Source organism: Polypterus senegalus, chromosome 4 (assembly GCF_016835505.1).
Source record: "Polypterus senegalus isolate Bchr_013 chromosome 4, ASM1683550v1, whole genome shotgun sequence".
In the NCBI taxonomy this organism is placed as follows: Eukaryota; Metazoa; Chordata; class Cladistia; order Polypteriformes; family Polypteridae; genus Polypterus; species Polypterus senegalus.
In genome coordinates, this window is record NC_053157.1 from 234,412,897 (window position 1) to 234,653,177 (window position 240,281).

Sequence of the window (240,281 nt, forward strand, 5' to 3'; positions counted from 1 at the left end):
GCTGAATGGGTTCAAACACCCAAGGATGCTGCCCTCTAGCATTTTGGGAGGGCAAGTAGAGCAGATTGCTTCCAATGCCCATCCATTATACTGGCTTCCCGGTCAAGGTAAACTTCTCCAGTCCATCCCAGCCAGGACATTAGTTCACTCAGACATCTCCTGCCATCCTGTTGACCAAAGTAGGATGTTCTTCACTCTTCTTCTTAATCACATGATTGGCTGGCCTCCTGGCCAGGTAAAGAACTTGGACCCATCCCATCTGGTGTCTATCATACTGGCCTGTTCTCATCTAGATTGTTCTAATGTTCTAACTGTAGTCCCCACACCATATAATCGTAGCTTTCCTGTTTCCACCCACTTCTTCTAGTATTTCTTGTGTTCATTTTCTGCAAGGCTTATAATTTGAGAGGCGTTCAAATATAAACAGGAATTTATGAGCTACACTTTATTTATTGAATCAATGAAATGGCTTACACACACTGTTTTTCTGTGTGGTCTCCTGCCTCTGCAATATGTTTGTTCCATTAATCAGGAAGCTCCTTAATCCCAGAACAGTAGAAGTCTTTGGTCTGCATGTTGACCCATCCTTGCACAGCATCAGTAACCTACTCACTCGACTTGAAGTTCTTCCCACCTAAAAATTCCAAAGAGATGATTGTCCCTCTCTGAATCACTTGCACCAATCGTACACCCTGGACTGAGAGAAACGCTCATCCCTAAACTAATTCTTAAGTCTTGAATAAATCTGAGATGGAATGACTCCTTCATTTGATAAAAAAAGGATATGAATTCGCTTCGCAACACGTCTGTGTACTTCCTGCTCCGACATGTTAATTACAACTGACAGGAATTGGCGGGGAGAGCAGCCAGCACTGCCAACGACAAAGGTCTTTGTCCAATGAGTCCTGACTACCTTACACTCTTGATAAGAACTGAGCATGAAAAGTCCAGTTTATAACTGAACTCCCCTGTTTCTGACCCATTAACAACCTCAAGTTCCAAAAATATATGTGCTACCCCATTTCTATCTATCTGTTATATAGTGCCTTACAGTTTTACCTATCTATCTATCTATCTGTCATATAGTGCCTTTCATATCTATCTATCTATCTATCTATCTATCTATCTATCTGTAATATAGTGCCTTACAGTTCTATCTGTTATATACTGCCTTACAGATCTATCTGTCTATCAATCTGTCATATAGTGCCTTTCATATCTATCTATTATATACTGCATTTCCTGTCTATCTATCTATTATATAGTGCCTTACAGTTCTATCTATCTATCTATCTATCTATCTATCTATCTATCTATCTATCTATCTATCTGTAATATAGTGCCTTACAGTCCTTTCTGTTATATACTGCCTTACAGATCTATCTGTCTATCAATCTGTCATATAGTGCCTTTCATATCTATCTATTATATACTGCATTTCCTGTCTATCTATCTGTTATATAGTGCCTTACAGTTTTATCCATAATGCCTTTCCTATATGTTTGTTATTTAGTGCCTTTCCCATTTATCTATCTATGTTGCTTTTCCTATCTATCTATCTATCTATTATATAGTGCCTTTCATATCCATCTATCTCACAAACCTCATCTTACTTCTCATCATCTCCCTCACCCCACTCTTTCCTATAACCCATCCTCTTCCTCACTTCTTCCTTTATCCCCTTCGCTGTTCAGCTCATTTTCGTTATCCTTCTCTAGCAGCACATCTCATACCTTTTCAGCCACTGGCCAGATGTCCTTGTCTCATGACCATAAGCTCCCACTAAGACGTTGTTTGTCCCCCATCATTTCTTTTTAAGGTGAGTGCTCAGATTCACTTTCAGGATTTCTTTGCTTCCTCTTTTGCTCTCCCGTTGCTCTGTAATTCTGAGGTGTTTCTACTCCTCCACCTGCTCTAACTGTTCACCTTCCATTTTTGTATTAGCTGTGGTGATCCCATCCTGCCTGTCACCCCGATTTTACTCTTCCTTCTGTAATTTCCATCCCCTACTCTTTACTCACTTTGTAGATCTCGTCTTCCATCGGCTGCAAGTCCTTCACTCTTGTTGTCACGTATGAGAGAATCGTGTCACTCCTGGGATTATTAAAGAGGTCCTCAGTGATTTGGATGGCCAATAGAGAGAGAAGTGCTGCTAGGATTAAACAGGCTGAGCTCAGCCAAATCAATGGGACCAGATAACCTTTAGAACAGGGGGCTTTGTGAGGGTCTCGATTACGTATCTGACAGGCATGAGAGCAGAATGTCACTGCATGGTATTGAAGTGAAGTCTAAATGCATGCTGGTTATCCGACATGTCGAGCTGAACTCGTCCAGTGTGGGCACCAACATGCGATTCAGCAGACCAGTGGAGTCGTGTCCTGTATGTGTGCCAGCAACGCCTGCACCAGCTGAGCTCAACATGTGAGCCTGCAATGTGACGAGTTTACTGAAATAAAACCTCACACGACAGGCAAACTGACAGAGCGGCTCTTAAACTGATAATCGTGTCAGCGTTTCATTCCAGCCGCACCAACACCATCTAATATTTTCCTACAGGACACCTCACTTCATGCTGTCAGTCGTTTCTAACGTCACTCCACTGCCACACTAAGGTTTCTGTCTTTCCTGCCACACTCCGTGACCCCTTTGTTTAGCAGTAGTTGGCCTTCAGCTCTCTACGACTTTCTTTTATTTCCTTTCTGTTCTGCTGCCATCACGATGTTAGTAAATCCTCTCTTTGCTGTGAAAAGCTTGTGTATGAAGAGAGGCGATTATGGGATGGTACACTTGGTTGGTTGGTTCTGATTGTGTAAGCAGGGTGGTTGTCCCTGTAGTGAGCCACAGTGGTGTTTCCTGTGATGGCTTCATTACTATCTTTATGATCAGCCATATCCTGGTCTTAGTGGTTGTGATTTATCTCACAAGTTCCTGAGGTGATGTGTGGCCTCCAAAAACACCCAAGGAGAGCCTCCATAATCCCATCAACCTGCCCAGAGGAGGAGCAGCAAAAGGCACCCTAACTGGAGGGGCTGCTTCTCTCTCCAGAGGTCAGAACATGCGGTGTAATGTTCCAAAATACACTGAAAATATCTAACAAGAGAGAGGATAACCATAAACCTCTGGCTTCTACAGAGCAAGACCACACGGAATCTTTATAAAGGAGAATTTATTGAAAGAAAGAAAAAAAAAAAAGGATCAAAATAGTAAAAAAGAAATCCTAGCTACAGAAGCAATGCCAGAAATCACAATCTGGAAGTTAAAAGCCAACATAAATCAAAAATCTCAAAGAGAAGAAAACCTTCAAAGAGAGCCGACCCCACCAGAGCCCACTGGAAATGAACCTCCAGGGACTTCAATTCCTAGCCTGCCTTTAGAGGCCATGAGGGCGGGGTCTTAATGGTGATGGCTGGGTGGCCCCGCCTCTTGAGGATCCACCCACAGGCCAGATGGCACATTAGAGAACAGGGTTACAGATTTAAACATTAAAGAGATTTGAAATGAAAAAGTCTACACAATTAAATAAATAAATTAAAATTACAAAAGCAAAGAATGACAACAAAAAAAAAAGAGCAGAAGAGATAAACAGGAGGACTTTAAACAGGAACCCTAAACCAGGATATGCAGGGGCTTTAACCAGAACTTTGGTACGGCGTCTGGACCACCGGGGGTCTTCCAGTCAGCAGCAGTTTCCAGTTTGTTTCTTACCTCTGCTCTTGTTACGTCACTCCTGGACATTTGCTGGGCTTGGATGGTTTCTGCTCCTCTCTGCAGTTTGGTTATCCTCGTTGCTTGTTTGTGATGTTCTTCATCATCATCATCATCATTAGTGTTCCTTAAAATTCTTCACTTTGTATTCTTGGCTGGTGGTCGAGTTACTTTCAGAATATTCTCCCTACTTAACTTTTTGTCTGAGGTGGGTTTCCTAAAATCGTCCGCTCTGAACCTTCTCTTTGACTTTCTGTTAAGTGTCTTCTCCGCCTTTGTGCTTTGGCCAGAGCTTTGAGTTTGTTGTCTGGCTTTATGAAGGTGAGGTCCTCACACGTTAATATCCAGCACTGGGACTTTCTGTGATGTCACCGCTTCATCAGAGTCTTCAATCCGTGTCGTCCCTCTGTGCGTCTTTGATCTTTTCTTCAATTCCCTTCATCCCAGAAGGAGTTTCGTTTTGTCGTTTCTTCTTCTCTTTTTATTTCTGTAGAGGTGATGAGGTTTGCTGCACAATACTGGATGGTCCTGCTCACTGTTGTGAAGTCCATTTTATATTTCTGATTTATTTTCACTATTGTGTAGAGGCTTTTAAAGATCATTTATATGAACAATCAATCCCAGACCCCCCATAGACCTCTGAGCTCGGTTTACTGCTGGCACAGACCCTTACTGCAGGTTGTGCCCCTTGTTCTTCAGTGCTGCCTGATATAGCTGAGCCAACACTGATGCCAGTTGTCAGAATGCCATCTGTAGAAGAACTGAGGACTATTAGGGCTTTACAAACACGACCAAGAGAAGTATGCCAAGCTGTTAATTCCTGACACACATCGTTTGTTTGTTCTTCATATATGAATCTGCAGCCTCTTTACAGGAGAGTTAAATGTCACCAGTCTGTCCCAAGTGGGCAGTGGCATTGGGCAGATTTTAAATTAATAGTCGCATCCAATGAGGGGCAGGCTCTGATTGGGCACAGGTGTGTGTGAAGGCGTTTCACTTTGGTTTGGTGTGCCTGGCTGACTGCGTATGTTTGCACAAATGGAAGCGTCAGTCAGGTGGCACAGAGGGAGCAGAGTCTCTCGCCCACGCCCAGTCATGGTAAATTATAGGAGCCGGTGTGGCACAGAAGAGAAAGGAGGAAAGAACAGAAAAGAAAAAGGACAAAGGCAGGAGTGGGGGAGCCGCTTAGAGGAGCGTTAGGTCGATGCTCAGGGGGCTGAAGATGATCACTCCCAGCAGAGCATGTACAGGGGGTTAGCTGCGACTCTCGGTACGAGATCAGGGAGGGGCAAGCGGGAGTTTTGTCGGGGCACTTGAGCAGTGTCCTGCCAGGGCCACAGGTGGCTTTAGGGAAGAAATGAGGTTGGGTGTGGGAGCCACGGACAGCAGGGAACCGAACTGTCGGTAGGTGCGGAGTTTAAAGAAGAGGTGCCCTGCCAAGTGATTTTAGATAGATAGATACTTTATTTTAACCTCATATTAAAGAATTCTTGGATTCATGGATTTGGTTGAACCTTCAAAATCGCTTAAAATTTGATCAAATTGTTTATAATGGGCGAAGCATTTGACTTTAAATGAAACACTTTTTGCACCTACCCCTCGCTGCATGTGTGTGTGTGTATGTGTCCTCATTTGCCCGGCTCATCTCGATTACGACGATCAACAGTTTGGGTTCAAGAGAGTGGAAGGCCCAGAAGCACTGCTCATGGGATTGGACGCCACACTGAAGAATGATGTTGCCCTATCATTAGAACCATCTTCTACCCAAGTGCCAGGAGAAAGGATGGATACTTTCTTATCCTGGGAGATGTGTGTGGCAAGTACTGTATGTATTTATATTTTTAATCATTTCACACTAAGAAAGTACTAACACTTTGATTTGGCACAGATTTTACACAGTGGAGCCCACTGTATCAACACCTGAGTAGATAGACAGGTGACTTTTTGACTCCTCCCACCTTCTCCCGGTTTCTGATGTACTGCTCAGGGATTCCTCATTCCCGGTGCAAATTCTCCAGTGTCTATGAAGCCTACGTCAAAATGAAAACTGCATATCATATTTAGAACAATACTCAGGATTTCCCTCCAGTGGGCATTGTTGTATGTTTAAACAAATCGCTGTTAGTGGATTATCTTTTTGCCACAATCAGAGCAATATGGCTTCTATCTTCTCTCTCCCTTGTGGGTTCTCTTGTGCCGCTGAAGATTGCTTACTATTGAGAATCGTTTGCCACATTCAGCACAGCCAAATGGTTTCTCTCCAGTGTGGGTTCTTTTGTGCCTCTGAAGATTGCTTAGTATTGAGAATTGTTTGCCACATTCAGAACAGCGATATGGCTTCTCTCCAGTATGAGCCAGAGTGTGATACCGAAGAGAACTTTTATCAGAGAATCGTTTGCCACATTGAGAACAACAAAACGGCTTTTCTCCACTATGAATTCTATTGTGTCTATTAAAATGGCTTAAATGTGAGAATCGTTTACCACACTCAGAACAGCTATATGGTTGCACTCCAGCATGCATTCGTGTATGCTGACGTAAACTGCTGCTGTCAGAGAATCTCTTGCCACACTCCGAACAGCAATAAGGTTTTTCTCCAGTGTGGATTCTTTGGTGCCTCTGAAGAGGGCTCAGTAGTGAGAACTGTTTGCCACATTCAGAACAGCAATATGATTTTTCTCCCTTATGAATTACTGTGTGACGCTGAAGAGAGCTACTGTAAGCAAATTGTTTGCCACATTCAGAACAAGAATAGGGTTTCGCTCCAGTGTGGATTCTCTTGTGCCTCTGTAGATTACTTAGTAGTAAGAATTGCTTACCACATTCAGAACAACAATGGGGCTTCCATCCAGTGTGGATCCTTTCGTGTTTCTGCAGATAGCTTAGGAATGAGAATTGTTTGCCACATTCAGAACAACAGTGGGGCTCCCGTCCAGTGTGGATTCTTTTGTGTCTCTGAAGATAGTTTAGTAATGAGAATTGTTTGCCACATTCAGAACAGCAATATGATTTTTCTCCCGTATGAATTACCCTGTGACGCTGAAGAGAGCTCTTGTGAGCGAATCGTTTGCCACACTCAGAACAAGAATAGGGTTTCTCTCCAGTGTGGATTCTTTTGTGCCTCCGCAGAGAACTTAGTAGTAAGAATTGCTTACCACATTCAGAACAACAATGTGGCTTCCATCCAGTGTGAATTCTTTTGTGTCTCTGAAGATAGCTTAGTAATGAGAATTGTTTACCACACTCAGAACAACAATAGGGCTTCTCTCCAGTTTGGATGATGCGTTCACGCACTTGATGTTCAGTGTTGACCGCTCCTCTCCTTCTCTTTTTGACAACAGGAAGAGAAGAACTCTGCAAAGAAGCTGCTGTCAAATGTTCTAATCCCACTGTTGATTTCTTTATCTTCTGCGTGTTTAGCTTATGGCGAAGTCTGCACCGAACAGACAGCTGACCAAATGAAGGCAAAGAGGAGCTACCACTCTCTTGGAAATCTGTAATAACACAAACGGACAAGTCACAGCTTTTAAATAAATACATTATTATATAGAGACAGGCAGAACACCGGCTAGTAATGCTGACTTCACCGAGGTTCAATTCCTGCTCTTTGTATGGACTTGGCATGTTCTCCGTATTCCTCCCATACCTCACAGAGGTGTCTGCTGTGTCAATCACTGGCTGGTGAGACTGAGTGTGCTTGTGTGTGCCCTGCAGTGGACTGGCATTCAGTTTATTCAATGATCAATGCTTTAAGAACCTAATTTGTATTTATGAAAAACTAACATGAGTACAACAGCTAGCATTGCGGTAGCACAACTGCTTTATGATCCTAGTTTTCTACGCTTAAACACTGCAGCCACTAGTTGTCTGTGTCCACAGTGCTTTTTCTAAATAGATTGCAGTTCTTTTCTTGCATCCACCAAAAAAAGTGAGAGGGCTGCTGCCTGCCTTGTGTCCAGTGCTGTCTGGATAGGCTCTGGCCTTCTGCATGGATTGGATTAAATGTAAACTGAATGACGGAACAATCTGCACACATTCGGTAGGTGTGTCTTACGTCAAAATCAGATAATGGAAAGGACCAGGGCCTGGCCAACAGGTTTACGGTCTGTGGATATACCAGCGTTAAAGTGAAGGTCTATCTGGTTGTGCGTGAGTCCGAATTAGAATTTTTGAACATTATTAGGCAAACGTAACTTTATGAAAAGAGTAAAATGTGGTATGATTAATTGAACTTGAACGTTATAGATGTGTTAATAAAATCCTTTTAGTACATTGTTCCAGTAGAACTGTTCTACAATAGATAGTGTGTGTGTGTATATATATATATATATATTTACACGCAAGTATAAAGTTGTCTGTGTGTGCGTGTACACATTGTAAAGCTATATTGATACAGTCAATACGTTACCTTTCTCTTTTCCACAGATGAACACACGTTACACGTGTCAGCCCGCACTCTAAGCACTTCACAATGACGTCTGTGACCAGACACACTAAAAGTGAATCACACCATCCGCAGGCATCTTGGCACAGCAGAGCACATGACAGAACTCGTTTATGAGTTTGAAATAAAACATTTTTTTGTGCACATTTGGGCCTTAACTACAGCACTTAAATATCACTCTTCCTTTCCATCAACCTTAGTACAGTACAGAAGAGGTGCATAGTATTTCAAAACTAACATTGTAACTTTATACAGTGAATATCAAGTACTGGACACTTTTTTTTTGGAACCACAGAAATATTATTTCATGCAGTGGGACATTAGCTCTCCAATAAATCTCAAACTAACGTGTGTCCCGTTTTCACTTATTACAAACACAAGTGCACTCACCATTAGAACTTGTATATGTGCTCAGCTTCACACTACTTACTTGTTGCTTCACTCCTAGAGGACTGCTGCTCTTCTTCTTCTTCTCCCCCATTTCCTTCACTGATTTTCATTTCAGATTCAGAGAACTCAGATTTCACTTTGATGGAATTCTGTGCATTTGCCAGGTTTTCTTCATTAGTGAAGCAGGACGATAAACTGGAATGAGACTCTTCAGAACCATCTTGGTTGAAAATGTTCCCAGCTTCATGTGCCTGCACTCCAAGACTAACCGAGAAATCCTTGGAATCCTCAACTTTAATGTCACCAGGCTCCTCCTCTTTAAAAACTGAAAGTCCTCCTTCACAATCCTCCAGCTTCACACATGCAACCTCTGGAACACCGTCCTCACAGTCCTCCTGTTTAATGTGCGCTGCTCTTTGATCCATATCATCGACTTCAGCCGAGGCCACGCTCTGTGGGAAGCCTTCCTCCTTCCAAAATGTCTGCTTCTTCTCTTGTAGGATTCCCTCCTCCGATGGACAGCTAAGGACTGGAGGCCATTAGACACCTCACTGAATGACCAGAAGGACTAGGGATTCAAAATAAAGTGACAGTTAGATAGACAGAAAAAGAAACTATATATGAGAGAGAGAGAGAGAGAGAGAGAGAGAGAGAGAGAGAGAGAGGAAAGAGAGAAAGAAAGGTAGTCATGGAGCTGCTGAAGGTGACACCTCAATGGTAGAGGAGCTGAACCACTTCTTTGCTCGCTTTGAGATGGATCTACCAGAGGCAGCTCACAACAACATCACGCCCTCCCTTAGGGTGGAGGAACACGAGGTGAGACGCTCGCTCCGGGCTGTCAATCCTAGGAAGGCAGCAGGTCCCAATGGTGTCCCTGGACGTGTGTTGAGGAACTATGCAGAGCAGCTGGCTGGGGTCTTTACAAAGATCTTTAACCTGTCACTGTCCCAGGCCTCAGTTCCCCCCTGTCTGAAATCCTCCATTTTACTCCCTTTACCAAAAAAAAAAATCCCTCATAACCTGCCTGAATGACCATCGGCCAGTAGCGCTCACCCCGGTGCTAATGAAGTATTTAAAGAGACATATCATGTCCATCTTCCCTCCCACCTTTGATGCACACCAATTTGCTTAAAGGGCTAACAGGTCTACCGAGGACGCTGTTGTTGCTGCTGCTCTCCATGCTAGCCTGTCCCGTCTGGAGCACCAGGGGAGCTATGCACATCTCCTCTTTATTGATTTTAGCACCATCCTCCCTCACAGATTGGTGTGCAAGCTGCTAGCCCTGGGACTGCCATATTGCACCTGTCTATGGATGAAAGACTTCCTGACAGACGGCACACAAAGGGTTAGGGTGGGCCCTCACATCTCCTCGACCATCAGCATCAGCTCTACTCAGGGTTGTGTGCTGAGCCCTCTGCTCTTCAAGCTTTACACACATGACTGCGCCACCGCCCACCACAGCAACACCATCGCCAAATCTGCTGACGACACCACTGTGGTGGGGTTCATCTGTGGGGAGGATGAGTCCGCCTACAGGGACCAAGTGGAGCGGCTGACAGCGTGGTGCACTGACAACAACCTGCTCCTGAACACAAGTAAGACCAAGGAGCTCGTTGTGGACTTCAGGAAAAAGAAAACGGACATGAAACCACTTTAAATCGGAGAGGGTGTCAGACTGCTGATCCCTGGGAGACCACATCATGGAAGACCTGTCCTGGGGTGTGAACACAGCTGAGCTGGCCAAGAAGGCTCAGCAGAGACTATTTCCTGATTGTCCTCATCCCCCCAAAATGCTGCTCTATTGAGAGTATCCTGGGCTACGGACTCTGTGTGGGGCTTTCTAGCTGCATAACAGCACAGAGGAAGACACTGCAGCAGATCGTAAAGACTGCCCAGCAGATCATCGGCTGCTCTTTATCCTCTCTCTCGCTGCCTCAGGAAAGTGGAAAACATCTTGAAAGACTCCTCACACCCCGCTCATGCCATGTTCCAACTGTTACCATCAGACAAAACATAGAGGAGCATCAAAACAAAGACTAAGAGACTGAATAGCAGTTTCTACCCTGTTATGCCACCTAATCACCTCCAATGCAGCAGTGCAATAGACGACAACTTGTGCAATAAGGTCTTATGTTGAATGTTTGTGTTCTACCTTATTTCTTCTTATCCTTTTTTAATTATATTTATTTATATCTTGACACCGTAGGGACTGCACCTAAGAGAGACAGGCAGATAGAGAGAGATAGAATAAGAGAGATAGATGAGTGAGTGAGATAGATAGACAGATAATGAGAGAGTGAGATAGATAGACAGATAAAGAGAAAGTGAGATAGATAGGAAAGAGAGAGTGAGATAGCTAGACAGATAAAGAGAGAGTGAGATAGCTAGACAGATAAAGAGAGAGTGAGATAGATAGATAGATAGATAGATAGATAGATAGATAGATAAAGAGAGAGTGAGATAGATAGACAGATAAAGACAGAGTGAGATAGATAGACAGATAAAGACAGAGTGAGATAGATAGACAGATAGAGAGAGTGAGATAGATAGAAAAGAGAGAGTGAGATAGATAAACAGAAAATAGAGAGTGAGATAGATAGACAGATAAAGAGAGAGTGAAATAGACAGACAGATAAAGAGAGAGTGAGATAAATAGAAAAGAGAGAGTGAGATAGATAAACAGAAAAGAGAGAGTGAGATAGACAGACAGATAAAGAGAGAGTGAGATAGATAGATAGATAGATAGATAGATAGATAGATAGATAGATAGATAGATAGATAGAAAAGGCACGATATGAGAGTGAGATAGATAGATATTTTTTTATTTTTAAAATGACCTTTATTGTGGTCATAAAAAGAAAAATATTAACAATATACACAGTCAAATGACAAACAAGCCCAATATTCAGAATAAAAAAGAGCCATATATCAGACTACTACTACTCCCCCTACTCCACACAATGATAAGAACTTGTTGTTGATGCCCCCCCAGTACTTTTCATTCCCAGTTGAGCACCAGTTCACCCCCCTCCACAGTACCTGTTGTGTCCCCCACATGTCGCTGAACATTTCTGAATTGTTTGTTAGTTTATGGTATATGAATTCGAGTTTCAGTCGACTTTTCATTAAAACTTTGAAGAGCAGCAGAGCGTCGGTCCCCATGAGGTACTTCCTATTTATTTCTCCTCGTTTTTACAAATGCCAACTTGGCCTGTCCTAAGAGGAAATTCCCAATAACACATTTATTCCTATTTTTTTTTATTAGATTTAATACCAAAGACAAAGCAAACTTTTGAGAACTCAATCCCAAACCCACTAAGAAGAACTTCTAAGAACATGAACAACGGCCTCAGCCGTTCACACTGAATGAAGAGCTGAAAGATGGTTTCTCTCGTGTAACAGAATGGGCACTGGTCAGTCTCAAGCTTTAATCGTATAAAGAAATGAGTTTGTGGCTAAGGCCGAGTGTGTTATCCTCCACTGCAGATCCCAAAGTCTTTTCTGCAATGGGAGTTTATAAAAAGCCCTCCATGATGGTGTGATGTTCTCAGAGACCTGCAGTTCTTTCTTCCATAGTGTATCTGGCAACTCTTTCAACTGATTATAAAATGTCACTTTGACACACAGTTTATACAGTTCTTTTTTGTCAAACAGTTCAAAAAATCTTTCTCAACCAGAGTACCAAACTTGAGGTGTCCAGGTTTGTCAGTGTGGTCAGTGACAGATAGACAGACAGATACTGTTGATTTTCTGTATGTAGCAGGAACACAGCCAAAATGAGAGATCAACCTTACCGAGACCTTCACCTTTCTTTATTTTCAGATATAGTGTGATGGACACAAGTGAGCTGATCATACGGCGAATCTATTCGCGTCTCATTATTCTTTGGCTGCTAATTAAGAAATAAGACAACTAAGGAGCCAGAGTCAAAGTTAATGAAAACAATGGCAAAAGATGTTAATTAGCAGCAAAAACTGGTCACTAATGAAAAGGACAGTTAGAATATTTAGAGCTGGAAATCTACAAAGGGAGAAGATGATGCATACATCTTAAAATATTTTTTTTTTTATTCCTGAGCTTTCGACATGTCAGAGGCACTGCATGGGAAACCCACGCAGACACGGGGAGGGTCTCCTCACACAGTCCAAAGACATGCAGGTTGGCTGCATTGACGATCCTAAATTGTCCCAAGTGTGTGCTTGGTGTGTGTGCCCTGCGGTGGGCTGGCGCCCCGGCCGGGGTTTGCGCCCCTGTGTTGGCTGGGATTGGCTCCAGCAGACCCCCTGTGACCCTGTAGTTAGGATATAGTGGGTTGGATGATGGATGGATGAAAATGTGACTCCTCATCTCCTTTTGTAGAGATGAAGATATAGATAGATATCTATATCTATATCTATATCTATCTATCTATCTATCTATCTATATATATATATATATATATATATATATATATATATATATATATATATATATATATATATATATATATATATATATATATAAGCAGTTGGAGATCCACAAAGGGAGAAAATGAATTGTGCATCATAAAGTAGTTTTTATTCCTGAGCTTTCAACCCCTACCAGGGGTCTTCATCAGAGGATAATGCTTAGACATACAAGAATCAAAGACAATATATAGCAATACCTTACAGGGGAATTAGGTCCGTGTGGGGGGGTGAGGTTGTTGGGAGTAAAGTCTTGTTTATTATTAATAAGTTCTTCTTAAGTTTGTATATGCTGGATTTATGTCCGAGCGTCTGTTGATGGAGTTCTCATTTGATAACCAGGATTCAGCCAGCTCTCTGGCACTTTTATTATTGGCTTTAAATTTTACTTGTACATCGTCCCAATTAAATGTATGTCCTGTTGATTTAGTATGCGTATAGATCATTGATAGTGCGTCCTTTCTTCTGACGGCGTTGCGGTGTTCCTGTATACGTGTTGCGATTCTTTTTGAAGTTTGTCCTATGTATACCGCTGAACACGAATTGCATGGAATGCTGTATACTGCGTTTAGTGTTTCTGCTGTCGATTTTACCGTAAAGAATGCTATGCAGACAAGATATTACACTTTGCCAGCAACCCCCCGATATCTCATAAACGGAGCTGTGTTAAAACTATATTCAGAAGAGTCCACACCCACTGTAATACGAAGGAAACAAAAAGAGAGACACTATCTCTTCCACCTTTTCACTTCAAACGGATACTCGAAAACATTCATTAATCGAAGCCTACATAGAAGACACCAAACAACTCAACAAACAATTGACTCGAATCAGAACCCTCACCCTGCCTGGCACTCACTCCCTTATCATCACAAGGTGTCTGAAGGTGCTGCACGCATTGTGGCCAAGTCAGGTGTCAGAATAGCACACAAACCCATGAACAATCTGCGCACGGCCCTCTTCAATGCCAAAAACAAGAAATCGACTGCAGAAACACTAAACGCAGTATACAGCATTCCATGCAATTCGTGCTCAGCGGTATACATGGGACAAACTTCAAAAAGAATCGCAACACGTATACAGGAACACCGCAACGCCGTCAGAAGAAAGGACGCACTGACATTGATCTATACGCATACTAAATCAACAGGACATACATTTAATTGGGACGATGTACAAGTAAAATTTAAAGCCAATAATAAAAGTGCTAGAGAGCTGGCTGAATCCTGGTTATCAAATGAGAACGCCATCAACAGACACTTGGACATAAATCCAGCATATACAAACTTAAGAAGAACTTATTCTTAATAAACAAGACTTTATTCCCAACAACCTCACCCCATCCACACGGACCTAGTCACCCCCCCCCTCCCCCTGTAAGGTGTTGCTATATATTGCCTTTGATTCTTGTATGTCTAAGCGTTATCTTCTGATGAAGACCCCTGGTAGGGGTTGAAAGCTCAGGAATAAAAACTACTTTATGATTCGTGATTCATTTTCTCCCTTTGTGGATCTCCAACTGCTAATATGCAAACCGTATCACAGACCTTCTCTTCCATATATATATATATATATATATACACACATATATATATATATACTGCTCAAAAGAATGAAAGGAACACTTTTTAATCAGAGTATAGCATCAAGTCAATGAAACTTCTGGGATATTAATCTGGTCAGTTAAGTAGCAGAGGGGTTGTTAATCAGTTTCAGCTGCTTTGGTGTTAATGAAATTAACAACAGATGCACTGTAGGAGCAACAATGAGATGACCCCAAAACAGGAATGGTTTAACAGGTGGAGGCCACTGACATTTTCCCTCCTCATCTTTTCTGACTGTTTCTTCACTAGTTTTGCATTTGGCTACAGTCAGTGTCACTACTGGTAGCATGAGGCGATACCTGGACCCTACAGAGGTTGCACAGGTAGTCCAACTTCTCCAGGATGGCACATCAATACGTGTCATTGCCAGAAGGTTTTGCTGTGTCTCCCTGCACAGTCTCAAGGGCATGGAGGAGATTCTAGGAGACAAGCAGTTACTCTAGGAGAGCTGGAGAGGGCCATAGAAGGTCCATAACCCATCAGCAGGACCAGTATCTGCTCCTTTGGGCAAGGAGGAACAGGATGAGCACTGCCAGTGCCCTACAAAATGACCTCCAGCAGGCCACTGGTGTGAATGTCTCTGACCAAACAACCAGAAAGACTTCATGAGGGTGACCCAAGGGCCCCATGTCCTCTAATGGGCCCTGAGCTCACTGCCCAGCAGCATGCAGCTCGATTGGCATTCGCCATAGAATACCAGAATTGGCAGATGCACCACTGGTGCCCTGTGCTTTTTACAGATGAGAGCAGGTTCACCCTGAGCACGTGACAGAAGTGAAAGGGTCTGGAGAAGCCATGGAGAACATCATGCTGTTTATAACATCATTCAGCATGAGCAGTTTGGTGGTGGGTTAATGATTGTCTGGGGAGGCATATCCATGGAGGGTCACACAGACCGCTACAGGCTTGACAAAGGCACCTTGGCTGCCATTAGGTATCAGGATGAAATCCTTGGACCCATTGTCAGACCCTATGCTGGTACAGTGGCTCCTGGTGCACGACAATTCCTGGTCTCATGTGGTGAGAGTATGCAGGCAGTTCCTGGAGGATGAAGGAATTGATACCATTGACTGGCCACCACACTTTCCTGACCTAAATCCAATAGAACACCTCTGGGACATTATGTTTTGGTCCATCCAATGCCACCAGGTTGCACCTCAGACTGTCCAGGAGCTCAGTGATGCCCTGGTCCAGATCTGGGAGGAGATCCCCCACAACACCATCTGTCATCTCATTAGAAGCATGCACCGATGTTGTCAGACATGTATACAAGAACACAGGGGCCATACAAAGTGCTGCGTACAATTTGGAGTTGCTGCAATTAAATTTTGGCAAAATGGACTAGCCTGCCACATAATGTCTTCACTCTGATTTTAGGGCGCCTTTGAATTCAGGGCTCTGTAGGTTGATCATTTTCATTTCCATCAAGCGATGTGGCATCCTTTCGTTCCTAACACATTACCCAGTCTATATCAGTATAGATATCCAGGAGGATTTCTTTTTCCCATTGAGATCTGATGTGTTTTCAAAGTGTTCCTTTAATTTTTTGAGCAGTTTATATATATATATTTTTATATATTTATATAAAAAAATGCATTTAAACTGCATTTGAATTCAAAACAGAAACAAAAATATCATCCCTGGTTAAAATTGGGCAGACTTAAAAATAAAGTGGTACTTTAAGTACATTTTCAGAATGGTATTGTCTTTAAATACTAATAACCAAAATGTCAACATAAAGTGCAGTTTTTCTTCTTTAAAAAATAAGTCAGAAACATAAAAGGTAATTTGACCAGCTTCATCTTTAAACTCTGATTAACCTCAGCTAAAATTATTTTGTACATTAGGCTAAAACAGTGTGATCATTGAACATTTTGTAATTAGATGTCATTAGAATTACTAACGGTCACGGAAGTCCAATGATCCCCAGTAAGAGCCACAAAGTCCGCTTTCTGTAATGCATCTAATTTTGTTTGCTTTTCAGTGTGCACAACACCACGCTTTTATCAAGGCTTCGCTCGGGTAGTTTTTTGAAATGAAATTTGCCTCCGATCAGTCATAGGAATGCGCTTTATTCCGACTCTAACATTTTTGTAACTGTGATGTGTGCATCAGTGTAATCGGTGTACCAGTTAATCATGCATTGACAAAAGTTCCCCTTTGCTTGGAATTGAAAGTGTGATTAAATGCGTTATTTTTTGTTATGGAGTACATGCATCAAGCTTCTCAGCTGTGCTTGTGCTAAGAATAGGAAAGATTTTAAAAAATAACGTAACATGATTCTGCGTTAACCGCATATTTTTTCATACGTCTCAAACCAAGGGGATGCGAGGGTAAAATGAATCGGCAATCGCGCGTACATACTCAGTGCATGCACTCACAGGAATCAAACATCGGATGTAGGCGATAGAGGCTAAGCCTCTACAATTAACACAGCAGTGTGGCTTATCTATTTGAGAGTATGTAGATCAAGGTATATATATATATATATATATATATATATATATATATATATATGTATATATATATATATATATATATATATATATATATATGTGTATATATATATATGTGTATGTATGTGTATATATATATATATATACTGCTCAAAAAATTAAAGGAACACTTTTTAATCAGAGTATAGCATCAAGTCAATGAAACTTATGGGATATTAATCTGGTCAGTTAAGTAGCAGAGGGGGTTGTTAATCAGTTTCAGCTGCTGTGGTGTTAATGAAATTAACAACAGATGCACTAGAGGGGCAACAATGAGATGACCCCCAAAACAGGAATGAAGGGTTTAACAGGTGGAGGCCCTCCTCATCTTTTCTGACTGTTTCTTCACTAGTTTTGCATTTGGCTACAGTCAGTGTCACTACTGGTAGCATGAGGCGATACCTGGACCCTACAGAGGTTGCACAGGTAGTCCAACTTCTCCAGGATGGCACATCAATACGTGTCATTGCCAGAAGGTTTGCTGTGTCTCCCTGCACAGTCTCAAGGGCATGGAGGAGATTCTAGGAGACAAGCAGTTACTCTAGGAGAGCTGGAGAGGGCCATAGAAGGTCCATAACCCATCAGCAGGACCAGTATCTGCTCCTTTGGGCAAGGAGGAACAGGATGAGCACTGCCAGAGCCCTACAATATGACCTCCAGCAGGCCACTGGTGTGAATGTCTCTGACCAAACAATCAGAAACAGACTTCTTGAGGGTGGTCTGAGGGCCCAAATGTCCTCTACTGCGCCCTGTGCTCACAACCCAGCGCAGTGGAGCTCGATTGGCATTTACCATAGAATACCAGATTTGTCAGGTCCACCACTGGCATCCTGTGTTTTTCACAGATGAGAGCAGGTTCACCCTGAGCACATGTGACAGACGTTGAAGGGTCTGCAGAAGCCATGGAGAATGTTATGCTGTCTGTAACATCATTCGGCATGACCAGTTTGGTGGTGGGTCAGTGATGGTCTGGGGAGGCATATCCATGGAGCGACTCACAGACTTCTACAAGCTAGACAAAGACACCTTGACTGCCATTAGGTATCAGGATGAAATCCTTGGACCCATTGTCAGACCCTACGCTGGTGCAGTAGGTCCTGGTTTCCTACTAATGCACGACAATGCCCGGCCTCATGTGGCAAGAGTATGCAGGCAGTACCTGGAGGATGAAGGAATTGAAACAATTGAATGGCCTTCACGATCCCCTGACTTAAACCCAATAGAACATCTGTGGGACATTATGTTTCGGTCCATTAGGCACCGCCAGGTTGCTCCTCAGACTGTACAACAGCTCAGGGATGCCCTCATACAGATCTGGGAGGAAATGCCACAAGACACCATCCGTCGTCTCATTAGGAGCATGGCCCGACGTTGTCAAGCATGCATACAAGCTCGTGGGGGCCACACAAGATACTGAAAAGCATTTTGAGTAGCAGAAATTAAGTTTTTGAAAAAATGGACTAGCCTGCCACATCTTCATTTCACTCTGATTTTAGGGTGTCTACACAATTGAGCCCTCTGTAGGCAGAAAACTTTTATTTCCATTAAAAGACTTGGCATCCTTTTGTTCCTAAGACATTGCCCTGTCGTTATTTGTATAGATATCCAACGTCATATTGAGATCTGATGTATCTAATGTGTTTCTTTAAAGTGTTCCTTTAATTTTTGTGATATATATATATATATTCGCAGTGGAGAAGTAGTGTGTTAAAGAAGTTATGAAAAAGAAAAGGGAACATTTTAAAAATAACGTAACATGACTGTCAATATACAGTATTTGTTTTGTGAGTGTTACTGAGTGTTGCTGTCATCAAGGATTTGATTATCATTATTTCTTTCAATCAGGTTCGTATTTGTAGGATGTGTTGTGTTCAAGTTACATTCCGTGTTTGTCAATCGTTGTAAAGATGACAGGTTTCATTCATCGATTAGTTCCTTACTGCATCAATAAACAGCTCGTCTTCTTCTTTATCTGAGACGTGACAAACTACATGCACGGTTTTTTTCTTTTTACACTGTCTTCCTTTAGCAGGACATTGACTTTTTCCACTGTGTATATGAATATGCTTGTATGTATCACACGCTTCATATTTTTTGCTGCCTTTTCAATTGTGTAATTCGGTTTTTGTTCAGCGCTCTTTGGAACTGTTGCTTTTTATCTGTGCACTGCGTCAGTTCACGTGAGCAGCTTGGTGTTCTTGCATCGAAGGTTCTCAGCTGTGCTGGTGCCATCTTGTGTGATGTCCATGGCTGTATTTAATGTTACCTTAGTCCTGGCACTTAAAACTTTCTCTCGCACTTTCGCTGAGTTTGTGTCAAACACCACCCTGACCATCTCATCTTCCTCTGCATAAGCACAGTCCTTCACCCGTGAATATTTAGCGGCAGTGTTTGTATTGGATTGCCGCTGACGGACAGCCTTATATGGGTAGGCACTAAATTACAAACGCCAGCGGCAGCCTGTCTATGAACTTAACTTAAACTTTAGGTTTACATCGTGCTTTGTTTCCGAAGTAGCAGCACTCATGAATATGGTTGTATATGTCAGTCGCTCGCTTCTTATTGTTTCGCTGCCTTCTCAATTGTATAATGCATGTTTTCTTCAGCTTATTTTTGAGCTCTTCCTGGTTTTCTACATACTGCGTTGATAGTCAGTTCACGTGATTACGTGGGAGGCGTGAAGATGTCACACGAAACTCCGCCCCCCACGGCCATCCAGCTCAACTCCATTACAGTATATGGAGAAAAATAGGTTCCAGTTATGACCATTACGCGTAGAATTTCGAAATGAAACCTGCCCAACTATTGTAAGTAAGCTGTAAGGAATGAGCCTGCCAAATGTCAGCCTTCTACCTACACGGGAACTTGGAGAATTAGTGATGAGTCAGTCAGTCAGTCAGTGAGTGAGTCAGTGAGGGCTTTGCCTTTTATTAGTATAGATTTAATCAAAGAAAAAAGAAAGCAGGTTACGTCAGGCGGTTGATACGACAGCTCTGCGTGGTGTATGTTTTTATTGTATAATATTAACAATAAAAGCAGCTCTCTACTCAAAACGGTAAACTTGAGAAGCTGCCAGCATCCATCCCAGAAGCTCTTGATTGGAAGGCAGCATTACACCACGCTGTCGTATCAACCGGTGGTGAGAATGGGAGGACGGGTGTCTGCTGAGCTCACAGTCAGCACAGGATCCCCACAAGGCTGTTGCCTCAGCCCCAAACTTTTCACTCTGTACACTTATGACTGTGTCTCCACCCAGGACAACACCATCGTCATTAAATACACTGATGACACCACCATCCTGGGGCTCATCAAGGGGGGGAGACGAGTCAGGGTACAGGACCCTGGTAAACGACACTCTTGTCTACGGAGAAGAGAATGACCTCATCCTCAACACAGACAAGACCAAAGAAATATCGGACTTCAGGAAGAATCCTAACCCTCTACAGCCTCTTATCATCAAAGGGACTGAGGTGGAGAGGGCCGACAGCCACAGATTCCTGGGATTGCAGATTACAACAACAAAGCCACAGTGAAAAAAGCACAGCAAAGGCTTTATTTCATTAGGCTGCTCAGGAAAGCCGACCTGAACCATCACCCTCTCATCCAGGCCTACAGAGGACTGATAGAGAGCATTCTCACCTCAGGCATCCCTGTCTGGTATGGGAACACCACACAGGCAGAGAGGAAGGCTTTGCAAAGAGTCATTAAGACTCTGGAGAGGGTCATAGGGACAAAACTTCCTTCCATGGACTTTATGTACACACATCGCTGTCGGAAAAGAGCAGAGGGAATTATCAGGGACTCACTCCATCCAGCTCACTCTCTGCTCAGACACAAAAACTGTACGTGCAACCTGAGACACAGCAGAGCGGACAGCATCATCACTCACAGAACAAGGTTTCTCCATAGCGTCTTCCACGCCACAGTCAGACTGAAGGAAAAAGAAAATTACTGAACATGTGAAATAACCTCACACTACCTCACTTCACTTGTCATGTAAATGACGAGGGATGAATGGGAAATATTGTAACTGTGCAATATCTGCAATATAATTGTATGTTTTTGTGTACATATTACCACCATTTTCTATAGTGTTGGTATAATTCATATTATGTATTTATATTGTTTACTTTATTTTTAAATGTTTACTATGACGACTCTGAAAAGGCTGTGCACAAGAATTCCAATGTGCTTGGACTGTCGGTTTTATACACAAATGGCAAATAAAGAAACCTTGAACCTTAATGTATTGCTGCGTCTGGGGCTCTCTGGCGCCCCCTTTTGGTTACTACGCATCAATTGGATGATAACATCCTTATATATAATTTGATGCTATCCATATGTATGGTGTTCGCGTCGTTAATACCCAGTTATGTATGGTGTTCGCATCGTCAATACCCCATATGTATGGTGTTTGCGTCAATTTGATACTATCCGTATGTATGGTGTTCAAGTCAATACCCCGTATGTATGGTGTTCGCGTCAATTTGATACTATTACGTTATGTATGGTGTTCGCGTCAATTTGATACTATTTCGTATGTATGGTGTTCGCGTCAATTTGATACTATTCGTATGTATGGTGTTTGCGTCAATTTGATACTATTCGTATGTATGGCGTTTGCGTCGTCAATACCCCATATGTATGGTGTTCGCGTCAATTTGATACTATTCGTATATATGGTGTTTGCGTCAATTTGATACTATCCGTATGTATGGTGTTCAAGTCAATACCCCATATGTATGGTGTTCACGTCGTCAATACCCCGTATGTATGGTGTTCGCGTCGTCAATACCCCGTATGTATGGTGTTCGCGTCAATTTGATACTATTCGTATCTATGGTGTTCGCGTCAATTTGATACTATTCGTATGTATGGTGTTCGCGTCAATTTGATACTATTCGTATGTACGGTGTTCGCGTCGTTAATACCCCGTATGTATGGTGTTTGCGTCGTCAATACCTCGTATGTATGGCGTTTGCGTCGTCAATACCCCATATGTATGGTGTTCGCGTCAATTTGATACTATTCGTATGTATGGTGTTCGCGTCGTTAATACCCCGTATGTATGGTGTTCGCGTCAATTTGATACTATTACGTATGTATGGTGTTTTGCCCCCGTATGTATGGTGTTTGCGTCAATTTGATACTATTCGTATGTATGGTGTTCGCGTCGTTAATACCCCGTATGTATGGTGTTCGCGTCGTCAATACCCCGTATGTATGGTGTTCGCGTCAATTTGATACTATTCGTATGTATGGTGTTCAAGTCAATACCCCATATGTATGGTGTTTGCGTCGTCAATATGATGGTGTTTGCGTCGTCATACTATGGTGTTCGCGATATGTATGGTGTTTAATAGCCCGTTATGTATGGTGTTCGCGTCGTTAATACCCGTATGGTGTTCGTCGTTAATACCCCATATGTATGGTGTTTCGTCGTCGTCAATTTGATACTATTCGTATGTATGGTGTTCGCGTCGTTAATACCCCGTATGTATGGTGTTTGCGTCAATTTGATACTATTCGTATGTATGGTGTTCAAGTCAATACCCCGTATGTATGGTGTTCGCGTCAATTTGATACTATTCGTATGTATGGTGTTCCTTAGGTATGTACATGTTCGTCGTTAATACCCCGTTATGTATGGTGTTTAATACCCGTATGTATGGTGTTCGCGTTGTCAATACCTCGTATGTATGGCGTTTGCGTCGTCAATACCCCGTATGTATGGTGTTCGCGCGTCAATTTGATACTATTACGTATGTATGGTGTTCGCCGATAATACCCCAATACCTCGTATGTATGGTGTTCGCGTCAATTTGATACTATTCGTATGTATGGTGTTTGCGTCGTCAATACCCCGTATGTATGGTGTTCGCGTCAATTTGATACTATTCGTATGTATGGTGTTCGCGTCGTTAATACCCCATATGTATGGTGTTTGCGTCGTCAATACCCCGTATGTATGGTGTTCGCGTCAATTTGATACTATTCGTATGTATGGTGTTCGCGTCGTTAATACCCCGTATGTATGGTGTTTGCGTCGTCAATACCCCGTATGTATGGTGTTCGCGTCAATTTGATACTATTCGTATGTATGGTGTTCGCGTCGTTAATACCCCGTATGTATGGTGTTTGCGTCGTCAATACCCCGTATGTATGGTGTTCGCAATTTGATACTATTCATTATATATGGTGTTCGCGTCAATTTGATACTATTCGTATGTATGGTGTTCGCGTCGTCAATACCCCATATGTATGGTGTTCGCTTCGTCAATACCTCGACTCAATACAAGTTAGAACCACACAATGGGACTCTGCCTCTGTAGTTAGAACATAACGTGGCAAACGCGGACGCAGTATAGCATGATTGGCTAAGAATGTTCGAATGTTTCAGTGACGCCGCTGGATGGCCAAATATAGTAAGTCAGTGTTGATTAGAGCAGATAACATTAAATTCGGTTGGTTTTTGGAACTTTGGTTTGGTGGGGCGTACTTTCCAGGACTAACATCGTCGACTGACTTGAACCCTTCGACAGCTCCGGAACCGTAAGTAATTTAGAACGTATCGTCATTTGCTTGGTTCGGCGAAATCTATCTTTGGGCAGTTCGGTTTTGACATCCGTCCTTCTGACATCTATTGACAAACTGAGTAATGACGGCTGGGCATAAACAACGGTCATTGTTTAAATTTTAGCCGATCTCAGATCTAAAATGACCACGCCAACATAATTATTACTCCGACTCTGATTAGAGTCATAAAACACGGTTTGTTTTGAAAATTTGTTTGCTGGAAAAAATCAAATGAAGTGCGCCGAAGAGCTGAGTTCACGTCTCGCAGCCCCGTTTAAACAGGAAGCTCTTCATTACATCAGCCTTAAGCACAAATCAGTGCCATGATAACAAAACAATTTCAAAAGAGTAAAAAATCAAATAATTCTCTGCAGAGAAATTATGGATTTCACAAACGCAGAATTTGTAGCCCGATTCGATCTGGCTCCCAGTGGCTAGTATGTACAGTTACAGTCTATTTTATTGATAAGATATCTATCTATATCTACTGACAGGCCACATACAAAACCAAACATTTACTTAAAAACAATTAAGCCACTGCAGCTTATTCTTATTGCAGTTTCTCATTAATGTTGATGGAGTACAAATGCCTCACCGCGTAGTAAATATCAGGGGGGTTCAAAAGGGCGACCTCAATATAGAAACAAAGTTTACATTTCATCACAAAAATAACAAACTACGAGTATTAAAGTAATACCGCTCAAATGCAATATAACCAAATTAATGAGTTTGTATAAAATATCAAATTGCCTTAAGAAGTGGTCAACTTAAAAGGCGGGTCAGCCTAGTACTGAAGAAGTGCCGTCTGTGTGGCATGAAACTCCTGTGCTGCCAAATGACAAGTGGAATTTACTGCTAAAACTATGAAACTGGCGCTCAAGCTCTAATTCTCAACAAATCCTCTCGGAGAAGGTCCTTGGTGTCCATCATTGAAATTCAAAGAAGCCCTGAGCTGAACGGTCACATTACATATCAGTGGGACAGACTTTATGAATCAGGGCTACGGACCACCGGTCATGATGTCGTAATCACACAGGACACGTCATAAACTTTGAGGACCCTACCATTACCGGCCGGCAGCTAAGGGAGTGCTGGACACACTCGGCGTTTGCCGTTTATTCTTCTTTGAGAGCTGGTCTCCCATTTTATTACATTTCTTCAAGGCCTCTAATCTCAGGAAAAAAATGTTACGGCCATAATTCTAATAACAAGCACCTAGAAGAGTTTAACACACGGACTTCTCCTTTGTAATTAAAAGAGTCAGGAAACCATTTAGAGCAGTTTACTTCTTTTATTATTTAACATAACCGACTATCACTTTCAGAACTAATTTTGCTATCGCTGAGCAATCACACGCTGACATTTCTGTGTATTAAATGCTTTGGTTTTATTCATAAGCCATTAAATACAACTTGGCCTAATAAACTCTTAGACCATTTAAAATGGAGCTTTGTGTCAGGAGTGAAGGCAGAAGACCTGGCATCACAAAAACAGGCTTGGCAAACATTATTAAACATTCGGCTCATTTACAACTATGTGATCTAAAACTGGACTGAGCCACACAAATAAAACTGGACACCTCCACTTTATCGACATGAAGATTTACTGTACACAAACAAGTGGATAAGGAGAATACGCTACGCACTGACGGTAGAATGTAGAATACGATGAAGCACTCACTTCACTATGCGACTCTGCACCTTATAAGATGTTCTTATTTTTAAGGTAGATTGTAATCTCACCACCAATAAGGCTTAAGCACTGAACTGCATGGAGCCTTAGACTGTTTAAACACTGCAATGCACCGAGTCTTACATGTAGCCACTCCATCAATGGAAAAGGACCCCCTGAATGGTGATGCCAAAGAGTGGGTGGAGGGTCAGCAAGAAGAAGGCTGGCAGAAGTGCACACCAGACAAAGACATCACAATGGCAGACAGGTGTTGGCTATCAGCATAATGAATAAGGGGCATAACCAGGTGGAAAGCGGGCTTGGTAGAAGTTACCAGACAAAGGGGGGAAAATGCAATATTGGTGTTGTCCATTAGCATCAGCAGGCGTGTCACTGTGTATAAAAATGTCTCCCAGCCCAGGAACTGAAATTTTCTCCACTGACAGAGTACGTCTATTTAATATCTTTAATAAAATTCTAAACTGAAAGCAAAGCTTTGGGACTCTGCATCATTTCCTGGCTTTGCAGATTATTGGTTTGGGGTTTTATTCAAGGAGAGAATCATTCCTTAAACTCTTGTGAGAGGTGTTGACTTCACTCGCTTTACCACACATTTGACTGACTGGTACGACTTTTTAAAATACATATACTGTATATAATTTTTTTTTATTTTTAAATCATCATTGTGGAGCTGGCTAACTTAATTATGCATGTTGTGCGATTCACAGGTTCACCATTTTAGGGCCCCGATCGTTGCTTAACGTCTTTGATTATTAAAGCAGCCTTGTGGGCGCAGCACGTGTAGTCAGGGCCGAGGAACGATATAGCGTGCGTGTGTGTTAGGGAACTGTAAGGTTTAAACTAAAACAGTGGCAGTTGATTTTTTTAGGAAAGCTTCACAAATTGCGATCATTCAAGACGACCAAAGTTCACGGCGTTTCGAGAAATTGATTGAGGGAATGCTGGAAAATTAGCATGGTTGCATTCGTAGTTTGCTACATCATAACGGCTTTACCGTCCATCAATAATAAAACATATTAGTAATTAATTGTAAATATCCTCGTACTGCGATGTTAGTTTACAAATGTCCACCCACAGACTAACGACTAATTAAAGCGAATCACCAGACGTTTACGCCGCTCAAGTTTTCCGCTCCGCTCTTGTCCACACCGCTTTACCGCACGTTTACGTTTTTTAACGGTCAGCAGGTGAACACACCACCGCTCACTCCGTTACCTTAACACACTCGCTCGAGATTCCCGCTGCCCCGCCGTCCTTGTCTTTCCGTCTCGCCGAGATTTCTGCTCCAGTCTTCTCTCCGCAACTCGACTCTGCCGTTGCTTACAGACACTCCTCCTCCGCAGCGCTCTTTATCTTTTCTCTCCAGTCTCTTCGTCTGCTTTGGCCGGCACTAGCCGATTTGGACCACGCATGCGCGACAGAACGTAATTTCCGCAATTTTGTTTTAGGGCGGAAGTCACCATAGACAAAGCATTAGTAGACGCCGCATGACCAGCAGCATCGTACGTCAACATCGCCGCCATATTGCGAGTGGCACTGATGTGGCGTCAAGTAAAGTGTAATGGATAAAGATGCCTCACGCATGTGCTGCTTGGTATTGTACAAACCGCTGTACGCTCCAAACCAAATTCCGGGGGATTACATTCCATAGGTAAGACTGAACAATTGTTTTGGTTATATTTGGCCTTTAGAAAATCCCGTTTTATAATCTTAGCACTTAAGGTCACCTTTCAATAAAATTAAACATTAGAAAAATTAAAACAAGAGAATGATAAATCAAAAAGCAATAATTAGCAAACAAACAAAGATAACTGGCAGTAACAGTGCATAATTCACAATTGGTATACCAGTTTGAAAGGATAAGTTTTGAGGGCAGTTTTAAAATGTGTTATTGAATCGAGCTGACGTATATGAGAGGGAAGAGAATTCCCGAGTTGAGGAGCACAATGAGAGACGCTCGAGCTCCCATAGCACTGAGTTTGAAGTGTGGTACAGAAAGTTGAGCTGCAGATGAGGATCTGAGTGGACGAGAGGACTGTCAGTCTGGAGGAGATCAGTGAGGTTGTGGAGAGCTTTAAATGTTCAGAGCAGTATTTAGTATTGTATTCTGTACTTAACAGGGAGCCAGTGAAGTTGAGAGAGAATCGGTGTAAATATATTCAGTGGATTTAGAACAGCAGGTTATTATCCTGGCAGCAGAATTTTGAAGAAGTTGTAAACGATAGATACATTTTTGTGGGATGCCAGATAGAACAGCATCTATACTAATAAACGGCAAAGCCCTCACTGACTCACTCACTGACTGACTGACTGACTGACTGACTGACTACTCATCACTAATTCTCCAACTTCCCGTGTAGGTAGAAGGCTGAAATTTGTCAGGCTCATTCCTTACAGCTTACTTACAAAAGTTGGGAAGGTTTCATTTCAAAATTCTATGCGTAATGGTCATAACTGGAACCTGTTTTTCTCCATATACTGTAATGGACGTTAGCTCAATGGCCGTGGGGGGCGGAGCTGCGTGTGACATCATCACACCTCCCACGTAATCACGTGAACTGACAGTGACCGCAGTAGAATGAGCTCCCAAGAAGTGAGCTGAAGAAAAATGCAGAATACTTTATTTGTGAAATACAAGTTTAATGAAAAGACACGAGGTATAAACGAGACTTTGGATCACTTTGTAACGGAGTTAAAATTGCTGTAGCGAGAAACTTTTAAGTGTCGGGTCTTAGCTAACATTAAATAAAGCCGTGGACATCGTAACATCACACAAGAGAGCAGCTCACGTGAACTGACTGAACGCAGTACGAGTGATCACTTCCATGCATCAAACCTGTTCAAAAAACGTATTACACAATTGACAAGGTAGGAAAAGAATATGCTTCGAGCTCAGCTTCACAGCTAACGCGGTCTTGCGGAAGCAACTTCGTCACGCTGCCACCAAATACTCACAGAAAAATCCACAAGTTAATACACACGCTGTCTCTAGAGTTTCTCCACACTCAATGTATTCCTCTCATCCTCGTTACACCCTCTGATCTCCCTTTTTAATTCAAATGCCTCAAATTTCAAGTAAGGCTCTGCTTCGCGATGACAAGTAAGAAGTCTCAGGGACAGACCCTACAAAAGGTTGCCATTGATTTCAGGGAAGATTGCTTTTCTCCTGGACAACACTATACGTTGCATTCTCAAGAGTGAGCTCGCGCAGCTTCGTCATATTACAACCGGAGTGCTGAACTGACAACGTGATATATAAAGAGAACTATAACAATAGTAATAAACGAACCATAAAACAGCGGAGAACCCGTGGATTAAATAAGAAGGCAGGAAAAAGGAAGGCTTTATATGTCATTCGTTTATAAAACAGCGGAGGAGCTGTGTAAAGGTTGCTTCACAAAAAACAGCGGAGCGCCTTATATGAGCAGGCAGTCAGCTAAAGAAGGGGATCAATAAATATCTATAATCGTAATAAACGAACAAAAAATAGCGTACAAGCCGCGGATTAAATAAAGGAAATGGGTACCTGAACAGTAAAGTAAGTCTCGAATAGCTACACAATAACTATAAAAATCGTAATAAACGAACAATAAAACAGTACAGAATTGCGAAGCAAGGAGAAACGACGGCCTTATATGCCGTTTGTTTATAAAGCAGCGGAGAGGCTGTGTGAAGGCAGCTACACAAAAAAACAGCAGAGCGCCACACTCTGAATGTATTCCTGGCATCACCGATATACCCTCTGATCTCCCATTTCAATTCAAATGCCTCAAATTTCCAGTAAGGCTCTGCTTCGCGATGACAATTAATAAGTCTCAGGGACAGACCCTACAAAAGGTTGCCATTGATTTGAGGCAACATTGCTTTTCTCCTGGACAAAACTATACGTTGCATTCTCAAGAGTAATCTCAGTGCACAGCTTGGTCATATTACAACCGGAGTGATGAACTGACAACGTGGTATACAAAGAGATCCTTAACAGATAGTTATTGGTATATTTTCCCTCAGTTTAAAAAGGTTTTCTTTTCTTCTTAATAAAAATTTTAAAGCAGTACTTCATCGCTGTGAAGCGTGGGGATTTTCCTATATACAGTATATATATATATATATATATATATATATATATATATATATATATATATATATATATATATATATATATATATATATATTGTGGCAGTAAGGGGCGCTAGTGCTCCCTTGAACCCTCAGGCATGACTCCAGACACCGAATACAAGTCCAAGACTCTTAATTAATTGTCATACAATGTGCACAAAGCACCCTCCACACTACTCCAATACCAATCACAATAATATTCTCTCCTCCTCGGCCTGACACTTCGCCCCTCTACCTCCCAGCTCAGCTCAGTGTCTGGACTGGCCCATAGTCCTTTTATACACCCTGACCCAGAGATGTTCCTGCCCAATCAGTCCACAGTTCCTTATTCCTTCCGGGTCAGGGTAAACAGTCCTTTTCTTCAACCCGGGAGCACATTGTTTCTTCCTGTCACGTGACCGTGACATACTCCCGAGTTATAGGGCACATATGAGCCCACGAGTCCCCCTACAGCGACTCCCAGCGGCCCCCAAGGTATCCAGCAGGGCTGTGTATAAACACTACAAGGTCCATGATGCCCTGCTTGAACTCGGGGCATGATCCTGCTGTCGGGAGAGCTCCTCCTGGTGGCCTGGGGGTGAGGACCGGAATAACAAGCTGGCAGTCCTCCACAATATATATATATATATACAGTAATCCCTCCTCGATCACGGGGTTGTGTTCCAGAGCCCCCCGCGATAGATGAAAATCCGCGAAGTAGAAACCATATGTTCGTGTAGTTATTTTTATATATTTTAAGCCCTTATAAACTCTCCCACACTGTTAACATTATTAGAGCCCTCTAGACATGAAATAACACCCTTTAGTCAAAAGTTTAAACTGTGCTCCATGACAAGACAGAGATGACAGTTCTTTCTCACAATTAAAAGAATGCAAACATATCTTTTCTTCAAAGGAGTGTCTGCATCAGGAGAAGAGAATGTCAGAGAGAGCGAGCAAACAATCAAAAAATCAATACGTGTCCTTTTAAGTTTGCCGAAGCACCACAATAAAGCGGCATTTTTCAGAGGAGCGTCAGTATCTTTTAAGCAAACAGTCTCTGTGCAAACAGCACCTCTGCTCACACCCCCTCCGTCAGGCGCAGAGAACGTCAGAGAGGGTGAGAGAGAGAGAGAGACAAGCAAACAATCGAGCAGTCAAAAGAATAATCAAGCATATCTTATAGCATTGAGGAGTTTTAGTTAATATGTAATACGTGCTCTGATTGGGTAGCTTCTAAGCCATCCGCCAATAGCGTCCCTTGTATGAAATCAACAGGGCAAACAAACTGAGGAAGCGTGTACCATAAATTAAAAGGCCCATTGTCCGCAGAAATCCGCAAACCAACGGAAAATCTGTGATATATATTTAGATATGCTTACATTTAAAATCCGTGATAGAGTGAAGCCGCGAAAGTCTATATATATATATACTGCTCAAAAGAATGAAAGGAACACTTTTTAATCAGAGTATAGCATAAAGTCAATGAAACTTATGGGATATTAATCTGGTCAGTTAAGTAGCACAGGGGGTTGTTAATCAGTTTCAGCTGCTGTGGTGTGAATGAAATTAACAACAGATGCACTAGAGGGGCAACAATGAGATGACCCCCAAAACAGGAATGGTTTAACAGGTGGAGGCCACTGACATTTTTCCCTTCTCATCTTTTCTGACTGTTTCTTCACTAGTTTTGCATTTGGCTACAGTCCGTGTCACTACTAGTAGCATGAGACGATACCTGGACCCTACAGAGGTTGCACAGGTAGTCCAACTTCTCCAGGATGGCACATCAATACGTGTCATTGCCAGAAGGTTTGCTGTGTCTCCCTGCACAGTCTCAAGGGCATGGAGGAGATTCTAGGAGACAAGCAGTTGCTCTAGGAGAGCTGGAGAGGGCCATAGAAGGTCCATAACCCATCAGCAGGACCAGTATCTGCTCCTTTGGGCAAGGAGGAACAAGATGAGCACTGCCAGAGCCCTACAAAATGACCTCCAGAGGGCCACTGGTGTGAATGTCTCTGACCAAACAACCAGAAAGACTTCATGAGGGTGACCCAAGGGCTCCATGTCCTCTAATGGGCCCTGAGCTCACTGCCCAGCAGCATGCAGCTCGATTGGCATTCGCCATAGAATACCAGAATTGGCAGATGCACCACTGGTGCCCTGTGCTTTTTACAGATGAGTGCAGGTTCACCCTGAGCACGTGACAGAAGTGAAAGGGTCTGGAGAAGCCATGGAGAACATTATGCTGCCTGTAACATCATTCAGCATGAGCAGTTTGGTGGTGGGTTAATGATTGTCTGGGGAGGCATATCCATGGAGGGTCACACAGACCGCTACAGGCTTGACAAAGGCACCTTGGCTGCCATTAGGTATCAGGATGAAATCCTTGGACCCATTGTCAGACCCTATGCTGGTACAGTGGCTCCTGGTGCACAACAATTCCTGGCCTCATGTGGTGAGAGTATGTAGGCAGTTCCTGGAGGATGAAGGAATTGATACCATTGACTGGCCACCACACTTTTCTGACCTAAATCCAATAGAACACCTCTGGGACATTATGTTTTGGTCCATCCAATGCCACCAGGTTGCACCTCAGACTGTCCAGGAGCTCAGTGATGCCCTGGTCCAGATCTGGGATGAGATCCCCCACAACACCATCTGTCATCTCATTAGAAGCATGCACCGATGTTGTCAGGCATGTATACAAGAACACAGGGGCCATACAAAGTGCTGTGTACAATTTCGAGTTGCTGCAATTAAATTTTGACAAAATGGACTTGCCTGCCACATAATTTTTTCACTCTGATTTTTGGGGCGTCTTTGAATTCAGGGCTCTGTAGGTCGATCATTTTCATTTCCATCAAACGATGTGGCATCCTTTCGTTCCTAACACATTACCCAGTCTATATCAGTATAGATATCCAGGAGGATTTCTTTTTCCTATTGAGATCTGATGTGTTTTCAAAGTGTTCCTTTAATTTTTTTGAGCAGTTTTACCCCCTGCTCGCTTTGCTCACTTGTGATCATCCAGCACGGTCGTCTTCTGTGGTTGTCCAGACCTTCTGGCGTTGCCTAGCTCACCAGTGTGTCCCTTCTCTTTAAGAATCTACCAGATGGTTGAGCTGACCACTCCTGGTGCTTCTGCTGTCTCTCTAAAGGGTTTGTTTTATCCTCTCCCCCTAATGATGGCTTCTTTTTACTTGCATGGACAGCTCTTTGGACCTCATATTGAGAGTTCATAGTGGCAGCTTCAAATGCAAATTCAAGACATGGAATCAACCTTCTACTTGCTAAATGATATTATGAGGGACCTGCTGACACCTGGCTATGGAGCAGCTGGTCAGTCAAATGCCCAAATACTTTTGAGCCCCTGGAAATGGGGAGTGGGGGGTCGTGCAGGGGTGGCCAATACAGAAAATTCCTAAATGGCTCATATGATGTTTCTGTTAAATCCTTTGAATTTGAGCTGAAAGTCTACACGTCAGTCATGTAATGATTGCTTCATTTCAAATCCAGAGACAAATCGTCTCAATGTCCAAATAATTCTGGACCTGATTGTAAATCAGTCCTCTTTATAGAGAGCAAATTATTTGAACATTAATTCAAAAAAAGGAAACAGAAGTAGCAAACCAAGGAGTGTGAATGACCAGTTCAGACAGGGCGTACCCTCAATGAAAAAAATTTTTAACTTAGTGGTTCTCAACCTGTGGGGCGGGAAGTAACAAAAAGGGGGGCGAGAAAATGTGAAAAAAAGAAATCAAAAATCAAATAAATGAAAAAAACATCTGTTGAAACCAAAACAAATGAACTTAAACTACATTCTGATACTAGAACAATAAATATAGAGTTAGATAAATGTCGATAAAAGTTACGTAGGTATAATAAAATATGCATCTGCATTTCAAAAAAATGTTAGGGGGGCCGCAGTTAAAACTGTCATGAAAGCAAATACTTAAAGGTATTCTTAAAGGTTTCTTAAAGGTTGAGAAACGCTGGTTTAACTGTTAAAGTCCTCGAGTTCAACCCCAAGGGTGTCAGAGCGGGTGACGCCATACACCTTTTAAGAACTCTTAATGTGTTTGTAATCGTTCATGACAATCTATTTTTATTCATCCTTGATTTGGGGCTGAAGAGGTAAGAAAAGTTTTGTGTAGCAAGAATTATCAAAAAAGTCACATCTGGTGGACTGAGGGCAGAAGAAAAGCCATGGTGGGTAATCAAACCGAAAAAGTCATGTGAATCCGATGGTCAGTTCTTGAGTGATGTCTTGACACACAGCCAGATATTCTTTACTTCATTTTTCTGTTTTATACAAACCACCAAAAAATATTCACAAAACAGGAAAACATTTGAGTAATAAAAGTATCTATCTATCTATCTATCTATCTATCTATCTATCTATCTATCTATCTATCTATCTATCTATCTATCTATCTATCTATCTATCTATCTATCTAATAGCAGAGAAAGGAGAAGCCATAACTACAACAATTTCTGAGTGATATCTGAACAAAAGCCCTCATCTTTGTGCAAATCTTCACACAGACGTTCTGCCGAGAGTCACCTGCCATCAGTGAGATGGAAAAATTAAATGGCAAAGGGGGTCAAGCCAGCAGAGAGAAGACATGAAATGTGTGAGGAGGACAGAGCAGCCCACCTAATGGGGAAGAGGGGCTGATGAATGTGGAGACAAAAATCCACAAATGGCTGCCAGGATGGACTCCAATGTCCGAGAGAATCCTAATAGCACATGTCAGCCCCCCCCTGAGGCCAATGTTTGTGTGAGGGGGCTGCAGCTCGTAATGAAAAGTTACAGATGACAGTTAAAAACAGTAAAAAGACCCCACGAAGGAGACAGCTCAAGATTTATTCACAAAAGAGAAGACAGCGTTTTCAAAATAAATGTGGCTGGCTGAGTCAGTGCCAAAAAAACCAAAACAAAATGTACTGACATTCCAGGGGTCTACTTACAACAACAACAACATTTATTTATATAGCACATTTTCATACAAACAGTAGCTCAAAGTGCTTTACATATTAAAGAATAGAAAAATGAAAGACATAATTATAAAACAAAATAAATCAACATTAACATCGAATAAGAGTAAGGTTCAATGGCCAGGGGAGACAGAAAAACAAAAACTCCAGACGGCTGGAGAAAAAATAAAATCTGTAGGGATTCCAGACCATGAGACCGCCCAGTCCCCTCTGGGCATTCTACCTAACATAAATGAAACAGTCCTCTTTGGATTTAGGATTCTCATGGAAGGGCTTGATGATGATGATGGTCATGTAGACTTCTTCCTTTTAATCCGTCCATCATTGTTGGAGCATCATGAAGCTTTGAGTAGGTGGAGGTGGCGCAGGCCACCACCACAAAGAAACCGGAAAAAGAAACAGAACAGAGAGTAGGGGTCAGTACCGATTTTAGAGCCACCATGAATAGTTGTTATGATGAATTGAACATACAGAGTATCAGGATTAAGTTAAATTACGATTAAAATGAAGTTCTTACACCGACCATCAGGTCAGACTCATATTTGGAGATATGTGGGCTCACCTCACGTCACCAAAGTGGACTCAGCGTAAGGTCTTAAAGTCTGTCACCAAACCAAGAGTGGACCTGCTGAAGAACATCATTGGACTCCTCATCCAGAGACCCTCACCGGAGCTTTATAACAGAAGCTGAAATGCAGTGTGGTAGATAGGGGGCGCTCTCGCTCCCTTGAACCCCTGTCCACGACTCCAGACACCAGATAAAAGTCCAAATGTTGACTTTATTAAATTGCCACAGTGCACAAAGCACACTCTCCACCACTATACTCATAAATACAAACCACTACTCACAATAAACCAATCCAGCTCCCTGACACGTTGCCACCCTTACACCCAGCTCAGCTCGCCATCTGGGAGCTCTCATAGTCCTTTTATATTCCCTGACCCAGAAGTGTTCTCCATCCCCAGTTCATGTGACTCTCAATCACTTCCGGGTCAGGTACAAGTTCTTTTCTTCATCCCGGAAGCCCGTCTTCCTATGACGAACTTCTGGGTCATAGGGCACGAAGAAGTCTTTGGTCCTCCCTGCAGCTCCATCTTGTGGCCCCTGAGGTATCCAGCAGGGTCTTGTATAAAAACTCCATGTGCTATGACTCCGTACTGCATGGAGGGCTCCATCTGGTATTGGCCGGGATGATAAGCCGGCCACATGTCACAGCAGGTTTCTGTATTCTAGAAATCTTACCCTGAGAATCTGGATCTCCCTGGAGTGCTGTGTCAGTGGGAGAAGGCAAAGATAGAGAGGGGAAGGTTTGGTAGTTTATTACAAACTAGCCGCCCCCCACAGCTCCGCCCACGTAGAAGTGAAACAGGACAGCGAGGAGGGCCCTGCCCGGCCCCCCACTCCTGACACCACACCTCCCCCTCCCCTCCTTTTGTCTCGGAGTAGCGCGGATACATCGCTCCTGCAAGTGAACTGTGATTCTTAGCACGATGAGAGAAGTTGCAAACCCAATCAGAATGTTCAAGCAAATTCTAGAAAAAAAAACCCGATCTAAATCTGTGAAGTAGTTCTCTCGTGAAAAGCAGACAGACAGACAGACAGATGTTGGATATCTATATCTACTCTCTATGTATAAAATCGTGAGCCTAAAAGTGCAATGATTTTATGTCACGCTATAAATCTGGCTTATTTTAAAACCTACATATATATGTTTGGCATCATTCTTTTTGGGATTTATCAAACTTTAATGTGATCTTGTTAGATTTTCAGATTCTTCTTTCATTTTTAAATTATAAACTAAAATATTGTAAAAAATTATAAAAAAAAAAATGATAAACTAAAATGTTGCTTAAGAACTCATGTCTCGCTAGACGAGAATTTGTGTCAAGAGATTTAACCATGCCCGGGGCTAGAAATAAAAGACAAAGAGTAGGACAGCTGCTGTACAGGCTTTTAAATGTTCGAAGTGCCACGTGAGATGAAGATTACATGGCACGGCAGCAACAGCAGCAGCTGATTGAGTAAAGAGGAGGTAAAAAAAACACTATTTGCTACACATTGTATCACCACTTAAGAGGGGGTTTCGGAAGAGCGACCGCGTCTCCTTGGGGTGCATCCAGCCCACGTCTTCACAACGCCAGTGGCAGAGACGTAAAGTGGCTGGAGTCTAGCACAGGCCCGTCGGTTGGCGAGCGAAGCGAGCAAGGTGTAACTCCCTAGTTTGTATATATATATATATATATATATATATATACTAGTCGTCCCCTGTGGCTCCATCCACGTAACAGTGAAACAGGACAGTGAGGCGGGCCTCACCTGGCTTCCCACTCCTGATGTCGTGCTTTCCCCTCCTCTCATCCCGCAGACTCTGTCTCGAATTACCACGAATATATCACTCGTTTTTATAAGTCACGGACCCCTTTCAGAATCTGATGAAAGCTATGGACCCCCTTCCCCAGAAATATTTACATAAACACAACTTTCCAAGCAATGGGTATCATGTACTTTATTCATCGAGATTTGATTGTCTGATATGTATATGACATGCACAAAGTATTATTAAACTTTAAAGTAAGCAATCTAAATTCTATGCAAAAAGTAATGGCCCCACTTTATAATTATGAAATACAATCCTCTTGTGCAAATTAAAACAGGTCTACTACTACGACTACGTTTTCTTCTCCCATTACTACTTCTACTACTACATCTACTCTAACTCAACAGTACCGGGCTGTACAGTGAATATAAATGTTAATTTTTTATCTGACCCTCACAGACCCCCTGAAACCCATGCACAGACGCCCTAGGGCTCCACGGACCTCAGGTTTAGAACCCTTGCTTTATGTGGCCCCCACTACCAGAGGATTGTAAGAAGTGGAGTAATCGCTTACCCTTTGATGATTGTTGCATAAATTGTCATTTCTCCTTCAGTTCTAAATCCTCTGATCAGCTTGTTCTGAGTATTCCACCTCGCTTTGTGCTGATGGTTGCAAACACGCTTCTCTACTTAGACACTCATCCTCCTCTTTTTCCACCATTACTGGATGAAGATCAGGATTTTATGAAGAAGATTTGACCAGACAAAGTCTTTTATGATTTTAACACCAAACAATTTTACTAATTGAAGTTTTGTAGAATATCCCTTTGTTTTCCACATTAAGCAAACAAAATGCACCTTCACTTCCTGGAGTTTCCTTTCTTTTTTTATAAATCAAAGAGAGTTTCTATAAAATGTTTAACGCTGTCAGTACATCAGGAAAATCCTTATAGGCACACATTTAATATGAAACCCAAGAATCGGAGTTGTGTCTGTTTATCACATTATAGGAAACTAATCAAGGACTTTGCTAAATGGTGCGACTCAAACCACCTACAACTGAACACCAGCAAAGCCAAGGAGCTAGTGATGGATCTTAGGAGGACCAGGCCCCTCATGGACCCCGTGATTATCAGAGGTGACTGTGTGTAGAGGGTACAGACCTACAGTGCATCTGGAAAGTATTTCCAGCTCATCACTTTTTACACATTTTGTTATGTTACAGCCTCATTCCAAAATGGATTAAATTAATTTTTTCCTCAGAATTCTACACACAACACCCCATAATGACAACGTGAAAAAAGTTTACTTGAGGTTTTTGCAAATTTATAAAAAATAAACAAACTGAGAAATCCCATGTACATAAGTATTCCCAGCCTTTGCTCAATACTTTGTCGATGCACCTTTGGCAGAAATTCCAGCCTCAAGTCTTTTTAAATACGATGCCACAAGCTTGGCACACCTATCCTTGGCCAGTTTCGCCCATTCCTCTTGGCAGCACCTCTCAAGCTCCATCAGGTTGGATGGGAAGCGTCGGTGCACAGCCATTTTAAGATCTCTCCAGAGATATTCAATCGGATTCAAGTCTGGGCTGTGGCTGGGCCACTCAAGGACATTCACAGAGTTGTCCTGAAGCCACTCCTTTGATATCTTGGCTGTGTGCTTAGGGTCGTTGTCCTGCTGAAAGATTAACCGTCGCCCCAGTCTGAGGTCAAGAGCGCACTGGTGCAGGTTTTCATCCATGATGTCTCTGTACATTGCTGCAGTCATCTTTCTCTTTATCCTGACTAGTCTCCCAGTTCCTGCCGCTGAAAAACATCCCCACTGCATGATGCTGCCATCACCATGCTTTACTGTAGGGATGGTATTGGCCTGGTGATGAGCGGTGCCTGGTTTCCTCCAAACGTGATGCCTGGCATTCACACCAAAGAGTTCAATCTTTGTCTCATCAGACCAGAGAATTTTGTTTCACATGGTCTGAGTGTCCTTCAGGTGCCTTTTGGCAAACTCCAGGTGGGCTGCCATGTGCCTTTTACTAAGGAGTGGCTTCCGTCTGGCCACTCTACCATACAGGCCTGATTGGTGGATTGCTGCAGAGATGGTTGGCCTTCTGGAAGGTTCTCCTCTCTCCACAGTGGACCTCTGGAGCTCTGACAGAGTGACAATCGGTTCTTGGTCACCTCCCTGACTAAGGCCCTTCTCCCCTGATCGCTCAGTTTTGATGGCCGGCCAGCTCTAGGAAGAGTCCTGGTGGTTTTGAACTTCTTCCACTTGTGGATGATGGAGGCCACTGTGCTTATTGGGACCTTCAAAGCAGCAGAAATTTTTTTTGTTACCTTCCCCAGATTTGTACCTTGAGACAATCCTGTCTCGGAGGTCAACAGACAATTCCTTTGACTTCATGCTTGGTTTGTGCTCTGACATGAACTGTCGACTGTGGGACCTTCTATAGACAGGTGTGTGCCTTTCCAAATCATGTCCAATCAACTGAATTTACCACAGGTGGACTCCAATGAAGCTGCAGAAACATCTCAAGGATGATCAGGGGAAACAGGATGCACCTGAGCTCAATTTGGAGCTTCATGGCAAAGGCTATGAATACTTATGTACAGGTGCGTTCTCAATTTTTTTATTTTTAATAAATTTGCAAAAATCTCAAGTAAACTTTTTTCACATTGTCATTATGGGGTGTTGTGTGTAGAATTCTGAGGAAAAAAATGAATTTAATCCATTGTGGAATAAGGCTGAAACATAACAAAATGTGGAAAAAGTGATGCGCTGTGAATACTTTCCAGATGCACTGTATAAATACCTGGGAGTGCAGCTGGATGATAAATTGGACTGGACTGCTAATACTGATGCTCTGTGTATGAAAGGTCAGAGCCGACTATACTTCATGAGAAGGCTGCCGTCCTTCAACATCTGCATTTAGATGCTGCAGATGTTCTATCAAGATGGTTGTGGTGAGCGTCCTCTTCTATGCGGTGGAGTGCTGGGGAGGCAGCATAAAGAAGAAGGACGCCTCACGCCTGGACAAACTGGTGAGGAAGGCAGGCTCTATTGTAGACACTGAGCTGGACAGTTTGCCATCCGTGGCAGAGCGACAGGCGCTAAGCAGACTCCTGTCAGTCATGGAGAATCCACTGCATCCACTGAACAGGATCATCTCCAGACAGAGGAGCAGCTTCAGCGACAAACTGCTGTCACCGTCCTGCTCCACTGACAGACTGAGGAGACCCCACACTATGCAACTCTTCAATTCCACCTACGGGGGTAAACGTTAACATTGTACAAAGTTATGGTCTGTTATACCTGCATTGTTATCACTCTTTAATTTAATATTGTTTTTTATCAGTATGCTGCTGCTGGAGTATAAATAAAGTATCTATCTATCTATCTATCTATCTATCTATCTATCTATCTATCTATCTATCTATCATTTAACACAAGAACTTTGACAAATGAGAGGAGACCATTTAGTTTATTTGTCAACCATATGTTTAGCTAATAGCTAAGGTGTGCCAATATGTCCTCCAGATTCTTCTTAATGGTTCTCGTGATTTCTGCTTCAACACCATGTCTTAGTTATTTGTTCCTGATTCCCACAACTCTTTGCATAAAGAAGAGTTTCCCGACTTTCCATTGATGTTCTCTTCTGTGCGATTCACCTTCGAGCAGAAGGAATGTTGCTGGATCTCCTTTTTCAACACCTTTGTGGATTTTAAAGACCTGGATGAGGTCCCCACTCCATCTCCTCTGCTCAGGCTAAACACATTTAATTCTGTCACAGTCGGCCATGTCCTGCATTCCCATGATGCACTTCAATGTTCTTCTCAGCACAGCTGCAAGTGCTGCTCTGTCTTTCTTGTAATTTTGAATGATTTGTTTGTTTGGTGACACCCAAATACTCCTCCCGTTCCTTTTTTTAGCAGAAATGCTAAAAATCTTTGGGGTTCTAATGGAGGATAAGAAGGTTCAGTTGTGCTGAGTGTCATGCTTGTTTGAGGGAAGCTCTTAATTCACAAATGTAAATCCATCCATCCATTTTCTAACCCGCTGAATCCGAATACAGGGTCACGGGGGTCTGCTGGAGCCAATCCCAGCCAACACAGGGCACAAGTCAGGAACCAATCCTGGGCAGGGTGCCAACCCACCGCAGGACACACACAAACACACCCACACACCAAGCACACACTAGGTCCAATTTAGAATCGCCAATCCACCTAACCTGCATGTCTTTGGATTGTGGGAGGAAACCGGAGCGCCCGGAGGAAACCCACGCAGACACGGGAGAACATGCAAACTCCACGCAGGGAGGACCCGGGAAGCGAACCCGGGTCTCCTAACTGCGAGGCAGCAGCGCCACCGTGCCGCCTACAAATGTAAATGCAATATCCAAATTACATCTTCATTTACTAGTTTTTATTAATGATTTTACATTGGAGTGTAAATGATTAAAATACCTGAAAAAGAAATGAAGGTAAAATGTCCCAAAAATTATTTATGATTTTAAAATTATATCAAGAAACTCTTTGCATTCCCCACTCTATCTGTTGTGTTGCATGTTGCTTAAATATTAATTCATATATTGTATTATTGTATAACTCTTTTGTTGTATTACTTTATTTTTGTAAAAGTACTGTAGAATTTGGATGCCATCAACACGGTCTTCGTCTACTGACTCTCTCGAAGAAACGGCTGCTATGATTTCTGTAAACCACCAGATGTCACTGTTTTCAAATCTTTAGCCAGCACGCTAGCGAAGAAGCCTGAAAAGCTTCACCAGGCTTCGCCCTTCCACCACTAATGGTAACCATCGTTTGATTTCATTACCGCGTGTTCTTCTTGATTTTCCTTTGTCTCTGGTTTTATTCATTCACCCTTCTGTCATCAACGGCAGACACCCTCATCTCTAAGACACTTAACACGATGGAGTTTAGGCCAAACAATTATTCTGCAGAAGTGTGTCAAGAAAGGCTATGGGGGTTGGGGTTGATTCAGACGTTTTGTTTCTTTTTAATTTTTCTTGCTTTATAGTCATTGTGGTGTGTGTTCAGACCAAAGTGTGTGTGTATTATGAATGTTTGTATGTTTGAATGTATTTATTTAGAGTTTCTGTGAAAAGACCCCCTGGGGACAAATAACAGATAAGGCTGTAGGTACGAGAAAAAACCTGGTCTACAAATAATATTAATAATGTAAAAATGTCTTTTCTATCTATCTATCTATCTGTTTTATATTGCCTTTAATTATCTATCTATCATATAGTGCCTTTCATATCTATCTATGTTCATACTGTATATTGCCTTTCATATCTATCTATCTATTTATCATATAGTGCCTTTCACTCTAACTATATATTATATATTTATCATATTTAATATTTATTTTATATCTATTATGCAGCACCTTTCACTCTGTTTATCTATTATATAGTGCCTTTCACATCTATCATATTTATTATATATCTATTATACAGTGCCTTTCTATGTATTATATAATGCCTTTCTTGTATATCTATACATTATATATTTATCATAATTAATATTTATTTTGTATCTATTATGCAGCACCTTTCACTCCATTTATCTATAATATAGTGCTTTTCTTATCTATCTCACAAATCTCATCTTATTTCTCATCATCCCCCCACTCTTTTTCTATAACCCATCCTCTTCTTCACTTCTTCCTTTATTTCCTTCCCTATTCAGCTAATTTTTGTTCCTTCTGCAGCAGCACATCTCAATGCTTTTCAGCCACTTGCCAGATGTCCTTGTCTGTCGACCGTAAGCTCTCACTAAGACGTTGTCTGTCCCCTGTCATTTCTTTTTAAGGTGAGCGCTCAGATTCCTTCCCCAGAATTCTTTGCAGTCCCAAAGCTCTCCTTTGCGTCCTCTTTTCTTCTTTTGCTTTCCCCTCGCTCTGTAATTCAGAGGTGTTTCTATTCCTTCACCTGCACTAACTGTTGGCCTTCTGCTTTCATCTTTAGCTGTAGTGTTCTGTTTTAGATATTCACCATGACTTTACTCTTTCTTCTATTACTTCCATCTCCTACTCTTTACTCACTTTGTAGATCCCGTCTTCCATCTCTGCAAATCTTTCGCTCTTGTTGTCATGTATGACAGTATTGTGTCACTCTGCGGATTTGGATGGCCAGTAGAGAGAGAAGTGCTGCTAGGATTAAACAGGCTGAACGCAGCCAAATCAATGGGACCAGATAACCTTTATAACAGGGGGCTTTGTGAGGGTCTCAATTATGTATCTGACAGGCATCAGAGCAGAATGTCACTGCATGGTACTGAAGTGAAGCCTAAATACATGCTGGTAATCCAACGTGTCGAGCTGAACTCGTCCAGTGTGGGCACCAACACGCGATTCAGCAGACCAGTGGAGTCGTGTCCTGTATGTGTGCCAGCAACGCCTGCACCAGCTGAGCTCAACATGTGAGCCTGCAATGTGACGAGTTTACTGAAATAAAACCTCACACGACAGGCAAATTGACAGAGCGGCTCTTAAACTGATAATCGTGTCAGCGTTTCATTCCAGCCGCACCAACACCATCTAATATTTTCCTACAGGACACCTCACTTCATGCTGTCAGTCATTTCTGTCGTCACTCCACTGCCACACTAAGGTTTCTGCCTTTCCTGCCACACTCCGTGACCCCTTTGTTTAGCAGTACAGTAATCCCTCGCTATATCGCGCTTCGACTTTCACGGCTTCACTCTATCGCGGATTTTATATGAAAGCATAACTAAATATATAATGTGGATTTTTCGCTGCTTCGCGGGTTCTGCGGACAACGGGTCTTTTTACTTCCTGTACATGCTTCCTCAGTTGGTTTGCCCAGTTGATTTCATACAAGGGACGCTATTGGCGGATGATTGAGAAGCTAACCAATCAGAGCACGCAGTTAAGTTCTCCTGACTGAGAACCTAACCAATCAGAGCACGCAATTAAGTTCTCCTGACTGAGAAGCTAACCAATCAGATCTTGAATATGTGCCGACGCAGGTTACTGGGTGGTAGATTTTAGAAATTTTGGTGAGTTTGTTACAGATGCTGGGAGCAGGACCGTTGTCTCCCTAATGCTTCATTGCCATTTTTATACTCAGCCATATCCTGGTCTAGGGGGCTGTGATTTATCGCACAAGCTGCCACAGTGGTGTGAGGCCTACAAAAATAGCAAAGGAAGCCCTCCAGAATCCCATGAGCCTGGCCCGATGTGATGCACAATGGCCGCTTCTCTCTCAGAGGTCAAAAACATGTTGTGTAATGTTCAAACATACTCTCAAAATGCCTCACAAGAGAGAGGATAACCTTAAACCCATGGGATGTATAGAAAAAGGCCATATGATATCTTTAGAGGAGGATTTATTGAAAGAAGATGAAAAAGAAAACACAGCAACTAAAAAGGCAAAAGAAGAGTTTGTCAAAGGCAATCCTAACCAGTAAGAATCCAAAAACATAAACTGTAAGAATCTCCAACATAAATCAAAAATCTCAAAGAGAAGAAAACTAAAAATAAAGAGAGCCGACCTCACTGGGAATGAACCTCCAGGGACTTCAATTCCCATCCTGCCTTTAGAGGTCATGGGGGCGTGGTCTTTATGTTGATGAATAGGGTGGCCCCGCCTCTTGATCCACCCACAAGCCAGGTGGCACATTAGAGAACAGGGTTACAGATATAAACAATAAAGAGATTTGAAATGAAAAAGTCTACACAATGAATCCATCCATCCATTATCCAATCCGCTATATCTTAACTACAGGGTCACGGGGGGTCTGCTGCAGCCAATCCCAAAAAACGCAGGGAGAAAGGCAGGAAACAAGCCCCGGGCAGGGCGCCAGCCCACCACAGGGCACACACACCAAGCACAATTTAGGATCACCAATGCACCTAACCTGTAGGTCTTTGGACTGTGGGAGGAAACCCACGCAGACACGGGGAGAACATGCAAACTCCACGCAGGCAGCAGCGCTTACCCACTGCGCCACCCTCTATACAATTAAATAAATAACAAATGAACAGAAAATATTACAAAAGCAAGCAATGACAAGGAAAAAAGAGCAGAAGAGATAAACAGGAGGACTTTAAACAGGAACCCTAAACCAGGATATGCAGGGGCTTTAAACCAGAACTTTGGTATGGCGTCTGGACCACCAGGGGTCTTCCACTCAGCAGCAGTTTCCAGTTTGTTTCTTACCTCTGCTGTTGTTACGTCACTCCTGGACATTTGCTGGGCTTGGATGGTTTCTGCTCCTCTCTGCAGTTTGGTTATCCTCGTTGCTTGTTTGTGATGTTCTTCATCATCATCATCATCATTAATGTTCCTCCAAAATTCTTCACTTTGTATTCTTGGCTGGTGGTCGAGTTACTTTCAGGATATTCTCCCTACTTAACTTTTTGTCTGAGGTGGGTTTCCTAAAATCATCTGCTCTGAACCTTCTCTTTGACTTTCTGTTAAGTGTCTTCTCTGCCTTTGTGCTTCGGCCAGAGCTTTGAGTTTGTTGTCTGGCTTTATGAAGGTGAGGTCCTCACACGTTAATATCCAGGACTTTCTGCGATCTCACCGCTTCATCGGAGACTTCAATTTGTGTCGTCTCTCTGTGCGTCTTTGATCTTTTCTTCAATTCTCTTCATCCCAGAAGGAGTTTCGTTTTGTCGATTCTTCCTCTTTTATTTCTTTAGAGGTGAGGAGGTTTGCTGCACAATACTGGATTGTCCTGCTCTCTGTCGTGAAATTCATTTTATTTTTCTGACTTATTTTCATTATTATGTAGAGGCTTTTTAAAGATCATTTATAGTAAAAATAAATCCCAAACCCTCCATAGACCTCTGAGCTCGGTTTACTGCTGGCACAGACCCTCACTGCAGGTTGTGGCCCTTGTGCTTCAGAGCTGCCTGTTATAGCTGAGCTAACACTAATGCCAGTTATCAGAATGCCATCTGTAGACGAACTGAGGACTATTAGGGCTTTACAAACACGACCAAGAGAAGTATGCCAAGCTGTTCATTCTACACCCACCTCGTTTGTACGCTCTTCATATTTGAATCTGCGGCTAATGCAGACAGCCTCCTTAAACACAAGTATAGCACAGACAGATGTCACCTGTCTCAAGTGAAAGGACCAGCAATCAAATTCATAGGACCTGACATCACACCGATGAGTGCTGTTGCACTACCTTTACCACCATCTCCTACCCATGTGCCAAGACAATGGGGGTGGCACCTTTCAATTCCTGGGAGATATGTGGCAAGTAAGAATTTATGTTTCTCTATTATGAAAGAAAATCTTGAGATGAGACTACAGCCAAGACATTCTGTCAAGTCCCGCCCTCCTCTCAATCACTTCTGGTTAACGGCCTACACCCGCGGTCTTCTCACCTCTCAATGCTTTTGTCAGACTCAGTTCCTGCACTCTCACCTCTTATAAATTTTTACGTTTTCTTCACTTTAAGTTCCCAATAAAAGAAGACATATTTTGTCAACGTCTTATTGAAGAATTTCATCCCAAAGGGTTATCAACAGAAGAAATGAGTAAACGGGCAATCCTAGTCAATCAAATTAACCTGAAAATTGTCGATTGGTTACATGGCAGATTGGTTAAATGTGTATCAGTAGACTCTGCTGAAACAGCTGGTGGTGATGGTGTGGAAGATGAAAACATCAACTTACATTGCAGGATCACAGGAATCGTCAGGTAGAGGGGGGTCCTTTCATCGGATTGGCCATTTCAGCTGTGGAATGGCCAATAGGAGGAGTAATAAGTAATATGATAGTCAGAAGTGGATACTAACTCTCACCTATTCTGTTTCTCTTCTCGGTACTCAGATGTGGCACTTGGTGCCACGGCCCACCTGCCAAGTTGTTTTGCCTGCCTAAGGTAAAGTCATCCCTGATGGAGGATCACAGGAATAGTCAGGTAGAGGGGTCCTTTCATCGGATTGGCTATTTCAGCTGTGGTATTTACAATAGGGGGAGGCAGGTTGATGGCTGGGGTCTCCAGGACTCTGAACAATTCCAAATCATATTATGTGATATCACCTACTGTTAAATTCTGCTCCGTACTTGTAATATTTTTATACTGTATCGAGGATTACTTCTGTTCCGTGTATTGTATTGTATTGTATTGACCCTCTTCTTTTTGACACCCACTGCATGCCCCACCTACCTGGAAAGGGGTCTCTCTTTGAATTGCCTTTCCGGAGGTTTCTTCCATTTTTTTCCCTACTAGGGTTATTTTTTTCTTGTCTTCTTAGAGAGTCAAGGCTGGGGGGCTGTCAAGAAGCAGGGCTTGTTAAAGCCCATTGTGGCACTCCTTGTGTGAGTTTGGGCTATACAAAAATAAATTGTATTGTATTGTAATATCCTGAAGAATATCTACAACCGTTAACACCATCCAGTCTTCCACCAGCTGCATTACTGTTGAAAGGAGGACGTATCGTAATGTTATTACGCAATTGATGTCTGAGTGATGGGCTATGCAGTAGGATAAGATTAGTTGTTTTCAAAATTGGTAGAACAATTCTGACATGTAAAATGTTAACAGGCGACAAGACAGGTAATGTAGCACATCTTCAGGGGATAACATTGGACACCAAAGGCGATCTTGATATGCCATTCGTATTAAAACGTTAACAGTTTCCCGTTAGAATAGCTTTTGCAAAGACAATTAACAAATCACAGGGACAAACATTCGAAAAAGTCGGATTTATTTATTAGAGAGAAAGAAACGAAATTCACTCAGAGGCAGTTATATGTTGAGTTGTCACAATGAAAATCAAAATTCAGTGTGATCTTGAAGGAAAGTTAATTCCTAATATTGTTTGTACAGTAAAAGTGTAAGTTTAAAAAGTATTGCGTGTTAAGTTCAAAGCCAAACAGAACAAAAACATATAACGCAACCAATACCTTAAACGCAACATGAAACATAATTTTCTTTCAATTTATTACGTTTTACAATTTTTTACTATTTTCCATCCATCCATTTCCTAACCCGCTGAATCCGAATAGGGTCACGGGGGTCTGCTGGAGCCAATCCCAGCCAACACAGGGCACAAGGCAAGAACCAATCCAGGGCAGGGTGCCAACCCACCGCAGGACACACACAAACACACCCACACACCAAGCACACACTAGGGCCAATTTAGAATCGCCAATCCACCTAACCTGCATGTCTTTGGATTGTGGGAGGAAACCGGAGCGCCCGGAGGAAACCCACGCAGACACGGGAGAACATGCAAACTCCACGCAGGGAGGACCTGGGAAGCGAACCCGGGTCTCCTAACTGCGAGGCAGCAGCGCTACCACTGCGCCACCGTGCCGCCACTATTTTTATGTAATGTAAAATAGTTACTTTTTTTATGCATATGCAACAATTCCCATGAAAATAACAATCTCTTTAAATTGTACGCACCATACGAGAGCTGCAGATCTGTATAGACGCAATTGTGTAGTGTCGGGCAGAGGGTCGGCGAGCAAAGCGAGCAGGCAGCACAGTCCCCTAGTTTATCATAATTTCATAGTAAGAAAGTAGTAACAGATTGATTACACAATGGAGTCGACCACCTGAAGTTCCACATCAAAACCACAGTAGTCAGGACTCCTCAGGACCGCATTATGTCCAGCGTAAAGTCGTGAGTGTCGACGAAGCCCACGTAAAACTGAAAATTGTATATCATATTCAGAACAACAATCAGGTTTTCCCTCCAGTGTGGATTTTTGTACGTTTAAATAAACTGGCATATCTTTTACCACAATCGGAGCAGCAATATGGCCTCTCTCTCTCTCGGGTGTTCCTGGTGCAATTACTATCAGAACAGGAGTGAATCTCACCTTTAGTCAGGATAGTCTAATTGCAAGGATTAATTTCTCAGTCTCTTAAGTTTGCCACGAGGGCTCACCATTGGACCTGCATTGTTCCTAATAAGGCTTCTTCTTGCAGTTCATAAGGAGTTATTGTAACTGGTGGTATGTCAAGATGGGCATGAACGTTTCTCTTTATTAGTCCCATTGACCCTAGAAAAGGCACTATTTCTGTTTTTATGTCCCACATTTGGCATTTCTTGGTATTTTGCTACTGTTTTTTTTCTCCTCTCCAAAGTGGGTTCTTGTGTGCCTCTGAAGATTGCTTAGTATTGAAAATTGTTTGCCACATTCAGAACAGCAATGAGGTTTCTCTCCAGTGTGGGTTCTTTTATGCCTCTGAAGATGACTTGGATGTGAGAATCGTTTGCCACATTCAGAACAGACAAATGGTTTCTCTCCAGTATGCATTAGTGTGTGATACCGAAGAGAACTTTTATCAGAGAATCTTTTGCCACATTGAAAACAACAAAAAGGTTTTTCTCCATTATGGATTCTATTGTGGCTATTAAAATGGCTTACTTTTGAGAATCGTTTACCACATTCAGAACAGCTATATGGTTGCATTCCAGCATGCATTTGGGTATGCTGTCGAAAACTGCTGGTGTCAGAGAATCGCTTGCCACACTCTGAACAGCAATAAGGTTTTTCTCCAGTGTGGATTTTTTTGTGCCTCTGAAGATGGCCAAGTTGTGAGAATTGCTTGCCACATTCAGAACAGCAATGTGACTTTTCCCCAGTATGAATCACTGTGTGACGCTGAAGAGAGCTACTGAAAGCAAATCGTTTCCCACATTCAGAACAAGAAAAAGGTTTCTCTCCAGTGTGGATTCTTTCATGCCTCTGCAGATTACTTGGTACTAAGAATCGTTTGCCACATTCAGAACAACAGTGGGGCTTCCATCCAGTGTGGGTTCTTTTGTGTCTCTGAAGATAGCTTAGTAATGAGAATTGTTTACCACATTCAGAACAACAATAGGGCTTCTCTCCAGTTTGAATGAGGTGTTCACACACTTGATGGTCAGTGTCAATAGCTCCTTCCCTTCTTTGTTGGACAACAGGAGGAGAAGAACTCTGCAAAGTGGCTGCTGTCAAATTTTCTGATCCTATTGTTGATATCGTCATCTTCTGCTTGTCTAGTTTATGGCGCAGTCTGCACAGAAGAGACAGCTGAGCAAATGAAGGCAAAGAGGAGCTACCATTCTCTTGGAAATCTGTAATAACACAAACAGAGAAGTCAGATGTTTTAAAATAATGACATTATTGTAAAGAGACAGGCAGAACACAGGCTAGTAATGCTGGCTACACTGAGATTCAGTTCCTGCTCTTTGTATAGACTTAGCATGTTCCCCTTCTGGATGTTCTCCATATTCCTCCCATATCTCATAGAGGTATCTGCTGTGTTAAACACTGTTTGCTGTGACTGAGGGTATATGTGTGTGCTGGGGTGCCCTCACTTCAAAAGCTGTCAGATAACTCAGATTATGAAGATGGATGAATGGAGGGAAACCAACAAGTGTAGCTGATCAAGTGAGTCAGTCATGAGGATTCGGTCAAACTCAAGTTCAAACCTCTCCCTATCCCGTGGTGATGGTTGACTACTCACTCATTATTTTCACTGCTTTTGCTAAACAGCAATCACCATTTGGTGTGGCAGTGTGTGTCAGTATGCCCTGCAGGGGGCTGGCATTCATGTTTGATGTCTGACTCACTTTCAAAGCTGCCCACATCTCCAGGTTAAGAAATTGGATGAATGGGATCTGATAATTGAAGCTGATGAAGTGAGGGTGTCATGAGGATTCAGCCAAACTCAGGTTCAAGCCCCTCCATATCCAGTGGTCACTTTTGACTGCTCACCCATTATTTTCAATGCTTTTGCTAATCATTAATCACCATCTGATGCCCACACCTCCAGGTTAAGAAAATAATGAATGGCATGTAATAGTTGATGCTGATGAAGTGAGGGTGTCATGAGGAGTCCTTTAGTATCACTACTGCCCCCTCACTCTTTGTTACTTTCACCGCTCTTACTAATACTAGTTTTTTCAGATGCTCCACTCATTTCTGTCCTCCTAATCTGCTGAAGGTGCAACACCTTCAATGATGGACTCAGAGCCCTTAAGCTTTGTCTTGTTCCACTACAATTGGTGACATTCACCGCCATCGTAATGCATGGTGGAGTAACAGAGAGGGGCTGCGTAGGCAGCGGGCCTTCAGCAATTGGAATGTGGGACGTCAACTTGGTATTTGTTTTGGTGTATTCGATGATGACGAGATGCTTTAAGAACCTAATTTGCATTTATTAAAAACTAACATAAGTGCCAAAGATAGCATTAGGGTAGCACCACTACAGTCAAAGTAAAAAGTCTGTGAACCCCTAGGAATTCTCTCTATTTATGTCTAATTCCCATATAAAGCATGGCCATATCTTCATGTCAGTCACAATAATGAACAAACAGTCTCCTATAACTGAAGATTTTCTGAGAATTTTTGACCACATTGAATAAATCATTCAAACTGTGAAACTGAAGGTTGGAAAAAATAAGTGGACCCCAAGCTAATGACTTTTTAAAAAGCTCATTGCAGTCCGAATTTCTCACACCCGGAGTCCATTTAATGAAACAAGTTCAGAGGTGTGGTGGCCTACAATGACTTTGATTGATCCCAAACACTATAAAGTTCGAGTTGGAGCTTTTGACAAGAAGCATATCCAGATGGGAGTCCTGCCTCGCACAAAAGAGCTGTCTGAAGAGCTATGATGGAGAATTGTTCATCTACCTAAGGCTGGAAAGGGTTAAAAAGTCATCTCAAAGATCTGAGATATTCATCAGTCTACTGTTAGCCAAGTTGTCTATAAATGGAGACAATCTGGTATTGTGGCTACCCTGCCAAGATGACCCCAAGAGCACAACGCAAAGTCAGCAATGAGGTGAAGAAGAACCCTCGAGTGACAGCAGAGGACTTGAAGAAGTCACTAGAAGTGGCTAACATCTCTGTTCACAAGTCAACTATACGCAAAACATTCAACAAGAAAGGAGTCCATGGCAGGACACCAAGAAGGAAGCCAGTGCTATCAAAAAAGATAATCGCTGAACGGCTGAAGCTTGTGAAAGAGCACTTGGACACTCCACAACAGTACTGGGAAAATGTTTTGTGGAGTGATGAGACCAAATTGAACTCTTTAGGAGGAACAAGCAGAACTTCATTTGGTGTAAAAAGGGCACCGAATATCAACATCAAAACATCATCCCTACAGTAAAGTATGGTGGAGGGAACATCAGGATTTGGGCCTGCTTTGCTGCCTCAGGGCCCGGACAGCTTCGCATCATTGAGGTGAAAATGAATTCCCAAGTTTATCAACAAATTCTCCAGGATGATGTGAGGGTGTCTGTCTGTCAACTTCAACTCAGAAGAGGCTGGGTGATGCAGCAGGACAACGAGCCCAAACATCACAGCAAATCCACAGCACAATGGCTTCAGAAGAACAAACTGCGCCTTTTGGAGTGGCCCAGTCAGAGCCCAGACCTCAATCCTATTGAATGACTTGAAGAGAGAGAGTCAGAGAGCCACACACAGAAGACAACCAAAGAATATGGAAGAGTTAGGGCAATTCTGCAGGGAAGAATGGGAGGAAATTCTCCAACATGATGAGCAGGTCTGATCTGCAGTTACAGGAAGTGTCTGGTTGAGGTCACTGCTGCCAAAGGAGGCTCGACCAGTTACTAAATCCCAAGGTTCACTTACTTTATACACTACCACTGTGAACGTTGAATGTGTTTGTAAAATAAAGACATGAAAGAGTCGAACTTGTTTGTGTGTCACTGGCTTAAGCTCATTGTGTAGATCATCAGTACCTGGGACTTGGATGAAGAGCAGATCACTTTTTAGGACCAATTCATGCAGTAAACCAGATCACTCCAAAGGGTTCACATACTTTTTACCTTGACTGTACCTCATGGTTCCAGTGTTCTACAGTCAATCAGCCACTAGTTGTCCGCGTCCACATTGGTTTCTCTAAATAGATTGCAGTTCTTGTCTCGCATCCCCCCCAAAACGTGAAGGCTAGATGAACAGGTGACTCTAAAGTGGCCCTGTGTGGGTGAATCTGCCAGAAGGTGGACTGGCAACCACAGATTGCTGCTGCCTGCCGCGTGCCCAGTGCGATCTGGATAGGCTCTGACCTTCTGCATGGATTGGATTAAATGTAAACTGAATTATGGGACAATCTGCACACATTCTGTAGGTTTATAATCGGCGATTGGAAAGGACCGGGACCTGAGCAACATGTCTACTGTATGTGGATTTACAAGTTTACGAAACAACTTTCAAAGCATTGCTCTATTTGGGTCTATGTATGAGAAGGTGAATTTTTGGACATAATCACGCAAAAAAAAAAAAAATTTGTGAAAAGTGGCACGATTAATAGCACTTGAACATTACTGACGTCTATTGATTTTTACATACAAAATACAAATAATACAGCACACACACACATATCTGGGGGAAGTAAGTATTGTACGTGTCAACATTTTTTTTTTCTGTAAATATGTTTCCAATCAGGCAATTCACATAAAATTCTCACCAGACATTGGAATTAACTCAAGAAATCCACAAATATGAAGAATTCACAAAATTAAAGGCCATAAATAAGGGTGTGTGTAATAAAGTGGAATGACGCAAGGAAAAAGGTAAAGAAGGGCAAGTAATTAGTGAAAATATCTAAGAAGACAGAAAGTAGTTCCACCTGCTATCTGTCCAAATTGATATCAGCTGAGTTAGTTCATATTGATGGGCGAGTAAAAGGTGTCCCACGAGAAACATCTCATGATGGGTAAAAGCAAAGAGCTCACCCAAGACCTTCACAACCTGATGGTCACAAACCATCTCAGTGGAACGGGTTACAGGCGTATTTGAAAACTTGTGAATCTGCCAGTAGGCACCACTATCTGTAACCTGAAGGAACTTCACTCCACCATCGACCGGCCACGCACAGGAGCTCCTTGGAACATTTCTGACCAGGGAGTTAGAAGGAGAGTCAGAAGAGCAGCCAAGGACCACTTGCAAAGACTTGGAGGCAGCAGGTACAACAATAGGCAGTGTCCTCCACCAACATGGCCTCTATGCACTCACCCCACAGGACTCCATTGCTGAGGAGAAGGCACATTGGCGCTCATTTAAAGTTTGCCACGCAACATTTGATCAGGCCTATGAAAGAACTGGGAGACCAAAGTTGAACTTTTTGGCCGTCACACCATGTTGGGAGGAGAATTGGCACTGCACATCATCTGAAAAACACCAAACCAACAGTGAAGCTTGAAGGTGGAAGCATAACGGAGTGGGGCTGTTTCTTATCTCATGGTAATGGCCGACTTCATGTCATTGAAGGAATGACAAATTTGGGGTGAGATATGGCTGTGTACCGAAAGATTCTTGAAATGAATCTGCTGCCATCCACCAGGGTGATGTGGATGAGACTTGGGTAGACCTTCCAGCAGTGCAACATGCAGCAAAGGGAACTCTCAACTGGATCCACAGAAAGAAAATCAAGTTGTTAGAACGGCCAGACTTCAATCCAATTGAACATTTGTGGAATGATATATACTCAGCAAAAAAAGAAACGTCCCTCTTTCAGGACTGTGTATTTCAACAATAATGTTTTAAAAATCCAAATAACTTTACAGATCTTCATTGTAAAGGGTTTAAACAATGTTTTCCATGCATGTTCAATTAACCATAATCAATTAATTAACATGCACCTGTGGAATGGTCGTTAAGACCTTAACAGCTTACAGAAAGTAGACATTTAAGGTCACAGATCTAAAAACGCAGGACACTAAAGAGACTTGTCTACCGACTGTGAAAGATGCCCAGGCTCCCTGCTCATCTGCGTGAACGTGCATTAGGCATGCTGCAGGGAGGCATGAGGACTGCTGAATAAATTGCCATGTCCGCACTGTGAGACGCCTAAGACAGCGCTACAGGGAGACAGGAAGGACAGCTGATCATCCTCGCAGTGGAAGACCACGTGTAACAACACCTGCACAGGATCGGTACATCCGAATATCACACCTGCGTGACAGGTACAGGATGGCCACAACAACTGCCCGAGTCACACCAGGAACACACAATCCCTCCATCAGTGCTCAGACTGTCCGCAATAGACTGAGAGAGGCTGGACTGAGGGCTTGTAGGCCTGTTGTAAGGCAGGTCCTTACCAGACATCACCAGCAACAACGCCGCCTATGGGCACAAACCCACCTTCGCTGGACCAGACAGGAGTGGCAAAAAGTGCTCTTCACTGATGAGTCACGGTTTTGTCTCACCAGGGGTGATGGACAGATTCATGTTTATCGTCGAAGGAATGAGCGTTACACCGAGGCCTGTACCATAGAGCGGGATCGATTTGGATCGATGGCTAGGGCCATTCCCCCCAGAAATGTCCAGGAACTTGCAGGTGCCTTGGTGGAAGAGTGGGGTAACATCTCACAGCAAGAACTGACAAATCTGGTCCAGTCCATGAGGAGGAGATGCACTGCAGTACTTCAAGCAGCTGGTGGCCACACCAGATACTGACTGGTACTTTTGATTTTGAGCCTCCCTTCATTCAGGGACACATTGTGAAACATTTGTAGTTTATGTCTTATGGTGTTGACTCTTTTAGTGTTCATACAAATATTTACACATTAAGTTTACTGAAAGTAAAAACAGTTGAAAGTCAGAGGACGTTTCTTTTTTTGCCGAATATATGCGAGTAGACCCCTCCCATTTTTGTTAAAATTTTATTCTATCTTTTCATGGGGCAACACTGAAGATACGACACTCTGATCCAATGTAAAGTAGTCCGTGTGCAGCTTGTATCACTGTGTAAACTTGCTGTCCCCTCAAAATAACTCAACACACAGCCATTAATTTCTAACAACAAAAGTGAGGTACCCCTAAGTGACAAATGTCCAAAGTGTGGCCAGTTAGCCATTTTCCCTCCCCGGTGTCATGTGACTCATTTGTGTTCCAAGGTCTCAGGTGTGTTAGATTTGGTGTTCTCTCTCTCACTGGGCACTGGAAGTTCAACATGGCACCTCATGGCAAAGAACTCTCTAAGGGTCTGCCAAAAAGACTTGTTGCTCTCGATAAAGATGGCCGAGGCTATAAGATGATTGGCAACACACACCCTGAAACTGAGCTGCAGCACGGTGGCCAAGACCACACAGCGACAGGTTTAACAGGACAGGCTCCACTCAGAACAAGCCTCGCCATGGCCGACCAAAGAAGTTGTGCCTGTGTCTGTGCTCAGCGTCATATCCAGGGGTTGTCTTTTGAAAACAGACGTATGAGTGCGGCCAGCATTGCTACAGAGGTCAGCCTGGCAGTGCTCAGACCACACGCCCGCCGCACACTGCATCAAATTGGTCTGCATGGCTGTCGTCCCAGAAGGAAGCCTCTTCTAAAGATGATGCACAAGAAAGACAAGCAGACTAAGGACATGGATTACTGGAACACGTGCTGTGGTCTGATGAGACCAAGATACACTTCTTTGGTTCAGATGGTGTCAAGCGTGTGTGGCGGCAACCAGGTGAGGAGTACAAAGAAAAGTGTCTCTCGCCTACAGTCCAGCATGGTGGTGGGAGTGTCATGGTTTGGGGCTGTGTGAGTGCTGCCAGCACTGGGGAGCTACAGTTCATTGAGGGCATCATGAATGCCAACATGTACTGAGACATACTGAAGCAGAGCGTGATCCCCTCCCTGGGCCACAGGGCAGTATGCCAACATGATAACTTCCAAGATGACCACTGGCCAAGCACATCTCCAGACCTAAACCCTATTGAGCATCTGTGGGGAAGGTGGAGGAGCGCAAGGTCTCTAACATCCACCAGCTCCGTGATGTCATCATGGAGGAGTGGAAGAGGATTCCAGTGGCGACCTGTGAAGCTCACGTGAACTCCATGCCCAAGAGAATAATGGTGGGCAGCCACACAAAATATGGACACTTTAGGCACAATTTGGACATTTGTCACTTAGGGGTGGACTCACTTCTGTTGTTAGACATTAATGGCCGTGTGTTGAGTTGAGGGGACAGCAGATTTACACTGTGATACAAGCTGTACACGGACTACTTTACACTGGATCAGAGTGTCGTATCCTCAGTGTTGTCCCATGAAAAGATAGAATAAAATATTTACAAAAATGGGAGGGGTGTACTCACTTTTGTGAGATACTGTATATCATATACTATTATATACACATGCCTTATTTTTATACTTACGTGTAAATATACATGGGTGTGTGTGTACAAATTGTAAGGCTATACGATGCAGTCAATACGTTGCCTTTCTCTTTTCCACAGATGTACACGTTACACATGTCAGCCCGCACTCCAAGCACTTTCACAATGACGTCTGCGAGTGTCAGGATGCCAGTCTATGACCAGACACACTAAAAGTGAATCACGCCATCCGCAGGCATCTTGGCACAGCAGACAACATGACAGAACTCTTTTATGAGTTTGAACTAAAACATTTTTTGTGCACATTTGGGCATTAACTACAGCACTTAAAAATATCTTTCTTTCCATCAACCTTAGTACAGTACAGAAGAGGTGCATAGTATTTCAAATCTAACATCATAACTTTATACAGTGAATATCAAATGCTGGACACTTTTTTGGAACCACAGAATTATTATTTCATGCACCGGGACATGTGTTCTCTAATAAATCTCAAACTAACGTGTGTCCCATTTTCACTTTTTAAAAACACAAGTGCACTCACCATTAGAACTTGTATATGTGCTCAGCTTCACATTTCTATTTAACCACACTACTTACTTATTGCTTCACTCCTAGAGGACTGCTGCTCTTCTTCTTCTTCTTCTCCTCCATTTCCTTCATCGATTTTCATTTCAAATTCAGAGAACTCAGATTTCACTTTGATGGAATTCTGTGGGGTTGCCAGGTTTTCCTCATTAGTGAACCAGGACGATAAACTGGAATGAGACTCTTCAGAAACATCTTGGTTGAAAATGTTCCCAGCTTCATGTGTCTGCACTCCAAGACTAACCGAGAAATCCTTGGAATCCTCAACTTTAATGTCACCAGGCTCCTCCTCTTTAAAAACTGAAAGTCCTCCTTCACAATCCTCCAGCTTCACACATACAACCTCTGGTACACCGTACTCACAGTCCTCCTGTTTAATGGGTGCTGCTCTTTGATCCATGTCATCGACTTCGGCTGAGGCCACGCTCTGTGGAAGACTTCACTCCCTCAAAAAATTTCTGCTTTTCTCTTCTAGGATTCCCTCCTCCGATGGACAGCTAAGGACTGGAGGCCATTAGACACCTCACTGCATGACCAGAAGGACTGGGGATTCAAAATAAAGTGACAGTTAGATAGACAGAAAAAGAAACTATATATGAGAGAGAGAGAGACAGACAGATATGAAAGGCACTATATAACAGACAGACGGACATCCATGGCTTACATGGCAATGTGGTAAATGGAAAGCGGAAGTGTGCAGATCACCACCACACTGATAAATTCTGGTGGGCAAGAAGAGGAAAGAGGGTATGCATTTCTAACAGGACATGAACACTTGTGTAGGGCATGTGCAAGAGAGTCGTCGTTCATAAATGGACGGGTGGTGAACCTAAAAGAAGAGGAGGGTCACATTTAAAATGTTAAAGGGAGAGGAGAACTTTAAAAATGGGGATGGACGAGGGCAGTATTTACAACTGGTAAAGTTTTAAAACTAATACACAGGAACGTTGCAATGCAGTCAGAAGAAAGGACCCACAGCCTCTTATTTATGCACATACAAGTTCGACCAGACACACAGTTAAATGGGACCAACAGCACAAGTCAAATTCAAGCCTAACACTAAGGGTGCCAGAGAGCTGCCTGAAACGCCATCGACAGACGTGAACTCAGCACATGCAGGCTTAACAAGAAGAACATCCACATATTAAATAAGACCACTGTGTCAGATATAAGCACACACAAGTTCAACCGGACGCACGTTTAACTGGAACACAGTGACAGACCACAGCATGCATTCAATTTATGATATTCCAGCTCTCTGCCCATTATTATCCTTAGATTTATATTTGATATCACTTTCAAGGTGAAATATATAAAGTATCTATATTACATTTAACAGATAAATAACCTAATAATTACATGCATGGGTGGTAGCACTGCTGCTTTGTAGGGAGTAAAATCCTTGGTGGATCCTGCTGAAGTCTGCATGTTTTCCCGGTGGATTTCCGCAGTGTGCTCCGGTTTCCTTCCAAGAACATGCAGGTTTGGGGTTTTGGTTACACTAGGAGGCTAGTGTGTGCCTGTGTTTGTGTTTGTATTCAACTTGTGATGAGCTGTTGCCCCCTCGAGCTACTGTTTGTTCCTCGCGCCCGATGCTTGTTGGAATGGGCACATCCCTGAACTGATGGATGGAATCATTAAACATCCATTCTATTCAGAGATATTGTGCCAAGGTGTCCTCAGAATTTAGTGGATGTTCCTTACCATGATGATATCTCGCACTGTCGCCTGGTGGACTCTACAAGATTTACATAAAGCACACGTGCAAGTATAAACAGTAAAGCGCTTGCCTAGCAGTAGCATAAACCTTGGCTTAAAGTTTTATTTAATATGCATATGTTTTCTTTTCAAGCCTGCATATGCTGGTTTTTATGTTGAAGTGCCTGTTGATGGCGTTTTCGCTTGACAGCCATGATTCGGTCAGCTCTCTGGCACTCTTAGTTTTTATCCCGAGTCTCACCGTCACTAATCCACTGGGACCCGAGCCTAGGGGCAGCAATGAAAGTGGGTGAACTGACCCACTCTCAGTTAAGCCAAGGAGACACCTGTGTTTTAGGGAGCACACCAGGGCTCACGGTTTTAAGGACAGCTTCCTGCACTATGCTTTTTTAACATTTTAATGGATCATCTATTGGATTGCTTTTAACCTCCACATGTAAACTTCTTTTTTGTGTGGATGATTTATTTGTTGAACTGTGTGCTCTACTTTGAGGATACTCGTATGTGGTTTTAAATAGAAGCACTGATTCACCTTCCTTTATGTGGTGTCCTCATTCGTTTACTCATTGCTTCATCGGCGGTGGCGGGATGAAAAGGCTCCCTGTGAGACCCGGTAGCGTGGGGCCGACCCGCACTGTCAAACCATCGTTCTTCGTGCGGCTCAACCGTGAGATAACGGGCGTTAGCGAGCTAAGACCTTTAGTTATCTTTAATAAAATTCTAAACTGAAATCAGAAGGCTTTGCCGATTATTGGTTTTGGGATTTTATTCTAGGAGACAATCATTCCTTAAACTCTTGTGAGAGGTGTTGACTTCACTCACTTAACGTCACTTATCATGTAGTCAGGGCTGACGACGAGGAACTTGCTGCAGCTCACAACATGGCGTGTCTGGTTGGGAACTACAAGGTTTAAACTCTCTAACAAGTGCCAGTTGATTTTAGAGGAAAGCTTTACAAAAGTTCACGGCATTTTGAATCAAACTGATTTAATGAATGCTGGAAAATTAGCATGGCTGCATTCGCAGTTTACTAGAGCATAATGACTTTAACATCCAGCAATAATAAAACATATTCGTAATTTACTGTAAATAACCGTGTACTGCGATATTCGTTTACAAATGTCCTCCCACAATCCCAGCGACGTCTACGCCGCTCAGACCGACCTGCTCAAGTTTTCCGCTGCGCTCGCGTTCACACCGCTATACCGCACGTTTATTTTTTTTTTAACCGCCAACATATGAACACACCACGGTGGTCGCCGCCCACTCCGTTACCTTAGCACGCTCGCTCGAAATTGCCTTCGTCTACGTCTTTCCGTCTCATCGGGATTCCTGCTCCACTCTTCTCTGTGTAACTCGATTCTGGCGTTGCTTACCGACCCTCCTCCTCAGCGCCGCTCTTTGTTTTCATTCTGTTCTGTCCGCCTCTATCGTGCTGCAGTCACTAGCCGATTTGTACTACGCATGCGCGAAACGGTCATTTCCGCAATTCTATTTTAGGACTCGTGGCACTCACTCGGGCGCATGCGCACCCCATTTATAAGCGGACTCGTCGCTTCTTACGGGGAAAAAAATGAGAACTTATGAATTTTATAACGTCTTAAAAGAGTATTTATCACCTGAAAACGTTTAACTTAAGTCGAACGAAGAGGGAATGAAATGAACTTACAGCTTTTTGTATGCGCATCGTATTAATTAAACGGGGGATAAGGATTTGATTTTCAGTTGCAATGCGACCGTCGTAATTCTGTGATTTAAAGGTAAAAAAAAACACATTGTGTCCCCGTATTAGAGATAACTGATTAATGGATAAATGTTATTTTTTCCGTAACACCCTAATTATCATTTGCTGGTATTTTTTTAAACATTTGTTACAAAACTTTTGTCCTTAAGTTAAACAAAGCAACGTAATCTAGGGGTCGAATAAAAAATAGAATTAGGAGTGCACGTCTGACACTAGACTGGTGTAAAGTGTGATGTGTGTCAGATGCTGAGAACTTGCTGTTGTGACCTGTCAGCTTATCGTTTACGCAGTTGGTTTACGAGAAATACGTACAAACATACAGTTAACTGAAATGTAATGTAGAGGGGGTTCCTCATTAGTATTAATGCACTTATTGCTACAGTTAGAAAAGCAAAGCCCCATGTTGTGTGTATGTGTAAAGACGTTGAAAACAGATCAGATCTCAAAGGGGAAAAAAATATATCCTGCTGGTTCTCTCTACTGATATGGACTGGTAATAGGTTAGGAACGAAAGGATGGCACATTGTTTGATGGAAATGAAAATGATAAACCTACAGAGGGCTGAATTCAGAGACACTCCAAAAATCAAAGACAAGAAATGATGATGCGGCAGGCAGGCAGGCGAGTCCATTTTGACCGAAATGTCATTGCAGCAACTCCAAATCATACTCAGTAGTTTGTATGCCCCCATTGGGGTATGCTCCTAATGAGATGATGGATGGTGTCCTGGGGGATCTCCTCCCAGATCTGGACCAGGGCATCACTGAGTTCATGGACAGTCTGAAGAAGTGTTAGATGGACCCAAACATAATGTCCCACCCAGAGGTGTTCTATTGGACTGAGGTCAGGCGAGTGAGCGTGGGGGGATCAATTCCTTCATCCTCTCACAAGCACATGAAGCCGGGCATTGTGGTGCACCAGGAGGAACCCAGAAGCCACTGCACCAGCATAGGGTCTGATAATGGGTCCAAGGATTTTATCCCAATACCTAATGGCAGTCAAGGTGCTGTTGTCTAGCCTGTATAGGTCTGTGTGTCCCTCCATGGATATGCCTCCCCAGATATACCATCACTGACCCACCACCCAAACCTGTCATGCTGAACGATGTTTCAGGCAGCATAACGTTCTCCGCGGCTTCTCCAGACCCTGTCACATGTGCTTAGGAGGAACCTGCTCTCATCTGTGAAAAGCACAGGGCGCACACCAATGGTGGACCTGCCAATTCTGGTATTCTATGGCAAATGCCAATTGAGCTCCATGGTGCCCACTAGAGGATGTCGGGCCCCTCAGGCCACCCTCATGAAGTCTGTTTCTGATTGTTTGGTCAGAGACATTCACACCAGTGTTCTGCCTGCCTGCTGGCGGTCATTCTGTAGGCTCTGCCAGTGCTCATCCTGTTCCTCCTTGCTCAAAGCAGCAGATAGCAGTGGGTCCTGATGATGGTTTAAGGACCTTCTACGAGGTTCCCTGTCCAGCTCTCCTAGAGGAACTGCCTGTCTGTCTCCTGGAATCTCCTCCATGCCCTTGAGACTGTGCTGGGAGACACAGTAGACCTTCTGGCAATGGGAGGCACATATTGAAGTGCCTGCCATCCTGGAGAAGTTGGACTACCTGTGCCAGCTCTGTAGGGTCCAGGTATGGCCTCATGCTACCAGTAGTGACACTGACCAGTGACAAATGAAAAACAGATGAGGAGGAAAAAATATCAGTGGGCTCCCTCCACCTGTTAAACCATTCATTCCCGTTTTGGGGGTCGTCTCATTGTTGCCCCTCTAGTGCACCTCTTGGTCATTTCATTAAACTGATGAACAAGCCCCTCTGCTACTTAACTGACCAGATCAACAGCCCACAAGTGTCATTGACTTGATGCTAAACTCTCATTCAAAAGTGGACCTTTCATTTTTTGAGTAGTGTATCATGTTATTATGCTGGAAAACTAGCACGCGTTTTCGCTCTGTAGTGGGCGCAGGTCCTTTCGGTTTATTGTTGAATGGTTTCTTGTTTTTGTTCAAGTGAAGTTTTGACTTTGTGTGCGTCTCTCGCCCTGTTAGTTAAGCAGGAGAACAATGACGAGAGGTGCATACGTCTCGTGCATTTGTGATTAAAGTTGTATATTAAGATTGTTTAAAAGTGTATAATATACTTTGAACTATATTTGGATGTTGTACGGGGTTTGGTATTTGCTACTGTGTATTCATTTTGTTTTATTTTTTTGTTTCAAATTTTAATGAAGTGTAGCATATGGTCAAATTTTTAACATTTTTTTTCCCTTTTTCCCTCAGTGTGACTGAATAGGCTACATGACATGTTTTAGTTTTTTATTCATGAAACACGTATGTGAATGGAATGATTTGTGTTTTTAAATGTAGCTGTTGTTCTTTATTTCATGATTACTTTGTTAATGAACGTGTCCTGTTTTTACTTTATCTTAATATTTTTAAAGTGCGTCTCTCATGCTCTGATAGTTAAACTTTACAGGTATGATGAGAGACTGACTGAATAGGCTACACGAAATCTTAAATTTCATTTTAATTTTCTTACTCATTTAGCAGAATAAAACGATCACCGTTTCAACTGTGTCGGTTCATACACAACGCAGAGGAATAGTGCGGTGAGACCGGTGATCGTGTAGTGACGCTACCGTTATTTAGAAAGAATTTGAAATGGAATCAAACGGGAGAGAGGGAACGGGAAAGAAAAAAAAAATATTGAAAAAGAGGCCGAAAGATGCATAAAAAACAATTGATTTGTTCTGCAAGGTGTCAGGTAAGAAGCGCCCACCATGCTGCTGATGTTTGCAAAATATGAGCGTTACTAGTTTGGATGGCCGGACGCTCAAAATAAAATGAATGAACTGGAAACCTAACGTTTTCTTTCCACTTGTAAAGCTGAAATGTAAAGTCGTCTTTCCCAAGTGGTGTGAGCAACGATCGATTTCGTTAACATCAGTTATCTCTGTTGTCAATTGTTTTCGTTTGAATGATATGTACGTGAACAAAATTCAACTCGGCACTGCTGCTGTGTGGAGCATGCCAACTAGAAAAGCGGAGTCTGCTTAAAGTGTTCATGTAATGCATGTCTGTTTAAGTTCAATAATCAACGAATGCACGCTTTATACTAAATTAAATTTGCGTTTGGCTTTAAACGTCATCTTCAACATTAGCTACGACGTTGTGTGAAGAATGCAAACTGACCAGAAACAGAGTTACATTTTCACAAAATGCATACCTGCAAGCAGGGTGGCGCAGTTGTAGCGCTGCTGCCTCGCAGTAAGGAGACCAGTCTGCGTGGGTTTCCTCCAACAGTCCAAAGACATGCAGGTTAGGTGCAATGGCGATCCTAAATTGTCCCTAGTGCGTGCTTGGTGTGGTGGGCTGCTATTTGTTCCTGCCTGCGCTCTGTTTGGCTGGGATTGACTCCAGCAGACCCCTGCGACCCTTAGGGTATAGCAGCTGTTCTCAAACTGTGGGGCGCTGAAACTGTACAAGGGGGACATCGAATAAATGAACAACACATCAAAATGATTTTTTTACATTTTTATTTCAAATTTAAATTTGCAAGCATATAATCACAACGAATGCATTATAACTAAAATTAAAATAAAAAGAAAAAAATTCTAAAGGCATAGATCTAATGACTAATATGTGCCTGCTTTAAAGTACACCGCCTGTCCAGGTTTGGTTTGATATTCGAGAGACACTCTGAGCTCCTTTTCTATTTGAAGTTTGTTTCTACGATGAGCGGCGCCGCTGCTGCTGCTTTTATAGTCGCGTATTTTCAATCCAGAAAGTTCGAGACGTATCGGTATCTGTCGCGAACATCCGGGTAACAGTAGATCAGGTGATAATGCGGCGCGACTGCATCACATTGGCAGCGTAGCCAATATTACCAAATTGAGTACAATAATTTACTGCGTATTGGGTTATTTGCATGATACAACTAACAGCGCTATACTATTATATGACGAAAATACGTTCGTCTCGCGCAGATTGACTTCATCGGTGTCCTCGTTTACGAGATTTAAAAAAATTGAAACATATTTAATCGTTTCTTTACATACAAAAAAATTAAATAAGAATGAATAATTTATTCTTTGTTTTTGGGATTAGAATTACTACCAAAAACCACACATGGCATTTTAACAGTTATTAAAGCACTTAAAAAAAAAATCAAATATTTCATCGAAGTTAGCTGAACATATGCAAATCTTATGGAAGTTAAAATGATTGGATACCGCGACACCGCACGAGTATCATACCTTTGTTAGTTGTATCATGGGTTATTCTCATCTATTTTATATTATGCAGGGGGCACAGAATTATTCCAGGTAGAAAAGGGGGGGTTGCGCGAAATACGAAAATCTGAGAACCGCTGGGCTATAGCGGGTTGGGAAATGACTGACCGACTGCATACAAACGTTATAGTTATGGTTTAGGCGAAAACTGTCCAGCTGTGTAAAAAGCCCGGAAATCGTCAAGAATAAAATTGAAATGTAGAGATGTCAGGTAATTTAAAGGAACTCCTCTGGGTGTCTCTCTCTCTCCTTGAAGGTTTTGTGCTGCCGGCGACGTGCTCGCATCGCTTGTGCATTAGCGGCGGGAGGAAAAGTAAAAGGATACCGTTTACCGATGTGCTCGCCCCACTTCTTTATTAGCCGCTCTTCGGAGGTTTCTCTTTGCCGGCGTGCTGGCCTCGCTTGCGTCTCCTCGGAGGTGGAGCCTTTACCGCGACTCCGCCTCTCACTTCCGGACTGGACAGACACACACACACACACACACACTTTCTTCCACACGTAGACGTTTTTATATTTAAAATAATGTTAATGTTTAAAGAATGAATGCACAGAGTAAAACACGTTTTTGATGATGCATTTTTCATAAAATATGAACTAATGAATAAATATAACTCTCGGTGCCTGAGGCTTTTCAGCATTGGTTCAGTTTTATTTTTATTACACTTTTAATAGAATACATACATTTCTATTAACAATGCACAGCATTTGTTTTTTACATATAAAGGTTTTCTGGGACTCTAGGTTACAAAGAGTGACAATGAAATACATTAGTTCATTCATTATTTTCATAACCTAATTTTAAAAATTTCGAGTTTGTTAGGGCGGCACGGTGGCGCAGCTGCCTCGCAGTAAGGAGACCCGGGTTCACTTCCCAGGTCCTCCCTGCATGGAGTTTGCATGTTCTCCCCGTGTCTGCGTGGGTTTCCTCCCACAGTCCAAAGACATGCAGGTTAGGTGCATTGGCGATCCAAAATTGTGCACTTGGTGTGTGTGTGTGTGTGCCCTGCCCGGGATTTGTTTCCTGCCTTGTGCCCTGTGCTGGCTGGGATTGGCTCCAGCAGACCCCCATGACCCTGTAGTTAGGATATAGCGGGTTGGATAATGGATGGATGGAATTTGTTAGTTTTTTTTTAGTCTGTGTCTGTACGTGAAAAACTGATGTGTATTGTGCGGCCGGGGTTAGACTTGGGATTCCCTGCTTGAATAAGCTTCCCAGTCCAGCCCTGCCTGAGTAATTGCTTGCGATTCCTACTTTTATTATCCAGGCTCTATTCCTCTGATGATTATGCCTGCATTTCTGGATGTATATTTTTCTACGATTTGTGTGTCCCAAACAGCTACCATCTTGTTGCTCTCTATTATTAATGACAGGGTGTAGGCAGTTAACATCACCAAAGCTGTGCAGCCAGCTGGTTTGTGGCCTGGATTCTATTAAGTGTTAGAGGAGGATCGACTTGTTTGGCAGAGTGATGGCTCTGAGGATTGGGATCTGCACTGCCAATCAGAAGGTTGCCGGTTCAAATCCCGTAAATGCCAATAGGGATTCTGCACTGTTGGGTCCTTGAGGAAGGCCCTCAACCTGTAATTGCTGAGCGCTTTGAGTAGCGAGAAAGGCGCTATATAAATGCACATAATGATTTTAACTTCATTCTGTGCATTCACGGACATGCTTTGTATTCCTGTGCACTTTGTCTGTATCGAGAAGGGCGAGGCCCACTTCTTTCATTTCCAGGACTCCTCCTCTCCAGTATGAACGTGTGTGTGCTTCTGAAGACTGCTACTGTCGGAGAATTGTTTGCCACATTCGGAACAGCCGAATGGCTTCTCTCCGGTGTGGATTCTTGTGTGTCTTTGCAGACTGCAGTTATGGGAGAATCGTTTGCCACATTCAGAACAGGAATATGGCTTCTCTCCTGTATGGATTCTTGCATGGCACTGAAGAGTGCTAATGGTGGCAAACCTTTTGCCACATTCAGGACAGCCGTATGGCTTCTCTCCGGTGTGACTTCTGATGTGATTCTGAAGGCTGCTCTTAAACGGGAATCTCCTGCCGCATTCAGAACAGCAGTAGGGCTTCTCTCCAGTGTGAATCCGTATGTGCAGCTGAAGAGGGCTACTGTCAGAGAATCGTTTGCCACATTCAGCACAGCCGTACGGCTTCTCTCCCGTGTGGATTCTCATATGTCTTTGAAGGCCGTTCTTGTAAGAGAACTGTTTGCCACATTCAGAGCAGCGGTGGGGCTTCTCACCCGTGTGAATCCTTTTGTGTTTGTGAAGAGCGCTGCTGCTCGAGTAGAGTTTACCACATTCAGAACAGACGTGTTGCTTTCGCTTTGGGTGAATGGACTCATGGTCTTTACAGTCAGGAGTGTTTTTGAAACATTTTCTCCATTGTCTGCTGGCATACAAGGCCTCTTCATCTGTACTATACAGTTGTTGTTGATCAGGGTTGATAGCTGCTGTCTGATCTTGTTTGGCAGCAGAAAAGGAACTAAACTCGAAACAGACTGGAGTCAAACCTTCGGATCCTCTTGTTGAGTTCTTCTCCTCCTCCTGGTCCTGTTGCACTCTGCAGTGAAGAGAGGGCTGAGCAAGTGAAGATGGTGAAAGGCTGCCATTCTCATGTAAATCTGTAAAAACAACAATAGTTTAGTTCAGTCTTTTTAAACAAACAAATAAAAAAAACTGAGTTTCAGTTCCAGCTGTGTCAACTGTGTGTATGGACTTTAAATGTTCTCCTGGTGTCTGTTCCTTTTCTCCATTTTCCTCCCATTCCTGACAGATGTGTCTGGCATGTTAATCGCCATCTCTAAACTGACCTGCCGTGACTGGGTGAAGCGTGTGTGTGTCAGTGTGCCCTGTGGTGGGCTGGCATCCATTCTCCGGTGGATATTGTCCTTACTTCTAATGCTATCTGCAATCCTTTTTAAAGAAAATAATGAAAAGGATCTGACAAGTGGAGAAGAGGACTTTCAAGTGGATTCAAGGCCCTCCATGTCGAGTGGTCAATACTGTTCCCTCACTCTTTGTTCATTTCACGGCTCTCACAAAGCCTTGTTTTCTCAGTGTTGCCTTCTATCTGACCAGGCTATGCCTCCTAACATTCACTAGGTCAGTATTATGGTATGGCACATTAATATCCATCCATCCATTATACAACCCGCTATATCCTAACTACAGGGTCACGGGGGGTCTGCTGGAGCCAATCCCAGCTAATACAGGGCGCAAGGCAGGAAACAAACCCCAGGGCACTGTGCCAGCCCACCGCAGGACACACACACTTTAGGGACAATTTAGGACCGCCAATGCACCAAACCTGCATGTCTTTGGACTGTGGGAGGAAACCCACGCAGACACGGGGAGAACATGCAAACTCCACGCAGGGAGGACCCGGGAAGCAAACCCGGGTCTCCTAACTGCGAGGCAGCAGTGCCACCACTATGCCACCCTTAGGCAGGACACCTTTTCTTTAAACTCGGCGCCTGCAGCCGGTTCGGGTCCCTGCTGTCCATGGCTCCCACACCGAACCTTATTTCTTCCTAGGTTTGGGTCCCTAAAGCCACCCGTGGCCCCGGCAGGGCGCTGCTTAAGTCCCAGACTCCCATTTGCCCCTCACTGATGTCATACCAAGAGTTGCAACTAACCCCCTGAACGTGCTCAGCTGGGAGTGATCATCTTCAGCCCCCTGAGCATCGGCCTAAAGCTCCTCTATGAGGCTCCCCCACTCCAGCCTTTGTCCTTTATCTTCTCTGTTCTTTCCTCCTTTCTCATCTGTGCCACACCGGCTCCTTTAATTTAGCGTGACTGGGCGTGGGTGAGAGACTCTGCTCCCTCTGTGCCATCCTGACTGATGCTTCCACTCGCACGTACAGATGCGGTCAGCCAGGCACCCCAAAGTGAAGCGCCTTCTCTCGCACCTGTGCCCAATCTGAGCCTGCACCTCATAGGGCGCAATTATTAATTTAAAATCTGCCCACTGCCACGGCCCACTTGTGATAGACTGGTGACATTTGACTCTCCTGTAAAGAGGCTGCCGATTCAAATATGAAGAGCATACAAACGATGTGTGTCAGGAACGAACAGCTTGGCTTACTTCTCTTGGTCCTCCGGCACCGTGCCGCCTGGCACATTAATATTGAACTCCTAAATGCAACCTGAGGCACTTCCCTTTCCCAACATATTCCGATACAGATGGGCAAAATTTGGACAGACTTACAAGTTTTAGGAATCCACTTTCTGAGTAAATGCCGATCTGTGGTCACAATATGATGCAGTGGACATTGTCAGTGCCATAGGGGATGGACAGGCATCCTAAAATGGAGAGGGAAAGCAAGCAATGGAGGCCCCAGGTGGATGGATGGGCATCCCAGCCAAGAAAAAGGAAGGTTCCTTACCAAGGTGGACGGACAGGCATCCCAGTCAGATGTGTTTTCGGTATCTTTCCTGGCATTGGATAAACTGTATATTTCCCCCAATATGCTAGGTGGCACCCTCCCTCTGGCAGAGCTCCCATTCATACTCCTGCAGGGCATCTTGGGGGCATGTAATATCAGAGAACAACACTGTTGGGGTGTGTGGGTGCCACACACCAGAGAGAGCGACAAGAAAGGTGCACACGTCGAAGGAGGTTTTGCCCGACCCGGAAGTGCTGCCAGGCTGAGGTCATCTGACACTGGAAGAACTCCAAGGTTCTGAGATAAAAAGGAGCTGTCCGGCCTCATCCAGGTGAGCTAGACAAAGCTTGCCTGGAGGAGAGATGGAGGATTTATTGTGGAAGAAATGTATTGAAGGGGAACTGAAACGTGTATAAGGTACGGGATTTAAATTCTTCTTCTTCATTCGGCTGCTCCTGTTAGGGGTCACCACAGCGGATCATCTTCCATATCTTTCTGTCCTCTGCATCTTGTTCTGTTACACCCATCACCTGCATGTCCTCTCTCACCACATCAATAAACCTTCTCTTAGGCCTTCCTCTGTTCCTCTTCCCTGGCAGACCAATTCTTAACATCCTTCTCCAATATACTCAGCATCTTTCTTCTGCACATGTCCAAACCAATGCAATTTTGCCTCTCTGACATTTTGTCTCCCAACTTGAGCTGACCCTCTAATGTCCTCATTTGTAATCCTGTCCATCCTCGTCACCCCCAATGCAAATCTTAGGATCTTTAACTCTGCCACCCCCAGCTCTGTCTCCTGCTTTCTGGTCAGTGCCACCGTCTCCAGCCCATATAACACAGCTGGTCTCACTACCGTCCCGTAGACCTTCTCTTTCACTCTTGCTGATATCCGTCTGTCACAGTTCACTCCTGTCACTCTTCTCCTCCCACTCCACCCTGCCTGCACTCTCTTCTTCACCTTCTCTTCCACACTCCCCATTACTCTGTACTGTTTATCCCAAGTATTTAAACTCAGCCACCTTCGCCATCTCTACTCCCGTCATCCTCACCATTCCACTGACCTCCCTCTCATTCACACACTGGATTTAAATAAACTGCTTTTATCAAAACCTTCTTGACTGTGGAGCTGCAGTGCCCTCTAGTGTCCACAACATGATAATCCAAACTGATCCAAATGAAACTTGACTTCGCTATGAGCACCGGAAACTTCCAGAAGCCTATGGAGTTGAGCAAAATCACCGCAGTACATTTTACTGCTCAAACATAACAATATTGCATTTTTGTTCATAATCAGGTCCTAAGTAAAGTATAATTTAGGAAAAAATTAAAGGAGTTCTTATTTTAACATAATTGTATCCTGTAACCTTTATGATGGAAACAGAAGTTAAATAAGCCCCTGGTTTCTGTTCACATTCAATAAAATGTGTATCCCGCTCTTAAGTATACTTTCTAAAAATGGTAATACTACCAACATTACAATTTGTAAATGTTCTACATTTCACTTCTTTAAAATTGTATCACTTTACTTACTCATTCTAACACTCCAAGGGGACTTCTGCTCTTCTTCTTCTTCTCTGCCATGTCCCTCGTCGGTTTTCTCTTCCATCACAGGTAACTCCGATTTCAGCCGTTGTCCTGCATTAGTGAAACAGGGCAGTAAACTGCAGTGAGATTCTTCGCAGATATCCCGTTTGAAAAGATTCCCAGCTTCATGGTTGTCCACTTTCAGTCTAAAGTAGAAATCCTCGACTTTAACCTCAACAATCTCCTCCTTGGTCTCCTCCTCTTTCAAAAGTGGAATTCTTCTTTCAGGATCTTCCAGTTCCTCTGGCGCGCCCCACTCACAATCCTCTTCTTTAATGTGCTGCAGACTACCATCACTACCGTCCTCTTTGTCGGAGGCCATGCCGTGTGTTAAACTCTTCACTGTCTCCTCTTCTTCTGCTCAGATTCCCTTCTCACATGGACAGCCATGGCCTAAAGGCCAATAGACACCCAACTACATGACCATGCGAACGGAGACTCCTTTTTATCTGTCAAAATAAAATTGACAAAAATAACTTCAGAACATTTCAGGTTTGCCTTCCAGATTTTATTAAACACAGAAAACTACCAAATATTTTTTAAGAGATTTAAAATGCTGGGAACTCTCCATGTCAGTCTAAGAAGGTCAAAGCAGACCTGAACTCAAAACTTGATAGGAAGACAAAGTCCAACTGATTGAGACAAAGGCAAAAATAGGAAAAGGGGTCAAGTCAAGTCAAGGAGCACACACTGGTACAGTGTGTTGCTGCACCCATTACATGACAAAACTCCTCGGGATCCCGGTTGGCAACCCACCAGGCAGACATGCGGTCCAGTCCCACCCTCCGGAAATGACCCTCTATCTACCACAGTCAGGTGTTATGTGGGTGACCCCTTGGCCTGGTCCAACCACTTGGATCCCCAACGACGAGGATCTTACAAGCCGGATCACCCTCGGGGAAACGCACCACACGGCCGTAGTGCCGTAACTGATGCTCCCTCACAATGCAGGTCATGTGCCTCATTCGGGACTCCATGAGCAACACAAAGTCAAACCAGTGGGACCCAAGGATTCTCCGGAGAGACATGAGTCCAGTCTTCATCTCAGGTCACTGGATAGTGTCCATGTCTCACAAACAGGGGGCACCAGGACTCTAAAGACTTGGACCTTCGTTCTTTTAGCAGAGACATCAGGAGCACCACAGGCCCTTATCCAGTAACCTTATGACCCCCCATGCTCTCCTAATCCGTCTACTGACTTCATAGGAAGAGTCACATGAATGTCACTGCTGAGGTAAGTAAACCTCTCGATGAGGTCGACTCTCTCTCCACAGAGAGACACCCTGCTGATGGCCGTGCCCAAGAGGTCATTAAAGGCCTGGCTCTTTGGTTTTTATCACAAGCCGAGACTCTCAGACTCCTCACTCAGACTCTCGAGAGCCTCCATTGAAGATCACAGCATTGTCACCAAAGTCAAGATCAGTGAAAATCTCTTCAACAGATGACCCACTGCCGCTGGACCCCACGACCCTGACCAACACCCAGTCCAGTGCATTGAACAAAGTAGGAGCAAAAACACACCGCTGACTAACCGCAGAATCAACTGGGGAAAAACACAGAGGGTCTGCCTCCACTCTGCACAGCACTCACAATACACCAGTGTACAAGTATGCTGAGGGTTCAAGGTTGCATAATATATCATGGGGGGGTTGTATTAAAAAAAAAAATAAAAAGCCGGAATTTTAATAACTTTGAACTATTTTATACTGGCAGCTCTGTTCTAATCAAGGCTGGCCCATATGCAAAGCTGAAAGATCCAAAGGTCAGGTCTACCTAAACGAAGACCACCATTTCAGACAAATATACCACACCTTAACTGCAATGAAAATATCAGAAAGACACCTGGAAGAAAAAGCATTCCACACAAACACATACTGGGTCACGCTTGACAGCCATTACAAGTATTAACAATTCAGCCTACAGCCTTGGTGGGCCTGCCTGAATGGTTCTCGACCACCTGCCTTCTGCTCTGCTACCCAAAGCCCACCTACTTTTCATTCCCTCCAGTGGACCCCGTGCTCCAGCTTCCCTTTCGAGTCCAAACTCAATACAATTCTGGCCTGCAGACATCTCTAATGTCTTCCAGATGTTATGTCCGGCTTAGTCCTGCAATTCCTTTCTGGTCCGGTCAGCCCTCGTTTTTCGATCCTTTGATGCCTCCCTAGAATTCCTCCCCAACGGGTTTTCACTCGAGAGGCTCTTAAAGGACCATCTTGCCGTCTTCATTTTCTTTGTCCTCTTCCAAGAGCCCACGTGGTCTTAATCTCTCCAATCTAATGCAGACCTCCAGCCAGTCCCCTAGATTCTTAAAGGTAATTTGGTAGAACTTCTCGGTTTTCATAATGTCTTCAACAGAAATTAGACTGCACTCATTTGCCTAATGCTGATGCTCTGTAATTTGTCCTGCAACTGTCAGGGCGTAAAATACGCCGAAGATTCTCACCTTGAAAGAAGGTTCTAGGAGTCAAAGGATAGGCAGATACTGCAATAAACAAGAATGTGGACTCAACCCACTTAGGCCAAACTGAGCCCCGAACGAACCAAAGTAAAAAAAAATAAATAAAAATCACAGTTTATATGAGCATTTCTTATCATCTTGACCTCGCTTGTCATAACTCATTCGCTGCTTATTCTGACCTTCTACTCCCGCTGGCACTTTCCTGGCCACCAGTATTGTTCTCAGCTTTTCTCTTACTTTCATTCTTTGCTTCCCTTATTTCCTAACTGGCCTTCAAACAACATGTGTCTGGACAGAGGAAGGAGGAAAAGGAAAACTGGTGGTGGAATGAGGAAGTACAGGAAAGTATACAGAGGAAGAGGATGGCAAAGAAGAAGTGGGATAGTCAGAGAGATGCAGAAAGTAGACAAAAGTACAAGGAGATAAGGCGCAAGGTGAAGAGAGAGGTGGTGAAGGCTAAAAAAAAAGGCGTATGATGAGTTGTATGAGAGGTTGGACACTAAGGAGGGAGAAAAGGACCGGTGGGCTACAGAGAGGGGCCGAGATGGGAAAGATGTGCAGCAGGTTAGGGTGATAAAGGATAAAGATGGAAACGTACTCACAAGCGAGAAGAGTGTGATGAGCAGATGGAAAGAGTATGTTGAGAAGTTGATGAATGAAGAAAACGAGAGAAAGAAAAGGTTGGATGATGTGGAGATAGTGAATCAGGAAGTGCAATGGATTAGCAAGGAGGAAGTAAAGACAGCTATGAAGAGGATGAAGAATGGAAAATCCATTAGTCCAGATGACATACCTGTGGAAGCATTGAGGTGTTTAGAAGAGATGGCAGTGGCGTTTTTAACCAGATTGTTTATTGGACTTTTGGAAAGTGAGAGGATGCCTGAGGAGTGGAGAAGAAGTGTACTGGTGCTGATATTTAAGAATAAGGGGGATGTGCAGGACTGCAGTAACTACAGGGGAATAAAATTGATGAGCCACAGCATGAAGTTATGGGAAAGAGTAGTGGAAGCTCAGTTAAGAAGGCAGGTGATGATTAGTGAGCAGCAGGATGGTTTCATGCCAAGAAAGAGCACCACAGATGTGATGTTTGCTCTGAGGAGGTTGACGGAGAAGTTTAGAGAAGGCCAGAGAAGGAGTTGTATTGTGTCTTTGTGGACCTGGAGAAAGCATATGACAGGGTGAGGAGAGAGGAGCTGTGGTATTGTATGAGGAAGTCGGGAGTGGCAGAGAAGTACGTAAGAGTTGTACAAGATATGTACGAGGGAAGTGTGACCGTGGTGAGATCTGCGGTAGGAGTGATGGAGGTGAGATTACATCAGGGATCGGCTCCGAGGCCTTTCTTATTTGCAATGTTGATGGACAGGTTGACAGATGAGATTAGAGAGGAGTCCCCGTGGACTATGATGTTTGCTGATGACATTGTGATCTGTAGCGAGAGTAGGGAGCAGGTTGAGGAGACTCTGGAGAGGTTGAGATGTGCTCTAGAGAGGAGATGAGTAAAGGTCAGTAGGACCACCAAGACAGAACACGTATGTGAATGAGAGGGAGGTCAGTGGAATGGTGAGGATAAAGAGAATAGAGCTGGTGGAGGTGGATGAGTTTAAATACTTGGGATCAACAGTACAGAATAATGGGGATTGTGGAAGAGGAGATGTGGGATTGTAGAGTGGGTGGAGAAGAGTGTCAGGAGTGATTTGTGACAGTCGGGTATCAGCAAGAGTGAAAGAGAAGGTCTACAGGATGGTAGCAAGACCAGCTATGTTATATGGGCTGGAGACGGTGGCACTGACCAGAAAGCAGGAGACAGAGCTGGAGATAGCAGAGTTAAAGATGCTAAGATTTGCATTACGTGTGATGAGGATGGATAGGATTAGAAGCGAGGACATTAGGGGGTCAGCTCAGGTTGGGAGACAAAGTCAGAGAGGCAAGATTGTGTTGGTTTGGACTTGTGCAGAGGAAAGATGCTGGGTATATTGGGAGAAGGGTGCTAAGGATAGATTGCTGCCAGGCAAGAGGAAGGCCTAAGAGAAGATTTATGGATGTAGTGAGAGAGGACATGCAGGTGATGGGGGTGACAGAGCAAGATGACGAGGACAGAAAGAGATGGAAGAAGATGATCCACTGTGGCAACCCCAAGAAAGAAAGAATTACAAAAAGGTGACCCCTGTGCCGATGACGCGACTCCAGACAGTGGTGGTCCTGCTGTGCCCAACACATCTTCAGCCTCTGGCTGCTCACACACTTCAGCCTCAGAAACTGTTGGGCGCCCATCTGGCTGTGTGCCGATGGACTGTTCAGGAGTCACAAACTGCAACAGTGGATTCTGTAAGAGATGTGGCCAATGAGCCAAGGGATATGAGGGCTGTACTACAGTGACACTGACCACAAATGAAATGAACTGGTCACAAAATAAATGCCGTGTCCGATTACCTGTTTTCACATTCTGCTAATTACAAAGGAAGTTGTCACGCTGTGTGATTGGACTGATCATTTGGTGGGTCAGAGTCAGGTTCTTCAGAGTGAATCTCTTCAGGTACAGGCGAGTCACAGTTGTGTGCCACATTAGGCAGCACTCTACATGCCTGCACACTGAGACACACTTTCTGTGCACTCCACCAGTCTTATCCAAGCTGCCCTATAGTACGTCGTGCCACTATTATCCTTATAACGTCAGTCTTGTTCAGTCAGTGGGTTGGCAAGGAGGGTGAGAAGCCCCGTTCTATGGTTACATCATACAGTTAACTTACAATTTTGACCAAAGGGGTAATATTAAAATGTCTTATCTTACCGAGAAGCCAGCCATCACACACAACACCATTTTCACGTTTGTTCCCCACACTAGTATTTCTTGAGCCGGGCCAACATTAATGAGACACATTTTCGCATCACAGATAATTTACATATTAACAGAATGGAAATGCTTTCTATTTACAAGTGAATTAAATTTATAAATGATATGCAATTAATTTCGGTGCAATTTAATAAAGCCAACGTCATGGATGTGAATCTAAAAAAAGAAAAGGAAATGACACCAAAACAGTAGACCAGCTTTGATGCTGCGTGCCACCAGATTGCAAAACCAAGCAGAAAAGTGCGTATGCAAGGTAGGGGGCTACCGTGAAAATGTGCATAGCGTTACACCTAGTTTAGTTATTATACATCTCGACATGAGCGTCGAAACGGGCGTACGCAGCATTTTTGTGAGAACACCCCACTTATACATGAGGCCCCTGGCGGTTTGCATAGTGACGAGAGTCCAAACTGAGTCTGCAGTTACAATGGAGGAACATCGGCTCCTCCGTATCGACAAGACCCGCACTTCTCGGCTCAGAATGACAGGCCAGTGGAAAGATATTAATCAGACCCTTTGATTTCAACAGCAGAGAGAGTCAGAGAGACCGCGACAAACATCTCCCTGCCGTGCTGTCAGCTTCTCATTCGGCTGTCCACGAGTCTGGTGAGTTCAAAGCTGCCCTGCTGATGTTCAGGAAGAAGCTGTGCACCCCTGTAACCAACAGGAGACCCCCCCCCCACACCCCGAGCCCAATATCAACACAACTCCATGCAGGACTTGCAGATCACTCACATGTTAGCCATCAGAAGGCTGTTTGTGATTGGCAGCAGAGGGGGGTCATACGACAGTTGAGCCCACTATGCCCTGCTGGACTGGTATGGCCGTACAACCCATTGTGAAAAAGGGGACTCTGCCCTAAATCGGCCTACAGCTCACACTGCTGTCTGAGGTAGAGTACCAGAGTGAGAATAAAGGTCAAGGTGGGACGCCGGGCAGTGGTGGTGCTCTGTGACCAATTAGCCCCCCTTACCATTACAAAGGGGAGTTGAATTCACAGACCAGCATTAGACCTTAAAATACCCCTACTGCACCACATGAGGGCACAACACAGATCATCCCCATTGTGCCACCTGACAGTGCGGAGTCCAACATCTCTACTGCGCCATCTGACCACACAGCGCACAGGGTCCCAGTTGAAGTGTCCTTGTCAATGGCTGTACGACTAACAACTGGAGCTGGACAGCGAGTTATATCAGCCAGAAATGACGTATCCATAATGGGAGCTGACATTCCATCAAACAAAGGAGCAGCTTCAGAGCCAGCAGCAGGGGCGCCTATAAAAAGAGCAAGCCCTGCAAAGTTGCTCACTTTTCCAGCTTAGTGTGGCTTAAAGCTAGCAGTCCTTCTAAGGAAATTAAACTACTAAAAGAGAAGAAAATGAATAGGAATCAAGTCAGCACTGCATAGCACTACAATATCCTTACTTTATAAACCCGGGGCTGAAATCACTTCCCAAGAAACTTGTGGTTACAATGGGAGAATCTCCATGTCTGTCAGACACTAAAGTCAAGCCTGGCATTGTAATTTGATATTCATGAATGCCAATGCTAGTTTACATAAGTGATAACTGGGCAACTACCTAATTAACAGAACACTGTTTACAGTTACTATTAGTATTTCTAGATTTTATAATCTATTAAAGAGAAAGGCAGGATATTGTCCACTTGAATAATGGAGGTACTAAAAACAAACTAAAACACAGATATTAATTGTTAGAGGGAATGACGCTGATCACAACAATATTCTGTCATCTAACTCAGTTGGAGTCCCCATTAATTTCACTGAATCAGCCCGAAATCTCAGAGTTCTCTTTGACTCTAGCATGTCATTTAAAGCACACATTACAAAGTTGTCCAAAAATCATGTTTCTTCCATCCTAAAAAAATGTTAGGCAATTAAGGCGCTTTCTAAATAAACAGGATTCTGAGAAATTAATTCCTGCATTTATTTCTAGTAGGATTGACTACTGCAATGCAGTGTTCACTGGATGTTCTCTCTACAGCCTCCAGTTAATCCAAAATGCTGCTGTAAGAATTATTACAAGAACTAGAAAATACAAACACATAACCCCAGTTCTTAAATCCTTACACTGGCTCCCGGTTAAGTTTAGGGCAGATTTCAAAATCCTCCTTTTACCATATAAAGCATTAAATGGCCAAAGTCCGGCTTACTTGTCTGAACTTATCATGACTTACAAACCTGAGTGCACATTAAGATCTCAAGATGTCGGTCTGCTTAGGATCCCCAAGGATTAATAAAATAACAGTGGGAGGTCGAGCTTTTACTTACAGGGCCCCTAAACTATGGAATGGTCTGCCTGCTACTGTAGGCGATGCCCCTTCAGTCTCAGCCTTTCAAATCTCACTACTTCAGTTTAGTACACCCTGACTAGAGCTGCTGATTAACTGTACAGACAGCATCTCTGTTAGTCATTAGCACTAAAACACAAGTAATATGATAGTTATAATTGAATACTAATCCTCAGATGTTCGGTTTCCCTTCTTGGTACTCAAATGTGGCACTCGGTGCCACGGCCCACCTGCCAAGTTGTTTTGCCTGCCTAAGGTAAAGTCTTGCCTAATGGAGGATCGCAGGAATTGTGGGAAAGAGGGGTCCTTCCATTGGATTTGCTGGCCCAGCACCGTTTCAGCTGTGGAATGGCCAAAAGGAGGAGGCAGCTTGATGGATGAGGTCTCCAGGACTCTAAACAAATCCAAATCATATTATGGGATATCATCTACTGTTAAATTCTGCTCTGTACTTGTAAAATGTTTATTTTTATACTGTATTAAGGATTTGTTCTCTTCTGTGTATTGTATTGACCTCCCTTCTTTTTGACACCCACCCTACCTGGAAGGAGGTCTCTTCTTCCATTTTTTCCCCTACAAGGGTTTTTTTTTTCCTTGTCTTCTTAGAGAGTCAAGGCTGGGAGGCTGTCAAGAGGCAGCGCTTATTCAAGTCCATTGCGTCACTTCTTGTGTGATTTTGGGCTATACAAAAAATAAATTGTATTGCATATTGAATATTGTGAAATCTCAGTGGCATCGATATCAGATACAAACATTCAGGTATTGTGACCTCCCCAGTCTCCTCTAAAGCTTACAAAACATTTTCAAACCAACTTAACACAATTCAAGGTACACGGAGGCTGAAGAAAAAGCACGAAACAGCCCTTGTGTGGGTGCCAGTTCTAAACCGAGCCCACTCAAGCCCATCAGGCAAGCGCACTCGACTGTGTACAAAGGGAGAACATCAAGAGTCTAAATGGGTGTTGGATTTGAACCCAAGATGTCAAATACATCAGGCAGCAGCATGTACCAATATCCAGCCACCCCCCCCTTAATCCTGCCTTCTTTTAGAATATTTATTAAAGTATAAAACGGAATGAAGCCTGCTCTTGGTCATCAGTATATACAAAATACACAGACAGACAGATGTGAAAGAGACTATATGATAGAGGCTCTATCTGACAGACAGATAATGTGAAAGGCACTATATAACAGACAGACAGAGTAACACGTGACAGTCCCACAGGTTTATCCTCCACACACTTTTTCGCCCTCACATCTTCAGTGGGTTAATTTCTAACTCGCACTGGTTAATTGTGGTCGCAGGTTTTTCATTTCCCTTTCACTTTTCCTCCGACATCCCAAAGACACTCGTTTCCAGTTCACGGGCTCCCCTAAACTGACTGGTCCTCCCCTCCAGGGTTGGTTTCTGCCATGCTGCCTGATGTCCAGTGTTACCCTGAACTGAAATTTGTGTCTCTCACAATGGATGACGTTCATCAGCTGCTACAGGACCGTGGCAGACCAGTCTCCGTTAATACCCGCCCTGTTAACTGACCTCCTCAGTGTAATTTCTGCCACTTATTGTCTTGCTTTGCATGTTTTACTTAAGACTAACGGGTGTCCGTGTGGATCGACGACTCTTTTGGAGGTTTAACCGTAGAGGAGTGTGACTTGTGATGGTCTGGCAGTCTCCAAGGCACGGCAGGATTTTCTCCGGCGTCTATTCATATTACCAAAAAAAAAAAGCTTTCGAAGTTCTCGTGGGATTTCCGACCTGGAGTCCCGGATTTTCGTGAATTCCTACACCCACTAAACTCGGGCTGAATGACAATTAGGAGACGGGACAGGCTTACAGTGATCTGGAGTCTTGGGCCGGTGTAAACGTAAACGGGAGAATGAAACGGACGGCTGCTGATCACTAAAACGGACGGACTTCAGCAGACTACCACTGCTCTCATTTTCTCAATTTCTTCTTATCTCACTCTTTCCATATTCGTTGCTCTAACCATCCTTTGCCTTTCCGTTTCCCCGACATCTTTGAGCACGCCCTGTCTTCTCCTCTCTCGCTCCCGGTGTTCTCACCTTACCCGATTCTTCCGTTACTCGCCGACGCCACTCCTCCTCATCTCTCTCACTTTATTTCCTTCCTCTTCTTCTGCTGCTCCTGTTTGTCTCTGAAGGTGCAGACCCGCTCCTCGTTTCTCAGCCTGATCAGTCAGCTGGAGAAATCGAACGAAGCGAATCAAGACGCGTCATCAACGAGCGACTCGATGGAGAGAGGGCGTAGCTGAGCGGATCTGCTGATAAACACTGCCATCTATTGGTCGCATGGAGGATCGTCTATCAGCTTGTATGTTCCTCTCCGCTCATCACACCAGACCCGTTTCAATCGAATTCCGTTTAATAATTAGGACGGACATGCTGCCCAGCACTGATTCCAGCCTTATGCTCGATGCTGACAGGATGGACTCTGGTCTGCTGTGATCCTCAACTGGCTTAAACGGGTTCCATATACATTGTGTGTGTGTGTGTGTGTATGTATATATATATATATATATATATATATATATATATATACATACATACATACATACACACACACACACACACACACACACACACACACACACACACACACACAATGTATATGGAACCCGTTTAAGCCAGTTGAGGATCACAGCAGACCAGAGTCCATATATATATATATATATACACACACACACGTATACACTCACCTAAAGGATTATTATGAACACCTGTTCAATTTCTCATTCATGCCATTATTTAATCAACCAATCACATGGCAGTTGCTTCAATGCATTTAGGGGTGTGGTCCTGGTCAAGACAATCTCCTGAACTCCAAACTGAATCTCAGAATGGCAAAGAAAGGTGATTTAAACAATTCTGAGCGTGGCATGGTTGTTGGTGCCAGACGGGCCGGTCCGAGTATTTCACAATCTGCTCAGTTACTGGGATTTTGACGCATAACCATTTCTAGGGTTTACAAAGAATGGTGTGAAAAGGGAAAAACATCCAGTATGTGGCAGTCCTGTGGGCGAAAATGCCTTGTTGATGCTAGAGGTCAGAGGAGAATGGGTCGACTGATTCAAGCTGATAGAAGAGCAACTTTGACTGAAATAACCACTCATTACAACCGAGGTATGCAGCAAAGCATTTGTGAAGCCACAACACGCACAACCTCGAGGCGGATGGGCTACAACAGCAGAAGACCCCACCGGGTACCACTCATCTCCACTACAAATAGGAAAAAGAGGCTACAATTTGCACGAGCTCACCAAAATTGGACAGTTGAAGACTGGAGAAATGTTGCCTGGTCTGATGAGTCTCGATTTCTGTTGAGACATTCAAATGTTAGAGTCAGAATTTGGCGTAAACAGAATGAGAACATGGAGCCATCATGCCTTGTTACCACTGTGCAGGCTGGTGGTGGTGGTGTAATGGTGTGGGGGATGTTTTCTTGGCACACTTTAGGCCCCTTAGTGCCAATTGGGCATCGTTTAAATGCCACGGGCTACCTGAGCATTGTTTCTGACCATGTCCATCCTTTCATGACCACCATGTACCCATCCTCTGATGGCTACTTCCAGCAGGATAATGCACCATGTCACAAAGCTCGAATCATTTCAAATTGGTTTCTTGAACATGACAATGAGTTCACTGTACTAAAATGGCCCCCACAGTCACCAGATCTCAACCCAATAGAGCATCTTTGGGATGTGGTGGAATAGGAGCTTCGTGCCCTGGATGTGCATCCCACAAATCTCCATCAACTGCAAGATGCTATCCTATCAATATGGGCCAACATTTCTAAAGAATGCTTTCAGCACCTTGTTGAATCAATGCCACGTAGAATTAAGGCAGTTGTGAAGGCGAAAGGGGGTCAAACACCGTTATTAGTGTGGTGCTCCTAATAATCCTTTAGGTATATATACACACACATACATACATAGAATACAAAAAATAATAATAAGAAGAAAAATAAACACATAAACACCACAACTGCAGTCCATCTCAATTCATCCTTTTGGAATCCCTTCCTTGCCGTTCGCCAGACTGCTCCAGGGGTCTTCAAGGACTTCCTCCTCACATACAAAACTAAAACCTAAACAAACACTCAGCCCGTCCCGTTTATCCACTCTCTCTCTCTCAGAAGTTTAAGGGCAGAGATTTTTAAAGTCAGTCCTGTGGCTGCAGGGTTTTGTTCCTATCAGATTCCTAATCAGTGACAATCAGTGATAACACTGAGCTCATTTAATTAGCTGGTATTTTTTTTCTTTTTATTAAATATTCAGAAAAGCACAGCAGCATGATTTTTACATTTATAAGACATTTAGAAATATTTCTATTTTTCCTGTAGATTTAAATGCTTAACTCTCTTTTGTTGATTTCACTATATTCTGCCCTTTCTCTGTGCAGTTTTTCCCCCTTCGTTGTATCTTAATGACAACTTAAAACGAGCAGATCAGACACCCAGGCAAACCACACAGAATAATCAAAGGCTGCAACTGCTTTAGCATCAGACCCACTAATTTGTAAATAATGGATTCATTAAACAATTAGAACACCTAGAAAAATAGAATGAAAATCAAGATGAAAATATTGTAAAAAAAAAAAAATACTTTCTTCCTATATAACTGCTTTGTATATTTGATTTTTTAGTTTTCTAATTTCTATATTGTTCCTTAAACACAGAACTTGGGAAATAACACATCACTTAATTAGCCAAGGAGTTCAATTAAAAACAGAAGCTGGTGGGAACAAAAAACCTGCAGCCACAGGGGGTCACCAGGACCGAGTTTGGGAAACACTGCTCTACATTAAGAAAAGCACAGAAGTACGAGTTTTATACGACATTTAGAAATATTTCCATTTTTGCTCTCTATTTAAATTGCTTAACTCTCTTTTGTTGATTTCATTCAATTTTGTCCTGTCTCTGTGCAGTTTGCTCCCTTTATGGTATCTTAATAATGACAAGCAGAGCAGACAGCCAGGCAAACAACACTGAATAATCAAAGGCTGACCCACTAATTAGTAAAGAATGGATTAAACAATTAGAACACCTGGATATGTAAAATGAAAATATTGTTAAAAAGAAAAATAAATACATTATTCCCATATAATTGCTTCTTACATTTTTGTATTTTTTTTTTTTCTTTACCAAACTTAGTTTTCTAATTTCTGTATTGTTCCCAAAACACAATGTGGGAAATATCAGTTCACTTAATTAGCACAGGAGTACCAATTAAAAACAGCAGTTGGTTGGAACAAAAATCTGGAGACAAAATGGGTCCCAAAAGTTCAGGTATCTTTCTCGTCCTCCATAGAAAGAAAAAAAAAAACATACCCACACCGACTCAACCTCAGTCATGCTCTCTTCTCCTCTCCTTCTCTCATTTTATACATCCCAAGGGATTCCTGCCACCAATCAATCAATCAATCAATCAATCAATCAATCAATCAATCAATCAATCAATCAACATTTATTTATATAGCACATATTCATACAAAAAATGTAGCTCAAAGTGCTTTACAAAATGAATAGAAAAATAGAAGACACAATAAAAAATAAACATAGGTCAACATTAATTAACATAGAATAAGTAAGGTCCGATGGCCAGGGTGGACAGAAAAAACAAACAAAAAAAAAAACTCCAAAGGCTGGAGATAAAAATAAAATCTGTAGGGGTTCCAGACCAAGAGACCGCCCAGTCCCCTCTGGGCAATCTACCTAACATAAGTCAAACAGTCCTCTTTGTATTTAGGGTTTTCATGGAAGGACCTGATGATGATGGTCACGTAGACTTCTGGCTTTCAGTCCATCAATGTTGGTGCATCCTGATGCTTTGAGTAGGTGGTGGTGGCACAGGCCGCCACCACAAAGAAACCAGAAAGAGAAACAGAAGAGAGAGTAGGGGTCAGTATGGATTTTAGAGCCACCATGAATAGTTATTATCAAGAATTGAACATACAGAGTATCAGGATTAAGTTAAAGTGAAGTTATAAAAAGGCCATGTTAAAGTAATGTGTTTTCAGCAGTGTTTTAAGTGCTCTACTGTATCAGCCTGGTGAATTCCTATTGGCAGGCTATTCCAGATTTTGGGTGCATAACAGCAGAAGGCCGCCTCACCACTTCTTTTAAGTTTAGCTTTTGGAATTATAAGGAGACACTCATTTGAAGATCTAAGGTTACGATTTGGAATATAACGTGTCAGACATTCTGATATATAAGATGGAGCGAGATTATTTAAGGCTTTATAAACCATAAGCAGAATTTTAAAGTCAATCCTGAATGACACAGGCAACCAGTGTAGTGACATCAAAACTGGAGAAATGTGTTCGGATTTTCTTTTCCCAGTTAGGATTCTAGCAGCTCCATTCTGCACTCGTTGCAAACGATTTGTCTTTTTTGGGTAGTCCTGAGAGGAGTGCGTTACAGTAATCTAGTCTACTGAAAACAAAAGCCAATCATACCAATCATATTCATCATCTCAACAGGCTCCTTCCAATCATCTCACATACCTTCACATGACTTGCTCTATGTGCTACGACCCGGAAGAGAGCCTTCACAGCTTGTGCTCAGGTTCGCGTGCACCTGTGCCGACACAGACCCTCTAAATAGGACCACTCACCGGTAAGTGAGTATTCACTTCTAACTCCTGGGCCCTGTTTACTCACAATGAAACTTTTTCTTCTCACCCCCACCCAACCCCCAACCAGTATCCAGCACCCCTGAAATCAAGAGGATCAAAGGTTGGGTCAGGGTGTTTGCTGGGCATACCTGAATAAACACACACGCTGAAGATCAGCCAGAGAAGCCCACTCAGACACAAATGGAAAATTCCGACCCTGACGGCCACTGCGCTGAGGCGGCTCATTGAGCTCACTTTCCCTTTCATCGCTTTCCTCTGTTGCTCTGCTTGTCCAGCTGCCTTCATGTTACCAGACTGCCATGAAGGACTTTTGTATGAAGTGTTGAGAGGACTTGATGTGGAGCTCAGAGATTCAAGCACGTTCACTTTAAATTAATAGAAAAGACCCTAAAACTGCACCTCACTTAAAGCATATTGGCGAGGGTTGTATCCATGGCAACATACCAAACACCTTTTTTTTTTCCCTAAACCAGGGGTCTCCAACTCCAGTCCTGGAAAGCTACTGTGGCTGCAGGTTTTCATTCTAACCCTTTTCTTAATTAGTGACCTGATTTTGCTGCTAATTAACTCTTTGCTTTAATTTTAATTGCTGCACATCTTAAGACGCATTTCTTTTTTCCTTAATTATCAACCCAACAATATTAAGACACAAAATGAACCAACACATAAACAACAACCTGCGTCCATCACACAATAACTGAAAATCAAGAAAGGTGAAGGCCTCCTCAGTAATGTTGATCTGCTCAGGTCCACACAACATTTGGGCAGCCAGCGCTCTTAAAAAAGAAAATCAACAGTTTTGGAAATGTCTGCCATGGCAGAATGAGCGAGCGCCATGGAATTAAATAACGGGTTTAAATTAACAACGAGAATTGACTTCAAATGAAGAAACTGAATCAAGTGAAGTTTGGTTGGAGTTTGAGGCCCTAACTTAATTGGTCATCTGTTGGCTCACTTCACATCAAATTTATGGAAAAAAAAAGAATCAATTTAGCAGTCAGAGCCTCAAGAAAAGTCCATTTAAAATAAAGGGAAATAGTTAATTAGCAGGTCATTAGGGGGGCGAAGATGTGAAAAAGAAAACAAGAATCAAAAATATGAAAAAAGCATCTGTTGAAACCAAAACAAATGAACTTAAACTACATTCTGATACTAGAAGAATAAATAGAGAGTTAGATAAATGTCGATAAAAGAGCAAGGCACACGTGTAATAGTCGGTGAGGCCACAAAGGACCCCAGGGTAACTTCTAAGCAACTGAAGGCCTCTCTCACATCGGCTAATGTTCATGTTCATGAGTCAACACTGAACAACAATGGTGTGCATGGCAGGGTTGCAAGGAGAAAGCCACTGCTCTCCAAAAAAAACATTGCTGCTCGTCTGCAGTTTGCTAAAGATCACGTGGACAAACCAGAAGGCTATTAGAAGAATGTTTTGTGGACAGATGAGACCAAAATAGAACTTTTTGGTTGAAATGAAAATCGTTATGTTTGGAGAAAGAAAAACACTGCATTCCAGCATAAGAACCTTATGCCATCTGTGAAACATGGTGGTGGTCGTATCAGGGTTTGGGCCTGTTTTGCTGCATCTGGGCCAGGACGGCTTGCCTTCATTGATGGAACAATGAATTCTGAATTATATCAGAGAATTCTAAAGGAAAATGTCAGGACATCTGTCCATGAACTGAATCTCAAGAGAAGGTGGGTCATGCAGCAAGACGACGAGCCTAAGCACACAAGTCGTTCTACCAAAGAATGGCTAAAGAAGAATAAAGTGAATGTTCTGGAATGGCCAAGTCAAAGTCCTGACCTTAATCTGATCAAAATGTCGTGGAAGGACCTGAAGCGAGCAGTTCATGTGAGGAAACCCACCAACATCCCAGAGTTGAAGCTGTTCTGTACGGAGGAATGGGCGAAATTTCCTCCAAGCCGGTGTGCAGGAATGATCAGAAGTTACCAGAAACGTTTAGTTGCAGTTATTGGGGGGTCACACCAGATACTGAAAGCAAAGGTTCACATACTTTTACCACTCAAAAATATGTAATATTCAATCATTTTCCTCAATAAATAAATAACCAAGTATAATATTTTTGTCTCATTTGTTTAACTGGTTTCTCTTTATCTACTTTTAGGACTTGAGTGAAAATCTGATGATGGTCATATTTATGCAGAAATCTAGATAATTCTAAAGGACTCACAAACTGTCAAGCACAACTGTAGACGATACTTTTTCCTGACCTCCTGGGTCTCTTCCAAGCATTCACAAATGAGTTTTTCCAAGACGAACACGGAGACACAGAGGTAAGATGGTCAAAAGGTCATTTATTATTATTATAGGGTATCAGCTGGTCTGTTTTGTTCTATATGGTATTGTTAATTATAGCGTGACTGTGAAGAGGGCCAATTTGTAACTATTGTTACAATAATCTTTTTTTTTTTTCCCCCCCAGTGAGAACTCATGTATGTTTTTAGTAAATCACTGCTACTAGAGAACAATTGCAATGTTCAAAAAAGCAACGTGTGTCCAGAGTGGATTCTTGTGTGGCTCTGAAGGCTTCTCGTTTGCGAGTACTGTACTGCCATGAGGATTCTCTTAATGGTTAGTATCTACATTTAACAATTATAACTTAACTTAGACCAGGGCTGGGCAAAGTCATTCCTGGAGGGCTGCAGGTTTTTGTTCCAACCCAGTTTCTTAATAAGAAGGGCTTATCGCTCAAGTAACACTCCTGCTTCACTTTAGTGGGCTCACTTGTTAAGATGTTGAACCCTTACTGCTTATTTTAGTCTTAAACAGCTGCATTCTTGGTTTTTAATGACCCCTTATTAGTAATCAAATGCAAACGACAAAAGAAACCAGCATTTCTCCATTGAGCTTGTTTCCATTTACACCTCTGGGCGTGTTTATCGTGCACTATTTGGTTTTAATTAAATACTTGGAAGAAAAGTGAAGAGAAAAAAAGTGAAGCACTGAGAGAACAACTTGTCTGTTTTAGACTTCAGATCATTAGGAGGATATCCTTAGAAAAGAAAAAGAAATCTAGGACGTGAGAATGACTTGACATGGCAGAGTTAAAGCACTAACAGGCCATGAAATGAAATAATTGAAAAGGATTGTTTTTTTTTTTTTTTAATTAAGCAACTGGGTTGGAGCAAAAACCTGCAGCCACTACGGCCGTACAGGACTGGCTTTGCCCACCCCTGGCTTAGTTACATGGCACAGGTTAGTTTTTATAATGTACAGTATTGCTATTCTCTCAAATTCAGCTTGAGGGATTGGCCCAATTCCTTCTTTATTTCCATTATGTCACCTTTTGTAATTCATAGGGCGTGGCATCTTAGTTGGATTTTTTTTTTTTTCCCCCCCATACAAGTCCTTCTGGTTCACAACACCACTGGTAGAATTGTGGTGGTTTTACTCCACATTGGGCAAAGGTCTGCTTGCAGCCTCTGTTAGTTTCATTCATTCATAACTCTCCAGTTTGAATTCTCACGTGGTGAACAACAACAACAACATTTATTTCTATAGCACATTTTCATACAAACAGTAGCTCAAAGTGCTTTACATAATAAAGAATAGAAAAATAAAAGACACAATAAGAAAACAAAATACGGACGTTTGTCGTTTGTAAAACGCTTTGAACAACGACGAGGTCTCTCACCAGTATGAATTCTTTCATGTCTACAATGGCCACTGCTGTCTGAGAGTCGTTACCTCATTAGGTTTTCAGTTCATTTTTGCCTTCAACTCTCCCGGTGCAGAGCGTTACGACAAGCTCACAGTTAAAATGCAAACACAATCCTTACTAATTACATAATGACTTCACATGACAACACAGATTTGTTTAAACAGACAGGAAAACAAGGCAATTCAAAACATTAATGGGATGTAACAATATCCATCATTGAAATAAACATGGAGAAAAACCATTGAGCTGGTAAACACCAGGTTTCTGTCCAGTATGAATTCTTAAATGTCGGTGAAGATCACCTTTTTGTAAGAATCTTTACCCCACTTCATAACACCAACGAGTCAGGACATCTCTATCACACTGCCCTGTTATTCCTGTAAACTTGTTGCAAGGGATGGCTACAGAACATTCAATGATTTCTAACAATTCCTTTTTTTTTTTTTTTTGCAGTTTGTACAAAGTGATGGTGATTGGTGAGAAGACAAGAAATCTTGGAAGTTGTTGTTATTGAGACCTGCTCACCTCAGCGTTCCTGGACAGTTTCACTTGTTTTTCCCACAGCCATCTCCAAACTGATTCTTTTCTCTCTGGAGTGAATGTCCGAATGGTAGTTAAGTCCTTTTCTGTGTGAAAACCGTTTACCACATTCAGAACAGCAATATGGCTTCTCACCAGTATGAATCCGAGTGTGATACCGAAGAGAGCTATGGTCAGAGAATCGTTTGCCACATTCAGAACAGCTATATGGCTTCTCTCCTGTATGAATTCTTGTGTGCTGATAAAGATGGCTATGATCAGTAAACTGTTTTCCACATTCAGAACACCGATATGGCTTTTCTCCAGTGTGAATTTGTCTGTGCCTCTGAAGTGAGCTACTGTAAGAAAATCTTTTGCCACATTCTAAACAACAGTGAGGCTTATCTCCAGTGTGATTTCTAAAATGCTGCCACAGGTCGCTTCCCCGCAGGAACCGTTTGCCACATTCACTACACCAATAAGGCTTCTCTCCACTGTGAATTCTCGCGTGGTTATGAAAATTACCTAAAGTTGAGAATCCTTTACCACATTCAGAACAGCAATAAGGTTTTTCTCCACTGTGATTTTTTTGATGTTTTTCAAGATTGCATTTATGAGAAAATCCTTTACCACACTGGGCACAACTGTATGGTTTCTCTCCCGTATGAACGCGTGTGTGCCGCTGAAGAGCACTATTATCGGGGAATCGTTTTCCACACTCTTGACAGCAGTGGGGTTTTTCTCCAGTGTGAATTCGTTTATGTCTATGTAGACTGCTTTTGTATAGAAACAGTTTGCCACATTCAGGACACGCAAACGGCTTCTGAGTTGAATGCACTGACTTACCTTTACTGTCAGATTTGCTTTTAAAGGCCTTTCCCCAATCTTGGCTAGCATATAAAGCTTCTTGATCTGAATTATGCACTTGATGTTGATCAGTGTCGATGGCTTCTGTCTGTGTTGGTTTCACAACATTAAGTGAACTGCACTTCAAAGAGGTTGCTGTCAAATGCCTGGATCTCCTTGGTGACTTCTCCATTGCGTCCTTGTCCTGTTTCTGCTGCAGTCTGTACTGAAGAGAACTCTGAGCAAATGAAGACACAGAGAAGGTGCAACTCTCCAAGAAACCTGCAATAACACAAACAGTTTATTGTTTTAAAATCAATCATTAAAAAGAGGTATATGGTTGGTGCTGCTGCCTCACAAGGAGGTCCCATCCCTGCTCTATCCAATGTGTGCATGGCCTCTCATATTGTGTATTCTCAGGTTCTCCACCTACCTCTTACATCATCTCGTAAATGTGTCTGCTGTGGTAATCACCGTCTGGTCTATCTGAATGTAGACATTAGGTTAGATTTTAAAAAAGCTGTACTAATCCCATGGGGAAATTCAAAGGTCATATCTGTGTGTGTGTGTGTGTGTGTCGGGGGTTGTGGGGGTACTGTAGTGTGCCCTGCATTCATTCTCAGGCTGATGCCTGCCATGCTTCAAAAGCTACCCAAGACCCCAGGTTAAGAAGAAAACAAAAACCAAAAATTTGGAAGTGGGAGTCAGTAGGCTTTGCATCCTAGGAGCCAAATTACCCGTACTACTCTATAACCTTTCAGTAATTATTTACCACTCTGATGCTGATCTTTCTAATCATAGAACAGGTCATTATGATAGCAACTGACGAGAAGAATTCCTAATTAATTGCAGAATTCCGGCATTTGAGGGCCTCTTTCAAATCAAATCACATCAAATCAAAATATTTATGGTCATTGTAGCAATGAGACATTGTACAATGAAATTTTTAGGTGCACTTTTCCAGTGCAGAAAAAATAAAAATAAAAACAAAACACAATTACTCAAGTTTCAACTAAAATAAGTATCCAAAATTGTCCATAACAGCAGAACAATGTTTTCCACTCATACATACATACATTATACAGGGTGATCCAGATCTAATTCTGCAGATCCAGTTCGTCTGGATGACTTTGATTTATGCGGCGATGATTCCAGTTCGGCGTGAAGACGATTCTTCATGTTGTCGGTTCGCATACTTCTCGATGGTCCGGGATTTTTCGGGTGATTTTCTATGTAATAAACTTAATAAGTTATAGCGTAATGAAAATTGTATAATTAGATCTGGACCAGCCTATATTGCACTTGTCCCTTATCTAATGTTAACTCAGAATGAAGGTGCACTCTGTCAGATTGACCACTTAGCAGCACTCAGCATGGTGATGGCTGAAGGATAGAAACTGTTTCTCAGTCTATTTGTCTTAGACTTTATGGATCTGAAACGTCTGTCTGAAGGCAGGCGTTCAAACAATGCATGTCCTGGGTGTGATGGGTCCAGAAGAATTTTCTTGATGTTCCTGAGACAATAGGAACTATGTAGTTCTTCTATTGAGGGGAGAGGGCAGCCGACTATCCGCTGGGCAACCTTAATGATCCTGTGCAGCTCTTTCTTCTGTGCTACTGTAAAGCTGGAGAACCACACACAGAGACAGCAGACCAGGATGATCTCTACTGTAAAGCTGGAGAACCACACACAGAGACAGCAGACCAGGATGATCTCTACTGTGCAGCTGGAGAACCAAGCACAGAGACAGTAGACCAGGATGCTCTCTACTGTGCAGCTGGAGAACCACACACAGAGACAGCAGACCAGGATGATCTCTACTGTAAAGCTGGAGAACCACACACAGAGACAGCAGACCAGGATGATCTCTACTGTAAAGCTGGAGAACCACACACAGATACAGCAGACCAGGATGCTCTCTACTGTGCAGCTGAAGAACCACACACAGAGACAGCAGACCAGGATGCTCTCTACTGTACAGCTGGAGAACCACACACATAGACAGTAGACCAGGATGATCTCTACTGTGCAGCTGGAGAACCACACACAGAGACAGCAGACCAGGATGATCTCTACTGTGCAGCTGGAGAACCACACACAGAGACAGCAGACCAGGATGATCTCTACTGTGCAGCTGGAGAACCACACACAGAGACAGCAGACCAGGATGTTCTCTACTGTAAAGCTGGAGAACCACACACAGAGACAGTAGACCAGGATGCTCTCTACTGTGCAGCTGGAGAACCACACACAGAGACAGCAGACCAGGATGCTCTCTACTGTGCAGCTGGAGAACCACACACATAGACAGTAGACCAGGATGCTCTCTACTGTGCAGCTGGAGAACCACACACAGAGACAGCAGACCAGGATGTTCTCTACTGTAAAGCTGGAGAACCACACACAGAGACAGCAGACCAGGATGCTGTCTACTGTGCAGCTGGAGAACCACACACAGAGACAGTAGACCAGGATGCTCAGGGATGTTGTTCTTTCTGAGCACCCTCAGGAAGTAGAGTCTCTTTTGGGCCTTCTTCACTACCTCAGCAGCGTGTGTTCCCCAGGTCAAGTCCTCCCTAATGGTGACACCCAAGAAGCGGAAGTCTGAGACCCTCTCCACACACTCCCCATTCATGATGAGTGGCTGGATGTTGTCTGCCTTCCTCCTGAAGTCCACGATGAGCTCCTTGGTCTTGACTGTATTTAGGTGCAAGTTGTTATTCCTACACCACGTTGTCAGCCGCTCCACTTCATCCCTGTAGACGGACTCATCCCCCCCCAGAGATGAGCACAACAACCAAGGTATCATCAGCAAACTTAACAATGGTGTTACTGTAGTGGGCAGGAATGCAATCATGAGTGTAGGGGGTATAGAGCAGGGGGCTCAGCACACAGCCCTGTGGGGAGCGAGTGCTGAGGCTGATGGGTGTGGAAACGAATCAGCGCATCGTCAACTCATGACAGGCTCAAGTTTTGGATTGTTCTGTCCCAACGGTTTTATCGCCAGACCGTCCTCTGTGACACACAGACAGACAGACACCCCATAAGCGAGATATTTTGGTATCAGGGGACCCTAAAACTTTGAGATCCGTTGAAAACCGGTGATCGAACTTTTTGACAAATCTAAAGCTTTTTTGCTCCTCCCCCCACAGATGAAACGTTATGGTGCAAAGCAAAAAAAAAAAAAGAAAAAGCAACTTAATATTTTAATTGCTGTTCTCATTTCTAATCCTCCTAATTTGTAAGAGGACCCTGCAGTTCCAATAATGGACTCAGTCCTAGAGCTTTGCTTTATTTTATTCTGTTGACAAGAGAGGGGATGGGTGGGCACATGACCTACAGTAAAGGCAATCTGGAGAGTGAATTTGGGTGTTCTCTTCTTTTATGTGATGTATTTGATAAAATCAAAATAATATAAAAACCTAATTTAAATTAAGAGTACGTACAGTAATCCCTCGCTATATCGCACTTTGACTTTCGCGGCTTCACTCTATCGCAGATAGCATATCTAAATAAATAACGGAGATTTTTCGCTGCACGATAACATTGAGCATTCATAATTTTTCTCCTCTTTCTCTGTACAATTAGAATTCATTTGCTCAGAGGTTGATGCGCTTGCTGCTTCCTGAGCAGCTCTTCTTTACTCCACCTTAGTGTCCGGCTTCTTCTCTTCTTCCGTCAGCACCTTTTCTCGTTAAAACTGATTAAGCCAGTCTTTGTGTTGCAATGACTTAGTACGTTTTTAATTTTTCACTTAAGCTGGCATTTAAGTATCGGCAAGAGTGAAAGGGAAGTCAAGCTAAGTCAAGTTTCACTCAGATCAGTTTGGATTATCATGGTGTGGACGCTAGAGGGCACTGCAGCTCTACAAACCCAGAACACAAGTGCAGTTCCACAGTCAAAAAGGTTTGGATAAAAGCAGTTTATTTAAATCCAGTGTGTGAATGAGACGGAGGTCAGTGGAATGGTGAGGATGACGGGAGTAGAGATGGCGAAGGTGGATGAGTTTAAATACTTGGGATCAACAGTACAGAGTAATAGGGAGTGTGGAAGAGAGGCGAAGAAGAGCGTGCAGGCTGGGTGGAGTGGGTGGAGAAGAGTTTCAGGAGTGATTTGTGACAGACGGGTATCAGCAAGAGTGAAAGGGAAGGTCTACAGGATGGTAGTGAGACCAGCTGTGTTATATGGGCTGGAGACCAGAAAGCAGGAGACAGAGCTGGAGGTGGCAGAGTTAAAGATGCTAAGATTTGCATTGGGTTTGACGAGGATGAACAGGATTACAAATGAGGACATCAGAGGGTCAGCTCAAGTGGGAAGACAAAGTCAGAGAGGCGAGATTGCGTTAGTTTGGACATGTGCAGAGGAGAGTTGCTGAGTATACTGGGAGAAGGGTGCTAAGGATAGAGCTGCCAGATGAGACAGAAGGCCTAAGAGAAGGTTTATGGATGTGGTGAGAGAGGACATGCAGGTGATGGGTGTGACAGAACAAGATGACGAGGACAAAAAGATATGGAAGAAGATGATCCGCTGCTGGCTACTCCTTAAGGGAGCAGCCAAAAGATGATGATGAAGAAGAAGCTGGCACTTTAGTCTTCAATCTGCCTCAAGAATGGTTTAAGATATGAAGAGGTAGGAGAAGTGATGGCGAAGGTGGTAGGGAATGAGAACGGTGCCCGTACGCATGCGCTGCCCTGCTGCCGAGAGTTGTTTCTACAATAAAATAAAATAAAAAGAGGAATAACCTTGGAGGAAGCGGACAGTAGACGTCACGTAGTATCCGTGTACCAAATATCAGGTCAATTGGTCAAACGGTTTGTGAGCTACAGGTGATTTAAAATGCTGGACAGACAAAACGGACAGCAGCGGAAGCTTAATAATAGAAGAAGACAGTACCTTAAAATTCGAGGCACACATTAATAATATAACGGGGTCGGCATATTTCCACCTAGCCATTCACGCCCATCTCTTTCAGCTCCCAGCAGTGCTATTCTTGTTCAAGCTCTGGTGACACCTCGTACTGATTGTTGTAATTCTATCCTTCCTGGTCTTCCTCACAAACTCCAATGGGTTCAAAATGCTGCAGCAGCTCGTCTGATTACCAGAACTCCTGCCATTGAACACATCACCTCCAGTCCTTCGGCAGCTTCACCGGCTCCCAGTTAAATATCGCACTGATTTGAAGATGCTGCTTGTTACTTACAAGACTCTCCATAATCTGGCACCTCCTGGTCTTCTTCACGTCTCTGTTCCTTCTCGTATCCTTAGATCTTCTTCCTCTATCAGTCTTGCTATCTCTCGTGCTCGCTTGACTACCATGGGGTTTGGAGCTTTCAGTCGAGCGGCCCCTTGTCTCTGGAACTTTCTAACACAAGATACTCGTGATATCGACTCTCTTTCTACCTTTAAAACTCATCTTCTTAAGCTGGCTCATTCTGTCTGATTATTTTAGCTCAATTTTATTATTATATTTATTCTGGTTTTATTGTACTGTAATATTTTATTAATTTTATGTTGTGACTGTTGTTATTAATGTGCTCTGTAAGGTGTCCTTGTGTGCCTTCAAAGGTTATTATTAAATGTGGGTGTCAATGGGGGCCGAGGTGGACTGGGCTGACACTCCCTACGGGCCTGCTGTCTGCTCCTCCATCCAATGAGTGGAGCTGAATCAACAACATTTGGGAATATTAGAAGGGCTTACTTGTGCTTCCCATTTCTAATTGCATACCAAATCATTAAACGTTCTCCAAATATTCTGCTGATGTCAGTCATTGCCCAACCCGCTTTATCCTAACTACAGGGTCATGGGGGTCTGCTGGAACCAATCCCAGCCAGCACAGGGAGCAAGGAAGGAGCAAAGCCCGGGCAGAGTGCCAGCCCACCGCAGGACACACACACACTAGTGCGGCGGTTCTCAATCTGTGGGGCGCGCCCACAGGGCACCATGGGAGATGGAGTTTGGCTTCACAGCCATGCTGGGTGCCATGGGTGCCACCATGTGACACTGCAGGGGGACGCGAGGATTTTTATTTCCCATATAGCCCGGAAGTACTCCCTAGTCACGGGAACGGAAGAAAAGAAGTACTTCCGGGCTGAAGAAAAATGTCATTCTCCATCTGACCCAGAAGTGCTAATGAATCACATGGACAGAAGGACAGGAGCACTTCCGGGTCAAGAACTATATAAAGCAGTGGTTCTCAAACTGTGGGCTGACCCCCCTAAGGGGGCGCGAAGTAACAAAAAGGAGGCGCAAAGATGTGAAAAAAAGAAAACAAGAATCGAAAATATGAAAATTACATCTATTGAAACCAAAACAATTTAACTTAAACTACATTCTGATAATAGAAAAATAAATACAGAGATAGATAAATGTCAATGAAAGTTAAGTAATAATAATAATTCTTTGCATTTATATAGCGCTTTTCTCACTACTCAAAGTGCTCAGCAATTGCAGGTTAAGGGCCCAACATAGCAGAGTCTCTATTGGCATTTACGGGATTCGAACCGGCAACCTTCCGATTGCCAGTGCAGATCCCTAGCTTCAGAGCCACCGTAGGTATAATAACACTTGTAGCGGTGTATCGGCAGCAAAAAATATAGGAATAAATCTTATTAGGGTTTCAGAAAAACATTAGGGAGACGCGATTAAAACTCTTATGAAAACTCGGGTCACAAATACTTAAAGGTTGAGAAACGCTGCACTAGTCACAAATTAGGATCGCCAATGCACCTAACCTGCATGTCTTTGGACTGTGGGAGGAAATCCACGCAGACACGGGGAGAACGTGCAAACTCCACGCAGGGAGGATGCAAGAAGCGAACCCAGGTCTCCTTACTGTGAGGCTGCAGCGCTACCCACTGCGCCACCGTGCCGCCCTCTGCTGATGTGCATTATCAAATAATCAGAAGTAGAAAAAGACTGAATGGAGCAAAAGCAGGACAGGTTTACAAGGTTTAGGGACCGCCTTTCAGCGTAAACATCTGCCCGTTTGTGTCAGGATATGACATTGTGTTGCGGACAAGATAGCAAAAAAGAGAGTCGGCCAATCCAAACGAACCGTGACAGGAGCCTTTTGACCAAAATCACTCCAGTAGATTTAGCCGGATAGACATCATCATTTTGGTTTTTTTAATGTTTTTGACTCCTGTGGCGGACGGCCGGCGGGATGCCCTGATTGTGGAAGGACCGCGGGATGGAGTATTTCCAGGGCAGTTTCTCCGCATGGACTGACAGAGGCTAGCCCCCTTTGATTTCCAGCGGGGCCATGGGTCATGAGCATGGGAAGCTCAACCCTGCCGAGGTCCGTGGCCATTTTCAGGAGCCTATTTGGCCGCACTTCAGCCACACCAAAGAAGAGCGGCCAGAAGAAGCTTGTTAGGCTCATGGAGTCGTTCCAGGTGCCCTATACAAAGGAGCCGGTCACCAGAACTCATCGGCCAGAGTCGGGAGGAGGAAGGACAAAGCCTGAGGAGGAGGAGGAGGAGGAGGAGTGGAGACGGAAGGACTGGCTGCAAAAAAAGGGACCGTGTTGGTCTTTGTAAGCCATGAGTGTGTTGGTGATTTGTGCTCTGTATAAATAAACCGTGTGCTGGGTGCTAAACCGGTCTCCTGCCTGTCTGTGCCGGGATTAGGGCGGCTGTACGCGCTCTGGGCTTCACACCCCCGAATTAGGGCACAATTGATAGAAAAGATCATTATAAGAATTTGAGATTGTTTCATATCACTAAACGGAATATCGGTCAACTTTTACTGCTAAGATGAAAACTTTCCAATATAAAGCTATCAGCTATTTTAACTTTGCACAAAACCGTTAATGAATAACAAGAGCTGACCTACAAATATCATAAACTCTGTGTCTTCGAGCAGTTGGTCTCCATCCATGTATCTCTCACTGTCATTTACACCTACAGTACTAAAAATGCAATGACAAGCACTGGTAGGACCTGTACAGGCTATTGGTTGCGGTTACTTTCACATTTCATTACGTTACTTACTCATTCCCCCACTCCTTGGCGTCTGCTGCTCTTCTGCTTTTCTCCCGTATGCTTCATCGATGTTCTCTTCAAACTTGGATGATTCAGATATCTGTTCCATCAGTGAATTCTGCTGGGTAGCCGGTTGTCCCGTACAGGCGACCGACTGCCGTACACTGGAATGAGGTTCTTCTTGTTTGAGAGTATTCTCAGTTTCAAGGTTCTGCAGTTCAAGGCTAACTGAGAAATATTCCAGATCCTCCACTTTAACTTCAACAATCTCCTCCACGCCCTCCTCCTCCTCCTCTTCTTTAAAAGCTGGACGCCCTCCCTCACAGTCCTCCGACTTGACGCACAAATCCTCGGGGGCGCCCCGCTCACGATCCTCTTGTTTACTGGGCACCCGTCTTTCGTCCAGGGCGTCCTCCCCGCCCAAGGCCATACTCTTTGTGCAAACTCTTCTCTCTCCCTCTTCTCAGATTCCCTTCCGACGTGGACAGCCCTGACCTGGGGGCCAATCGACAGCTTTCTGGAGGACCATATGAACTGGGAAGGAGGCACCTTGTTATCTGACAAAATAAAAGTGAAAGGAATACTACATACAGTGGTGTGAAAAACTATTTGCCCCCTTCCTGATTTCTTATTCTTTTGCATGTTTGTCACACAAAATGTTTCTGATCATCAAACACATTTAACCATTAGTCAAATATAACACAAGTAAACACAAAATGCAGTTTTTAAATGATGGTTTTTATTATTTAGGGAGAAAAAAAAATCCAAACCAACATGGCCCTGTGTGAAAAAGTAATTGCCCCCTGAACCTAATAACTGGTTGGGCCACCCTTAGCAGCAATAACTGCAATCAAGCGTTTGCGATAACTTGCAATGAGTCTTTACAGCTCTGGAGGAATTTTGGCCCACTCATCTTTGCAGAATTGTTGTAATTCAGCTTTATTTGAGGGTTTTCTAGCATGAACCGCCTTTTTAAGGTCATGCCATAGCATCTCAATTGGATTCAGGTCAGGACTTTGACTAGGCCACTCCAAAGTCTTCATTTTGTTTTTCTTCAGCCATTCAGAGGTGGATTTGCTGGTGTGTTTTGGGTCATTGTCCTGTTGCAGCACCCAAGATCGCTTCAGCTTGAGTTGATGAACAGATGGCGGACATTCTCCTTCAGGATTTTTTGGTAGACAGTAGAATTCATGGTTCCATCTATCACAGCAAGCCTTCCAGGTCCTGAAGTAGCAAAACAACCCCAGACCCCACCACCATATTTTACTGTTGGTATGATGTTCTTTTTCTGAAATGCTGTGTTCCTTTTAAGCCAGATGTAACGGGACATTTGCCTTCCAAAAAGTTCAACTTTTGTCTCATCAGTCCACAAGGTATTTTCCCAAAAGTCTTGGGAATCATTGAGATGTTTCTTAGCAAAATTGAGACGAGCCCTAATGTTCTTTTGCTTAACAGTGGTTTGCGTCTTGGAAATCTGCCATGCAGGCCGTTTTTGCAGGCCAGTCTCTTTCTTATGGTGGAGTCGTGAACACTGACCTTAATTGAGGCAAGTGAGGCCTGCAGTTCTTTAGACGTTGTCCTGGGGTCTTTTGTGACCTCTCGGATGAGTCGTCTCTGCGCTCTTGGGGTAATTTTGGTCGGCCGGCCACTCCTGGGAAGGTTCACCACAGTTCCATGTTCTTGCCATTTGTGGATAATGGCTCTCACTGTGGTTCACTGGAGTCCCAAAGCTTTAGAAATGGCCTTATAACCTTTACCAGACTGATAGATCTCAATGACTTCTGTTCTCATTTGTTCCTGAATTTCTTTGGATCTTGGCATGATGTCTAGCTTTTGAGGTGCTTTTGGTCTACTTCTCTGTGTCAGGCAGCTCCTATTGAAGTGATTTCTTGATGGAAACAGGAGTGGCAGTAATCAGGCCTGGGGGTGGCTACGGAAATTGAACTCAGGTGTGATACACCACAGTTAGGTTATTTTTGAACAAGGGGCAATTACTTTTTCACAAAGGGCCATGTAGATTTGGATTTTTTTCTCCCTAAATACTAAAAACCATCTTTTAAAAACTGCATTTTGTGTTTACTTGTGTTATATTTGACTAATGGTTAAATGTGTTTGATGATCAGAAACATTTTGTGTGACAAACATGCAAAAGAATAAGAAATCAGGAAGGGGGCAAATAGTTTTTCACACCACTGTAGAGTCACTAAAAAAATATCGAGCACATTTCATGGATAACTTTGGGGTTTTAAACAAAAACAGAAAACTACTAGCGAGGTTTTATAGAACTCTAGCAAAATACCAGAGCTTCGAAGCGGAGATGTAGTGTGTTAAAGAAGTTATGTAAAAGGAAACCTTTTAAAAATAACGTAACGTGGCTGTCAATGTAATTGTCGTAGGCTTATTTTAGTATTGAGAGTGAATCTGATTGTAAAGAGTTTAATTTAGGATTGTAAATGTCGTGTATGAGAAATGCCCATTTTTAGGATGTAAGGATCTCTTTGTAAACGACGTTTGCAGTACTCGGGCTGTAAAATGACCAAGCGGTCTGCCGAGCTCACTCTTGAGCAATGCAACGTACAGTCGGCCATGTGAGAAGCCATCTTGTGTCATGTCAATGGCGACCTTTTATTGAGAGTCTGGCCCTATGACTTATTTATTGTCATAGCGTACTGGAAATTGGAGGCGTTTGAATTGATATGGGAGGTCAGAGGGTGTGAGAGGGTCTCCCCCCGAGCCAGCTCCAGTGAAGACAGTTGCCTCAAAGGTTCTTGTGCAGAGATTTCATCTGAAGCCTGGTGCCGTTACAACGTTTTGGTAGTTTCGTCGTAACATAATTGGTGCCGGTGACCTTCAAAAGTAGAGTATGAAGAGGCATGTCTGGAGGATTAAGAGTGTGAAGAAACTCTACCGGATAGTGCACCGCATCCTCCAAGTTCTATAACAGAGTCGACAGACGTGTATGTCTTTGTTTTCGGATGTTAGTTGGTGAAGTAAAATGGTGTTTATATGTGAAGTCATGTCATTATTTTGGTGTTAGACTAGCTCTCTCCCTCAACCGTGAGACATCCTTTCCATGCAGATTTCGTAGGTGGGGGTAAACATTTTCAATAAGGGTTTGTAAGGTATTCACTAGGAGACTCAGATTGTTAGGAACATTGATTTTGCAATTCAATTGCCGTCACCCATTTTGATGAGGAGAGAGCAGCAAACTCTCTGGCTTTTTGTCGCAGTTCAAGTAAACCCTCACATTTATTCTTAAGGTGAGAACCCAACGTTGGTCCTAGGCCATAGGTATGAAGACTTCAGACATGCTTTAACTTTGTCGGCGCGTGTTCCTCTTGGGACAACTGGTAAGGTCTGCCGGAAGTCTTCAGCCAGCAAGACTGTCCAGCCTCCCATCACTTTTGTCGTGTTCCTGTCTAAAGCCTCAACACCTGCTCTGTGTGCCACTGTGCATTCATCCGATACAATGAGCCTATAAACTTGCGCCATGGTTCCAGACCCCCGTCACGACATTTAGCCAAACCAAGACCACTCTCTGGTATGTAGGTCATTGTCAAAGTCTACAATCAAGAGAAGACTTCATGACAGTAAAGACAGAGGGTTTACCACAAAGTGCAGACCGCTGGTGAGCCTCAAGGATAGAAAGCACATATCAGACTTTGACAAAAAAGCATTTTTGGAAAGCCTGTCCAGTTCTGGGACAGATCTCTTTGGATAAATGAAACTCAGATCAATATGGACCAGAATGATGGAAAGAGAAGAATATGAAGAAGGGGAGGAACGGCTCACGATCTGATGAATAGCATATCATCTGTGAGACATGGCGGAGGTCGTGTTATGTCTCCCAATGGAAGTCGCTCACTGGTGTTTATTGATGGTGTGACTGCTGGCAGAAGTCGCAGGATGAATTCTGAGGGGCGCAGGGCGCTATACTGTCTGCTCAGATGGAGACAAATCTAAAAAACTGACAGGACGGCACTTCACACTACAGATGGACAAGGAGACAAAACACACTGGGACAGCAAACCAGGGGCTTTACAACACAAAGAATTGGAATATTCACCAATGGCCAAGTCAGTCAACTGACCTCAACCCAACTGGACATGCAGTTCACTTGCTGAACACAAAACGGATGGCAGAAAGTCCAACAAACAAGCAACACCTGCACCTGAGCGGGCAGTAAAGGCCTGGCAGAGCATCAGCACTGGCAAAGGCCGTGAGTTCAGACTTCAGGCAGTCATTGACTGGAAAGGACTTTCAACTAAATATTGACAATGAGCGTTATATTTAGGATTAGGTTAGTATGTCCAAATAAATTTGAGCCCCTGAAAATGGGGGAACCACGTGTAAAAACGGCTGCCGTTCCTAAACAGCTCATATGGTATTTTTGTTAAATCCCTAGAACTAAAGCTGAAAGTCTACAGTACATTTCAATCCCATCTTGATTGCTTCATTTCAAAATCTTTTGTGGTGGCACAAAGAGACAAAATTATGAAAATCGTGTCACATTCCAAAATACTTATGTACCTGACTGAAAATTCAATACAATTTATTTTTGTGTAGCCCAAAACCACACAAGAAGTGCCGCAATGAGTTTTAGCAGGCCCTGCTTTTAGACAGCCCCCCAGAGACAGGAGTCCTCAATCACAGTCCTAGAGGGCTGTTTTCATTCCAACCAGCGTCCTAATAAGAACTCCGTCCTTGCTGATAATGAATCTTGGTGCTCCTTCTTAACGCTTTCACTCATCAAAGACAAAGTTTAGTTATGTTGTTGATCAGAGGTCCTCAATTACAGTTTGGAGGTCTCCCGTGGCTGCAGGTTTTCACTTTAACCATCCATCCCGCTATATCATAACTACAGGGTCACGGGGGGGTCTGCCGGAGCCAATCCCTGCCAACATAGGGTGCAAGGCAGGAAACAAACCCTGGGCAGGGCGCCAGCCCACCGCAGGGCCACTTTAACCAATTTTCTTAATTAGAACCCTTGTATTTACTAGCAAAGCAATACACTTTTTGGACTCCATTTTTAGAACCCTTAACAGCCTGTTTTAGATTTTAGCAGCTGCGTTTAAGTTTGAATTGCTGCCGGTTTTCTTCACCAGACCTTAGTTAATTATGAGATGCAGTTAACCAATAAACCAGCAGCTCGCCAGCTAACGTGCTTCATTTTAAACCTTTTAGAGCCCCCAAACTCTCTGTTCGGGCCACCCGACCCGATGGGTCTGGGCTTGGGGGTCCTGTCCCCCAGGATACATTAGGATTAAAAGTCAAGACGGAGGTAAAAAGCTTAGGGGTGATTGTTGACTGTAATCTGAATTTTAAATCACATATTAATCAGATCATTAGGACAGCATTTTTTCACTTAAGAAACATAAGTAAAGTTAGACCGCTTATATCACTGAAAGATGCTGAGAAATTAGTTCACGCGTTTGTTTTCAGTCGACTAGATTACTGTAATGCACTCCTCTCAGGACCACCCAAAAAAGATATAAATCACTTGCAACAAGTGCAGAATGCAGCTGCTAGAATCCTAACTAGGAAAAGAAAATCTGAACACATCACACCAGTCTTAGCGTCACTACACTGGTTACCTGTGTCATTCAGGATCTGCTTATGGTTAATAAAGCCTTAAATAATCTCGCCCCATCTTATATATCGGAATGTCTGACACGTTATATTCCAAATCGTAACCTCAGATCCTCAAATGAGTGTCTCCTTAGAATTCCAAAAGCTAAACTTAAAAGAAGTGGTGAGGCGGGTGGCCTTCTGCTGTTATGCACCTAAAATCTGGAAGAGCCTGCCAATAGGAATTCGCCAGACTGATACAGTAGAGCACTTTAAAACACTGCTGAAAACACATTACTTTAACATGGCCTTTTTATAACTTCATTTTAATCTTAATTTAACTTAACTTCTCAACTTAAAGGTTGAGAAACGCTGGAATAAGGTGATAACAAACCCACTGTGGTAGATCAGGTTGAATTTGCTCTGCTGCACCAAACATTCAAAGGTGTCAATCCGGAGCACATCAGAGAGGCTGAGAGACACGGCACAGATCAGTCACCGCACACAGACACACACGGGACACTCCAATGTGAGCAGTGCACATATCAAGGTCGGCATTAAAGATTGAGTGCTGAGGCAACAAAAAGCAGCGGGATAAACACATCTGGACCTTCTGTTGAAAAAACATTTGCTTTTAACAACAGCATCTCTCCCTCGTGAACACATCTTCAAGGTCCGGACAGATGATCAGTAAAAAGTTTTTTAGTCACAGCACAGTGCAATAATAAAACATTTCCTAAAACACATAGTTGTCCAGTCTGTATCATTCCTAAGCAATCTTCCAGTAATAGAGGCGCAATCCCAGTTACTAACACATTAACACTCAAAGCAAGAACACATTCCACCTTATCAATTTAATATTTAAAAATTTAAACCGCTAAACCCGCCATCAACAACTACAAAAACAGTTGAAATCGTTACTCAAATATTTTTTTTGTTATAGACATAAAACAAGATGCACGTTTCCATTTGATATATCCTTACTAGTGTTCTCGCCTTGCTCGCTTCCGGTCCACGCTGGAATTTGCTGTTTAATAAAAAAAAAGAAAATCAGACTCTTTTGGGTCATAATTTACAGAGGGTGGACGTGGGACCCGAACCCACGTACGCTTTAGTATGAAGCGGTAACGCTACCGCTGCACCACTACTATTTTCAGGAGGATGGTATATAATGTATGTTTTTTAATGTATACATGTATGTATGTAGTGAAGACAAAAACAATTATATATAGATGTATACTATATGACATACCTTCAGTGTTGCATGAAAACATTGCATGAGGCGAAGAATGGATATTTAGGAGAGTATTATAGTGAGAGATGTGTCGTCACCGTATTGCTAAAGCTCTTCTTTGCAGCATTATGCATTCAACAAGTCGGCGTTTGTATGATGTATAATTTATAATTTTATTTTTTGCCACAATGTATTATCGGGCACGATCATTTAACATGTATTGATCATCTACAAACTTTCATTTCAATGGGAATTCTGTTGAGTTTTTTAACTCTGTTGATGCCATATGTAGCCTACTTCAAACGGTAGCTCGTTGAACAAATAATGAGTGGAAGCTTTGCGAGAGTACTGAGATTGATGACGGGCTTTGAAAGCCTCAGACATGCGTACTAGTGAGATGATGACGAGCAACTGAAGCCTCAGACATGCGTACAAATGAGATTGCGTCATGACAGGCTTTGAACGGGCACGAAGCCTCAGACATGCGTACTACTGAGATGATGACGGCTACTGAAGCCTCAGACATGCGTACAAATGAGATTGCGTCATGACAGGCTTTGAACGGGCACGAAGCCTCAGACATGCGTACTACTGAGATGATGACGCGCTACTGAAGCCTCAGACATGCGTAGTACCGAGATTGGATCATGATAGGGCTTCGAGCAGACATGGTCACTGGTTACTGAATCTTTGTAAAGCCTCAGCACACTGAAAGGCATTGACCTCTTAATTTTGAGAGTCTATCTGACACTTAACTCTCTAGTTATATTTTGTAATTCGTATTGACATTACACATTTCAGTTGATATGGTTAAGCTACAATTCAGGTAGTTGCTGAGAATTAATTATTGTTCTTGTGGATTGCTGTGATTTCCTTTGTCTGATACATAGTGTCAAAGATATATTGTCATATATTAACTTTATATATATATGAAAAGATTAGGTAAATCGTTCAACCTTTTATGGAACACTTAATTTTGTTCAAAACCGTCGTCATATAGTATACATCTATACATATAATTTTTTCGTCTTCATTAGGAGAATACAACAATGATACTCTCGTATCAATTAAACCATTTTAACGTGCATATGTCAAACAACATATTTCATCCGCCGCAGTAAGAACAGTAGTAGTAGTTCAGTTGTGCAGAGCTCGTTAATTATCCGGATTAGGTGGCTCAGTGGTGTTGTCGCTCAGGTTCGTGTCGCTGATCCTCCTCTTGTGAAAGTTTTTTTTCTATTCCTCCATTTAACAAGCTTGGACGGATAGCGAGCGAATCGAGCTATCGAGGGAAGGTTGGGCCACCGTAGTCGGGCAGGTGGCACACCCTAATTATATTGTGTATGTAAAGAGTTTCACTGTAAAATGTAATAAGCTTCATATTTGTGTGTTTGGAGACCCAGGTGTCGTACTGAATTTGTATTGTAGAAAAATAAACTACTGTCCATTATGCCTAAATGTGTCTTTTCGTGTCTGATCGCTATATGGCACTTCCAACTTGGGACAATTCGCTATAAACAGTTTCAGCCAACCAGCGCTTCTAAACATGCAGAACGACAGTGTGAACCTTAATTGTTGCGGCGCAGCATCTTCGTTTCAGTCAGTCATTGTCCTGTTAGACTATTTACTGTTAAGTGCTGCTTGAGCTACCGTTTATAGTACAACAGGTGGCCTACGTAGTTCTTAAATCGATATTGAAATGCACACACAAGTCTCCTAAATTATTTATTGAAATGCCTACATTTACAGTGTCCGTTTTAGGAAGTCGTAGTTTTACTTGTTCCCGTTATTAGGAATTATAATTTCTCAGTGTCACATATTATTCGTTACTACTCGCGAGTCCCGTATCATTGAGATTCTGTTTTATATTCTGTATAAGGAAACTTTTTAAAAGTAGCGTTGATTAAACTGACTATAGCAGACTTGTCATCTTCTTAAAATGATTTTATCGATTTGATATTGACAATTAATCATTAGGTCAAACATCAAGGAGGATTTGAGTTAGCATGGACTGCGCTGTTTCTTTTTTTTCGTGACATCGTCAGTAGAGAGTGCGTCACGTTAACAATGCATTCTGTCCTAAGTGACAGCGCACACACTTTTTTATATTTCCTAAAGGCCAATGTGTCTCAGTTTTCTCATTAATATATTTTGACAGTGTCTTTTAGTGAGAATGATTATAAACATATTACCTGTGATCTGTAACGTTTGGTGAGTATAAATAAAAAGTAACAACACATATAATAGTTATGTTGCATTGTTTATGATTAACAAAATTCATCGTTTATCTGAAATGTTCTACGTATACAGTCGATTTATTCCACTTCTGAAGGTGTACATTGTCGGTATTACTTTATTACATGTTATTACTTTAACATGGCCTTTTTATAACTTCACTTTAACTTAATCCTGATACTCTGTATGTTCAATTCTTCATAATAACTATTCACAGTGGCTCCAAAATCCATACTGACCCCTACTCTCTCTTCTGTTTCTTTTCCGGTGGCCTGCGCCACCACCACCTACTCAAAGCATCATGATGCACCAACATTGATGGACTGAAAGCCAGAAGTCTACGTGACCATCATCATCAGGTCCTTCCATGAAAACCCTAAATACAAAGAGGACTGTTTGATTTATGTTAGGTAGATTGCCCAGAGGGGACTGGGCGGTCTCTGGTCTGGAACCCCTACAGATTTTATTTTTTTCTCCAGCCTTTGGAGTTTTTTTTGTTTTTTCTGTCCACCCTGGCCATCGGACCTTACTTATTCTATGTTAATTAATGTTGACTTATGTTTATTTTTATTGTGTCTTCTATTTTTCTATTCATTTTGTAAAGCACTTTGAGCTACATTTTTTTGTATGAATATGTGCTATATAAATAAATGTTGATTGATTGATTGATATTCTCCATTGCATTTGCTCCAGAGTGTAACGTGTGCCAGTGTAACCGAGGGATGGCAGACGAGCTCACGTAATGGGTGACAAGGCACATTCTCATCCTGATGTCCAGGCTCTTGTCATAAATATTCCCATCTTGTGCTTTTCTCGTTCCTGCAAGTTTACTATTATTATTGGACATGTAGAGGAAATGTGTTTTATTTTATGTCTATGAAAGGAAGGACGGTAAAGCCTTGAATGAAACTGAGTGTTGATGCTTTGGGTAACAAGACAGGTTAAGGAGCAGAGAACATTGAATGTGACATTGACTGCGGGGGATTGTGTAACTGGAAGATGGTTTAAGAATACAGAAACGGCAAAAACTTAGTCTTTCAGTAATTCTATTTACATCAATTATTTACTCTGTTGTGCTGCACTTCGGAAGATTACTTATTTACCCCCCCAGCGCAGCCTTTGATAAGATGAATTCACAACTAAAGGAATGTTCATGACAAAGTCAGGTGCTTTTTTGAAAGTTTGGCTCCAGATGTGCTTATCCAGCTGCTCCTTCTTCTCAGTACTTGAGTGATCTTTACGTTCACCTTTGGATGAATTTGCAAAGTTTCTTTACAACTTTTTGTCTCATTAACGCAGAAATCCCGAGGCTTTCCTAAAATTGCAGAAGACACTGTTGATGGCGCTGATTCTGTTTTAAAGACAGTTGTGATTAGTTATGCAGAACACGCTTTTACTCACATTGCTTTTTGGAAATCAATAATACAAATCAGCAACAGATCTGGGAATCACGGAATAGTAAAAACGTTTAATGAGGAATGTCTTGCGCATATACTGGTGTAATGACCACGTCGGCTTTAGTGAAGCATTTCTTAGCCTCTGTGATATGATCGACATGGGGTAGAATAGATTCTGGATTGTTACAATACGTGCTACCTTACGCAAAATATGCTCATCGATTTGTTACAGATTCTTGGTGGACACAATTCCACACCGAGGAAAAAGGTGCCCCATGTAAATCGTTCATAATGTCTCCAAAATATATTTGTTAACTTTCAAACAAGTACTACTTAACTGTTTTATACAAAATCCTTATTTCAACATATGCGAGCCCCAACTAGGATTTGAACTAGGGGTAAGCGTATTTTATCAATATAGCACAGACAACCGCTTTTACGCTTTCAGCCAAAGCACTTCAGCAGACTAGTTACTGACCAAATCGACTGCTGACTGCGCGGATATCAATGACGTCATTACGCTAGCGTGCTCAAAATCACGTGACGGGCGCATTTGAAGATAGCTCGACACAGTGTCGAAACCTGAGTATCGAGCGGCCCATCACTAGTAACAGCCGACTCCCGGCAAAAACTGGATGACGCTGCTGCAGGCAAGACGCTTTTCGATGCTCTCTGTCTCTCGTGTAAGCGAACACGTTTTAAAACGGTGTATTCCGTCTCAAACTGCATGGAAACATCACGTCGCGTGGTTATTGCTGTATCTTTAGGTTCTGTCGTCACTTTTGGCCGGCAGAAACGGACTTTAGAAGTGTTTAATCTGACGGAGATCCAGCCTCATTAGCATACTGTTTGGCTTGCTACAGGAGACTGAGAGATAGAGCGTCTGTCGCTGCGTGTGTTGACTGTGCCCCTTGCTGCTTGTCTTATAGGTATGTTACAACTTTAATAATACTTTATCCTCCATTGTTATTGTTCATATGCATTTGTTAAATTTGTATGGTTTTGAGCAGGTTAATTTGGATAGCAAAAAGTATTTATTTTTTATGGAGCACGTATTTTGTTTAGAAGGTGATAATTTGCACTTGTTTTGATCAGGATTTGATTTTTGTTGAAATGTATTTGTTTCATTTGGTGTTAATTTCATTATTCATTTTGTGTAATCTTGTTTTCATTATATATATTCTTGTTTTCATTATATATATATATATATAATGAGACGAAGTCCCTTTACGCTGTGCCACGGCGTGTGATTCGTTTATCTGACAGCCTGGAGATCTGACGTCCGAGGTTCGATTCCCGCGAGGGGTGCAGTGGAGTGTGTACGCCTGACGAGCCCAAATAAGGGCGAAACACGTGTCGCGTACTCTTTGCATTATTTGAAAATAAACTATGTTAAAATATATTTATTATATAAAGCTGGGCGATGCTGCTGCAGGAGACTTAGAGACAGAGCCCGCCGCGGCGTGTGTTGATTGTGCCCCTTGCTGCTTGTCTTATAGCTGGATGACGCTGTTGACGTCTTCCCTCAAAACACCAGCAACCATTTTATAACCGCTGCACGCGCATAAAGTGCCAAGCAACATGTAAGTATCTTGAAGTATAGAAACAACTAAAGGTAGAGAGGAGACATTTTTTTCTTTTTTTGCCTTTTATTTTACATGCGTAAAAACCTTTTTTCTTTATTCTTGTGTGGATTACTTGCTTTGAATTTTCACTAAATCTTTTAAAATGAACGTTTTTTCTTTCGGCACGTGTGTTACCCGTGCTTGAACTCGCCTTACACTCCTGCAGCTACATGTTGTGTTACTAGACAGATGTGCTTTGCAACATCGAAACCCTAAATACATTTCATTTTTGGTATTAATCAGTGGTTAATATCGCTGGTGTAGACAAGACAAACAGCCGCTTTGTTTCAAACTTGCCTCGATTTTTACTTGCTATTGCTGCTTTTAACACTTCTGGCGGTGCAGCTTCCCCTGCAGATTTTATTTTTTTCTCCAGCCGTCTGGAGTTTTTTTTTTTTTGTGTGTGTGTGTTTGTTTGTTTTTTCTGTCCACCCTGGCCATCGGACCTTACTCCTTTTCTATGTTAACAAATGTCTTATTTTAACTTATTATTTTGTCTTTTATTTTCCTTTTCTTCATTATGTAAAGCACTTTGAGCTACTTTTTGTATGAAAATGTGCTATATACTGTAAATAAATGTTGTTGTTGTAGTATTACAGTCCACAGTTGTGTATATTTGATTCCGGACATACGTGAGGAGTTTCCCTGCATTCCTGACATGGCTTTAAAAATGGATGGATGCTCCGACTGACATTTATAGACACACAATCAGAGGATGAAAGTGTATTGTTCATTACTTTATTGGGGCAGTTAATTATACTGTATTAAAAAGGGATTAATCTCACCACTCCACTCCATTGGGCCCTTAACCTGCAATTGTATGACGTTAATCTGCATCCAGCCCTGCAAGCTGGTCCTTCAGTTTGCAGGATGGTAACAGGATTGGCACTCCAGCCACTGTAATAAAACGTCCCTCTGTCCCAGTGTGGTGCTGAGGTGTCACCCGCGGCAATCGGGTCCCAATCCGGGCGGTGCGTCATGAGGTGGGTGCAGCGACGTCCTATGCGTACACTCCCAGCCTCCTCCTCCTCCCTTCAAGTTAAACAACTATAACTCACATCTATTAAAAGACATCATAGACTCTCAAAGCAAAATTTCTGTGCCTACTCTGAATGGGCTCTTTTTACCCTTATGATTATTTTTCCAGTGATATGTATGATTTTGGCAGTTGCATGCTGAACTTCTCTTACCTCGAACACAAAGCATTTCCAGACACGACTCCTCCCGTTTTTCTTTTTTGAGATGTGGAATGCAGTGCTGTGAGCCATTTTCATGTGTACTTTAGACTCTCGCTTTTATCACATAGTGTTGTGCCTTCTTAAGTAAAACGTCTACTGGCAGTTTCTCATCAGTGCAGTACTGTAAAAAAAAAAAAGCTACTAGCCCTTACATTTTTGGTATTGACTTTGTACTAAAATGTTGGTTCTTGCGACGTCCCTAGTGCACAGTTTGCACGTTCTCCCCGTTACTGGTTAATCTTTAACCGGGAATCCCACAGATATCCCACCAGCGCCTCTAACAATTTCAAGATGACAATCAAACTTGTCACCATGCAATGAACGCTGGACAAGCGGGGCTCTCGACGACTGAATGAAGCTTTCTGCACGAAGTCTGCCATTTGTGAATTATCACAAATGCTCCTCTTTTTTGGGTGGATTTCCCTCTGACCCCGCAATTCGCTGTTATAATTCCGTGTTTTTTTTTTTTTGTTGTTGTTTTTTTTAAAGCGCATGTGATGTTTTGTTTCTTTTTATATATAATTGTATTGATTTTATTGGAATCACACAACATTCCATACAAATACATCAATTTTACAAGAATAGGATTGAAAAATCAACCCCCACCCCTGTGATGTTTTGTTCCTAAATGTCATTTAAGTTTAACGCAGTTTAAGCTGCCAAGAGTGTCGAATTCGGAGCACAAAACAGTCAGTGAATAAAAGCTCACCTGCAATAAGTGCGCATGCTCTGTAAATCCCTACAGCAGGAAATCGGCTTGTCGTTAGCGTTGTTCACTTTCTTGACTGATTCGTGCTTGCCCTTTGCCTTTTGTTTATTATCATCTTCTTGTGCAAAACATTCCACTCAATCTTTTAGATTTATTGCCTAGAGATGACTTTTTTTTAAAATCAGTGAATTTATAGAATATGAGGAAGCGCTATAATATTCTGATTACTTAAAATTATTGCAGGAATAAGTGAAGACATGCTTGTGAGGAAATTAATGTCTACAGTGAAGGTAAAACAGCTGTCTGTACAGAATGCAAAGGATATCATCTGCGACAGATGCTACTGAAGCCCTGCCTGCTGTCTGAGCCGCCAGTCCATCCGCTTTCACGGACGAAACGAGTCGCCACTTTAAGATCCACTGAGTCAGACTGCAAGATCACGACCACTGCACTGTCGCAATGACTTTAAAGCACTCGGAAATACATTAGAAATCTGAAAAAGGCCCGATAACTTTTATGTCACAGCCATATACACCACTCCTCTCTTTTTGCCTATACTGTACCTCAAATTTAAGCCCCTGAATTAATCCGGTCCTGTCCGCTTGTTCACGTAGCATCCAGTGCTCTATTCGTATTGTAAACGCTAATTGGGAGAGAGTTTTTATGAAACGTCCAAGCTGAAGGCTCGGTTTTTATTTATTTTTTTGGTGAATTCCAAATTCTAATAAACACTAAACTCGGGCTAAATGACGAGCACGGAGGAGACGAACGAGCGATTGGAAGTGTACGGAATGCAGTTCACTTGCAGAACGGGGGCGCATGCGCAGACTCACTCAGGCTCAGACTGTCACTCTCACTCCTTCCTGGATTCATCACTTATATGCTGCAGTCGTTTCTTTTTCTCTTTTCGGTCCCCTGACATTTCCTGCTCCGGCCCTCTCCTCTTCACTCCTATGTACTCCCCCTCTCGACGCCCCATTTGCCTACCGACACTCCTCCTCATCACTGATCTTTTCTCTTCTCGCCTTTCATATTTTTTTCTTTCTTCGTTTTTTTCTCCGAACTGCATACACGTGTCTTGTATGGCAGTCCGAGCTGCTGCAAGCAGCCCGCCAGCGGAATTAAGCAACGAGAAACAAAAACAAGTCCTCAAGAGCGACTCAAAAGTTATTAGAAAAGTGATACCGATCGGCTAAACACTGCCACCTACTGGACGGAGAGAGGGAGGATCATTTTCAAAGTTGCAGTTTTCGCCCATAGATACAAGCAGTGGACCGTTGAGGAGGATGTCGCTGGACCCACTTCGATCGATAGAATACTCGCCTCACTTCGACTGTGCTTAATTGACGCGATTTTGATCTTTTCGCTTTCGTACTGCGAGCAGCTCTGTACAGTTGCATGGGCTTTTTCCAGTGAGTGCTTTTAAGGACCGCGAGCCACTAAAAGAGCCATGTAAGAGCATAGCCATTGCGGCGCTCGGCGCCGACATTACAATATAATACTGCACAAATACACTCGTGGCTAAAATTTTTGAGAATGACACAAATGTTAATTTTCACAAAGTTTGCTGCCTCCGTTTTTATGACGGCAATTTGCATTTACTCCAGAATGTTATGAAGAGTGATCAGATGAATTGCAATTAATTGCAAAGTCCGTCTTTGCCATGAAAATGAAGTTAATCCCAAAAAATCCATTTCCACTGCCTCAAGCCACATCTCTTCCCAACTCTGATGGCTTTTAAGATGCCACTTCTAAAGTTGATTCACGGCTCGGAATTGAGGGGCATCACCAGTGCAGAACTTGCTCAGGAATGGCAGCAGGCTGGTGTGAGGAAGGCAAAGACTACAAAAGGTACAGAGATTGGACTGGTGGGGAAAGTAATTTTCTCTGATGAATCTCCTTTCTGATTTGAAAAAAGAAAAGGTGAGCGGCGCTACCATCAATCCTGTGTCATGTATCCCAACAGTAGAGTGTTGTACCGTGTTAGCCATAGATTGATACAGGAGAAAGTTGGGTGAAATGGCATCTTTTACTGGATAACTAAATAGATTACAAATGCAAGCTTTTGAGGCAGCTACGGTCCCTTCATTGGGCAAGGTGTAACAAAGAAACTGAAAAATACAATACAGGAGAAAGTAGGGTGAAATGGCACTTTTTATTGGCTAACTAAATAGATTACAAATGCAAGCTTTCGAGGCAGTATATAAGCGAGAGTGTTTTTCAGTTTCTTTGTTACACCTTGCCTGATAAAGGGGTCTTAGCTGCCTTGAAAGCTTGCATTTGTAATCTATTTAGTTAGATAGATAGATACTTTAGTAATCCCAAGGGGAAATTCACATAATCCAGCAGACAATATTAAATTAAAGAGTAATAAAAAATGCATGTAAAAACAGACAATAACTTTGAATAATGTTATCATTTACTCCCCCGGGTGGAATTGAAGAGTAGCATAGTGTAGGGGAGGAATGATCTCCTCAGTCTGTCAGTGGAGCAAGACGGTGACAAAAGTCTGTCACTGAAGCTACTCCTCTGTTTGGAGATGACACTGTTAGTTAGCCAATAAAAGGTGTCATTTTCACCCTACTTTCTCCTGTATGTATCCCAACAGTAAAGCATCCTGAGACCATTCACGTGTGGGGTTGCTTCTCAGCCAAGGCAGTGGGCTCACTAAGAACACAGCCATGAATAAAGAATGGGACCAAAACATCCTCCGAGAGCAACTTCTCCTAATCATCCAAGAACAGTTTGGTGACCAACAATGCCTTGTCCAGCATGATGGAGCACCGGGTCACCAGGCAAAAGTGACAACTAAGTGGCTCAGGAAACAAACCATCACACTTTTGGGGTCCATAGCCAGGAAACTCCCCATTGAGAACTTGTGGTCAATCCTCAAACAAGAAATTCTGACAAACTCCAAGCATTGATTATCAAGAATGGGCAGCTGCCATCAGTCAGGATTTGGCCCAGAAGTTGATTGCCAGCCTGCCAGGGTGAATTGCAGAGATCTTGTAAAAGAAAGAAGGGCCAACACTTGTGCATAAACTTCATGGAATTGTCAATAAAAGCTTTTGAAACTTCTGAAGTGCTTGTCATTCTATACTTCAGTGTACCAGAGAAACATCTGACACAAAGATCTCAAAACACTGAAGCAGAAGACTTGGTGAAAACCAACACTTGGGTCATTCTCAGAACATTTGGCTACAACTGTACAAGCGGCCTGTTTCCACTTCAGCATAAATAAATGTAAATTATGATGCAGTAAAGGCTAATTTCTGTCATGTTAAATTTTGTAATTAAAAAGCACATTAATTCCTTCAGAACTATAATTATGTGAGGTCTTCGGATTTTGTGAGGCGGTGCCACTGTGAAGATCAAAGTCACGTGAATTAAACACATTGTCGAATTGAGGCAAGTATTCAATCGATCAAAGTGGCTCTGTGGCTACGAAGGACAAAGAATTGTGGGAAATTGAGGTACAAAGCCCGGCCATTGACCTACTCTATTTGCATGTTGAGAACTTGAAAATGAAAATGCAAGGTGGAAAGGCGTTTATACTTTTCATTTTTTCAGCTTCATTGCTGCTGAGATGGTAAATGAAATGGCTAATGGGGTTATTTCATTTTAATTTTAATTTCTGCAACATTCTTACTTGTAGACTTTAAAAATAGCGTAGCGACCTCCATGTTGGGGTCGAAAAGAAGGAAAAAAAACAAAAAAAAAACCAGAAGGACAAAGTAGGGCAGGGGTCACCAAGTTCGGTCCTGGAGGACCACCGTGGCTGCAGGTTTTCATGCTAACCCTTTTTTTAATGAGTGCCCTGTTTGTGCTGCTAATTAACATCTTGTGAATTCATTTTAATTGAATTGCTTTCTTAAGATTTGTTTCCCTGAATGTCTCCATCATTCCTCTGAGTTGCTTCATTTCTTTCCTTTAAATGGCATCCAAACAGAAATGAAATGTGAAGTGAGGGAGGCAACAGAAGACCAACTAAGTCAGGGCCTCAAACTCCAACCAATTTCACTCCAACCAGCTGCTTAATGAGATGCCAATTCTTGTCGTTAATTAAACCTGTTTTTTTAATTTCGTGGCTTTATTGCCAGACATTTCCGATTTCCTCTTTTCTATGAGCACCGTTAAAAATGTTTTGATGACCTGAGCAGATTGACATTCCTGACACTTTCACCTTTCTTTATTTTCAGAAATTGTATGATGGACACCAGTTGTTTTGGCTCATTTTGTATCTCATTATTGTTTGAAACAATTAAGGGGTCTGAGTCTTCAAGAACAAGTCAATTAAAATGAGTGTAATTAGCAGAAAAAAAAAACAGGTCACTCATTAAGAAAAGGGTTAGAATAAAATCTTGCAGCCACTGCGGTCAGTTGGCAACCCATGAAGTAGGGATCACAGAACTACAGAAGTTTACTCGGGCCACAGAGAAGAAAAAAATAAAATACGGACACAGAAAAAAAAAGTGTATGTTGAGAATAAAGTCGACATGTTGACTTTATTCTCGACATTCTCACCATTTATGTTGAGATTAAAGTTGACATTTCCACTTTAAACCCTTGTTTTTTCTCTCTCTAGTTTAACTGTGCCATGTCGTAAACTTCATTTCAAAATCAATGTTTAATTTATTAGATTTTCTCAAACCCCGTCATAAGTTAATGTAGCCCATTAAATGCTTTGTGTTCAGTGTTCCCTGCCCTAGTTGCTAATCACTACTCGCTTCTTAAACCGACTTCCTCTTGCACTGAGTGGAGCCGCAGGCAGCGATAGCCACACAGAATACATTCATTTTACGATATTCCTGCACTTTGAACATGCCAAGATAAATACTTGATACCATTTTCATGATGAAATGCATTAACGCATTTATTAAATTTGGGCTGGTTGCACGGTGGCGTGGCATTAGTGCTGCTCCCTTACAGTAATTAGAACAATCTAGACGAGAACAGGCCATTCAGCCCAACACAGCTCGCCAGTCCTATCCACTTGTTTCCTCCAAGAAAACATCAAGTCGAGTTTTGAAAGTCCCTAACGTCTTACTGTCTACCACACTACTTGGTAGCTTATTCCAAGTGTCTATCGTTCTTTGTGTAAAGAAAAACTTCCTAATGTTTGTGCGAAATTTACCCTTAACAAGTTTCCAACTGTGTCCCCGTGTTCTTGATGAACTCATTTTAAAATACAAGTCTCGATCCACTGGACTAATTCCCTTCATAATTTTAAATACTTCAATCATGTCACCTCTTAATCTTCTTTTGCTCAAACTGTAAAGGCTCAGCTCTTTTAATCTTTCCTCATAATTCAACCCCTGTAGCCCTGAATCAGCCCAGTCGCTCTTCTCTGGACCTTTTCTAGTGCTGCTATGTCCTTTTTGTAGCCTGGAGACCAAAACTGCACACAGTACTCCAGATGAGGCCTCACCGGTGCATTATAAAGGTTGAGCAGAACCTCATGTGACTTGTACTCCACAAATCGCGTTATATATCCTAACATTCTGTTAGCCTTCTTAATGGCTTCTGAACACTGTTTGGAAGTTGATAGCTTAGAGTCCACTATGACTCCTAAATCCTTCTCATAAGGTGTACTCTCGATTTTCCGACCGCCCATTGTGTATTCAAACCTAATATTTTTACTTCCTATGTGTAATACTTTACTTTACTGACATTAAATTTCATCTGCCACAAATCTGCCCAAGCCTGTATGCTATCCAAGTCCTTCTGTAATGATATAACGGATATAATGGGGTCCCCAGGGGTACGTTCACCTCTATGGCAGATGTGACGTTGCTCCAAAAAGCTGGGTGTATGAATGGGTATCACATTGGTTAAGCTGTAATATTGTGTAAATGTTGGGTTCGTGATCTGGTGGTTGGAGACACGAACACAGAATACAATGGATCTTCTTCTGAGCGGGCTTTCTTTATTGCATGCATGCTGCCTCAATGTAATGTACCAGACCTCCAGTTCCTATCCTTCCTTTTTTTTTTCCTCCATATAACCAATCACCACATGATAAACGTCTTTGTGAAAGTAAAGCTTGCTATAAACTTTGAAAAAATTTCGTTGAACATGTTGAATTATGCCATCCATTCAGGGTTGCATCCATCCCAGCAAGCATAATGCGTGAGGCAGGAACAATTCCTGAACGGGGCGCCAACTCATCGCAGTGTGAATACGAGCTCACACATACACAAGCAGGGGCAATTTAGCAGAGCAAAACCCCCCAGCCTACATGATTTTGACAGGACACTCAAGCCGCCGAGTAAACCCACCAGAAAAACATGCAAACTCCAGGCAGTTAAAACCCGGGACTACCTTAGTGCGAGGCAACAGTGCAAACTCCACACCACCCTGCCCCTATATTTAACTCTTTCAGGGCTGATGTTGACTTTTGTCAAAAGGAGGAGTTGACGATGGTAATCAACTGTAAACTGTGACAAAACCCACTGTTACGTTTTAGTTGGACTAGAAGGAAAGTTCATTGGTTTGACAGAGATTCCCTGCACTCTTGTGAGTAGCAAGGCAAACACAATGGCAAAAATGGCACTGACATCTGGCGAGAGATCAAAGCAAAATGTGTAAAGCAAAATACTCGGTGGACAATGTTGTTGCCTATTATCTCTGAACTGGACTATGACTTGTTGGACTGAAGTTTTTGATACAAGCGATCAAAGATGAATGTGAGGTTCCAGCTTCAGCTGATCAGTCCCCAGCTAGTTGTGGTACTGACAATGTTCGCCAGGGAGGACTGCCACTTAACAATGATATGAGGTAGAAACTAGATTACAATGCACTGTGACCGCATCCCAGTCACACAAAGACAGCCTGGCAGCAAGCAAGCCGTACATTCTTGGCCAACTGACAGCCACAGTATGCAGCAACAGACATTTAATGTTGATTTCTGAGTGAAACTATTGCTTTTTGGAAAAAAATATTCAGCCCTCAAAGAGTTAATACACGCTTTAATGCATTACATCATGAAAACGATATCAAGTAATTATCTTAGGATTCGACATGTTCAGAGAGCAGGAATGTCATGAAATTAATGAATTCTGTGTGGTGATCTCTGCCTGTGCCTTCTCAGTGCAAGAGGAAGTCAGTTTAAGAAGCGCATTGCGATTAACATGGCTCGTGCTACAAAACTTACGACGGGGTTTGAGAAAAATCTAGCAAATGAAACATTGATTTTAAGGTGGGGTTTATGACGTTCTACTTTAATGACAAAATAAACTACGAGAATAAAGTTAACATGTCGACTCTTTTTTCCTTTTTCACTGTGTCCGTATTTTTTTTTCTTCTCCGTGGCGCTGATATGCTTCTGTACAGAACAGTTTACTGGAACAGTAAAAAGAAGAAAAAAAATACACACACACAGGATTGTAATGGCAAAAATTAATGTCTTTGAATTTGAACTATATACAATTGCCTATAATTCTTTCATTGTTCTGGCCCTGAGATACGCCGTTATCCATCCATTTTCCAATCCGAACACAGGGTCACGGGGGTCTGCTGGAGCCAATCCCAGCCAACACAGGGCGCAAGGCAGGAACCAACCCTCCGCAGGACAGATACGCCGTTAAAAAAAGAAAAAACCCCACAAAACCCGACTTCGTAATGCAACAACACCTTTCTTCCCGACCCCTCTCCTCTCAAGCTCCAACCCTGCTTCCGTTCCCTCTGTTCCGGGTACCGCCCCTCCCCTTTCCACGTCAATCATACCCCCGCTGTCAGTTCTCTGCCCTCCCTGAATCGGACCCAACAGTCACTTCCAAGGGCTTTCAACCTGGCTGGGACGTTACAATATAATCAGAAATGGGCTTTTTTCATTAAGTTTTTGCAGCATTCTTGCACCTAGCCTTTGAAAATGAAATAGAAAATTGGGTTATTTCATTTTAATTTTTGCAGCATTCTTGCACGTCGATGCAAGAGATTGCATTTCATTATAATTTTCATTTTCTTATTTTACAGAAAATACCTCCCATGCTGAAATGACCTCAAAAGGAGGAATTGCAATGTAAATGACGCTCCCACAATTTCTGCAGGTCCAAGAGTGCAAAGCGAAACAGCAGGAGCAGATGTGACAAGTCTTTGCAGCACCGGTTGTCGCTACTGCAGTCTGAGGTACAATGTCGACATGAGGAAAAGCTTACTGAGGCTCCGGAAGGACAACACTCCGTGTCAGTAACAGTGGCGTAGCTCGAGTTCGTGCCGCTCCTCGGGGGGGGCGGTGCTTCAATTTGCCGCCCTACAACATATCTGAATAAATCGAAAATTAAAATGACGTATAGAGAAAAGTTAAAATACATTTTCCATAGATTTATTAATATATAGAGAAAGAGCAATAATTGTTCACGTATAAATGTTTACAAGCATCAGCTAGACAAGAATATAGTATAGACGCACTGATAAGCCGTGTTCTAATTATTAGTTTATTACTGTAGAGTCCCAGCCAGGTTGAAGTTCTTTTTGGAGTGACTGCTGGGTCCAATTGAGGGAGGGCGGAGGACTGATTGATTGCGGTAAGGGGGCCGGTACCCGGGACGGGAAGAGGGTCGAGAGGTTCGTTGGAGAAGGTAGATGGTTGTGTTGTGGGGTTACGAAGTCGGCGTTTTTCTTTTTCTGTTTTTGCTTTTCTTTAACGGCTTCTCTCAGGACCGCAAATATGGATGGATAGATAGATAGATAGATAGATACTTTATTAATCCCAAGGGGAAATTCACATAATTCACATATGAGAGAAATATAGGAGATTGTAGTTCAAAGTCAAAGACGTTCTTTTTTTGTTTTCCTTCTTTTTTGTTCAAGTAAACTGTTTTGTGAGCTTTACTTCGTCCGTCTGTTTTTTTCTTCTTTTTCGAACCTGACGCGGAGGTCGCTACAATATAATTACGCTGCGAAAACGAGACCCAGATAGGGTACAAGTGATAGCTGGGGATGTTTACTGCGCAGAGCAAGAACGCATTCGGAATGATAACGAAACAAAATTATAAATTATCTTCCTAAAAATGTATTATTGGTGTAATGTTTATGATTATTTTTGTTATCGCCTCATAAATTTCAACTGTCGTGTCTGATGCTGCCACAGAAGGACATTCTCAAAATTATTTTTCGAAGCATTTGTGGATACAAATCAGAGAATTTTACTTTTTTTCATTCATGAGTGATATTTTTCTGAACCCTGCACACACGAATTGTACTGAGCCTTTTGGCCAATAATACCGCCCCCAAAAATGTGCCGCCTCGGAAGGACCGCCCCCTCCGCCCGCCTCTAGCTAAGCCACTGGTCAGTAAGTCCGAGCCCATCCACCACCGAAGGTGTTGACCCCAAACCAATTAATGCAGCTGCAGACTTGACAAGTTGGGTAGAAGACCTAAAGCTTTTTTTCTCTACAAGGAGGAGGATGCCATTGAATTATTTCATGCTTTGGTTTCTTCCAGCTTTCAGGGTATTTTATGGGTTAGTTAATTTGTTGTAACTGTTCCAGCTCAACATATAGAACTACAAACTAAAAAGTGGCCTAACCTCCAAGTGGAGCCTCAGGGTTTCCTGTCCATGTGCTCTGAGAGAATAAGGCCCTGCCTTCTATTTCTAACCTCAAGCTTCTCTGAAGTATCATCTCCAAGCTGGCCCGGCCCCCACACCCTCCCAAAAAAAAAAAGGAAAAGCCTGGCCAACATCCATTTTAGCCCCACAGTCAGCACAAGATAAGACAGCTTGTATAAAAGACAAAGTGTTCAGCTCGATGGTGTAATTCATCACTATCGTCTATGAAAGCAGCTGGCCGACAGCTCGAGAGAGTGTCCTGTAAGACTGCCTTCACAGTGCCACCTTACCAGGCTTTCTCTGGCCATCAAAGGAATTCAACTAATGCACATTCCCCCTCCATGTATTTCTTTTCCCTGTCTTCCCTCTCTATCCGGCTACTTTTCCAAATTTCCACCAGCTTGTTCAAAATGCAAACCTATTAAAGACTCAACAGCAGAGATCTGAAACTTCAGGGTGGACTTTAAAGACCCAGAGGTTACCATGGCCTTCACATCTCTCACCTCATAGCCTGGGAAGGAGAGGCAGATAGCCAGGATGTCCCTCCATATTGGGATCTGCACCAAACTGTAGGTTTATGTTCACCTGTTTGATTTCTTTCTATTTTTTTTCTTCTGCTCTCTTTATGATCTTTCTATTTTAATTCCAGATAATCATTTCCTTTAGTGCCCGGTATCATCTCCTTGTCTTTCTCTGTGCTGTCTGTTAATTCTGTCATTGAGTGTTCAGATGATTCCCCTCACCGGTTTCTTGCCCTCTGGTGTTGATATTGGCTGAAGAAGAGCCAGCGCTGAGGGCTGTAAAGATCTTTGTCTGCCCCCTGCACTTCATGGGGTCTCTGCTGTCCATTTAAACTCATGCTTTGTGGTTTGGGTTGTGGGGGTCTTCAGGGTGCTGTTAGTTTCTCTAAAATGTGGATATTTTCCTTTGTTTTCAAGTTTTGGTTTTAAATTTTAGATGTTAGTCTGTGCTATTTCGAGTTAATATTTAAATGTTATTTATCAGCCACTGCACTCATGTCCCAATCCAGGTGGTTCGACTTGTGGTAGGTGCGGCACTGCAGTATTAGCGCATAATCCTGACATCCCACACATGTCTTTTTGATCAGATGACAACCACATCGTCTTCCACCAGTCATAATGTGACAATCACCACCATCAGCTATGTGCTTGTACATCTCTTAACCACAAGATCTTCAATAACTGAGTTGACGCTCTTGACCCCCAACCTTTTTATTCATTCTTTATTTTATTCACAATACACAACACAGTTTAGAGGAGTAGCCTGGTGGCACAGTAGTTAGCTTAACTGCCAAGGATGCATATGTCTGGTGGACTGGTGATGCCTGTGTGGCCTGTTTGTGTGAGCGAGCGCTATGATGGACCCGCATCTCATTCTGTGTTAGTTCATACTTTGTGTCCTGAGACCGAGAGACCCCATTAAAACTAGTCAAATGCCCATTGTCCCCTGTCACCAGACTGTAGCAGACGTGCCAGTTAAACTTTATTGCACAGTTCTGTGAAAATGTGTTAGTAAATGGAGAGTGAATGAGGCATTTGCCTGATTGGCCACACATTTTCACAACAGATGGCAACTCAATTTACCTGAACAAAGTAAAACTCTAAAATAAGCCCACCGTGGGAAACTGAGAGATGCATAGAAACATTGACTTGAATTTTATCTTTACGTTAACCATCTGTTCATCCATCATCAACCTTAGGTAATCTAATTTAGAGCTGCATGGGGTGGTAAAGCTGGAAGTTCATCATCATCATCATCATCATCATCATTCTCAGTTATGCATAATCCACTTTAGGATCACATGAGCTTGGGGCCTATCCTCGTAGCATCAGTTGCCAGTGCTCGGTCTGACCCAATTACTGAGTTGTGTTATATTACTTTATATGAAACTAGCCATCCCCCGCGGCTTCGCCCCTCGTATTAGTGAAACAGGACAGTGAGGAGGGCCCAGCCAATGGCGTCTCAAAAAACAAGGCCCGCTCACGCGTTACTTATTGGTCCGGTGACGTCACAATCGAGGTGCTATGTTTACAAACCGTGCCAGCTGAACTTTCCGTCTAAGATCGTCGTTGAAGTTGTAAAGAAAGTTAATGGCGTTTTAGTTTTTGATATAAAGTTATTGCAGTCGTAAAGGTTATAAGTTCAGAAGACTGCGGTGCAGTGCAAGGTAATATTTTGATGTGTTTTCTTTATTTTAATGGTGAACAACTGCACCGCGTGCCGGGTAACGTCGATAATGCTGCAAATGGAGGTTAGGGCAGGTAACGTCGAGAGTAGGCTTAAGAAAGGAATGTTTAGCTACAGTTGTGTAAAAATGTATATGAACAGTAAACTGCAGGCATGGTGTTTATTTATTTAGGGAACTGAGTTGCAATCCACGAGACGGACGACTGACTAATGAAACAATGGTAGCACTGAAACACATCGTATTAACATTTATTGACTTAATTCCATATTTGCTTGAAAATTTGAACTTGAACTATGTTTTGAGGGGAAAATTTCAAACTGACTGTTTGGAAGCTCACTTTGGAAAATATCGTCAGTTATCTGGTACAAACTATCACATCTCCATACGAGAGATTCAGGAGTCTGAAAAAAAATGTAAACTGATTAGTTTATTGCATGTTGTGTCTGTTTCTAAAGGTCAAGTGTCATTATTAGACTTCATTTCCCAATGTACTGAAACAATTGAGAGTCCAAATGATGACAATGTTGAGGTCCTTAATTCGGATTTGGTTACTGTTATCTCTAAATGTGATGATTTAATGTTCTCTGAGGCACAGTGAAAATCACTTCTATTTGTTGCTGGTTATGTAGGGTTTAAAATGGTTACAGGCGCAGTTCAGTGTGACATGTGCAGAAATGAGCTAGTCATGGAGAAGTCATTGCATTTAGAATTTTCACAGGAATATAATTACCTGCTTGACTCAGACAGGGGTGGTCTGAAATGGCCCTCAGATTTGTTGGTTGAATGTGTTACACAAATGTTTTTGATTCTCCAGTCAATTGTTACTAATGCTGAATAAGAGTCAAATTTTGTATTGTTAAAAAATCAAACATCTGCATTAATCTCACAGTTTAACGAACGCCTGAACAGATGTGGACTGCAAGTTGGTAATTGTGACTTACTGAAGTTGTCCATGTCTACAGTGGCCAACATCTGTTTAAATAATTATTGCAAGCGCACTGCAGTTAAACGCGCTACTTTTAAGGAAAAAGCTAACCCCAAATGTAAACTAGCTACATTGACAAAAAAAAGAGGTAACCAGTAAGCCAGTTCTTTTGATATAACGTTCTGCTTTCGTACAGATTAATATCAGCACATTTGTTAATTTTGCTTATTTTATGATGGTATGAAAAAAATCATCGTTTATCATTAGTCATTCCAAAATGATGGCTGTTTGTATTTTATCTGGTGTTGCTTGTTATTTTTTAGATTTAACTGCATTAACAAAGTGTTAAATGTAGCTTTTCTTGTGATTATTAACGGGTAAATCTGCATTCGTTTTCACGTTACTTCTGTTTAATCCAGGAATATGTGATTTCCTGAGATGCATGTAAATATTAATTCTTCATATGGTGCCAACCACTCGTCGCTGTGATTTTCTAGTTTTTTTTTTCTTACTTTATCTTACTTTCATATCATAGTCATTTTCTTACTTCTTAGGTTAATCCTACAGTGGATATCTACAGTATATAATAGTCGCTGTTAAGTATGTCAAATATGTGATTTAAACGTTATGTGTGATGTTTTATATAAAAATAAATAAAATGCATAACGCAACTGACTTGCCTTTATTTCGCGCATTGCATTAGTTAATTTTACACGCGTTCAACGCGACAGGTTCTCTATATGCGTCTGTTGCTGCTGTAACACCTCGATTGTGACGTCACCACAGGCATGAGCGGGCCTTGTTTTTTGAGACGGCATTGGCCCAGCCCAGCTCTCTACTCCTGACGTCACTCTTCCCCTCGTCTCCTCGGCCCACAGACCCTGTCTCGGATTAGTGTGAATATATCGCTCCTGCAAGCAAACTATGATTCTTAGCGCAATGAGAGAAGTTGCAAAATCAACCGGAATGTTCAAGCAAATTATAGAAAAGAAAGATATAAATCCGTTAAGTAGTTCTCTCGTTCGCTAACTAATCGGAGTTAAGGTTACGCCCCGAGACAGACGCGTGAGTGAGGAAGGCCCCGCCCCCTATGAGTCGCTCTCGGATTTTCACTAATAAATCGGTACCGCAAGCAAACTATGATACTTAGCGCGATGAGAAAGTCACAAAATCAACGGAATGTTCAAGCAAATTCTAGAAAAAAAAACAGATTTAAATCCATTAAGTAGTTATCTCGTGAAAAGCGGACAGACATAGAAACGGGTCTAAAAAACTATAAGACATTTCGCGCTTGGACCACGAAATTTTTAAAACCGTTTCTTAGCGAGCACCTATGGGCCAAGTCCTAAGGTTTCCCGAGATTTCGTGGTGACTCAGTGGTATTATATTGAGAGAAGATAAAATAGGGTTTCAAAATAGAAAAAAAAGACAAAAACCGTTTATAAATAATCCTCCCTCCCGCCCGTAGATGGCAGTACTTACTCGACTGGTATCACTTTTCCCATCGAGTTGCTCTTTGGTGACTCGGTATGATTCTCGTTGTTTGATTGATTCCGCTTGCTGACAGCTCGGAGAAGACAAGATTCCTGAAAGAAAAGCGACCAGAAGAGAAAAGGCAAAAAAAAAAGAAAGATCGGAGAAGAGGAGGAGTAGTGTTGGTAAGAAAGAGAGTATCGAGTGGGGAGGGAATACCGCGGCGCGTTATAGAGGGGAGAACGGTGGAGCAGGACGTGGACGGGAATTTCAGAATAGATGAACACGAACACAGTGTGGGGAATAGAGAGAGAGAGAGGGGAAAAAAAGAGAAAGTCTTGTTAGTCTGCACAAGACCGCGTTGGTGCTGAACGACCGGTTTCTTTCTTCCACATACATCCACCATCCGGCCGAGTGTCCGGGCCGAAGGTAAGTCGCTCGCTTATCCCGTCCGTGCTCGTCATTCAGCCCAAGATCAGTGTGCAGAGGATGTCACAAACATCCAAGACTTCAGGTGTCATAAGAAATTTCTGCGAATTAACGTTTACAATACGAATAGTGCAGCGGAAGAGCTGCGATGGTGACGTGCAGACAGGGCTGGATTAATGGAGTGTCTTAAACGGGGCCTTCTAAGTGCTCAAAAAATCAGTGCTTGTCGCTAGCCGATCTGCGTGCGTACCCGATTTGCGCGCACAGGCGTATTGAAAGCCTACATGCCGTAAAGTGTTCACGCATGCGTTAAACAGATTGGGCAGCACATGCGCCGCAGATCGGGTAGCGACAGTGCTCTCAGCTGAAAGACACAATAAAGACGCCTTTAACTTGCAGTCTGACCCAATGGAGCTCAAAGCAGCGGCGGCGCCTGGAGACGCTTGACGTGGCTGTGACGTCAGGCAGGGCTTCAGTGGCGCCTATCACTTGAACGGATTTATTCTTCTATTTTGTACACACGGCGCTGTTACGTTCATTGTCGACATTAAGGCCTTCGTTTACTCTCCCGACCAGAGCCAGTTCTCGGATTTTTTTGCTGCCCTAGGCGAAGTTGTAAATGGTGTCCCGCCAACACCTTTGCTTTGTTAGGGATCACCCCTGCCAGACCTGTACATTGAGACTTGGAGATAGCGAATTATTTAGGACCTCGATTTCACCATTTGAGAATGTTGAGTTACAGCAACATCTGTTTATGAGACTGTCTCGGAAAAATACGCTCTTGAGGGGTTCCATTTCAGAGAGTAAATAGGAATCGGGCAGTTTTAGTGGTCTTTATTTATTGCTTTGAACTTTTCTCCAAAGAAAATTAAGAAAGACACAGCTAAAACTATGCTTTAATTTCTATAGTTATCTTTTTAAGCCACCAGCTTAACATGTGCCTTTTGATGATGATGACATTCTACATATATATATAAACTAACACATTACCTTAACATATAAATGTTGCTTAACTTTCTTAACATTGCATTTCATTCCAGAAAAAAACGTAAAAAGCATTGCATTTTTTTGCCATGAAAAATTATATTTTTATTAAATGTCAAAGATATAATAGTAGTAATGATGAATGAAAATAATATGAAATGAACAATAATAACACAAATAATAATAACAGTAATAATACTACCACTAATGATGCCAGAACAGTATATTATTTCAAAATTAGTCCTTTGTGTGGTAAATCTTAACGTATGGCCAAAGACACAATCCAACATCACAGTCGGGACAATAATTCTGTGTTTCTTTTTGTTTTTTCTTTCCAGATTTATCAGGTTTTGAACCGCACACTGCACAGGTATGGATTCTGTGTTTTTTTTTTTTTCCTGTTGGAGGCATATAATCAATAAAATTTCAACCAATAAGACGTTCTGGATTGATCCGTGATGTGCTGGGTCGACCGCGTCTGTTGCATGTGCAGCGATGATTTGTTCTACTAGCTGGCGTGTAAAGTTTGCATGAGCTGCGGTTTTGCCAGCTTTTTGTTTGCACTCAACTTGCACTGTTCGACCAGATGACAAAATATCTTTCTGTAATGTTTCTTTTGTTGCCTACACATACCAGGATAGAAAGTCAATTCTTGATCCGCACGATCTCTTCTGCCCGTCGTGCTATTGTAGTCGACCACAGCACAAGGCTTTGTCACCTGCTTGTTGCCTTTTGCCTGTCTTGTGACTGCAGCTGCATTTCTTGTCTTTCCATTTCAGCGCAAGCCCTTTACCCTTTTGCTATGCTACTAGCGCACCTCGCTGTCATTTAGGCCTGCCAAGTGGGTTGGGATGCACCGTTCCATATGTGTCAGTCTTTCAAGATGCCAAATAGCTCTGGCAGGGTATTAAAATTGTCCATGGCTACATGGTAACCTTGATCCAGCTGAGCGTCTTATCAAAGTCTACACTGGTGACATAGCAACGCCATACTGATCGTATTTCAGATCAAACATTGTCCCTTTCCCTATGTACAGAACCAAATTCCAAATGTATCCCATTTTAGATTCACAAAGCTTGTAAAACTTGATGCCAGATCTTGCTCTATTTGATGCAATGTGCTGTATCCATGACAGTCGGCTCTTATACACATTAAGCCACTTTCATCGATGCTGATGTCACGGTCCGGGATGTAAACGCTCTGAAATTTTGCTACAGTGGCCTGGTATATCTCCCAAATTTTCTTCAGTTTGGATGCTGGATGGTTATTCTCATCTGAGCCTTCATTGTTGGTAAAGTGCAGCTGTGGAAGATCAGCCGTGACACAGACAGAAACAGAGTCACAAGTGCAGGCGCACACAAACTTTAATTTCTTTTTTGGCCTTTACACAACATTGTGCACGTTGTTCAGTCCCTTTTCTCTCTTCTCTTTGTCTTTCCTTCTGCCACCTCCATTCCTCTCCTCACTAGCTCTGTCCTCCACCTCCCAACTCCAGCTCCGTGAACGGAGTGAGGCGGCCTCTTTTAAATGACACCCGGAAGTTCTCCAGGTGCTCTTCAGTTAACTTCCAACAGCACTCCAGGGTGTGGTGGAAGTGCTGCATGGGCACCTGGAACCTCTCTAGGTGCACTCTGACCCGGATCCTCTTCATCTCGGAAGTGCTGCCTTCCAGGGCTCCTATAATGTCCAAGCGCCCCCTCTAAACTCCAAGCCGGTGGCCCCGATGCAATCCAGGGGGGGCTGCCCTCTCATGTTCGGGGGGAGGTATTGCTTCTCTCCCGGTCCTTCTGTAATAAAGGTGTCCTGGCCAGTCGAGGGCCCCAGCTGTCCGCCACACTAGATATGTCATTATTAGTGAAAACCTACAGTTGGACATATTTCTCCAAAGAATGGTGATGCTATAACTTTGTTTCTCGGACCAGTACCATTGCTGTTAAGGTTTCACTACAAGTCCTTGCAGTATCAGTAAGCCTGAAAAGGCCCAGATATTGTCAGCAGTTACTGGTTCCCATCACTTTGAATGGGAAAACTCCTTAGGTGTATGGTTATTTGCCTCAACACTGTTCAGCCTAATGATTGGCCTTGATAAGAATTCTATCGATCACGTCATCATCCAGGAATGAATAACGTCACGTAAATGAGTACATCTTGGCTGTCATTGTCCACTTTTAATTCCTGGCTAAACCACAAAATTTTTTTTTTTTTAAGCAGAGGTCACTTTTGGGATTCACCAGAATCACTTTTGGGCTCACAGTCCATTTCAGTTCCACCACTCGAGGAAGGTTCACTTCCTCGTCACTGCTGATGAGAAGCGCCTCGACATTACAGCTTGTATCACCCGGGCAGCTGAGAAACGTTTCCTATGAGACGCCATTGTAACGGAGGGGTTTACTGATCACACTTACAGGTCCTCTGCCCATGTGATGCTCCGATGTGACGCTTACGCAAGACCCGCCTAGAACATTGCCCAAGTAACGCTCGGCACTCATACTGATAGCACTTTTACACCCCTAGTGATTCTTGCTTCTACTGCTTATGCAAGACACATCTGTACAGTTTCCCGAGTGACCCAGTGTTTTTAGAGTAATGCTTGGGGTCTAACGCTAAGGAGGTTAACCTCCACAGTGTTATTTTTCCATGAAAAGTTATTTTGGCTTGAAAAAATGACATACTTATTAAATCTCATCTTTCTACTGTAAAATGTGCAAAACACTAAAAGTACAAAGTCAAGTGTAGAAAATATCAGTGATACATATCATAATAATCTACACATGGAAGTGTGTGTGTCTGTCTGGCCTGGCATTGAGAGGTGGAGTTGGGGTAAGGGCTCCGCCTCCAAGGAAACAGAAAACTCTCTTAGCCGCTAATAACACAAGCAAGGCGAGCACATCTGCAACACGAAACCTCCGAAGGAAGACAAAGTCGCTTAGCCGCTAACATCGGCAAAATGGTGTCCCTTTTACTTTTCCTCCCGCCGCTAATGCACAAGCGATGTGAGCAAGTTAGCAGGATGAAACGTCAGAAGAAAGACAAACTCACTTAGCCATTAATAGCACAAGCGAGGCGAGCACATTAGCAAAACGAAACCTCAGAAGAAAGACAAAGTTGCTCAGCTGCTAATACACAAGTGAGGCGAGCACGTCAGCAACACGAATCCTCCTAGGAGAGAGACACCCAGAGTAGCTCATTTCAATTACCTGACATCTCTACATTTTAATTTTTTTTCTGATGATTTCAATAGTTTCTAGGACCCTGGGCTTTTTACAGCACGGGCTTACCCAACTAGTAATGAATAATAATAATATTAATAAAAATAATGTTAATACCGTATATACTGTCAAAATGTGTTGTTTGTGTGGGATATCTTGAAGCAATGTGTAGGCCCCACGTTGCATTCGGCACAATAGTTGCTCGATTCCTTGCAGATTTTAATTTCAGACCGATAAGCTTTCGAGCGGCACACTGCCCAAGTGCGATTGACACGGCCGTAGCTTTCAGATTCATCAGAATTCCTTTCGATTTCACTGCCCATTTCAGTTCCACGCCCTCGAGACAGATTCACTTTGTCATCACTTCTTGTTTCACTGTGTGAAAATAATCAGCCTTGACACACAGAAAAAAAGGTTTGGGGCAGCCACCCGTATACTCCATCCCTGGCTGCAAAAGGGCAAATACATGGAAAGTTGTGAACGAGTGAGTTGAAAACAGAACTGAATACATGTGGAGGTTGTCTTGGTTTTATAGTAGGTCGGAGGAAGTGATGTCATCTGGGGGGGGCGGAACTGAAAGTGAGGCTCTTGTGGCCCGAACCGGAAGTGATGTTCTTGTGGGCGGAACTAGAAACGACATCATGGATCTGGGGTTTTGGGGGTAGGGGGGGACAGAAGTGACATCTTCAGAGTCAGGCAGAATTTCCCGTTTTTAATCTGCAAGAATATCAGAGGAAAGATTTATGTACCCCGCCACCCCCTGGCCTGGGGTGGAATTACCTTTGATTGGTCCCTCTAGCTGTCTCCTATGCGCACGTGTGTGACAGCTGTCAAGAGCGTGCAACACCTGGGCTGCTGAAAAACGTTTCTTACGCGACGCCATTATGAGGCCCGGAGAAGACGTGTCAACACCGTTGCCTTGGTAACACTCTGGCCTTTTCCCCTGAACAAGACACACCTGTACTGTTTCCCGAGCAATGCTTGAACCCCTTTCGGTTTCGCTGACCATTTCAGTTTCGCTGCCTGAAGACAGAGTCACCTCGTCATTACTGCTGATGAGAAGCGTTTCTTATGAGACACCATGATGAGGCTAGGAGAAGACACATTTCAAAAACTTAGGCCAGATGCTTACTTAAGACCCGCCTGTACCGTTGCCCCAGCAATGCTCAGCACTGATGCTGATGCCAGTTTTACAGCCCGAGTGATGGTCGGGTCTAACGCTAAGAAGGTTATTGTTAGCCCTGACATCGTTTCATCTGGAGTGTATTAACGAAATTAAACTCTAGTGCAAAATTTATTCCAACTAAATGAAAATAAAACTGAGGTCATTATCTTTGCCCCTCTTTTTTTCTGCTAATGATATTGCCACTTATTTAGTCTCGCTGAGGGCAAAAATTTGTAATAGATGTCAGGAACCTGGGTATCATCTTTGATTCCTCTCTAAGCTTTGACAGACTAATCTCCATGGTAGTAAAGTCCAGCTTTGGCCAACTGAGGAGAATTTCAAAGTTAAAATCCTTCCTTTCACAGAAGGATTTGGCAACAGTGATCCGAGATTTTATTACATCTCTGCAAAATCGTATGTACGATTGCCCAAATCTGGTCTCCTGCGCCTTCAGTTGGTACAGAATACAGCTGCTAGATTTCTGGCCAGCACTAATAGAAGAGAGCATATCTCACCTGTACTGGCCTCCCTCCATTGGCTGCCGGTGAGATTTTGGATTGACTTCAAGGTTTTATTGAGGCACTGAAAGCCTTGCATGGTGTCGCCCCTAAAAATATCTGCAATCTCCTTCATCCCGTCTTGAGAGCGAAAGATTTGAGGTCATCTGCTCAATTACCTCTTGCAGTTTATACATCATGGTTAAAGTTTAGTTCAGTTCTTGCTCCAAGACTTTGGAATGATTTCCTGCGCCATATCAGATCTTCTCCTTTGAATGAGGTTTTTAAGACTCGGTTAAAAACCCACTTTTTCTCCCCCACCTTCTACGGTGGATGAGATCGTCGGGAGGGGGAGGATAGATATTAAATCATTTTAATCAACTTCTTCTTCTTTCAGCTGCTCCCAATAGGAATCACCATAGTGGATCATTTTCTTCCATACCTTTCTGTTCTCGTCATCTTGTTCTGTTACACCCATCACCTGCATGTCCTCTCTAACCACATCCATAAACCTTCTCTTAGGCCTTCCTCTTTTCCTCTTCCCTGGCAGCTCTATCCTTATCATCCTTTTCCCAATATACCCAGCATCTCTCCTCTGCACATGTCCAAACCAACACAATCTCACCTCTCTTACTTTGTCTCCAAACCGTCCAACCTGAGCTGACCCATATATTACGGACAGGATTAGAAATGAGTCCATCCTTGTCACACCCAATGCAAAGCTTAATATCTTTAACTCTGCAATCTCCTTCATCCCCTCTCGAGAACAAGACATTTGAGGTCCTCTTGTCAATTTACCTCTTACAGTTCCTACATTGTGGCTAAAGTTTAAGGTTGACAGGGCTTTTTCAGTTATTGCTCTTAGACTTTGGAATGATCTCCTGCTCCGTATCAGATCTTCTCCTTCGACTGAGGTTTTTAAGACTCTTAAAAACCCAATATTTTTTTCCTTTGCCTTCTACAGTGGATGAGGTAGTTGGGAGCGGAATGATAGATATTACATAGTTTTAATCAACTTCTTCTTCTTCCTCTTTCTGCTGCTCCCATTAAGGGTTCACCATAGCAGATCTTCTTTTTCCATATCTTCCTGTCCTCCATATCTTGCTCTGTCACACCCACCACCTGCATATCCTCTCTCACTACATCCATAATCCTTCTCTTAGGCCTTCCTCTGTTCCCCTTACCTGGCAGCTCTGTCCTTCGCACCCTTCTCCCAATATACCAAGCATCTCTCCTCTGCACATGTCCAAACCAACCCAATCTCACCTTTCTGATTTACCCCCAACCTGACCTGACCCTCTAATGTCCTCATTTCTAATCCTGTCCATCCTCATCACACCCAATGCAAATCTTAGCATCTTTAACTCTGCCACCCCCAGCTCTGTCTCCTGCTTTCTGGTCAGTGTCACCGTCTCCAGCCCATATAACATAGCTGGTCTCACTATCGTCCTGTAGACCTTCACTTTCACTGTTGCTGATATCCGTCTGTCACAAATCACTCCTGACACTTTTCTCCACCTACTCCACCCTGCCTGCACTCTCTTTTTCTCCTCTCTTCCACAATCCCCATTACTCTGTACTGTTCATCCCAAGTATTGAAACTCATCCACCTTCACCAACTCTACTCTCTTCATCCTCACCATTCCACTGACATCCTTCTCATTTACACACATGTATTCTGTCTTGTTCCTACTGACCTTCATTCCTCTCCTCTCTAGGGCACATCTCCGCCTCTCCAGGGTCTCCTCAACCTGCTCCATACTCTCACTACAGATCACAATGTCATCAGTAAACATCATAGTCCACAGGGACTCCTGTCTAATCTCGTCTATCAACCTGTTTATCACCATTGCAAATAAGAAAGGGCTCAGAGCCGATCCCTGATGTAATCCCTGCCTCCATCACTCCTACCGCAGACCTCACCACAGTCACACTTCCCTCGTACATATCCTGTACAACTCTTATGTACTTCTCTGCCACCCCTGACTTCCTCATACAATACCAGAGCTCCTCTCCAGGCACCCTGCTATTTACTTTCTCCACCTCTCCATTGTCTCCTCAACCTGCTTGCTACAGATCACATTGCCATCAGCAAACAGCATAGACCATGGGGACTCCTGTTTAATCTCATCTGTCAATGGTTTTATAAAATTGGTTGTTTTATAGTAGCCTTGCATGTTTCCTTATACTGCACTTTGGTATATAACTTCTGTTGTTTTTAATTATGCTTTATAAATAAATTTGACTAATTGATTAATTGATAAGAAATATCTGTTTCATTAATCTGTTGACACACAAGACTGAAATTTGCTATGCTCTTTAGTTTTTTTTAATGTCTTATTAATTAAGCCAAGTTTCTTTTCTCCTTTGACTGCAGTTTGGTTTGTTATTATGCAAATTATAATGTTAAATAAATAAAACAAAAGGTTAAATGAGAGTGATGGGCGGCGCAGTGGTAGCGCTGCTGCCTTGCAGTATGGGGAGACCTGGGTTCGCTTCCCAGGTCCTCCCTGCGTGGAGTCTGCATGTTCTCCCCGTGTCTGCGTGGATTTCTTTCCACAGTCCAAAGACATGCAGGTTAGGTGGATTGGCGATTCTAAATTGTCCCTAGTGTGTGCTTGGTGTGTGGGTGTGTTTGTGTGTGTCCTGCGGTGGGTTGGCGCCCTGCCCGGGATTGGTTCCTGCCTTGTGTTGGCTGGGATTGGCTCCAGCAGGTTTTAACGGGTTGGAAAATGGATGGATGGATGGATGGAGTGATTCGTTTGTCCCCTCTCTTGCATGAAAACACAAGCTTCATTCCATTCATGAAAGACAGAATTCGTAATATGTCGACAGATTTATATCACTTTTGAACCTGGGTTGGAATGCACCTATTTTTGATTTGTAAGCTTAATGAAATTATATTAATAGGCTTTATCTCGATTCAATATTATAAATATTCAAAATAGCACACCACATTCTCCTCTCTTTACATGTTCTTTATTGATTAATTAATATTTTGTGGGCTGGAAGTAGTCCGCGGACCACCATACTGAATTTTTTTTTTTTTCCGCCTTATACAATTTCTCGGATTTGGAATTTGCAAGTTTTCACATACTCCTTGGGGTCAGCCATTGTACAGCACCCCTGGAGTAATTGCAGGATGAGGGCCTTGCTCAAGGGCCCAGCAGAGTTAGGATCCCCTTTGGCAGTAATGGAGATTCGAACTGGCAACCTTCTGGATACCAGCGCAGATCCTTAACCTCGAAGGAAGTGGCCTGTGAGGCGCCAGTTGATATTTTGTGTTCCGCTTTCCCTAGTGATCTTGCTGCTGTTCACATTTTTCATTTTTTTTTTCATCCCATCATGCTATTTCCCCTCACTTTTGTGTTGTCTGACCTAACGGCAGGTGGACCTTTTCTTCCTATCAAGTAGGTTTTCATTCCAAACCTTCTGAGACGTTCCTAGGTGATCAAGTTGTCTTCAGAGCATCTCCAATCTCACTTTGCTAACTAACTTAAGCTGGTAGTTTTCTGTGTTTGCTATAGACATGAAGTTTACCCTGAACTGTGCTTCTTATTTTCGCTGACTCTGAAATAATTCTGTCCCTTTTTATTTTGACAGATTAGGAGGAGACCCTTTCCCTGTTCTTACAGTCATGTAGTGAGGTGTCAAATGGCATCCAAGCCAGAGCTGTCCCTGTGAGAAAGGAATCTTAGAAGAGAAGACCCCAGACACTTACGGGAAGAGAAGAGTTTTACACAGAGCAATGACTTCGGCCAAAGAAGATGTTGTGGACGAAAAACTGGCACACATTAAACAAGAAGACTGCGAATGTGCAGTTCCAGAGGACTTGTGTGTGAAGGTGGAGGATTGTGAAGAAAGAATTTCACTTTTCAAAGAGGAAGAGTCCACGGGTGAGATTATTGAAGCTAAAGTTGAGAATGTGGAAGATATCTCCGTTAGTCTTAAGCTGCAAAAAAATGAAAGCGGGAACATTTCCAAACAAGAGATTTGTGAAGATTCTCCTTCCAGTTTACAGCCCTGGGTCACGAATACGGGACACCGGAGTTCTACGAAACTGAAATCTGAATTTGAAGAGGATATCAATGAAGGAAACGGGAGGCATGGAGAAGAGAAGCAGTCAGCGAGGAGTGTGGGAAGAAGTAAGAAATGTGATTTACATCCTTGACGTTAACCCCGAGCATGACTTGGGCTCAGGATTTGATGTACAGTGGGATGCAAAAGTTTGGGCAACCTTGTTATTAGTCATTATTTTCCTGTATAAATCGTTGTTTGTTACGATAAAAAATGTCAGTTAAATATATCATATAGGAGAGACACACGGTGATATTTGAGAAGTGAAATGAAGTTTATTGGATTTACAGAAAGCGTGCAATAATTGTTCAAACAAAATCAGGCAGGTGAATAAATTTGGGCACCATTGTCATTTTAATGATTCCCAAACTTTTAGAACTAATTATTGGAACTCCAATTGGCTTGGTATTTGGTCTCTGTGGCTCCAATATGCTGCCATATAATCTGATGTTGTTGTGAAGGTGCAAAAAAACAAAAAACAGATGGTATGAGTGTCATTACGTTGGGGAATATGCGATGCGCGAATATAAAAGCACCACAAATACATTTGTATGTCGCCATTTTGCTTCACCACATCGAACAGTTAATCGAACATCGCAGCGAACACGTCGATCCTGATCCACATAGCGGCTCGCTGTCGCATTTAGATAGCATAGAGAAATGAGTTCATCAAGAACAAGGGGACACAGTTGGAAACTTATTAAGTGTAAATTTCGTGCAAACATTAGGAAGTTTATATATAATTTATATTAAAAATAGCAGCGGCCCTAGCACTGACCCATGTGGAACACCACTCTTAACATCGGCCAGTTCTGATGAGGTTCCTTACACCATCACCCTCTGCTTCCTGTGTCTGAGCCAATTCTGTACCCATCTAAAAACATCACCCTGAACTGCTACTTTTAGTTTGATGCTTAACCTCTCATGTGGCACCTCATCAAATGCTTTCTGAAAGTCCAGATCAATAATCTCATCTGCTCAACTTTGATTGTATCCTTTTGTTGCCTCCTCATAGAATTCCAACATGTTAGTAAAACACGACCTCCCTCTTCTGACCCCATGCTGACTGTTCAGAATAACTCCTGTCCATGTCAGGTGTTGCTCAATCTTATCCTTAATTCCTTCCATTATTATTCCTGTGATGCTTGTTAAGCTTTCTGGCCTATAGTGGCTTGGATCTGCTCTGTCACCCTTTTTGTATAATGGGATGATATTTGCCATTTTCCAGTCCTTCAGAATCTCCCCAGTGCCTTCCTAAAAATATGTGTCAAAGGTTTATATCTGTACTCACTAACCTTCTTAAGAACTCGAGGAAAAATATTATCTGGTCCTGGTGATTTGTTTGATTTCATCTTATTTAATCTGAGCAGCTCTTCTCTCTCTACAATTTCCAAGTCCCTCAGTACCTCCTTAGTAGTCGTGTTTACCTCTGGCAGGTTATCCACTTGCTCACTTGTAAACACCTCAGAAAAATGTGAGTTTCAGGCATCCGCTATTACACTGTCTGTATCTTTTAATTTCCCTTTACTATTCCCGATGCAGTGAGAAGTAGAGTAGAGTAGAAATGAAACTGAGTGTTGAGGCAGCAACACCAACCAGTTTGGCAAATAAAAGTGTTATAATGATTTATATATAAAACAAATGAATAAACTTTTTTTTTTTTTTTAATTACTGCAGATTTCCAGGAGAACTACAATTTATCTACGTCTTCATTTGCTCAGACTTCTCTTCGGAGCAGACTACAACACAAACAGGGCAAGAAGAATAAGAGGAAGCCAACAAGAGGATCAAAGAATTTGGCAGCAGCGGCCACTTTGCAGTGCAGTTCTCCTCAGGCAGGAGTCATTGACACCGATCAGCAACAAATTCATAATACAGACCCAGAGGCGTTACATGAAGATGAGTCAACTCATTCACTTCAAAAACCATCTGCTTGTTCTGAATGTGGCAAACAATTTCTACATCGAAACAGTCTATACAGACATAAAAAAATTCACACTGGAGAAAACCCGCCATGCTGCCCAGAGTGTGGCAAACAATTCCCCAGCAGCATTGCTCTTCAGCAGCACACACGTGTTCATACTGGAGAGAAGCTGTACAGCTGTTCCGAATGTGGTAAAGGATTCTCATTTTTAGGTAGGCTTCATATCCACTCGAGGATTCACAGCGGAGAGAAACCGTATTGCTGTAGTGAATGTGGCAGACGTTTCGTACGACGAAGCGGCCTACGGAGTCACATCAGAATTCACACCGGAGAGAAACCTCACTGTTGTTCAGAATGTGGCAAACGATTCTCTGATGGTAGCGCTCTAAAGAGGCACATGCGAGTGCACACTGGAGAAAAGCCATATGTCTGTTCCGAATGTGGCAAAGGATTTGCTGACAGTGGCAATCTTCAGAAGCACGCTCGGATACATGCTACAGCAAAGCCGTATTGCTGTTCTGAATGCGGCAAACGATTCAGTGATACAAGTGCTCTTCACAGCCACACGAGATGTCACTCTACAGAAAAGAAAACGTATTGCTGTTTAGAATGTGGCAAACAATGTCCTTCTCCTAGCAGTCTCCAAAGACATATGCGAGTTCATAACGGAGAAAGGCCATACTGCTGTTCAGAATGTAGTAAAGGGTTCACTGATATTGGTGCTCTTCAGCAGCACATACGAATTCATACTGGAGAGAAGCCATATTGCTGTTCTGAGTGTGGCAAACGCTTCTCAGCCAGTAGCTCTCTGCGGCAGCACACACGGACTCATACTGGAGAGAAGCCGTATTGCTGTCCTGAATGTGGTAAAAGATTTTCTGAAAGAAGAAGCCTTAATCACCACTCAGACATTCACGCTAGAGAGAAAAGAATCAGATCTAAGCTAGGTGTGAAAAAACAACCACTGATACTGTGCCGGGGTGCTGAGGTTAACAATTCTGGTCAGACAAAACTTCCAGGAATTCTTCTCTCTGTACCAATTACCATCACTCTGTGCAAACTGCACGATGAGGCGTCATCAGGGACAATTCAGGTGCAGCAGCAAGGCCTTGCTGTAAACTTACAGAAACAAAGTATAGGATAATGCAACAGAAATGGGCTGCCTGCAGTGTGACTGGAAGCCCACTTGGAGAAATTCACACCTCATTGGTGTTCCAAATGCGGGGAAGCGATTCTTACAAAAAGGTGCACTTCTACAGCACGTGAGAATTCAGACTGTGCTCAGAACAGCTCCATGATTTTCCCAATAGCTCAAAAATTATTAATGGAACCTAAGAATATCAGTTCATTAACTGTTTTTCTGTCTTTCTAAACTAACCTGTGTCATTCTGTCTACTCATTATGTAATTTACTAAAGTTTGTGTTTTTGTTTTATCTGTGAACTTGTCACAGCTGTCCTCACTTACACCGAGCAAAGACTTACAATCAAAAATGAACTGAAAACCTTCTTGTCACCCCTAATGAGGTAGCGATTTTCAGAGAGGTTGCCTTTTGTACCCATAAAAGACTTCATGCTGGTAAGAAACCTTATAGCTGTGCAGAATGTGGCAAACTTTTGTCAAACAACATCGAGATTAACAGCCATGTGATGCAGGACGGGTCAAATTAAAATAAATCTATACTAATAAAAGGCAAAGCCCTCACTCACTCACTCACTCACTCACTGACTGATCACTAATTCTCCAACTTCCTGTGTAGGTAGAAGGCTGAAATTTGGCAGGCTCATTCCTTACAGCTTACTTACAAAAGTTGGGCAGGTTTCATTTCGAAATTCTACGCGTAACGGTCAGAACCTATTTTTTTGTCCATATACTATAATAGACTTCTGCTCGATGCCCGTGGGAGGCGGAGTTACGTCCGTCAGCGGCAATCCAATAGAAACACTGCCGCTAAATATTCACGGGTGAAGGACTGTGCTTATGCAGAGGAAGATGAGATGGTCAGGGTGGTGTTTGGCACAAACTCAGCGAAACTGCGAGAGAAACTTTTAAGTGCCGGGACTTAGCTAACATTCAATACAGCCGTGGACATCACACGACATGGCACCAGCACAGCTGGGAACCTTCGATGCAAGAACACCAAGCAGCTCACGTGAACTGACGCAGTGCACAGACAAAAAGCAACAGTTCCAAAGAGTGCTGAACAAAAACCGAATTACACAATTGAGAAGGCAGAAAAAAAATATGAAGCGTGTGACACATACAAGCATATTCATAAATCCAGCTACTGCAGAAACAAAGCACACGGTGGAAAAAGTCAATGTCCCACTAAAGGAAGCCAGTGTAAAAAAAAACCCGTGCATGCAGTGTGTCAGGTCTCAGATAAAGAGGAAGACGAGCTGTTTATTGATGCAGTAAGAAACGAATCAATGAATGAAACCTGTCATCTTTACAACGATTGACAAACACGGAATGTAACTTGAACACAACACATCCTACAAATACGAACCTGATTGAAAGAAATAATGATAATCAAATCCTTGATGACAGCAACACTCAGTAACACTCACAAAACAAATACTGTATATTGACAATCATGTTACGTTATTTTTAAAATGTTCCCTTTTTCATAACTTCGTTAACACACTACTTCTCCGCTGCGAAGTGTGGATATATACAGTGTATATATATATATATATATATATATATATATACACCCCGATCTACATGTTCTCAAATAGACAAACCACACGCCGTGGCGCAATGGTAGAGATTTCACCTCTATCGCCGACATCTGAGGTTCGATTCCCAACAGGGGGTGCACTGAGTATGTACGTGCGCTTCCCGATTCATTTCACCCTCGCATCCCCTTGGTTTGAGACGTATGAAAAAATATGCGGTTAACCCAGAAAGACAGAACACCAATTGAAGCTTTATGAATAATGGATACAAAGCGCATTCCTAAGACTGATCGGAGGCAAATTTCATTTCAAAAGACTACCTGACGGAAGCCTTGATAAAAGCGTGGTTTTGTGCAAACTGTCCAAATATGAACCTGATTGAAAGAAATTATAATCAAATCCTTGATGACAGCAACACTCATAACGGTCACAAAAACAATTACTGTATATTGACAATCACGTTACGTTATTTTTAAAATGTTTCCTTTTCTTAGCACAAGCACAGCTGAGAAGCTTCGATGCATGTACTCCATAACGCGTTTAAAAAAAATAACGCATTTAATCACACTTTCAATTCCAAGCAAAGGGGAACTTTTGTCAATGCATGATTTCCTGGTACACCGATTACACTGATGCACACATCAAAGCTACAAAAATGTTAGAGTCGGAATAAAGCGCGTTGCTAAGACTGATCGGAGGAAATTTTCATTTCAAAAGACTACCCGACGGAAACCTTGATAAAAGCGTTGTTTTGTGCAAACTGTGCAAAAAGGAGTTTGCATACCACCGAAGCACTTCAACCTTACGGTACCATCTAAATGCAAAACGTGTTGCAGCGAGCACGTGCCGAAAGACTATTTCAAGTCAAATTCAACAGCTTAATGACACTGAAAAGCAAGCAAAATTAGAGGCATTACAGAAAGCGGACTTTGTGGCTCTTACTGGGGATCATTGGACTTCCGTGACCGTTAGTAATTCTAATTACATCTAATTACAAAATGTTCAATGATCACACTGTTTTAGCCTAATGTACAAAATAATTTTGGCTGAGGTTACTCAGAGTTTAAAGATTAAGTTGGTCAAATTACCTTTTATGTTTCTGACTTATTTTTTTAAGAAGAAAAACTGCACTTTATGTTGAAATTTTGGTTATTATTATTTAAAGACAATACCATTCTGAAAATGTACTTAAAGTACCACTTTATTTTTAAGTCAGCCCAATTTTAGCCAGGAATGATATTTTTGTTTCTGTTTTGAATTGAAATGCAGTTTAAATGCATTTTTTTTTTCCAGAAATTAAAAGAGCTTGAGTTTAAAATATTCATGTCCATGTCTATTATTTGATTCTGTCGCCCACTAAAACCCATTTAAATTAAAAAAAAAAACATTTGCGATTTGGGGCAAATTTTCATGTGTGATTACATACGATTAATCAAGATTAATTATTACACAGCCTCTAATTAATTAGGTAAATTTTTTTTAATTGAGTCCCACCTTATATATATATGTATATATGTATATGTATATATGTATATGTATATATATATATGTATGTGTATATATATGTATATATATATATGTGTATATATATGTATGTATGTATGTGTATATATATGTATGTATGTATGTATGTGTATATATATATGTATGTATGTATGTGTGTATATATATATATATATATGTATATATATATATATGTATGTATGTATGTATATATGTGTATATGTATATGTATATGTATATGTATATATATATGTATATATATAAATTATATATGCCAGCAACACTCATGACTATGACAACACAATTACATTGTCAATCATGTTACGTAATTATTAAAATGTTTCCTTTTCTTTTTCATTACTTCTTTAACACACTACTTCTCTGCTAGGAAGCGCGGGTATTTTGCTAGTAAATAAATAAGAGAAGGTGCGCACAGAAATTTTCCAATAAAACCCCCAGAATGTGATCAGTGCTGCTGATATCAAGGGAGCTTATTAAGAGAAACATCCAAGCCATTTTAGATATTTTGAAAATTACCGTCCTTCCCTATTAATAGCAAAAGTAGACATACAATGAATGAAGAAGGTACTGTATTGGGCCAAGCTCTTGTGGGAAAAGTAAGTGGATAGCACTGATATAAATTATTGTGATTTAACACATGATGTTAATTCTTGTCCAGACTATAAGCAACTGAGAGTAAACCTCAAGAGAATCCTAATGGCAATTCAGAATATGACAAACAATAGACATCAAATAAGGAGACTTCAGAGCCACACAGAAATCCACACTGCAGAAAAACCACATTGCTCTTCTGAATGTAATAAGCAGGGTGGTCTGACAGCAGTGAGTTCTAAAAACACACAAACGTTCACACAGTAGAAAAGTCATACTATTGTTCTGAGTGTGGTAAGAGTTTCCCACAAGTCAGCCCAGTCACACAGTAAATCACAATACCATACGGTACAAAACAGACCACCTAATACTTCATATTAGCATTGCTCTTCTGAATGTAGTAAGTGGTGGTTTGACAGCAGTCGGTTCTAAAAACACACAGGAGAAAAGTTTTATTATTTTTCTTAGTGTGTTAAAAGTTTCTCATGAGTCAGCCTAGTCACACAGTAAATCACAATACCATATGGTACAAAACAGACCACCTAATAGTTCATATTAATAATTTGTCCTTGATCACCTTACCTCTGTGCCACTATACTCTTCTTGATAATCTTATTTGTGAGATGCCGGTAAGATAAGTCAAAGTGGGAGCCTTTGAGCCAACAAAACTCCTGTTCTCTAGTAAATAAAAGCAAACTCTAAATCCATAATAAGAATCTCATTGCAGCTCCCTAATGGTTGTGTTATTTGTTGGAGTAGGGGTCTGGAAGTGGCTGCTGCCATTGAAGGATCCTTGAACTGAGTTGTGTATCAGAGGATTGATTATTTGGGATGATGTCAGGCCACCTAGTCACGAGCTGGAGGCTAAAGTAGAGTTGAGTTATGCATCGAGGCAGTAATTTGGACTGGCCAACCTTAACCCCTATTGAGATGTTGCGACATGTCACTAAGATGAAGCCGTTCTTTGAGAACGACTAGGCCATTGCATCTTGACAGACTGACTGATCGGTATAAGGGTGTCCCCGAGAGAGCTGGGGGAACAGGTATTGAGTCCAGGGGGCAATTACTGCTTACATTTACTTGGCAGGCGCTTTTATCCAAAGTGACTTACAAAAGAGGTAATGTTGAAAAGCCAACAGAGTATTCATGTTTTGTTTCCCTTTACTTAGTTGTCGTCCACCTTGAGTTATTAGTAATTGTGATTGGCCTGTGCTGAGCTAGAACTTGGCCAATCACAGGGTTTCACTTTAAACCCTGTAGATCAGTTTGGTGACGTCTTAAGAGTAGAGTAGGAGCTTCATTTGTTAAATGTGAAAGTTTGCATAATTATATATAAAGTGGAAATTAATTGTTTGCCCTTAAAGTATACTGTTTATGTGTTTCAGTTCATAATTTGCATATGTATAATATTTCAGTACAGTTTCTAAAATATAAACATTTTGAGGAAGCTAAAGCATAGTTGAACAGACGCTATTTGGAGTTTCACATATGATGTTTGCTATAGAATTGCAGTATTACAGTTTCTTCATGTATAATATGTTAAGATTGATTTACTTATTTAAGTTGAGTAAATACTTTGTGGTTTAACGTTCTAGCAATTTCCTGATATTGATGTTATCTTGAGTGTAGTGTGCCACCTAGTTGATAAATAAACTATCCAGTTAATAAACTAATTGCTAACTGACATGTTTAAGTGGAAGAAACTGTGAGAGCTAGTTTATGGTTATTATTTTATTTAAACCATACCTTCACATTTGTGTAACTTTGGAAGAAATGAATAAATAGACTTTGGACATCTTCATCCATCTCTGACAGGCTGTGTAATTTAATCCTGAACCAAAGTAATGCTTCATTACAGGTAAATATAATTAACATTAGGCAAAGGCCCGTTTGCTCAACAAGTGTAGTAGGCCAGTCTAGCAAAAGTAGATTGCCACAAGTGAAAAGATTTAATAACTAATACATTTATAAACATAGAATAACAGTTGATAAAGCAATTAACCTTGATGTAACAAACAGATCAACCAGCAATAGGAAAAATCACAGAGCAGGTTATTTTTTCTTTCCTTTTTTCCCCAGAACAGGTGAGTTTTCAGTTGCTTCTTAAATACAATAAGGGAGTCGGCAGTACAGATGGAGATGGGCTGCCAGTTCCACCGACTAAGAACGATGTAGGAAGAGAGTCTGGATTGAGATTTGATACCACACAGAGGCGGCACCGCCAGACGCTGTTCCCTGGTCGACCGGAGTGGGCGAGCAGGCGTATAGCACTCCACCAATGTCTCCGTATACTCGGGTGTTGACCCACTGACTACTCTATAGGCAAGCATCAGGGGGTTTGAACTTAATGTGCACTGCTATAGAGAACTAATGTCGCGCAATGGTGTAGGTGGAGTTCGTGCCGCTCGGGGCAGGGCGATGCTTCAATTTGCCGCCCTCCAACAAATCTGAATATGTTAACTTAAAACAGCAAAAATGAACGTCTTTGAACTTGAACTATTTACAATTGCCTATAATTCCTTAATTGTTTGGCCCCAAGAGACACCGTTAATGAAAAACATTACTTCGTAATGCATCGACATCTTCCTTCCAACTCCTCTTCTGTTGAGTTCCTAACCCTGCCTAAGTTCCGGGTAAAGCCCCTCCCCTTTCCACGTCAATCATACTGTCAATCCTCCGCCCTCCCTCAATCGGACCCAACAGTCACTCCCAAGGGCCTTCAGCCTGACTGGAACGTTACAGAATACAGTAATCTGAAATGGGCTTTTTCATTTTAACTTAAATTCTTTGCAGCATTCTTGCCCCTTAGACTTTGAAACTGAACTAGAAAATTGGGTTATTTCATTTTAATTTTTTGCAGCATTTTTGCGCATAGACTTTGAAAATGAAATTTCAAAAGAGAGATTGCATTTCATTTTATAAGTTTCATTTTCTTTTTTTGCAGAAAATGCCTCCCATGCTGTTATGACCTCAAAATGACGCTCCCACAATTTCTGCAGGTCCAAGAGTGCAAAGCGAAACAGCAGGAGCAGATGTGACGAGTCTTTGCAGCACCGGTTTTCGCTACTGCAGTCTGAGGTACAATGTCGACATGAGGAAAAGCTAACTGAGGCTCCAGGAAGGACAGCACTCCGTGTCAGTAACAGTGGCGTAGCTCGAGGTCATGCCGCTCCTCGGGGTGGGGGCGGTGCTTCAATTTGCCACCCTCCAACATATCTGAATAAACAGAAAATTAAAATGACGTATGGAGAAAAATTAAGATACATTTTGCATAAATTTCTTCATATAGAGAGAATCAGCAATAATGTTTCACATATAATTATTTATAAGCATCAAGACAATATAGTACAGACGCACTGATAAGTGTGTTCTAGTTATTAGTTTAATATAATTACACTGCAAAAACCAGAACCACCAACAACATTTATTTATACAGCACATTTTCATACAAACAATGAAGCTCAAAGTGCTTTACAAGACAAAGAAAGAGAAAAAAGACAAAATAAATAATTAAAATTAGGGAACACTAACATAGAATAAAAGTAAAGTCCGATGGCCAGGGAGGACAGAAAAAAAAAAAAAAAAAAACTCCAGACGGCTGGAGAAAAAAAAAAAAAAATCTGCAGGGGTTTCAGGCCATGAGACCACCCTCTAGGCATTCTACCTGACATAAATGACCTCAATCAGTCCTCATTGTATTCAGGGTTCTCATGGAAGAACTTGATGATGCTGGTCATGTGGACTTCTGGCCTTTAATCCATCAATGGAGGGAGATCACGGTGCTTTGATCGGGTGGTGGTGGCTCAGGTCGCCACCACAGAAAACCAGAAAAAGAACAGAAGAGAGAGTAGGGGTGAGAACAGATTTTGGAGCCAACATGAATAATAATGTTAATTAATTGAATATGCAGAGCATCAGGATTAAACTAAAATGAAAGCCATGTTAAAGTAATGTGTTTTCAGCAGTATTCTAAAGTGCTTCACCGTATCAGCCTGGTGAGTTCCTATTGGTCGGCTATTCCAGATTTGAGGTGTATAACCGCAGAAGGCCGCCAACCTCACCACTTCTTTTAAGTTTAGCTCTTGGAATTCTACGCAGACCCTCATTTGAAGATCTAAGGTTACAATTTAGAGTGTCAGGTGTCAGACATTCTGAAATATAAGACGGAGTGAGATTATTTAAGGCTTTGTAAACCATAAGCAGGATTTTAAAGTCAATTCTAAATGACACAAGTAACCATCAAAACTGGAGAAATGTGCTTGGATTTTGGTTTCTGAGTTAAGATTCTAGCAACTCCATTCTGCAGTTGTTGTAATCGATTTATGTCTTTTTTGGGTGGTGCTGAGAGGAGTGCATTACAGTAATCTAGCTGATTAGCTGATGAACTAATTTCTCAGCGTCTTGCAATGTTATAAGAGGTCTAACTTTTGCTATATTTCTTAAGTGAAAAAAATGCTGTTTTATTAATCTGATTCATTTGTGATTTAAAATTTAGGTCGGAGTCAATAGTTACCCCTACATTCTTTACCTCCTTCTTGACTTTTAATCCTAATGCATCAACTTTATTTCTAATAACTTCATTATATCCATTATTGCCAATCACTAAAATTTCTGTTTTCTCGTTATTTAATTTGAGAAAATCTACAACTCATCCATTCAGAAACACAAGTGAGGCATTGTGTTAGTGAAACAACAGAGTCGGGGTCATCAGGTGCTCTTGATAAATACAGCTGGGTGTCATCAGCATAGCTATGGTAGCTCACGTTATGTCTTGAGATTATCTGACCTGATGGAAGCATGTAAATTGAAAAGAGCAGCAGACCCAGGATAGAGCCTTGTGGAACACCATATCGGATAGCATGTGTCTTTGAAGTATAATTACCAGAACTAACAAAGAAGTTTCTACCTGCCAGGTAGGATTCAAACCAATTTAAGACCCTGCCAGAGAGGCCCACCCATTGACTTTATAAGAGTATTGTGATCAATGGTGTCAAGAGGATGAGAACAGGTAAACAGTCTCTGTCTGCATTTACCACAAGTCATTGACTATTTTAACGAGTGCAGTTTCTGTGCTGTGATTTGTTCTAAAACCCGACTGAAACTTATCAAGAATGGCATGTTTATTGAGGTGGTCATTAAGCTGCATAATGACTGCCTTCTCTAGAATTTTATTTGAGAAAGGCAGGTTAGAAGTGGGTCTAGAACTGGTGTAGTGCACAAGTGATAGGTGGGGACGTTTTCTGCGCAGGGCAGGAATGCAATCGGAATGATAATGAAACTAAATTATAAATGAGTTGTTTATCTTCCTATAAATTATTATCGGTGTAATGTTTTTGTTTGTTATTGCCTCATAAATTTCAACTGCTGTGTCTGATGCCATCACAGACGGACAGCCTGAAAATTATTTCGGAAGCATTTGTGGATAAAAATCAGAGAATTTTACTTATTTCATTCATGAGTGATATTTTTCCGAGCCCTTCTGCTTACACACGGATTGTACTGAGCCTTTCGGCCAATAATGCTCATCCCCAAAAATTTGCCACCGGGCTTTCCCATTGATGTCGCGACCTGAAGACAGGAGTGACATGCACCTGTTTCAGCTGGTTAAATACAAGATGGGCTGCTGCATTCTGGACCATCTGCAGTGGCTTGATAGCACACCAGGAGACCAAAGTCTGGACCAGAAGTTGTGCTGCATATTCTGTCAGGTAAGGTCTGATCTTGCAGATGTTGTACAGTATGAACGTGCAGAAGCGAAAAAAAGTAGAAATGTGGTAAGAAGAAGACAGCTGCTCATCGACCACCACGTCAAGGTTGTGTACTGACTTGGCAGGCATTGTGAGTGAAGCTGTACAGAGATGAGAGGTTGTTCAGACTGGCTGGCCGGAATCACAAGAAGCTCGGTTTCATATTCATTACTGTTGTAAGAGTCAGTCTTAGAAAGTTACTGTTTGTATTCACATAGTAGTTTGCTTAATTTGAATTAAATCCAAGTTTCACTTGAGAGGTTTCATGGAAGGGCTAAGCAGGGTCAGGGATGTGAGACACAGGTCAGTGTGATGGTGGTCTAGAGCAGGCAACCAAACCTCTTAAAGTTTCAACACCGGGTACTCTTGGAACTGCAGGGTGGACTTTAAGGGTCCTGAGGTCACCGTGACATCCACAGCTCTCATCCCTTAAGCCTGGGAAAGAAAGACGCTGAACCAGGGCATCCCTCCAAGCCCAGATCTGGAGACTGCTTCATGCGCTGTATGTTGATGTTTTACTGTACATTTAACTGTTAATGTTAACCTTTGTTGATTTCTTTATAATCTTTCTACTTGAATTTGTTGTTTAATTGGTTTGATTTAATATCAGGTGTCAGCACCTTGTGTTTGTCTGTCCTGTCCTTTAATTCTGTCATGAAGTGTCCAGATGATTCCTCTCAGCAGTTTGTTGTCCTCAGGTGTTGTCATTGTCTCCAGCTGCATCCCTGAAGGCTATAAAAACCTTTGTCTGAGACCCCATGACACATTACGGGGTCTCTGTTGACCTTTAAAATTTCTGGTTTGTGGTTTGGGATGGCTGGGTGGTGGTGGTCTTCATACCATTATGTTGTTTGCATCTCTGAAATTTGAATGTTTTGCTTTTAAAATTTAGATTTTATACTGGCTGTGTTATTTTTGGCATTTATTATTTATGTGTTATTTGTATCCCTTATGTTCCACATGTGCCTTTTTGACCAGATGAGTATCACAACATCTTCCGGCTGTCATTGTGTGACGGTCAACACCTTCAGTTGTGCGCTTGTGCACTTCTTAGCCACAAGATCTTCAATAAATGGCTCTTCTGTCTTAGGACCGCAATGCCTTATTGTTTCCAAATTTTGTTCACAACAGATGTTACAGTATAGAAGGGGAGCCTGGTGGCACAGCAGTTAGCTCTACTGTCAAACAATAACAACATTTATTTATATAGCACATTTTCATACAAATAATGTAGCTCAAAGTGCTTTACATGATGAAGAAAGACAAAGTAAGAAGTAAAATCAGAGAACACTAATTAACATAGAATAAGAGTAAGGTCCGATGGCCAGGGAGGACAGAAAAAACAAAAAAACTCCAGACGGCTGGAGAAAAAAATAAAATCTGCAGGGTTTCCAGGCCATGAGACCACCCAGCCCCCTCTAGGCATTGTACCTGACATAAATGATCAGTCCTCATTGTATTTAGGGTTCGCATGGAAAGACTTGATGATACCTGGTGGTTTGGTGACTCCAGGTGTTCCTCTGCTGGAATTTGTGTTCTGCTTGGTGCTCATTCCTAATTTATGCCAAGAGTGAGAAATATCTATATTGATCTACTTCTTGCAATTGAGAGAACGTTGCGGATGTTTGCCAACTGGCCAACCAATCACAAGCATTACCTGATAGGTAGCCGATCAAATAATCTGATTGCAATTCAGACCTATGAATATAGCAGCCAACATCTCTGACACTAAGTGATAACGCACGTTGCACGTTTCCCACAACAAACACTAGGCCAGTTGACCAGAACAAAGAAACTGTGAAGTACACACACCCTGCAAGTCTGAAATATCCATAGAAACATTAAGTTGAACTTCGTCATTGAATCTGATCATCCTTTGACAAATCATCATCCAGATGTAATCCAATTTAGGGCTATGGGGGCCACAGCTGGAAGTTCATTATTAAGTACATCATAATCATCATCATTATTCTCAATCCTGTGTAATCCATTTTTGGATAGCAGGAGGCTGGAGCCCATCTTTGTCGCATCAAGTGCAAGGCCAAAACCAGCTCTGGGCAGGGTGACAGTCCTTCTCTGTCGTATTTAAATTCAGTTGGAATGGGTGTACATGCTTAACCTGAGCAAGACACGCCCCCCACAAGACTATTGCGCATGCGCGGCGTTTTGTTCTTGACTTATAACATGCTCACAGACTCTGCCTGCTTGTCTGCGTTTTTTCAAGTCATAGTTTGCTGCTACCTTTCATAACTGTGTGTTGTGCGTTACTGACAAAGTAGCCTAAGTTGTTTTCTTTTTTTTTGCAGTGTTCAATGTAGCTTAATATCTTCGCTAATATTACAACTTATATTAATGTTCAGTGCAAATATACTGTAGCAACCTGGGGTCGAGTCTTGAAGTTTTAAAGCCGCTTTCTGCCGTGCACCTCTCTCAAACTGTCGGCTAGCGGATTGCCAGCGTTATGCACGCAGCTTTACCCAGTTCTTCAAGTAGCGAGCACTCGTGTCCTATACACCGCACGACTACGAGTGTCTCGGCAGCACGCAGCTGTACCCAGCTTCTTAAGCAACTAGCACTCGTGTCCCATACACCGCACGACTCCGAGTGTCTCGGCATTAATTGATTAGATAAAATCTTAGCAATGAATAACAGCTCTGTCCTGTTGTATCTCTTTATTCACAGATAGCCAGTAAACAAAACTCGACATTATTGCACTGCCATGGTCAAGGTCATGCACGAAGACACATTTCACATAACCGGTACTTTTTACAAAATAAATAACTCCGGACGGTGATGACCCAAACCCACCCAACTAATTGAACACAAACACAACAATTATTTACAAGTTAAGACATTAATAAATACAACAGGAAAACATTATAAAAAGCAATGAACGTACAACCTTCCCACAATGCATCACTCCGGCAGCGCTGACTGCCGGGTCGCTACAATACAAATGCGCCATTATGGTTATGTTTGCTGTTTACGAAGGAACATATTGTTAAATTCGTGCACTGTTGGCCTTTAATGAGAGATGCGCTATACGTTACTTTGTTCCAAGACGTTAAAATATGTAGATTTTTGTAGTATTAAACATAAAGTTTTTGTAAACTAATGTCGTCTTTGGCATTACGCTGTACCTTTATTCTGGGTAATACTGCCACCTATTGGTTTGCTTTAACAATACGTAAAGTTGAGGAAGTTTTGTTTAACATTGCTCTTTCTGAATACTATGTAATAATATTCCAGTTTGATATTTAACCAGTTATGTTCATGTATGTATTGCGTTTGTGTATTTATTGTATTAATTTATTTCTGTTTAAATACCACACACACACACTTACGTATACATATCTATTAAAGTATTTGAAGCAACCTCGAAAAAGGGTGTTATCTACTCTCTGGTGTAGCTGCGGTTCTTTCTAGCCGAAGAATTAGGCCAGAGGGTGTATAATCGGCACAGTAACGTACAAACCGTCTGTCTCTCATAATGAGTATTAGAAAAAAAAAAAAAAACAAAACACATGTTCCTCCTTCCGTCCAGTAGATGGCAGTGTTCAGCCGACTGGTATCACTTCTTCTCTCGAGTCGCTCGTTGGCGAGTAGTTTTGTTTCTCTTTGTTTGAGTCCGCGGTGTGACTCCTCAAACCGGCGTACAGAACTCGTTTGAGAAAGGCGAGAAGAGAAGAAAAAGAGAGCAGCGAAGAGCAAAATGAGAGTTGTCGGTAAGCAGCGAGAAGGGAGGGGAACTTGAAATTTGTAGCAGGACGTGGGGAGGTATGTCGTGGGGATAGAAAACCAAGGGCAGCGTGGCGGGCAATAAAAGGAGGAAAGAAAGGGAGAAAGTAGGAGTCGCGGCAGTCTGTCAGGTCCTTCAGTTTTAATTCTGAACTGCACTTCGTCCGCCCTCAACTTCTAATGTTCCGTTTACGTTCACGCCGGCCCAGTGCGCCGTGTAAACCGCTCGCTCGTCGTTCAGCCCCAGTTTAGCATGCGGAGGACTTAAAAAAAAAAAAAAAAGCAGACTCCCAAGTTTCACACAGTTTCTCCCAAAAGCCTTCAGTAATATGATTAGAGTAGCGTTACGAATACCTTGTGGACATGCAGGGCTCGTGTAGGGGCAAAAAGAGTAGAAAAGGCAAGCGACTCCAACATAAAAATCGGGAGTGGTCTCCCCTCGACTTTCTCGTATGCTTAGGTATGGGGATGGATATTTGAAGAGTAAACCGCAAGAGAGTGGATCTATTTTAATATTATGTACATCAAAGAACCATCAGAAATTACATTAATGATATATTGAACGATTCGGACTCTGTACCTGTATGAACAGAAGGTAAAGTACCTCTTCCAATTAGCCCCAAAACTGATAGAAATCTACGTGTTGTACCTAATACTTGTATGCAACATTTGGTTGACCGCAGTGAAAGCGTACTCAAGTTATTGTGTTTATGCACACACACACACGCAGACATAATTCCAAAAATTGTATTTTCAGACTCGGGGAGGTCAAGATCGCGACATGGACGATTACAGTACTTACCCTATATGAGAAAGTAAAAAGGACATCTTCCGAGTTTTGTAATTTATTTCCGAGTCGTTGACACTATTTGTCATACTACTCTTCTCAATAGATTATCTTCGATTGCCATTACCCACACTCCACTAGATCGGTTCAGATCCTACCTCTCGGGCCGCACTTGGTTTGGTCAGCTTAAAACTTTCACATCCCAACCCACCGCTGTCACTTCAGGTGGGCTCTGTCCTGGGGCTCCTCCTTTTCATCATTTACCTCCTTCCCCTCGGTAATCTCTTTCATAAATATAGCGTCCGCTTCCACTGTTGTTCTGATGACACCCAGCTCTATCTCACTAGCAAACCTACTGCTTCCTTTCCACCCTCCTCACTTATTGATTGCATAGCAGAAATCAAATCCTAGATTTCTTTACATTTTTTTTTTAAATAAATAGTGACAACTGAGGTTCTACTTATTGGTACAAAACCAACATTCTCCAAAACCGATCGTTTTTCATTTGTTATTGATAATTCCTCTGTCTCCCCTACCCCACAGGTGTCATCCATGACAGTACTTGATCCTTTCAGTCCCACATCAATAACATCTCCCGGTTTGCATATTTCCACCTGCGTAACATTAATTGTATTCGCTCCTCGTCCCTCACTCCGTACACCACTGCTATCCTTGTTCATAGCCTTGTCAGTTCTTGTCAGGATTATTGCAATTCCCTTTTCTTTGGTCTTTCTCGCAGATCTCTTTAGAAGCTTCAACTGGTCCAGAATTCAGCTGCCTGTATCATTACGAGAACCCCCTCTACTCACCATATCACTCCCGTTTTGCTGCAGCTTCATTGGCTTCCGGTTAAGTTCCACATTGAATTCAAAATTCTTCTGTTAACTTGTAAGGCTCTCCACAACCTCGCCCCTCCATATCTGTCTGACCTCCTCTTGTACCCTTAGATCCTCTTCCTCCATCCCCTTGACTGTCCCCTTCGTCCATCTTGCCACCATGGGGAGCAGAGCATTCAGTTACTCCGGAACTCACTACCATCTGAGGTTAGAAATATTGAATCATTTTCACTTTTCAAATCTAAACTTAAAACTCATTTGTTTCAGACTGCTTTTTCTCTTTGATTACAATTGCTCTGTCTGATTTTAACTTTTGTATTTTAGTTTTTTTTATAATCTGTGTTTTATCTATTTTGTCCTTGAGTGTTTAGAAAGGTGCCTACAAATAAATAAAATGTATTATTATTATTATTATTATCAAAAAAAAAAAAAGTAGCGCTTTAAAAGAAGAAAGTAAAGATGCCTTGAATTGCAGTCTGACTCGATGGATCCTATAATGGAGGCGGCCTGAAGCGTTCTAAAAAGCGGATAAAGTGGAAGCTGTGACGGTAGGTAGGGTTTCAGTAGCGTCGAACAGCTTTATTCTGCCGTTTTGTGCACCCATGAGGTGGGGTACGTTCGTCATTGACATTCATTTCTTCACATGTGCACCACCACTTTTTCTCCCAACTGCTCTTTTATAGATAGACAGATAGATAGTAAGTATGAAAGGCACTATATAATAGATAGATGTGAAAGGCACTATATAATAGACAGACAGACAGACAGATAGATGTGAAACGCACTGTATAATTGATAGATAGATGTGAAAGGCACTATATAATAGATAGATAGATAGATGTGAAAGGCACTATATAATAGATAGATAGATAGACAGATAGATGTGAAAGGCACTATATAATAGATAGATGTGAAAGGCACTATATAATAGATAGATAGATTGATACTTTATTAATCCCAAGGGGAAATTCACACACTCCAGCAGCAGCATACTGATAAAAAACAATATTAAATTAAAGAGTGATAACAATGCATGTAAAAGCAGACAATAACTTTGTATAATGTTAGCATTTACTCCCCCGGGTGGAATTGAAGAGTCACATAGTGTGGGGTCTCCTCAGTCTGTCAGTGGAGCAGGACGGTGACAGCAGTCTGTCTGTCACTGAAGCTGCTCCTCTGTCTGGAGATGATCCTGTTCAGTGGATTCTCCATGACTGACAGGAGTCTGCTCAGCACCCGTCGCTGTGCCACGGATGTCAAACTGTCCAGCTCCGTGCCTACAATAGAGCCTGCCTTCCTTCTTCACCAGTTTGTCCAGGTGTGAGGCATCCCTCTTCTTTATGCTTCCTCCCCAGCACACCACCATGTACAAGATGGTGTTTGCCACAACCGTCTGGTAGAACATCTGCAGCATGACGTGCAGTCAGCTGCTGATGGACTATGAAGGGACAGAAAGGGTGGAGCGGTGTAAGTGAGGGGGGTCTGTCTTGTAAGGGAGGACACACACGTCCTAAGTGATGAGAGACAGAAGGAGCAGCACAAGAAGAAGTCAGGAGACAACAAGCAGCAATGTTAGTGGGATACAGAAAGGCAGAAGGTGAGTGGCAGGAGAGAAACGGATAGATATGGAGAGCTTTCTTTGATTGTTCTGGAGGTGCGCCCTGTAACCGAGATAACGGATTAGAGGAGAGGACACCGTTTGTTACGGAACCAAGACTCCGAGTAAACCTCTGAAACCCCAGCACCTCAGTGTGGTGTTGACTTATTACGCTGGTTGTTACAATACCAAGACAGGAAAGTGGCTCATGTTAAACACACACAGAAATGAAGAGAAAGAGTACACGCCATCTCAAGGTGATCAGCCACAATAGTTTGTACCAAAAGATAAGAAACGTAAAGCCAAGAGCAAACACATCTCCAGACAGAGGAGCAGCTTCAGCGACAGACTGCTGTCTCCATCCTGCTCTGCTGACAGACTGAGGAGACCCCACACTATGCGACTCTTCAGTTCCACCCAGATGGGTAAACGTTAACATTATACAAAGTTATTGTCTGTTATACCTGCATTGTTATCACTGTTTAATATTGTTTTTTATCAGTATACTGCTGCTGGAGTATGGGAATTTCCCCTTAGATAGATAGATAGATAGATAGGCACTATATAATAGATAGATAGATAGGATTAATAAAGTATCTATCTATCTATCTATCTATCTATCTATCTATCTATCTATCTATCTATCTATCTATCTATCTATCTATCCCCGTTGATTTCCACAGAGTGCTTTGTGGCACCTTTAGTGTTTAAGTGACTTTTAGAAACAAGACATTGTACCAACTGAATTCTGTCAGTGATGACAGCGAGTTACACGGTCCATGAAAAATCAAAGTGAAAGAGAGGAAATTTTCAGATAAACCATAAAATATCGGGAGGGATCTCCCCTCGACTTTCTCGTATACTCAGACTAGCTCCGTCTGTGTGGCAGTGAAACAGGACAGACTTTAAAAAATCAACAAACAAATGGGTATCGCCAGCTAAGCGAAGGTAAAGGTACACTACAACACATCGCGAGAGGTACAGCAACTCGAATGGAGGCTGGCGCATGAGTGAGGAGGACCCTGCCCTACTGATATCATGGAAAACAGATTAAATGTTAAAACGACCTGCCATACCACCCGGCTCTCTACTCCAGGGGTCCCACCTCCCCCTCCCCTTGGCCCGCAGCCTCTGTCTCAGATTAGCACAAGGATATCACTCCTCAAGCAAACTAATGAGAGAAGTCACAGAATCAACTGGAATGTTCATGCAAAGTATCTCTCTATTATAAAAGAAGTCCTGGAGAGAAACAGTAGGGTGACGAGACGTGATCTTCATCTGAAGATCAGGGAAGACACTTAAAAGACCCGCGAGACTAGAGAGATGGGCCACGGAGCGTCTTGCAGAGACCTTAAACATGAGACTTTGTGCCAAGAGATTGAGCCAGGACCATCTCGCGATGGTGCAGAACATGAGATTCTTACAAGACGTGCCCTGCTTACAAATAAATAAGAGCGCGGGCAGCAACACATTCAGTCGTGTTTTGGTTTTGAGCATACACAGATCCAGGGCTCTCCGCACATATAAAGTGTATAAGGACAATACGTTATAAATGAAACGTAGACGACTAAGTGAAGAAGAAAACAGCGTGGAGAAAAGAGACTCCAAAGCATTGGAGAGACAAAAAGAAAAAGAATAATCTAGGTGCAAATTTAGAAAATTAGGAAAGTAATTATCAGCCCAGAACGAGTGGAATTGAAACAAAGCTCGCCCAATCGGGATGTTGGCGCTATACACATGCAGAGCAGGTTAGAGATTATGAAAGCAGTGGAATTCGAAAGGCTCAAAAAAAAAAAAAAAGTTGGCACGGTACACATGTGGAGAAAGTGAAAGAATATGAAAGTAAGAAAATTAGAAAGTATAAAAAAAAAGTAAAGATCGCAGTAGCGCAAGCAAACAAATTATTACTCTTAAAAGGGAAAATAATCACTACGGACCAGGTGTCACTTAAAAAAAAAAAAAAGCAGGACAAAGCGAGGTCAGAAATAAAAGACAAAGAGTAGAAAACAAAGTAAAATGTCATAAAGAGGTTAAAATACAAGGGGGCCAAACACATGCAGAGCAGGTTAGAGAAAATGAAAACCGGAGTGTAAAAGACTCGTAGGAACGCATGCAGAGCAAGATACAGAATATGAAAGCAGAAAAAGAGAAACCAACAGGGTCAAAACAAAGACAGTAAACATCGCATTAGCGCAAAGAAAGAGAAATTATTACTTGGAGAAATAACGAAAAGGCGAATAGAGATTGAATATATGGACACAGGTGATTAGGTCAGAAGTATGTCGATATTGTAAGGCTTTGAAGTTTAAGTCAAGAGAATTTCAAAAACTGAGTTTACCTCACATGCACTTATTGGTTACTTTGCAAAAAAAAAAAAAATGATTAACTGCTGATGATGATGATGTCGATCGTTTTGTCTGTGCTGAAATTCCAAAGAGAGAAACCTGTCCTGAATTATGGTACAGAGTCATGAAACACGGCTCACTGACCTCATTAAAAAAGATACAGCACGTTGGGACTCCAAAGATTCCAAATATTGTTTTTACAGAAGTTCTGAAATAAAAGTGAAACTAATGAAATAGGGACAATTGAAAGAAAAAAAAAAAATCTTAAAAGTGTGTATCCGGAAAAACAAAAACGGGGGTTGGTGAGCGAAGCTCCCTAGTAGAGAGAGAGAGAAAAAAAAGACAATATAAGCTGTTAAGTAGTTCTCTCTTGAAAAGCAGACAGACAGATGTTACATTTTATATATAATATATACAGAGAGAGATGGGGATTTGAGGAGTAAACCACAAGGCAATGATTATATTTATATATTATGTACATTAAAGAACCATCAACCACAAATCAAATTAATAATATATTGAACAATTATTTTAGATGTAAAGTGGAATAAATCCGGCTCCACAGCTGCATGAATAGAAAAGGTAAAGTACCACTTCCGGTTAGTGGGAATAGCCCAAAAGTTGATAGAAAGCTACGTTTTGTACCTAATACTTGTATGCAAAATTTGTTTGACCGCAGTGAAAGCAGACCCAGGTTATTGTGTTTACACACACACACACACAGACAGAATTCCAAAAATGGTATTTTTGGACTGTGGGAGGTCTAAAATGTTGAAATTCATTAAAATCTCAACATCGAATTTTTGGAGGATTCCAACACTTCCCCCATACTTCGTATACGAGAAAGTCAGGGAGGTCTACAATGTCAAGATTCATGAACATCTCGACATCGAATCTTTGAACGATTACAATACCGGGTGCCAAACTCCAGTCCTGGTGGGCTGCAATGGCTGCAGGTTTTCATTCTAACCATCTTCTTCATTAGTGACCTGTTTTTGCTGCTAATTCACTTCTTCTGCCTTAATTTTAATTAACCTGACTCCGCCCCCCCCTTAGTTGTCTTTTTTTTTTTTTAAATTAGCAGCTGTATCGCCTCCTTGAACCCCTGTCCAAGACTCCAGACACCAGATAATAGTCCACAAGTTGACTTTATTTAATTGCCTCAGTGCTTAAAGCACCCTCTCCTCCACTATACTCAAAAATCACAAAACACTAATCACACATACAATCTTCCAACTCCCAGACGCGTTGCCACCCTTCCAGCCAGCTCAGCTCGCCATCTGGGAGCTCCCACAGTCCATTTATATACCCTGACCCGGAAGTGTTCCCAATCCCCAGTCCATGTGACTCTCTATCACTTCCGGGTCAGGCACAAGTCCTTTTCTTTTCACCCAGGAAGCCCGTCACTCTTCCTTTGACGCACTTCCGGGTTATAGGGCACAAATGAGTCTTTGGTCCTCCCTGCAGCTCCCTCTTGTGGCCCCTGTGGTATCCAGCAGGGCTGTGGATAAAAACTACATAGTCCATGACTCCCTGCTGGTCTTCGGGGCACCTCCATACTGCAGGGAGGGCTCCATCTGGCGGCCAGGATGACAAACCGGCCAAAGACCACACAGCCAAACAGCAACGAGACGCAAAATAAAACGCCACATGACCAGCTCACCTGTGCCCATCACACCATATCTGAAAATAAAGAAAGGTAAAGGTCTCCATTGAGGTTGATCTGCTCAGGACACCAAAACATTTGGATGGTATTCTTGGGAAAAAAACAGAAACTCGACAGTTTTGGAAATGTGTGCTGTGGTAGAATTAGAGCAGCAACAAGCGGTGGAATTAAATAACGGGTTTAATTAACAGCAAGAGTCGGATCGGCTTCTCATTAAGAGATGAGTTGGAGTTTGTAGTCCCAGTTTAGCTGGTCATCTGTTGGCTCGTTTCGCATCTCATTTCTGTTTGGCTGCCATTTAAACAAGAAAAGAATAAATTCAGAGGCCTGAATCCTTAAAAACATGAAGGGAAAAGAAGTTAATTAGCAGTGAAAACTGATCACTGATTAGGGATAAGGGTTAGAATGAAAACCTGCAGCCACTGTGGCCATCGAGGCTCAGAGTTGGACACCCCTGGATAACAATACTCTCCCTCTACTTCGTATACAACATGGCGGACTTAATAGCTGAGTGCCAAAAGTCTCACACAACGGACGAGAGCCTCGTTCAGCCAGCGGCGTTCGCAATGAGTAAAGGGTACACGTGTGTTATAACTCCGCCCACTCAACCCAGAAAGCTCTTCTCCATTGATGATGACCCTTTCGATGTTCTACGTAACGACATTAGAAACTTCACGACAGGAGTAATGTTGCAAAAGTGATTAATAAATCAAAGTTTAGGTATTGTGGAAGATGCCAGCCCGTACAACAGACAGAGACGCAGACTCCCAATGTCCAGAACACGTACTTTTCATTTTTGTTTCTTCTGCACACACAAGACACGGTGAACCAATCACCACAATAAACTGACAGTCCTTTCTTTCTCTTTTAATTTTCTTTCTTCTTCCGCTGCCTCCCCTCCTCTCCCGCAAGCTCTGTCTATCTCCTGACTCCGGCTCCTAGAATGGAGTGAGGCGGCCCCTTTTATGTCGCTCTGATGATTTTCCTAACAGCACTTCTGCCATACCAGGGCTCCGGAACTGTCCAGGCGGCCCCTTGTGGGGGCCAAAGTAACCAGAACAGGGTTGAGCTCCCAAGCTCCAATCCCGTGACCCTTATGTAATCCAGGGGGGCTGCCCTCTTGCGTGCCTCTCTCTCGGTCCTTCTGTTCTCCAGGCGTCCGCCACAGTAGTCCTGTTTTTGTTTTGTAAATGAACAAATGTGAAAATGGACAAAGTTTTTGTTATAAGACTGTAAATAAAGGAATGTAAAAACAATGAAGGTTTGTCTCTTAGCCTGTGCCTGTGGTGGGTTTATATGTCCTTTTTGTAGCCTGGAGACCGAAACTGCACCCAGGACTCCAGATGAGGCCTCACCAGTGCATTATAAAGCTTGAGCAGAACCTCCTGTGACTTGTACTCCACACTTCAAGGCGCTATATAACCTGACATTCTGTTAGCCCTCTTAATGACTTCTGAACACTGTCGGGAAGTCGATAGCTTAGAGTCCACTATGACTCCTAAATCCTTCTCATAAGGTGGACTCTCGATTTAATGGCCGCCTGTCGTGTATTCAAACCTCACATTTTTACTTCCTATGTGTAATACTTTACTGACATTAAATTTCATCTTCCATACATGCTATCCAAGTCCTCCTGTGATGATATAACTAATCCACCTGTTTTGGTATCATCTGCAAACTTAACCAGCTTGTTACTTATAGTCCTATCTAAATCATTTATGTATATTAAAAATAGCAGCAGCCCCCGCACTACCCCCTGCTGGTCACCACTCTTAACATCACCCAGTTCTGATTTGGTTCCTCACATTCTCATCACCCTCTGCTTCCTTTGCTAATTCAGCCCCCATCGACACACCACACCCTGATCTGACACTTCTTTTAGTTTGATGCCCTGATTCTCCTTTGGCGCCTTCACCAGCTTGTTACTTATATTCCTATCCAAGTCATTTCTATATATTAAAAGTAGCAGCGGCCCCAGCACTGCCACCTGCTGGTCACCACTCTTAACATTGGACAGTTCTGATGAGGTTCCTCACACTCTCATCACCCTCTGCTTCCTGTGTCTGAGCCAATTCTGCACCCATCTAAAAACATCACCCTAAACTGCCACTTCTTTTAATTTGATGCCCCGATTCTCCTTTGGCGCCTTCACCAGCTTGTTACTTATAGTCCTATCTAAATCATTTATGTATATTAAAAGTAGCTGCAGACCCAGCACTGCCTTCTGCTGGACACCACTCTTAACATTGGCCTGTTCTGATTTGGTTCCTCACACTCTCATCACCCTCTGCTTCCTGTGTGTGAGCCAATTCTGCACCCATCTAAAAACATCACCCTAAACTGCCACTTCTTTTAATTTGATGCCCCGATTCTCCTTTGGCGCCTTCACCAGCTTGTTACTTATAGTCCTATCTAAATCATTTATGTATATTAAAAGTAGCTGCAGACCCAGCACTGCCTTCTGCTGGACACCACTCTTAACATTGGCCTGTTCTGATTTGGTTCCTCACACTCTCATCACCCTCTGCTTCCTGTGTGTGAGCCAATTCTGCACCCATCTAAAAACATCACCCTGAACTGCCACTTCTTTTAATTTGATGCCCAACCTCTCATGTGGCACCTCATCAAATGCTTTCTGAAAGTCCAGATCAATAATCTCATGTGCTCCACTTTGATCAAATCCTTTTGTGTCCTCCTCATAGAAATTCCAACATGTTAGTCAAACACGACCTCCCTCTTCTGAGCCCATGCTGACTTTTCAGAATAACTCCTGTCCTTGCCATGTGTTGCTCAGTCTTATCCTTAATAATTCCTTCCATTAATTTACCTGTGATACACATTAAGCTTACTGGCCTGTAGTTGCTTTGATCTGCCCTGTCACCCTTTTTATGTAACGGGATGATCTATGCCATTGTTTTATCTTGGTAGAGTAATATATGTATTGCTCTACTTTCCCCTATTGTATTATTAATATGCAGCCTTAGAATGCCTAAACTCACAGACTTACCACTGTTTATAAGGTCTTATTGTATATAACTTCTCCCCACCTTCCCTTCTATATCTATAACCTCAGGCAATTAGATGTAGTAAAAAGACAAGCAGGAGTTAAGTTACACATAAAATAATGTATTACTGATAATATTCATAAATAATAACAAAATGCAAAGTCCATTTGAATATTGGCAACCATACAACCTGATAAAATGGTGATGTGTAATTCAGGTGGCACACAGACTTTTAGTTACTTAAAATGTCTCTAGTTAAGGCATCGTTGGTGCTCAGCTTTCAGCCACATGTCTGTTCAATATGGCTGCTGAGCTGTGCTCTTCATTGTGTTGTCTTCATCATCACAGGTTAGCAAGAGAGATGCTTCTTCATCATATGTTGGTTAGAGAGAGAGAGAATGTGGTTGAGCAAGCAAATTTATAGGTTTTCTGTCCAACTCCCTACAGCGAATGGGATATCATGGTACTTGAAGGCCTCTGAGACAAGCCAATTCCAAACAGCCATATCTCAGACCAACGAGAGAAATAGAACATTTTAACACCTCAACCCCCCCAGACCATCTGTTATGCTAACCTGGCTTTGTATGGGGAATGAGACAAAGACTTTAGCAGAGAAATACTCATCAAACTGGTTTATAAAAACTGTCATAAAATTACAAAGAGACAGTCGTAAAAATGGGGGTTTAAATACCTCTCACCACTTGGTTTGCCTAAATTATAAATACAGACATACAAAACATTTATCAAGTTATATGCAAAATCCCACATCACAACAGCCATTTTGCAGTCCTTTGGAATCTCTCCAGTGTGCAGTATCTTCCAAACAGTATGCGTCACTGCTCCATATCTGTACTCACAACCCTCCTTAAGAACTCGAAGGTCAATATGATCTGGTCCTGGTGATTTGTTTGATTTCAGCCTGTTTAATCTGAGCAGCTCTTCTCTCTCTACAATTTCCAAATCCCTCAGTACCTCCTTAGTAGTCCCTGTTACCTCTGGGAGGTTACCTACTTGCTCACTTGCGTTTTTCTGAGGTCTTCACAAGTTCAGAGCATCTGCTATTTCATTGTCTGTACCTTTTAATTCCCTTTTACTATTCGTGATGCACTTTACCTCCTCCTTGACTGTTCTTTTACTAATCAAATACTGAAAGAATCTGTTAGGGTCGTCTTTCGCCTTATCTGCTCTATTCCTCTCTAACTGTCTTTTATCCTCCCTCATATCCTTCTTAATGGTTGCCCTCATGCCGTCATACGCCCTACAATTTACTTTGGAGGTATTTGTCTTGCACGTCTTATACAGCTATTTTTTCCTTTGGCAGCTTCTTTTTTATTTCCTTTTGGGAATGTCGGATGCTCCTGGGTGTGGGGCCAACTGGTGCACAAAGTGGGCATTCAATTTAGGGGTTTGTAGATCAAAAACAGGGCTGCCTGTGACCCAGAGAAATCATTTAGGGACTGGGATGGGAGTGACACCTGGGGAAGGCATTAAATGTCTTCTCCATGCCAGAAAGATAAACAGGTAGAGAGAAATGGAGTCAGAGAAGGAGTGCTTTAGAGTATGGACTGGGCAGATTTAATAGCCACCCCTCCTAGCAGATGGGGGATCACCAGCCTTTAAGGCAGGTCCACTGAATCTGTTAGTTGTCTTCTGATATTGTTAATGGCTGTCAAGCATGACTCAGTAGATGTTTGTGCTCAACGTGTTCTCTTTGTCTCTTTCTGTTGTTGAGGTGTGTCATGTTAGTACAGGGTGGTCCATATCTAATTATGCAGATCCAGATCATCTGGATGACTTTGATTTTTGCAGGGACGATTCCAGTTCGGCGCAAAGACGACTCTTCATGTCGTCAGTTTGCACACTTCTTGATGGTCCGGGATTTTTCAGGTGATTTTTTCTATGTAATAAACTTAATAAGTTATAGCATAATGAAAATTGCATAATTATATCTGGGCCACCCTATACATCACATGGGTGGTCTCTTTTGAAGTGGTGGTCTTTGTCAAATCTGGACTTTACATTTTGACTAGACCTGTGCCTGTCGGTTTAAATTTATTTAAAATTAAAAACCCTGAATTTTAAAATGTTCATCTTGGGCTAACAGCATGGATTTAAAGCAGTCTCACGTAAACAAAAAACAAAAAGCTGAACTGGTAGTTCTCTGTGTTTGCTATACTGTACATTGAAAATTGACCCCGTTTTCAAATTGTTTTTGGTTACTTTTATAAAGCTTTTTTATCACTTTTTATTTTGTCAGATAGAAAGGCGACTCCCTCATAAGTCCGTGTGAGAAGCGAATCTTAAGAAAAGAAGAGCAATCACTTGGGGAAGAGAAGAGTTTTACACAGAACATGGCCTCGAACAGCATGGAGGAAAGACTGGCCCATATTAAAGAAGAGGACTGTGAGTGGGGTGATCCAGAAGGTGCCTGTGTGAAGTCGGAGGCTTGTGAAGGGAGAATGACATTTTTGAAAGAGGAGGAGTGCAAGGGGGAGATGACTGAAGCTAAAGTGGAGGATTTGGGAGATCTCTCGGTTAGTCTTGAGCTGCAAAACCTCAAGACGGGGAATGTTTTCAAACAGGAGCTTTTTGAAGACTCACAGCGTCGGGTCACTGACACGGAAGAACTGGCTACCCAGGAGAAGTCTGCGGAACTGAAATCGGAGTTTTCCAACTCTGAAGAGAAAATCAGTAAAGGAAGCCAGAAAAAAGAAGAAGAGCAGATGTCATCTAAGAATGTGGGAATGAGTAAGTAATGTAATTAAACATCAAAGAAAGTGTAACTGAAAAAATCTACAAGTTCTACCTGTTTTTGTTTTTCCATTTTCAGTAGGTAGAAATGAGAGCGAGATACACAAATAGAGATGAGAGCTGCTTTAGTGTGTAGCGACTAAGGGCCGCTTTATACTTCACGCTCAGAACGTGCATGCATTCATTTGACACATCCTCGGAAATTAACACGATGTGTGTGAGTTGCAGTACCAGCAAAGTCGGGGGGCGCAGTGTGATCGAGTCGGAACGTGACGTTCGAGTCTCTGTTTACTATCTACATGTGAGAGAAAGCTGCTTTGAGGATCCTACGGGATCGATGTGAGCGCTTCAGTGTTTGATGAACGGTTCGATGTGGTGAAGCAAACTGCCGACATAGAAATGCTTTAATATTCACGCCTCGCATATTCCCCAACGTAATGACATGGTGCATTTTAAAAGCCTCACAAGAGGAAGTCAGTTTATGAAGTAAATAGCGAATAACTGCTAGGTCGGGAACACAATACGAAGCATTACTGTGCTACATCAGTTATGGCTGGGTTTGTGAAAGTCTAGTAAATTAAACATCGATTTTTTTTTAAGACGAGGTTCTACTTTAATGACAAAATAAACTACAAGATTAAATTGGAAATGTCGAGAATAAAGTTGGTACGTTGACTTTCATCTCAACATTCACTTTTCTTCTTCATGCCCCTAATACGCTTCTGTGTTAGCGCGATGTCGTTATTGCACGGCAGCGTTTGCTGCACGCACGTCTTTCGCAGTGAGAAGGGAGGTGCAAACATGTGCCCTCTAGTGGCTGTGGTGGAGCGTGGGCAGAGCCGACAGCTCCAGACACGCACAGGTCTTTCATTTATATTTGTCTAATTGCTAAGGTGAGCATTTTAAACCCAAAGAATTAATAATGTATGTAATGTAATATGCTGCTGCATTCTTAGTTCCGCTATCATCTCTTATATATATTTCTCTTCTGGTTCGTCCTGCTTCCTCTTCAAAAGCGGTCCCGCCCACACATAGCCGACACGGCATTTCCCGATTCCTATTCCTGCTCTTCCAAACCCTTCTCCACGCTACCTGAGGCCTCCCATAGACCCCCATGCCGTTTTTCTCAATTCCTATTCCTCCTTCGGACTACCGCGTTCCCCGCTCCTCTCTCATGACCCCATTGGTGTCATGTCACTGCCCTATATCTAGCCTGACCGCGTCACCTTTCACTTCAGCTGTGTGTGCGCCTGGGAGCCTTTTCCGTAGCCTGCTACAGGAAGGTACTCTGTCGACCATTGGCATTGGTTTCGCTCCTTGCTATTCGTTTTGCTCCTTCCTATTTTTGTTATACTGTGACAGTTGTTTCCTAAGCCTTTGTTATAAAATGAACGACAGTATCCCTAATTATCCTCCATATACTGCCTGTTATCTTCCGTGGTTCTTGAGCCCTCACCGTTGCCTCTTCCATCAACAAACACAGGCTGTGGAACGTGTGGACGAAGGTTCGAGACAACAGCAGGCAGACACCGATTCGAACAAGCAGAATTCTTTTTATTCTTTCTTTGTGAGCAGAGAAATCTGTGCAGACCCTGTCAGCTTGTCATTGACAGTTTCTAATCACAGCTCTCTCTTTCCCCCCCGCCACCCCCTCCTTTACACTCGGCTTTTATATCCTTTTTTTTTTAATCAGTACACACTTACCGCAAAGCTTATCTTATAGTTGCAGCTTTACAGGCAGCCCTCCCTCACTGGTGGAGTTACTTCTTTTTTTTTTTGTTAACTAAGACAGGGTGCATCTTCGTAAGGGCTGACACACCCTTCATCCACCTCTTCCCACTTAGCTTGCGGCTATTCTCTACGTCCAGGTTTCTAACCTTTAACTTTCCTCCATCACATACCTTAACAATCTTAATGCATTCATATGGCCAACACAAAGAACTCTTATACTTGCAGATACAGTGGAACCTCGGTTTACGAGTGTTTTGCAAGACGAGCAAAAATTTTTAATAAATTTTGACTTGATAAACGAGCGATGTCTTGCAATACGAGTAGTATGGATACACTTTGTCTGCTGAGCGTCATGTGATCACAACTGAGCTGATGGTTCTCTTTTGCGCGCGTCTCCCTCTTTCTCTCCTTATCAATCTCACTTGGGCGTAGCGCGTCTCTGTCCTTATGTCGCCCAGCGCGCCTCTCTCTCTCTCTCTCCTTATCTCTGCTGCCTAGCGTCTCTCTCTCTCTCTCTCTCTCTCTATCTCCGCCTAGCTGCTCTCTCTCTCTCTCTCTCATCTCGCTCGCCTAGCGCGTCTCTCTCTCTCTCTCTTATCTCGCTAGCCTAGCGCGTGTCTCTCGCTCTCCTTATCTCGCTCGCCTAGCGTGTCTCTCTCGCTCTCCTTATCGCTCTCTCCCAGCGCGTCTCTCTCTCTCTCTCTCTCTCTCTCTCTCTCTCTCTCCCTCTCCTTATCTCGCCGCCAGCCTGTCTCTCTCTCTCTCTCTCTCTCTCCTTATCTCGCTCACCCAGCGCGTCTCTCTCTCTCTCTCTCCTTATCTTGCTCGCCGCCCAGCGTGTCTCTCTCTCTCTCCTTATGTCACTCGCCGCCCAGCATCTCTCTCTCTCTCTCTGGCAATTGTCTGTGTGCCTCACTCCTATAGTCAACATCTGTTTACTACAGCATTGTGACTGTGTGTGTGTGCGCTGTGAAGTCTGAGTCCTCATCTTGCTCCCCAAAACACGGCTGAGTCTCAGTACTTTAACAACACCAGCTTTATTCAGCTTGAAACGGCAACAGCGCTGTTATTTATTGTAGCAGGATCTTTATAATGTTCCTTGTATGACCGATTGAGCTTATAGCATGTCTGCGATCTTTTTGGATGCGCTTTATATGGCGAACTGCTAGAGTGCTGGCAGACTGCGATTGCTTTGGGACGCTCTTCAGCGTGTCGTCCCGTTGGGTGGAATCTCACATGAGTTTAGAAACTTGCACCAGCCATGATTTTTTTTAAAGGTAAAGTGCAGGTTAATTTGTATTATGTATTTTATTTTATATTTTGTATTAATCATTTTTATATGAATAGTTTTGGGTTGTGGAACGAATCATCCGAGTTTCCATTATTTCTTATGGGGAAATTTGCTTTGATATACGAGTGCTTTGGATTGCGAGCACGTTTCCGGAATGAATTATACTCGCAAACTGAGGTTCCACTGTATATACATTTTCTTAGCATCAGCTGGTTTGCATAACATATTTTCCATCCACCCAAACGCACCCAGATAGTAATCGTCAAGGTGTTTTAGACTTGTTTATCTAAGTACCAAATGTTACATTGCACTTGGGTGTAGTCTCAAGATATTCTTCCTCTCTTTTGGACTAGGTCAAAAGGCCCTCAGCCCAAGATTCTTTGTTCAACTATTATTTAAGATATTGATTCAAATTTTTATTATTCCACAAATGAAATGAAGGTCACTGGCTTCTTCAAGTTGGGGAAGGTAAAACTGAGACATGGCAGAACTACCTTCTCAACATTTACCACAACGACAAGACCCAGTTGCTCAACTTTACGGTGATATTCATTTCTCGACTGTGACTCCCCAACAACTTTCTGCACTAGCAATACTGAGCGTCACAAACGACGATTCTTTACATATTAGCAACAAAGTTCTTGATCTTATGCAGGGTGAAACAGTGACCTTCAAGAGTGTAGATACAGTAGTCCGTGACGATCCTAATGATACCCACAGGAGTTTTTACACACCCTCACATCAACTGGCATGCCTCCCCATATCCTTCATCTAAAGGTGGGAGCCGTAGTTCTGCTCCTCCGAAATATTATGCCATCAAAAGGTCTTTGCAACGGAGCAAGACTCATCGTTACCCGAATACATACAAATATTATTGAGTTCAATCCGATCGCTATGCTGAAACAATCTTCATTCCCAGAATCTTGTCTCCTTCCTTCTGATACCAATCTCCCTTTTAAATTGAAACGCACACAATTCCCACTCAGACTCGCCTTCTTCATGACTATCAACAAGTCCCAAGGACAAACGTTTGCAAAGATTTGCGTTAATCTGCAACAAGCAGTCTTCAGTCACGGTCAGTTGTACGTGGCTTTTTCTACGGTTAGATCTTTCGACTCATTATCTGACGTCTCCACCGAAACACCTATTCATAACTGTGTCTTTCAACAACTATTTATTTCTTCTTGATTTCTGAATTTGTTTCTCACCGTTTTCCGTTCCTATTCTTACACCAGCGTATGTAACGGCGGGCATCGGCTATTTAAATTATTTTGATGTGTTCATTACAAAATGGCAAAGCATTTGAAATGGAAATAATGGGCGGACCTGCTCCCACCTGGCCATGGAACAGCTGGTCAGTTAAATGTCCAAATACTTTGAGCTCCTGGAAATGGGGAGCTATGCAGGAAAAATGGCCGTCATTCCTAAATGGCTGATATGATATTTTTGGTAAATCCTTTGAATGAAAGCTGAAAGTCTACATACACTTCAGTCATGGAATTGTTTGTGTAGCTGCGTTTAGCCAAAAGTACCAAAGTTCAGCAGCTCCAGCTCATAAATGCGATTCAGCAAAAGCCTGACATGTCGAAATGATTCCACCGACAAAGTATCTTGGATTTTAAAAGCTTTAGTAAAAATTCAAAGTTAAGCAATTCACACAAAAAAGAGAAAATTGATATAGCAAAAAGAAAAGCTCTCTTTAAAGCTTTTCTTGAGGTTTGCTTACAGTTGAACAATTTCTAAACGTTTCTCAACCATTTCAGAACCATCAGAAAACTGTATGCCTGTCCCATTTCTGTGCTGCAAATGGGTCGTTCAGTCCCTGTTAGCAATGGGGGGCCAATTCTAAACAACAACTGACTTCATTAACACGCTGTATCTTAGTTAGAGCAAGAAAGTTCTATCTGTTATGAACTTACAGGGGGTAAAAGGCTGTACCATTGTCTAGATCTATGGAAGAAAATTATATTCTAATTAAGCAAACATTAGTAAGAGTATTAGTATTCACTTAAAGCATTTACTGTTTAAGATTGGCTCTTACAGTTTGTTCATTTCAAATCCATTGTGATGGCACACAGAGCCAAAATGATACAAATTGTGTCCCTGTCCAAGTACTTTTGGACCCAAGTATGAAAGCGTTATATGATTATTGTAAAAAATATCTTGTATAAACAATGAAATGCAAGAGAATTAACAATAGAGCATCCTGTCACGCACGGCACTGCCCTCATTTAAGATGCAGATGGGCTGTGGGCAGAAGGCCCTCCTCCGTTTCTCTGTCTGCTCTTCAGGCAGCCATAGTGTTTACCTGAGCGCACCCCGGAGATCAGAACATTAGAACAATCTAGACGAGAACAGGCCATTCAGCCCAACAAGCTCACCAGTCCTATCCACTTGTTTCCTCCAAGAAAACATCAAGTCGAGTTTTGAAAGTCCCTAACGTCTTACTGTCTACCACACTACTTGGCCTCTTATTCCAAGTGGCTATCGTTCTTTGTGTAAAGAAAAACGTCCTAATGTTTGTGCAAAATTTGCCCTTAACAAGTTTCCAACTGTGTCCCTGTGTTCTCGATGAACTCATTTTAAAATAACAGTCTCGATCCATTGGACTATTCCCTTCATAATTTTAAACACTTCAATCATGTCACCTCTTAATCTTCTTTTGCTTAAACTGTAAAGGCTCAGCTCTTTTAATCTTTCCTCATAATTCAACGCCTGTAGCCCTGAATCAGCCTAGTCGCTCTTCTCTGGACCTGCTCTAGTGCTGCTATGTCCTTTTTATAGACCCAAACTGCACCCAGGACTCCAGATGAGGCCTCACCAGTGTGTTATAAAGCTTGAGCAGAACCTCCTGTGACTTGTACTCCACACATCAAGGCACTATATAACATGACATCCTGTTAGCCTTCTTAATGGCTTCTAAACACTGTCTGGAAGTCGATAGCTTAGAGTCCACTATGACTCCTAAATCCTTCTCATAAGGTGGACTCTCGATTTTCTGACCACCCATTGTGTATTCAAACCTAATATTTTTATTTCCTATGTGTAATTCTTTACATTTACTGACATTAAATTTCATCTGCCACAAATCTGCCCAAGCCTGTCTGCTATCCAAGTCCTTCTGTAATGATATAACGGATTCCAAATTATCTGCTAATCCACCTGTCTTGGTATCATCTGCAAGTTTAACCAGCTTGTTACTTATATTCCAGTCTAAATCATTTATACAGGTGCTGGTCATAAAATTAGAATATCATGACAAAGTTGATTTATTTCAGTAATTCTATTCAAAAAGTGAAACTTGTATATTAGATTCATTCATTACACACAGACTGATGTATTTCAAATGTTTATTTCTTTTAATTTTGATGATTATAACTGACAACTAATGAAAGTCCCAAATTCAGTATCTCGGAAAATTAGAATATTGTGAAAAGGTTCAATATTGAAGACACCTGGTGCCACACTCTAATCAGCTCATTAACTCAAAAGCCTTTAAATGGTCTCTCAGTCGAGTTCTGTAGGCTACACAATCATGGGGAAGACTGCTGACTTGACAGTTGTCCAAAAGACGACCATTGACACCTCGCACAAGGAGGGCAAGACACAAAAGGTCATTGCTAAAGAGGCTGGCTGTTCACAGAGCTCTGTGTCCAAGCACATTAATAGAGAGGTGAAGGGAAGGACAAGATGTGGTAGAAAAAGTGTACAAGCAATAGGGATAACCGCTTGTACCCTGGAGAGGATTGTGAAACAAAACTGTGGGGGAGATTCACAAAGAGTGGACTGCAGCTGGAGTCAGTGCTTCAAGGACCACCACACACAGACGTATGTAAGACATGGGCTTCAGCTGTCGCATTCCTTGTGTCAAGCCACTCTTGAACAAGAGACAGCGTCAGAAGAGTCTCGACTGGACTGCTGCTGAGTGGTCCAAAGTTATGTTCTCTGATGAAAGTAAATTTTGCATTTCCTTTGGAAATCAAGGTCCCAGAGTCTGGAGGAAGAGAGGAGAGGCACAGAATCCACGTTGCTTGAGGTCCAGTGTAAAGTTTCCACAGTCAGTGATGGTTTGGGGTGCCATGTCATCTGCTGGTGTTGGTCCATTGTGTTTTCTGAGGTCCAAGGTCAACGCAGCCGTCTACCAGGAAGTTTTAGAGCACTTCATGCTTCCTGCTGCTGACGAACTTTATGGAGATGCAGATTTCATTTTCCAACAGGACCTGGCACCTGCACACAGTGCCAAAGCTACCAGTACCTGGTTTAAGGACCATGGTATCCCTGTTCTTGATTGGCCAGCAAACTCGCCTGACCTTAACCCCATAGAAAATCTATGGGGTATTGTGAAGAGGAAGATGCAATACGCCAGACCCAACAATTCAGAAGAGCTGAAGGCCACTATCAGAGGAACATGGGCTCTCCTAACACCTGAGCAGTGCCACAGACTGATCGACTCCATGCCACGCTGCATTGCTGCAGTAATCCAGGCCAACTAAATATTGAGTGCTGTACAGGCTCAGACTTTTCATGTTCATACCTTTCAGTTGGCCAACATTTCTAAAAATCCTTTTTTTGCATTGGTCTTAATTGATATTCTAATTTTCCGAGATACTGAATTTGGGACTTTCATTAGTTGTCAGTTATAATCATCAAAATTAAAAGAAATAAACATTTGAAATACATCAGTCTGTGTGTAATGAATGAATCTAATATACAAGTTTCACTTTTTGAATGGAATTACTGAAATAAATCAACTTTGTCATGATATTCTAATTTAATGACTGGCACCTGTATATATTAAAAATAGCAGCGGCCCTATCACTGACCCCTGCTGGTCACCACTCTTAACATCGGCCAGTTCTGATGAGGTTCCTCCCACCATCACCCTCTGCTTCCTGTGTCTGAGCCAATTCTGTACCCATCTAAAAACATCACCCTGAACTGCCACTTCTTTTAACTTGATGCCCAACCTCTCATGTGGCACCTTATCAAATGCTTTCTGAAAGTCCAGATAAATAATCTCATCTGCTCCACTTTGATCAAATCCTTTTGTTGCCTCCTCATAGAATTCCAACATGTTAGTAAAACACGACCTCCCTCTTCTGACCCCATGCTGACTGTTCAGAATAACTCCTGTCCTTGTCATGTGTTGCTCAATCTTATCCTTAATAATTCCTTCCATTAATTTTCCTGTGATGCTTGTTAAGCTTACTGGCCTATAGTTGCTTGGATCTGCCCTGTCACCCTTTTTATATAATGAGATGATATTTGCCATTTTCCAGTCCTTCGGAATCTCTCCAGTGCTCAGTGACTTCCTAAAAATATGTGTCAAGGGTTTATATCTGTACTCACTAGCCTCCTTAAGAACACGAAGATAAATATGATCTGGTCCTGGTGATTTGTTTGATTTCATCTTATTTAATCTGAGCAGCACTTCTCCCTCTACAATTTCCAAGTCCCTCAGTACCTCCTTAGTAGTTGTGTTTACCTCTGGCAGGTTATCCACTGCCTCACTTGTAAACACCTCAGAAAAATGTTAAGTTTAGGGCATCTGCTATTTCACTGTCTGTATCTTTTAATTCCCCTTTACTATTCCTGATGAACTTGACCTCCTCCTTAACTGTTCTTTTACTACTAAAATACTGAAAGAATCTCTTGGGGTCTTCTTTCGCCTTCTCTGCTATATTCCTGTCCAACTGTCTTTTAGCCTCTCTGATATCCTTCTTAATGGTTGCCCTCATTTTCTCATATGTGCTACGATTCACTTTGCAGTAATTAGTCTTATATGCCTTATACAGCAGTTTTTTCCTTTGCAACTTCTTTTTTGAATTTTTATTAATCCACCGTGGAGTTTTTTTTAGTTTCCTATTAATTCCACATTTAGGTCTCTATCTGTCCTGCATTACCTGTAACACATTTTTAAACCTGTTCCACTGCTCCTCGACTGTCTCCACATTTAAAAGCCTATCCCAGTCTATCCTACTTAGACTTTGTCACATCTGCTCAAAATTAGCAGAGTTCAACTTAACAATTTTAGTCTTTGCATCTGCACTTCTACAAAATACTGAGAATTGTATGACATTATGGTCACGTGACCCTAGTGGTCCAATCACCTCTACACCCACAATTCTATCCTGATTATTACAGAATACTAAATCCAGACAGGCTTCACCCCGTGTTGGCTCTTTAACATGCTGTGTTGAAAAACAGTCGCTGATTTCTCACTTTTTTTATTTTTAATAAATTTGCAAAAACCTTAAACTTTTTTCACGTTGTCATTATGGGGTGTTGTGTGTAGAATTCTGAGGAAAAAATGATTTTAATCCATTTTGGAATAAGGCTGTAACATAACAAAATGTGGAAAAAGTGATGCGCTGTGAATACTTTCCGGATGCACTGTATTTTACTCTCTCCTCTGTGTCTTTTTGATCCCTCCTCGACCTTCTCAGTGAGCAGTAGTGTGCAACAAGGAAAGATTTGGGGATCCAGCCCATATATTGTAACACAAGCACTTCTAAGTCCTAAATAACAATAGAGCAGTTTCTGGGTCGGAGTCCAAGATGGGACTGACTGGTAAGATGAGCAGGTAGACTTTTATAGGTGGAGGAAAGGAAGACGTGGGCCCATAAGGGAGCTGGCTGAAAGTAAGGTCAGAAGGAGGGCTTGGTTAGGAAGGGAATGCAGGAACTGGTTGTAGCTTAAGTGACGATCTATAGAAGAGGGAGAAGAGACATTAGCGCACTTCGCATCTTGCCCTCGGTTAAGCCTCGCAAGCACACGTGTGCGACAACACATAGTCATGGATTGCCTCAGACCATCTTGAGTTCATGTTAAACACTTTGCATTTGTGGAATCGCTTGAGACTCCATTTCAAAAGAATGTTCATTCAAGTAAGACTTATTCAGCTAAGTCTCGATGTCATAAGAACTCTTCAAGGAATGGGACTTAGGGGTGAGACAGAAACAGCAGCCAGTGTGCCATCAATCTCATGCTAAGATTTTATTTGTTATAATATATTAAATAAACTCTTTCTAACATTGCAGATTTCCAAGAGAGTGTCGGCTTATCATTGTCTTCATTTGCTCGGACCTCAACTCAGTTGAGACTGCAAAAGATGAAGAAATCAACAAGAGGATCTGAGAATATGACCGCAGACTCTTTGCCATGCAGTTCTCTTCCTTTGAAAAAAGCCACCAGTTCTGACCAACAACAAGGCCAGAGCACAGATCCAGATGCTTTTTATGCTGGTCGAGAGTGCAGACAGACTGTTAAAAATGAATCTGACTGCAAAGATAACAAGTCGATTCATACAAGACCGAAGCCATATTGCTGTTCTGAATGTGGTAAACGATTCCTCTATGAGAGCAGGTTTCAGGCACACATAAGAAAACATACTGAAGAAAACCCTCATTGCTGCTCTGAATGTGGAATGCAATTTTTTAACAGTTATACTCTCCAGCTCCATGAAAGAATCCACAGTGGAGAAAAGTCGTATGAGTGTGCTGAATGTGGAAAAAGATTCATTGAAAGTAGCCGTCTTCAGAGGCACAAAAGAATTCATACTGGAGAAAAGCCATATTGCTGTACTGAATGTGGCAAAAGATTTGTCTATGAGAGCTGGTTTCAGGCACACACAAGAAAACATGCTGAAGAAAATCCTCATTGCTGCTCTGAATGTGGAAAGCAGTTTTTTAACAGTTACACTCTCCAGATCCATAAAAGAATCCACACTGGAGAAAAGCCATTTGAGTGTGCTGAATGTGGAAAACGATTCATTAAAAGCAGCCGTCTTCACAGCCACAAAAGAATTCATACTGGAGAAAAGCCGTATTGCTGTTCTGAATGTGGCAAACGATTCAGCAGAAGTTGCCATCTTCAGAGACACTCTAGAATTCATACTGGAGAAAAGCCGTATTGCTGCTCTGAGTGTGGAAAGCAATTTTTTTACAGTTCCTGTCTCCAAGTCCATAAAAGAATCCACAGTGGAGAAAAGCCGTATGGGTGTGTTGAATGTGGAAAGCGATTCATTAAAACTAGCCATCTTCAGAGCCACTCAAGAATTCATACTGGAGAGAAGCCGTATTGCTGTGCTGACTGTGGCAAACGATTCACCATCAGTGGCCATCTTCAGAGACACAGAACAATTCATACTGTAGAAAAGCCCCATTGTTGTTCTGAATGTGGCAAAGGATTCAAACATAACAGCAGTCTTCAGACACACATAAAAATTCATCTAAGGCAAAAATAAGAAATGAAGCAAAATGACACCTGTTATTGTTTAACTGAACAGACTGCAACATGCACGCTTTCAAGGCAACTCGGGCCCCTTCTTAAGGCAAGTTATTAAAGGGAATGAGAGCTGTAGTAGTACAATTAAACAGTCACAACTGAAGAGTTCTGTCTGGTTTAATTAAATATTACAAGATATATTTAACAAATAGTACAGAATAAATTGAATTTAGTTCTCAAGAGAAATTGCAGTAAAGAAGCACACTGCTTAAGCAAATTACGGAATGACCCAGAAAACACACAAATGAACAAAATGGAATGGCCTGAGTAACCGTGACTTGAAGTAATATAAATTCCACTTAGATCTGCTGCTAACTGGAAGACACCCGTCATAGATACTGTGCCAGACCTTTGGTTAAATGGCAGACAGCACTGCACCAGAATGTGGCCGAGTGTATTAATGTGTTAATGCAGATGACACCAAAGTGGCTCAACATAGGAACAACTGTCCTACTTTCAAAATTAAAGCAGTCTAGAGAACCCAACAATGACTGCCCCATCGTCTGCCTCTCCACCACATACAAGCTGCTTACAGCAGTAGATGCTGAAAGAGTAAACCGTCATTGGGTTAAAAAAATAATAATAATAATAATAATATAATGGAAACAGTGCAAGAGGGAAACAAAAGAATGTTAAACAGAGCCAATGTTCAGTTATTGTTAAATAAAGTCATTATGGAGTTTTAAAAGAAGGCCTGAAACCGGAGTGTGGCTTGAGTGGACCATAAGAGCCTATGACACTCTCCAATATTTGAACTGTACAAAATCCAAGACCGCACAAAGTTCGTATCCACCACTAGCATCATTGGCAGACAACTCTGAAGCTCGCCCTGCACAAAGAACGACACATCATAATCCCAAATACACTGTGTGCACAATTATTAGGCAAGTGAGTATTTTGACCATATCATCATTTTTAACGCGTATATTCCAACTCCAAGCTGTATTAACTTGAATGCTTATTGGATTTAAGCACGTCAGGTGATGTGTATTTGTGTAATGAGGGAGGGTGTGGCCTAAGGAGATCAACACCCTATATCAAGGTGTGCAGAATTATTAGGCAGCTAGTTTTCCTCAGGCAAAATGGGCCAAAAAAGAGATTTAACTGACTCTGAAAAGTCAAAAATTGTAAAAAGTCTTTCAGAGGGATGCAGCACTTTTGGAATTGCTAAGATATTGGTGTGTGATCACAGAACCATCAAACATTTTGTTGCAAATAGTCAACAGGGTCGCAAGAAACGTGTTGAGAACAAAAGACGCAAATTAGCTGCCAAAGATTTGAGAAGAATCAAACGTGAAGCTACCAGGAACCCATTATCCTCCAGTACTTTCATATTCCAGAGCTGCAACCTACCTGGAGTGCCCAGAAGTACAAGGTGTTCAGTGCTCAAAGACATGGCCAAGGTAAGGAGGGCTGAAACCCAACCACCACTGAACAAGAAACATAAGTTGAAACGTCAAAACTGGGCCAAGAAATATCTGAAGACAGATTTTTTCAAAGGTTTTATGGACCGATGAGATGAGAGTGACTCTTGATGGACCAGATGGATGGACCTGTGGATCAGTAATGGCACAGAGCTCCACTCCAACGTGGAGGTGGGGTACTGGTATGAGCTGGTATTTTAAAGATGAGCTAGTTGGACCTTTTGCATTGAAGATGAACTCAAAATCAACTCCCAAACCTACTGCCAGTTTTTCAAGACACTTTCTTCAAACAGTGATACAGGAAAAGACCATGATTTTTATGCAGGCCAATGCTCCATCACTTGCATCGAAGTTCTCCACTGCGTGGCCAGCCAGTAAAGGCCTTAAAGATGAAGGAATAATGACATGGCCCCCCTTCCTCATCTGACCTAAACCCTATCGAGAACTTGTGGGCACTTCTTAAACGCTAGATTTACGGGGGAGAAAAACAATCCACCTCTCTGAAGAGTGTCTGGGAGGCTGTAGTCACTGCTCCACAAAAAGCTGATCGTCAACAGATCAAGAAACTGACAGACTCCATGAATGGAAAGGCTTATGACTGTTATTGGAAAGAAGGGTGGCTATATTGGTCATTGATTGATTGATTGATTTTATTTGAAATGTCAGAGATGTTTATTTGTAAATTTTGAGGTGTTTGTTTATTATTCTCACTATAACAGATGAAAAGAAACAAGTGAGATGGGAAAATTTTCATTTTTCCTTTAGTTGCATAATAAATCTGCACACTAATAGTTGCCTAATAATTGTGCGCACGTATGTATTCCCCTGATGATGTTCACACTCACATTTCCGTTGTGAAACATTCAGGTTTCAGGTTTATTAACATTTTGGATTGACTGATAGCACTGTGTTTGTTCCATATTAAAATTAATCCTCAAAAATACAACTTGCCTAATAATTGTGCACACAGTGTATACAAGAAACAAGAGGATTGTTACACGGTCACTCGTGCTCTGTATAGGAACGATGCACCGGTTTCTGATTACATCTGGTTATTGCTCAAAATATGGAGCTGATAAACTGGGATATTACTTACTGGTCGCCAGCTGGTTTTATGATTTGGTGAATAAAAGTTTAGGACACTCTCACACATACTGCACTTCTGTGACTCGCCGTCTACCCCAAAAGCAAAATAGACAATGTCTGCATTGCTGCTTTCTTAGAGCTGCTCAGAGTTCTAGTGCTGGTTGCGATGATGCAGATTCGCTCCAGGCTCCCAACATCCTCTGGGAGCCTTAAACCCAACACCGTTGGTAATGTCACCGAGATGAGCTGACAAATGAGGACAAATCTTACATGAAGTCAGGGCATATATCCAAAAAGTGCATAAGTGCTTTTATTAAAACAACAAACGGTGTCCAAACAAAAGTGCAGTGCCTAAGGTTCAATAAATAATCCATCAAAACGAGTGTCCAGGAAGATAAAAAAATCAAATAAATAAATCCTTTAAAATACAAGGTTAAAATGCAATCTCTATCATCTTGATCTCGGCACACCCTTTTTTCTCCTCGTCTCACCCATAACTCACAGCTGGCGGATACCCTACAGCCATGAACTCCTTCAGCCAACCTCCGTCTTGGCCTTCTGCTGGACGTCGCTGCAAGACTGTCCGAGGTTGGCTCTCCTCCCTTCATCTTTTGTGCTTCTGCAGTCGCTCCTCTGATCCCTCGGGAGGACACCTGCTCAGCTCACCCCACTCACTTGAATTTTCAGTGGGGTGAACTAGCCCCTAGCGCGCCACCAACTAACGCTGCTTTGCAGGGCCTCAGCTCGTTCGGCTTCCTCTTTTCAAGTGGCCAGCTCCTCCTGCTAAGACTGCACTTTACTGTTCGTCAACCTCCTTTTTCTTTCTTCCTCTGTCCATCTATATTGTTCCATTCAACCCCCCCATCCTGATGTCGACCCATATATACAGCGCATCCGGAAAGTATTCCCAGCGCATCACTTTTTCCACAATTTGTTACGTTACAGCCTTATTCCAAAATGGATTAAATTCATTTTTTTCCACAGAATTCTACACACAACACCCCATAATGACAACGTGAAAAAAGTTTACTTAAGGTTTTTGTAAATTTATTAAAAATAATAAAACTGAGAAATCCCATGTCCATAAGTATTCACAGCGCATCACTTTTTCCACATTTTGTTATGTTACAGCCTTATTCCAAAATGGATTAAATTCATTTTTTCCTCAGAATCCTACACACAACACCACATAATGAGAAGGTGAAAACAGTTTACTTGAGATTTTTGCAAATTTATTAAAAATAAAAAAACTGAGAAATCCCATGTCCATAAGTATTCCCAGCCTTTGCTCAATACTTTGTCGATGCACCTTTGGCAGCAATTCCAGCCTCAAGTCTTTTTGAATATGATGCCACAAGCTTGGCACACCTATCCTTGGCCAGTTTCGCCCATTCCTCTTTGCAGCACCTCTCACGCTCCATCAGGTTGGATGGGAAGCGTCGGTGCACAGCCATTTTAAGATCTCTCCAGAGATGTTCAATCTGATTCAAGTCTGGGCCACTCAAGGACATTCACAGAGTTGTCCTGAAGCCACTCCTTTGATATCTTGGCTGTGTGCTGAGGGTCGTTGTCCTGCTGAAAGATGAACCGTCGCCCCAGTCTGAGGTCAAGAGCACTCTGGAGCAGGTTTTCATCCAGGATGTCTCTGTACATTGCTGCAGTCATCTTTCCCTTTATCCTGACTAGTCTCCCAGTTCCTGCCGCTGAAAAACATCCCCACAGCATGATGCTGCCACCACCATGCTTCACTGTAGGGATGGTATTGGCCTGGTGATGAGCGGTGCCTGGTTTCCTCAAAACGTGACGCCTGGCATTCACACCAAAAAGTTCAATCTTTGTCTCCTCAGACCAGAGAATTTTGTTTCTCGTGGTCCGAGAGTCCTTCAGGTGCCTTTTGGCAAACTCCAGGCGGACTGCCATGTGCCTTTTACTAAGGAGTGGCTTCCGTCTGGCCACTCTACCATACAGACCTGATTGGTGGATTGCTGCAGAGATGGTTGTCCTTCTGGAAGGTTCGTCTCTCTCCACAGAGGACCTCTGGAGCTCTGACAGAGTGACCATCGGGTTCTTGGTCACCTCCCTGACTAAGGCCCTTCTCCCCCGATCGCTCAGTTAAGATGGCCGGCCAGCTCTAGGAAGAGTCCTGGTGGTTTTGAACTTCTTCCACTTACAGATGATGGAGGCCACTGTGCTCATTGGGACCTTCAAAGCAGCAGACATTTTTCTGAAACCTTCCCCAGATTTGTGCCTCCAGACAATCCTGTCTCGGAGGTCACCAGACAATTCCTTTGACTTCATGCTTGGTTTGTGCTCTGACATGAACTCTCAGCTGTGGGACCTTCTATAGACAGGTGTGTGCCTTTCCAAATCATGTCACATCAACTGAATTTACCACAGGTGGACTCCAATGAAGCTGCAGAAACATCTCAAGGATGATCAGGGGAAACAGGATGAACCTGAGCTCAATTTGGAGCTTCATGGCAAAGGCTGTGAATACTTATGGACATGGGATTTCTCAATTTTTTTTATTTTTAATGAATTTGCAAAAATCTCAAGTAAACTTTTCTCACCTTGTCATTATGGGGTGTTGTGTGTAGAATTCTGAGGAAAAAAGTGATGTGCTGTGAATACTTTCTGGATGCACTATATATAGACCTCCATGGGCGCAGCGCCTTTATCACACACCGCAGGAAGCCAATGGGGCAATCGAGAGTGACGGCACCCACACGTGCAGATGCAACTTGCACCAACTACCCCATTAACTCCCCACAGTCGTGCAATCGCGCCCACGGAGAACGGCACGGCCATGAGCATTTAAAACCCGGCCTTTTTAATTGGAAGCCGCGGACCCGCTATACCACACTGGTGAGCCTGCAGGCAGAAAGGACAAAGGAAAAACAGAACATTCCTTCACATTTGTGGACTCAATGGCAGGGATGAGTTTAACAGTTTAATAAGAAATGAAACATTGTGACATGATCAAGACGTCCTGAAGAAGTTAAAGTCCCCAAAGACTTTACTGAGGTGGCCAGTGATTTGAACCCTGATGCAGTGAGGTGACTTTCAGGTGTGAGCGTGCTGATGAAGTACAGGCAGTGCAGTTTAGTCTGATATCTGCTGATTTCTATTTTTTGTGGGAGGGATGACTGTATTATGTTACTGTGAGGAAAAGAATTGTTTTTATTATTTGTACATTTCATCCTAATGCTGAAGTCATTTACAGACTTCAGGGCCAGTTTCCTAATTAGACCTCAGTCCTTGCAGATAAGGAAACTTGGAATTTAAGTACAGCATATGCCTTGTTAGCACTTTCATTTATTCAAAGACAAATTTTAGTTGCATTGCTAAAGTGGGTATAGAAAAGAATCCCTCCTTTGAAATATTCCCATTTTTTGGCTTCATGGCCTTAAATGAAAACACACAAAGTAATATTTTTTTCCAGCTTTACTTACTCAATGCAGTCTCTAACATCTAAGTGAAAGATATCACAGCTACAGTTCAGACGAATTTAAAAAAAAAATCAAAAACAAGAAATCCTGAGATGAATGAAGGACCCCCAAAAAACTCAATCTGGTGTCAGTGCCCACCATTCTCATTGCAGACCCTGGTTACTGTCTCCCTCCCACCTGTGCTCAGTTGTAATGAGTGTGATCAGTGAAGCTGTTCCTGGTCCATCCATTCATTCCCTTCCTTGGTAGAGCAACTGACAGCAAACACCCGACTACGGGTGGCCAGCCACTTAGAAAAGATCTCAGGGACAGACATAAGGCAGGAGATGGAGACCAAAACATCTCAATGGCTTTATCAATCCCAAGGAGCCCAGTGAAGTCCATCATGAAGAAGTGTTTGGTACTACTAGGACCCTCCAAACTGGATGGAAGAGCAAGGAGGAAACTGGTAAGAGAGGCCAATGGCCACTGTGAAGGAGTTGCAGGATTTGATAGCACAGAGTCTCGGTCATTAATGGTGTGCATGTGACAATAATTTCACAAGCGTTCCACCATTGTGGCTTGTTCGGGTGGGTCGCACTTCTCAAGAAAGGCCACGTCAAGGCTCGTTTGAACTTTTGTCAGAATGCACCTTGAAGATTCTGATGCCAAGTGGAAAAAAAGTTTGATTTTGGTCTCCTCTGACCATCAGACCTACTTGGCCTCAACACCATGTTCTCCCCGTATCTGCGTGGGTTTCCTCCCACAGTCCAAAGACATGCAGGTTAGGTGGATTGGTGATCCTAAATTGTCCCTGGTGTGTGTGCCTGGCTGGCAGGTTTGTTTCCTGCCTTACGCCCTCTGTTGGCTTGGCTCCAGCGGACCCCCGTGACCCTGTAGTTAGGATATAGCGGGTTGGATAATGGATGGATGGATAACTATTGCCGTTTTCTTCATATATACTGTATGTTTAAAAATATTAGATTGACTTAAATGTTCATTCTGTCCAAACTTCACAATGATGCGTATTATTTGGTTCGATGTATTGTTTTTCCTTCTCATTTTTATCGCTTAATTTTTGAATGGGTCCTTGACCCGAAGTTACTTTCCGGGCTTTTCTGAGATCTGCCAAAACCTTCCAAAAGTCGTTTTACAAAGTCAGTCCTGAAGCGGCGGTGTTGTCACTTCCAGGTCTAGGATTGCGTTGACATATGGTGCTGTGGCTCCGCTTCCTGTGTCTAAAGCCAGTTCTACACCCATCTCCAAACATCACCCATGAAAGCGCTAATATGCCAAATAGTTAAATACCAAGGTTCATGATCAGTAAGGACCGTCTTCTAATTAGGAAACTGGTTGGAATGAAAACCTGCAGCCACTGCGGCCCTCCAGGACCGTGACGGAGGACCCCTGAAGGAAAATGTATTGAAGTGAATTCATTTTGGCACGTCCTGTAAAGTTGCTTCCAGTCCAATGCGGTGCAAAGTCGGTAAACCTTTTCATTTTGTTCAGAAGGTGATGCCGAGGCTTGTTTTAAGAGACTTCATTTCATTACTCGGTGCACAGAACTGCATGACAGCAGGTTAATAAACCGAGCCGTGTTCGGCGAATTCTAAATTGAACAAAACCTGTGCCTCCCCAGCAGGTTCTTGCAAAGTTTTTGCAAATGCGCCTCATACATTTTAAAGTCAGCCACAGAGTGCTCAGAGCTTCCAGAACGTGCTTCAGTAATGGCTCGGTAAATTTGAACGCTTTGAACAGACCACAGGACAGAAGCACATAAAGCGGGCAGTCAGATTTGGACCAAAATGGTTTTCATTTAAAAAATAAAAATACAAAAATCCCCAATTTGATCAGACCAGGAGAAACCCAGTCGGTGTAAGTCTACTGCATAGCACTAAAACCACTAAGCCCCCTCCTCATTGACCTCAGTCATGAATTTAACATCAGCCCCCAGAATCAGCCACACCTCCATGTTTGTGAAGGATGAAGAACTGCAAGTCAAAGGATTCTCAAGTCATTCAGGGGCAGATTTTTAAACCAGGCGGAGGCATCAAATCATTTGATAAGGGTCAGTACAGGAGGGAGGCCAGAAGGGGGCGCCATCTGCGTTATGGGACACTATAAACTGTAATGGAGTAACTAACTCACACACACCAACAGTAGGAGACTTGATGAAATGATCTGGAAATTGTTCAATTTATTCATGCCATACAAAAGACATAACTTATTTTTTATAAGTTCTATTCAGAAACACCATTGAGACTGTAATTCCTTATACGTCAGAGCACGTCAAATTCTTGTGTATCCAATTGCAGTTTTCAGTGTCTCACTGGGTGGTGTGTGCCGGTGCAGGAAGGCTCCACACTTCCCATCATTTTAGGGAGCCTTGAGGACCCCCACACCGTCGATAACATATCCAAAGATGAGCCATGGAGGGGAACACTGACATAGCACGAGGCAGGAGTATTTAAAACAAAGTCACGCAGACAGTGCACGCTCAAATAGTGCAGTGCCGTCTTCAAAAATAAATAAATAATCCATTAAAACATTGACGGTCCGGGAGTTCAAATTCTGAATTAAAGCGGGAGTAAAACCAACACAGTCAGCAGGTCCAGAATGTTCTATCCGACAAACCCAGCACAACTCCATCGGTAACCAGGCTGCTGCTGCCCTCACCACCCGAGCCCCGTCTTAGCTGCCTCGAGCGGCTCCAGTCAGACCGCCTGCAGTCGGTGTCCTCCCGCCATCATGCACGCTTCCTGGTCATACCTTGGATCCCTGAAGTAGGACTCCACCGCAATCGCCCCCACTCTACCACCAAAAATCAGTGGGGACAAACTGCCCCCTAGAGCGCTGATATGTTTATCCTCTGCGGGGCCAACGACCACTCTGCCTCCTCCTCGTCCTGGTTTCGTGAAGATAATCTCCATTCAGCCCCGCAAGCAGGTCCTCCTTCCTTTACAAGGAAAACGTGGGGCGGGGGAATGGGTGGGGCGGGGGTGGGGGGGACTGGTTTTAGGGTTGGCACTCCACCTACGGTAACATAAAAAAAAAAAAAACTCACACTTTCCTATTCCATTCGAACTAATATGGCGCTGAGGTGTCACCCAAACGCGCTGTAATCAGCGCATGCTCCGAACCCGTGCAGGCTCTGTTTATGCTGGCTCTCCTACTGCTGCGCAGGTGTAAGATGGCGCTCCCTCCTCTGTAATAATGAGGCACCTGAGCGATACTCGCAATGCACATTCTCAATCCGCCAGGCGCCTTCATCATCCTGAGCACAGCGTGATCACGCACACCCCACCCCGGGCTCGGAGGCATAGACATATCTTGATAGACGCCACATTCACTGTGTTGCCCAGTCGACATGATACGTCAGCGCGTCTGCCCTATTGCGAGTGGTCAAAGTGCCATTTAAAGTAATACAGGTAGACGTGGAAACCGGGTTTAAGGATGAAAAAACAATAACGTTTAAAACAGTATCGTTTACATACAACAGATTTTGGCGAATCGTTTACATTGAATTATTTATATCCATGTATACACTGATAATGACAATTATTAATAATAATAATAATAATAATAATAATAATAATAATATTATTATTATTATTATTATTATTATTATTATTATTATTATTATTATTATTATTATTATTAAATAATTCCTCCCATATAAGTAACATTTTCTGGACTGCCTTCTTCCATCTCTGAAACATTTCTAGACTTCGTCCTGTTCTTACGTAACACAGTATTGAAGTATCGGTTAATACCCGAGTCACCTCACGTATAGATTACTGTAATGCTATTCTATCTGGCATCCCACAAAAATGTATCCATGGCTTACAACTTCTTTAAAATTCTGCTGCCAGGATAATAACCTGCTGTTCTAAATCCACTGAACATATCACACCGATTCTCTCTCAACTTCATTGTCTCCCTGTTCACTACAGAAAACAATACTAAATACCGCTCTGAACATTTAAAGCTCTCCACAACCTCACTGATCTCCTCCAGACTTGAACCTGTCACAAGGAGTCTTTCATAAAGAGTCGTGTCCAAGTCGAAGGATGTGAAGATCTCACCGGTTGGTGGCCCGTCATTGGCTGTGGAGGGTCTATGGTGACGTCTCGAGGCGGTGATTTAAGGAGTGTTTTCTCAAGACATTTAACTTCCGTAGCGTTACATTTTTTTTCTTAAAAAAAAGGTAAAAAGCCTGCCTTGAAAAATAACATTTTATTAAATCTAATCTTTTTACTGTAAAACATGCAAAACACTAAAAGTACAAAGTCAGAAGTGTGGAAAGTATAATAAAATAATACTATTATTATTATTATTATTATTATTATTATCGCGCTTCGACTTTCGCCGGCTTCACTCCATCGCGGATTGTATATGTAAGCATATCTAAATATATATCATGGATTTTTCGCTGGTTCGCGGATTTCTGCAGACAGTGGGTCTTTTAATTTAAAGTACATGCTTCCTCAGTTTGTTTGCCCAGTTGATTTCATATAAGGGACGCTATTGGCGGATGGCTGAGAAGTTACCCAATCAGAGCATGTGTTACATATTAACTAAAACTCCTCAATGATATACGATGTGCTTCCCGAGCGGATTGTTTGCTTTTCTCTGTCTTTCTCTGACATTCTCTGCGCCTGACGGAGGGGGTGTGAGCAGAGGGGCTGTTTGCACAGAGGATATGGACGCTCCTCTAAGAAATGCCGCTTTATCGCGATGGCCCAAAAGCACGTGTTGATTTCTTGATTGTTTGCTTTAATCTCTCTGACGTTCTCTGCGCCTGACGGGGGGGGGGTGTTTGCACAGAGGCTGTTTGCTTAGAAGATACGGAGGCTACTCTAAAAATGCTGAAAGACTTACCTTCACATTGCTCCCTTCTTTGCGGCTGCTTTATCGCGGTGCTCATACTTAAATGCCTAACAGCACGTATTGATTTTTTCATCGTTTGTTTTTCTGTCGCTCTCTCTATCTCTCTGACATTCTCTGCTCCTGACGGCGCTCGTTTGAAGAGAAGATCTGTTTGCATTCTCTTAATTGTGAGAAAGAACTGTCATCTCTGTCTTGTAATGGAGCACAGTTTAAACTTTTGACTAAAATGTGTTATTTCATGTCTAGAGGGCTCTAATAATGTTAACAATGTGGGTGAGTTTATAAGGGCTTAAAATATATAAAAATAACTACACAAACATATGGTTTCTACTTCGCGGATTTTCACCTATCGCGGGGGGTCTGGAACGCAACCCCCGCGATCGAGGAGGGATTACTGTATTATTATTATTAATGATAATTGCGTATTGAACGCATCAACGTTTTTCTCAGTAAATATATTTCTAATGCAGCTATTGACATGAAATGTAAGCCAGATGTATTACAACCCAAGTAATCCACAAAAACAGAGAAGTCAAAACAAATAAGTCCATACATTATGTGTAATAAAGTGGAATGACGCAGGGAATAAGTATTGAACACGCTTGCTGAAATGTATTTACTACTTTGTTGGTGATGACAGCTTGATGGCAACTGTGTGTCTGTGTGTGTGTCACAGTTTCTTGAGGACAGTCCAGAGCTAAAATGGCAGGACGGAAAAATCCCAAACTCCAAACCTGAGCCTGTTACGAGATGACGATTTGCTGATTAGTTTTTGTGCCAAATCATGCAGGAGAAAGAGGCGCTCTAGAGGGACCCTCAAATACTGTCATTCTGCAATGAATTCCGAATTCTTGTCATCAATTGCTATCGTAATGACCTATTTTATGATCAGAAAGATCAGAGCGGTAAATAATCACTGCGATGTTATACGATAGTTTGGGTAACTTGGTTCCTGGGGTGTAAAGCCAACTGACGCTCACGTGTTTTTTCTCCAGTGTGGAGTCTCCTGTGGCTCTGAAGGCTCCTCGTGTGCGAGTGTAGTTTCTGATATTCCGGCCTGATTCTCCCGAGAGTTACTTGCTATAGAAAGGGTTGTTTGTTCTTATGGTCTAGACAAGAATTATCATTACATATGAGTGGTAATCGTTTAAGGTACTGAATGTTCTCTTACGTTTGCCAGTCCCTTCTTTATTCCCAGTAGATCTCTTTTAATAATTCATATTGTGACAGTGATTTGCAGTACACGTAGATGAGTTTGGAGGTTTCTCTTGTTAAGTCCTCCTAATCGCCACATCATTGGTGGTTTTACTCCACGTTTGTTTGCACCTGCTGTTATGTATTGTTTTTAACTACCTGTACAGTACAAATTCACATGTGACTATCAAGACTGTTTGAGAGATGCTTACCACGTTCTGAACATCTTTGTGGTCTCTCACTAGAATGCATTTCCATGCCTGAGAAGGCCACTGCTGTCTGACACTCATTATCCCCTTATTGACAGTGCTAAGGTTATCAGTTTATTTTTGACTAAAGCTCTTCACTGGGTGCAGGCGCCGAGTGCAGTGACAAGTTGACAGGCATAATGCAAACCAGACTTTACTAATCGCTATGTCTGGGAAGGTTAACGTATTGATTTTTGTGGTTAATGTGGCCAGTTTTTTGTAACCTGCAGGGCAGGGCATACTGTTGTCCATTTTCTTGAGTTATACACACTGACCATAGATGCAGGGGAATGGGAAGAAGGTGCAATGCTAGAGAAAGGACATGAAGATAAAAATTGTGCTCTCTTTTTTTTTATTTCACATTTCTATAAGAAGATCGCATCAAAGTCAAACCACGTAAGTGCTAAATAAGTTACCTCTGAGTGGCACTAAAACCAAAACAAGTCTCTAGTACCTCCTTATTTAACTCGCCGGTCTGCCAGATACGTGGCTTGCAGTGCTGACTGCCCTAACATAATGACAAAATTCTACAAAACAGAAGTGTAATGGTTATCACTACCCATCATTCCAGTTTGCAGCATTCTTTGCAATTTTATGCAAAGAACGTAACATCACCATCCAAGTAATGCACGTTGTCCATTTGTAAGTGAGGTGGCAGCTACAGAGATCTTTCTTAGAGCGCAAGGAGCAACAGCGTAGGTAGGGCAGCCTTTTCCATCCATTTTTCTGTGACAGCACACTTTTGGTAACCCAAGGCACAGCACGATTCTACCCAGCACTAAAGCATTAAACGTCACACCCGTGCTAAACTGTCCCAAGGGTCTTGACTACGCTGTCAAAAAAAAAAAATGAGTGTGGAGACTGGCACTCGCATGACACAGCACTTAGTGGGCACTCGCATGACCGCTGGTCTTCAGCTCTGTGAGAGTCACTGGTGTACACGCGTCCTGGCAGCGGACCTCTGCGGTAGAAATTTAACATCTTAGTAATGAAAGAAACATCCTCTAACAGGATAGGTCAGTCATCAGGCAGGAGAAAAGCTGTTGATGGGAACTTTGAATTCCTCCTCAACAGAGCAGCCTGTTACAGCCTGGTCAGAATGATCAGAGAAAACAAAGGATATTGAGGCTCATTTTAGAAACTACTGAATTTGCATACCGTGTCAATCAATAGATATATTTACTCTGGTTGGTTCGTTGGTTTACACCCAAATGAATTATCTCTCTATATATAAAATCCAATGCCTGTCTATCTGTCCGCTTTTCATGAGAGAACTATTTAACGGATTTAGATTTTTTTTCTAGAATTTGCTTAAACGTTTCGGTTGATTTTGTGACTTCTTTCGTCGCACTAAGAATCATAGTTCGCTTGCAGGAGCAATTTATTCGCATGAATCCGAGAGACAGGCTGCGGGCTGAGGCTATCCATACTCACACGTCTGCCTCGGGGCATGTATCTTATCTCCACTTAACTAGTGAACGAGAGAACTACTTCACGGATTTAGATCGGGTTTTATTCTAGAATTTGCTTGAATGTTGCAGTTGATCTTGCGACTTCTCTCATCACGCTGAGAATCATAGTTCGCTTGTGGTACCGATTTATTAGCGTGAATCCAAGGGAGACGCAGCAAGCCAAGGCGGGATGGGGGAGCGCGACCCTCCTCACTCACACCAGGGTGTATCTTACCTCCACTTAACTAGTGAACAGAGCACTACTTCACGGATTTAGATCGGGGTTTTATTCTAGAATTTTCTTGAATGTTGCAGTTGATCTTGCGACTTCTCTCATCGCGTTAAGAATCCTAGTTCGCTTGCAGGAGTGATATATTCACACTAATCCGAAAGACGGGCTGAGGGGAGGGGGGGCAATGACCTCCTCAGTCACATGTCAGCCTAGGGGCGTAACCTTACATTCGGTTAGCGAGCAAACAAGAGAACTACTTCACGGATTTAGATCGGGTTTTATTCTAGAATTTTCTTGAACGTTCGGTTGATTTTACGACTTCTCTCATCACATTAAGAATCATAGTTCGCTTGCAGGAGCAATTTATTCGCATGAATCCGAGAGACAGGCTGCGGGCTGAGGCTATCCATACTCACACGTCTGCCTCGGGGCATGTATCTTATCTCCACTTAACTAGTGAACGAGAGAACTACTTCACGGATTTAGATCGGGTTTTATTCTAGAATTTTCTTGAACGTTCGGTTGATTTTACGACTTCTCTCATCACGTTAAGAATCATAGTTCGCTTGCAGGAGCGATATAATCGCCCTAATCTGAGAGACAGGCTGTGGGCTTAGGGGAGGGGGTGCAGGGTCCTCCTCAGTCACATGTCAGCCTCGGGACGTAACCTTACATTCGCTTAGCGAGCAAACGAGAGAACTACTTCACGGATTTAGATCGGGTTTTTTTCTAGAATTTGCTTGAACATTCTGGTTGCTTTTGCAACTTCTCTCATCACGCTGAGAATCATAGTTCGCTTGTGGTACCGATTTATTAGCGTGAATCCAAGGGAGATGCAGCAAGCCAAGGCGGGATGGGGGAGCGCAACCCTCCTCACTCACACCAGGGTGTATCTTACCTCCACTTAGCAAGCGAACGAGAGAACTACTTCACGGATTTAGATCGGGTTTTATTCTAGAATTTTCTTGAACGTTCGGTTGATTTTGTGACTTCTCTCATCGCGTTAAGAATCATAGTTCGCTTGCAGGAGAGATATAATCGCCCTAATCTGAGAGACAGGCTGTGGGTTTAGGGGAGGGGGGGCAAGGGACCTCCTCAGTCACATGTCAGCCTCGGGGCGTAACCTTACATTCGCTTAGCGAGCAAACGAGAGAACTACTTCACGGATTTAGATCGGGTTTTATTCTAGAATTTGCTTGAATGTTGCAGTTGATCTTGCGACTTCTCTCATCACGCTGAGAATCATAGTTCGCTTGTGGTACCGATTTATTAGCGTGAATCCAAGGGAGACGCAGCAAGCCAAGGCGGGATGGGGGAGCGCGACCCTCCTCACTCACACCAGGGTGTATCTTACCTCCACTTAGCAAGCGAACGAGAGAACTACTTCACGGATTTAGATCGGGGTTTTATTCTAGAATTTGCTTGAATGTTGCAGTTGATCTTGCGACTTCTCTCATCGCGTTAAGAATCACAGTTCGCTTGCAGGAGTGATATATTCACACTAATCCGAGAGACGGGCTGAGGGGAGGGGGGGCAATGACCTCCTCAGTCACATGTCAGCCTAGCGGCGTAACCTTACATTCGGTTAGCGAGCAAACGAGAGAACTACTTCACGGATTTTGATCGGGTTTTTTTCTAGAATTTGCTTGAATGTTGCAGTTGATCTTGCGACTTCTCTCATCGCGCTAAGAATCACAGTTCGCTTGCAGGAGTGATACACTCACCTAAAGGATTATTAGGATCACCTGTTCAATTTCTCATTAATGCAATTATCTAATCAACCAATCACATGGCAGTTGCTTCAATGCATTTAGGGGTGCGGTCCTGGTCAAGACAATCTCCTGAACTCCAAACCGAATGTCAGAATGGGAAAGAAAGGTGATTTAAGCAATTTGGAGCGTGGCATGGTTGTTGGTGCCAGTCTGAGTATTTCACAATCTGCTCAGTTACTGGGATTTTCACGCACAACCATTTCTAGGGTTTACAAAGAATGGTGTGAAAAGGGAAAACATCCAGTATGCGGCAGTCCTGTGGGCGAAAATGCCTTGTTGATGCTAGAGGTCAGAGGAGAATGGGCCGACTGATTCAAGCTGATAGAAGAGCAACTTTGACTGAAATAACCACTCATTACAACCGAGGTATGCAGCAAAGCATTTGTGAAGCCACAACACGCACAACCTTGAGGCGGATGGGCTACAACAGCAGAAGACCCCACCGGTACCACTCATCTCCACTACAAATAGGAAAAAGAGGCTACAATTTGCACAAGCTCACCAAAATTGGGCAGTTGAAGACTGGAAAAATGTGGCCTGGTCTGATGAGTCTCGATTTCTGTTGAGACATTCAAATGGTAGAGTCAGAGTTTGGCGTAAACAGAATGAGAACATGGATCCATCATGCCTTGTTACCACTGTGCAAGCTGGTGGTGGTGGTGTAATGGTGTGGGGGATGTTTTCTTGGCACACTTTAGGCCCCTTAGTGCCAAGTGGGCATCGTTTAAATGCCACGGGCTACCTGAGCATTGTTTCTGACCATGTCCATCCCTTCATGACCACCATGTACCCATCCTCTGATGGCTACTTCCAGCAGGATAATGCACCATGTCACAAAGCTCGAATCATTTCAAATTGGTTTCTTGAACATGACAATGAGTTCACTGTACTAAAATGGCCCCCACCGTCACCAGATCTCAACCCAATAGAGCATCTTTGGGATGTGGTGGAACGGGAGCTTCGTGCCCTGGATGTGCATCCCACAAATCTCCATCATCTGCAAGATGCTATCCTATCAATATGGGCCAACACTTCTAAAGAATGCTTTCAGCACCTTGTTGAATCAATGCCACGTAGAATTAAGGCAGTTGTGAAGGCGAAAGGGGGTCAAACACCGTATTAGTATGGTGGTCCTAATAATCCTTTAGGTGAGTGTATATTCACACTAATCTGAGAGACGGGCTGAGGGGAGGGGGGACAGGGACCTCCTCAGTCACATGTCAGCCTAGGGGCGTAACCTTACATTCGCTTAGCGAGCAAAGGAGAGAACTACTTCACGGATTTAGATCAGGTTTTTTTCTAGAATTTGCTTGAATGTTGCAGTTGATCTTGCGACTTCTCTCATCGTGCTAAGAATCACAGTTCGCTTGTGGTACCGATTTGTTATTGTGACTCCAAGGGAGACGCAGCAAGCCAAGGCGGGGTGGAGGAGCGGGACCCTCCTCACTCACACCAGTGTGTATCTTACCTCCACTTAGCTAGCGGACGAGAGAACTACTTACGGTTTTTGCCCGTTGCTTGAACACATTTTGCAAAACTTCGCTCATTGTGCCAAAACTCTAAACACAAGTAAACATGACACAACACTGGGAAATATACCATTCACATCTGTGCCAAATTGAAACTCTACTCCCAAAACCTAAACTCTGCTATCAAAACCTAACATTCCTTTGTCAAAATGTAACTCTGTTGACAAAATGACACATACTTGCATCATATGCAAACACTATCAGATCAGGGAGAACACACTAGTCTACTTTATATAAAACACTGCAGTCTTTGATTTTCATTGTTTATTCAGAAGGCATATTTTCAGGAGACACAATTTCAAACAACCAAAAAAGCAAATAGGCCTACTCAATATTGTACATTGCAGTACCATGAATTCAGATAAAGCTAAAAAAAAAAACCCATAGTACAGTAATAGAAAAAACACTATACTGTAAACCCAAAAGATCATGACAATTATGCATACGTGGGCTCATGGATCCCGCCATTTGTTGGGGTCTGGCCACAGGACCTCATCGACATCGCAAGCAATGTCTTCTCCCGTTAGGCACCGGGGAAAATATCCTCTTGCATGTTGAAACCATCCATGGATTGCTGTCACCTGAATGTCGCCGCAGGCCTGTTCCATTGCCTGCAGAAGAGGCATGCGGGCATGTGGTTGGCGGTCATATACACGCCATCTCCAAGCCGAAAAGAATTCCTCTATAGGGTTTGAAAATGGTGAGTAAGGGGGCAAGTATACCACTTCAAATTGATTGTGGTTGGAGAACCAGGCCTGGACCAGAGCAGACCAATGGAAACTGACATTATCCCATATCACCACAAACCTGGGCTGATCTGGTCTTGTCTGTACAACTATATTATGGAGAGCATCTAGAAATGTGAGTATATGTTGGTTATTGTATGGACCTAGTTTTGCATGATGATGATGAAGCCCTCGAAGGCTTATGGCGGCACACAATGTGATATTTCCCCGCTGCCCTGGGACGTGCACAATTCCCTTTGGCCAATTATATTACGACCCCGTCGTCTTGTTTTGCTCAGGTCGAATCCAGCTTCATCAAGGAAAATGAATTCATGAGGCTGTGCAGCTCCATCCATGGCCAAGATTCTCTGTAAAAAAAAAAAAGAGAACATATTACTGTACTACAGTGCTACACATACAGAACCCTCACCCCAGCACACAGGTACCTGTGTAGCTCTCAGAATGGATCCATGTGGTACTGATATGGTACATATTCAGCTGCTACTGGATTTCACCAATACTGTATTGTAAATGTAAAGGACAGTTACACTTACCCGTACATATTCAGCTCGAAGTCCTTTGACCCTGTCACTGTTCCTCTCAAATGGGACTCTGTAGAGCTGCTTCATGGTGATGCTGTGTTTTCCCAAGATACGTCTGATGGTGGTGATGCTCACATGGTTTATGTTGTTGAACACTTGCCTGTCTGTAAGTATTTTCTTTCGTAGCTGGTGGAGACGGATGGCATTGTCTGCCCTCACTAGGTCCACAACGGCAAGTTCCTGCTGTTGTGTGAACAGGCGTTGCGTCCTCCCCAGAAGGTCTTGAGTCATTCTAGAGAAATACAACCACATATTGTCATCGGTTTGCTTATTTTTCTTACAGTACTTTACTGTGTATACTGTATCATCCACTGTACAACACTGTACTTCAATATAAGTAATCATGGTATGTTTCACAAAACTACCACTTTGGCTGCAAAAGGAGCATTAGCACCCTGCAATACCCTGTACACTTGATATGGTAATGTGATATACTGTAGAACAGTGCTATAAAAACCATCTGAGTAGAGTAGAAGGTAGAGAGGTGAAGACATACCTGTTTTCTAGTCGGAATGTTCTTATTACAGATGCCACTGTGAAGCGGCTTAGATGTGGGTGGACTCTCTGCCCAGCTTTCCTCATAGTCAGGCCATGGTTGATGACATGGTCCACCAAAGTTGCTCTAATATCCTCAGAAATATGGGTCCGTGCATGGCCTCTTCAACCTCCTCCTCCTCCTGTTCCTCTTCCTCTTGCTCTCCCTCCATCCATGCTTGCAAAGTTCTTGAAATGGCTGAACTGAGGGCTTTTTGTAGTTGGCTAATTAGTGTTCAGTTTTGCAAGTAAGTGCCTTCAGGTGTGTATTTGAGTGGTTGCAATTACCCGATGTGTTTTGTATTTTGGATACATGTGTTTTCCAAATGGCACCCTGAGATTTCATTTTTGAACGAAGTGTCTTATGTATGAAATAGAGTGTAGTATGCAGGATCATGTGTGTTGCATAAAGGAGTAAGTGTGTTGCATAATTGCAACTACAGCGCAAAGCAGCGCTTTTGTGTAAGGTATGGGTACATGTGTTTGAGGTATGGTAACAAAAGCTTCAAGTTGTGTTACGTTAGTCTAAGCATGGGTCTATAGTGTTCAAGCAACGGGCAAAAACTGTAACAGATTTAGATCTTTTTTTTTTTCTAGAATTTGCTTGAACATACCGGTTGATTTTGTGACTTCTCTCATCATGATAAGAATCATAGTTCGCTTGCAGGGGCGATATATTCACGCTAATCTGAGACAGAAGCTGCGGGCCGAGGGGAGAGAGAAGAGTGACATTAGGAGTGGGGAGCCGGGCAGGGCCTTCCTCACTCTTGTGCCAGCCTCCGTTCGAGTTGGTCTACCTCTCACCACATTTTGGAGTGTTCCTTGCCTCAGCTTAGCTAGTGATACCTTTTTGTTTGATTTTTAAAGTTTTCCTGTTTCAGTACTACACGGGGGGAGCGGCGGTGGATGGATAGTATAAAATAAAAGTCTAGTATTTTATCTTCTGGTTCTTCTTATACCTTTGAGTTGAGCCACCACCCTTAAACGACTGTCCATTCTGGTTGTTTTACAGGACATCCGTTGACTTCTTAGTCATCTGTCAGTACATTGTGGTGTTCACTTGACCTTGATCTGGTTTCCTGAAATGCCTGAAGAGGTTTCTGACATTTATTAACCCTTTCTGCTATTCCTTTAAGATGAATGCTACGTTACCCTATAATTATTCCTCCTCACCCCCGACAGATCTCCTCGTGTGCTCTCTAAGTGCTGTGTCTGCCAAACGTCGATCACAGAGCTGCTTTCATGTTGGCTTCTCCAGGAAGTCCCATCCTCCTCGGACAGGTCTCGACCACTTGAGCCGCGTGTCCCTCTCAGGTCGGGACCAGGGGCACTACACTGTTATTTTCACGGCGCACCACTTGTCAAACATTTGTGTAGCGTATAATTGGCAAGTTGCTTGATGATGACGAACAATCAAGGATGGTATCTGCTCAGATTTAACACAAGTTTTAATGTGTGCCCATTTAGGATATGCTTATACTTTCGATTAAATCAGTCTTTAGCAGTGCAGTAATGATCGTTTTGAACATTTTATTTTGACACGTCTATGATTTATATACTGTACTAAGCCAATCTGAAAACTAACTCAAAATTGTTTTTTGTTGTTATTTTTGTAGGTGCTTACAATACTTTGGCCTCATTTTCTGATTGTCATCTTTTCAACTTACCTTTTAGGAAGGCCTTCACATTCAAGTTGTACTTGCTCAAGTAGCACTGTGTTCAAAGTTCAGCTTTAAGGTCATTGTTTAGGCTTAAGCTATGCCATTACATTTAAAATTGTCCCTTATGTTGATTGTGCATTCATTTTTGTGTGGTGTGGTGGTTAAGGCTTTGGACTTCAAACCCTGAGGTTCTTCTTCTTCTTTCAGCTGCTCCTGTTAGGGGTCGCCACAGCAGGTCATCTTCTTCCATCTCTTTCTGTCCTCATCATCTTATTCTGTCACCCCCATCACCTGCATGTCCTCTCTCGGCAGATCCATAAACCTTCTCTTAGGCCTTCCTCTTTTCCTCTTACCTGGCAGCTCTATCCTTTGCATTCTTCTCCCAGTATACCCAGCATCTCTCCTCTGCACATGTCCAAACCACCGCAATCTTGCCTCTCTTACTTTGTCTCCCAACCTGACCTGACCCTCTAATGTCCTCATTTCTAATCCTGTCCATCCTCATCACACCCAATGCAAATCTTAACATCTTTAACTCTGCCACCTCCAGCTCTGTCTCCTGCTTTCTGGTCAATGTCACCGTCTCCAGCCCATACAACATAGCTGGTCTCACTACCGTCCTGTAGACCTTCTCTTTCACTTTTGCTGATACCCGTCTGTCAAAGATCACTCCTGACACTCTTCTCCACCCTGCCTCTCTTCTTCACCTCTCTTACACAATCCCCGTTACACTGTATTCTTGATCCCAAGTATTTAAACTCATCCACCTTCACCAACTCTACTCCCTTCATCCTCACCATTCCACTGACCTCCCTCTCAGTTACACACATGTATTCTGTCTTGGTGGTCCTACTGACCTTCATTCCTCTCCTCTCTAGAGCATATCTCAACCCCTCCAGGGTCTCCTTAACCTGCTCCATACTCTCACTACAGATCACAATGTCCTCAGCAAACATCCTAGTCCATGGGGACTCCTGTCTAATCTTGTCTGTCAACCTGTTCATCACCATTGCAAATGAGAAAGGGCTCAGAGCCGATCCCTCATGTAATCTCACCTCCATCACTCCCACCGCAGAGCTCACCACTGTCACACTTCCCTGGTGCATATCCTGTACAACTCTTACGCACTTCTCTGCCACTCCCGACTTCCTCATACAATACCACATCTCCTCTCAGTCACCCTGACATATGCTTTCTGCAGGTCCACAAAGACACAATGCAACTCCTTCTGGCCTTCTCTCTACTTCTTCATCAACATCCTCAGAGCAAACATCACAATCACAATCTACTACTCTTTCCCATAGCTTCATGCTGTCGCTCATCAGTTGTATCCCCCTGTAGTTATTACTGTCCTGCACATCCTCCTTATTCTTAAATATCGGCACCAGTACACTTCTTCTCCACTCCTCATCATCCCCTCACTTTCCAAGAATCTTTTAAACAATCTGGTTAAGAACTCCACTGCCATCTCTCCTAAACACCTCCATGCTTTCACAGGTATGTCATCTGGATTAACGGCCTTTCCATTTGTCATCCTCTTCATTGCTGTCTTTACTTGCTAATATGTTGCACTTCCTGATTTACTATTTCCACATCATCCAACCTTCTTTCTCTCTCATTCTCTTCATTTATCGGCCTCTCAAAGTACTCTTTCCATCATGACCCTGAGCAAGTTATTTTTTGGGCACCAATTAAAAAAAAAAAAAAAAGAAATGTAACCAATTGTATCTCAAATGTTGTAAGCCACTTTGGACAAAAGCGTCAGCCAAATAAATAAATGTATTTACTTCATGATTTAGGTGCTTAATTTTATGATTACATGTTTTAACTCTTTAAGGGCAGAATATTTTTTCCAAGAAACTCAGTTTTCCGAAAAGCACACAAAGCAATGCTTTCACACATAAATCAAGATAAAAACGTCTGTTGCTATGTGCCATGGCTGCTGTTGGTGCACATGTGGCATCTCTGGTGGCAGTGTCTGCACAAGGGCACCTCGATGATCAGCAGGAATGCACGGTGGGCCGGCTGTCTTCGCACAGCAGGTGGCTGGCAGTGGCGGTCACAGTGTGACGCAATATGGTTTATACCTCATCATCATAACTGGTGGTCCTTCCAAGCGAACACTGCTGTAGGTGCATCAGCTACATGATCAGCTGGAAACCGATCAGACGATGGCCAGTACCTTACTTTCATTTTCGATATCCATCTCCAGATCTCTTGCATCAAACTCCGAGTCCCACAAGTCCTATTCAACGAAATTACGTAAAATGTCCATGCTTTGCACATTCGCTTTGACCTCTCACCCTAACCCTAATGTCAATGCCAGTTTAGAGGTTTGTTTGCTCTTCGCTACTCACGCATGCGTTTGGAATCGAGGTCAAATCAACAAAGCTATGTAACTTTCCTTCGAACTAAAATGTCAGGGCAAGTTCTGTTGTAGTTTATGGCCGATTACTATTCTTGATATCAATAATAAGAGACACAGCTCACATATCAAGGTGCACCTCCCAGCATGCACGAGAGCGCATATTATGGGATGTTAAAAAACCAAAGGAGATGCACGTGTGCTACAGTAGTCATTTCCACGTAGAGAAACATTTGCTTGTTATAAGTAAGAGTCAGTAGTGTTCTGAATTAATAAGAAGTGTGCGTTAATGACCAGAGGTGGATTCGTTTGCATTTTACTTGTATTGTATGCTTTTTATACGTTAAGATGCAAAGTTGTTTAAGTGTACTGTTTAGCGTTTATATGCTGGGAATGTGCCTTAGTGTTAGTTACATGCAGCAATATTATTTAATAATAGTTTATGGTACTGCGGTGGCTTGGCACCCTGCCTAGGATTGGTTCCTGCCTTGTGCCCTGTGTTGGCTGGGATTGGCTCCAGCAGACCCCCGTGACCCTGTATTCGGATTCAGCGAGTTAGAAAATGGATGGATGGATAGTTTATGGTATTACATCCATGTACTTTACTCTAAGTTAAATATTATGTACTGACACGTTATTGATTTTGATTCTAAACTGCCGGCAAGCTAGTGCCTAATTTCAGTAATACTGCCATCTAGTGGACTTTGTGTAATTTACCAATTCGTTTTATGTATTCTTTTTTATTGTAGACCACACATACACACACATATATATATGCCTATTCAGATACAGGTGTATATCTTCAAATAAATTAATTCAATTTCATTCTGAACTGCTGTGTGGAATTCTCTGCATCATTTACCAGTGTCCTGACCGACACTCCGGAGTAAACACTGTAAGTCCTGAACACACTACAGATACAGTAGTCCTTTGCCGCAGTCCTCTACCCCTGAATTTTGACAGACGTTGACATCAGCCCTGAAAGAGTTAATGTTAGTTGTGATTAATCACAATTAATTACATACAATGATGCAATTATTTAGTTACATTTTTTAATCGATTCCCAGCCCTACAAATTACATAAGAAGTCATTACAACAACACAGATTTGTTTAAACAAAGCAGATCCAAACCAAACTAGAACCTAAGTATATCTGTCCATTAAGTAATTGCTGAACTATGAAGAGCTGTTCTAAAACCAGCGTCTGACCAGTAAGAATTCTCACGTGTTGTTGAAGTGTACCTTTTGGTAAGAATCGTTTCCCTCACATTCAGAACACCAATGAGGATTCTCTCTGAGTGAATTTCTCCAAATGGCTTTGGTGTGTTTAACCGTCACACTTCAGGCAGGACGTTTCTCCTGCACTACTGTAATTGTTATTTCTGTAAATGTACAGCTAGGCCTTGCCATAACACCTGATAGCAACGGTGATGCCTCTTCATCCAGTTTGAACAGAGTGTATGGAAGTGGTAGGGAGACATTTCTTTTGATGAGAACTGCTTACCTCCGCACCCCAAAGCATTATCAGTTGTTTGTTTCCCCCACAGTTAGTTCATTGCTGATTCTCTTCTCTCTAATGTGAATGTTTAAGTGGCAGCTGAGGCTTCTTCTTTGTGAAAATCGTTTGCCACATTCAGAACAACCATACGGCTTTTCCCCAGTGTGAATTCGTTCATGCTGCCGAAGATTGCTGTTGTCAGTGAATCCTTTACCACATTCCGAACAACAGTATGGCTTTTCTCCCGTGTGGATTCGTGTGTGACTCCGAAGTGTGCTGCCATGAGAGAACCTTTTGCCGCATTCTGAACAACAGTGAGGTTTCTCTCTAGTGTGGATTCTGATGTGACTGCGCAGGCCACTTCGTTGTGTGAACCGTTTGCCACATTCGCTACAACAGTAAGGCTTCTCCCCACTGTGAATTCTCAGATGGTCAAGAAACGTATTTAAAAACGAGAATCCTTTAGAACATTCAGAACAGAAGTACGGTTTGTCTCCAGTGTGAATTTTTGTATGATTCTGAAGGCTGCTGTTGTCTGAAAATCGTTTTCCACATTCGGCACAGCTGTATGGTTTCTCACCATTATGAACGCGTATGTGCCGCTGGAGATCACGGTTATGGGGGAATTGTTTGCCACATTCTGGACAGCAGAGTTGCTTTTCTTTGGTGTGAATTCTTTTATGTCGGTGTAGACTGTTTCTGTGTGAAAATAGTTTGCCACATTCAGGACAGGTGTGCTGCTTCTGAATTGTGTGAACCGCCTTTTCTTTAGAGTCAGATTTGTTTTTTAAAGTTTTTCCACGCTTTCGTCTGGCATTGAAGACCTGTTGCCCTGTATTACGCAATGCTTGTTCATTACCATTGATGTCTTCCGTTTGTGTTAGTTTGTCCGCAGTGAGAGATCTACCCTGGAAAGAGGCCGCTGTCAAATTCTCCGATCCTCTTGATGGTTTATTCACCTTCTTCTTGTCCTGTTTCTGTTGCAGTCTGCACAGAAGAGAGGGCTGAGCTAGTGAAGATGTAGAGAAGCTGCAGTTCATCTTGAAATCTGAAATAACACAAACAGTTCAGTTTGTTTTTTTTTTCCTCCCTGACAAATTTTGTATTTTTCATCCCAATTTGTGCTGTTGTCTCACCCCTCATGTCCCATTCCTGGTCTGACCACTGTGTGTGTGTGTGTGTGTGTGTGTGGACTTTGCATGTTCTCCTGCTCTCTGTTTAGTTTCTCCATCTTCCTTTTGTAGCCCATAGATGTGCCTACTCTGTTAATAACCATCTGGCGGGACCAAGTGTGGATGTGTGCCCTGCGGTGGACTTGCATCCATTAAATAAGGTTGATGTCTACCTTACTTTACAAAGCAGCTTGCGACCAATGTTCTGAAAATGGATGAAAGAGATTCAAAAAGTGGATCTGTTGGCGGGTGTCTTTCATGAGGATTCAGTCAAAGTTCAAGACCCTCCATGTCCAGAGGTCACCATTAGCCCGCCTCACTCTTTAGTTATTTTCACTGCTCTTACTATTTCTTCTTTTCTTGCTGTTTCCTCTCATTGCTATCCTCCTGTTCTTTAAGTGGACCCTGCAATGGATGTGTGATCTTCAGTGATGAAGCTTGTTCTCATTCTTCATTCTTAAATGTTCACATTTATACCCATGACATGGTACTGTGGAGTAACAGAGTGGGGCCTGGGTGGGAAAATGACCTACAGCAATGGCAACCTGGGGTGTAAATATGGGTTTTCTCTCTACATTACATTTCGCCTGAAGAAGGGGCCTGAGTTGCCTCGAAAGCTTACATATTGTAATCTTTTTAGTTAGCCAATAAACGGGGTCATTTTGCTTGACTTTTCTCTACCTTCTTAATGGCCAACACGGTACAACACCCTAGTACTACTCTCCTTTATTGAAATTTATTGGATAAGAACATCTGTGTCTTCTGTTACATTAGTAAGGCTTAGTGGCTCACTTCCAATGCTTTGTGGAGTTACCATATAAGGAAGGGGGAGGAATTTGGAGGACTAGGTGGGCAGCTGATCAATGGGAAATGGAGTGGGGCAGGTCAGTCTGTGTTTCTCTGCTATCTAAGGGGTCCATTGTCCTGTGGTCAAAACCTGCACCCAGATGTTGTCCATATGAGCTTCACATGTACAGTTAGGTCCATAAATATTTGGACAAGAGACACCTTTTTCCTAATTTTGGTTCTGTACATTACCACAATGAATTTTAAATGAAACATCTCCGATGCAGTTGAAGTGCAGACTTTCAGCTTTAATTCAGTGGGTTGAACAAAAAGATTGTATAAAAATGTGAGGCAACTAAATCATTCTTAAACACAATCCCTTCATTTCAGGGGTTCAAAAGTAATTGGACAATTGACTCAAAGGCTATTTCATGGGCAGGTGTGTTCAAGCAATGCCATCTCAAAAATCAAGGCCTGCTCATGCGTTACTTATTGGTCCGGTGACGTCACAATCGAGGTGCTATGTTTACAAACGGTGCCAGCTGAACTTTCCGTCTAAGATCGTCGTTGAAGTTGTAAAGAAAGTTAATGGCATTTTAGTTTTTGATATAAAGTTATTGCAGTCGTAAAGTTTATAAGTTCAGAAGACTGCGGTGCAGTGCAAGGTAATATTTTGATGTGTTTTGTTTATTTTAATGGTGAACAACTGCACCGCGTGCCGGGTAACGTCGATAATGCTGCAAATGGAGGTTAGGGCAGGTAATGCAGTATAATGGCTTGACTCTGTGACCAGTGTTAGGTGACGCCTAGTGAAATGATGGGAGGTTTCGCCACGACAAAGTTTTTTAAACATACAATAATACAGAGTAGTATTACCTATGTTATCGTCGAGAGCAGGCTTAAGAAGTAGATATCGTCAGTTATCTGGTACAAACTATCACATCTCCGTACGAGAGATTCAGGAGGCTGACAAAAAATTGAAGTGGATTAGTTTATTGCATGTTGTGTCTGTTTCTAAAGGTCAAGTGTCATTATTAGACTTCATTTCCCAATGTACTGAAACAATTGAGAGTCCAAATGATGACAATGTTTAGGTCCTTAATTCGGATTTGGTTACTGTTATCTCTAAATGTGATGATTTAATGTTATCTGAGGCACAGTGAAAATCACTTCTGTTTGTTGCTGGTTATGTAGGGTTTAAAATGGTTACAGGCGCAGTTCAGTGTGACATGTGCAGAAATGAGCTAGTCATGGAGAAGTCATTGCATTTAGAATTTTCACAGGAATATAATTACCTGCTTGACTCAGACAGGGGTGGTCTGAAATGGCCCTCAGATTTGTTGGTTGAATGTGTTACACAAATATTTTTGATTCTCCAGTCAATTGTTACTAATGCTGAATAGGAGTCAAATTTTTGTATTGTTAAAAAAATCAAACATCTGCATTAATCTCACAGTTTAACGAACGCCTGAACAGATGTGGACTGCAAGTTGGTAATTGTGACTTACTGAAGTTGTCCATGTCTACAGTGGCCAACATCTGTTTATATAATTATTGCAAGCGCGCTGCAGATAAACGCGCTACTTTTAAGGAAAACGCTAACCCCAAACGTAAACTGGCTACATCGACAAAAAAGAGGTAACCAGTAAGCCAGTTCTTTTGATATAACGTTCTGCTTTCGTACAGATTAATATCAGCACATTTGTTAATTTTGCTTATTTTATGATGGTATGAAAAAAATCATCGTTTATCATTAGTCATTCCAAAATGATGGCTGTTTGTATTTTATCTGGTGTTGCTTGTTATTTTTTAGATTTAACTGCATTAACAAAGTGTTAAATGTAGCTTTTCTTGTGATTATTAACGGGTAAATCTGCATTCGTTTTCACGTTACTTCTGTTTAATCCAGGAATATGTGATTTCCTGAGCTGCATGTAAATATTAATTCTTCATATGGTGCCAACCACTCGTCGCTGTGATTTTCTAGTTTTTTTTTTTCTTACTTTATCATAGTCATTTTCATATATGAACATTCAGTATTGCATTGTTTTATTCAATACAGTATTCAGTGTTACTCTTGGGTTAATCTCATGTTTAAGGCATTAATTGCATTAATGTTGAGTTGCTGATATCTATATAATAGTCGCTGTTAAGTATGTCAAATATGCGATTTAAACGTTATGTGTGACGTTTTATATAAAAATAAATAAAATACATAACGCAACTGACTTGCCTTTATTTCGCGCATTGCATTAGTTAATTTTACACGGGAATAATTTCTTTACACGCGTACAACGCGACAGGTTCTCTATATGCGTCTGTTGCTGCTGTAACACCTCGATTGTGACGTCACCACAGGCATGAGCGGGCCTTGCTTTTTGAGACGGCATTGGTTCAAGTCCGTCGTTATGTCTTATCGATTAAGCAGATAAAAGGCCTGCAGTTGATTTGAGGTGTGGTGCTTGCATGTGTGAACAGACAACATGCGGTCAAAGGAGCTCTCCATGCTGGTGAAAGAAGCCATCCTTAAGCTGCGAAAACAGAAAAAACCCATCTGAGAAATTCCTACAATATTACGAGTGGCAAAATCTACAGTTTAGTACATCGTGAGAAAGAAAGCCAGCACTGGTGAACTCAGCAACACAAAAAGACCTGGACGTCCACAGAAGACAACAGCGGTGGATGATCGCAGAATCATTTCCATGGTGAAGAGAAACCCCTTCACAACTGCCAACCAAGTGAACAACAATAATAAAATAATAATAATAATACATTTTATTTATATTGCGCTTTATATTTAACAATCTCAAAGTGCTACAAAATAAGAATAAATTAATAAACAAGAAATCTATAGTAATAATTTATCAAAATGCCTTTCTAAAAAGATAAGTTTTTAGGTTTCGTTTGAAGGCATCAGTCGACTGTGGGGCTCTCAAGTAGTCAGGGAGGGAATTCCACAGCCTCGGCGCCACCGAAGAAAAGGCCCTATCACCCATACTGCTAAGCTTAGTTCTGGGCACTTGAAGAGTGTTGGTATGCACAGAGCGGAGGGTGCGTGAGGAAGTATGAGGGATAAGGAGTTCCTGCAAATACAGGGGAGCAGATCCATAAATGCACTGATGGGTAAGGAGGGAAACCTTGTACTCAATTCTAAGTGGTACAGGGAGCCAGTGAAGGGTTTTCAATATAGGAGTGATGTGGCTACGCTTTCGCACCCTCATCAGGATCCTGGCAGCGCTGTTCTGAATGTACTGGAGTCTCTGGATACTCTTGCCAGGATTCCCAATGAGGAGCGCATTACAGTAATCCAGCCTGGACGAGACAAAGGCATGGACAAGCCTCTCTGCATCTGCCAGGGTAATTGTTGGACGGAGTTTAGCAATGTTCCTGAGATGGTAAAAAGATGACTTACAGAGATGTTTAATGTGGGTGTCAAAAGTGAGTTGAGAGTCCATTTTAACACCCAAATTTGTAACAGTTGTAGAAAGAGGAATGTTTTGACCAGAAAAAGTGATACTGGTGATGGTAGAAGAATGAAGCTGGTGTGGTGTGCCAGCTAAAATGGCTTCTGTTTTAGATCTGCTCAGCTGAAGGAAGTTGAGCCTCATCCATGCCTCTATTTCCTCCAAACAAATAGTCAGTGTAGATGCTGGCAGAGGAGCAGTACAGGAGGTTGGGGTAGTCCTGAGGTAAAGCTGAGTGTCATCGGCATAGCAATGGAAAAACAGACCATATCTGCTAATGACACTTCCAAGGGGGAGCATGTAGATGGTGAAAAGGATGGGGCCCAACACAGAGCCCTGTGGAACACCACAGGTAACATTATGGGTGTGAGATTTTGCACTGCCAAGTTCTATCAGTCAAATAAGATGTGAACCAATTTTGAACGTTTCCTGAAAGTCCAATGGTGTATTGCAGACGGTGAAGAAGAATATTATGATCAATTGTGTCAAAAGCAGCTGTCAGGTCAAGGAGAATGAGCAAAGAAGGAGAAGCAGTATCTGCCGATATCAGAAGGTCATTAGTGACCCTGACCAGGGCTGTTTCGGTGCTATGGCCAGGGCGAAAACCAGACAAACTTTTCAAACAGGTTATTCAGTTTGAGATGATCATGAAGTTTGTACTGCAACTATTTTTTCCAGAACTTTAGAGAGAAATGGAAGATTAGAGACGGGTCTATAGTTGGAGAGACCTTCAGGATCCAGGGTGGGTTTTTTCAGTAGAGGTCTGAGGACAGCAGTTTTTAGTGCTGAAGGAATATGGCCGGCCAAAAGGGACTGGTTTATAATCCTGGTGATAAGTGGAGAAACAGCAGATATGTTGGCCGAAAAGGGTCCAGGGAACTGGTAGACGGTTTCATTTTCCTGATGACGTCCTCCACCTCTTCCCGTGTGGCAAACAGAGAAGGAGTAAAGGGGCTGGACAGTCTCAGACAGCGGGTCGACAGTTGGGGGGAACAGAATATCCATGGTAGAGAGGTGTACGCGGATGTTATAAACCTTTTGTCTAAAAAAATTAATATGCAAATTACACCTCTCACCAGTGGCCTCGGAATGAGCACATGAAGGAGGTTTAAGAAGATGATTTATAGTAGAAAAAAGTTTGGATCCCTGGAGCTATTTGTAATGATGGTAGAATAGAACCTGGACCGTGCAACCTTCAAAGCTTCTGCATACGCCCTCCTATGTTCCTTATAGGCCTGTTTGTGAACAGTCAACCCAGAAGCCTTGAGCACACGCCCAGCCGCCTTCATTTTTCGCAGCTCGCAGGTGTACCATGGAGAAAAGCACGAAAACGAGACGGACCTAGACGTTAAAGGGGCGTGAAAGTCAGGGAGACTGCTCAGAGACTGGTTGTAGAGATCCACAAGGTCAGCAACAGAGCTGGAACTGGTAGGGTCAGAAGAAAGAAGTTTAAGGTCCAGGGCCAAGGCATCCACATTGACGTTCTTCAAATTTCTAAAATGAATCTGCTGTTTTGGTTTGGTACGAGGGGAGAAAAAGGGTAGCTCCATTGACACTACTTTCAACACTCTCCAGGGGGTCGGCGTATCGATATCCAAGTCTACCATAAAGAGAAGACTGCATGAAAGGAAATACAGAGGGTGCACTGCAAGGTGCAAGCCACTCATAAGCTTCAAGAGTAGAAAGGCTAGATTGGACTTTGCTAAAGAACATCTAAAAAAGCCAGCACAGTTCTGGAAAAACATTCTTTGGACAGATGAAACCAAGATCAACCTCTACCAGAATGATGGCAAGAAAAAAGAATGGAGAAGGAGTGGAACAGCTCATCATCCAAAGCATAGCACATCATCTGTAAAACACGGTGGAGTCAGGCAGTGTGATGGCTGCCAGTGGCACTGGGACACTCGTGTTTATTGATGATGTGACACAGGACAGAAGCAGCCGAATGAATTCTGAGGTGTTCAGAGACGTACTGTCTGCTCAAATCCAGCTAAATGATTGGGCGGCGGGCGTTTGACGATACAGATGGACAATGACCCAAAACATGCAGCCAAAGCAACCCAGGAGGTTATTAAAGCAAAGAAGTGAAAAATTCTTGAATGGCCAAGTCAGTCACCTGATCTTAACCCAACTGAGCGTGCATTTCACTTGTTGAAGACTAAACTTCGGACAGAAAGGCCAACAAACAAACAGCAACTGAAAGTAAAGGCCTGGCAGAGCATTAAAAAGGAGGAAACCCAGCATCTGGTGATGTCCACGAGATCAAGACTTCAGGCTGGCATTGCAGCAAAGGGTTTTCAACCAAGAATTAGAAATGAACATTTGATTTCCAGTTATTTAGTTTGTCCAATTACTTTTGAGCCCCTGAAATGAAGGGATTGTGTTTAAGAATGATTTAGTTGCATCACATTTTTATACAATCGTTTTGTTCAACCCACTGAATTAAAGCTGAAAGTCTGCACTTCAACTGCATCTGAGTTGTTTCATTTAAAATTCATTGTGGTGATGTACAGAACCAAAATTGGAAAAACGTTGTCTCTGTCCAAATATTTATGGACCTCACTGTATGTCTGCACAAGTCACCCTCAGGAGACCTCAATTCTTTTTTTTTTTAATTCTAAGAAGATGTGCAGGTCAGGTGGACTGGGGTCTTTAAACTGGTCCAGTATTGGGTAAGGGTCTAGATCAGGGGTGTCGAACTCCAGGCCTGGAGGGCCACAGTGGCAGCAGGTTTTCATTCTGACCCTTTTCCTAATCAGTGAGCACTTTTCACTGCTAATTAACTTCTTTTCCCTTCATTTTAATAGTCCTTTTTTTTTTTTTAAGGAGTCAGTCCTCTGGTTTGATTCTTTTCTTCATTAAAATGACAGCCAAACAGAAATGAGATGTAAAACAAGCCAACAGATGACCAGCTAAATTGGGGCTACAAACTCCAACCAATTTCACTCCAACCAGTTTCTTATTGAGAAATCAACTTTATTTTCAGATACTGTGTGATGGGCACAGGTGAGCTGGTCATGTGGCAGCTTGTTTTGCGTCTCATTATTGTCTGGCTGCTAATTAAGGAAAAAGAAACAACTCAGGGGTCTGAGTCACGTCAATTAAAATTAAGTTAATTAGCAGCAAAAACTGGTCATTAATTAAGAAGATGGTTAGAATGAAAACCTGCAGCCACTGCAGCCCTCCAGGACTGGAGTTTGACACCCCCGGTCTAGATGAAGAGGCCCGGGATGGGCAGGACTGGCACCCCAAACCCCCCCCCAAAAGGCCTGTTGCCTGATGTTGTTGCTCGTACTCCATATAGGACTCTAACCTGAATTAACAGTGTTTGAGAATATTACACTGTGTGCACAATTATTAGGCAAGTGAGTATTTTGACCATATCATCATTTTTAACGCGTATATTCCAACTCCAAGCTGTATTAACTTGAATGCTTATTGGATTTAAGCACGTCAGGTGATGTGTATTTGTGTAATGAGGGAGGGTGTGGCCTAAGGAGATCAACACCCTATATCAAGGTGTGCAGAATTATTAGGCAGCTAGTTTTCCTCGGGCAAAATGGGCCAAAAAAGAGATTTAACTGACTCTGAAAAGTCAAAAATTGTAAAAAGTCTTTCAGAGGGATGCAGCACTTTTGGAATTGCTAAGATATTGGTGTGTGATCACAGAACCATCAAACATTTTGTTGCAAATAGTCAACAGGGTCGCAAGAAACGTGTTGAGAACAAAAGACGCAAATTAGCTGCCAAAGATTTGAGAAGAATCAAACGTGAAGCTACCAGGAACCCATTATCCTCCAGTACTTTCATATTCCAGAGCTGCAACCTACCTGGAGTGCCCAGAAGTACAAGGTGTTCAGTGCTCAAAGACATGGCCAAGGTAAGGAGGGCTGAAACCCAACCACCACTGAACAAGAAACATAAGTTGAAACGTCAAAACTGGGCCAAGAAATATCTGAAGACAGATTTTTTTCAAAGGTTTTATGGACCGATGAGATGAGAGTGACTCTTGATGGACCAGATGGATGGACCTGTGGATCAGTAATGGGCACAGAGCTCCACTCCAACGTGGAGGTGGGGTACTGGTATGAGCTGGTATTTTTAAAGATGAGCTAGTTGGACCTTTTGCATTGAAGATGAACTCAAAATCAACTCCCAAACCTACTGCCAGTTTTTCGAAGACACTTTCTTCAAACAGTGATACAGGAAGACGACCATGATTTTTATGCAGGCCAATGCTCCATCACTTGCATCGAAGTTCTCCACTGCGTGGCCAGCCAGTAAAGGCCTTAAAGATGAAGGAATAATGACATGGCCCCCCTTCCTCATCTGACCTAAACCCTATCGAGAACTTGTGGGCACTTCTTAAACGCTAGATTTACGGGGGAGAAAAACAATCCACCTCTCTGAAGAGTGTCTGGGAGGCTGTAGTCACTGCTCCACAAAAGCTGATCGTCAACAGATCAAGAAACTGACAGACTCCATGAATGGAAAGGCTTATGACTGTTATTGGAAAGAAGGGTGGCTATATTGGTCATTGATTGATTGATTGATTTTGTTTGAAATGTCAGAGATGTTTATTTGTAAATTTTGAGGTGTTTGTTTATTATTCTCACTATAACAGATGAAAATAAACAAGTGAGATGGGAAAATTTTCATTTTTCCTTTAGTTGCATAATAAATCTGCACACCAATAGTTGCCTAATAATTGTGCGCACGTATGTATTCCCCTGATGATGTTCACACTCACATTTCCGTTGTGAAACATTCAGGTTTATTAACATTTTGGATTGACTGATAGCACTGTGTTTGTTCCATATTAAAATTAATCCTCAAAAATACAACTTGCCTAATAATTCTGCACTCCCTGTATGAGAAGTTACCAGTGGTAGCACTGTTGCTTCACGGGGTTTGCATCACAGGTCCTCCCCTGTGTGGAGTGTGTATGTTCTCCATGTGCCTCCAGGGGCTCCAGTTTCCTCCCAGAGTCCAAAGACATGAAGGTTAGGACAACTGGTAATCCTAAATTGGCCCTACTGCTTTTTCCTCCTGTGATGGACTGGTGCCCTGTCCAGGGTTTGTTCCTGCCTTGTGTCCTTATTCTAGCTGGGATAGGCTAAAGTAGACCCCCATGGCCCTGTTCAGAACTAAGCCAGTTAGCAAATGGCTGGCTGACCGACCTCTCTGTTTCAGTCCTAAGCACACACCTAATCATTGAGCTTTCCCCACACATTCTCTCGGTGTAAATTTATATAATAATCAGCAGAAGGTCAGTGTTTTGTTTTACAGTTCCACTCTCATAGCAAACGTCTGCCTGTGTGAAGACAAGTCGCCCCATCTGAACGATGCGGGAATTTGGACCACAGTCACTGCAGGAGATTCCACTGCTTGGACAGAACGATTTTAGGAGTTTATTTTTTTTTAGCACATCTGTTCACTAAATGGAGCAGAATTGATAGAACACATTTTTTTTTTTGGGGAGACATAATTCTTTAAATGTATTAAATATAATGTTTAGGGGAGGGGACTGGGCGGTCTACTGGTCTGGAATCCCTACAGATTTTATTTTTTCTCCAGCCGTCTGGAGTTTTTTTGTTTTTTCTGTCCCCCCTGGCCATTGAACCTTACTCTTATTCGATGTTAATGTTGATTTATTTTGTTTTATAATTGTGTCTTTCATTTTTCTATTCTTAATTATGTAAAGCACTTTGAGCTACTGTTTGTATGAAAATGTGCTATAGAAATAAATGTTGTTGTTGTTGTTGATAAGCTTTATACAGTGATCCCTCGCTATATCGCGCTTCGACTTTCGCGGCGTTTAAATGTCAGCATATCTAAATATCACGGATTTCTGCGGACAACGTGTCTTTTAATTTATGGTACTTGCTTCCTCAGTTTGGTTTGCCCAGTTGATTTCATACAAGGGATGCTATTGGCGGATGGCTGAGAAGCTACCCAATCAGAGCACGTATTACATATTAAATAAAACTCCTCAATGATATACGATATGCTTCCCGCGCGCTGCTTTGCACACTTAAAAGCTCCAACAGCCCGTATTGATTTTTCATTGTTTGCTTTTCTCTGTCTCTCTCACTCTCTCTGAGAAATACAGGCAGATTGTTATCCATCATGCAATACCATCAGGGAGGCGTAGGATTGGCCCCATTATCTGCTCCTGACGGAAGGGTTGTGAGCAGAGGGGCTGTTTGCTTAGAAGATATGGAGGCGCCTGTAAAAAAAAAAAATGCTGAAAGGCTACCTTCACATTGATCCCTTCATTGCGCTGCTTTATCGCGGTGCTGGCATACGTAAAAGCCCAACAGCCCTACTGATTTTTTGATTGTTCACTTTACTCTCTCGATCCGACATTCTCCGCTCCTGACGCGCACCTTGAAGAGAAGATCTCTTTACATTCTATTAACTCTCTGTCTTGTCATGGAGCACAGTTTAAACTTTTGACTAAAGGGTGTTACTTCATGTCTAGAGGGCTCTAATAACGTTAGAAAACTTATTTAGAAGGTCGTAAACAGGTATTCTATGCTCTTACTGCGAAAATATTAGATTTATAAATAAAGAATCCTACTTCTTGGAAATCCATTTACCTGTCTGGAGCGGATCAACCGCTATAAACGAGGGTTTACTGTATAACTGTGCGGAGAATATTAATAAACAGTGTGTGAGAGCTTAAAATATAGAAAAATAACCATACAAACATATGGTTTCTACTTCGCGGATTTTCACCTATCGCGGGACGGATTACTGTATAGCAAAACACTTTCAATGTTTTGAGTTTTCTCAAACCTTTCCGGTTTATTACTCATTAAACTGCCTAATTTTAGTCATTATGTTAGTTAGTCTCCGTTTGTGTATCTCACTCTTGTGTCCACCTATTAAAATCAGGAGTGCTCTCCCCTGGACTTTCTCGTATACTCAGATATGGGGATGGATATTTGAGGAGTAAACCGCAAGACAATGATTAGATTTTTATATGATGTACATTGAAGAACCATCCATCCATCATCCAACCCGCCATATCCTAACTACAGGGTCATGCTGGAGCCAATCCCAGCCAACACAGGGCGCAAGGCAGGAGACAAACCCTGGGCAGGGCACCAGCCCACCACAGGGCACACACCGGGGACAATTTAGGATCACCAATGCACCTAACCTGCATGGTCTTTGGACTGTGGGAGGAAACCCATGCAGACAACATGCAAACTCCATGCAGGGAGGACCTGGGAGGCAAACTCAGGTACCCTAACTGCGAGGCAGCAGCGCTACCCACTGTGCCACCCTCCATTAAAGAACCATCAACAACAAATCAAATTAATAATATATTGAACAATTGTTACAAAAGAAAAGTTGAATAAATCAGACTCATGCAGCTGCATGACTTAAAGGTAAACTACCACTTCCGGTTAGCGGAAAGAGCCCAAAATGTTGACAGACTTGTATGCAGAATTTGGTTGACCTAAGTGAAAGCGTACTCAAGTTATCCAGTTTGTACACACACTAGGCTTGGGCGGTAAAACGGTAATATGGTATCCCGCGGGATCTAAAAATAGCAACGGTGTCAGTTTCAATACCGTTATACCGTCATAAAAACAATGCACTTATATAGGAGACAAGGATTAAATATTAAATATAATTTATTTAATGCCTAAAAATGCGTATGCGATGCGTGGTTGTCATCACGTGACAGCGTGGAGGAGAAAGAGAGAGGTGGGGAAAGATGGCGAGCCGCGCACCAAGTGACCTGGTCTCGAAAAGAACACAACTTCTGCAGTTTGGCAGTATTTCGGGTTTCGGCCGAACGAGAAGGGAGAGGCGGTAAATACGGACGAGGCAATTTGCAAGTTGTGCAACAAAAAGGTGACCGCGAGAGATGGAAATACATCGAACCTAAGGTCGCATATACGAAACCACCATCCACTCACTGCTGCGAGGATGGACCCGAGTTCACTCAGTGCAACAGTTTCAACGCCTCCCGATGCAGGACCAACAGCATTTAGGTCCACTGCCAGTACGCAGCCGACGATAATGGGGGCCTTCGGAAAGCAACAAAGTACAAAAGGGACAGTGTCCGTTGGAAAACCTGTACTGATGCAGTGACAAAATACTTGGCGAAGGAAATGGTCTCTTTCCACACAGTGGAAAAAGTCCTTTACGGACATGGTAAAGGTCCTAGATGCCCAGTACGAGCTGCCTGGACGGAAATATTTCTCACAGACAGCCGTCCCACATTTATATAGTAAAGTTAGAGACAATGTTCAAGTGCTGCTGTCAGCGTCACACAGTTATTCCTTAACAGCTGACATGTGGTCGTCAGTTAACATGACACCATATATGTCTCTGACTGTCCATACTATTACACCTGACTGGAAACTTGAATCCAAATGCCTCCAAACTACGTATTTTCCTGAGAGTCATACAGCAGACAATCTTGCTGCTGCGCTCAGAGCTGCACTTCAGGAATGGCAACTTGACGAGAAAAAACTTTCAGCCATAACCACTGAAAACGCTGCCAACATTCATGCCGCAATCAGGTCCCTGCATTGGCCGTGGCTATGCTGCTTCGGTCACAATCTAAACTTGGCTGTCACAAATGGATTGCATGACCAGAGGCAAAAAATACGAGCGCGCCCTCGGACTATGCCGTAATATTGTCGGGGCCTTTTCACACAGCTGGCAACGTAAGCATGAACTCCACAAGAAGCAAGTGGACTTGGGACTCCCAAAACATAGTCTCATAACGGTAAGCATAAAACGTGCAGAGAGTTCCTCAGGGCAGGGGCTCAAATATAAAAAAGGGATATATATATATATATATATATAAATGCTTTGCATCACTTAAATTATATTGAAAAGTAGGCTATATTAAAATAGAAAACCATTTTTTAAATTGTAATTTTTTTCCTGTATTTTTTATCAAGTAAATGCAGGCTTGATGCATAAGGGACTTATTTAGCCTGAAATAAATGTGCATGCAAATTTCACCAAGTGGAATAATATACGTTAATGGACTTATTTATTTATGCATTCATTCGTTTATTTAGGCCTATTCAGATAGATAGATAGATAGATAGATAGATAGATAGATAGATAGATAGATAGATAGATAGATAGATAGATAGATAGATAGATAGATAGATAGATAGATAGATAGATAGATAGATAGATAGATAGATAGATAGATAGATAGATAGATAGATAGATAGATAGATACTTTATTTAATCATTTATTCATCATTCATTAATTAATTCATCCATCCATCCGTCGGCAGGACTGCGCAACTCGCTGGGGCTCCAAACTGGCAATGGTGGAGCGAATCCTCGAGCAGGCCCAAGCGATCAGACACGCCCTGTCTGATGACAGAAGGAGCAGCCTGTCCCTGACCTGGCAGGACATGGACGTCTTGAAAGCTGTTCACGAAGCACTGAATCCAGTCGGTGACTTCACTGATATTTTGTCAGGAGAAAATTATGTGACCAGTTCCTGTATCCTCCCCATACTACAGCTCTGCAGGGACAATGTGTTGGCTGCGTCGGAAAATGACCCCCAGCTAACAAAGTCAATCAAAACTGGAATTCTAACAAAGCTGGAGGCCAAGTATGAATCCAATTCAGTGCGCAAAATATTGCGAAAATGCACTTTCCTCGACCCTCGTTACCGTGGAGGATATGAGACGGATGACAACGCATTGGCGGAGACCAAGGCTGAATTACAGGCTGAGATCGTGAGCTTAGAGGCAGCAGGTCCAGTGGCCATCAGAGTGGAAGAGGGAGAGGAGCAACCTGCACCCTCACGAAAAAGATGACTTTGGGGAGTATGCTGCAAAAAATCTGATGCAATGGCAGGTCCCGTGGCACCGTAGAGGACCGAGTCGGAGCTGAAATAACAGCCTACTGTTTGGAGCCAGTTACTCAAGGAGACAAGGACCCACTTCTCTGGTGGAAAAATGCTGCCGGGCGTTTTCCCCAAATGTCGCGAGTGGCACGAAAGTACCTGTGCGTCTGTGCCACAAGCACACCATCGGAGTGGGTTTTCAGCACCGCAGGTAAAGTTGTCGGTCCACAACGTGCCCTGTTAAAGCCGGACAAAGTAAACATGCTGGTTTTTCTAGCGAGAAATCTTGAATAGATTGATGCCACTTGCCATTCGTTCCTTTTCGCTCGCTTTATTTTTATTTAATTGATTCAGGTATTTTTATTTGGTTTACGTTAAAAACGATATTGGAAAGAAGACGTTTTTGTTTAGGACTATTGCTTGGCAATACTTTTTATAATATGGATGATGTTTATGTTAATTCAACTCTGGTTGACTGTTGTGGGTCTAGTTGCACTTTTTTATAAGCTGCTCATATTTGTTATTAAAAGTTGTTCAGGCGGTGTGATTTAATTTAATTGATTTGTGTGCGCGTCTCCGCGGGAAAACTGTTCTGGATGTTTATGTTAATTTAATTCTGTTTGACTGTTGTATTTGCACTTTTTTATAAACTGCTATTTGTTGCTAATAAAAGTTGTTAATATTGTTCTGCATGTTATTTTGTTATTGTTTCAGTATTAGTGTTTGATATTCAGTTTCTGAACGGTTTAGGCACAAGCCAACAGTTTGGTGATGCTGTCTGAGCCTTATGTCACAATTTTTTTATTATTCACAGTAATACCGTATACCGAGGTAAAATAGGGAGGAGGTTTGACGGTATCAAAATTTGGATACCGCCCATCCCTAACACACACAGACAATTCCAAAAATGGTATTTTCGGACACAGGGAGGTCTAAAATGTTGAGATTTATCAAAATCTCAAGGTCAGATTTTTTGGATGATTACAATACTTTGTATACGAGAAAGTGAAAAACATCCAAACAACCCGGATAGAGCACGACTTTAATCACACTACTTACTTATCCCCGTACTCCTTGATGACTGCTGCTTTTCTTTTTCTTCTTCTTCACTCTCTTTTCCTTCAGCGATTTCCACCTCAAATTCAGATATCTCAGATTTTAGCTCCGCAGAACCCTGCTGGGTAGTCCATTGTGCCGTGTCGGTGACCCAGTCCTGTAAACCGGAATGAGAGTCTTCAAAAATCTCCTGTTTCAAACTCTTCCCACTTCCAGGGTTTGGCAGTTCAGGGCTAACTAGGAAATCTTCCAGATCCTCGACTTTAACTTCAATTACCTCCCCCTTGCACTCCTCTTCTTTAAAAGCGGAGATCCCTCTTTCACAATCCTCCACTTTCACGCACAAGTCCTCCGTCGTACCCCATTCACAGTCCTCTTGTTTAACGTGGGCAGCTTTGACCGAGGCCATGGCTCCGTGGAAAACTCTTCTCTCTTTCCGGGTGCCGGCACTTTTCCTCTAAGATTCTCTTCTCACATGGCCAGCCCTGGCCTGGAAACCATTAGACCCTTCATCGCAAGACTGGGAAGGAGGCTTCTTTCTATCTGTCAAAAACAAAACCAATGTTATTATTTTATGAAGTCACTAAAAATAACGCGAGTACATTTAAGAGTTAACTTAGTTTTTAATAAACACATAAATCTAGCTAAAGTTTTTGATGTGAGATTTGAAATGCATTGAACCCGCTGTACAAGCCCAAGAAGCTTCTCAGTATGTTTGGAGTGAAAAGCAACTAGAAATGGAAACAACTGATTGAGACAAAACAAACAGGGAAAGGGCAGGAAAATCAGGCTTCTACTCAAAATGTTAACTGGGACAGATCTGAAGTCTGGATTTGACCTAAACTTAAGACCACCATTTCAAAGAGATTCGGACTGTGATGCAGAGATACGCCAGGCCTCAATTACAGCGAGACACTGAAGAGACCACGTTCAGCACAAACACGTATCGAGTCACATTTGACAGCCATTAACAATATTAACAAACCCACCTGCAGCCTCAGTGGACCTGACTGAATGGCTGTTGGGCCACCCAATCTGGAGGGGAGGCTCTTTCACTTGCCCACTGCTCCCTACTCAGAAACACTCCTCCTGTCACTCCTCTTCATTTCACTCTCATACTCATACCAAGCCCCAAAATGACTTCTCAGGATCAACAACAACATTTATTTATATAGCACATTTCCATACAAAAAGTAGCTCAAAGTGCTTTACATAATGAATAATAGAAAAATAAAAGACACAGTAAGAAAATAACATAAGTCAACATTAATTAACACAGAATAAGACTAAGGTCCGATGGCCAGGGTGGACAGAAAAAACAACAAAAAAAAAACTCCAGACGGCTGGAGAACAAAATAAAATTTGCAGGGGTTCCAGACCATTAGACTGCCCAGTCGCCTCTGGGCAAGGATCAGAAGAAGCCCTGTTTATACCTACAAAAAAAAAAAAAATAAAAAATAATAAAAAATACAATAAATGCCTACAAGCTGCACCTGATGCAACCTCAATTCAAATCCATTTTCACAGGCTTATCCTACACACACTTGATTCTGTTCACATCTTCAGAAGGTCCATTTCTAATTCTGTGCTGATCACCAGCACTCCGAGTTTTGTTTGCTCCTCCCGTTTTTCTCCAACCTCCCAAACACACATTTGTCCAGTAAAGTGGGCACTGATGGTTGAGCGTGTCCTGTGATGGCCTGGCAGTGCTGGGAGATAATGAAGTGCAATTACAGTTTGTCACTTATTTGTACTTGAGTAGATGGAGCTGTGGATACTTTTGAATTTTAGCCAACTACACAGTACTACATTTCTACACGGTGTTGCATTACGTGTAACAGTAACATTGCTGTGTGTGTGTTTATATCTATATATCTCTATATATATATATCTATATACTAGCAGAATACCCGCGCTTCGCAGCGGAGAAGTAGTGTGTTAAAGAAGTTATGAAAAAGAAAAGCAAACATTTTAAAAATAACGTAAGATGATTGTTAATGTAATTGTTTTGTCATTGATATGAGTGTTGTTGTCATATCTATCTATTTATATATATATATATATATATATATATAGCAAAATAGCTGCATTGGCAGCGAGAAGTAAAAAGAAAAGGAAACATTTTAATAATAACGTAACATGATTGACAATGTAATTGTTTTGTAATTGTCATGAGTGTTGCTGGCATATATATATATATATATATATATATATATACACACACACACACACACACAGACACATATATAAACATATATATACATATAAACATATATATATATATATACACACATACATATATATACACATACTGTATATATACACACACACATATATACATACTGTATATACAACATATACATATCTACATATATACTGTATATACATATATATATATATATATCTACATATATATATATTAGGTGGGACTCGATTAAAAAATTAATCCAATTAATTAGAGGCTGTGTAAGAATTAATCTTGATTAATCGTATGTAATCGCACACGTAAATTTGCCCCAAATCGCAAATTTTTTTTTTTTTTAAAACGGTTTTAGTGGGCTTACAGAATCAAATAATAGACATGGACATGAATATTGTAAACTGAAGCTGTTTTAATTTCTGAAAAAAAGCTTTTAAACTGCATTTGAATTCAAAACAGAAACAAAAATATCATCCCTGGTTAAAATTGGGCAGACTTAAAAATAAAGTGGTAGTTTAAGTACTTTAAGTACATTTTCAGAATAGTATTGTCTTTAAATAATAATAACCAAAATTTCACCATAAAGTGCAGTTTTTCTTCTTAAAAAATAAGTCAGAAACATAAAAGGTAATTTGACCAGCTTACTCTTTAAACTCTGAGTAACATTAGCCAAAATTATTTTGTACATTAGGCTAAAACAGTGTGATCATTGAACATTTTGTAATTAGATGTATTTAGAATTACTAACGGTCACGGAAGTCCAATGATCCCCAGTAAGAGCCACAAAGTCCGCTTTCTGTAATGCATCTAATTTTGCTTGCTTTTCAGTGTGCACAAAACCATGCTTTTATCAAGGCTTCTCGGGTAGTCGAAATGATCAGTCGTAGGAACGCGCTTTATTCCGACTCTAACATTTTTGTAGCTGTGATGTGTGCATCAGTGTAATGGATGTACCAGGAAATCATGCATTGACAAAAGTTCCCGCTTGCTTGGAATTGAAAGTGTGATTAAATGCGTTATTTTTAACGCGTTATGGAGTACATGCATCAAGCTTCTCAACTGTGCTTGTGCTAAGAAAGGGAAAATTTTAAAAATAACGTAACATGATTCTGCGTTAACCTAATATTTTTTCATACGTCCCAAACCAAGGAGATGGGAAGGTAAAATGAATCGGTAGCGCGCGTGCATAGTCAGTACACCCCCTCTCGGGAATCGAACCTCAATGTCGGCGTTAGAGGCTTAAGACTCTACAATTGCGCCACCGCTTGTCTATGCTAAAGTATGTATTGTAGATCGGGCTATAGATATACATTTATATATATATACCCGTATCGCAGTGGAGAAGTAGAAGTTATGAAAAGAAAAGGGAACATTTTAAAAATAACGTAACATGATTGTCAATATACAGTAATTGTTTTGTGAGTGTTATTGAATGTTGCTGTCATCAAGGATTTGATTATCATTATTTCTTTCAATCAGGCTCGTATTTGTACGATGTGTTCAAGTTACATTCCGTGTTTGTCAATCGTTGTAAAGATAAGAGGTTTCATTCATCGATTAGTTCCTTACTGCATCAATAAACAGCTCGTCTTCCTTTTTATCTGTGATGTGACAAACTGCATGCACGGGTTTTTTTTTACACTGTCTTCCTTTAGCGGACATTGACTTTTTCCACCGTGTGCTTTGTTTCCACAGTAGCTGCATTTATGAATATGCTTATCAGACGCTTCATATTTTTGCTGCCTTTTCAATTGTGTAATTCGGTTTTGTTCAGCTCTTTGGAACTGTTGCTTTTATCTGTGCACTGCGTCAGTTCACGTGAGCCACTCGTGTACTTGCATGAAGGTTCCCAGCTGTGCTGGTGCCATCTCGCTATGTCCATAGCTTTATTTAATGTTACCTTAGTCCTGGCACTTAAAACTTTCTCTGGCAGTTTCTGAGTTTGTGTCAAACACCACCCTGACCATCTCATCTTCCTCTCCATAAGCACAGTCCTTCACCCGTGAATATTTAGTGGCAGTTTGCTATTGGATTGCCGCTGACGGATGGCCTTATATGGGCAGGCACTAAATTACAAACGCCAGCGGCAGCCTGTCTATGAACTTAATTTAAAGTGTAGGTTTACATCGTGCTTTGTTTCAAGTAGCAGAACTCGCTTCTTATTGTTTCGCTGCCTTCTCAATTATATAATGCATGTTTTCTTGAGCGCTTTTTTGAGGTCTTCCTGGTTTTCTATGTACTGCGTGATTACGTGGGAGGCGTGATGATGTCACACGAAACTCCCCCACGGCGTTGAAGCTCATCTCCATTACAGTAAATGGAGAAAACTGCTTCCAGTTATGACCATTACGCGTAGAATTTCGATATAAAACCTGTCCAACTTTTGTAAGGAAGCTGTAAGGAATCAACCTGCCAAATTTCAGCCTTCCACCCACACGGGAAGTTGGAGAATTAGTGAGTGAGTGAGTGAGTGCTTTGCCTTTTATTAGTATAGATCTCTCTCTCTCTCTCTCTCTCTCTCTCTCTCTCTCTCTCTCTCTCTCTCTCTCTCTCTCTCTCTCTCTCTCTCTCTCTCTCTCTCTCTCTCTCTCTCTCTCTCTCTCTCTCTCTCTCTCTCTATATATATATATATAGATATAATAGATATATATAGATATATATATAGATATATATAATAGATATCACATCTCCTACTTTCCTTACCCTGCCAGGAACCATATCCAGACTCTTTAAACCCCCTTTTTCTCATTCCAAGGAGCATGTGTGACAATTCATATCCACTGTAACATAGTGGTGGCTCTGAGGCTAGGGATCTGCACTGGCAATCGGAAGGTTGTCGGTTCGAATCCCGTAAATGCCAAAAGGAACTCTGCTCTGTTGGGCCCTTGAGCAAGGCCCTTAACCTGCAATTGCTGAGCACTTTAAATAGTGAGAAAAGCGCTATATAAATGCAAGAATTATTATTAACTAACAATCTTACAACATCATTATCCATTAGAATATTATTATTGTCCAGATATTGTTCTTGCCTTCACCCCATGACTGCTGGCATTGGCTCCAGCTGCCCTACAACTCTGCCTTGAATAAGCCAGTTAAGAAAATGGATAAGTTGTTATTGTTAATTATGCTTATAGCAGAAATGATCCAAGGATAGATTAATTGATGGAAAAGGTTGATAATGATGATATTACTATGAGTTAGATATTATGATGATTACACTATTATGTAAAAGGTTGACTATTATGATATTATTAATTAGATACGATGATGATATTATTATGGAAAAAGGCTAATTATGATGATGATATTATGTTAAGAGTTGATTATTATGATGGTATTATTAATTAGATATTATTATGATATTATTCTTATTAATCTATCCCTAGATCGTTTCTGCTATAAGTAGACATGAGCACCAAGAAGCTGTGATAAAACGATTATTTCTTGCTTTCCTTCATCCTTTTTTGTTGGACACCCCTCTTAACGTCAGCCTTTACGTTTCTTGTGCAAACCATTCCAGCCGATCTACTGGATTTGTCACTTAAAGAGACAACAAGTAGTCTCTTGATTTTTCTTTTTATAGAATAGAAGGTGCATTTTTATTTGTATTTTTATTACATAGTGTTTAAAATGATTGCTGTAACGGTGCGACTGTGAAGAAAAGTCTATACTTAACGTAACACCGCGTTTATTGCATGTGAGGGACTAGTTTACTGCGTAGTGATACCTCGGCATACGCGCTGTATACAGGATGGTCCAATTATGCTGTGCGACTGACAACCGTCTCCCCACTATTTTGGAATGCAGGGTAGGAGCTGCCATCTATCGGTAACAAAAAATATTTTTGTGAATTCTTTATGTAATAAACTTAAGTTATAGCGTAATGAAAATTGCATAATTAGATCTGGATCACCCTATATAAAGCTCGAGTAGCAGGAGCAGCACCCCTGTCTCTCAGATGTGCCTCGTCCCCTAAATGACCTCCTAAACACAAAAGCGCGAGGTTGACAAGTTTTGAAAATACTTGTATGACTCGGACATTTTCACAATTCCGAAAGGCCATAAATCTTTAATACCTTTGATTAATAGCGAGGGTATACGGACGCCCTGCCATGTAGTAGAAGTACCGCGTAGTGTCGCCGCGGCATACCTGCTGTGTATGAGGCTGGCGGATGGGCCTATCGAGTCAGTCGGCAGTGCATGATGGAAGAAGAAGCCAGTTTGTTGAAGTCCCTTTGTTGTATAATTCTGCGTGTTAGTAAACTCGTCATATAACCATGTTTTAGTGAAACATGCACCGCTCTTTGCATAAAATGGTAGAATAAAGCTGTTCAAGCGACAGGCGCCATTCCATACGCTTTAACGGACGAGTCGAGAAGCTTCAAGATCCACCGAATCAGACTGCGAGTTCCTGGCGGCTTCATTAGTTCTTCTAAAATTAGACGTTACGATTTTATTACGATTATTGCACTTGGAAATACATTACAGCACTTACTGTCAGAACCATAACCCCTCTTCGGGTTTAAATCCGGCCCTGTTCGCATGCCCCAATGTTGTGCGTATTTTAAATGCTACTTGATAAAAAAATTCTTGATTTCGTTGAACTTTACACAAGTAACTGTACAAAATGTCAGAGAAAAAAAAAAAAACACGCTGGACTCTCATCTCGGATTTTCGTGACTTCCTGCGTATGCTAATCTCGGGCAGAATGCCGATCGTGAGACGGGACGAGCAGGCGGGTGTCGTTCATCTTAAAACTGTAGGGTTTGCATAGACTGCCGCGATTCTTACTTTTTCGCGGCGTTTCACTCCTTTCTTCCTTTTTATATTTCTCTCTCTTGTGCTTAATCACCCCCCACCATGATGACCTTATTTCTCCGTCTCCCTGACATTCCTGCCCTCTCCTTCACACCTTTCTTTTCCTCTGCCATTCATCTGGTATTTTCGCACCCGTTACTTACCGACAGCCCTCGTCCTCCTCTTCACAACTCTTTCTCCTTTTCTTTCTTTTTATGTTTATTTTCTTTCTCAAGTCTTGTCACTTGTCTTTTATGACAGTCTGAACAGGTGGCCGGCGAAAAGAAACAAAGACAAACAAGACGAGTCATCAAAGAGCGACTCGAAGGAAAGCTGTAGAAAAAGCGACACCTAACGGTTTGACACTGCCATCTACTGGACGGACAGGGGATTGTTTAAAAAGAGTTCTTTTTTCTTTCTTAACATTATTACTACCACTTATACAGTACATTTTATATATATATATATATACACACGTGGACAAAATTGTTGGTACCCTTCAGTCAATGAAAGAAAAACTCAAAATGGTCACAGAAATAACTTTAATCTGACAAAAGCAATAATAAATAAAAATTCTATGAAATTTAACCAATGACAGTCAGACATTGATTTTCAACCATGCTTCAACAGAATTATTTAAAAAAATAAACTCATGAAACAGGCCTGGACAAAAATGATGGTACCCCTAACTTAATATTTTGTTGCACAACCATTTGAGGCAATCACTGCAATCAAACGATTCCTGTAACTGTCAATGAGACTTCTGAACTTCTCAGCAGGTATTTTGGCCCACTCCTCATCTGCAAACTGCTCCAGTTGTCTCAGGTTTGAAGGGTGCCTTTTCCAGACGGCATGTTTCAGCTCTTTCCAAAGATGCTCAATAGGATTGAGGTCAGGGCTCATAGAAGGCCACCTTAGAATAGTCCAATGTTTTCCTCTTAGCCATTCTTGGGTGTTTTTAGCTGTGTGTTTTGGGTCATTGTCCTGTTGCAAGACCCATGACCTGCGACTGAGACCAAGCTTTCTGACACTGGCCAGCACATTTCTCTCTAGAATCCCTTGATAGTCTTGAGATTTCATTGTACCCTGCACAGATTCAAGACACCCTGTGCCAGATGCAGCAAAGCAGCCCCAGAACATAACCGAGCCTCCTCCATGTTTCACAGAAGGGACAGTGTTCTTTTCTTGATATGCTTAATTTTTCCGTCTGTGAACATAGAGCTGATGTGCCTTGGCAAAAAGTTCAACTTTTGTCTCATCTGTCCATAGGACATTCTCCCAGAATCTTTGTGGCTTGTCCACATGTAGTTTGGCAAATTATATATATATATATATATATAATCATAGTTTACTGTTAAATAATGCAGAGTACACGACACGTGTTTAGCCCTTATTTGGGCTTATCAGGCGTACACACTCACTGCATTCCCTCTCGGGGATCGAGTCTCGGACGTCGTTTATTTGACAGCCTGGATATCGGGGTAATTACATTAATAGCATTCGTAGTCTGAATCACAATCTTATTGTATGGATGGTTGGGAGAAGCAGATCATAGAATGTTGGGGGCGATACGCATGTCACGTACTCTTTGCATTATTTGACAGTAAACTATGCAACATTCTATGATATATATATATATATATATATATATATATATATATATATATATATATATATATATATATATATATATATATATATACAAAGTGCATCCGGAAAGTATTCACAGCGCATCACTTTTTCCACATTTTGTTATGTTAAAACCTTATTCCAAAATGGATTAAATTCATTTTTTCGCTCAGAATTCTACACACAACACCCCATAATGACAACGTAAAGAAAGTTTACTTGAGGTTTTTGCAAATTTATTAAAATAAAAAACTGAGAAATCCCATGTCCATAAGTATTCCCAGCCTTTGCTCAATACTTTGTCGATGCACCTTTAGCAGCAATTCCAGCCTCAAGTCTTTTTGAATATGATGCCACAAGCTTGGCACACCTATCCTTGGCCAGTTTCGCCCATTCCTCTTTGCAGCACCTCTCAAGCTCCATCAGGTTGGATGGGAAGCGTCGGTGCACAGCCATTTTAAGATCTCTCCAGAGATGTTCAATCGGATTCAAGTCTGGGCGCTGGCTGGGCCACTCAAGGACATTCACAGAGTTGTCCTGAAGCCACTCCTTTGACATCTTGACTGTGTGCTTAGGGTTGTTGTCCTGCTGAAAGATGAACCGTCGCCCCAGTCTGAGGTCAAGAGCACTCTGGAGCAGGTTTTCATGCAGGATGTCTCTGTACATTGCTGCAGTCATCTTTCCCTTTATCCTGACTAGTCTCCCAGTTCCATCCCCACAGCATGATGCTGCCACCACCATGCTTCACTGTAGGGATGGTATTGGCCTGGTGATGAGCGGTGCCTGGTTTCCTCCAAACGTGACGCCTGGCATTCACACCAAAGAGTTCAATCTTTGTCTCATCTGACCAGAGAATTTTGTTTCTCATGGTCTGAAAGTCCTTCAGGTGCCTTTTGGCAAACTCCAGGTGGGCTGCCATGTGCCTTTTACTAAGGAGTGACTTCCGTCTGGCCACTCTACCATACAGGCCTGATTGGTGGATTGCTGCAGAGATGGTTGTCCTTCTAGAAGGTTCTCCTCTCTCCACAGAGGACCTCTGGAGCTCTGACAGAGTGACAATCGGTTCTTGGTCACCTCCCTGACTAAGGCCCTTCTCCCTCGATCACTCAGTTTAGATGGCCGGCCAGCTCATGGAAGAGTCCTGGTGGTTTTGAACTTCTTCCACTTACGGATGATGGAGGCCACTGTGCTCATTGGGACCTTCAAAGCAGCAGAAATGTTTCTGTAACCTTCCCCAGATTTGTGCCCGAGACAATCCTGTCTCGGAGGTCACCAGACAATTCCTTTGACTTCGTGCTTGGTTTGTGCTCTGACATGAACTCTCAACTGTGGGACCTTCTATAGACAGGTGTGTGCCTTTCCAAATCATGTCACATCAACTGAATTTACCACTGGTGGACTCCAATGAAGCTGCAGAAACATCTCAAGGATGATCAGGGGAAACAGGATGAACCTGAGCTCAATTTGGAGCTTCATGGCAACGGCTGTGAATACTTATGTACATGGGATTTCTCAATTTTTTTTATTTTTAATAAATTTGCAAAAATCCCAAGTAAACTTTTTTCACGTTGTCATTATGGGGTGTTGTGTGTAGAATTCTGAGGAAAAAAATGAATTGAATCCATTTTGGAATAAGGCTGTAACATAACAAAATGTGGAAAAAGTGATGCGCTGGGAATACTTTCCAGATGCACTGTATTTTAATTCATTTCCAAACATCATACCAGTTCATTATTTGCTTTTTCAGGATTCGTATTATTAACACAACAGCCAGCACCGAGAAAGCCCCGGGTTTGGACTTTTGCCGACCACTACTGAGGACACCTGGGGATCGTTTAAACTTCACGCTCGGAACATGTACGCGCACGCATCATGGCTGCCGCTCGTTCACAGCGTTCATTTGATGCTTGCGCGAGTTGCAGTACCAGCAAAAAAGTTCCCTCCCAATAAAAGTTGGAATGTGATGTCAGAGTCTCTGTTTAGATAGATAGATAGATAGATAGATAGATAGATAGATAGATAGATAGATAGATAGATAGATAGATAGATAGATAGATAGATACTTTATTAATCCCAAGGGGAAGTTCACATACTCCAGCAGCATACTGATAAAAAACAATATTAAATTAAAGAGTGATAACAATGAAAGTATAACAGACTGACAATAATTTTGTATAATATTAACGTTTACCCCCGTAGGTGGAATTGAAGAGTCGCATAGTGTGGGATCTCCTCAGCCTGTCAGTGGAGCAGGACGGTGACAGCAGTCTGTCACTGAAGCTGCTTCTCTGTCTGGAGATGATCCTGTTCAGTGGATGCAGTGGATTCTCCATGATTGGCAGCAGTCTGCTCAGTGCCCGTCGCTCTGCTACAGATGTCAAACTGTCCAGCTTCATTTCTACAATATAGTCTACCTTCCTCACCAGTTTGTCCAGACGCGATACGTCCTTCTTCTTTATGCTGCCTCCAAAGCACACCACCGCATAGAAGAGGGCTCTTATTGCAGATGTTGAAGGATGCCAGTCTTCTAATGAAGTATAATTGGCTCTGACCTTTCTTGCACAGAGTATCAGTATTGGCAGTCCAGTCCAGTTTGTCATCCAGCTGCACTCCCAGGTATTTAAAGGTCTGCACCCTCTGCACACAGTCGCCTCTGATGATCCCGGGGTCCATGAGGGGCCTCCTAAAATCCACCACCAGCTCCTTGGTCTTGCTGGTGTTCAGGTGTTAGTGGTTTGAGTCGCACCATTTAACAAAGTCTTTGATTAGGTTCCTGCACTCCTCCTGCCCACTCTTGATGCAGCCCACAATAGCAGTGTCATCAGCGAACTTTTGCACATGGCAGGACTCCAAGTCATATTGGAAGTCTGATGTATGTTGGATGAACAGGACCAGAGAAAGTACAGTCCCCTGTGGCGCTCCTGTGTTGCTGACCACAATGTCAGACCTGCAGTTCCCAAGACGCACATATTGAGGTCTGTCTGTAAGATAGTCCACGATCCATGCCACTAGGTGTGCGTCAACTCCCATCTCAGTCAGCTTGTCCCTAAGGAGCAGAGGTTGGATGGTGTTGAAGGTGCTGGAAAAGTCCAAAAACATAATTCTTACAGCACCACTGCCTCTGTCCAGGTGGGAGAGGGATCGGTGTAGCATATAGATGATGGCATCCTCCACTCCCACCTTCTCCTGGTGTATGCAAACTGCAGAGGGTCGAGGGCATGGCGGACCTGCGACCTCAGGTGGTGAAGCAGCAGCCGCTCCATGGTCTTCATCACATCTGATGTCAGAGCAACAGGCAGGAAGTCATTCAGCTCACTAGGACATGATACCTTTGGGACTGGGGTGATACAAGATGTTTTCCAAAGCCTCGGGACTCTCCCCTGTTTCAGGCTCAGGTTGAAGATGTGCAGTAGAGGACTCCCCAGCTCCACTGCACAGGCCTTTAGCAGTCGTGGTGATACACCATCTGGACCTGCTGCTTTGTTGGCACAAAGTCTTTTCAGCTCTCTTCTCACCTGTGCTGCTGTAATTGTGGGTGGGGATGTCTCACCTATGCTGGTATCAGCAGAAGGATGGTTGGAGGATGCAGTACTCCGAGGTGAGAGTGGGTTAGGGTGATCAAACCTATTAAAGAAGTTGTTCATTTGGTTTGCTCTCTCCACGTCTGTCTCGATGGTGGCACCCCGCTTCGAGCTGCAGCCAGTGATGATCTTCATCCCATTCCACACTTCCTTCATGCTGTTATTCTGCAACTTCTGCTCCAGCTTTCTCCTGTACTGCTCTTTCACCACCCTGAGCTGGACTCGGAGTACCTTCTGCACGCGCTTGAGCTCATGCTGACCACCGCCTTTAAAAGCCCTTTTCTTCTGGTTCAAAAGGCCCTTGATGTCACTTGTAACCCATGTAATCTTGTTTATTATCCACACGTGACAGGAAGCCGCTTTGCAGATCGATTTGGTGCTTCGATGTTGTGAAGCTAAATGCCGACATACTGATCCATTCGTGGTGCTTTTATGTTCAAGCGTCACATATCCCCGATCGTAATGACACGATGCATTTTCAAAGTCTCACATACCATCTTTTATGCTGTCATTTTTCTTGCAACTTCTCAAGAGCAACATCATGTATAGCGCTGTTTTTGAGCCTAAGACCAAAAAAAAAAAAAAGATAAGGACACAGTGTAAAGGTCTATTTTGTGATTAAAGTGGAAATTTCGACTTTTCTCTCGAAATGTCCACTTTAACCTCGTAGTTTACTTTATCATTAAAGCAGACCGTCGTAAACGTCATTCCAGTTGTTAATTAATAAAGTATCTATCTATCTATCTAATAGCTAAGAGCTTCTGGGGCTTCCTGTAAGCAGCAATGGATCCCCACACAGAGCACATTCAATGTATGATATCCCAACTCTCTCAACATTTTGAATCCTTAGATTTATACTTGATATCACTTTCATGATAATTGTTTCTGCCTCGTGCCCGATGCTTGCCGGAATGGACACATCCCTGGATTGATGGATTTAATTATTAGCCATCCTTTTCAGAGATATTGCGGTAAGGTGTCATCGGAATTTAATGGCAATTCACAACACAGAGAAGCTGAAACTGTTCTCACCGTGATGATGTCTCGCACTGCCACCTGGTGGATTCTTCCAGATTTACGTAAAATACGCCCGCAAGTATAAACACTACAACAATTGCTAGCAGGAGCGTCCGCTGGACGTATAAACCTTACGGTCAGGTCGTTTTTTTGTATTGTCGGAAGGAAGCAAGATTTCACACCAGCTAATATCCAACGTTTGCCGGACTTTATTAGCTTTTGGACTCACCTATCTTTTTCATTTCGACCGCCGTTTATCATTTCATCCGTGTTTGCATTTGTTCAGTTAGTGTTTAGGGTTCTTTGTAAATATTTGTCTATTTGTGTTTTTATAATAGTCACTGGTGTCATTAGCATAGAGGTGTTTAGTGCTCACATATTCACATTATTGAATATTTGTTTGACTTTTCCATTTACAATATATCCGTCTTTGATTATACATTCCTTGCTATTGTTTGCTGGTTATTTTGTTGTATGGTACAACTTGTAAGGAGTACAGCTTGTTACTTGAGGAAGAAGCCTCAGGTGATCCAAGGAATAGTCTTGGTAGCGTAGTGGCCGGTCTGGGTAAGGGGTCGGCCGTTACAAGATACCTTTGCTCCATGATGCTGCTATCACATTTAACGTTTAAAGAGGCATCTCTGGTTCTCAGTAAGAGATCTTTTGTTGAAGGTACAATAAAAATGGCTTCTGTACCGTGTGTCCTAACTAGAGCCTGGGCGGGCCACCACACCCTAGTCATTAAAAGGAAATACTGCATATTAAGGAGTCAGGAACCAGGCAGGAGGACGTTTGTCACTGCGTCATTAATTTGTCATCATGGAGAGGAATAGGATCCATTAGAGCAGCCTGTGACGGAAGGGTCAATAAGCAAAGTTACAGACTCATATATATAGACAACTGAATTTACATAGCAGTCCTGAATTAATCCTGACCTTTAACTCTGATTGATGCGTTAGCTTGCATAGGTGTGTTACCAGAGAGCACTAACCAGCTTACATACCCCCAAAATAAAAGTCCCATTTCTACTGCACTCTTGTTCCTTATAATACTTTTCAATGCTTCTTGAGTTCCTGTGTGTGTGACATTTGTCAAGTCTCACTGGGTATCTGATAGTCAGCCACTCCTGAAACAATCACCCAGAGCCTTCTTGTGCCCTGTTCTTCACTTGACCTTTATCTGGTTTCCTCATATGCTTGAACACGCTTCTGACATTTAATAACCCTTTAATACTACTTCAAAGAATGATGCTGTATCTCAATGTGGAAATCAAACAAAACACTGTGTGCACCCCAAGTCCACACAGTCCATCGGTGGGCACAGCCAAACACACACACACACACACACACACACACACACACACACCAGGGCATCACGGGAGTCAATGGACAAAAACAGGATGGATGCTGTTGTGTTGTGTGAAGAAACTGCGGTCAGCAGGTCGAAAACACTCAGAATACACAAGGAATATTGTACACAATCCGAGATCTGCACCTACTGTAAAGAAACAGGAAAATCTCCGATGTTAAGACATTTAGTTAAATCACACAAGATGAGTTTTCAACAGGGACAACTAAAGATCTATCTATCTATTATATAGTGCCTTTCACATTTATCTATTTATCTATGTATTATATAGCGCTTTTCCTATCTATCTATCTTATAGTGCCTTGTCTATCTCTGTATTATATAGCGCCTTTCAAATCTATTTAACTATGATATATTGCCTTTCACATCTGTCTATAAATCTATCATATAGTACCTTTCCTACCTATTTATCTAACATAGAGTGCCTTTCCAATCTATCTATGTATTATATAGAGCCTTTCACTTCTAAATGTGCTGTTCACATCTGTCTATCTATGTATTACTTTGTACATAGTGCCATTCACATCTATCTATATATCATATACTGCCTTTCCTATCTATGTATTATATAGTGCCATTCACATCTATTTAACTATTATATAGCACCTTTCACATCTATCTATCTATCTATCTATCTATCTATCTATGCATTATATACTGCCATTCACATCTAGCTATTATATAGTACCTTTCATATATATGTATATACATATACTGTATATATACATATTTATTATATAAATTATACTTAATCTGGATGTTTTTCTATAAATTGTTTGAACATTCCGTTGATTTTGTGATTCTCTCATCACACTAAGTATCATAGTTCACTTGCGGTACCAATTTATTTGCACAAATCTGAGACTCAATGGGCTGCGAGGCCCTCCTCACTCACACACCAGCCTCGGGGTGTGTACCTTACATCTGCTTTGCCAGTGAACAAGATTTAGATGAGGTTTTTTCCTAGAATTTTCTTGAACATTCCAGTTGATTTTGTGACATCTCTCAAAGCGCTAAGAATCATAGTTCGCTTGCAGGAGACATATATTCACGCTGATCCGAGAGAGAGGCAGAGGGCCGAGGAGAGGGGGGGGCGTGTGACGTCAGGAGTGGGGAGCCAGTCTACATCTGTTGGTGTTGGAGTGTACTTTGCCTCCACTTAGCTGGCGATACCTGTTTGTTTATTGATTTTTAAAGTTTGTTCTGTTTCACTACTACACAGGTGGAGCCGAGGTGGATGGGTTTTGTGTGCGTGTGTATGAACTGTATATAAATATATATATATACACATTGCTCACAAAAATTAAAGGAACACTTTTTTAATTGGGCCTGGCATGAAATCAATTAAACCTGTCTGATAATTTTCTGGTTGGTTAAGCAGCTGAGGTCATTGTTAATCACTTTCAGCTGTCTTGGTGTTCATGGACTTAACGACAGGTGCACTAAAGTGGCAACAATTAGAAAACCCTCAAAACAGGACTGGTTTTACATGTGGAGGTCATTTCAAGTTTCTCCCTCTTGATCTTTTTTGGCTGGTTTTCCACTCGTGCTAATTTTGGCTTGAGTAATCATCTCTACTGGCAGAATGAGGCGATTCCTTAACCCTACAGAAGTTACACAGGTTGTCCAACTTCTCCAGGATGGCACATCCACACGTGCTGCAGCAAGAAGGTTTAATGTGTCTCCCAGCACAATCTCCAGAACATGGAGGAGATTTCAGGAGACTGGCTGTTATTCTCGGAGAGCTGGACAGGGCCATAGAAGGTCCTCAACCCATCAGGAGGACCGATACCTGCTCCTTTGTGCAAGGCGGAACAGGCTGAGCACTGCTCGTGCCCTACAGAATGACCTCCAGAGGGCCACTGGTGTGAATGTCTCTACCCAAACAATCAGGAACAGACTTCATGAAGATGGCCTGAGGGCCCGACGTCCTGTAGTGGGCCCTGTGCTCACTGCCCAGCACCGTGGAGCTCGACTGGCATTTAAAAGGCTACTTTTAAGGTGGACCTGGGAACACTTCTGGTGATGTGCTGTGGGGGTTGACGGTGGTAATCCCACCATTATGTTTTAGTTGGACTCTCATTGCTAGAAGGAATGTTAGCTTCATTGGTTTGTCCGAGATTCCCTGCGCTCACACAAGTAGAAAGGAGTAAACAGTGGCAAAAATTCTATCAAGATCTGGCGAGAGACCGGAGCGAATGTGTAAAGCAAAATACTCCGTGAGTGATGTTTTACACTTTATAGCTGAATTGGACTCTGACTTATCAGACTCCAATTTTGATACAAGTGACTGAAAATGAATGGGAGGTACTAACATCAGCTGATTGTGGTGCTGAGCAGGCTTGCGTAGCTGACGTACCTATGGCAATGTTCACCTGGAAGGACCGCCACCTGCCATGAGAAGAGGTATAGACCAGATAGCGATGCACTACGACCACCGCTGTTGCCCCTGTTCCCCGCCACTGGAAGCCAGCCTGCCATGTATTCCTGGCAACCAATGCACGTAGCAACAGACATTTTATGTTTGTTTCTGTGTGACACCATTGCTTTCAGCCCTCAAAGAGTTAATACAACTTTGCGATTCTTCTCCCGCCATTCCTCCACACTCTCAAATGACTGTGCGCCGTTTAGAATGTTCCCCCCCAAAGCCGTTCCTAAGCCCAATCCTCTTCTCATCTCCACCACTTTGTCCTTGATGTTGCTCACTCAGGTTTTATTCTCCGGCCGATTCTGATCTCTCAGTCCATCGCCACCAACTTTCTAAGTCACAATTTCCCCATTTGTAGCTTTAGAGATGAGATCTTCAACACATCAGAAAGTCTCTTTGGCTTTCTCTTCCTCCACCACTGCAGGTCCAAACCTGATTTACTTTCCTTTCAAAAAACATGTTGACCATCAACCAAATCGGGTGCCATGGCTAAACCTACTATCCTCTCCGCTACCCCCCACCCTCCACGCCCCCCCTTCTCTGTCATCTCCCTACTCTTTCCCTCAAACCCATTTAGATCACCACCATCTCATCACCTTTCTTCCCTCTTGTACCATCCTCAGCTCTTCAACCATATTTGTGCCTAGGAAAAGTCCTCCTCACAGCCTGCTTGAGGAGCATAAGCACAAATGCCATGAACTACAACCTGACCGAAGCTCATCTTGACACTCGTCACCCTACTCACACTCACAAGAGTTCTTGTGACGCGCGAGTCTCTGTCTTGCACCCCAAAGCACGAGGCCGAGTCTCAGTACTTTAACAAAGTCGGCTTTTATTCATCTTGAAACAGGAACAGCACGGTTATTTATTGGAGCGTCATCTGCCACTCTCTGATTCACGGACACAGCAGTCAGGCAAAATCGTGGCCAGATTAGTGGCCAAGTAATACTGTGCCCTGCATTTATAATGTTCCTTGCATCACCCATCGACGACAGGCGCTCATAGCACAACCACAATCTTTTCAGATTTGTTTTCGCAGTGAACTTCCACAGCGGTGCGAGCCTGCGGTTCTTCCATAGATGTGACAATTGCACTTTGGGACACTCTTCGGCATGTTGTCCCGTTGTTTGCCCCAAAAGAGTTTAGAAACCTAACAGTTCTTTGGATACTACTAGACCTTCACCATTTCTCCATTACTCATTCGCTCCACTGTACAACAACTTAAAGCCTCCTCCCAATTGTCTTGCCTTATCCCCCTGGCCAATCTTGTTTCCTGCACACCCAATAAATAATAATAATAATAATATAAAAGAAAATCTTGAAACGAGACGATTGCCAAGAGATTTTTTCCAAGTCCTCCATTTTTGAAACACGCCCACGGTCCTCTCACCTCTCATTAGTGTGAATGCTTTTGTTAGACACAGTTTCTGCTCTCTCAGCCCTTATAAATTTTTACGTTTTCCTCACTTTAAGTTCCCAATAAAAGAAGACGCAGATCATGTCCAAATCTTATTGAAGAATTTCCTCCCGAAGGGTTATCAACAGAAGAAATGAGTACACGGGGAATCCTAGGACCGAGAAACGATGAAGTCAAACGAATTAACGTGAAAATGGTTGATCGATTACACGGCAAATTGGCTAAATGCGTATCAATAGACTCTGCTGAAACAGTTGGTGTTGATGGTGTGGAAGATGAAAACATCAACTTATAATATCATGAAGAAGATCTACAACCGTTAACACCGTCCGGTCTCCCACCTGCCGAATTACTGTTGAAAGAAGGACGTATTGTAATGTTATTACGTAATTGGTGTCTGAGCGATGGGCTATGCAATGGGACAAGATTAGATTGGTCGAACAATTCTGACATGTCAAATTTTAACAAGACAGGTAATGTAGCACATCTTCAGGGGATAACATCAGACACCAAAAGGAGATCTTGATATGCCATTCGTATTAAAACGTTAAGAGTTTCCCATTAGAATAGCTTTTGCTATGACAATTAACGGGCGGCACGGTGGCGCAGTGGGTAGTGTTGCCGCCTCGCAGTTAGGAGACCCAGGTTTGTTTCCCGGGTCCTCCCTGCATGTTAGGTGGATTGGCGATCCTAAATTGTTACTAGTGTGTGCCTTGTGGTGGGCTGGCACCCCGCCTGGGGTTTGTTTCCTGCCTTGTGCCCTGTGTTGGCTGGGATTGGCTCCAGCAGACCCCTGTGACCCTGTAGTTAGGATAGGATATAGCGGGTTGGATAATGGATGGATGACAAGTAACAAATCACAGGGACAAACATTCGAAACAGTCAGTTTATTAATTAGAGAGAAAGAAACAAAATTTATTCACTGGCAGTTATACGATGCGTAGTTACGATAAAAGTCCAAACATCGAATCAAAATTCAATGCGATATTGACGAAAAGTTCATTCCAAATATTGTTTGTACTGAAGTTTTACAGTAAAAGTGTAAGTTTCAAAAGTATTTGCGTGTTAATTTCAAAGCCAAACCGAACGAAAACGTATAACTCAACGAATACCTCGAACGCGACATGAAACAATTTTCTTTCAATTTATTCCATTTTACTATTTTTTAATATGGTTAATTACTGACTGTAATGTAAAATAGCTCCATTATGCAAATGTAACAATTCCCATGGAAATTACAGTCTGTTTAAATTGTACATCCACATCACCATACGCGAGTGGCAGAACCATAAAGAGGCTCGCGTGTAGCGCCCGCTCAGGGGTTGGTGAGCGAAGCGAGCGGGGGGCAGAGCCCCCTAATAGTTAGTATGATGTTTACATAGTGGTATTCTCTCTACTCAAAGCATTTAGACAGAGGAGAGGCACTTCAACCACCACTGATGTGCAGCACCCACCCGGATGATGTTACGGCGGCCATTATTGCAGCAGTGTGCTCACCCAACATTAGCTATTAGGTGGTGAAGGGGTGAGAGAGAGACAGAGATAATTAGAGACAGGGAATGATTAGGGGGGGGGGCTGAATGACAAGGCCATAGTGGGCAATTTAGTCTGAACATCAGGATACACCCTACTCTTTACAAATGATGGCCAAGGATCTTAATGACCACAGAGAGGCATGACCTGGGTTTTGCAGCTCATCCAAAGGGGAACTCCATATTTAGAGCGCACCATATCGATTACACAGGGTGGCGCAGAGAAACGGGAGGTTTTCAATTGACTCAATGCACAAATACACACATTACAAAATACATTTAATGATAAAATGTATTGTATGGGAGATGCAATTAGGGATGGTAATCGATATTCATTTTACAGTGGGTATGGAAAGTATTCAGACCCCCTTCAATTTTTCACTCTTTGTTATATTGCAGCCATTTGCTAAAATCATTTCAATTAATTTTTTCCCTCATTAATGTACAAACAGCACTTCATATTGACAGACAAAAAAAAGAATTTTTGAAATTGTTGCAGATTTATTTAAAAAGAAAAACTGAACTATCACCTGGTCCTAAGTATTCAGACCCTTTGCTCAGTATTTAGTAGAAGCCCCCTTTTGAGCTCATACAGCCGGGAGTCTTCTTGGGAAAGATGGAACAAGTTTGTCACACCTGGATTTGGGGATCCTCTGCCATTCCTCCTTGCAGATCCTCTCCAGTTCTGTCAGGTTGGATGGTAAACGTTGGTGGACAGCCATTTTTTGGTCTCTCCAGAGATGCTCAATTGTATGTAAGTCAGGGCTCTGGCTGGGCCATTCAAGAACAGTCACAGAGTTGTTGTGAAGCCACTCCTTCGTTATTTTAGCTGTGTGCTTAGGGTCATTGTCTTGTTGGAAGGTAAACCTTCGGCCCAGTCTGAGGTCCTTAGCACTCTGGAGAAGGTTTTTGTCCAGGATATCCCTGTTCTTGGCCGCATTCATCTTTCCCTCGATTACAACCTGTCGTCCTGTCCCTGCAGCTGAAAAACACCCCCACAGCATGATGCTGCCACCACCATGCTTCACTGTGGGGACTGTATTGGACAAGTGATGAGCAGTGCCTGGTTGTCTCCACACATACCACTTAGATTTAAGGCCAAAAAGTTCTATCTTAGTCTCATCAGACCAGAGAATCTTATTTCTTATCATCTCAGAGTCCTTCAGGTGTCTTTTAGCAAACTCCATGCGGGCTGTCATGTGTCTTGCCTCTCCTCAGTGTGTGGAGACAACCAGCATAAATTAACTTAGGAGATCTTCGTTTGTCCGCAAATTCCATACAAGTGTAGACCACCTTCCAGTTTAGTACATTGTTGTTACTCACGGATGTCAACGATGTGCCGGAATAACGAAAGGGGTGGTGGACAGTGTTACGACGGTTAGCTCCTGAGGCCTGGTTAGAGAATGAGACTGTCGAAGATAAAAGGTACGTGCCTACGTAACATATGAGTGAAAGGCAGGCAGCGGGTAAAATGAATGACAACGTAACAGCACGTTCTGGAAATTATTATTGTTACATTGTAGCCGGCGAGTGCTGCGCGTCTCACAGTTGTACCGTGGCTTGCTCACATGTCAGTGAAGTGATCCCTATTTATACTTTAAAGAGCCTGGATACCTATGTGTCCCCCTTTTATAACCATTGCTCCGTGTATATTGCTTTACTCTTTGGATTGCCACAAAGCAACCTGCGAGATTGGAGAAAGCTTGAGAAGACATCGTGAGAGGAAATGATAGCGTCGTGAAAACGAGACGGACTGTGAACGGACAGAAGCAGAAATGCTCCTCCACCACCACATAATTACGATTCAGACAGTAATTCCGAGTAGGCCGTTCCTAT

At 42.4% G+C, this 240,281-nt stretch overlaps 6 protein-coding genes across 17 annotated transcripts; 2 read left to right on the plus strand and 4 right to left on the minus strand.

Annotated features, from left to right (window-relative positions):
- Positions 1-3,202: 3,202 nt before the first annotated feature.
- Positions 3,203-26,754, minus strand: LOC120528154 (zinc finger protein 883-like). The gene is made up of 3 exons (XM_039752222.1): positions 26,567-26,754; positions 8,580-9,107; positions 3,203-7,199 (listed from the first exon to the last, which is right to left on the minus strand). Exons 2-3 carry the CDS (start codon positions 8,962-8,964, stop codon positions 5,869-5,871), a joined length of 1,716 nt encoding a protein of 571 aa, XP_039608156.1. The 5' UTR covers positions 8,965-9,107; positions 26,567-26,754; the 3' UTR covers positions 3,203-5,868.
- A 21,350-nt stretch (positions 26,755-48,104) lies between these two features.
- LOC120528170 (gastrula zinc finger protein XlCGF57.1-like) lies at positions 48,105-81,044 on the minus strand. Of its 2 annotated transcripts, XM_039752255.1 has the most exons (4): positions 80,871-81,044; positions 71,127-71,629; positions 66,965-67,829; positions 48,105-49,558 (listed from the first exon to the last, which is right to left on the minus strand). In XM_039752255.1, exons 2-4 carry the CDS (start codon positions 71,500-71,502, stop codon positions 48,811-48,813), a joined length of 1,989 nt encoding a protein of 662 aa, XP_039608189.1. In that variant the 5' UTR covers positions 71,503-71,629; positions 80,871-81,044; the 3' UTR covers positions 48,105-48,810. The 2 variants fall into 2 exon arrangements, with proteins under 2 accessions (XP_039608189.1, XP_039608188.1); XM_039752254.1 differs by lacking the exon at positions 48,105-49,558 and having other exon boundaries at positions 66,271-67,829; positions 80,866-81,044.
- Positions 81,045-88,632: 7,588 nt separating this feature from the next.
- Positions 88,633-113,611, minus strand: LOC120528161 (zinc finger protein 16-like). 4 transcript variants are annotated; one of them, XM_039752237.1, is made up of 3 exons: positions 113,483-113,611; positions 98,499-99,046; positions 88,633-90,787 (listed from the first exon to the last, which is right to left on the minus strand). In XM_039752237.1, exons 2-3 carry the CDS (start codon positions 98,917-98,919, stop codon positions 89,667-89,669), a joined length of 1,542 nt encoding a protein of 513 aa, XP_039608171.1. In that variant the 5' UTR covers positions 98,920-99,046; positions 113,483-113,611; the 3' UTR covers positions 88,633-89,666. The 4 variants fall into 4 exon arrangements, with proteins under 4 accessions (XP_039608171.1, XP_039608172.1, XP_039608173.1 ...); XM_039752238.1 differs by having other exon boundaries at positions 113,329-113,611; XM_039752239.1 differs by lacking the exon at positions 113,483-113,611 and adding an exon at positions 111,739-112,294.
- On the plus strand, positions 109,459-140,667 carry LOC120528151 (gastrula zinc finger protein XlCGF57.1-like). Of its 4 annotated transcripts, XM_039752217.1 has the most exons (5): positions 109,459-109,852; positions 120,470-120,622; positions 128,404-128,435; positions 136,540-137,081; positions 138,691-140,667. In XM_039752217.1, the coding sequence occupies exons 4-5, from the start codon at positions 136,685-136,687 to the stop codon at positions 140,079-140,081; spliced, it is 1,788 nt and encodes a 595-aa protein (XP_039608151.1). In that variant the 5' UTR covers positions 109,459-109,852; positions 120,470-120,622; positions 128,404-128,435; positions 136,540-136,684; the 3' UTR covers positions 140,082-140,667. The 4 variants fall into 4 exon arrangements, with proteins under 4 accessions (XP_039608151.1, XP_039608152.1, XP_039608153.1 ...); XM_039752218.1 differs by lacking the exon at positions 120,470-120,622; XM_039752219.1 differs by lacking the exons at positions 109,459-109,852; positions 120,470-120,622 and adding an exon at positions 126,527-126,837.
- Positions 139,095-177,615, plus strand: LOC120528157 (zinc finger protein OZF-like). 4 transcript variants are annotated; one of them, XM_039752229.1, is made up of 4 exons: positions 139,095-139,149; positions 146,677-146,810; positions 165,715-166,201; positions 176,267-177,615. In XM_039752229.1, the coding sequence occupies exons 3-4, from the start codon at positions 165,805-165,807 to the stop codon at positions 177,469-177,471; spliced, it is 1,602 nt and encodes a 533-aa protein (XP_039608163.1). In that variant the 5' UTR covers positions 139,095-139,149; positions 146,677-146,810; positions 165,715-165,804; the 3' UTR covers positions 177,472-177,615. The 4 variants fall into 4 exon arrangements, with proteins under 4 accessions (XP_039608163.1, XP_039608161.1, XP_039608162.1 ...); XM_039752227.1 differs by lacking the exons at positions 139,095-139,149; positions 146,677-146,810 and adding an exon at positions 153,031-153,204 and having other exon boundaries at positions 165,711-166,201; XM_039752228.1 differs by lacking the exons at positions 139,095-139,149; positions 146,677-146,810 and adding an exon at positions 153,031-153,204.
- Positions 177,616-201,681: 24,066 nt separating this feature from the next.
- LOC120528163 (zinc finger protein 184-like) lies at positions 201,682-225,771 on the minus strand. 2 transcript variants are annotated; one of them, XM_039752245.1, is made up of 3 exons: positions 225,638-225,771; positions 218,480-219,015; positions 201,682-203,199 (listed from the first exon to the last, which is right to left on the minus strand). In XM_039752245.1, the coding sequence occupies exons 2-3, from the start codon at positions 218,883-218,885 to the stop codon at positions 202,178-202,180; spliced, it is 1,428 nt and encodes a 475-aa protein (XP_039608179.1). In that variant the 5' UTR covers positions 218,886-219,015; positions 225,638-225,771; the 3' UTR covers positions 201,682-202,177. The 2 variants fall into 2 exon arrangements, with proteins under 2 accessions (XP_039608179.1, XP_039608178.1); XM_039752244.1 differs by having other exon boundaries at positions 218,480-219,019.
- Between the last annotated feature and the right edge of the window lie 14,510 nt (positions 225,772-240,281).

What these genes read in the sequence shown, in the direction of transcription:
- LOC120528161 (XM_039752237.1), bottom strand. Translation starts at nt 98,919, where the DNA reads ATGGCCTTGGGCGGGGAGGACGCCCTGGACGAAAGACGGGTGCCCAGT. An exon ending in GCCAAGGAGTGGGGGAATGA is followed by an intron (nt 90,788 to 98,498) that starts GTAAGTAACGTA and finishes GTGTTATTGCAG; the next exon opens with GTTTCTTGGAGAGTTGCACC.
- LOC120528154 (XM_039752222.1), bottom strand. Translation starts at nt 8,964, where the DNA reads ATGGATCAAAGAGCAGCGCACATTAAACAGGAGGACTGTGAGGACGGT. An exon ending in CTCTAGGAGTGAAGCAACAA is followed by an intron (nt 7,200 to 8,579) that starts GTAAGTAGTGTG and finishes GTGTTATTACAG; the next exon opens with ATTTCCAAGAGAGTGGTAGC.
- LOC120528170 (XM_039752255.1), bottom strand. Translation starts at nt 71,502, where the DNA reads ATGGCCTCCGACAAAGAGGACGGTAGTGATGGTAGTCTGCAGCACATT. An exon ending in CCCTTGGAGTGTTAGAATGA is followed by an intron (nt 67,830 to 71,126) that starts GTAAGTAAAGTG and finishes TTGTTTTTACAG; the next exon opens with ATTTACATGAGAATGGCAGC. An exon ending in GACAGTAGCAGTCTTCAGAA is followed by an intron (nt 49,559 to 66,964) that starts GCACACACACGT and finishes CTATCTTCAGAG; the next exon opens with ACACAAAAGAACCCACACTG.
- LOC120528157 (XM_039752229.1), top strand. Translation starts at nt 165,805, where the DNA reads ATGGCCTCGAACAGCATGGAGGAAAGACTGGCCCATATTAAAGAAGAG. An exon ending in ATCTAAGAATGTGGGAATGA is followed by an intron (nt 166,202 to 176,266) that starts GTAAGTAATGTA and finishes CTAACATTGCAG; the next exon opens with ATTTCCAAGAGAGTGTCGGC.
- LOC120528163 (XM_039752245.1), bottom strand. Translation starts at nt 218,885, where the DNA reads ATGGCCTCGGTCAAAGCTGCCCACGTTAAACAAGAGGACTGTGAATGG. An exon ending in ATCAAGGAGTACGGGGATAA is followed by an intron (nt 203,200 to 218,479) that starts GTAAGTAGTGTG and finishes GTGTTATTTCAG; the next exon opens with ATTTCAAGATGAACTGCAGC.
- LOC120528151 (XM_039752217.1), top strand. Translation starts at nt 136,685, where the DNA reads ATGACTTCGGCCAAAGAAGATGTTGTGGACGAAAAACTGGCACACATT. An exon ending in AGCGAGGAGTGTGGGAAGAA is followed by an intron (nt 137,082 to 138,690) that starts GTAAGAAATGTG and finishes TAATTACTGCAG; the next exon opens with ATTTCCAGGAGAACTACAAT.